This window comes from Talpa europaea (genome assembly GCF_964194135.1).
Source record: "Talpa europaea genome assembly, chromosome: 8".
In the NCBI taxonomy this organism is placed as follows: Eukaryota; Metazoa; Chordata; class Mammalia; order Eulipotyphla; family Talpidae; genus Talpa; species Talpa europaea.
In genome coordinates this window covers 87,247,334-87,535,691 of record NC_140075.1, presented here as the reverse complement: position 1 = coordinate 87,535,691, position 288,358 = coordinate 87,247,334, and the positions used below count along the sequence as shown (strand labels likewise).

At 39.3% G+C, this 288,358-nt stretch overlaps 1 protein-coding gene across 1 annotated transcript; it reads left to right on the top strand.

Annotated features, from left to right (window-relative positions):
• Positions 1 to 74,397: 74,397 nt before the first annotated feature.
• On the top strand, positions 74,398 to 274,818 carry SLC35F4 (solute carrier family 35 member F4; the record flags this gene model as incomplete). The annotated part of the gene is made up of 8 exons (XM_084239605.1): positions 74,398 to 74,500; positions 247,420 to 247,605; positions 251,039 to 251,336; positions 256,660 to 256,879; positions 265,863 to 265,988; positions 268,255 to 268,447; positions 272,161 to 272,250; positions 274,577 to 274,818. The coding sequence occupies 8 exons, from the start codon at positions 74,398 to 74,400 to the stop codon at positions 274,816 to 274,818; spliced, it is 1,458 nt and encodes a 485-aa protein (XP_084095731.1).
• Between the last annotated feature and the right edge of the window lie 13,540 nt (positions 274,819 to 288,358).

Sequence of the window (288,358 nt, the reverse complement as noted above, 5' to 3'; positions counted from 1 at the left end):
GATCAGTATTTAGCTCCTATTAAGGAATTAAAATTCACACCCCTGTCATCATTATTCCTGGTCCATGTCAAAGACACTGCTATCATTCTGTCTGCAGCGATGGACAGGGAATGATTAGTCCATATGATCAAAGCATCCAGAGGTGTAAGCATGGAGGAGGTGGTAAATGCTGTGAATGTGGACTTCTGAAAACACTCTGCTCTAACTCCCTTATTTAGGGACATGTGTTTGGCTTGACTGTCCTGGAAGAAGGGAGGGAAATGAGACCACTAGGCTGAGGGCCAGGATATTGGGTTTGGGTCCTAGCTCTGCTATAAATTAACCAATTACCTTGGAACTCAATGCTTTAATTCTTTGGGCCTCTGTTCCTTTTCTATAAAATGAAATGTTAAGACTCCTGTCTACTTTAGCCTAATGCTTTGACATGGTCCTTTCTTCTCCCTGCTCTTAAAGCTAGTTATTATTTAATTATAGCATATTATTATGATTCATCTCCAAAATTTAGTTTGGATCTGTGTACTTCTTTCCATCTCTGCTGCCACATTTTTTGTCCATGCCACCATCATCTCTCACCTGGATCACTGCTATAGCCTCCTTAGTTTCCAGCTTCTGCTTCCTGCCATTCTCTTTGCATAGAGCATCCAGAGAAAGCTGTTAAAAAAGCCACTTTCCACCATAAATGCTCTGTATATTTTCTTTAAACCTAGAATAAAACACAAACTCCTTTTATTTAGAAGATGTTGCATGATGTGGCTTCAGTATTTTTTCACCAGATGTCACTTATTTGCTCCTTCACCATGGCCTAACCCTGGCCTTCTGCCACTTTCTCAGACATGTGGAGCTCTCTCCCAGCTCATGCTGTTCCCTTTACCTGGAATATTCCTCACTACCTTCACAAAGTTGTACATTCCCAACCTTCAGATCTCAGCTGAACTATAGCTTGTCAGCTAGGACATTCCTAACCCTAGTAGTTAAAATAGATTCTCCCGCTGGTTTTCTATCTTAGCTTCTTGTTTGTTTTCTTTTTGGCACTTCATCATGATTTCATTTCATTAATTTGTTTACTTATTTGTGTTTGTTTCTTTCTTTAGAACGCAGGCTCCATGAGCTGAGGCTGCTTTTCTAGTCACCATTTTATTACCAGTAACTAATGGGAGGGTAGATTCACAGAAGGCACATAATAAGTATTTTTTAAATAAATGAATAATTGGGCATCAAACTGAAGATAAATATCAAATATCCTTCAGGGGCTATGCGACTGTCCATCTGAACTCAGATGGACCATCCGGGTCCTGGAAGGTTGTAATTGAGGGAGGCTTAAATTTGGTCGAGATCAACATTTCAATTTGTATTCACCTGTTGGCTGTTGGAAGTTCCAGCTTTTTATCACCAGCAGGATCCTCTGATTTCCTGTCCTGGCAGGCTGTGAGAGCTGTCAGTGGACTTTCATGATCCCTGGTGATGGATTTCCATATTTAGATCTTTCCTAACTTGGAACTCTTTGGAGTACAAGTAATAGCAACCAACTATAGCTCTTTTTAAAAATAAGAGGAAATTTAACCAAAGACTTTAGGGACATCTCACAGAGCTGGAAGACAAGAAGCAGCTGGGCCACAGGAGGGGACTCAACCAGAGGGCAGGATGACCATGGGCAGCCCAGGTTGTGTCCTGAAGGCCTCTGATCTCTGTGCCAACTGTGCAAGCAGATTCTTTGATCTCAGGGCACCTGTTTTCTCTGCAACAAGTTGGCAGATGATGGTTAACCCCATTCTGAAATCCACATGTTTCAGCTCCAAATTCTTGGAATGACTTCCTGAAATTACAAATTTCTAAGGAGTCATTCTGATTGATTCCATTGGGCCCAGGGACAGGGCCATGCTTCATAATCATGGTCTCTTGGATTCCTTTCTCATGATTAGGAAGAGGAAGACTAAATTCATTATGACCTGGAAAGACATCCCCAGAAGTGTGACTGTAGTCCTACCAGAGAGCATTGAACTGATCTGAGCCTGTAGAAATAAAATTACAGACTGCCTTATCTGTTCCCATCTCTACACCATTGCTTATGCTACTTTCTCTGCCTAAAATGTGGGCCTGTCCACCCTTCAAATATCACAGCATGTCCCTCAGTTAGGAAAACTTTTCTCACTTGTACAATGATTTCAAGGAGGTATTGGTAAAATGTTTCTCTGGTTTGGGATGTAGGAAGAATGCTAATTTGAGGGAATAGTAGGGAGCTGTGGGGATTATGTCCAAAACTGTAATGTCCATTGTGGAGAGTTGGGTTGAGCCAAGTTAGGGCATCAGCCAAGTGTTCAGGAACTTGGCTCAGATTCGGAGTGGAGATTGTGGGCAGAGTTAGGACAGAGAATCAGTCTAACAAAAGGCAGCCTGTGGGGTTGTAGACATGTAGATGAGGTTAGGGCAACCAAGCTTTTTTATACAGCCCAAGAACAGCACCAGGGCCAAGAAATAACAAAGACCTGACCATGGTTGGAGCTCTGAGAACCAGACTGATGTGAAGTGAAGAAGGTCCTGGGGGACTGCTGAGCATGGTGTTGAAGGAAACGTCTGTGACTTGCTCTTCCTGATCACTAGTTGCCAAGATATTATGTCAGGCTAGCTTTAAGGGACAGGATCCATGTACTCAGGCAGAGGAGTGAGGAGTGTGGTTCAGGCGCCATGGGAGAGTCAGCCAAAAGAAAGAGGGAGCAATGAGAAGGAAGGGAATCAGCCAAGAGAGGAACATTTTGAGCCGTAGAGTGGTGAAAATGTGAGCATTCACGTAAGGTGGATTAGATTTTCTCTGCTGCAATGTGAAGTCACTTCCAAAAAAGGAGAGGGTGCACATAGTAGGCCGTGCATTAGTATTTGCTGAGTGAATGTGTTAATAGATAACTTGCAAAGGAAATCACAGCTCTTTTTAGTTTTCTACATTACCCTATAAGATCATCTTACTCCAGACTTTACTTTTTTTTTTTAACAGACTTTTTTAAAAAAAGATTTATTTATTTATGCGTACAAGAACTGGGGCACAGGCCAGAGATGTGGGGGGTGAGAGAATTCACCGGAGACAGAGCAGGGAATAGAACAGACAGATCAACCAAAATACACCACCGAGGGGAGCAGTGGGTAAGTCAGTAGAGTTGGGCGAGTCAGGAGAATTCCGCCGTGCCATGTGGGTAGCTCCCTGGCAGGGGATCAAACTCGTGATGCAGTGGCTGCGGGCAGCTTCATAGGTTGCATCTTAACCTCTTGCGCCACCACGGAGGCCCCAGACTTTACTTTTACAAACAATATTTTGTTCTTATGTCAAATCTTTTTTTAAAAAAAAGATTTTATTTTTATTTATTTATGCACACAAGAGTTGGGGTCTAGGCCAGAGGTGTGGGGGCCGAGTGGGTGAAAGGACTCACCAGGGACAGAGTGGGGAGAACAGGTGGATTGAGTGAAATACACTGCTGAGGGGAGCAGCAGGTGAGACAGGAGAGGTCTGCTGCGCCATGTGTGTTAGCTCCCTGGCCAGGGATCGAACTCAGGTCACAGTGCCACAGTAACTGGTGATAACTTGATAGCACTGAGACTAATCCCTGTGCCACCAGGGAGGTCCCTGTTCTTACAGATTTTAAGGGTATTCAAGTTAGATACTGGGGAGGGAGGTTATGTTCTGTACTCAGTGATATGACCCTGAAAGTTTTCCCACTCCCACATCTGCCTCATCACTTACGTTATACACACAGTTTTGTTCAGAGCTGTCTGCGTGACCAGGTATCCTCGTATGACTTTTGGGAGCAAGAAGATACTCAGCCCTATTCTCCAACAGACAGTGGCTTTCCCCCTGAATATCCAGAAGTTAACACACGTAATAACTGTTTATCAGAAAACTGGACTGCTTCAACTGCAAGTCTTATATTGCTTGAGGTCTAATATTGCCTTCTCCCCACTTCCTCAACCAATCCATTTCTGAGATCTTTATGTAAATGAGCGGAGGAGTGGTGATTCACTTCACACACATTCAGCTTACAGAACACATTTCCAGAAATCTAGCATCTTTAGAGTTTCATCTGTGCCACTCTTCTTTTGCTGGAATGGGATGGATTTTTTAAGAGTAAGTTTTCCCCTGGAAAACCACCCATCAAGCAGTTATTGGATTGGGTGGATCAGTCTAATGACCACCCTGAGTTCTTGCCTTGAACTGAGTGAAGTCTTAATATAATATACAAAACATTGTTAACTTTGCCAATTGGAGAACAGATAATGTTATTTGCTCATGATTTTCTAAGGGTTCAGGCATCTGACAGCTGTCACTCACCAATTTTTCAGCAGATGAGAAGCATTTCAATCTCCCACCATGGATTTGACTTCTACTTAATTCAATGCCTAAAATCTTTTTCAAATCAAAATTGTTTGAACAGGGCCTCCCTGTTGGCGCAAGGGGTTAGGCACCACCTGCCTCTGCAGCGCAGGTTCGATCCCCGGCCAGCCAGGGAGAAATCCACATGGTGGGCGAGGCAGACCTCTCTTGTTCACCTGCTGCTCCCCTCAGGGGTGTATTTCAGTCAATCTGCCTGTTCTGTTCCCAACTCTGTCTCTGGTGGATCCTCTTACCCTCCCACCCCCAACCCCTCATCTCTGGCCTGTGCCCCAGCTCTTGTATGCATAAATAAATAAATCTTTAAAAACAAAACCAAAATTATTTGAACAATTCCCTTTCTTTATACTTCTTTTTGTAATTTTTGTGCATGGACAATGAATCATGCCTAAACACATAATCAGAAAATCTAAATTGCTTTGAATTAATTTTTTTCATTGAGATATAATTCCATATACCATAAAACTCACCTCATACCCACACCCCCATTAGCAGTCACTCTCCATTCCCTGCCCTTCTCTCCGACTGTGTCAACTACCAATGTACCTTCTGTCTCAACAAAGCTCTAGATTAACTTTATATCTGTAATTTTGAAAGAAAACAGCTGACAAATAGCTGAAATTAATTTCAGTTTAAGTTCTTATATAGAGTAACATTTTAGTAGAGAAATAAAGTTACAAGCTAGTGCTGAAAGTAAAAATGAATTTGTATCTCAAATTCTTCACAGTGGAGTTATGATAAAGTGGTGTGCTTATGGCAAAGAGGAAGAACCTCGTTTTCATTATAATTCTTTCTCTTTTTGGTCAGTTCATGGAATAATGTACTAAAAATTTGTCAGTTTGGATTCAATTTAGAATCTTTTCTAATTTAGCAGGCTTGAGTAGAGCTAAACATTACTAACAGTTTTTTTTTTAAAGAAAATGTTTACCAAGAAAATTTATAGTTTAAGCAAGATAGCAGGATGATAGATTCTCTTATTAAAGGGAAGAAACTATTGGCAATTTTTAGAAGAATCCACATGCATTCTAGTAATGATTGTTCTCATTTTAAATGTTCTATCTCTTAATTCAAGAAGTCCCTAATCTGGAAGCCTTGCTTCATGTGAATACAAAGTGAAAGGCTGGAGCAAGATACTTAAAGCCAATGATACAGACAGAGAGGCAGGAACTGCTACTATCATATCTTATAAATCTGACTTTAAGCAAAAAAAAAAAAAAAAAAAAGTAGCCAGGGACAAAGACTGGCACTATATAATGATTTAGAGAAAGAAGATCTTTCAAAGATTGCTTTAAAATTTTGTTAATTTATGAATATAAATTTTAAGTCCAAATTTACTTTTTCTAATTCTGTGTTTTGTCAGTTAGCATTTGAGGTCTGCAGCTAGTCTTGTTTTTTCCTAGTCTTGATTTTTCTAAACAATGTAATGAAGTCCTAACTTTGGAAAGATTTTTCTAGAAAGTCAGATTAAATTCCTAATATTTGACATTTCATCTTTACACTTGATGATATTGGGAGGTTTGACTTTTGACATTCAGAGAAAGGTTTTCTAATATTCCAGCATTTGGAAGACAGTATTTCCAGTGAGTTGGTTCTCAAGTTTAAATATACATTAAAATCCCCTGGAGGGTGTTTTGTTTTTTTTTTTTTTTTAGATTTTTATTTATTTATTTATTTTTTATATTCCCCGTACAATTTTATATTCCCCCTTATTTTGACCCCAATCCCTCCTCTCTCTGCCCCCACTTACTGTGTCTCTGGTTTATAGTCGCTTGTTGATTTTGATTTTTTCTTCATTATAGTTATTCTTTTTCCTGGTCCCTTATTTAGGTTTTCTAGATTCCTGCTATGAGTGAGACCATCTGGTATTTTTCTTTTTCTTTCTGGCTTATTTCGCTGCACATGATCCCTTCCAGCTCCATCCATGTTGCTGCAAATTGCATGAGTTTATCTTTTTTGATTGCTGAGTAATATTCCATTGTGTATATATACCACATCTTCTTGACTCAATCATCTATTTTTGGGCATTTGGGTTGTTTCCAAAGCTTAGCTATTGTAAATAGTGCTGCTATAAACATAGGGGTGCAGGTGCCCTTTGGAATTAATGTTTGCCAGTCTTCACCTCAAAAATTCCTTATTCAAAAAAATCTGGGGTCATCCCTGAGATTCCACATTTCTAATAAGTTCCATCTGATAGCTATTATGCTGGTCTGGGAACCACACTTTAAGAACCCTATCTCTACATAAGTAGCTGTGTAGAAGCACAAGGAAGCATAAAGAAGAATGGACATGCTATTCTTGTGACATTGTTACTTGGTATTAGAAATCACTTAAATGACTATCAATAAGTAGATGGCCAAAGGAACTGTGTTACTAGTCATCTATGGCTGTAAGTGTAAGGTAAAAAAATCAGGCTTTTCTGCCCTCCCGCCATCAGGATAGATGAAGGAACCCTGTGATCCTGAATGCATGCCTGATGGCGGACACCTGAAGTGGGTACACTTGTGCTAAGACTGTGCTTTTAAGGGTGGTGTCACGGGGACACCAGTAGAAGCCAAAAGAGAAGAAGCCCGAAGCAGAAGCAGAGAACGCCAGAGAGCCCAGATAGAGGGAAGATTTGCTGGGGGCTGGGAGGACTGCCAGCCTCCCGGCCCCCCAGCACTCCTGCCTGCCACATACCCGCTGAACCCCAATAAAAACCTGCAAAACCACTGAGGACTCTGACTCCTCCTTTACCTGGTCTGCATGGGATCAGAGAACCTGCACTGTGTCCAATCCTGCCCTTACAATGGCATATTATACAGCAGATAAAAAGAGAGAGGTAGCTATAGAAATGACATTGTGTGGTGGTTGATAGCTTTGGGAACAGATTATGTTTGAAAATAACTCTTCAAATTTGAAGAAAATAGATAATCTACAATTTGATTTTAATGTTTCAGTCATTTTATTTTACTTATAAAATAATTTTTAAAGAATAGCCTCTAGCAATATTCTTAATTTAAAGTGGATGTGCACTTGTTTTGTTAATTAGAACCAGATCAGTGAAGTCAGACTTAGAGGGCAAATCACCAGGAGGTCAAGGGTGACACTTTCTACAATAAATATTCTGGCAAATGTACATTTTTATTTTTATCAAGACTTCATGATCTTAAGGTGCTAAGTCAAAGTCTTTGACTTTATTAAAGCCCTTTGCCTTTCATAGCAAACAGACTAGTAATTTAAAATGTATACTGTTAAGATGCAAAATAATTGCAGACTTATGTGACCTTTGTGATAACTGAAATCTAAATATTTACTAAACTTTCCTCTTGCCTATCAAAACAAAGGCTAATTTTTAATTCATTGCATTACGTTCAGTAAGTGCTTTCATTGGGAGGCTTCTGCTGCTGAGGCTGCTGGCTTCCTATCTCAACTTAATTTCGGTGAAAGGCAATTTAAATATTTGGGGCTGTAATTTTTAAAGTTACACTGACCATGAACTGTGACCATGGTTTCTTTACCTCTGTACTTAATTTCTCCAGCTATGAAATAATAATACTAGCCACTTCAAGATTAGATAAAATAGATAATGTGTGTTGGTATTTGGAGCAATATTGGGTATCCGGATGTCGCTGTTATACATTGGAAGAGCCCTGTAAAGCAAAGAAAAAAAAATAGTTGTCAAAAATGTGTACAGTACAGCATTATTTATGTAAAAATTGTTCAAAATCAATTCTGAATCCTTTTTGTGTGTATATGAACATACATGTAAACAGAGAGAACAAGATCTGGAAGAATATATTGCAACTGATACTAGTACTTTTGGAGAGAGAAGGAAGATACTAGATTAACTGGGAATATGATCAAAGGGGAACTTTAGTTTGGTCTATAATGTTATTTTATTTTGTAAATGATGGGTTTATTGGGTAATACTTAATTGGAATTAGTAAGACAACCTGTTTGTCTTCTTTCAGAGAAAGTCACCTCATGGACTGATTAGAATTTTAAAAATGTTTTGAAGTAAAAAAAAATATTGTTACATATGAAAATATTCTTACCTTAATAAAACTGGGATTTTATTCTTTTTAAAATTCTAGGCAATTATTACAGACTGCTGTTAACATTTAATTATTTATTTTAACTCGATGAAATACACCAATCTGATCTTAAATTTGTTCTCAGATTTCTATCTCTTTTCCTCTTAAAAATGTTTTTAATCTTTTACATTTTGAAGTGCATTTTCCATTTCAGATAAATTGTTTGTTTTTAGCAGTTTGACAGAAGTAACAAAAAATTATTTTCCTTTTATTCACAGTCAGGATCAATCTGCATAAATCAACACTGTCTCTTTTGCCACTTTTAAAAAGTTTATTTAATTTGTTAAATTATGAAAGGCACTCTTGGTCTACTAGCTCCACTAATGAATTTTGCATCAAACAGTTTTCCTCTCATTGGTTAATATTTAAGATAAAGTATAAAATCTCATTTAGAGACCATAGAACTGCACTAAAAAAGTATGCGCTTTCATCTCTCTCCAGTCAGGAGGACAAATTTTATGCTGATGGAAATATTTTATGTCTCAAAATTACATTAGGAATAGAACATTGAGTAGGCAAGCGGTTTATGGGAACTGCTAGGTTGAAGAGGTTACACACAGGTGGAGGAACTTTAAGATAGTGACTGTCAAGTGTCAGTTTGCATTAGAGTCACCGAGGAGCTCTATCTCTCTCTTTTTTTTTTAAAGATTTATTTATTTATATAAGCACTGGGTACAGTCAGAAGCACAGGAGGGCGACAGGATTCACCAGAGCCAGAGCGGGTAACAGAACAGGCAGACTGACGAAATACACTGCCGAGGGGAGCAGTGGGCATGGCAGGAGAGGTCTGCTGTGCCATGTGGGACCCTCACTGGTGGCCTCCGGGGATTGAACTGGTGCTGCAGAGGCTGCGGGCAGCTTCACAGCCCAGGGCTCAACCGCTGAGCCACCAGGGGAGGCCCATCGAGGAGCTCTTTTAAATACAGATTGCTGGACCTCACTCCCAAACAGAATGGGTGGGGGGATTCTGATGCAGGGAAAATATGGGCCATATGTCAAGGAGTATTCTGGGGGATCCACTGGTGGTCATCTACTCTTGCAAATACTAGGTTTAGGAGCCTCCCTGGTACTAGGTGTACATTTTTCTTTGACATCTGCCTGGAGATTAGGAAACAAAAGGCTACCAGGCTAGGGAACAAAGTCAGATTACCCAGGGTCAGAGAACATTTGCATTGTTGTAGGGCACCAGCACAAACTTGCCCAGGGTTCATGATGTCCACAGATGAGAGGACAGGTCAGGAAGCCCCAGCAGAGGAAAAATAAGTCTTTTTTAAAGCAGCAGGAGAGAAGATATAGGCAGCAGCATTCAGAGCATCTGCAGCCCTGGGGGATGGGCAGGCCCCAGGGCAGCCTGCTTGGGCCCCCTTGGGCAGCCTTGGGCCCTCTGGCCATGGCAGCAAAAGCAATGACAGCAACAGAACGGCTGTGGCAGCAGTCAGTAGTAGTCAGTGGCAGCAGCCCCCTTGGGCTGGGGCGGAAGTAGTGTTCCCCAATCTCAGTGCCGTCAGCACCTGACAAGCCCTATCAGCTTTTATGTGATTTAAAGACAAAGCCAGGACAGGGCCAAGCTTATGCTAGTTTACAGAAGTATGTTTTCATGCATGGGAACTGTACATCAAGGTTACATATTATTTACTACTTTCTGCACATGTGGACTACATCTCAAGTCTGCATGTTATCTACTAGGCCACCTGAGCTGGAAGGTCAGAGTGGAATACAGTATGAGAAACTCTGAGAAAATTCTTCTTTTTTTCCACAAGCCCAACAAATAGTAGTTCAAATATCTCCAGGTTAAGAATCTTTGTATACCCCTGGAAAATGAAATAAAGAACAAGACAAGTAGGGTTAAAGGTTGACTCTTCATTTTCTTTCTTGAATCCTCATGCTAAGCATTGGGTGCCCCTTAGGACTTCCCTTTATGTACTCAATGAGATGATCTTTTCCCAATTCCTCCTTTTCACCTGACGTAATCATCGGGAGTTCAAGCTCATGCATTCTTCTGCATGGCAGCTAATTTATAATTTAATCTGTCCTAGGTACCAGATCTGCATGCTGAGTGTGCTGGACAGACTAGGACATCCAGACTCCAATTTCTGGAATCTGCAAATACGGTTACTTTATGTGGCAAAAGGGAATTAAAGTTGCAGATCGAATTAAGATTGCTAATCACTTTACCTCAGGATAGGGAGATTAACCTTAATTATCCAGGTGGGCCTAGTGTAATGCCAAGGATTCTTAAAAGCAGAAGAGGGAAGTAGACAAGGAGATCAGAGTAATGTAAAAAGGAATCAACCTACCGCTGCTGGCCCTGAAGGTGGAGGAAGGGAAACACTTGCCACGCAATGTTGGTAGCATCTAGCAACTGGAAAAAGCAAGGACATGGATTCTGTCCTAGAACTTCCAGGTGGGAATGTTACCCTGCTGACATCTTTCTTATTTATCTATTTTATATGATTTATTTTTAATAACTTGTCAGACATTTACAGGTCTATATAACTTTGGGGTTACATTTTTACTCCTCCATATGTGCACCTGCTTCATTCACCCTCCACCAAACCTCTGTGCCTATGTCCTGTCTCCTTCCTCTTCTACCCCTTCCCTCCCCCTTGTTCCCTCGGGTCAACAATATACTTTTCACAAAGTCTAAGAATTGTTTTGATTTTAACATGTGAGATCACTGTCAGAACTGTGACATAATAGTGTATGTTGGTTTAAACCATTAAGTCTGTGGTCATCCACTACAGCAACCACAGGAAACTAATACCTAGGTGAGGTCTTTTGGAATCATAGCTCTTTAATCTCCAAGTTCAGAGCTCCATCATGCTCCATCTGTGTTCACCAGGCTCAGCCCCAGCAATCCGCTGCAGAGGCCAGTGAGAGCTAGTGCAGGACTGAGCACCTGGCCGGCTGTAACCTGGGCTGGACCCCTTGTCCGGCAGCCACTGTCCCCGTGGAGGGACTGGAAGAATCCATTAGGCCTAAAGCTAACAAAGCTGGTACTTTATCCTGAGTTGTTTTTTTTTTAAAGATTTATTTATTCATGCATACAAAAACTGGGGTACAGGCCAGAGGTGTGGAGGTGTGGAGGCGGGAGAGGATTCACCAGAGACAGAGTGGGGAACAGAACAGTCAGATTGACTGAAATACACTCCTGAGGGGAGCAGAGGGCGAGACAGGAGAGGTCTGCTGCGCCATGTGGGTAGCTCCCTGGCCGGGAATCGAACTTGTGCTGCAGTGGTGCGGATAGCTTCATAGGTTGCGTCTTAACCCCTTGCACCACCAGAAAGGCCCTTATCCTAAGTTTTAATCTAGGAAAATGTCAGAGCTTCTGTGGCTTCTACCACCAGCCATGCAAGTGAAAACGCCGGGATGAAGGAGTGGTCTTAGAGCATCCCCCCACCTCGTCCCCCTTCTTTTTTCTCTCTCTCTTTTCCTTTTCTTCCCTCCCCTCCCCTCCCCTCTCCTCCCCTCCATCCTTTCTCTTCCCCTCCCCTCCCTTCCCTTCCCTTCCCTTTTTTTCTTCTAATATTTGCCATCTGGATTGCACTTGCAGCTTTCTGCAGCCCACACTGCAAAGTAGTATGTTTTCTCAGTGGAGGAAAGAGGTTGCCCTGTGCCTTTCTATCCCTCAGCCTCTAGCACACAGCCTACAGCAGGATGGGTGCAGGGCAAATATTGAAGGAAAAATCAAAGGAATCTCTGGTTTTGCACAGCTTGCTTCCAGAGAGGATGGGGAAGAGTGTGTCCAGAAGAGATGGGAGAAGCTCTTTATAAAATTTCTCCTGGGAGACATAACTAGCGTGTAAGTTTTCATTTTATAAAGAAGCACTGCTAGGCGATTTTTGAATTCCTCATGGTGTTAATAATAACTAGTTTAATGACCATCTTACTTATTGGGACTGCTGCATATTTTGCTTTGCATGGCTTGAGGGGATGCCCTCCACATCTCTGGGATGTACAACAGGGTGTCATACAAGATTAGATATTTTTCAGCAGGTGGCAGGATGTATTGAGGAATGGACTCGTTTTCCTAATTCAGATAGGGGTAGGACTGAGAATCTGGGCCCCAACTGCTCCTGTCCTGACCGGACCTCCCCAGGACTGTCACATGGATTGACCTGCCATAGATCCCTACCCCAGAGCTGGGTCAGGGGGAGGCTGCCTCCTCCAGAAGTGATGCCCATTTAGTTCTCATACCCTCTGTGTCATCCCAATAGGCTACCCATATCTCCGGCCACTTGTAATCCTGGACTTTTCATGATTTGACATGTCTCCTGCTCATATATGAAACTTCTCTTTGACTACTTTAAAATGTGAAAACAAAGCCATAAATTCAAAGTATTTTTTAACTTCAAGTAAAAATAGTTTTTAAAAAAACATAGCTTTGACTTATATATTGTTGAGTTTCAATTCCAACTGCACAAACTTAAGCAAGCCCTGCAACTATTTTTGATCAATCTACTCATTTCTTTAGCTATTCCCTCAAAGATATTTATTGAACACCTAACCTGAGCTAGACATTGAGTACCTCAGGTCTCTGCTCTTAGAACTTATAGGTCTCTGGAAAATTGTTAGATAGATGTTAAACAGAGACTCACACTAGTAATTATGTAAGACAATCATAAGTGCTATTGAGGAAATCTACAGGGAATGATGGGAATATGAAACAGGAAAATTGAACTAGTCTGGGGATACAAGGAGGGCTTAGAGTTAAAGAATAAAAAGTCGTTAACTTGGTAGATGTGAGGAAGCATTCTACTGGCTAGAGCAGCATGGACAAAGGTCCTGGGGCAGGACATTCCATGAGAGAAGGCCAGTGTGGTTGAACCTGAAGTTATGGGTAGGAGGAGCATGTTGGGAGAGCAGGCTGGGATTGTCCTATTTATAGGTGTTTATATAGGTGTGATGAGAATCTTGCACTGTTACTCAAGAGCACACAAAGGTTTTAAGCAGATAAGGAACATGATTAAATTTAGTTTTAATATTTAAAATAATGGACCAGCTGACATGAGGAGACCAGACTAGCTAGAGTAGGGACAAGAATGGATAAAAACAGGAAAATACTCAAGGAGTGTTAGTTGCCCTATGGTTTCACAGAACAGCCAGTTCATTTTAGGACTTGCCATTCTGTACCTTTTTAATCCATCGTCCTGCTCTGCTCTGCTCTCTGCAATGCAACTTGCCAGGAATTTTTTCTTTCCTCCTCTGGATGTCCTCGGTGTTCTGCTGGGACTCTCCACCCCATTTGTATGTCAATGAATTATTAAAAATAATTTGTTTTCCAAGAGGTGGTATTTGGTCATGATGCAAATTCTTGTGGGGTAGAAGGAAGCCAGGTCTGAGCTCAGGGCTCGCTAACTGTGTTCCAGGGCCCAGCCTGAATGACAGCAGCTTGAAAATAGTGTCTGCCTCTGGATGGGAGGCAGAGCAGCTGACTTGCCTGCCCAGTACATCCCAAGGGGCCAGAATCAGCATTGGGACTCTGTGCCAGCACTGTATCCCTGGCCCGGCCCTCTGAGCTGTGAGGGGAGCTCCACTCTCGTCTCTTGCCCAAGGTCGTGAGAGTGGCCAGCAGTGTTTACCTTGGACCCAAGTTCACTTACATCCTTGTTCAAGGTGGGACGAGTGCAGAAGAGACTGAGCTCACATCAGTAGCTGGTGGGGTGGGGGCGCTGGGCCATCTTAGTGGCCAACCAAATTTCTCCCACCACCCTCTGTTTCCACCTGAACAGCTCCTTGATTTCTTCTGCTGTAGATTTTCTGTCTAATAACAAGGAGAACTGTTCACGAAATTTTTTTTTTTTTTTTAATAGAGGCATGCTTTTATTTATTTATTTGTTTGTTTGTTTTGTTTTGTTTATACATGCACTGGGCACAGTCAGAAGCGCGGGAGGGTGAGAGAATTCACCAGAGCCAGAGCTGGGAGCAGAGCAGGCAGAAGGACCGAAGTACACTGCTGAGGGGAGCAGCGGGCGGCAGGAGGGGTCTGCGCGCCATGTGGGACCCTCCTCCAGTGGCCGGGGAGCAGCCGGGGATCGAACCGGCGCTGCAGAGGCTGCGGGCAGCTTCGCAACCCAGCGCTCAACCGCTGCGCCACCGGGGAGGCCCTGTTCACGAAATTTAAGAGGATAAATTCCTAAGTACCGCTAGGATTCAATGCTTCTGTCAGTGTCTTTGATCCTTTTCTTACTTCCTGTTTAGGGTTGCTGACAGAATTATTCAAGGTCTATTGGTTCTGTTTGTGTTTATTATTCTTCATAATTGAGCATTCTCAAGCATTCCTGGATAGAAATCAACAGAAATACAGGGGGAAAAAGAACAAAAAGAGACTTGGAAAAATTAAGAAATGCTTGGGGTAAGGATTTTGTTCTCAAATTGTGAATATTTCATGCTACATTCACTTGGAAATTAAATAAGCACATTATTGACATTGAAAAGACACCAATAAGTCTGAAAAGTTATTTGTGTTACACTGTTTAACTACATGGACCCCATCTTTATCCCATATTTAGCTTGGGAAGATACTCAATTACGATGAAATAGAAATCAAAAAAGTCTTTTAAAGTTTTTCACTTATATCAAGTTGGGCAACAAAGAAAGCAATGTTGTTAAGAAAGATACCAGGTCTTGAGCTACAGAATCACTTTCAAAATAAGTTCAGTCCAGAATCAGGGTCTTAGAATAATATTCAGCTTTTTTAGGAGATTCAAGTCTGTTTCACGTTTTGAATAAGTTAGTCACCTTATACTTGGACAGAATTGTAACCCTGCATTTTAAGGGGCTTAACATTGGACTGGAACATTCTCTGTGAGAACATGAAAGCTTTACAGTGAGGAAACTCTTGATAATGAGATGCTGACATCACCCACTCTTGAGGCAAGATATTTCAGTCAGTGGCATCTCTTTAACCAGGATAGCAAAATGTGCAATTTTAAGTTGAGAAAAAGAGTGGCACAGATTCTAAGTCTCAAAGTATTGGGACTAAAGAAAGGATTTTCTAGCCCATAGAGGCTATCTGTCTCTTAGGTGGAATCATCACAGGTGAGATGCAGACTGGCATCTGCCCTTGGGGTTGGGGTTAGAGCTGGTAGCTGCCTGCAACAAAATCCTTCATTCTGTACTGGAAATGCAATTCACCCATTCATTCATTCTACAAACCTTTATTAAGTGTCTACATATCAGGTACTTTGCAGCCTCCATAGGGGATATACATTTTCATGAGCTGTAACCTCTGCTCAAGATATTTATAGTTCTGTATTTTTCACTCTGGGTTACTTTTTGATGGTCTTAAGCATATATATATATATATATATATATATATATACATATATATATATATTTTAAGTTTAAGGTGAAATTTGCCTAACATAAAATAAACCATGTTAAAGTTAACAATCCAGTGAACATTTGGTACACATACAATATTGTGCAACCACTACTTTGATCAAGCTCTAAAAGACTGAGCCATACCCATTAAGTAATTACTTCCTATTGCCTCTGACTTCTACCCCCAGTTTTAGCCAACATCTAATCTACTTTCTGTCTCTATGTATTTACTGATTCTGAATATTTCACATAAATAGAATTAAACAATATGTGACCTTTTTATGTGTGTCTTCTTTAAATTAGCATAGTATTTTCAAGATTCATCCACAATTTCATAATCTATATCATGACTTCATTCCTATTTATTTATTTTAAGATTTATTTATTTGTGCATACAAGAGCTGCGGCACAGGCCAGAGATGGGTGTGGGGTGAGAGGATCCACCAGAGACAGAGTAGGGAGCAGAACAGGCAGACTGACTGAAATACACTGCTGAGGGGAGCAGCGGACGAAACAGGAGAGGCCTGCTGCGCCATGTGGGATTCTCCCTGGCTGGCTGGGGATCAAACTCATGCTGCAGAGGCTGTGGATTGCTTCATAGTGCGGTGCCTAACCCCTTGCGTCACCAGGGAGGCCCTTCATTCCTTTTTATAGCAGGATCATATTCCATTGTACATATATAGCACAATTTGCTTGTCTCTTCATTTGTCATGGTCATTTGGGTGTTTCCACCTTTTGGTTACTGTGAACAACATTTGTGTATCAGTATTTGTTTGAGAATCTGTTTTCAATACTTTTGGGTATCTATTTAAGAGTAGAATTCCTGGGGTCATATGGTAATTCTATATTTAAATTTTTAGGGAGTCACCAAATATTTCCCACAGTTTTTGCATCATTTTCCATTCCCAGCAGCAATGTACAAGGTTTCCAACTTCACTAATTTCGTTCTAACACTTGTTATTTCCAACTGTTACTTATGGATATCGTAGTGGGCATGTGGTGGTATCTCACTGTAGTTTTGATTTTCATTTCTCGAATGACTGATGAGGTTGAACATCCTTTCATGTGCATGAGTATTTTTACAAGGTAATTAAGATATCTATGAGTTATGATGCCAGGTCATCTGAAAGGTATTGTCACCTTAACCCCTGGGTGGGGGGAGTGGGTATTAGCAATGGAATTTAGGGATAGCAAATTTTGTGAAAAGGAGGAAAAGGAGGAGGAGGAAGAGGAAAGTAAGGATACTGGTGCACTGCTTGAGTTTGGGGAAGGGCAGCTGTTGTGTAAGACCACTTGGGAGAGAAGCCTTGTAGGCAGCCCGGAGATGGACTGAGGACTTTGTGTACTCGTGAGGCTGGAAGGACAGAAAGATTAGCTTGTGAGATCATAGAGTAAAAAGGGTAGGTGGTCAGGACCAGCCTCCCTATTTCATACTTTCTCTAAAAGCCACTACCTCTGCTGATGAATAAATGACACACACTATTCAAGGAGAAGAAGCAGAATTATACACTGGTCATTGGGAACCTGGGTGTCTGAATGATCACCCATCTTTATCTGAGATTAAAACAGAGAAAGCACTTTGAGAAAATCAAATGTATTCTTCAGACTGAAGTGGTGTAAGACATCTTTAAAATCACAATTTTGGGGTTTATATAATGAGCTAGTTTTTTTCAGTATTGTTTTTAAATGAAGAATTCTTGGCCACAGCTTTGGAATCTATAATGTTTTGTCATCTTTATCTGCCTTCTCACACTTAGAGGAAAGCTCATTTTCATCAAGAGAATTGCTTTGGAACCAATTTCCAGAAATAGGATTTAAGCTCCCTTAAGGGATACTGCCATTCAAAGGATGATAATACTGAGACTTGACCTGGGAGAGTCAGACTTCATCTTTATTCATACCCTCTCCTGCCTCTACATAAAAGGAGAGTTGTGGGGAGTATTATGCAGTGGTGGCCATACAGAGACTTCTACAGTTAGATTAAACTTCCTCTGTTGTTAGTTTCCCTCCTATTGTTCTGCTGAAGCTGCTCTCCCCAAAGAAAAACACATTTTCTTAATGGTTAAATCCAGGGATTTAGCCCAGGATTTAGCCCCTTGGTCCTTACTTAACCTTTTAACCCAGTTATTTATTGATCACTTTCTACGTAGTAGGCATGTTGCTAAGCAATCTATATGTTCATAGTGTGGCTACAAATTTAACTCTCTCTAGAGCTTGGATGTTAAGAGAAAAATGTAATGTCTTTATTTTGCCTTGGCTTGGCTTTCTTCTCAAGCCTCATCCCACTGGGAGAAATGATTTAATTGTCCAATCCAATCCCAAATTTAGTCCAATCCTATAAATTAAATAGTTCCCTTAGGTAGCATTGAGTCTCTATTGGATGTAAATGCTCAGCTTCTCAGAGAGCTTTTTTCTTCCTCACTCTGCTGCTGCTTTTTTTTTTAAATGTAGTTTAGGGTTATGCAGGGAGCTGGTTGGTATTCCATAGCCTCAGGCAAAATGGAAGAACTGGGGACCTTAGGGGTGATATTCTTTTCACTTCTGGTTTCCAGGTCAGTGACACTTGCTCTACTGACATGCATGACTATAATTGGTGGCTATTTCCTCTTGCCCTGAGGAGGCTGTGGTCCTCTTCCTAGCTAACTTAGCCTCCCCTCCAATATAACAGATCAACTGACTCTTTGGAGATCTGTTTGTTACCCCCAGGTGACCCCATCTCAGGATGTGGATTCTTTTACCATTGTCATGGAGATCTTTGAATAGCTTCCTATCTCATGATGTGATAGGAAAAAGATTACTCAGAGTCCAAGTAAGGAGGGTGAATCAAGGTGCAGCCCTGTTCTGTTTCAAGGATAGCCTCAATTCCAAGGATAGTCTCGTATTTACTTAGAATCAAGTGGAAGGTAAGAAGTCAAAGAAGCAAGGAGGCATAGCTGGCTACTGTTGAGAGATCAGGGAGAGAGTCAGGGGAGGACTAATCTAGGCCTTAAATCTATTGCTGTTTTCAGGATGTGTAGTGCCTTATACCAGGATTTTTGCCCTGAGATTTTCCTTATCTTAAACTTTCCCTGTTGATGAAGGGCACAAAAAAGTCAAGGCAAGGACAGAATACTCCAAGTGCCCACAGCTTCCAAGTCAGAATCTCAGCTATTAGGAAATTTACCAAACTAACATGGATCAGGGCAGCTTGGGAAATCTGTATCATTCCCTCAGTATTATTGTCATTCTGATGAACCACCTCCTTCCCCACCACCACGCCTTCTCAGGGGGAAAGTTCTGAGAGAGGAAACTTGAAACATGTATTTCTACACATTTTTCTGTTACTTTCCCCTAGCTTACTCTTCCGCAATCCAGAGTTGGATTAAAGTTGGCTTTCTCCTCTTTCATTTCTAACCTGGATCTCCTTTACAAAACCCTAGGGTTAGTCTTGAACCTGCTTATAAGCCTACTGTTTTTTTTTTTTTTTGCAGAATACTAGTGCTGAGCATCAGAAGTTGGATATTGTCTCAGTCTTTCTTCTGTAGCTCTTCTGTCACAAACCCTCATCTGTAACAAACCCAATCAGTGGAATGCTTTGGGTGTACTAGACTCTTGCCACTAAAAAAATCTGGCTACACAGAATCAGCATTTTTATCAGCTTTTCAGGATGCAGAAGTCATGTCACAGGATATCTTCTGTCCTATTTAGGATACTGACTTGGAGAACCATTTTTTGCCTATATTCTGCAGAAGGTTCAAAATCTGCATTTTTAAACTCATCTTTTTTGGCTTTAGAAGCAGCTTTAGAAAGAAAAAGATATCTGACCCATGCCTTCTTCAAGCTTGTGTTTCATTACCATGTACTTTAAGCTTAAAAATGGTCCTTCTCTCTGCATATGAAATTGCTAAAAGAGAAAGTAAAATGAATATGCTGAACATTCCTTGGAGACTATCTTTTTGGTAAGGAATTTTTAAGAAAGAAAGATGAGAAGGTTTAAATCGAGGTCTGCATTTTAGGCATGTCTGTAATTCAGAGATCCAGTAAAGAACAAAGTTGAGACTTAATGCATAGATCTTTGCAAAGATGCTTTCATAGTTCCCAACACTGACATTGCTGATGTAATCATAACATTTCTAAATCTGCTTTTGATTTTAAGAGTTGAATTTAATACAATTACTTTCAATATCAAAATCCTTATATCAAATTGCAATTTTTTTTCTTACATTAGCTCGAAGCATTCATAATATAGAAATGAATTAGTAATTATGGTGATTTTACAGCAATTTGTCCTGTTGGTTTATATCTCTGGAAGGAACAGATATATGTACATGGCAAAGTATCAGCGAAAACAAGAAAAAGTTACAGGGCAACTCCAATATGAAATGGGTTGGTCTGACTGTGGGTCCTCACCTGCACGCTTACAAGGGACCTATAATGAGGCTCAACTGCAGGCACACACAACAGGTTATAAAGGGTTTATTTACAAAAAGGGAAAAAGAAGAATGGAATAACCCAGGGAGAAAGATAGATAAATTGGTGAATGTGTTCTACCAGTTCCACTGAACTGGGACCCCAATAGCATGCTGAAGCTGGAGAAAAACCAAGAACCCCAAAAGTCCACATGTCAGGTTATATACAGTGCCTGGCTGCTTAACTCCAACCTCAGCAATCCTCCCTTTGGTGGTGATAACATTATGGGATTTGTAGTCCTTGGTGTTTTGGATCTCTTTGGTCTGGGGTGGGGGTGGAATCCACAGAACCTATATTTGTGGAGTTTGTTCAGGATATCTTTCCCCTCAGCAATTCCCCCCTTTCACTTTTTGTCACCATTTCTATGGTGATGAAGTTCAAATGTGTGGATGCTGGGGTGCAGCCTCAGATCACTGTTTTTTTCAAGGTTCCAATTTGGAAGAAAAACAGCAGTCACCAGGCATTGTCCAACGTGAAAAAAAGTCCTCTATTCCTGGAAAATAGTTCATTAATCCAAGCCAAAATATATATAATCTGGAGGCATTAGCCAAAACAAAACAGAAACATTATATCAAAATTACAGGAAGAAAAATCTTAAAATGGATTCAACTTATCTAAAATCAAGTTGCCTCCACCTTGATCCCAATTTTATCCAAAAGGACAGCAAAATACTTGCAAACTAAATATATTTTCAGTCCATTTTATCTATTTTTTTTGCAGAAAGTCACAGGACAGAACACCAAATAACAATTTTAGTTTATTTACTAAAAGAGAAAATGAAGAATGTAATAACCCAGGGAGAAAGATAGAGAGATATTTAAACTGGTGAATGTGTCCTACCAGTTCTTTGTTAGCATGCTCCATATGGGATCAGGGTTAGCTCTCAACATCCAGTCCATGTAGGCTTCAGGAACAAGGTTGGGCTTACCAGACTCCACCTGTGGTTTCCTCTTCTCCAGGTTACTAGGACTTTATTTTTCAGGGTTTTGCAGTGCAGCCAGAGGAGACAAGCAGCCTCACTTTCGGTGGAGGGCTCTGGAACCCTACAAACAAACCAGGTTCTCCTCATCTTCTTTCTGGCTGCTTAACTAAACCCTCAGCAATCCTCCCTCCGGTGGTGATAACATTATGGGATTTGTAGTCCCAAATTGTCTCAAATGCAACTTTTTGGAAGAAGTTCCATCACAGCCACCCAATGAAACATGTTTCTAATTCTCTAGTTTAAGCAGACAAAATTCCTTATTGAAATTACGCAAAAATAGACCCATGGCCAGGAGTAGGAAAAATTAATACACGTTTCCCCTATGCTATGTTAGTATCAGTGGGAGAGAAAATACGAACAAAAGTTAGCTCTGCTTACCAAAAATGCAACACTGTTGTAGATTCTGGTCAGCCAAAGCAAGAAGCTTTCTTTGAGTCAAAACAAAACGCAGTGCCTGGTAGAAGACTAACATAGTAATGATTTCCATGTCTTGGGAATCCTGGTTTTAAGTGTAATTGTGTGCCAAAGCACCAAATAGATCACTGGGATCCTTGTCAGGACAGTGATAGAAAGCAGATGAGAGTCTGGTTGTCACTATAAGGAAAGCCTTGCATGGCAGATGAGCAACCTATAAAGTGAGGGTCAGGTAGAAGCAATTCTCCTGTGTGTCTGGGGTAGGGGAGCGAAAATGCCTTCCTAAAGGAAAGTAGGCTCTTTTTCAAAGATTTATTTATACATACAAGAACTGGGGTGTAGACCAGAGGTGTGGGGGAGTGAGAGGATTCACCAGAGAGAGTGGGGAGCAGAACAGATAGATCTACTGAAATACACTGCTGAGGGGAGCAGGGGGAGAGGCAGGAGAGGTCTGCTGCGCCATGCCGGTTAGCTCCCTGGCCAGCTGGAGAGTGAACTCATGCTACAGTGGCTGGTGATAGCTTGATAGCTGTGTCTTTAACCCCTGTGCCACCAGAGAGGCTCTAGGCTCTTTTTGCTTGAACCCCTAGTGACTGGATAATAAGGACACCCCAAATTCTCACATTGTGGAGCCTGGGTCACTGGGGACTTGGCCACAAAGGCCCTCACCTATTAAACTCATCTTCTTTGGTAATTCTTTGTCAGTATGAATCAATGATGCTTCATAACTTATTTAACAGGACTTTTATTTAAAAGTTATAGAAATAAAAAAATATATAAATGGAGGCTGAGAGCAAACCCAAGTAACCATGACAAAAACATCATGTGCTTTTAAACAAAACTCTCCCGCTCAAATTGTTAAGGTGTTTTAATTATATTTTCATCCCAAGACTTTATTTCTTGCTCCAGGTGCACTAATGAAAGATAATTTGTGCAATTCCTTCCTTATGCATGTTATGCTTTGTACTTAATGCAATTTTAAAAGCAAGGTTTTCACAGAGTATTGATTTTCTAGGCCTAAAATCTCCTAAGATATTTTCCCCATTTGGTTCTCTTTTATTTTATCAATATTTGTGTTAAGCAATCTACATTGATTTTAATGAGGAAATGCTATCCAGTGACCTTTCACAAATAAATGGCAATGTGCCAGAACAGAAAGGAAACTTCTGCCAAACCTTCTTGGCTGACTTAGCTACTTGACTGGCATCAGCATTATTTGCTAATTTCCAATAAGGTAAGCAGTGGCATAGAGGAGGGCCTCATTGATTAAATGAGACTGAGTAACCTGCTTTAGTCACCTTGTGGCTTAGTGACACTGTATTGTAAGGAGGCCTGATCATGGAGGCTACCCAAGGGATGGCTCCTGAATCCAAAATGTTTGCCACCTTGGAGCCTGAAGCACTCCCTTGTCATCAGTCTCTAGGTTTACCAGTGAGTTTTACTATTATTATTATTATTATTATTGGCTTTTTAAAAAGATTTATTTATGCATACAAGAACTGGGGTACAGGCCAGAGGTGTGGGGGGTGATAAGATTCACTAGAGATGGAGTGGGGAACAGAACAGGCAGACTGACTGAAATACACTGCTGAGGGGAGCAGTGGGCAAGACAGGAGAGGTCTGCTGCACCATGCGGGTTGCTCCCTGGATGGGGATTGAACTTGTGCTGCAAAGGCTGCGGATAGCTTCACAGGTTGTGTCTTAACCCCTTGTGCCACCAGGGGGGCCCTATTATTATTTTTTAATCTCCCTCTATTCTGTCCTCTTATTCATGCACATCTTACTCATGTAAGAGGAGAGAATGAAGGCAGAAGGTGGGGGTTGAATTGGGAAGAGATAATTCTGCATCACACATATCACACATTTCATGGTACTGTCCCTGCTGCTACATATTTCTGGTTGTTATTTTTGGCAAGTAAATAAGTTGATAATATGTTAACAGTGATGATGAAAACTTAGCAGACCCTTTGCATCACAGGAATTCTATACCTTTGGTTCTCTACCCTATTCACTATTTTATGATTATAAAATAAATTCATGCTAATGATAGAAATGTCAAATAGAAAGACCAAATGGAAAAAAAGAAACCCTCAACATCTCCCACACTTGATTTTTTTCCCTCAAAGTTATCATTGCAAAGTTTTAGAAATTTTCTACACCTGTAATTTCAAGCATACATATATGACATTTTTTCACAGAGTTTTGATGTCACTCCATATCCACATATACAAATATGTAGGTAGCGTGACCATATACTTTATCCAAAGACACCTATTGAGTGACAGAAGTGCTGTTAATTTAATGGCACGACGGGCATGATTTGTAAGTGTTCTGGGTGAATTAGTGTCTCTTTCTGTTGGTTTGTCTGGAAATTACAGTGTTTTGAGAGGAAATAAAAAGGTGGAGGAATCCATCAGGGAACAAGAACTGAAGATAATCTCATCATAAAAATCATGGCAAGCTTTGGTTAAAAGCAACAACTACCACTACCAAACTCTAGCAAAATGATGTTACAATCTTTGTCTTTACATTATATGGCTGAGAAATGGGGAAGGTATTTTAAAGAAGACCCATCCCACATAAAAGATATGAGTGCTTTCACGATCTCAGCAAGGCAGTGAGATGGACCACAGAAGGAACAAGGTCTCCTTCAAGGATACAGGGCAGGGATAAATGATAGGGTTTTTGCTGATTCTGTAGCAGGGTGGTCCCCAGGAAAGGGGGAGGTTCCAGGTTTCCTGGCCCACCCAAGGAAAGGTGGAGCTGAGCAGGGAAAGATGAAGCTGCAGCGGAGACAGAGGAAAGAAGGAAGCAGGATGGAGCCTGAAGGAGACCTGGAGGAGGCACATGGAGCCAAGAGACACGTGGAGAAACTGTGCTTGCCTTTTGGTCGTGGACTGGGTGACACAGATGTGGGTGAGAGACCCATGGGGAGGTGATACTGGAAGTTTTTGTCTTGATTTTGATTTTGCTTATTTCCTTCCAGACATGTCTGGCTGTTTCTGATCCTTTTATGTGGGTCCCCACTGGAAGATGCTTTAGACTTGTGACAGGCTTTGGGGCCTTGTTCTGGGCCAATCCTGCTTGGGTGGACTTTAACCCACAAGGGGACAGGTAACTTTGGGTGCTTGATTTAGAAACTAGATTCTTTGCCTTTCCTGTATTGTTTCCTAATTGTATTAAAGTTCCTTCCCATTAAAGTCTGATATGTTTTGTGTTGATGTGATGGATGGCAGAACCCATTTAGAGAAGGCTAGTTTGCGGGGTCTGGGCTGTCCCTCTCCCTGCCCTGTGACAATTCCTTTTCTGTATATCTTTGTTTCTACTCTACAGAAATAGCTTACTTCTCATACCTCACACCTTAAGTTTTGCACACATGGTGGTAGGGACTGGAGGGACAAGTACTAGAAGAATTTGTTCTGGTTTGTTATCCCAAGCTTGAGCAACTTCCTTGGGACATTTCTATTTGCCTTCTTTTGAATTGTACTGTTGTTTCATTTCAGGTAAAAATGGACTGGCACTTTGATAGAGAAGCAGCTGTGAGATAATTGGTGACCACAGATCTGAGGTACCACAGATCTCCAGCAAGTGGAACAGTCTCAGCCAGGATCACTTGCTGTATTACTTACAGGGCAAGATGGACCGTCACCAATCCTTGTTTGATATAGTCAATTGTTTTCTCCCGTACTATGTGGAAAGGGCTAAGTTCATTTTTATGTGACTTGCACTCATAGTTTCTCATTTCTAATGGTGTATTTTACAGCTGATGTCACACCTTCACGTGCCTTATCTACCTAGCCACATGTTCTTCCTTTTGGCTTGTTCTCTCTTAGGCAATAATTTTGTTCACATTGATTAGATGTCCTCTTTGAACTTTGTAAATAGAAGGGAATAAATTGAAATATAAAAAATTCAGAAATTCAAGGATGATGATGTAGGAAATATGGCTAAAGCACTGGAAAGTTATTTATCGCATCTCTGGATATCTCATCAGATACAGGTGTCAAGTGTCTAGCCATGACATCAGACACCATGAGTAAGGTGTCCTAGAAGGAGCACAGGGCTGAGTATTAAGTAAATCCACATTCTGGTTCTGACACTGACACACTGTGTAATTTTGAGCAAGTTTCTGGGCTCTGGTTTTCTTCTTTGTAAACTGAGGGAAGTAGAAGAAGTCAAGATTTGTAGGGTTTTGTCTAGATTTTCAACTTTGATTTTGATACTTTACATTTGCACAAATCGGAAAATCTCAGAAAATTTTTCCTGACTTCAAATTCGATTTTTTCCCCCAATTACAAATATCAGAGTTTCTCTGAAGGATGAACCATTTTGGGTTGATTTGACTTCCTTTCTGCATGTCTAGATGCAACATCAATCTTGAATATGAATAGGTTAAGAAGTTGCCTTTAAAGTACGAGTTGAGAGCTGCATCCAAATATTTTTCACATTGTCTTTCCTCTGAAATGTGAAATTACATTCTCAGGAGTTTGTTTCCTGCAGATAAGTCACCTACACTCTATTAATATACACATACCCTGGGAGAAGTAACACATTAAGCTTGTTTCAGATTAATTAGAATGCATTCATCTCAATTTTCCCAATGAGCTGGCTAACTGACCACAGCATCCTGGGGCAGGAGAGAGACAGGGAACATATTTACTGGACAGAGGAGTGAGTGATACATTAAAATTGGGATCAAGTTTGGTGTTGCCCTCAGTGGAAGTCAGCATCAGAGACAATGAAAAGTGGGTGGTGGGGGGGAGATGGACAGGAAGTTAATGAGACACCTGAATGGGGAGAGTTGTGGGCATCAGAGGAGAACAAGGAGGTCAGCCAACACTGAGTGTCCCGGATCAAATTTTTCTTACCCTGAGCCTGTGTATGTGAGTCTGTGTGAAACTAGTGTAATTCCTTCTTGATCAATGAGCACTTGAGAACAAGAAGGCAAGGAAGGGAATCGCATTGTATTAACTTATGACACATTCTCCTGGCTTCTCCAGAATCTCTTTGTTTTCATTTTGCCTCGATTTCGAATCTATAATTAGAGTTGAGAAGAAAATGTTCTGTACCAGGAGTTTTGCTAATACCACTGTTTTGAGAGAGGAAGTTTTTTTAGAGGTGAAGAATACAGTAAATCTTTCCCCATTTCTTTAAAAAAACATTCTCTATTAAGAAAAAATTCTAGGAATGGTAGATTGCTGATGGTTTTTTTCTTTTTTTTTAATTTATTTTTTACATCATTGTTCATTTTTAAGTAATATTTGTTTCCCTCCCCCCACCCTGACTCAGGTGTAGTCCCCATAGAGTTTCCTTCAGCAATACACCCGTGCACCATCACCTCAGTCCCCTGTGTTCCTCCTTCCCTCCCTCTGATCCCTCTCCCTCCTCTTCCCCTGTAGGATGTCTCTGATTTATAATTGCCTGTTTTTGTTTTGTTGTGTTTTGTATTGCTATTATTTTTTTACACTGATATCTTATTTGGTTCCCTTATATTATTCCTATAAGTGTATCCATCTGATATTTTTCCTTTTCTTTCTTATTTAACTGAGTATAATTTCTTCTAGCTTCATCCATGTTGCTGCAAATTGCATGTGTTTATCTTTTTTGAATGCTGAGTAATATTCCATGGTGTATATGTACCACATTTTCTTGATCCAGTCATCTATTTTTGGGCATTTGGGTTGTTTCCAAATTTTACCTATTGTAAACAGTGCTGCAATAAACATAGGGGTACAGGTGTTCTTTTGAATCACTGTTTTTGTGTCCTTTGGGTAGATCCCTAGGAGTGAAATTGCTGGGTCATATGGTAGCTCTATTTTTAGTAGACTGAGGAACTGGAGGTTTTTTCTAAGAGAGCTCATTTCCCCATTTGTTCAATGCGGAAAATGTACTTAGACTCTCCGTCACTGTTCCTAGTACCCAGTTCGAAACTTCCATGAAAGCTGAGGATTGGAGGTGCATGCTGGGAGATTCACTTTTCTTCAGCACCCACCTGGCTGAGGGGAGGTTTCCTTTATTTGATATGTGTTTTTACTTCATGCTGTTCTGACATTTTATAATGAGTCGCTTTCTTCTGGTGAAAGTAAATTATACAGTGTGTTTTCGCTCTTCAATAATTCATGTCTTTATCCTTAGAACCAACTCTGGATGTTACAGTGATGAAACAGGGAAGTTTGGTGAAAAGTGGGATGCATTGAATCTATATGCTTCTTAAAGTTGTGGTAGCCAAGAAAGGAAATTGAAAAGGTTGTATATAAAAGTGAGGTACAAAAAGAAATGAAAGTGAGGTACACTTCTCAGCAGTTAAAGGTTTTAGAATCAGTATCTCCTGTTTGCTAACGATTCTTTCCTTTTTTGGTGAACTTGATCCCATGAACTCAGATGCCATATTAAAGATGAAAAATGTTCTATTTTTACTCTATTTTGCTTTGCTCACTCTTCTTTCATTAGTTCTTTCACCTTGTCCATTAGATAAAGAGAGTCTAAGGCACCAGACCATTTTATTTTTTTTGGCCAACCAATTGAGGAGAGTAAAGCAGAGGGAGGGAATAGAAGCCATCTTCTAGACCTCCAGTAACCAGATCGTTTCTGTTCAACTCTCTGACTTTACAGTAGTAATATGACCTCTTACATTTCCTAGCTAATTACATTTTAGTACTTTTCCTTCTGTAGTTTTGGATATGTTGATTTTTTTCCAGTCTTTCTGGTTATTGTTCACATTTTCCCATTTCTATTGTTCAATCTTCCATCTCACTGATTCCTTCGTCTGTCTGTCCCTCCATTCTGCTGTTGAAGACATCCACTGAGTTTTTTTTGTTTTAGCTATCCTATTTTTCAGCTCTAAATTTCTATTTGGTTCTTCTATTTCTTTTCCCCCCACTCATTTCAAATGTGTTCATATTGCTTGTTGAAGCATTTTTATCATAGTCGTTTTAAAATCTTGTCAATAATTCTAACATCTCTTGCTATTTCAGTGTGTTTTTGTTTTTGTTTTTTTTTTCTTCTTTTTTTTTGTGGGACCCTTGCTGGTGGCTGGGGATTGAACTGGCGCTGCAGAGGCCGCGGGCAGCTTCGCAACCCAGCGCTCAACCGCTGCGCCACCAGGAGGGGCCCTATTTCAGTGTTGACATTCCAATTTTTTTTGTTTTCCAGTTTGAGATCTTCCTGGTTCTTGATATGATAGGTGATTTTCTAATGACACTGGGCATTTTTGATTGTGTTATGAAATAGCATCTTATTTAAATTTTCTATTATAACTGGCTTTATCTGACACAATTCTCACAGGGTGAGGACCTTACTTCTTAATTGCCAGATGGAGGTAGAGGTCCAAGTTTCCCACTCAGTCTCAGTCAACAATTGAGGAGGGGGGAGTCCCTCATTAATGTTGCTGACAGTTTCTAAAAAAAAAAAAAAAAAAAATCTAACAACCGTACAACACAACAACTGTACTTGTGGGCACTTATCCTAGAGAACTGAAATGTTATTCTCATATTGTTATAGGGCAGCCCCAATATTGAACGGGTTGCCTGGCTGTGGGTCCTCACCCGCGCGCTTACAAGGGACTTATGAATACTCCACTACAGACACACACAAAAGGTTAATAAAAGGTGTATTTACAAGGGAAAAGGAAATAAGGAAAATGTACAACTCGGGGAGAAAATAGGGAAATAAAGTCTTTAATGCGTCCTACCCGATCTGCTGACCTGGAAACCCAAAGTCACTCTCCGAGCTGGCCAGACGCTGCAGGCTGGCAGGGAGCCAAAATGGGGGCCCCTCCAAAGCCCACATGTCTGGCTTTATACCCATCTGGCTGCTTAACCCCACCCTCAGGTCCCAGCCACCTTCCCTTGGGTGGTGATGGGATTTGGAGTTCCCAGTGTCTTTGGCTTTGGCCTGGGGTGAGGGGTGGAGTCCACAAAGCCTGTATGGAATTAGCTTTAGGACATCCTTTTCCCCCTTACAATATAAACACCAGTACACAAATGTTTTGAGAGCTTTATTTACAATAGGCAAAAACTTGAAATAACCCAGTCCTGTGATACATCCATACCATAGAATAGTACTCAGAAAAAGAGACAAGCTATTGATGTATATGACAATTTGGATACTGTATGTATGTGTGATTTCATATACATAACATTCTTGAAATGACAAATAGCAGAGATGGAGAACAGATTAGTGGTTGTCAAGTGTTGAAAGAGGGTGTGGAGGCAGGAAGAAAGGAGATGTGTTATAAAAGGCAGCAGTAAGAAATCCTTGTGATGGTGAAAATGTTTTACATTGACCAAATCAGTATCAATATTTGGTTGTAGTATTGTTAATATAATTTTGCAAGATGTTGCCCTGAGGGGAAAGCTGTATAAAAGGTAGAAGGGAGCTCTCAATTTTATTTCTTATAGCTGCATGGTTTCTACAATTGTTTCAAAATAAAAATTTTATTTAAAAAAAAAAATCACTGAGTAAGCCAAAGAGGGTAACATTTTCCAGAAAGGTAGTAAGTCAGGCATTCTAGTTGTGAGACTAAAAGATTCAAGTTCTTTCAAACTTTGGGCCCTTCTGAACCACCAGAAGGAACCTTCGGTATGGCCCAGATCCTCGGGGAAGTAAAATTATGCACATGAGTGTTGTTTTAATACTTCAAGCTTATATCCAGGCAGACATTACTATGATCAAGTGACAATAGCAATCACACTTCCAGGGGATGTGTGCATTCCAGTAGAAACAGGCCAGCTTGCTGAACAGCAAAATCTCTACCGAACAGGTGCACCCAGCCAGACCTTCAAGTGTAGTATTGGTGGGTATTGCTTAGAGGAACTGACTCTGGGGCAGCTGCACCAGCTGGTGACTTTTGGGGTGCTGTCTTTAATCTCAAGTCTGGCCACTTAGTTGTTTCTTTTTATTCTCTAATTTTGTGCCTCATTTCAGCTTTGTTTCTTCCCTACGCAGCAGGACAAAAGAGGAGGCCAGAAGGCAACTGTGAGATCACAGCAGGACTTAACTGGTCTCTGCTGGAGATGAAGGCAGGATGCAGATTGAGTACATCCTTTGGGAACATTGGCAATCTTTAACTAGACTCACTTACCTTTTTGTCCCCTCTCCAAGGCATTACTATGCCTGCCTTTTCACTGCTTATATCTACCTTAAAGCAGTGGTTAAGAATATTTTCTCAATAGGACCTCATTTTAGTCATTCATTTTATTAGGCATTTCCCCATCCCTCACTTTTGCTTTGCAAGAGTGTGCAAGACTGTGAGACAGTGGCAGATGTACGTCTATGTAGATATTTCTTCATGTAATTCATATAGATGTTTTCTCACTATATTTTTTTACCCTAACTTGCTTTCTAACATCAGGCTGTCTTTTCTTTACTCTCTTGATCTTTGAAAAGTTGTTTTTCCCTTTATTACATGTGAAGGAGTCTCACTAGCAGCAGTTGGAAATGGAAAAGTCTATATGAGTGTGTTTCCCTGATTGTGTAAGTGATGGGGAAAAGAAGCTGCACTTGGTATCTGCTTATGCATTTCCTTAGTGAAAGAAACAGAACTCCTTTCCAAACAATGGAAACATCCTAACAGTTGGCAGCCAGAGCATAGCAGTGACAAGCATTTATGGGTCATGTGTCAACCACTGGGAGAGGTGATAAGGGTATAAAAAGGTGAGTGACACAGGCCCTTCCACAAGGGCTTTGGGCTTTATTAGTGAAAATGGCAACTGTCCTGTTTGGAATGCCTGCTGCAGACACACAGGGGAGTTAGTAGCATCATCAAATAAATGCTCTTAGTCGCTACGAAGGTAGTAAGAACCATTCCTCGTTATACACATGGGAGCTGCTACTCAAATAGATGGAAGACTAGAAATAATAAATGCTGATGTTCGAGTCTGTGCTAGTTCTGCAGATGCCATGCGGTCTCTGAACAGAAGAGAAAGAAAGCAATCAGTAATGTGCAGGTGCTAACGAAATACCCAGGAAGTGGACGATAACAGGCTGTGAGACACCCGAAGAGTAGAGTAGGCTCTGCAAGAGCGAACACTTCATGAATATGAATCATGAACTCTTTTCAAGATCTAAGCTAGCAAGAGTTCTCTGTATTGTTTTAATTGGATATGAGTTCAAACAGCAAACCAACTCAAGCATGTCTACATACTTTGTAATGTGACATAAATTATCTTGTCGACAAAACAAGAATAAATGCTATCCTACCATTTCTATTAAAAAGAAAAAAGCTCTTGTGAACTTGGCTCAGAACTTTTTCCTTAAGAGAATCGTTTCTGAATTCTATTTTACTCTGAGACACTGAGGCCAGTCTTCCATCCTTTCCATCCATTTTGGCAGGAGAATCTTGCTTTGTGAATTCCACTTGTATAGTAAATACAAACTGGGCATTAAGAATGAAGTCATTATAATGCTACTAATCATAAAGTCAGTATTTAAAGAAACTTTATGCTTGGGGACTTCAGGTAGGCTAAGGAGATGTACATATGCAAAACAAACAACAAAGCAACCCAAGATCTGTGCTGTAGGGCAGAGTGGGAATGTTCCAGGAACCCACCTTCCTCCAGCTCTGCAATACCACGCTTCTCATCACCAGCCTATTTCCCTCCTCTTCTGCCAACTAAAGAGAAAAATTCTTTCTTGTCCCCAGAGAAACTAAGTCAGTCCACAAAAGGAAGGAATGGAACAGGGAAAGGTGGTGATGGTGGAAGGAAGAGATGACAACCTCACGAGGGAGGCTTGGGGGTGGAGATGGCATGGAAAGGCTGTTGGTGGGCTAGGATTAGGTATTAGGCATTTCCTTCACAAATTTCCAATAAGTGAAGCTGGGGTTTGTGTTGTTTTTTGTTTATTTTAGTTTGTTGATTGATAGAGTTTCTATATTTACAGGACCCGGAATCACTCCTGAAGGCCCTACCAAAGCTTTCTCCATCCCAGGACTTGAGTAGAATCAGCTTGCCGGGTTCTCTGGGCGCTGCGCTGTGCTGACGCCGGCTCTTGACAGCCAGCAGCCAGCCTGACTCTGGGATGGCCTTGTTTCTGGGCTGCCACAGTCTTGGGTGCTGGTGAGCTTGCTTTGCTCTACCATGTCGATGTGTTTCTCGCCTCAGTAAGATGAAGAATTTCCTGAAATAAAGGTAGTAACTGAAAACATGAAAGAACAAGTGATGTGAATGGGGTCTATGCCTAGAATATTAGAAGAACACATGAAAATGAAATCACTTTTAATTTTTTTTTCCTTTCAGTGTGGAGGGGTATTTATATCTATAATTAGTTATTAACCATGTGATAAACAAAAGGGTTTTATAATCTATACATTTGCTGAAAAAGTATTTCCAGAGGCCCTAATTTTTTTTTTTTCCTTCTCAAGCTTCTTGGTGGCTGGGATCCTTCAAAGGCCCAAGTCCTTTGGGGTGGAAGGTATCCTTTAAGGGGTTGTAATTCTGACTATAATGCGTTGCTATAGTCATTCCTACTGACCAGCAAATTGCAAAGTTATTGTTATGTGACCCCAGAGCCGCAGTGCTCCTTCGGGAAGGGAAATGGTAACCAGATTAATTAGACAAAGTTTTCCAAAGGTTTCCAAGTCTATGAAATAATTGGTCTGATTTTTATATATGTTCATTGATATTTTATATTTGATTCAGCTAATATAAAACCAGAGGAATTTATAACCAAAGGCAAAGGTAGGCTGAGCCTGGTGGTCGTGATTCAGCTGAGCTAGCATGGTTGAATAAATACAATTGACTTTTTGAAAATATACATTTTATACAGCAAGGAATGTGAGTTTTTAACCAAAGAAAAACAATGTATGAGCATTTCATCTGTGTCACAAATTTTATGTGGCTGATTGAACAGGGATGTTCAACTCTCTCTGTTGTGAGCATATACAAAGGGATCTGAAAGCTAGTGGAGTAGTATATAGAGACAAACAATGGTCATTTCCAAAAGAATCACCATTTCATAACTTGGTCTCTTTCTGCATACACGCCTCTGTCCAAATCATGCTTCATTCTCAGTGTGAATTTGTAATGTCCTTCTCTTCTTAATCTTCCATGGTCCTCCAGGGGACTGTAATATCTTCTTCCCAGTGTCCCCATAGACCTTCAGTGAACATCTAAGTGGTCACCTCATTCTGCCTGGTGTTGTAATTATATGGGAATTCTCTGACCACGCTTCCCCACCTCCAGATTCTACAACTGAAAACTTCTTGATCTTAGTGGCTGTAGGTATTGCACACTTTCCACCCCCAATGTCAACACATGCACTCAGCTGAGTAATCTGTTACTCAGATAACCCTACAGAAGGATCCAGGTTTCTCTTCCCTGCTCCCCAACCACTCCCTACCCACAAAAGCCAAGTATGATGGGAAATCAGGAAAATAGTAGATATTTACTCTGAGATACTCAGCTTTTTCACACTCATCTAGACATGTGTTAACTACTTGTTAAATCCTCTCCCTAGCTCCCTTTTCCTTCCAAGTATTATGAGTTATAAAATTTCCAAATGCTTCTTTCCTTAAAGGCAGAATATAGAGAGTGCCATCAGTTTAATTCTCTCTTTTAAGGTAAAACTGTTAAAATAAATAAACCTCATACCCTTAGTGGCTTAAGGCAAGAATACTTTATTTTCCAATGATGTAATAATAGTATGATGTGTATAATACTGTTCAGCAGGGAGCTTTCCAATTTATAGCAATTCAGACACCCCAATTCCTTCCATCTTGTAGAGCTTCTGTCTTCTGCTTCTAGTAGTAAAGATCCATATCACTTTTACTCACATTCCACTGGTGAATACTAGCGACCTGTGCAAGGGGTATTGGGAAATAAATCCATGGTTACATAATAACCTCCCAGAAAAAAAATTCACACTGCAGAAGGAGGAATATACATTTTTTGATAGGGGGAAGTAACAGTCTACATTTGCTCTCTGAGGACCATGGTGTTTAACTTACTTTACCCCCTTCCAATTGACTCACCTTGCTCCATTCAACAAATTCCAACACTGTCCTTGAGTTGGGCTTGATCCCCAGTACTATCTAATTTCTACTGTAGGACTAAGCCAAGTCTTTGGAAGGTTAGCAGTAAGTGTGGGGAGAAGTCCCAATCCACTACCTGCAGCTAAACACCCCTTTCTTATTTTGAAACTGCTCTAGCTAATTACAAATCTGGAAAGGATGTGTTTATTTCTCCCCTGTGCTAAAATAAATATACTTTAAAAAAAATAGTGGCCTGGCAATGGTGTTTCAGTACTGAGGATGGATTCCATAATAGCCCTCACATAGTGCCTTGCACGCTCAGGCTTCCCAAAATATGTGTTGAGTGAAAGGATGAACAAACATTAATGGCTTTCCTATGTCCAAGGAAAGTTGCATTTCAGGATCCCAAACATTTTATCCACTAACTAACTCTTACCTCCAAATTAGGAGAATAAGGCTAATCTAAGATGGCACTATGCCACATAAGGGAATTGTCTCAATCTATGTTCTTTGACCTCAGTGTTCATGAAATAATACTTTTGATGGATCTTTCCCATTCACTATTTGCTGAGAAGAGGTTTCTTTTTTCCTTTAGGATTGCAAACACAGTAGTACCCCCTTATTTACAATTTCACTTTCAGCTGTTTCATTTACTATGGTCAACCAGAGGTCAAAATATTATGTATAATAAGATATTTTGATTGAAAGAAAAGGCGAGACCACATTCATATAACTTTCATTACAGTAAATTGTTATGATCATTCTATTTTATTATTAGCAATTATTTATCTCTTACTATGCCTAATTTATAAAACAAACTTTATTGCAGGTATGTATGTGTAGGAAAAACCATAGTATATGTAGGGTTTGGTACTATCCACAATTTCAGACATCCACTGGGGAACTTGGGATGCATACCTCATGGCTAGGAGGGGGACTTCCATAATTTTATTGGCTTTTCAAACTGGCTATGGTAGTCTGAATCGCTCTCCAAGACTCCTCCTTCATCTGCCCCTAAACACTTTGGCCAGCCGGCCCCTCCCTCAGAGTTGACCACATGGGAGCCCTGTCATCCTTACCACTTAAGTCACCGGAGTAGAGACCATGTTGTGGTGGGCTGGATGCTACTGGGCTGGATTTGAGCATAAGGAAATATGAAGTGGTGGTTATTAAGGGGGAGATAAGTGAATATTGAGTAAGTGCTTTATGTCTAACTGAAATTCATTTAATAAAATTTTTGAGTACATGCAGAGAAAGGTAAGACAGAAGTACATGAAGTGATTTGTGAGAGGAAAATAATGTCATGAAAGGTATTCATGTTATTCCAAAGAGTGGCTGAAATGAAATTATAACTATTCACTAGCCCTCAGTTCTGAGTGAGGTGAGAGCTTTTCTTTTCCTGTAAGCCTTGAAGGCATCTGGGAAGTGATTTGTGGTAAAATCCCTGGGGAGTCTGAGTGAACTCTCCTCTCCCCATGGATTCCAGAAGGGGAGCCCTGCCAGCTGGGCACTTGTGTTCGTTGTGAGTCCTGGCCAATGAGGTGAATGGAAGGGGCAGAGGAAGGCAGGGAGGGAAGGATGTTTGGCTGGCAGTAACTATTTAGAAATAGTACTTAACAGTTGATGTCAAAGTGTGGACTAGGACCACTAACTCAGGTCACCACATGCATCTGAGAGTGAAGAGCAGCTCCTGTTCATTTACTGAAGTAGTTCCACAGCAACTATGAGCTTGCCTTTACTCACTATCATTTCTCCTTTTATTTATGTAAACCCTCTTTCTTAATATTCTTATCAGAAATAATGCCATCATCAATGAATTTCTCTGCGCTTAGTTCTAAAATGCAAATATTCCCAAAAAAGGTCACAAAATAAAGTCAACACATATTGAAGTGATCTTGGTTTACTAGATGCTTTTTCCTGATAGAAAATTTTCTGAAGAATGTTGGGAATTGAGAAGTGGAGGGGAAATGGAGACACTTTAGCTTCTGGTCTGAAGCCATGTAGGAGCTGGGAAGTCTTTAATGTATACCTGCAATCTATAAACTCATGTACATAATTGCTTGGGTAAGTGTAATGCCTTGATCATCTGCTAATTTTACCCCACAATCCAATGACTCCCAATGCTTGGAAATTTCACCATAACATATTAGATTTAGAATGATATGACAATAACTTATTCACATTCTGACTACATTTATAGTTAATTGTATGCTTGGAAGTTCACATAATCATAAACATCTAATATCAAATATATGCTTGCCAATGGATATACTTTTCTGGGAAGGCAATATTTATTTAAGTATTGAATGTGTATGCTCTTTGCTTCAGCAATCCTGTTTCTGGGATTTTTCCCATAGAAGTGCTCCCATAATTATGCAGATTTTGCATGGGATGTTTTCTTAAGCATTGTTTGTTGCAGTGAATAATTAGAAACAATTCAAATGTCTTTTGTTAGGGTATTGATTAAATAAGCGGTGCAACAATCCTAAAAGAGAATACCAAGAAACTTAAAAAGAATGAGGCGTTTCTGTAGGTGTGCTGACAAAGATACAGCTTTGTTATTAGCTGTACCATATTATAAAAACAAAGCAAGTACAATACCATCCATACAAGGCAATGTCATATATTTCTCTATATAAGTCTCAGAAAAGGACCATTAGGATATCAAATTGTGAATTGTCTCTAGGGCATGCTTTTTGCTTTTATTATATCTATACTGTTTGAATTTTCAACAGGTTTTGCTTAGCAATATGTATCTCTATCTTTTAATCTGTCTGTCTACTCTATCTATCTATCTATCTATCTATCTATCTATCTATCTATCTATCTATCTATCTATCTATCATCTATCTCTATTGCTTTTTTGGAAGACATGCCTTCTGGAGGCATGGGCTTACTTTTGGTCACCAGCATCCCCACCAGGGAGGCTCATGTCTGCCGGGCTGGTGTGTGTCCCAGTTCTGCTTCTCTATTCTTTTTCTGATCCGCCCTCATGCCGAGTTGGGGTACAAGGTCTCCTCCTCACTGACTCACTCTCAGTGCCTCCGGCTTTTAGGATTTGTTGCCTTGTTTCAAATCCTTTTAAAATTGCTTTCCCTTCCTCACTTACCCTTTCCTTTTTCTTCTGTTTTCATTGTGTTTCTTCTCCCTCCTGTAGTTTCCATGTTCTCCCTGCTCTACTCTCCATTATCCTTTTCATGTTCACTTTCTTTTTCTCTGAAAAGTTCTCCTAAAAGCCCTCTTTCTCAACTGCTCTTTGTTTAACCATGACTCTGACTGGGGTAGAAAGCTCTTCTTCACCTGCTGTAGCTAAAAGTCTGAGCTTACCTGCTTTTATCTGCTGCCGTTCACACCACCAGCTACAAACAATCTGAGGTTCAGTAGTTTTGCAGTAAGTTTCTGACTTCCTAACTCTGCATGATCAGAGAAGCAACCGAAACACGGTCGCAGGCAAAATTTAATCTGCATTCTGCCAGAGGAATAGCAGGAGGACCAAGGAGATGAGTCTCCAAGAGGGCCCTCCGGAGCCTTACCTCCTGGGATTCACACTCGTTTCCTCCTATACTGAATCAAGGTAACCTGTGTGAGCCATGGAAGGCTGTGGAACTCAGTGTATAGAAGCAGGGCTCATCACAGAAGACATTGCAGCTTTCCGTGGTTTCATAGAATGCTAGCTCTGGGAGAAGCCAGTCATGATCCTGTGAAGACATTCAAGCTTTCTGTGGAGAGACCCTCATACAGAGGGACCGTGGGCTCCTGCCAACAGCCAGCACCAACTTATCAGCCATCCAAGTGAGACTCTTTGCAGTTAAGGGTTCAGATGTATGTCTAACTTATAGAGACCTGAGCCAGAATTGGGCAACCAAGCCACTGCCTAATTCTTGACCCACGTATATAGAATTATGAAATTATAAGCCATTTTTGTTATTATGAACCACTTAGTTTTGGAGTGCTGTCCCTTTTTGTAAAGTTAAGCTGTAAAGAGAAGTAACTAAGAGCATAGGCTTCATAGCAAACCTGGTTCAGATCCCATCACTTCCTAGTTTTGAGAGCTAGGAATGAGCACTTTAATCTCTCTGAGCCTCACCTTCCTCATTTTTAAAATGGGGGGATATTGATGGTATCTACATAACAGACCTGTAGGTGAAAGATGATATATTATGTGTAAAAATTATCCCAGATTCTGACACAATTGTTTAATAAATGTCATCTTTTTTTTTTTTTTTAAGATTTTATTTATTTATTTATTTATACAAGCACTGGGTATAGTCAGAAGCGCGGGAGGGTGAGAGAATTCACCAGAGCCAGAGCGGGGAGCAGAGCAGACAGAAGGACCGAAGTACACTGCTGAGGGGAGCAGCGGGCGGCAGGAGAGGTCTGAGCGCCATGTGGGACCCTCCTGCAGTAGCTGGGGAGCGAACCGGCGCTGCAGAGGCTGCGGGCAGCTTCACAACCCAGCACTCAACCGCTGCGCCACCAGGGAGGCCCAATAAATGTCATCTTAAAAACACAAAACAAAACAAACCCAAACCCAAAAGCCAAGGTAGCCAACAGCAAAGACAGAAAGCCCCTCCTCCCCTCCCTGTTTCTCCCATTAATTCTTGTCTGGTCAGATGTACAAAAAGTTAACAATTTGAACTCAGTTCTACTTTGCTTTGCTATTAAATTCATTGCTCATTCACTGGTTTACTTTTGTGTGAGTGGAAATATCCTGAGAATGGAACATAGGAGTCCATAAAATTGTTTCGACCATTACATTAAATCAAGAGCAATCTGAGAACAGTGTCTGCCTTCTTTTACAGATATAGCAATACTGTTCAGACAGTCATTATGAAAATGGGCACTTGTTCCATAGACTTAGCATTTTCTCTGATTCAGGGTAGGAGAGACATGTTGTTGTTACTTCTCATATTACTAGAAATGCACATTAGTGGAACTTTACCACCGACAGATAGACCTTCCAGAGAAGCTCTGCAGTTTTATGGTGGAATGAATAATTCAGAGCTTGTGTAGACCCCAAATTCCAGGCTTTAATTGTTAATGAATTTATCAGTGTGACAGGTTGATGCAGAGTTGCATCAGAATATAAAACTGCTAAATATTTATAGTGATTCTTTAGTGTATTGTTGAATGATTCCATTTTCCGAAGTTAATAATTGAGTGTTAAGGCAGCACTTTTCCTTTTCTTTGCAAGAATATTCAATCTCCCAACCAGTTAATTAAGCTGTTTAGAAATAGAACTTCATGTCAAAAGGCAGAATCAAAAGATTTATTGAAAATGATAATATGCTCAGGAAAGCTACTGCTGGGTCAAAGAAGGTCTGTGAGAATTAGGTTTAAGCAACCCACAAGGATAGATCTTCAGCATTACCAAAAAGCATGAATTTTTTTCAGAGTAAATAATTTGAGTTTTTTCTTTCAATCAAATCTTATTGATCTGCCATTTGTTTATATAGCTATACTTTTGGAGCTACAATGTCACACCTCAACATGTGCACATACTTCATACAACCTCCACCAAAGTGCATATATGTGAGGTTTTTACGCAGTTATTTTTCTTGTCAAGGATTTCGTATTACTTCATTTTCCACTTTTGTGTATAGTCTTTGTCTTATTGGAGTAGATGAAGACTTAAACTAGGAATTAATTAAATTATATTAGGTTCTCATGATATTTTTATTTTTATTTTTTTTGGGAAATAATATCAGCCCAATAGTTAGTAGACTTTGGCAAATAATAATGACCTTCCCAGATCCACTTTGTATCAATTAGGTTTCAATTAGAGAAATGGAAACTCTAGGACATACCTACATAGTTCAGATTTTATTAGTCTATTTTTTAATTATATAACCAGAAACCAGAACCATGATTTTGTGTGTGTGTATGTGTGTGAGATTTTGAAAATAGAGATTTCACCATATATAATGTGGGAGCGGGGGTGGAACAGTCTTTAGAAGGTTGCCATATTATATCTGAAAATGGATCCTGAAGGTCTGTCTGGAAGGCAATTGGAAAGGGAAAGTGGATAGAAAAAGAACAAGGACCAGCTATAATCTAGGAGCATGAGCTGAACCTCTGTGAGTTCTCACTGCCTCCCACCATGACAGGCAGAGAGAAGCTGGGAATAAGCAGGGGATTATAGTGGCCTTCATTAATTGATCAGTAGACATTCTGCTAAGCATGTTAATGTTATGATTATTGTTTCTATGAAAATTTATATACATATTAATTTTTCTTCAATTATTTCAATCATTTCCATAGAATAAATTCTCAGGAACAGAATTTCCAGTCAAAGGATATGAAAATCAAAACAATATAAAGTATTTACTTAATGATATATCATTATTTTACATCCTTGTTTGAAAATAGTATTTCTCCCCTTGGGTGTGGTCACCATAGTTTTCCTACCCAACATACCCATAGTCCTCTACCATAGTCCATTGTGCTTTCCCTCCCACCCTAATTACTTCCCTCCCTCTCTCTCCTCTCCTTCATACCTCAGATCTGTGGTCAACTTCCGAGGATAGGTTTTAAAGTTTGTCTTTGTTTGATCCTTTGTTTTCTCTATATTCCACATATAAGTGAAAGCATCCAGTATTTATCTTTCTCTTCCTCACTCAGTTCACTTAGGATAATCCTTTCCAGTTCCATCCATGCTGCTGCAAATGGCGAGTTTATCCTTTTTGATTGCTGAGTAATATTCCTGTGTGTGTGTGTGTGTGTGTGTGTGTGTGTATTCCACATCTTCTTGATCCATTCACTGTGGGATATGAACATTTTTATGGCTCTTGATATTTTATTCCCAAATTGCCTCTGAAAGGACTGAACCAACAGTTTACAATGCCACCAGGCATATTCAAATACAGTAAAGAGGTTATTAGAATGGCATGCTTTGTTGCAAATGTCCATAATGAAAAGATGACTTAATATTTCCTCAAACAGTGGAAGGATGTTGTCGCTTAAACTTTTGCCCTTAGTTATGCCTTCTTTAAGGCAAATTTGCTTCCATGGCACATTTAATCAAAACCCATAGCAATAAACCAACACTAACCTCTCAGAGTATTGTGCTGGAATCAGGGTACAAAGTAGCATGTTTTTCTGTGTGGCTTCCCCATATTCATTCTGTCTTCTTCTGGTAAGAGAACTCCAGTTTCTTTGGGACACCTCTATTCCCACCCAGTCCAGATAGTGTGTGGGCAGCTGATTCAGCACATGGAACCCAGCCCTAAACCAATCAGTCTGTCATTCCAACCTCTGACTCTAGGAGTTGGTTCAGGAATGGCAGGTGTTATAATCAGAAAGGTTAACTCTAATCCTAGAGTCTTCATACGGCACCCAGGAATGTCCTTTTCTTGATTTGAGAACAGGTGGAGTATCTTGCCACTGTCGAGGAAGAAACTGCATGATGATGCCGCCCAAAAGGAAAAAGTAGAGCCATGACTGCGAAGAGAAAGCCCTCACTGAGGCCCCAAGTCCAGCTGGGCTCCGTTCAGCCTTGGACTTGCCAGAAACATGAGCCAATACTTTCTTTTTATTACCTCAGTTTCAGATGGATGTTCTGTAATTTGAAGCCAAGGGTTTGGAACTAGACAAGGGCTTATATTTATGTAGGACTCTTTGGTTCACCAAGTTTTTCTCATAGGGTGTGTTTACCATGGGTTTCCCCAGCATCTCTGTGAGATGGAAATCATCTCACGTGGCAAGTGGAAATTGTTATTGGAAAGCATGAAAGTGTTACTGTGCAGACTTAAAGGTGAAATGCCTAGAGCAATGGGTATAAGCCAGTTTAACTTTGAAGTTAGACCTGCTACTTCCTCCCTGTGAGGCTTGGGGCAAGTTACCACCTTCTCTGAATCTCATATTTCTTATCTGAAAAACTGAAATAATGATGGCTGTTCAGATTTTTTAGTGGATTAGATGAGATAGCAAAAATGAATTTCTTTTTTCAAAAAAAATTTTTTCTATTACAATAATGTTGGTTTATATTGTTGTATGCATTTTGGAAGTATAAGGTCACTTTCCCCTTCTCTAGTGTTGTTACTGTAGCACTCCTACCACCAAAGCACCCATAAGCAGTACCTGGCCATAAGTGATCAGCTAGGAAATGGTAACTAATGGTATAATTTCCTTAAAATCCCAGAACTGGGATTTCGATCATACCATATAACACATTCTTACTGTTTTTTTAATTTTTTAAAAAGATTTATATTTATTCACGCATACAAGAACTAGGGTGTAAGCCAGAGGTGTGGGGAGTGAGAGGATTCACCAGAGAATGGAGAGCAGAACAGGCAGAGTGACTGAAATACACTGCTGAGGGGAGCAGTGGGTGAAGCAGGAGAGGTCTGCTGCACCATGTGGGTAGCTCTCTGGCAGGCCTGGCATCAAACTCATGCTGCAGTGGCTGGCGATAGCTTGATAGCATGGTTTTTAACCCCTGTGCCACCAGGGAAGCCCCAACACATTCTCATCTTACGTTGGGCCATGCAGCTTGGGTGGCTATTAGGTGCAAGTTAGAAAGAAATTCCATCCAGGAGTCACAGGCCTCCTTTTCTGGAGTTCTCCAACTCCTTCCCAAAGTGGCTTTAAACATGAATTCTCATTTACAGAAATACTGAAGGATATTCCTAGAAAACCTATTTAAAAACGCACAATGATTATTAACAGACTCAATAATATAACATAGAGGAAATGTATCAAATAACTGGATATGTATTTTCATATTGAATAAGTTGGCAAAAAGCATCAGGGTTCTTACTGAAATTGGTGACCTCATTTCTCCTTCCTTTAATATAGAAATGTTGCCACCCAAATTGAGTGGTGGAACAACTGCCAGATATTTTAAGTGTCTGTTGCCTCATTTGAAGTGGATGAATAATTGCATCATATGCCCATGTATTAGAAGAGACAGGAGGTGTTTTCATGGGTCTGTTTCCTGTGTCTCTGTTTTCTTTTGGTTTTTGCCTAAGAAATTCATTATGGTTTGTGGGTAATAATCTGATTGAGACACCTACATATCCAACTGGTTAACATAGCTAACTTTCCTCTTCAAAGGCAATAAAATACCCCAATCCTACATGTCTTATGCCTAGCAGGAAAACCATTGAATGTCCTGACTCCAAGACATGCAGTAAATAGTGCTTAACTTGCTGCATTCAAGCATTTTGTTGTGGTGATACAGCATCTACTGAGAAAATGGTATGCCTCCTTTTGTTATTGAGATCATCGCATTTTTAGTCTGCTGCCACTAATCTTATTTTACTAGTCTTAATTAAAGTGTCAGGAAAGCCCAAGATGATATAAATGCTAATTGTTATTATTCAGTATTACAAAGTTTCTCTTTAAGAAAATCAGTCTCTAAGGATGCTTCTGTAAACAAGATACACAAGGAGATTTATTCAAGAGTATGCTGTAACCTAGTCTTTTGCTACCTGGAGAAGATATATTCAAAGCCACTTTAATTTCTTAGTATAATAGTTATCTGTAAATATCCATAGAGTCAATATTGCTTTTACTATTAGCTTTATGACCTGGCTGCTAAGACTCATTGGAACTCATTCCAAAACCCATATATTCAGAAACCAATTGACTATGCTCTCTTACAGAAGATGTCATTGGTGGGGACTAAATTTAGAAGCAGGGCAATGATGCACTGGGTGACTGCTCTCCAGATAATTTATAGTTGAAAAGCAGTAACCAAATTATTTTCTATTTTAGAGATGTTTATTTATTCATTTATTGTAAGGAAAAGGAATCCACAGAGTAACCAGCTACCTAAATACCATCTCTTCATCCAGGGTGGCCCAGGTGTGTTTTCAGTGAGCCCAGGAGACATGGTGGGAAGCAGAGATGGAACTGCTGGAGCATGCACCAGTGATCTGTGACTGCGTGTCAGGGCTGAGATGACTGATGGTTTTACTCCCTCTGCTTGGACCCGGGAGTTTAAAGTTCAGTCCCCTCGTTCCCTTCTCGCAAGTAAAATTTTTATTATGAAGGATAGTTTGTGTACTTGCCCCAAATCCTTTTTGGTTCCTCTTGTTTTATGACCACAGTGCTTCACAGTACATTTTCTCCTGTTCCGAGGTCTTCTATTTGTCATTTATCATGCTGACAGTTTAATAGAATTGCAGGCCTGGCAGATGGTTCTGGGACATCCTTTCCCACACAATGCTAAGGAGCTTTAACCCTATCAGGGAGTCCCTTGACACACTATTGCTAGAGATGGTGCTAACAATCCTGATATGACAAAAGAACAACCAGAAGGTGAGTAAAAGCATCCACCCATCAACTTCGTATGACCTTATATCGTCAGTGCTTCTGGTGAAGTCTATCAGGAGGTGTTCCTTAGGGTCCCTTGGGGGTCTCATGGAGGCAGCGAGGGTGGTACATTTAGTTAATAAACTCAGAAGAGGGGATAAAATGAATTTTCTGGAATGACATTGGTAGAGTATAGGCTATCTTCCAGATAAGAGCAGGAATAATAGGGCATAGCAAGATAAACCAAGTGTAGAAAGAGGTTATACCCTAATCAATTAAAAAAAAATCAAAGTTATCACTCACTGAGAATTTTCTATATTCCAGGCAAGGATTTAATTGCTTTACATACATGATTTAATTTAACCCCCTCACCAACATTTTCTGGTAGATATTATCATAAAAATGCTTGCTGAGTTCAACTAAATACCAGGGACTGTGCAAAACACTAAAGGCATTAGCTTATTCCTTTTTCTCAATAACTTTACCTCTCAAATAGCTCTCTAATATCTGGTTACTCCTGCAGGTCTCTACTGCCACTACCTTAGGCTAGGCCACTAACAATATTTTAAAACTTTTTTGGGGACACAAAATAAAAAGTTGATGGAAAAGATCACAATATAATAAAGTGCTCACAGTGTAAGTGCACAGACATACATCCCCATGGAGACCTCTCTGAACAAGATAGGGAACATTTCTAACAGTCTGAAGTGGGGATCCTCTCTCAAAGGAAATCACAATTCTGACCCCTATTGCCATGAATTGGTTTTTCCTATTCTTTAATTTATATAAGTGGAATTATACTATATATATCTAGGCTCTGACTACTTCAGTGTAATATCATATCTATTTATTATGTTTTTGTAAAGATCACTAGTTTTTTCTTTCTCTATTGTATAGTTCTTTCTGTGTATATGAATACACAATTATTTATCCATCATAATTATTTTTTACCTAAATTCCCAATTAGCCCCTTAATTGGTCTATTGGCATCTCCATTTGACTTTTAATCCTTTCCATTGTAGCCAGAAAGACTCACTGTGTCCTGCTAAAGGAGATGTGCACACTGAATATATCAAGCATTAGTTTTTTGACCAGTATGGTTTATATTTTGGGGTAAAGAGAGTACAATTTAACAATCTCAATTCAACATACATTTATTGACTACCTAAGGGATGCCTAATGCTCTTTAATAGAGTGCATAAGAAGTTTATGGAAAGACAGCTGTATACATCAGTACATTCCTTTCCATGTGATTGGTTGTATGCTAGTGTTAGAATACACTCTACAGGGGATTACAAAGAGAATTAAACCCTCCTGAAAATTCCCATCGTTGACTTTGAGTTCATGCCCACTGAAAAATTTCCTGGTTACTGATTTACCTCCAAGATCCCTGGGTATTTGAATGCACCTTCTAAACAGGCGGTAGAAGCAGGCCAGTCAAAAACATTATTGTTACACCAACATTTTGGGCTTCTAGCTTCACAGGTTGGTTGGTTTTGTTTTCGTGGCATATGCTTGGCTACCATGATCCTGCCCTTGAGAAAGGGCCAATTCTGTAGATAGAGACAGGAGGGGGTTTCAGCTCTGAAATGCTGAGAAGCAGACTGCACCAATACCTGATGACATTGTTTGGGTCCGAGGTAGCCTTTTCTTTTGACATCCAATATTCTGTGGCTTCCAACTGTATTCAGTTCAGCATGCTGCACAAATTAGGCACTCAATGCACAATTTTAAGTTTAACCTGACAGCGAAGTATCACAGAAGGCTTATATGCTCACTTAGAATATGTGCTGAAGATAAATGATTATTTCATTTAAATAATGAGATTTTTTCTTTAGTGATCATGCCATGTAATTCAGCCTCCTCTGAAATGTTCAATAATTTCATATTTTCTTCCTGGTCCTGTGAAGAAGGTGAGGTTCTGCTTTTTGACTAGACTGTTTGGCAAGTGAAACCATATAGAAAATTGAAATTTCTGGTTGGTTTTGCTTGTCAGTAGTTTTTGGCCAGTAGAAAATTAATATTTTATTTTCCAGAATGCAAATACTTTTGTTCTGAATTTGATAAAAATTTGGCAATACATTTTAAAGTTTATTTATTGAAGTATTTACAGAAAAGCATACAAATCTTATATAGAAACCATCATAAGCAGAATCTGCCAGTGCAAAGTTGAATAGCTACACATATTCTCCATAGCTTTTTGTTTTTATTGTTTTTGTTCTGTCTTTTTCACTCATTCTTATTTTATATATCCAGGTACAAATAGAGTCCAAATGTCTCTTTTTCAAAGGCTATAATGCTAATAAATATAATACATGCAGATATATATTGTATTTATGTAATATATTGAATATATCTAGTGGTTTGCAGAGCCATTTCTTCTCTTGTTGGGCATTTAAGTTTTTACTTTTTGTTATTTAAATAGTGCTACAAAGGGATGATTTGTACAATTGACTTTATATTTCCTTCTGAGTTATTTTCTTAGAACATGAAATTACTAGTTCAAAAGTCACAAAATAGTTTCAGACTCTTTTTACTTGCTATAATGTCAATGTACATTATCTTGAATAATACTTACGTATACCTGTACACTAATGCTAAACATTGAGGTTTATAATATTCTATATATTTTAGTTTGTTTCATTGTATAAGGAACTTGATATGGTCTGACTCCACCTATTATCTTCTTAGTTGGCTGACATATCTTTGGCAAATTAATGCAGAAACAAGTTCTACTGACTGTATTTAAGGTTACGGGTACTTGAAATCAAATGCAACAATGAGATCTCACCTGCCACCTGTGAAAATGACTATTATATTAAAGACAAAAGACAAGTATAGGAGAGGATGTGGAGAGAAGGGAGCCCTTGTACACTGCTGGTGGGAATGCAAATTGGTGCAGCCATTATAGAGGGCAGTATGGAAATTATTCAAAAATTAAAAATAGAACTCCTAGGGGGCCTCCCTGGTGGCACAAGGGGTAAAGATGCAACATATAAAGCTATCTGCAGCTACTACACTACGAGTTTGATCCCCGGCCAAAGAGGTGATACACATGGCACAGCAGACCTCTCCTGACTTGCCTGCTGCTCCCCTCAGCAGTGCATTTCAGTCAATCTGCCTTTCTGCTCCCCCCATCTCTGGTGAATACTCTCACTCCCCACATCTCTGGTTCTATACTCTAGTTCTTTTATTTATTTATTTATTTTATTAAATTTTATTTATTTATTTATTTATTTATTTATACACGCACTGGGTATAGTCAGAAGTGCGGGAGGGTGAGAGAATTCACCAGAGCCAGAGCAGGGAGCAGAGCAGGCAGAAGGACCGAAGTACACTGCTGAGGGGAGCAGCGGGTGGCAAGAGAGGTCTGCGCACCATGTGGTGGCCAGGGAGCAGCCGGGGATCGAACTGGTGCTGCAGAGGCTGCAGGCAGCTTCGCAACCCAGCGCTCAACCGCTGCGCCACCGGGGAGGCCCTATACCCTAGTTCTTGTATGCATAAATAAATCTTTAAAAAAAAGTTTGAAAAAAATAGAAATCCTATAAGATTCAGTTCTTCTACTTCTGGGTGTTTATCTGAAACGCACAAAAATATTAATTTGAGGAGATAAGTACACCACAAGTTTATTGAAGTATCATTCGCAGTAACCAAGAGCTGGAAATAACCTAAGTGCCCTACAACAGATGACTGTGTAAAGGAACATGCAGTATACATACACAATAAAATACTGTTTATTGTATAAAGGTGGTATCCTGCCATTTGCAATAATATGGATGGACATAGAAGTTTTTATGTTTAGTTATTAGCTCAGACAGAAAAACACTATATGATTTCACTCATATGTGGTATATGGAAACAAATGTGGTATATGGAACCAAATGTAGTATATGGAACTAAATAAAACAAAAATGAACTTTTAGACTATAAGACCAATTAGTGGATATCAGGAGGGGAGGGAAGGAGTTAGAGGGTGGGTAGATTAAGTAAAAGAGATGAATTATATGGTGAAGGATAGAATTAGATCTTAAGTGATAAGCTTAATGTAGATTATTCAGATGTTGATTTTAGTGGCACACACTTGAAACATATAAGGAAATCTTACTTAAATGAAAAAATAATAAAATTAAATCAAAATACTTTCAACTTTTTTTTGAGAAAGAATATCAGTGATTATTTTGTTTGGGGAAGGGGTTTGACCCATCAACTTCTTAAACTGAAAGTCACTTAGCACCTTCTTTGAGTGATTGGTGTGTTTTGTTGGCATGGAAAAGTGGGTGTCATTAAACCCAAGAGCTCTATTTAGCTATTTTTTATTATCATTTAAAAAACTGAGCTATAATTGACATATAACATTATATTAATTTCAGGAGTACAATACAATTATAAGGTATTTGTACATCATCCAAAGTGATCAGCACAATATGTTCCTTTAACACCCATCACTACACAAAGTTACCATAATTTTTTGTCTTATGAGATTTTTAACATCTTAGCAAGTTTCAAAAATACAAAACGGCATGATTAAGTATAGTCATATGCACATTATATCTTTAGGACTTATAACTAGGAGTTTGTACTTCTTGACCATCTCCACCCACTTTGCCCTCCTCCTCCTATCCACCCCACCCCCACTATGCATGTAGCTCTTTAAAAACAAGGAATAACAGGGCACCTACAAAGCAAGGTTGCTGCGACCGAAACCTAAAGCGTGGTCTCCCTCTTTTGCTAATATGGCTGTTCGTGGCCTGTAGTCTAGGAAACAACAGTACAGATGGACATGTTGATTGGATCAAGGTCTCCTCCTTTTTAAAGAAAAATACTACCAAAAGCCAAGCCTCTAATAAATGACAGAAATGGGTATAAAGTAAGAGTCAGGGACCTCACCAGTGGCTCAGCGGTTGAGCGCTGGGTTGCGAGGCTGCCCGCAGCCTCTGCAGTGCCGGTTCGATCCCCGGCTGCTCCCTGGCCACGGGAGGAGGGTCCCACATGGCGCGCAGACCTCTCCTGCCGCCCGCTGCTCCCCTCAGCAGTGTACTTTGGTCCTTCTGCCTGCTCTGCTCCCCACTCTGGCTCTGGTGAATTCTCTCACACTCCCGTGCTTCTGACTGTACCCAGTGCTTGTATAAATAAATAAAAATCAATCTTAAAAAAAGTAAATAAATAAAGTAAGAGTCAGGCATTTGGATATGCACAACTTGAATTGAGTTGCCCACAGTTATCTTGACTAGTTTTACAGAACAGATCGAGCTTCTGAAATAAGAGAAATGAATTTTTAGGAGCTAAGTGGTGTAAGGATAGAGAATAAGGACGTGGGAGATAAATAGAGCTGGAGTTGAATCCTGTTCTTTTATTAGTTATGTGACCTTGGAGATGATTCTCAATCTTATTTTCTCAGTCTGATAAATAGGAATCAACTTTACCTAGAATAATTGTCAGTTTAAAATGAGGTAATATGTACAACCTCAGACCTATAACATGTGCTCAGTGTTTGTTGGATATTATTTTTCCATGGTAAATGTACAGATCTACAGCTTGAGGAAGACAGTGAGGGTTTCCCAAAAGGATGCCCTAGAAGGGAATTTGTTATTTTTGCATCTTGCTCAGGTGGCTTCAGGATGCTTGCCGTAGTCAACAGGGAGATGATTGGGATTGTTCACCATATGGAGGAGATCCACAATCTGGAAATACTGAATAAACAGTGATTTGATATAATCCTCTAACTCTGATTCCCAATTTCTCTTGCTTTCCCTCATGTTAAACAAGTTTACAAATTTATTATGGACAGACGTTGAAATATAAAGCTGTACACTTGAAACATATTGTTATAAACCCATCTTACTTCAATAATAAAAAAGCTTAAGAGCTGTCCAGTTTTTCCTAAAAAATGTGTCTCAATTGATATTCTTTTCTCCCATGTCTCCACTAAAACTATCCTGCTACAAAGAGCTTTCTTATTTTTGTTTGTTCTTTGGGGCAGAAGAAAAAGAACTTGTCACTATATTTTACATATGTTTTCAGGAAAAAAGGTTTTTTGCTCTGACATCAGTCAGCAATATTCATGGAGTCTCTATTATGAGTCCCACACACTGCTTTCTCATAGTTTCATGCCTTATTTAAAAGATCTTTGGTATCATATTTCATTCTTTTCTAAATCTTCTCCAATTTGTTTACAACTTGCTTAAAATATGAGTCCTCAAAGATAGGCATACCATGAGAGTGTGTTGGGAAACTTGCACACTGGTTTTTGGAGACCTACACTCCTTTTTCTTTGTATCTAGCAAAAGGGATCTTGATCAATGAAGCCCCTATGCAGATGTGACACAGGGAGAAGGAATTACAACCACGGGGGCAGATAAGAAACTTGATGTTTTCTAACATATGTGTGTTGAGATATCATTTTTCTTTAATAGAAAATAGGTATTATGTTATAATCAAACTTCCAAAATGTTGGCTATTTTCTTGCTGTGCTTGGTTCTGTATTAGAGTTATGGCTGCAATTACGTTGTATAACAAACTATCCCAAATTCAGAGGCTTAGAAAAACAAGCATTTATTCTCATGCTAGCGAGTCTGCAGGTAATCAGGTATTCTACAGTTCAGCTGAGCCAGTGGATTGGGCTGCACCTGCCAGCAAAGCAACTCTGTTTTAGGTTATGGGTTACCAGGGCTTGTCACCAGGGTGGCCCCTATCTACTTCATATAGCCTGTCATCCTCCTTGGGCCACTGGTGACCCAAAGCCTGTTCTAAGAAGGACAGAAACACAAAAGGCAAGCATGTTGAAGACCCCTAGTCATGTCTCATACACTAACATTTTTTTTTTAAAGATTTATTTATTTATACACACAAGAACTGGGATACAGGCCAGAGGTACAGAGTGGAGGGAGGTGAGAGAATTCACCAGATACAGAGTGGGGAGCAGAACAGACAGATCTACTGAAATACACTGCTGAGGGGAGCGGCGGGTGAGAAAGGAGAGGTCTTCTGTGCCATATGGGTCAGCTCCCTGGATGGGGATTGAACTAGTGCTGCAGTGACTGCGATAGCTTCATAATGCTGAGACTTAACCCCTTGTGCCAGCAGGGGGTACCTAACATTCTTTTAGTTAAATCAAGGTACATGTCAAGTCCATTATTGATTTGGGGCTGAGAAGGATATTGCCCCCACAAGGAGGCAGGGAGTGTGTATTTACTGAGCATTCATCTCAACAATCACTCAGCCCACTCGGGTGAGCTGGCTGTGACATCTGTCACCCCACTGATCACCAAGGCTGATTCAGCTCATCTGGCTGGCAAGGTGAGTGTCCTCTTCCTTCTCCTCTCTGCTCCATGTGTGTCCCTCCTGAAGCTTGATCAAAGTTCTTTTATCAAGGTTAGGCGAGTACCTGTGGTCCCCTGCTAGAACTGCCAAACAAGCCAGGATATCGCTGAACCGTACATAAACTGGACTTTCGTCTGTTTTGTTGCCTCTGTCTCCCCAGGGTCCTACACATACAAGAGCCTCAATGAACATTTTTCAAATGATAAATGAATGAAGAGGCCAATAACATAGACCCAGCAACAAGCAGACTAAGAATAAGCAATAGAGCAGAATATACTTCTTGTAACAAAGGCACTCATTTTTTGAAAAAGATCTTTGGCAATGTGTGGCACAACTAGTACTAGAATATGTGCACAGCAGTATATCCATGTGTCTATATACTTAATGTTTTTGTCTTTGTCTTACCGTGAGCAGAGTTTAGGGGACACAGGGTCAGGAGGTGCTTCCACACCAGGTTAACCTGAGGGCATCCTATGACTTGCAGTGACTGAAGAGCCTGTCTGGTGATGAGTTATCCTGCCCCAGCCTTCTTGCCTGGCTAGGTTGAACATGATTCACCCAGAGGTGATTGCTGCAGGCCAACTTTCCCTATCACTGGGTCTTGCCCAGGTGGATCACATGGCCTGAAGCTGTGCCACTAGGAGTACTTCCCGAGTCTCTGCTGCCCACCCCACTTAGAGTCTGCTAACAGGCTCATGATTCCTATTACTCTGCCATTGCTGGTTCTCGTACCTGGTTCTGGAAGCTGAATCCCACCTGCTGTTGCACCACAGGGCAATGCTAGGGAACTGCCTGGGTATGCATGTTAACTATAGCTTCTGGAAGTCACTGACAAATTGCCTCAAAATGCTAAGTAGTTTATCTAGGCCAGGTCCAAATTGCCTAATTGCCAAATAGTAGTTTATCTAGGGCAGGTACAAATCTGGCTGCTCAAATAAGTGGTTGAAATATCTTAAAGTTGGTTTAGATGAGCATTTCATGCAGAAAAAAAGCAGAGCAATTAGTTATTCCAAACAAGTGAATAGAATATAAATTTGGGGTAGGCAATTTGTATCTTGTTCAACATTGTTATCCCCAGTGACTAGCAATGTTTTTATTCTTTGAACATGTGAAAGAAAAGCACAGCTATTTGCCTAATTGTTTATATTTGACTTTAAAATAAAAATCTCAATATGTTATACTATCATGCTATCCTGTTATACTTGTTTTTAAAAGATTTACTTTTTATTTATTTATGCATACAAGAACTGGGGTGTAGGCCAGAGGTGCGAGGGGTGAGATGATTCACCAGAGACAGAGTGAGGAGCAGAACAAGCAGATCTACTGAAATACGCTGCTGAGGGGAGCATTGGGGAAGATAGTAGAGGTCAGAGGTCTCCTGCGCCATGTGGGTTAGCTGCCTGGCCTGGGATCAAACGCAGGCCGCAGTGGCTGGCGAAAGCTTGATAGTGCTGAGACTTTAATACCTGCGCCACCAGGGAGGCCCTAGTTGGTGATACTTAAATGAGTTTTGAGTCAGTAAGTTCTATGTTTAGAGCAATACTATATTGCACATGATCAAATAAAATACATTCAAAACAACAATGGAGAGACTCTCTTGCTTTTGATTTTTTAAGTTGGGACAAAATACAAATAATCTAACTTTTCTACTATGGTTCCCTATTTTCTCAAAGTCTCCCCTGAGGTAGATCATATCATCTAAAGTGATGACAGTGATGGTGACAACAATAATGTAATAATGACATCTAGCAGTAGCGTTTACTATGCACTAAATACACTGTGCCTTATTTAATTCTTAAGACAAGCACATGGGGTAGAGCAGATTATTATGATTACCTTTTTTTGCAAAGGATCCCATGACTGTCAGGTAGTAAGGGATATAGGCAGCTTTCCTGTCCCAGAGTCTGTGTCTTTCATTGATATGTCTCAACCTGGAAGGGAACTGCAGGGGGATGTCCTGCTCACTCCCTGTCAGAGACATGTTGGTACAAGGGCTGGCTGAATGAGTTGTGTGGGTTTTATAAAGTGCCTCTGAAAACTCATCTTTCCTGTCTTAAGGAAGAGTAATTGAGATCTGTGCCTTTGATTGTGTTTCTTAGCAATTTGTCCTGAACTCCAAGAAGAGCCTAAATTGCCTTTCCTCTGAGATTCTTTTTGACTCAGTTTCTGTGTTAAATATGAAAGAGATGGTAGTACAGAGAAGTTACTTAAGGAACTTAAGGACAGTAGATCTTTTACAAGTAAGAATTTCATGGAGGGCTACTTTAAAGAGTTTCACTGAGTTTCTACTGAAACTCAGTGTGTCTCTGGGGTCAAGGAATCTGTATATCAGCATCTGCATGGGGCAATAGAAGAAGCTTGTCATGGTTTACTGAGGGGAAACTAGTTTGAGCAGGTGTGTGTGTGCGTGTATGTGTGTTGCTGTCAGCTGACACCTAGGAAGCAGTCAACTGCAGACTTTGCATAGCTGTGATTTTGTATTGTTTTACAGAAGATGATGTATTGACATTTCCTCTTGACAATAATGACCAGAAGAGCCTCTGCACGGGCTGATAGTAGCTCTGCTAATCCTCACTTTGCCTTTGCCTCTGACACTTTCCTGGATGGATCCCATTGCTGGAGCTCTGTTAGCAGCGATTCCTTTGACAGCAGGAGAGAAAAGCACTTAAGCTTGCAGCTCTCTGATCACTCTGTAACTTTCCACAGAGATGATGGGAAGCTCATCCTTCAAAGTGACACCTGTGAACGCCACATTCATCACTCACAGAGAGCTTGTTCAGAGGGCAGAGAGGGACTCTGTGCTTCAGTTTTAGTTTTATCAGACAGCAAAATTCCCAAGGAGATGTAGTAGTACCCGTGTATCCGGTTCCGAGTAGAACAGCCTTAGTGTAGAACAGTTGATCTGGCATGGCTCTACCATGGAAAGTGTGAGGAAAGTCCCTGGGCCCAGGGAACTTGAAGGTAGCTCAAGAGTCTGCTCCCCTCTCTTCAAGGGTCACCTTTCTTTATTGTGCTTGATGAAAGGGTTGTCAGTTTCACTAGGTTGCTCCCTGGCCCATATCCATCTTACTCAGCACCACCCTGGTCTCTCCTCAAAATGGCAGGACTGGGGCTTCCCTCCATATGGACTTGCTCTGCAGTGCTGGTCACTCAGGGAAATGACAATTTTCTTTCCTTCTTTGTCTCTAAATTATGAACAGGGTCCCTAACTGAAGATTGTGATGCATATATACTTTTAGCAATGTTTTTTTGGGCTAGAGGAAAAGTAGAAAACAGCATGGAAGAGGATAACATTAAAAATGGAAAAGCAGTGCTTGAGAACAGTGCTATTCTTAAGTGTTTTGACCATTTACTATAGGGATCCTCTCTCTCTTCCATTCTTCTCACTTCCTAGATGAACCTGTAATACCCAACACATTCTTCTTTTATTATGCTGGTAACTTGGCTTTAGATTCTCCCTTCTACACCCCAAATTAATTCCTTGACCTGCATTTGTTGGCAGAAAGCTTAAAAATGAGTTTTGATAAAAGATAAGGCCTTTCACACAGGCCTCTACCTTTTGCTACACAAAGAACCCACAGGAACTTGGAAATGACATTTTCCTCCCTTAACATGGTAAGGGACAGATTTACAGGAAGATGCCCTTATGAGTTTTGGTAAGGGGGAAGGACAGTGGTGGAAACTATATTCATTTCATTTTTCTTCCTGGGTCCTTCCATTATCTACAAGAAACCCTCAGGACTAATAACATTATCTACTATGCCCGTGTTACCTTAAGATGTTGACTTTAAAAATTCCTTCGTAAGTGTAGGACAGAGATCAAGCTTATTCAGGATGTTACCCACTCTAATTCTGAAACTGAATTCTGCCAACACCTTGAATGAACTTGGAAACAGACTTTTCCCCAGTTGAATCTCCAACTGAGAACACAGCCCAGCTACTGCCTTGACTGTAGCCTGCGAGACCTAACAGGGGACTCGGCTAAGCTCCACCTAGAACTCTGATAACAGGAAGTATTAGACAGTAAATGTGTGTTGTTTTAAGTCATTATGTTTGCAATAATTTGTTCTGCAGCAATAGATAACTAATATGAGCAACTACTGCATAGAGATGTTAGAATTAAATAAGTTAAAACATGTAATGTTCTCAGAATAGTGCCTGGCACACAGTTAGCAGATGTTAGCTATTAAAATATTAAAGAATTTTATAAATTTCCTCTCATAGTCACACAGTCTATAAATATCTATTGAGTACTTACTATGTGCCTACATAATTCCTTTTTTAAAGCTCCTTGTAACCTAGAGGGAAAACAATTCATTAAAGATATTTATAACTATGAGTGGTCTAAAGGAATAAACCAGAATGCCATAGGAAGACACAGTGAAACCCAACCCTGACTTTGGGTCAGGGAAGGATTCATTGAGGAAGTCAGGTTTAAGCAGCTAAGTGAAGGCCAAGTAGGAGAAAGGAATAAACAGTGGGAGGGAGGAAGATTAGTCTAGATCAGTGCTGTGCAATAGAAATTTTTGAGGTGATGGAAAAATCCTACATCATTTCTGTCCAGCTCTGTAGCCACTAGCCATATGTAGTGATTGATCACTTAGCGTGGGAACAATGGAAGTGATGGACTGACTTTTAAATTTCACTTAATCTTGACTCACTTATTTAAATAGTCACCTATGTGGCGAATGGCTGTGGCATTGGGCAGCTATAGGGAAGAGGGAAAAAGCATATGAAAGAATCCTAGGACTAGAGGAAATATGTCTTATTGAAATAACTGACACAGAACAGTTTGATGCTGAGGATACATATTTATAGTTCTGTTACTCAGTTAAATACCAACAATCTTAAGTGAATACTTGTACAGTTCTTATTCTGTTCCAGGCACTGTCGCAAGCATCATCCATATACTAATTTATTTCCACATCACAACAGCACCACAAGCAATAACTTTCATAACTGGCATTACCTGTAATGCATTACACATGGCTACACTAAGTTACCCATGTGACACAGGGATTAGCTGAGCTAGGCAGGCTGGGTCCAGAGTCTGTGCTTTAGCCACCGCAACTTTGACTTTAATACGAAAAATACTTTCTTACAATGTCCTTAACAAAGCATTGAGGAAGAAGAGTTTCACCAACGTGGCAGTTCATATCATCAGTATTTTACTTTAACTTGATTAATCACTTGATGATCATTTTCATGAACCTGGGGACTCAATGACTTAGGACAGTATCATTATTTTTTTGTTTTATTTTAGACATAACACCAAAATGATCTTTATATACAATCTAAAAATGTTAGGAACTGCATTTCTGATTTGAAAAAGCAAACAAGGGTTGCTTAGATCTGTTTTTGCCACGTGCTCTCTACATACATGGGTATCATGTACGTAAAACATTCGCACCCATGATATGAAGCAGCTGCTTCTCTTGTCATGCCTTTTTATGAAACTTGTAACACTAAAATATCGCCTTTGGAGGGATGGCTTAGTATCAACATCTCCTGGGAGACTAATATAAAAGAGGTCCCCATTTCTTTAGAATATTTTAACCAAATTTTAAATCCAGTGGATATTTGGAGATTATACCACCAGAGGGTGTGGAATTACATTAAATTTTTTTAATCCCATTACTAGACATACTCTCCTGGTTGACTTAGGGTTATGTTAAAGGTGATCTTATACATGATTAAAAGACAAAATCTGCTGAAGAAAAGATGCTACTACCATTTCCTTTGGCTTTAATTAGATCCTGAAAATAAAAGGTTTTATTTTTCGGTCAGTGCTTTAATATAAAATGGATTTAGAATTTGTCAATATTATTGAAATGCCAGGGAGTGCTACACTGGTTGCTAAACATAGAACATCTAGTTAAGCAGCTTAAATAGTAAAAGAACCTGGGGTGATAGTTTAGAAGTTATTTTTATCCACTACTATTATTAGCCATGTCATCCAAAGTCTTAGTTGGAGACGTTTCCTTTCTCCTTGCATTGTGATTTTAAAGTTTGAAGTTAGTTGGAACTTAGAAATAACACTAACAACTATAATTCTTTGTAAACACTTAGAAATACTGGTTTAGAAAATAGATGAATTTAGAAGATAAGCAGCTGAAATGAAACTATATTAGTACATTCAATGGAGTCCAGGAAAGAAAATGACCAAGTTAATACAAATCCATTTATCTTTGTCATCTCAACTCTGGCTGGACATTAGAATCACTAAGGAAAAATTTGAAAATATTGATGGCTAGGTTCCACACCAGAACAATTGAAATTCCAGTCAATGGAGATTGAGTCAAAAGAGAGAAGTCCCATTAAAGATTGCATCTGAATTATTGTCCTTTTAAATTACATAGTTTGTGCCCTGCTCATGAATGAGCTAATTAACTTCTTTACATTGTTCCTTTTTAGATTTTAATTCATCCTTCCTTACCTAAGTTAGAAGATCCTTCCAATTCCAGAAGTTTAAATCCTAAAATGATGATAGTATTTCATTTGTAGAGAGTAAATGCTAAAGTGACAGTGCTTTTAAAAAAATTACATTCACTCTGGTGCTGTAACTTTTGAGTGATCAGTCTCCTAAAAAGTGATCACCCCATGAGTCCTTTATAACCCGAAGACTGTGACAATGCAACAGGAATGAAATTTTACAAATATTAAATTGATATAGTCCAACTTCTACCCTGAATCAGTTGGCTCTTGCTATAATTAGGCTGTGTAACAATTAAATCTCATAAGCACACAAATATAACCATTTATTTCTCAGTGTTGGTGGTCATGTGAGCTATGAGGGGAGGTTGGGTCATATGCACTGGGCTCTGCTGGGTGACTCTGCTTTAAGCTTTGGGTCTGGGCCTGCTCCGTATGTCTACCATCCTTCTTGGTTGAGTGGTTCTAGTTGATGGTGTCCTGCAATCCAATTTCCAATGGGTGTGTGGGTGCCAAGGCTTCCACACACTGACAACCCCTTCTCACACACCAGGAGGGTGTCCAAGACTTTGACTCAGTCCTGACACTATCTACCTAGAGGTATCTACTCAGATTACACAGGCTAAGAACTCAGCCTCCCAAGGCCACCCTCTACTTCAAACATAGGTTACAAGCCCCACCCCCTGTTTCTGACTTCAGGCTCCATGGACTTAGTGTGGCTGCTTATCATAAGCCCCAGATTACATGTACTTCTGACTGGCTTCAAACCAGGTTCCCAGGACACCCACCTCAGTTTCGACTAATTTGCTAAAGTGGAACATAGAATGCAGGAAACCTGTTCACTTACTGGATCACTGATAACTTACAGAAAATAGTAAAGTGTTGAATTGAATAAATAGCCAGATGGAAGAGATGCACAGTGCAAGGTATGGAGAAAAGACAGGAAGCTTCCATGTCCTCTCCAGGAACACCATTCTCCCCAAATCTCTTCTATGGAGGCTTCCGTACATAGGCATGAGTGATTAAATCTTTGGTTATTGGCAAATGAATTACACTTGTAGCCCCTTTCCCCTCCAGGAAATCAGGGAGGAATGGAAGCCCCACCCTCCATTCTTGACTGTTTCTCTGGCCACCAGCACTCCTTAGAGGTTTCCCTAAAGTTACCTTCATTAACATAACAAGAGGCGCCTTTAACTCTCTGCAACACTGAGCCAGGAGCTGTGGGTGAAGGCCAAATATAGATGAGAAATACAATATTAATGAAAATATCAATCAATTTATTCTGAAAATATCTATTAAACACCTTCTCTGTGCCTGGCACTATGCGAGGCTTTGGGAGTGCGGTGGTGCGAAAAGCAGAGCCTGAGCTGCCCTTATGCAGCTTGCATTCTAGTGAAGGAGACAGTACAGAGGGCCTTCCTGAGGAGGCTTGAGACATGAAGGAAAAGTCCCAGACAAAGGCAGGGAGGGCCAAGGATGGGGGAGCAGGGTGCAGATAGAGGGAACAGCACCTTTCAAGTTCCCAAGGTGAGAGGAGAGTGTGACTTTCTCAAAGAAGTTTTTTTTTTTTTTTTAAAGATTTATTTACTTATCCATACAAGAGCTGGGGTGCAGGCCAGAGATGCGGGGGTGTAGGAGGATTCACCAGAGACAGAGTGGGGAGCAGAACAGGCAGACTGACTGAAATACACTGCTGAGGGGGGCAGCAGGCGAGTCAGGAGAGGTTTGCTGCGCCATGTGGGCAGCTCCCTGGCCGGGGATTGAACTGGTGCTGCAGTGGCTGCGGATAGTTTCAGAGTGCTGCATTTACCCCTTGCACCACCAGGGAGGCCCCGCTCAAAATTTTTACAGAAGCTCACTGTGTTACAGAGACATCTCCATAAAAGGGGAGGTACCATGTTCCCCACCCCCATTTTAACTAAGGGTGGCGCTGAGGGGGTCAGGTCAAATTAACATAACATGGAAGGAGACGGGCTCTGGAGGGAAGAAAAAATGCTCTCACTTGTGCAGCCCTACTTGCACCCTGGTACTGCTGGGAAGGAGACACATAGAGGAGAGACAAGCAGAGACACTTGAAAGAGACACAGGTAGGTGAGAGATGCCTGGGGGCGCTGACAGGAGCAGCTGTTGTGTTGATTTTTACTTTGATTTTGTTCCTTTTGCTCCAGCCCTCTGGACCTGCTTCAGAACCCCTTTCCTGTGGTTCCCCACGGGAAGGTGCCTTAGATTGTGGCAAGCTTTTGGGCCTATATAAGTATGGGTAATCTTGGGAATCTTATTAGAAAACTTTGATCCTTTCTTCTTCCTCCATGCACACTAATACTACTAACATTCTTTCCACTAAGTGTCTCCTTTGCCTTTGTGCACATAGATGGCCAGATCCCTTTAAAGTGTGCCAGTTTGTGGGGTGGGGGGGGGGTCCCTGGGTACTCCTTGGCTGTGTGCTAATAGTTGGAGACAGCTGGAATGAGGGAACAGTCAGAGGCTGGAGATGTAGATGGAGGCCAGTTTGTTTCTAGTTACTAGAGTGTAGAATTCCTGCTTAATGCCCTATTGAGTCATTCAGATTTTTTTTTAATGTATATTTTACATTGTGTGTGTGTGTGTGTGTGTGTGTGTGTGTAGAAGAATGAGGGTGTAGGCCAGAGAAGTGGTGGGTGAGAGGATTCACCAGAGACAGAGTAGGGGCAGAACAGACAGATCTACTGAAACACACTGCTGAGGGGAGCAGCAGGTGAGACTGGGGAGGTTTGCATCATGTGGGTTAGTTTCCTGGCCAAGGATTGAACTCAAGCAGACGGTAGGGATGATCACACTGAGACTTAACCCCTAGGCCACTGGGAAGGCCCACCATGCAGATGTTTTGTTTTTTATATATTTATTTTTTAAAAACCTATTCATTTACGCATACAAGAGCCCAGGCACAGGCCAGAGATACAGAAGTTGAGAGGATCCACCAGAGACAGAGCGGGGAACACAACAGGCAGACTGACCGAAATACATTGCCGAGGGGAGCAGCGGGTGAGACAGGAGAGGTCTGCCTCGCCATGTGAGTTGCTCCCTGGCTGGCTGGGGATCGAACTTGTGGTGCTGCAGAGGTTGCGAATTGCTTCATAGTGTGGTGCTTAACCCTTGCGCCACCAGGGAGGACACACGCAGATGTTTTAAATAGATATTTGTTCTACAGAAAGCAGATTGGCTGTGCTTTTGCACATCGGATTAGAATAGAGGAAGGTATTTGGAAGACTTGTGTAGTAATCCAAGATCAAAGAAGGGTCACCTGAATGCGGGCATTGAAAAAGAGAAAAAGACCTAATGGGAACTATATACTATAGGGTTTGGTGATATTTACCAGATTCTCCCTTGAGAAAATCAGTATTTACTCAGACTTCCCAAAGCACAGATAGCCATGATTATCCAACTTTGGTTTTGGATTAGTTAAGAATGATGAAAGGGCAGGGATTTTTGAAGGGCGTTATCGATATGATTTTACTCATTGGTGCATTTATATTCTGCCACTAGGCTGTTTTTTTTGTGTGTTCCTATGGGATCCTCTTTAGGAACATGCTTCTCAGGGCGTATACCAGTAATGACTTGTGCTTTTTCTGACACTATTTTGCGTTCGAACTATGAGGAGTACTATTAGTGACCACAAGGTCCTCTTTGGTGGGTGTTTAGGAGGCCCCACACCAAAATACTGCTGCTGCTAGCAAAATGCCTGGCCCTCATGGCATTTATTGGCCTCATTATGGCTTCATTTCTGGTTTCTATTTTTAATTTTACTTTTCCCCCAATTCCTACTTGCTTATTTTATTATTACCTTAAATGTCACAATGTAGTATCTTTATAAGCTACTTCAATTCCTTTTTGGAATTAGATTGAGTATAAATAATTATAATAATATGAAAAGAACTTTTGAATCTTAGTGCCAGACATTTAGGATATTAATAGTGGATCTATACTGTTAAGCATTTAATGGTGAAAAAAAATTCTTTTAGAAGATTTATTTATTTATGTACACAAGAGCTGGGATACAGGCCAGAGATGCGCAGGGGGTGAGAGGATTCACCAGAGACAGAGTGGGGAACAGAACAGGCAGATTGACCAAAGTACACTGCTGAGGGTAGCAGCAGGCGAGTCAGGAGAGTCGCTGAGCCATGTGGGTTGCTCCCTGGCCGGCTGGGGATCGAACTCATGTTGCAGAGGCTGCGGATTGCTTCATAGTGAGGTGCTTAACCCCTTGCGCCACCAGGGAGGCCACTAATGGTGAAAATTCAAAGCTTTTGAAAGTCTAAGGGTTTTTCTTTACTTATCAAGTAAAAACATGCCTTTCTGTCTTCCTCTGAATTTTAACTTGAGCATCACCAATTTCTTCCTTCTGATTTAAGCTGAGTAGTAATGCATTTTGGTTTTGCCAAGAGTAACCAATCTTCATTTAGTTCTTCTATAATTTTTCTTATGGAAAAAAATCTTTGAGTATTTGCAAAGATTCATTTTAAAAATATAAATGTTGTTATATTGGATTAGCCTTTTTCTGAGTCACAGAAATAACTCTCTCCCTCTCTCCTTTTTCTCAACAACTAAGCTCTGTATTATATTAGAAAGGTAGGTTTAAAACATTTATTCGTGTCCTAAAAAAACTGGAGATCCAGTGGGGGAGGGAAGTCAATCAGATCTTCCCTATACTGTGCAATAAATGCCCCCACAGGGGGTGATCACAGTGAATGCCTTTATTTTCCAGGTCCCTACTTTTTGTCTTGGTTGTAGCAACAGCCCTGCTGAGTCAAACCCACTGCTCCTCTTTGTTCTGTGTCTGATTGTACCAACATTATGCAGACCCAGCTTGTGTGGGAGTCCGACTTCTTGCTCCCATTTTGAAGTCAGAAGGTTTGGAATTATATGTCATGCAAAAAGCTGCTGCTTCTATTCAGACAAAAATCTCATCATTGCAGGTAACCTTTTAATGCCAGATTCTAATTAATGATAAAGTCCCTTCCCTATTGCCTCTCTTAACCCCATGGTTGGAAGACTGCTTTGCTAATCTGGAATCAAGGAATTCTATTAAAGGATACATTCTGCTGAATGTATTCTCATCACATCTCTGATCAATCTGCTTTGCAACAGTGGCATTGATTACAGTGGTGGAGGTGGTATAGTCCAAAAAGGGCTACATTTTTTCACATCAATCCTATTAAGGGGCAGAATCTATTTCTTCATCTCTTGAATTTGGGCTAGACTTATAACTTGCTTTGTCCAATAAAATATGACAGAAGCAATATAGTGCAAGAACTAAATTTGGGCCTCAAGAGGCCTTGCATGTTTGACTCTTACTCTTGGGACTTAACCGCTGTTTCAAATAAGCCTGGACAATCTTGTTGGACAACAAGGCATTATCCAGTCATCTTAGTCTCCACTGCATGTGTGTAAGAGACTATCTTAGCATATGCAGTGCTAATCAGTACTCAGCTGATCCATCTGCTGACCACAGAAGGATAGTGAGCCCAGGCAAGATCAGCCAAGCCTGGCCAGATCAGTAGAGTCACCCAGATGACCAATAGGTCATGAGAAGTAATAAATAGTTTTATTTAAGCTATAAGGTTTAAGCTTGTTTGGCATATAGAAAACACTAGTCAGTAGAAGCACAATTTTGGCATTACTGCATCACTTACTAGATAATGTGGGTACTAGTGGACTTCAGTGTAGAGTAGGAAGAAAAAAGGAAGAGAATTAAAGAAATGGAAAAAGTAACATATTCTCACCTCCTTCTGCATGGTGTATTGTTGTTGTTTTTAACCCAAAACAATTAATAAACAAGTAAACAAGTTTCTTGGACAATATAGTAGAAGATTACACATAAAAGAATAGATTCAGGGGCCTCCATGGTGGCGCAGTGGGTTGAGCACTGCACTGTGAAGCTGTCCACAGCCTCTGCAGCGCGGGTTCAATTCCCGGCCAGCCAGGGAGAAACCCACATGGCACAGCAGACCTCTCCTCCCTCTCCTGCTGCTCCCCTCAGCAGTGACTTCGGTCTATCTGCCTGTTCTGCTCCCAGCTCTGTCTCTGGTGAATTCTCTCACGCTTCTGCACCTTTGAACTATACTCCAGTTCTTGTATAAATAAATAGAATCTTTTAAAAAAAAATAGATTCAAACTTCCTATTTATAATTGCCAAAGATTTGTCAAAACCATCCATGCTTTTATGGCAGTGAATTTAAAAATATTAACCCCATAGAAAGAAAATATATGATTTATTAAGTTACTGATATCCAAAGATATTTATTAATTTATCTCCCTCTCTACCATCCAAAAGATAAGGGATATTAGTTCAACTTGAATAGATGCATAATTGGATAAGCTAGCACTGATTTAACAGAACTATAACTCAGACTCCATTAAAAAGTCATTAAGTTTCCATTTAACAGACACCTTGATGGACATCTGTTCTGTCTGCAGAGTTCAGGGTTCAGCCTGGGAAAAACAGAAAGAAGAGGAAGAAAGATCCATCCTCTGGGGAGAATGTGGGGAGAGACAGGGATGATGGTAGATTTACCTGCTTATAGATTGGGAGCAGTCAGAAAGCCAGACAGGAAACGGTGGCATGAGCATTGTCAGGAAAAGGAGGATGCGCTGAAAATGGGAGACCTGCCGCCAACTTGCCTGAGGATCTTTGAACTGTCCACTTAGGCGCCCTAGCTTGCTTCCTCATTTATAAACTTAGCACTGGGAAAGCTGTTATATTTCCGGTCTTGAGACAAGTTAGCCTATCCTGAGTGAGTGTTTATGCCTCACCTCTTCAAGAAAGTGGTCTTAATCTCCCTATTAAAGGTCTTATTTATTACAATGACTCCTTCAATCCCTATATGTTCTTTTATGTCTGGCCTGTGCCGAGCTCTCTGAGCACCTCTGACCATACAGTGGTAAATGAAATGCAGTTGGTAACTTTCAGGCATACAGTGTAGAACAGACCACATGGTATAGAAAGAGTGTGATGGGAAAAATATCTGGTCCCTTTGGGAAGAGAGTCTTCTCAGAGGTGTAATTCCTTTTGAAATAGCTGGAGGATAGGTAGCACTAGTCAGAGACAGGAGCATTTGTAATGACTATCCAGGCACGGATGGTCTAAGCACTTGGTTCTGCTACATAGAACCCAGCATTACTTATACCCACATAACTATGTGCCTAGGGTGCTTTATTAGCTTAATAATCTAAAGACTTTACGAATATTTTGAGATGTTACAAAATTTTTTTATGTACTCGTTGTCATGGAGTCCTGTTTTATTATTTATGAGAACACGGGGAGCAAGAAGAATTAGAGACCTTTAGTCAGACTGCATCACATTCACTAGGAAAGAGATAATTGCAATTGCTGAAGAGAACCTGTGTAGGCAGGCAGCACTCTCCAGCACAGTGCACAATAAAAGTCTAGTCACACTGGAGAATTAAAGAGCTAAAATGGGTTTTAGGCTATCTTGTGCACTGGTGCATGCAAGTGTGTGTGCGTGTGTGTGTAAGTGTACATGAGTGTGTGTGCTCATCTAAAGATCATGAAACTGTCTTTTATGATTTGGAAAGTGAGAGGTTAGTCATAATCCTTTAACAATCACATTTTGGGTTTTGAATACTTAACAATTTTCTTTATTTTTTTCACACACAAAAACCCTACTTACTCAATAAATGTTAAACTCAACAGCCACAAAATTTTAGTTTCCAACAATGAATGGTACACACGTCATCTGCACAGAGAAGGAACTTAGCTATAACTAAAACTAAGCAAATACAAATCAAAAGTGAAACATACTTGAGCTAGTCATATAAGATAGTAGCTTACTTTTACTCAGTAAAAGAGACAATTTAAACAAAACTATATATTTCCTAGAGATTATTTGAAAACATTTACAACTTCTTTATAGAGAATTAAAAAACATATTTTAAAATAAAAATCATATATTTGAAGTAAACTGGTCTAATTCAATAGATACTATGTAAAACAATTTTTAAAGCTATTAAATAGAGTTCTAGTACTGACAAATGCTTTTTTTTTTAAAGATTTATTTATTTTTATATGAGAGCTGGGGTACAGGCCAGAGGCGTGGGAGGGTGAGAGGATTCACCAGAGACAGAGTGGGGAACAGAACAGGCAGACTGACTGAAATACGCTGCTGGTGAGCTCAAGGGAGATACCACCCCTCAGGCAGTGAGGTCATACAAGATGTAGACTGCCATGGCTGTGCGCTTACAGGAGACATGGCTCCTCAGACCAAGAGTCTGTTCTCTTAATATATATATATACCTAGACTTATAGTTTTAGTAATATAAGTATACTTAATTACAACTGTAGTCAAAGAAGAAGATCTTAATGGAGATCAGAAAGAAGCACCACTATTTTCTTTTACAACATCTTAGTCATTTACATGCTAGTATAAGTAAGACAATGAATGTGTCAAGCATTGAGGTGTGCTACAGGACCAGTGCAGTGGTGGCAGGCAGAATTGGGATCTTTCTCCAGGGGTTGTTTAGTCATGTTCACCATCAGAGAGCAACAGAAGGGCTTTCTTAAAATCCCCAGAAGTATTACTCTCAACCACAGAATACAGAGAGGTAGTAAAATTCTTCCTAAATTCCTTTCTTTTGTTAAACAGGTCAGTCTCACTTGTGGAAACCACAATATGATGAGGGTGTGATCATCTGTCCCAGCACCCTTCATAGCATTGCAGAATGTTTCTGCAAGTTAGGCAGGTATGCATCTAATAGAGTGCCCAACAGCAAGGAGCAGATGCCTCAAATTATTAGCAGTCTCTTGGTTAATGGTTTCCTCAAATTGAAATCCTGATATAGCCATGTATTTTATCAAACACCCTTCTTAAATTAGACACACTTTATGTTTCAAAGATGGTGATAAACTTTTCTTCATCAGTCTCCCATCTAAGTTCTCTGATTTGAAACAAAGCCTTGTCCTCTTGTGACCCAGTTCATGAGGTCACCAGATCACAAGGTCACCAGATCAAAGGACAGATGGTGCTTTCCCCCGGGTCCTGAAGAGACCAGGTTCCTGCTGGCATGAACTTCACTCCAAGTCCTGGGGAAGCAAAACATGCATTGTGGAGAGGGAAAAGTTTTTTTTCTAACTATACAAAGGGATGTCACTGAGCTGACTTATCACTTGATATTGAGACTGATCAGTTGGACTGATTGCTGGATCTTTGGGGCAAGAGATTTCAAAAGGGACAACTTCTCAGGATGGTTCATTAAGAATAGAATGAGACGGATTTATACCCCAGCTCCTATTTTCCATTATCAAAGGTTTGCCCCTCTTACCTCTGTTCCCTGAACTTTTAGGTTGCTCATGCTTGATCCAAGTGGATGCACTTTCATGTCTCAGCATCAATGGAGAAGCCCTGGGACAGAGGCTGGAGGTGAGGCACTTCCAGGCTGGGTCTCTGAAGTTGATGGGTATCCACACAGAGTTGGTCACAGCAAAGGTGAAGCAAGAAGCAGTAAACTGGAACATAAAAGGTATTTATACAACCTTTTAGCTTCTCTGATGAGAGGCATACTTTTTCTGGTAAGTTAGGAGTCTCTTCTAACATCCACTGTGTAGCCAGAAACAAAATGACAAATGTCCACTTTAGTACTTATGGTCTATATTATCTCAGGATAGTCAAAGAACAGGTTTTCTTAATGTTTCTCACTGACACTGAACATAATGATGAAAAAAAACCTTGTGAATGTATTTCTGGCAAATTATTGGTTCTAGATATTAAAGGCAAAGTCACTTCTGAAATTGCTTTGGGCAACAGTTATTAAAAAATGTGGATGTATTGCAAAAAAATGCAAATGTATTGAACACATACTCTAGGCACTCTGTCTTGTTGATGCATTCTAATTAGTTTTAAATGTTCTGTTCTCTCTGATTTTCTGTACTGCTCGTAATGTTTCTTTTAACTATTTATTTTGTTTTCAGTATTACTTATTGGTAAATTGCTCCCGGAACTGGTGATACTTAAATACACATAGTATGGCCGTAGAAAACAAAGTATGAAAGAATACTATTTGAAAGTTGTATGTATGATAGGAATTCAACTCTTTTTGATAGTATTTTGTTAATAACTTCACTTTTTGGTGTGTCAAAGTCATCTTGGATGGGATGGCCATTATGTCAGAGGGAAAGAGAGAACTCCAAGTGGCTTCTATTTGCTCTGACTGGGACATGACCATTGTCCCTTTTGTTTACAACTGGAATCAGCCCCATATAACCACAAGGGGGCAGGAATTGCAATCCTGTAGTATGTTTAAAATGGGGGAGAGCTATAAATATTTGGCAAATAGTACCAATGACTACCACAGCAGGCTTGCCTTTTTTAATAGTTAATGTTACAGACAGCCTTGTGTGATAAATAACGTGTAGTAGGTTTAAGACTGTGCAATTTAAGTGTTTATAGAAAGTCTGATACATAAAATGAATATGTAGCAGTTTGAATATTTAACGACCATCACAGGTACTCAAGAAGATTTAGAAAATATTTATGAGCTTAAATTAAAGCTACTTAAATTAAGGTAAATCTGATGAGTCTCCATTCCCCATAGGAAGAGTGGACAATGTAATCTTAGTCTATTTTTTGTGCTCCCTCTTGAGGGTCATTCAGACAGGAGAGATCTTCCCCTGCTCTTAAGCATCAAGGAAATACTCTGGTCCTTCATCACTTGTTCACTGCTGAGATGTACAGTCATCAAACTCATAGTTCATACTTCTGGTGGCTCTGCTGCTTCTGGGCCAAGTTTGGAAGCACCAGAATCAGCTGAGGCTAGGAAGCCCAGGGATTATGGCCCAGCCTCTCTCAGGGCACCACATTGTGATTCCTCTGAGGACTGTCCACTTCCCTTAGCGAACTAGAACCAAGTAGGGCCTGAGTCCCTCTCATGCCTGGGACCACCAGACTTTGTCTCCTTTTCAGTCTGAAGCACTCTTATGTCTAGGACATCTCAAAGGACAGGAAGAACTGCTAACCTTGAGCAGTTTGTTTCTGCAAAGCAATTTTGTTCTGCAGCCCACCTATTTATTTGACTTGCCAATGTGATTCCAAGATCGGCCTCATGTGATTATTGCCATGGTTGAAAATGAAAGACTTGTGAAAGCAACTGTCACAGAGAAATTCCTAATAATGTGAATGAAGTATTAAAATGTGAATTAACTTTAGTAAGAAACAATGAATAGGGCAGGGATGAGGTTAGGAGAAGCAAATTAATATTTATCGTGCACCTACTAAATACCAGGCCTTGGTGAAACATTTTCATATTAACTTACTTAACTGTAACCTTAATATTGAGTAGAGTATGAGCCCATTTTGTAGAGGAGTACACTGAAGCTCTAGAGGGCTTTATATATGCATAGAACAAAATAATGATGCTAGCATTTTGATGCTATTATATGCCAGGGACTGTTACAAACTCCTTATGAATGCAGACTCATTTAATCTTAATAATAGTTTCATGAGATAGGTACATTGGGTATAATAGTTTTGCTTTACTGATGAGAAAACTGAGTTATAGAATTTATAAGATTTACCCAAAAGTATACTGCTAGAAAATGGTGAGGTCAAATTTAACCCTTGGCAGTTTTGCTCCAAAGTCCATACTCCAAGCTACTATGCTGTATATAGCTGAGGGAGAGAAGAGAGGGAAAAAGAGAGGAAGAGAGGGAGAAAATGAGAAAAAATGACAGAGACACACCCACAGAGGTCATAGATAAATTCTAAAATCTGAGTGCATTTGTTTAAATTACTTAAAACTTTCTCCAAAACAGTTCAATGCATTTTCAAGAAATTGAGCCTCGAAAATAATCCTATGATAGAGCCTGGCACTGAGGTCAATGAAAAGTAAACTGCCCTGACTTCCTAGGCAGATACTGAGCATTGGGCCCCAGCCCCTATCAGTGCTACCATCTGCCAAAAGGTAAATTAACAAGGATTACCATACCTAAGATAGGAACAGAAAGGCAATGTCAGCATTCCAAGTGGGGCAGGTGATGAGTTGGTGGCTAAATATGCAGAATGGTTTTCCTGAAAATGGAATATGAAGACTATACTTTCTTCTTCCCAGATGCCAGTGCCTATCACCTGGTTGGCTAGATGCCAGGTGCTTTTAAACACAAACACTGCAAACTATGTGGGGTCAACTCATTGCAAATAGCAACATTGGCCCTTGGGTATTAAAGCTTAAATATTTGTGGCTATCTAAGCAGCCACATTACTCTTCATTCAAGGAGGTAGGTATACTATTGATATATTAGTTTCCCGGAACATTAAAAAAAATCATTTCCTCTTTCAGCATCTTTCATCGGTAAATATGAATAGGTGGTCAAAAAGATTAAGTGACTTATGCCTGCCATGGAAAGAAGATTCAATGTCAGATATTCTCTTCCTTAGTTGCTACTCAGAGTAGAAAGATTAGATTTCAAGGATTTTATTTTACTAAACCTTTCAAAGTATAAAGGCTGATGTAATTTAAAAAAAAACTTTGATGAAAGGCTATATGTATTTGGGAGGCTATATAGATTCAAATAGAATTTATACCTAATGACTACATTTCAATTTTAATGTTATTACTTAGTATTGTTATTTTAGCATCAGATGTAAAGACTATAAGTGAATATCATTTGAACAGTTTTACAAATGATTTGACATTTTTAAATAACACAAATAACCAAGTTCTGTATACTCAATTAGTATAAATATCTAATCTGACTTCATCAAATTATGAGCAAAATAAATAATGTCCCTATATCAAAACTCAGTTGGAATCACAGGCAGATGTCCTGTGCTTAATGCATTAGAAATGTCCCTGAAAAGTTGCATATAAATCAAATTTTTGTAAATCAAGATATGGTTACTTGGAAAATTGATTTACTAGGAAATGGCTATGTGAAATTGGCTACCATGAGGAATCATTTTTTAAAATGCAATAAACATTTACTTAGGACACTGGTGCAATGGGAAATAAAGGCTTATACTATGAGAAATAATTTTGTAAATCAAATAACTACCTTTAATCTTTTTTGTTTAATTCTATCTTTTCCTCATTTTTTCAGAATAGATTTGGGGCATGCTGATAATGTGCATTTTATAAATTTGAATTTCTGTTTGTAAATCACAATTTTGGTTGTGAAACTGGTAAATATATAAAAATGTTTTTTAAAAATTATCACCTCAACAGCTTTCTATAAATTTTCAGTGATAAATAACATCTGAAAGCCTGAAAAACTTATCATCTGCACCAGAGTGCTTATTACTAGCAGAAATTTGTTTTTCATTGTTGATCAATTTATAATTGTAGATTTTCAGTTCATTAAAAACTATTGTGTCCTAGATTATAGCATCTGCTTACATTTACCATTTTAGTCACCCTATTACAGATGATTACAGAGAAACTTGTAAATGCTCTGATATTTTAAAATTAATTTCCAGGTCAATTTGAGAATTTTCATAATTTCAATGAGAAAACATAGACTCTTCTGGGTATAATTTAATTTCCATTATTTAAATTTATGCTGACTCTGTTGTTTATATGAATGATGAGATCCAGGTAAATACATTTGAAAAAAAAGCAAAACTAGGAAGAGAGCAACATCTTATAAAATATATGTAATTCAGAATTTAAATTAATTAAATAACATTCATTGTAAACCAGAACATATTACCATATGCATTCAGTAAGAGAAATTAAGAAGACATTCGAGCAAAATAAACATTTAGGACAAAACTATTGTCTTCAAAGTTTGTGCCTATGTATATTCCAGTTATTTTAGAAGGTTTTGCTTGAAATTTTTCTTAATTTCTCTCTTACAGAATGCATATATTACTATGCTATGGGTTACAATGATTGTTAAATTAAACACACATATGTAATATAGGTAGATTTGTTTTATAGAAATAACTAAGCAAAAGGACCTCTTGAATGTTTGCAACACATTTCACTGTATGTAATACATGCATTTTATATAAGGTCTGCTAAATAGATGAGATATTATAAGCTAAAAGTGCTGAAGATTGCTTTGGGGTAGGAGTGGGGGCTGTGGGATGTATAGATATAATCCTTTCATTTTGCTTTAAGTGTTTAGCTTCCCATCATTGCCCTAGGCTTGCTTTATCTTTAGGTTCATTTTGACCTTTCAGTTTCTTCCACCCTTCTGTCTCACCTTGCCCAGAAAGCAGGTGTGGGAAGAAATTGGTTTCTTTATGAACTCTCCTTTCAGCCACATGGTCTCAGATTCTCTACACTCTGAATATCCTGTGTTAGCTTTATGTCTGGATGAAAACACTTAAAACTCATTGTGAAATTTAATACTGTATTTTTATATGCTTAAACCTAGTTCATTTTTAAAAAATGTGTGTATTTCTTCCCTCTTAAAGATCCACAATGTGGAAAATGCTTAAAGACAGGAATGGTATGAGAAGTTCTTTGGAAGCTTCTCAGGGGACAGTAAGGTCAATTTGTTTTGTCCCCTCCTCTTAACTTTAGAAATGTGAAATCTGGCAGGGATGGCTTAAACTGGTTCTGTTTGGAAAGTGGACATAATAACCTCTAAGTTGATGAGCTCACACCTCATCCCCACCCTCACATACCCTTTAGCTTCTGATATGAAACTAAGAAGTTCTCCCCCTGCACCCCCCCCCCCACCTCCAGGAAGCTATGACTGCAAATGATGAATGGAGGGAATCATCCTACCTCACTGACTGACCTGTGAGTCTCTGGACAAAGGAGAAGAGTCACCCCAGGGGAGGGTGCTGTGCTCACTACTAGGAACACATAGTTTCAAGGACATTCTAGACTCGAAAATTCTCCACTGTAGCGAAAACTTTCCTCCATCCAGATATTTACAGTATTAAGGGCTACCCCTTAATGTTTTCACCAATAAAGAAGAAAACCATTTCTTGTCAGAGCATTTGGAATTGGGAAAATAAACATGCTGTGCACAGCTGTGCCTCTGTCTCCCAAACCTTTGATGTTTTCACCGTGGAGCATGGAGCGGAAGATTCTTAGCCTTGGGGGCTAGAGTCTCCTGAAGTCTTAATGTCCCAGCAATACCTGGATAATCACTCCATGGACCACCTGCTGGGGCCTCATTTGCTTTTCATTTCTTAAAAAAAAAAAAAAGACACCCCATCGTCAGGCAAATTTAGAGAAGTGATCAACCCCTTAGGACGCTTGCAGATGAGCAGACCCCAGATGGTGTAGAGGTACAAGGTGGGCCAAGTCTCAGGGCACCCTGGGGGTGTCTCCGCTGGCGACGGTGTGCCTCTCGCGCACAGCGACAGCCCGGGTTCCGCTTGGGTCTCTCCCACCCACACGTCTCCTCCCTGATCCCCCGCCACCTTCTCACCTTTCTCCTCCCACGCCCCTGGACCAACCATTCCTTCCGTCAGGTGGAGTTGGGGGAGACTGCCCTTCGGAGAAGGGGTGCAAAAAGGGTTAACAATGAGAGTTGGCGGCCAGGTGGGGCGCCCACGCCCGCCCACCGCCGCGGTGGGCGTTGGAGGTGAGGGGGCGCTGTTCGGGCAACAGTGCGCAGGGTGGCGGGCGGGAGAGCTGCCAGGCTACGGAGAGGACGGCCTGAGTGGGGGCCGCTCCGCCGCCGCTGCTGCTGTGATGCGGAGCCGGTCCTGCGCCGGGCGGTGGAGTCAGATCCTCGGCGCGGGAGCACGAGCTGCAACATCAGCACCCGCGGCGGCGGCACCTGCACCAGTTCCCCGGACCCGCGTTGCGCTCTCAGCCCCGCCGCGCTGGGGGCCGCCGCCCGGTGCTCTCTATGGATGTCAAGGCGGCCCCCAATGGGGTGGCCACCATCGAGGACCGCATCCTGCGGATCACCGGCTACTATGGCTATTACCCCGGTTACTCCAGCCAGAAAAGTAAGACGCCGCGGGACTGCCCTGCTTCAGGCGCCCGAGGGGGTGGATGCGGGAGGGATAGCGGGTCGGGACACCTGCAGCCCTGCCTGGGCGGCCAGCGCCACCCCCGCTGGCGCCGAGGCCACTGGCTAAAGTCTATCTGCTGTCCTCGGTGCTGAACCATGAGAGAGCTCGGGCCCCGGCGGTTTGCGCCTAGGAGTTTGCAAACATTCGAAGCCTTGGGGCGCAGAGGGGACCTGGTGAGCGCTCCTGATGGCTCAGCCCTGGCTAATTTACGACGCGAGGAGGCTAACATGGCTGTTTACTTAGCGGAAAGTCTGCCCTTGGGTCCGCACTCCCTGAAAGCCCCTACTGGGTGCCAGGCTGAGGACCGGGCTCTGGGGACGCTGGTTGAAGATGCTCGGGGGTGGGGCCGGGGGGCAGCAGACCCAGACGTGGGCTCTGGCACCTCCTGGGTCAGTTTATTCACTCCCGGTTATAGAGACTTTGCCAACGCGGGAATTACTCCTGTTAAAACATTTTTGTGAGGTTCTCCACCTTCGGGAGAGAAAGAACCTGTTCAGGTCATAGAGTCCTGGAGCTTGCAGCCAGACGCCAGTGCAACGGCTGGGGGTGGAGTGCATGGGAGGGGGAGGCAAGACCCAGGCACCCGCGCTGTCTACTGCACTGTAGCGGCTACCTCTGAGCCCCAGCAGGTTGTTCCTTTCAGTCTGAGATTTCTTCTGGCTGAGCGAGGTCATGAGGCAAGGATGCTTTCACTGGAGCAGTTTTTGGGGGTAGGGCAATGAGGTACTCTCTGCTCAGTACCTCTTAACCCAAAATGAACGCACTCTTTATTTGCTGGGACTAGTTATGCCTGAGTCCGAAGTGAAGCTCTTTTTTCTCTGAACTGGGGGAGTAGCTGTAGTATAATTTCCATGCAGGTGGGATTTCGCCTTTTCTATATCAGTGTATTTTCTGTTGCAATGGATGGAGCTTAATTGATGCTTGTTGCTATTATTTTTAACCAGAAGCCTCGGAAGCGCCTAAATGCATTTATGATTGGTTTTTTTCTTTCTGACATTTGGGGGTACAGTGAACATTAGAGTTTCTTTGAGGTAGACAAATATTGATACATAGACGGGAAAGCACAGTATTTTCCACATACCTTTCTATTGGATAATAATTGAAGAGATTTTTTTCCCCTTAGTGTGTCCTCTCAGATGTTTTCTAGTTTAACATTTCATTTGGTTTTAGGAAAGGCCTATCTGATTTGGTTGGTTTCAGTCTAGCTGTTTTTAGCATTAGAGGCTTGCATTATTCATTTTCCATACAAAAGTAATTATATAGTGTTAGAATTTTCTGGAAAGAAAATAACATGCTGTGGAATGCTGTTTGAAGTCTTTGTACTATAGATTCAAAAACTTCTTTTTTCCTTATTGGCAAAGGGTTTTTTTCCCAACCCTAGAAACTTAAGTGAAGGCATTAGTTAACCATATGGAGATTACTCGAATCTCGCCTCTGAATATATTAATTAAAAACCCTGGGATTTTGGTTGCTTAGGGAGTAAGAAACTGAAATTACAAGACTCAAAATAGTTTATTATAATTTTTATAACAATGGAACTTTGGTTAATAAAGAAACCAGAAAGAGAATTGGAAAAGGGACATTTTCAGATAAAGACATGCTCATGTTATCTTTTCATGTTTTCTTAAATAGCTGCACATGCTTCATTTGTAATACAATAAAAGACAAAATGAAAGCACATTGGCCAATACAACAAGTGAAGCTAAAAGGGATAAAAATGCATTTGGCATAGTTATTTGTGATGGACACTTAGCTAACTTCAGGTCACAGGTTCAAACAATGAAGGCAAAGAATCTCACAAGGGTGAAGAGTTCAGTGATAGTCAACTAACTTTTGGGATTTTCATGACTTTAGAGGTAGATAGAACTTGCTATTTTGAATAGTGAGAAAGTAGGATAGGAGAGAACTGGAAGAGGGCCAGGCAGCTGAGCAGCATGAAATAATCCTGAGCTTAATGCAGTCTTCAACTAGTAAACAAACACTTTGAAGCATGCCAGCACGATATGGTCAATTGATATATTTGTTACCTGTAATTATCAACAGCCTGGAAAAATCTGGAAGGATACACTTAGGAAAAGGCTATGGTGAGGAATATATAATCTGTGAAGGCAAGGTGACTTCCCCATTTTCTGACTGGTCACATAAGAGGCCTTAAGGATGGGATGATTTCTTGATGTCTATGCCACTTAACCTTTTTAGAGGTAGGTGCTAATTCACCTCTGAGAAAATGCATCAATGATCAGCTTCATGTTAATGTATCCTTCTTCCATCCTTGCCAAAGAATCAGAAAAATGAGCACCTTGTCCAGAACAAATGTTGGTAGTCAGATTAATGCAAAAAATAATTTTTTTTCTTTTTTGATACAGAGAAATTAAGATACTTTTATGGACCAATTGTCCATTTGTTTTACTTCTGCTCAATTTAATGAAAAGTTGTTGGTAATGACTGTATGTAAGAAACCAGGGTACAAAAATGAGTAAGCATTTGTCTAGCCTCCAGTTACTTATGGTCTGGTGGAGAAATAGATCTATTCATTCAACAAGTATTAATTGATCATTTTCTGTGTGCCATGAATATCATTGGACAATACAGAGAAAAATATTTTCTTTTTTAACAGTTTAAGTTGTAGTGAGAGGAGACAGACAACAAATACTGTACTGGTAAATGGATTAGTATATTTCAAGGTGACAAGTGCTTAAAAGTTATGACAGCATAAAAAGGATAAAAATTCTGAGAGGAAAAATGAATGTGGCAATTTTATTTTATTATTTAAAAAAAAGATTTATTTATTCATACAAGAACTGGGGTACAGGGCAGATGTGCAGGGGTGAGAGGATTCACCAGAGACAGAGTGGAGAGCAGAACAGGCAGATCTACTGAAATACACTGCTGAACGGAGCAGTGGGGGAGACAGGAGAGGTCTGCCGTGCTTTGTGGGATTCTTGCCAGCCGGCCGGAATCGAACCCGTGCTGCAGAGGCTGCGGACAGCTTCACAGAGCGGCACTCAACCGCCTGCATCACCAGGGAGGCCCATGAATGTGACAATTTTAAATAGGGTGGTCAGGTCAGCCCTTATGAGGAATTCACAATTGAACAAAGATGAAAGGATGTAAGAAAGTTACTCATGGTGGGCATTGAACAAAGATGATCCTGGCAGAGGAAAGAACTTGTAAGAAGCTCTGAGGTGGAGGGTGTCTGGCGTGCTGGAGAGAGAGCATGGAGGCCTGTGTGTCTGCAGTGGAGTGCACAATTGAAAGAGTGGTGGGAGGTCAGGGGCTCTATGGAAGTACCACCATACAAGAGTAATTCTTTTCACTTATTTTCTGAATGAAGTGGGGGTGGGGGACTTGATGGAGGCCTCAAAAAGGCTAATTCGATGGTTCTTTTGGGTAAGAATGCAAGTAGAGTCTACTTAGTATGTTATCGCAATGACTTAGGGAGATATGATGGTGACTTGGCAGTAGGGGTGGGAAGAGATGGTTTTGGATGTATTTGAAATTAGAGCCATTTGTATTTCCTGATGGGTTGAGTGTGGTGTCTGCAATGAAGAGAGTCCCCCACTAGAAAGAGTGTTTTTCTAGTTTGACCAAGTTTGAGTTGTTAGCAGCAGACTTGTTTTCTGAATGAAGTGGGGTGGGGGAAGCATTGCAGACTTAAGGTAGAGAAACTGTAGGGGATAAAAGTAACATTTTGGAAAGGTTAAATGTAATGGAACATAAGAAGTTGGAATTCAGAGATGTCTTAATGGAGATATTAAATTAGGGCTATTTCAACATTTAGATGATATTTAAAGCCTGAGATTAATGAGTTATCCAAAGAGTAAATGTGTATAGAGAAAAGAAGAGAAACATGGACTGAACTTGGAATTCTCCAACAATAAGAGATTGAGAAGAAAAGGAACTCCTGAGGAGGTAGGAGGAAAACCAGAAGCAAGTGATACCTTGGATACCAGTGAAGAATTTCAGGGGGAAGAGATTAGCTATGTATAATGCTTCTGGAAGGTCCAGCAAAATGAAGACTGAAAACTGACCATAAAGTTTGGCAACCAGGGCCTCCCCGGTGGCGCAGCGGTTGAGCTGGGTTGCGAAGCTGCCTGCAGCCTCTGCAGTGCCGGTTCAGTCCCCGGCCACAGGGCGAGGGTCCCACATGGCGCGCAGACCTCTCCTGCCACCCGCTGCTCCCCTCAGCAGTGTACTTCAGTCTGCCTGCTCTGCTCCCCGCTCTGGCTCTGGTGAATTCTGTCACCCTCCTGCGCTTCTGACTGTACCCAGTGTTTGTATAAATAAATAAAAATAAATCTTTAAAAAAAATTAAAAAAATTGGCAACCAGGTGACCTTGACAGTTAAGGTAGGATAAAATGGATTAAAATGTACAGAAGAAATTAGAGGGAAGCATTTGAATGTATCAACAACTCAAGGATTTTTGTGCAAAGGGAAGCAAAGGAAGTGGGGATAGAAGGTAAGGAAAGTTTATTTTATTTTATTTTATTAAAATTTATTTTTTATTTAAACAAGAGCCGGGGTACAGGCCAGATGCACAGGAGGTTGAGCAGATTCACCAGAGACAGAGCGGGGAACAGAATAGGCAGATTGACAAAATACGCTGCTGAGGGGAGCAGCGGGCGAGACAGGAGAGGTCTGGCTCGCCATGTGGGTTGCTCCGAGGCCGGTGGGAATCAAACCAGCACTGCAGAGGCTGTGGACAGCTTCACAGCACTGCGCTCAACCGCCTGCGCCACCAGGGAGGCCCTAGGAAAGTTTATTTTTAAGGTGCGAGAAACAACAGCATGTTTGCATGCACGTGAGCATGATTCAATAGAGAAAGAAAATGTTGGAGGGATAGGGTATGGAATTTAGTGCACAAGGGAAGGGACGTTGCTTTAGATAGGAACATGGGTATAGGGCAGCATGTGTGGGTGCAGGTTCTGGAGGTGGATAACTGGAATGGTGGGAAAGTTCTCTTCTGGTTACTTTAGTTTTCTCCAAATGGGAAGCAAGATCATCAACTGAAGGTAAAGATGGGAAATGATGTATAAAGGTTGGAGAGGAGAGGAAATGGGAATTATTAAATAAGAAGAATGAATGGACTAGGGACGTACAGTAAGGTAGACTGGACTTTTTTGAAGGGACCACTTAACATTTCTGATTACAAACTGAAAGTGAGACTAGTCAACAGTTGCTGTATTCACTGACACAGTAGAGATATGGAGCTAGTGAAGGAAGGATTTAATGAGTGTTTTACATCAGTCAGTGGGCATAATGAAATAATGGGGCCACGGAAATTTTGGTGACTGTAAAGATATTATGATCATAGAAATTTTTTTTGTGATTTCATTCATCTGCCATCTTTTTTTAAATTATGAGATATCATCATTTCACATTCTTGTTTGTTTTTTTTATCACAGTATAGGATTCTTCCCCTCAGGTGTGGTGGTCACCATAGTTTTCCCAACACCAACGTACCCGTACCCATATAGTCCTCCACCATGGTGCTCACCTTCCCTGTTGATTTCTCCCCTCCCTGACTATAGAATCTAAAGCTGGTAAGTTGAAAAGAGGATATCAAGATGAGTAGGGAAAGTGAAATGGAGTCAAAAGTTAGTGGAAATCAAGAGCTAGTGGAAGTTAGCTGGAATATAGGAGGTAGTGGGCAGAGAGAGGTTTTTATGCTATAAGAAGTCATTCATTCCTGTAAGTCAAAGGCTACCTCCATTTATGCTTTACTGCATTCTATCACTGATATATTTGAGTTGAGCTCTTTGTGTTTGTATATGGAAGCATTATGTTGATGTGTGGTGAATTAAGCCTTAGTGGTTTGAAAATTGACTCTAATTTTACATGTACCAACACCTGGCTCTGAGACCAGGGACATCTATCTGTGGGCATCAGTTTCCTTGTTTGTTAAGGAGTCATTGTCCCAGAACAGCTATGCAATAGGTCAGCTATGACAGCTTGCAAAAAAGGTCCCACCCTCCATGGAAGAACCTCATTCAGTAAATTCTAGAATGCTTTCTTTGCCTCTCCTTACCCCCTCCTTTGATGGTCTCTTTGTTCTATTTCTTTTTTTTTTAAAGATTTATTTATTTACACTTACAAGAACTGGGGTACAGGCCAGAGGTGCAGGGGGTGAGAGGATTCACCAGAGACAGTGTGGGGAACAGAACAAGCAGATTGACTGAAGTACACTGCTGAGGGGGGCAGCGGGCGGGTCAAGAGAGGTCTGCTGTGCCATGTGGGTATCTCCCTGGCTGGAGATTGAACTTGTGCTGCAGTGGCTTCAGATAGCTTCATAGGTTGCGCCTTAACCCCTTGCGCCACCAGGGAGGCCCTCTTCTATGTCTTTTTTGCCTTTTGTTTCTTCTATAACTATTTCGTGATTGGTATTATGGTTGTTTTCTGTTGGAAGCTTAAATACATAGTAAAATTTCTTCTCCTCATTCTAATCCCATCTCTGAATGTCCTGTTTCCAAAAACAACGCCACTAACTTCTGGCCTTTATGGCTCTCTGACTTCTCTGACAGCTGCTATGCCTTAGTGTTTCCCAAGATTCCCGCCTCTGCTGTCTCTTCTCATCTTTCCCATTCAATCCCATAACTTCATCATCTAAGTGTCTCTGTTTTGAAGTCTACTTTTATCCCAACCCTAAGTCCATATTTTCAAACTCCCTATTAGAATTCCTACTAGCAGTCATCTAGAAATGTCACACATTAAACTAAATTCATCACCCTATCCATGAAATGTGCCTTTTCCTTCTCAATCTACTTTTGAGCTTCCAATAACCATATTGAACCAACTGGCCAAAAACCTAGTCTTATCTTTACCTTATATTCAGCTAATAAGTCCTATCTATTCTACCCCAAATACATGCTGTCCACCTCTACTGTCACTGCCTTAGTTTTATCCATTATATCTTTTGATCAACCTTGAATCCTTCTAATCCAGTATGCACACCTTAACAACATTTAATTCCCTTCAATGCTAATTGGTTCATCTTATATCCCTGATCAATTCCTGGAATAAATTTCTTCCTCCCTCCCTCCCTCCCTCCCTCCCTCCCTCCCTCCCTGCCTCCCTGCCTCCCTCCCTCCCTCTCTAAAGGCCAAACTCCTTAGCATGCCACATTCTGAACTCAGCTTACATTATTCTATTTTAGCACACACCCCCTCCCCCAATTGTCAAAATAATGCTTGCTTAATGCAGAAAATCTGGAAGGCAGAGAAGCAAAGACAGATTAAAACAAAATTACTGATAATTCTACCAACCAGAGGTGATTAGTGTTAACTTTTTGGTTAACACTATCCTTTCACTTTTTTAATATCCAGAGACACATGTACATGCTTTCTGCTTCATACTGCACATTTCTTTCACTGGTCCATATATTTCTAATAACAGTTTTAAATGTATGCAGCTACTATCTATTTAAGTACTCTAAACTACTTAAGTTGCTGAACTTGAGTCCAATTTTTCTTTTAATTTTGTATCATGCATGGCCTGCACATACTCTAGTCATAGTCTCATCAGGCAGCTCATTGTTATAATAATATTATTGTCCCTAAGTTTTTTAACTCCTTGGTGCCTTTTTATACTATGGCCTGGATGGCTTCCTTTGCCCGTGTCTACTTCACCACTCTTTAGAAAGAGCCTTTTTGTCTTTAAAAGCTGAGATGAAATGTGCTGTCCTCTGTAAAGCTTCTTGATGGCCCCAGGCTGGGTTAATCCTCCCCCTGTGCTCCTGTAATACTGTGTACTCACCTCTGCTCTAGCATTTAGCACACTATTTTGGGCTGTTTGCTTTACACAAGACAGTCTCACCCACAGAGCTTGGGGAGGGCAGGGACCTTATCTTTATTATTTATTTTTATCTTAAGCAAAGCATCTACTATGTTCTGGGTGTTCAATAAAGTTTATTGTACTAATGAATGAATGATTATAGTTTCCTTTGAAGAAACTGGAGAGTTAATTTTTGACACAGAAGAAAGAGCACATGACGGTAGTGATTGTAGGGAAAGAAAAAAAATCACTATCCATGAATGAAGCAAACAGATGTGCCTATTCAGAGAGTCAGATTATACCAAATGGTATTTTATGATGACTTTACCTTTGCAGTTATGACTTTTACATTTGCAATCTTCTTAATTCCTTTTTAAGGTTTTCTGTACTTGGGTGGGGTAGAGGAAGACAAAATTTGAATACAGAGAAGTGTGAAGTTACTGGAATCATAAGAAGTAAAATGTGGTCTTCCCCCCCATTTGAAGCGGTTGCTATTGGCTTTCATGGTGCGATGCTAATATAACATTGAAGTACTCTAATTGGAATAAATTATAAAATTGTTTCTTACTAATGAAATGAATACAGTAAACATTTCTCCCAGCTCACATTCTATTTATACCATTATGATGGGCTTATGTTCTTTGTATATGATAATGTTTTATAAACAGTTATAAATAAGTTACCATTAATAAGTACTATTGAGAAGTCTTTGTAACATAGCTTTAAACTATAACCTATGTGGGTTATGTTGATACTTATATCGTTGTATACATCATCTGATAGGTTATACAGTGTTTTTTCTGATGTCTGTTTTTCATTTAAAATTAAAATTTACATATTACCTGGATTTTTGCTCCTGCTTCTAATAGCTAACACGTGGGTTTTACATTAAGTTTCAAATATACTTTCTTTGCAAACTCTAAGACCTGTTTGAGGCCATGAGGTCTAATGCAAAGATCACAAGACTCTGCTTTGCTATTGCGAGTCTTTTAAACGTGCATAAATAACCTCTTGTTCAACTGTTTTGTTTCTGTAAAATGGAAATAATAATTGTTGCTTCACAGGTCTAATATATATAGAACGTCTGTCATTACTGCAGGGGAGGAGGAGGGAGAGGGATCAGAGGGAGGGAGGGAGGAGCACAGGGGACTGAGGTGATGGTGCACGGGTGCATTGGTGAAGGAAACCCTATGGGGACTACACCTGCAGGGGTGGGGAGAAGCAAATACTAGTTAAAAATGAACAATGATGTAAAAAAATAATATAATTAAAACAAAATAAAACAAAAAAAGCCAAACAAAAAAGAATGTCTGTCATCATGACCAAGTCAATGATGGAAGCTATTATGATTAAGGAGGGCAGTTCCTTTTTGGGCTATTAAAAATACATCATTACATTAGAAACACATTTATTTCTACAGTCTTTGGAATTGCAATTTTTAAAGTTATAAAGTATCAACTACTTACAGATACAAAAGAACACAGAGGAAAAAGAAAAGTAATCTCATCTTCCTAACACAACTAATGTGATTTTGGTTAGTTTCTTTCCAATCTTCCTAATGCAAATAAAGCTTCATTTTTGGTTTATTGACAAATATAAACTATGGTGTAATCATGATTCTAATCTACATCTATATCTATATCTATATTTATTTATATCATGCTTTTGTGACCTGCTTCTTTTTCACCTGACGTTTTAGGATAAAGCATTTTTCATTTTTTTAGCATTTATCTGTTTGAATGTTTGGAATTGGTTGCTTCTTTAGAGACCTTGGCTTAAAGAATTTGGGCAAACTATTTGAGATCAAATAAAATGGAGAGACTTGGAATGTTAGTGAGGGCTTGTTTGGTTTCTAGTCACAAGTTCTACTTCAAGAGGCTGGGGATATTCCATGGATTTTAAGGGCAGGAATAAGGTAAGATAAGCTAGCACTAGGTCCTGGAGCATTGTGGGGAAACAGGAAGTCCTCTTTCTCTGCTTTTCATTTCTTTTTTTTTTTTTTCTGGCACATGTTCTCCATCCTGTCTCTTGCTGCAGGCTGGCTTTCTCTATTTCCTTGTCCAAATGGTTGAAAATAGCCTCTGCCAGCAGCTCCAGTGTTTATATGTCCTCTATTCAAGAGAGTCGACAGATTGAGCAAGAATATCTTCTAAATCCAGATTCCTGGGAAAAGGGATTCTGATCCAATTTGTGTCTAGTGCACACTCTTGATCCAATTGACTATTGCATTTTGGGGCAGGGTCAAGTAACACAATTATGGCTCCAAAGGCTTTCTCGTAACCCTGCTGAATTGGGGAAGAAGTAGTTTACAGAGAAAATGAGCCATTGACGAAAGGTTGGCTTAATAGCTTAATAGGTAACATTTCATATCAAATCATAGGCTTCAATCAAAATCTAATCTTCTCATCCAGATAACCCTTAGACAATATTTCTTGAAATTATAAATACTGTATTTCTACAAACTAGGAAAATCCAGATGTCTGTTTAGAGCATAAGCCCTTAGGGAGTCCTGTTTAACAGTACCCCACTAATGCTACAGACAGTTTATTAAGTTTTATTTAAGTGCTACTGGTTACAACAAGTTTGGAAGACATATTTCTTTTTCTAGGTCAGACAGGGCAACACACTGTGTCCTTCAGTCTCAAGGTACAGTAATTGAGAATGATATTTAACATTGTATATTTTAAATGAGGGTTGAAAATTATACTATTCTGCTCTCTGGAATTTTCTATATTTAGTTTTGTGCTAATGCCAAGATAGCACTTGTGAGTTGTCAATAATGGCTTTATCGTCCTGAAAACCAGACATACTAAGAACTCTTTAGACCTTGTGAAAGCTGAGGTTCCTAAGGGTGTTAACGCCTGCAGGTTTTTGCTTGCTGATACCTTGCCAAGCTACGAGTCATGTGACCTTGCTCTCCATAATAGCTTGTGGTCATGTTTATACCTGTGTTTGACCATAGGCGTTCTAGAGGAAAGATCTAGATTGAATGAGTTATAAGCCATATGGAGCATCACTTTCCTGCTAGAGTTATGGTGGCAGGTTCTAAAGAAACAATATACACATCTAAAATGACATTATTATTTTCCAGAGACATTTTAAAACAGATATAATTAGAAGTTGAGAACTTTTTATTTCTCCTTTATTTTAAAAAAGATTGTGAGCACCAGTAGCAGGAGTTCCTTGTCTTGCTTTTTAGTCCACATTCATGTAGCAACCATGGTGATCTTTTAAAAGCATTCATTGAATGATGCCACTCCTTTGGGTAGTCTTTAGTGGCATCCTGTACATCTTTGGAAAACATGTGTTCTTTCCTTCCTATGGTCTAATGAGCAATCCCTTCCCCTCTCCTGGTGCTGTTACCTGGCTGGCTCCTATCCATCCTTCAGGTCCCATATTAAGTGCCACTGTCTTGTAGAGGCTTTCTAGTTTGGTGAACCTCTATCATCGCATGTACTTTTCCTTCATAGCACTTACTGCAAGTTGCAATTAAAACTGATGTTGATTTTTTTTGTGACTAATGTCTTTCCTACTAGTCTCTTTGTGCTCTAAGGGAAGAGATGCATCAGTACTCTGTGCCCAACACAGAATAATACCTGTGCACTCCATAAATATTTGTTGACTGGGTCAATGTATAAAAAATTTAGACTTAAAAAAAAAACAAGCTCTTATTTGGAATATTTGTAGACTTACAGAAAAGTTGCAAATATAATACAGAGAGTTACTATATATCTATCACTCAGTTTTACTGTAACAATTTTATTGCTTTACATTACCAATAAGTAGTTGTCAAAATTAAGAAACCAATACTGGTATATTACTATTAATTAAACTTCAGACTTAATTCAAATTTCACCAGTTTTCCAGTTAAGGTTTTCTTTCTGTTCCAGGAACCAAAACAGCGTACTGCATTGCATTTGGTCGTTAGTCTCTCAAGTAGGCTTTTAATGCATTGAACTTGAAAAGATAATTTCACTTTTATAGGAGTTTCCTGGTGGATTATTTTAAGGACTCAGATCAGATCACATTTGAAAATTTAAATACTAGTTTTCATAGTGACATTGGGTTGAATTCATGTTAGAAATGACCTGTGGCTTGACATGGTAATTACATGCTATTGCAGAGGGATGTTCTATAGTGTAGAAGAGTGGTTTTTAGCATTTTTGCTTTTTAACATTTTGGGGGACAGAGAGAGCCTTGAAAATCTGAATAAAGCTATAAATTGCCCCTCTCCCCAAAATGTACATATAACACCAAATGTTTTCGTACATATAATACCAAATGCTTTATTATACTGGAAATCTATTACTTTACAAGAACAAGATATAAACATGATAATTCCAATGAATTGTATCTTTTTCTTTAAGAATGAATACAAAATTTAATATTAATGTCTAGAAACATTGAAATAATTACAATTTAATTGCTAAGATTAAAAAATGCACTTCAATTTTATTCAAAAGTGAACTTCAGTGAGAGAAGGCTTTTGCAGTTTGGTTGACTAAGATGCTGAAATATTGACGTGGTCTTAGACTGGGAACATGCAGCTCATCTTTCATCTAGTTGACTTCAACTTGATGAAAATCTTAACAACTTCTAGAAACTCTGCTCACAAGGATATGAAACAGCAAATGAAATCAGAGCTCCCATAGCCTATTTTGTAGGAAGAAGGTGGATTTGTATTAAGAAATACCAGGCTTCTCGAAGATTATTCATTTTGAACTAATATCACATCATTTATTTGTACTCCAGTCAATGAGGTCATCTTTGTGTTTATCAGCTAGGAAAGGATGATGAATCCGGGTCTCAATTTGAAGGTTGTCTGAGCAGAATTAACTCACCACTATATCCTGTATTGCCAAATTGTTTATCTGTGCAGACATTTTTATGATAGATTGTCATTTTTGATTCTTATTTTCTTGAAGTTCTATGTTTCCAAAAGAGCTTGTGGTTATTAGAAACATTACAGTAGTGACTGTCAATCTGTTAATGGAAAAGTGCATCATGTTTATATGTGTAAAGTATGCAAAGTGAAGGATGAATTTCTTCTTGCTGACTATTATGAGAGTAGACTTTCAAAACATAGGCAATACATTCCTTGAAATTGGCTTAGAGATTTTTTGGGGAGTCAATTCCAGTGGCAAGTGAAATAAAAGCAAAATAGAAAAAAATGGGACTACATCAAACTAAAAAGCTTCTGCACAGTAAAAGAGGATATCAAAACAAAGACATCCTACTGAGTAAGAGACAACACTTGCACATTATACACCTGACAAAGAATTAATATCCAAAATATATAAAGAACTCATAGAACTTAACAATAACATCAACAAAATGACCTCATTTAAAAATGAGCAGAGGCTCTGAATAGACACTTGTTCAAAGAAGACATATAGAAAACCAACAGGCACATGAAAAGATGTTCATCATTTTTTATTAGTAAAATGCAAAACAACACCTGTGAGAATGGCTATTATTCAAAAGACAAGAACCAGCAAGTGTTCAAACAGATGTGGAGAGAAGGGAACCCTTGAATGCTATTGGTGGGAATGTACATTGGTTGCAGCCATTATGGAAAACAGTAGGGAAGTTTCTCAAAAAAAGAAAAATAGAGGCCTCCCCGGTGGCGCAGCAGTTGAGCGCTGGGTGGCGAAGCTGCCCGCAGCCTCTGCAGTGCCGGTTCGATCCCCGGCTGCTCCCTGGCCACTGGAGGAGGGTCCCACACGGTGCACAGACCTCTCCTGCCACCCGCTGCTCCCCTCAGCAGTGTACTTCGGTCCTTCTGCCTGCTCTGCTCCCCGCTCTGGCTCTGGTGAATTCTCTCACCCTCCCGCGCTTCTGACTATATCCAGTGCTTGTATGTATGTATGTATAAATCAATCAATCAATAAATCTTTAAAAAAAAAAGAAAAATAGAAATTCCATATGATCCAGTTGTCCCACTTCAGGATATTTACAGAAAAATACAAACACACTAATTCAAGGATCTTTATGTCCCTCCATGTTTATTGCAACATTATTTACAATAAGAGCTGGAAATAACCAAAGTGCCTATGGACAGTGGCCATTAGATAAAGAAGATGTCTCTCTTACACACAGACTCACACACACAAGGAATACCATTCAGCTATAAAAAAGGTGAAATTCTGCCATTTACAACAACTTAGCGACAATATTATGCTTAGTGGAATAAGAGTGGGAAAGGCAAACACTGTGTTTCACTGGTATGTGGTATGTGAAGGAATAAAACACATGAAGTAAATAAAACAAAAACATTTATAAGACCAAGTAACTGGCTACCAAAAGGGAAAGGGGTGGGGAGGAGAGTGAGCAAATCAAGCAGAGAAGGTCAGTTTTTATGATGAAGGATATAATTGGACCTTTGGTGGTGAATTTAATTTAGTATATACAGACATTGATTTATAATCTTGCACAACCAAAACTCATATAATGTTATAATGAAATACTACTTCAGTAAATACATATAACAATGGAATTCCCTTTTCTTTCAAAGGTGATACAAATATATTCACAAATATCATTCAAAGATTTTAAGTCAGAGTTTCTGGAAAGATGGCAACTTCTAGATAGTCAAGGAGAATTCCACATTCTGTTCAGTGGCTCTGATAGACTTTCGAGGCAGTAGAAGGATTTCTTATGAAATCACCAACAATATTTTGGATACCACTACACGCTGATGTATGAGCAGAGATTTGCACTGATATGCAAAGCTACCGTCATCACCAAAGCCTCACAACATACATTTCTCCCTGTGTATAGCATGTTTGATATTGCAACATACAAAGGAGAACTACTTCTATTTCCCTTCCTCTCTCTAGCCAGGCTACTAACTAGTTTATCTTTTTCCAAGGAACACTTGTGACTGCAAGTAAAGAAAACTCAACTTATATTGGCTCAAACAATAAGGAATGTATTCTCTTTGATAGCAGGAAGTAAAGAGGTGGGGCTGCTATACCTTATGAAGTAACCCAGATTCTGTCTTTTTCCTCCTGTTTTCAATCTCTATGTTTGTATGTTCAAGCTTTTTAGGAAACTTGAAAAACAGGCATTCTTCTTAGGTCACATTCAACAGAAAATCAAAAGTTGAAAGTATTGTGAGATATCTAGTTTACTAAAGTGAAATAGTATAGCTACTGGTCTCTCCAATGTTTGCCTCAAAATGAACAGAAATGAAAGTTTGGGGAATGGACTTTATTTGATAAAAAGCACTACTTCTATTTCCCTTCCCCTCTCCTGCCAGACTACAAACTAGTTTATCTTTTTCCAAGGAGCACTTGTGACTGCAAGTAAAGAAAACTCAACTTATATTGGCTCAAACAATAAGGAATGTATTCTCTTTGATAGTAGGAAGTAAAGAGGTGGGGCTGCTATACCTTATGAAGTAACCCAGATTCTTTTTCCTCCTGTTTTCTATCTCTTTGTATGATCTATTTTGCAGGAGATATTCCTGACTTTATTTTCAAACTCAGCTATTATGCTTTTTAAAGCTTTAATAAAATCTAATCATCTCTTGTATTTTGAGTATTTCTTTTAAACAATTGGCATCTTGTTCTTGTCTTATGGATGTAAAAGTTTCTCTTATTCCCCAAGTATACTAATAATGTTTTTGAAGTTTTCTTTTCCAGGATAGGTTGTTTCCTCCAAGTTGTTTTTTGATAAATTTATTATTGTTAGACAATGTTTTGCTTTGGTTTATCTGCTTTATATCCTAGAGAAGAGGAGTTCAAAACTATTTGGAAGCAGTGACAATTTTTGAGATGGTCAAGGAATATATAGAATCTGGGGTTTTACCACACTTTCAAGCTATCCTGCTGCAGTTTCATGGATGGAGCACAAGATGTGAGACTCCTGGCTTAGATACCAAGGATTTTATTATTCACATTCTAGCAACGGCTTGAGTTGCATGCTTATATTGCTCCCCCTTGCTTTGCAAATTCCATAGGGACAATATGGAGCAACTAAGATAAACCCTCACTTTGTAGGAGACTTGTGTCACAACTGAGGACTCCTGTGATTAGGAAATCCCAATTATTTATAATATCCTATAAGCAAACTTACCCAACCTTTGCTCCAGAGGGGGACTTTAGCTAGTACACCTGTCTTCTGTTCTAGCTCTATTTTCCAAATATATTCACTATATAGACTCTTTAAAAAGTCATCCAGAACAAAAAGCTGTTAGCTACTGCTCAGGATGCTTGAAATGGGAAGAAGATCCATGGAAAATGATCTCTCAACAGGGGCTTATCTATTACAACTTGACTGTCAACCAGTCAAAAGTTTACTTGGAACCTTCAATATAATTTTCTTAAGAACTATTTTTTCAGTCATAGAAGGATTTTCTAATTTCTGGACTGGCTTATAGCATTCTGAGAGTCAGATAGGAAAGATAACTGGATATCTCAGTGAGCAGTGAATATTGCATTGGTTCATGGAATTCCTCCATGATTTTGATATGATACCGCAATCTTCAGTCATGCCTGGTGTCCCTGTAGACTCCTGTTTGGGTGGCTCTAGAGAATAAAGCTCTGGCCTTTGCCAGAGTGAAGGAAAGCTTAGTAAAATACTCAAGAGAGTGAGGGCGGAATTTACAAAGCCATCAGTCTTCTTAAAGAGACTTAACCAAGGCTACTGATTTAGCTTCTCATTTCTCTTGTAATGGTAAATGGAAACTTTAGAAAATTCTGTGTTGTCAAATAAACTAATAGCTATTTTCTCTACTCTACCCTCAGCTTAGGTTTCAGTTTCCTCAGAATTGGCGAGTTATTACAATGTCCCAACTTGTAAAATTTGGTTATTGTCTTTCATGCCTTTAAAAAAATCCACATGTCATTTTAGAGGAATTTCTTGAATAAACAGAGATGTCTGTATTCAATCTGCCATCTTACCAGGAATCATTGTACTTTCTATTACTATTCTTCCAACATAAATTATATCGGCTGTAAACCAAGATCAATGTCACATTCATAGTGACATTGTGTATTGTCTTTATTTCCTCTCAGTGGGAAACTACTTTAGATGTCATAACATGGAGGCAAATAACATACATTATCTGCTTCTTGATCTGACTGCTGGTTTCACAGAGTGTTTGTGAAAATACCAAGCTGTACGTTTAAGATTTGTTATGTTTCCATATGTATGTTATATTGCATTTAAAAGTTTACATTAAAAATTGCATATAGGGCCTCCCTGGTGGCCTAGGGGTTAAGTCTCAGTGCTATCACCACTACCACCTGAGTTTGATTCCCAGCCAGGGAGCTAACCCATACAAGGTGCAGCAGACTTCTCCTGTCTTGCCCATTACTCCCCTTAGCAGTGCATTTCAGTAAATCTGCTTGTTCTGCTCCACACTCTGTCTCTGGTGAATCCTCTCACTCTGCACACCTCTGGCCTACACCCCAGTTCTTCTATGAAAAAATAAATAAAAATAAAAATTGTATAGCTTTCCAGTCCATTTTACCTTTGTTTTTAATAGAACATTGAATTTTAACTTAACAGTATTTTTAAAAAAATTTCCAAGTAGTAGAAAAAGAATTACTTTTTGTGTATTCACACTTTACTGCCATCTAAGTGCATCCTTTTATGTCTTACCAGTATGAGGAAAGTAGTTCTGAAATACTTTGCTGCATATTAAAAACACCTGAGTATTCTAAAGAAGATCCCAGTGCTTAAGGCTGTATTCCAGTCCAATTAAACAGATTATCTGGTATTGAGACCAAGGCCTGAGAACATTTTAAAACTCCCCAGGAGAGTCCAATGAACAGCCATGGCTGTGACACAGATCTTGGCAATACTTCTCAAAGTAGCTGTGGTGAAGAGCCAGTTTGCATTTTTTTTTTTGACATTTCTAATTCATCATAAATCAAAACTTTTGTGAAATGATTAAAAGGGAACTAATAGAAAAAATAACCATGAACTGAAATGTCACAGCAATGTCAACTTGCTATGAAGTTTTCTCATCCATGCTGCTGCAAATGGCGTGTGAATAGTGAGTGGTATTCCATTGTGTATATACACTACATCTTATTGATCCATTCATCTGCTTTGGGGCATTTAGGTTGTTTCCATATGTTAGCTATTGTAAATAGTGCTGCAATAAACACAGGAGTGCAGTTTTCCTTTCGAATTAGTGTTTTTTGGGTAGATATCGAGAAGTCGAATTGCTGAGTCATATGGCAGATCCATTTTTAGCGTTTTGAGGAAACTCCACACTATTTTCCATAAAGGCTGGACCAGTACATTCCCACCAACAACATAAATGAGTTCCTTTTTTTCCACACTCTTGACAGCATTTATTGTTTCTATATTTTTTTTAATATGGGCCATTTTCATAGGTGTAAGTGGAATATCATTGTGATTTTGATTTAAGTAGTGATAATGAACATCTGATGATAAGTGATGAACATTTTTTTCACATGCCTGTTGGCCATGTGCATGTCTTCTTTGGAGAAGTGCCTATTTAGCTCTTCTGCCCATTTTTTGATTGGGTTGTTTTCTGTTTGTTGAGTTGTATGAGCTCTTTGTAAGTCTTTGATATCATTCCTTGCCTGATCATGGTCTGTGAATATTTTCTCCCATTCTGTAGTGTTTCTTCATTTTGGTTGCTGTCTCTTTTACTGTACAGAAACCTTTTAGTTTGATGTCATCTCAGCTGATTATATTCTCTTTTGTTTTCCTTGTTTTTTGGAGATGAGTCCTCAAAGATATTTCTGAAATTTATGTCATGTAGTGTTTTGCCTATGTTTTCTTCTATGTATTTTATGGTTTCAGGTCTTACATCCAAGTCTTTTATCCATTTTGAGTTGATTTTTTATATGGGGTCAGATAGTGATCTAGTTTCATTCTTTTGCATGCAACAGTCCATTTTTCCCAGCACCATTTATGGATGGAACTGGAAGGGATTATCCTAAGTGGAGCAAGCCAGAAGGAAAAAGATAAATACTGGATGATTTTACGTATATGTGGATTATAGAGAAATCGAACAAGGGATTAGATAAAGACAAACTTGAAAACTGACCCTTCAAAGCTGACCAATCTGAGGCATCCAAGAGGGAAGGAGGCCAAGGAGTAGAGTAAACAGAGTAGGGGAAGAGCACAGTGGACTATGGTGGAGGAGTATGTGTTCTTTGGGGGTGGGATAACTACCCTGGAACAGAGAAATTTTATATTGTGAAAAAAAATTTTTTTTTAAGTTCAATTGATTTACTATTTTTTTTTTCAAAGATTTATTTATTTATTTATACATGCACTGGGTACAGTCAGAAGTGCGGGAGGTTGAGAGAATTCACCAGAGACAGAGCAGAGAGCAGAACAGGCAGACTGACGAAATACACTGCTGAGGGGAGCAGTGGGTGGCAGGAGAGGTCTGCACATCATGTGGGACCCTTGCTGGCGGCTGGGGATCAAACCGGTGCTGCAGAGGCTGCAGGCAGCTTTGCAACCCAGCGCTCAACCGCTGCAGCACCAGGGAAGCCCTCTATTGTGAAAAAAATTAACAAGGATGTAAGGTAATGATACTTGAGTAAAATATATTTGGAAAAATTAAACATAATTAAAAAAAACATGACAGGTATGTTGCACTTAAATGTTAGCACATCAAGTACCAACATCAGTTAAATATAAAAAGTAAATTGTGATAACACTAATTCATTTGTGTCTTTATATCTAGAGAGACATTTTTGTTTTGTTAACATGATCTGCAGAGATACGTGTATTTCTGATTTAAATGATGCTTTCATTGCAGAAATCTAGAGATATAAAATAAATGAGAAAAATATACAAACGAAGTTTTCTCAATACCTATTTTCAGTGTCTATATTTATCTTGCCACAGACTAGTAAAAGTTCATGGGCAGTGCCAGTTCACAGAGCACACTCTCTGTAGCATTGGCTGGGGAATAATCTCTCTGGTTCCTCGCATAAGTTAGATATCTAGATCATCTCTCTGTGGAGAGTTTTTCCTCCAAAAAAACCCTCCAAGGAGGGTTTGGGCTGGTGCCTTTATAATTGCCCACGCATTCTCAGCAGCCCCACTGGCACGTTGCATCTGACATTGGTACATTTCTGGGTTCTCAGAGCATGGGATGAAAAACATTGTCAATAGTTCATGGTTTCATTTGAAATTCTCTCCAAGTATTACTTCCTCTTAGCTATATAAATGTAGGTAAGATTCTCATGTATATGTGTAGTGAATTTACTGAGGTAACATTGATTTACAATTCTGCATATGATTAAGGGGTATAGGCTTACTCATCTTCAGATAAGTTAACACGCCACTCTCATCACCGAAGCACCAATAATCCTCTACCATAGTTCACTGGGGACCCTCACCCCTTTACTCCCCATCCCCACCATCCCCTTATTGTAACCCCAATTCTGCATCCAGATTGCTAGTGTTTGTTTTGGTTTAATTTGTTCTAGAAACTAAAATTTATTTTGCACTCAGTGATTTTGCACCTTAGGCTAGAATACAATGAATATTCTCCTGTTACTTGGGTTGGTATCACCAAGGGACAAGTGGATTTCACTCTGAGTCTTATGGGAGCTGCCTGTTGTATTTATACAACTGTATGAGAGAAAGTGGGCTGCCATGATCTGCTACCCGCTGTAGATACTTGGTCCAGTATTCTGGCAACATGGAAGTTTACCATATGGGAGGAATCCCATTAGGACTAGGAAGCATGGAATGGAGTGCGACATTTAGAATTAGTGAGATCTTCATCCTAGGGAGTAGTTCAGAATGACTCAGAAAGGTCTTCTGATAAGGACATATTATCCCCTTCCCTTTGGGGGATTATTTTGAGGATGAGGCAATTGAATTGTAGTTGAAGCAGATTATCTTTGAGCATGGTCCAAAACATATTTTGTTTTTCTTTCTAAGTACTGGTTCACCTGTTTGAGAGGATGAAATAATAATGCTTATTAGAGAACCAAAGGTCACACCAGATGTTGTTCATCCCATTCTCAGTCCCTTGTGCGGTCTTTAATAAAGCTGTCTCCCTTGGCCATATTAATCATCTTGACTTCTGTTACATTCTGACTATATTTGCTGGCAGTGTAGCATTTCTTGGTGGCTCCCAGGTGTGACTCAGGTATGTCTCCCAGAAAGGAAGCAGAAAGGATAAAAGGGTATCAAACTCAGGTTTGGTTACTTAATAATTAATGGGAATAGGAGGCAGATTTTTAAAAAAATATTTTTATTTATTTTTTATTTTTTTAAAAAGATTTATTTATTTATTTATTTATTCATTCATTCATTCATTCATTTATTTATTTATTTATTTATTTATTTATTTATTTATTTATACAAGCACTGGGTACAGTCAGAAGCACGGGAGGGTGAGAGAATTCACCAGAGCCAGAGCGGGGAGCAGAGCAGGCAGAAGGACCGAAGTACACTGCTGAGGGGAGCAGCGGGCGGCAGGAGACGTCTGCGCGCCATAAGGGACCCTTCTCCAGTGGCTGGGGAGCAGCCAGGGATCGAACCAGTGCAGCAGAGGCTACAGGCAGCTTCGCAACCCAGCGCTCAACTGCTGCGCTACCGAGGAGGCCGATGTTTTGTTTAATGTACTTGTTTATAAAGTTCTCTCTTCTACAAGCTTTTATAATGTATGTAAAACTCATGCATGTAAAACTCTTACACAGTAACATCTGGTCCATGAAAGCATAATTAGAGAAGAACACCAGGAACAGGCATCTTAGCATATGCTATAATTTAATAAGGAGTTAGCTATCCTGTGGCTTTTTTAGTGGAAAATTATACCCAAGTATACTCTAGGTACAGTCACAATGGGATTGTAACCAAAGGAAGGCTGAACTATGTGCAGAATGGTCTTTGAGCACCATTTGTGAGACTTAAACTTTCTAAAAGAAATAGCAGGAGTTGACACTCAGAACACATAAAGATCTGGAGCTGGGAATTCTGAAAAAGACCACAATTGCTATCTGACAAAAAGAAAGCACTTTTATGCTTTATGAGGCAATAGCATACATGATTTCATTAAAATCCACAACCTTTTTTCGTGAAGTGTTATTACTATGTGAGAGATAAGAAATGAAGGCTCCCAGAAGTTATCTTGCCTGAGGACACAGCTACCATGTGTCAGGGCTGGAGATTGAACCCAGAGCTCTCTGCTTCTCAAACCCATTGTCTTCACTGGGGAGAGTAACAAGATTGTAAAATTGAGACCCTCCAAGGGTTCAGCTTCTCCACCTCCTCCTTAAATTGTGGAAGAAGGTGTTAAACTTCCACTTTGTTTTTACCAGTGCCCTTAACTCAGTGCATAATCCTGGTAAGGGCTTAGTTTCAGGACCTAAGTGGGGCAGCTCTTTCTCCCTGAAGTTTGACTTTTACCCCAAATGGATATTATGCCTGAAGACTCTCTTTGGAAAGAGGTGGAGAAAATGAACAAAATGTCCACCTGACTCCCTCAAGCATAAATACAATTGATTTAACATTTAAAAAAAAATTCTGATCTTAATAATGCCACAATGAGAAACTTGGAAAGGCTTATCTAAAAACTTTTACCTTGAGGGCCTCCCCGGTGGCGCAGCGGTTGAGCGCTGGGTTGCGAAGCTGCCTGCAGCCTCTGCGGTGCCGGTTCGATCCCCGGCTGCTCCCCGGCCACTGGAGGAGGGTCCCACATGGCACGCAGACGTCTCCTGCCGCCCACTGCTCCCCTCAGCAGTGTACTTCGGTCCTTCTGCCTGCTCTGCTCCCTGCTCTGGCTCTGGTGAATTCTCTCACCCTCCCTCACTTCTGACTGTACCCAGTGCATGTACAAACAAACAAACAAATAAATGAATAAATTAAATGCCTCTATTAAAAAAAAATAAAAACTTTTACCTTGAAATGTTGTCAATAAGTATGGCTTCTCTTATGATGGTGAATCTGGTCTACATTGAAGAAAACTGCATTAAGAGAAACCGTTTTCTCCTGAGGAAGGATTCTTTATTTCCTGCACCCATACATTGAAGAGAAATAAATCCATTAAGAGGCAGGAGTCTGTCCCTGTGGTGAAGTAAATGTGTCTGCAGTTTTGAGTCATTTGTGCCTGGCGTAGTACCAGAGCACATCAATGGAATCTTAACTATATGTCGGTCTAAGCTGCCAATGTTTCCTGTAATATTTAATGATATTACTAGCTATAACTTAAAATCATTGGCATGATGCTACTGGTGGTGTTGTTGACTTTTTCAGAAAAAGAAGTTCAATGTTGTTTCCCTATTTCTATGGTTTTATAGTCTTGCCCTTGATTATTCATATCACTGAGGGCTCTACAGTGGAGACCTCTGTCAATGGCCTTGGAAATGCAAGTGTGTTTGTAGTGATGCCTCATTCTAGTTGGGTTGGAGCATCCTTGGATTCCATCATGATAGGATAAACCATAATTGTTTGAGATATTTCTAGGTGAAAGATTTTACATAAACCTTTCCAAGGTTCTCAGCTGTGGCATTATTAAGCTCAGTTGTTTTTTTTTAAAATATTAAATCAATTGTATTTATGCTTACTGGGTAACCACTTATATTTTTAGATGAATTATTCCTACCTATTTCTATCTTCAGTAAAAGTTGAACTTAAAGTCTCTGGCTACTTCATAGAAACCAAAATCCAAAACTGAATTTAAGAGATGCTGCCAGCAAGCTGTAACATCCTGTGGAGTTATTCACATTGTCTTGGAGTTTTGAGCATGTTTTAAGAATATTGCATTCTAAGTCTTCTGAAAATCTGACAAGAGTGAAGATGGAATTTTAATATTCTTGATTATGAAGTTGAGATAAATGTTCTAAATGCTTTAGGAAAAAGCCCAAATGGGGAGAGACCCCATTCAAACCCTTTTCATTCCAGTTTTAGATATTTTCTTGCTTGCTCTGTTTTAGGGAATTGCTGGTGTTTAAGTGAGATGACTTTTTATTCCATGCGATGATACCCAGACACTGAAATCTCTCGATTTGTTGAGCTAATTTAGGGTTGCTCATCCTGACCCTGCCCTCAGGATATTTGACCAAATAGAAACAATAGCTCCCCTTCCCTTACATCCAGATCTGAAGATTTTTGATTTTAACCCAAACAGCATTGCAAGTGGAGATCCCATTACTCCCCTCTACTGGAGGTGTCTGTGGAAAGATTAAATTCAGCTGGGGTCCTGGAAGGAAACATATACACACTCATTATTAGATAATTAGAGGAGGGATGAGTAGAGTATGGGGAAACCAATAGAGTTAGAAACCTTAGGGATTGTAGAAATCCCTGTGAAATACCGTGAAAGTACAAGAGGAGGGAATAATTCCTGAAACATGGAAAAAACAATAGCTGTGAGAGGCTGCCTGACAGGACATGTGCTGAAAAGAGACTCTGAAACCTGCAATGACCATGAGGGAGGATGCTGGGGCATATGCAGTCTCCTTTCCTGCCTTCCCATCTCTGTGAGTAGGTGTTCTCCATTGGCTGAACAATATGGAAGTCCAGGAGAAAGGAGTCCCACAGTTGGAGCCCATAGCCTAAGATGCCACAGAATGGGGGGATAAGGTTAGGGGTGTTTGTTGCATATCACAGAGTCAATTCTACACAGTTTCATTAAAAAGAAATGTATTAAGGATTTAGAAAGCTCATATAATTTTTGCACCAGAGAGTAATAACAGAGGTACCAAGTCTTATTCCCATTCCCTGATATTAAGAAGTCCGGAGATGTGAATTTTTTTGGCTTTTACCTTGAGAAGGTGGGACAAATAATGAGTGAAATAATCAGAGGGTAGAGTAGAATTAAATCATGTTAGGCAGTCATAAATAACTTTGTGCCTGGGCATGTTTGGATGACAGTGATTAGGTCAAGTGACCTAAAGCAGAGGACTCTGGAAAACATAGGAAATAAAGTTGGGAAGATCAGTAAAAGTCAGGTCTGGAGCTGTTTGAATAGTACAATCAAGATCTAATGTTTTCCCTGTGTGACAGGGGAGCCATGGAAGATACTTGAGTATGTGTGTATGGGAGTGGAAGAAATATTCTGGAAATTCTTATTCTGGAAAATGTCAAACTTTGGCATTTCTTGAAGACTTGGTGATTTATTCACAGAGGAGAGTACTTATGAGGAAGGAGGATCTATCTAGGATCTGACATTAATCCCTTTAAAGTTCAAGAAATGATCAGGTAGAATGTGAGAGCCATTTGGCTGTGACATTGGTCACCTCATCGATTGCCAGGTTTGATTCTGCTGGTCTCATTGTCTGGATGGTATCCATTTCTTCCCTCCAAATTCCTGGGCAGCCCCTCCCACTGAACCGGTGAGATCAAAGAAAACCTTCCCAACAGAGGAAATCCAACAGGTCCAGGGCATGTGAGTATGTGTTCCCCCTCCAAGAGCACTGGGAGAATTCCTCTACTTGAACATCAGTAAGTTGTGGGACTCTGTAAAAAGCTGCCCTTTCATCTTCCATCATCACTCCTTTCTGTTCTTAGTGCACTAGGAAAATTTCCCCATGTCATGAGATCTGTCAAGCTCAGAATTCTTAGATGGTTCTCTATTCCCTGTAGCATTGTCCCTCAAAATGTGGGACAAATATCCCTGGTGAAATGATTTAGGTGGCATCAAGATGATTTAGGTGGAATCTAGGCATGGCATTAAATAATCTTAAATCACATAGTGAGAGATCTCTTCCCTTAAAAATTCCCTTTTAATCATGCTTTTTGACAATGTGGAAGTAAAAGACTTAGTATATCTAACACTTTCTAATCTCCATTTTTAATAAAGAGAACAAGTTTCAAGTTAAGTGTTCCAAATGCAAGAATGTCATGCTATGATTTAAATAACATTATTTTCTTTTAAAATCTTAAGGCAAATGATTTCAGTTTTTTTATATATGGCAGTGCTATAAAATTTCAATGTCCTGCATAAAAACATTAATTTGAAAGGAAACATGCACTCCTATGTTTATTGCAACATTATTTACAATAGCTAAGATATGGAAATAACCTAAATGCTCCAAAACAGGTGACTGGATCAAGAAGATGTGGTATAGGGCCTCCCTGGTGGCGCAGTGGTTGATCGCTGGGCTGTGAAGCTGCCCACAGCCTCTGCAGCACCGGTTTGATCCCCGGCAGCCAGCGCGGGTCCCAGCGAGGGTCCACATGGTGCACAGACCTCTCCTGCAGCGCCCACTGCTCCCCTCAGCAGTGTATTTCCTCGGTCTGTCTGTTCTGTTCCCTGCTCTGGCTCTGGTGAATTCTCTCACCCTCCCATGCTTCTGACTGTACCCAGTGCTTGTATAAATAAAAAATTAAAAAATTACTCTTAAAAAAAAAGATGTGGTATATATATATATATATATATATATATATATATATATGCAATGGAATATTACTCAGCAATCAAAAAAGATAAACTCACGCCATTTGCAGCAACATGGATGGAGCTAGAGGGGATCATGCTCAGTGAAATAAGTCAGAAGGAAAAACAAAAATATTGGATGGTTTAACTTATAGAAGGAATATAGAGAACTGAACAAAGTATAAGAAAAAAACGAGCAGGCAAATTATAGATCCAAGACATACAGTAAGGGGAGGGCAGGGAAGAGCACAAGGGATTATGGTGATGGTTCATGGGTGATGTGGTGGTGGGAGACTTATGGGATTACACCTGATGAAAGAAATCAAATATTGTACAAAAATGAATAATAATGTAAGAAAAAACAAAATAAAATTTTAATATGCTAAACTTTATATGATATCTAGGAATTTTTATAATCTTTCTTGGGTATGATGATGGTATTGTAGTTATGCTTTTAAAAGATCCTTATCATATATATTTGTATACATAAATGTATGTGAAATTATGATATAATCCAGCTGTTGGTATGCTGTTGGGGTTGGTGTGCTAAGGAGAATATAGGGAAACCAAGACTGACATGGCTTGAAATGTTTGCTCTAGGGACATGCAGGTTTATTTCATTATTGCTTCTACTTTTGTGCATATATTTAAAAATATGTATTTAAATATACATATATTTAAAAATATGTATATATTTAAAAATTTAATACTTAAAGGCTAAAAGAAAAAAAGTTTAGTGTTAAAAAATATATTATTATAGAAAAAAGTCATCTTACAAAAAAATCAAAACAAAAATAATATAAATGGTATGTAAATAGGTATTAGTCAAATTACTAAAGTCTAAAAAATACTGGCCTAGTGGAAAAAGTTCCAGCTTCTATTGGGGGATCTCAGGTCCTTCCTGTTAGAACTTTCCTAGCTCCTGTCTTGCCACCACAGATGCAGTGATATCAGGCTGCTGGTAGTTTCCTGGTGCTCCTTTCTTCACTCATGTATGTCTTGATGCAGTGTTCTGTCCTCAGAATGCCTCCCAAATGTGTATGCTTGGAAAATTCCTGCTCATTCCTCTCAGCCCAAACAATGGAAATGAAAAGAGGCCCTGCAGGAAGAGTTGAAGTCCTTTGGGGCTATTAGGGATGTAATGGCAACTCTGACTATTAGGGAGCCTGGAAGGGGGAGGTATTCTTGGATGGTCACTGGTAAATGAGGTTTTAGGTTTGTTGAACTTGGGGTGTCCTCTAGGGCTCCAGAATGTTAATAGCAGCAGAAACTGGGCAGGGGCCATTTCTCTTCAGTCAACATATGAATATTCAGTAGCTAATTCCATGGCAAAAATATTATAGATTCTTTCTGTTCCCTTTTCTGTTTCCTGTCAGTCATATTTTGAGTATTATTCTGCAGACAGACAATGAGGCAGAGCAAGAGAAGGGAGAGGGTGTGAAATGCAAATCAGTCATGTGCTGCTTTTTAGGGGTGTTGAGAAAGGATTGGTGTTAAAATGATTGGTTTATTAAACTTTCCTGTTATTACTGAATTCTAATTATACTTGCCATCCATTATTTTATCTGACTTCAGATTGTTGAGAGACAGCTGTAGCTAATGTGGCTTCATGGTGACTTGTGAACTGTGATACTCACTGGAAATATTTTACAAGAGCTATCTAGGCTTTGTGACCTTTTAAATAACTTGATATGTAATGAGGAGGAATAATACGATTACAGGATCTTAGGGAGGTGTTGGGGGTGGGGTTTACTGCAAGTATGGGTCACCCATGGGCACAATGAATAATTTTGTTTTCAAGTTTCTGCAGCAAAAGCAACTTTTGAATTGTTAACACTTCCATCATTCTATTTTGGTTCTTTGAGCAGCATTTCACTGTACTGACGTGCTGGACAAGAAGGATTTGATCTAATTTTAGTTGGAGTAAATAGGATGTTGCGCTTCCATTGTATTTGGGCTTTCTGTTAATAGAATGGTGGTTTAGTTTTAGTTATCCCACTGTTTTTTCTAACATCCCTCTTTCTGTCTCCCCTCCCTTTACTGCTGCAGAGACCAGGAGATAAACTGAAATGTTTTGCATCTGAAATCATTTTACTTTGAAGGCATGTTTATGTATTTAAAACTAAGGAATACAGGATTACCACTTTGGGCCTTTTTGTGAATACAAAATTTGACATTATTTGCATTCTCTACTTTAAAACATTTTTGTAGATTAGTCTTTGGGTTTGCACAAAGTAGAGAGAATGAATCTGTAGAGGGGGGAAAAAAAGTGAACATACTAATGGGCTGCAGTTAATCAATAAGTGCAAAATCTTGCTGTTTGTTTTGTTTGAAACAGATTTGGTTTAGGGCCTACTTGTTCTCCATTTTTACAAACTTGGTTCTTTTGGTGTTGACATGTCATACTCTGAGGTTTTAAGTTGTCGTGCTTGGTGCCTTATTTATTCCCTGATAAAGTGTTTCTTAAAATGCCAGGTTGCTCTTTTTAGATGGTTTTTGGAGTCTGCCTTTGATGTCACGTTCATTTATAAACTTCTAATAATGTGGGGTACTTCTTTTGTGGTTCACTTAATGCAGTCTTAAGATTTTGTAAACCGATTCAGATTTATTTTAACATATGAAAAGAGAGGGAACAAAAAAGAGTCTTATAAAATTCCACACTTTTTTCAAATTGAGGCTGTTGCTTGGCTTGTGTTTCATGGGCATTTTTATTACCTGGTGCGAAGCTAGTGTTCATAAAGGTGATTTGTGAATATATGAAAAAATAATAAGCAATGCATCAGAGTTGTGCATGCAGTCTCCACGGTACCTTTAAACACTCAACATCTGCCCTAAGGAGCAAATTTAGCATTTATTCAAATTGCAAAGCCAATGAGAGGTTAGCTGTGGGCATGACTAGAGTCTGTATTCAAATATTCATTTAATATAGACAGTTGCTTTAGTGCATTCCCCTGGTGGTATGGATGGAGGTCTGTCTGTCAAGTGAGGAGAGCTTGCCTCATATTTGGCCTGCATCAGATTTACTTGGGGGGCCTTTTTCACAATATAGTTCTCCTGGGCCTTGAGCCCTGGAGACTGAGTCAGTTGTTCTGGGATGGAGCCCAGGCATCTGTGTTTTGATTTGTCAGAATCTCCTAGGGAGCTTTCACTGAAAGCTGGTCTCCATCCAGAAGGCTGATTCAGACCCTCTGGAGGTGTGAGGTCTGGGAAATCTGTACTATGTTCACAAAAGAAGTGAAAAAACTGACTTGTCTCGCCAGGATGATCATTGGCAAACATCAGTTAATATCCCATGACATGCATTGCTGGGGCTGAGGTTGAAGTAAACTCATGGAGACCATGAAGGAAGATGAGAATTCTGTGTCTCCAGTGATTGGGGGATAAGGATGACCATAACAAGGAAGTAACCGTAAGCAGAGAAACTTCTATTAGGTCTAAGTAGAGAATCTTTGTGCTTGTGCTTCTTTATACAGGTGTGATATCTGTCTGCCTAATTAATATCATTTGAGGGATACCTGCTATCATGTTCTGAAAATATTTGTCCTTAACTAAGTGAACTGGTTCTCGAACAGCTACAAGGTCTTAGAAGGAATACCCTAGATTTCTGCTAGCTAAGCTGAGAGCAAGCAACACCTGATTTATTTTCACGATATTTTCTGAAGGGTAAATATGTGAAATTTATTTGTTATTGGGTGTATTTTTATAGATTAATTTCAGCTATTTTTTCAGTAGGCTATTTTCAGTGGTCATAGCAGCAGCTCTGACATTGCTGTCAGAGATATATGGGGAATTTGGGTTCCCTTTTCCGTCATCTCATTTATAGACCCAGACCATGCAAACATTGGACTTGGTAAAAGCATTGGGCTGGGAAAATCAGCCCAGTAGTTCTGTAACAGGGTGGTCCCCAGGAAAGGGGGAGGTTCCAGGTTCCCTGCCCCACCCAAATGGAGGGTGGAGCTGAGCAGGGAAAGAAGAAGCTGCAGAGGAGTCTGAGGAAGGAAGGAAGCAGGATGCAGAGCCAGAAGGAGACCTGGTGGAGGCACATGGAGCCTAGAGACACGTGAAGAAACTGTGCTTGTCTTTTGGTCGTGGACTGGGTGACACAGATGTGGGTGAGACCTGTGGGGAGGTGACAATGGCAGCTTTTATCTTGATTTTGATTTTGCTCTTTTCCTTCTGGGCTTTTCTGGTTTTTTCTGACCCTTTTCTGTGGGTCTCCACTGGAAGATGCTTTAGACTTGTGGCAGGTGTTGGGGCCTTGCTCTGGGCCAATCCCATTTGGATGGAGTTTTACCCACGAGGAGACGGGTAACTTTGGGTGCTTGATTTAGAAACTAGATTCTTTGCCTTTCCTGTATTGTTTCCTAATTGTATTAAAGTTCCTTCCCATTAAAGTCTCATATGTTTTGTGTTGATGTGGTGGATGGCAGAACCCATTTAGAGCAGGCAGGGTTTGGGGGAGTCTGGGGTGCACCTCTCCCTGCCCTGTAACAGTTCTACTGCTTTCCTTTTTTATTTATTAGTCCTGTGACCTTGGACAAGACTCAGAGTCTCTGGATGTCATTTTCCTCATTTCTCAAAAGTTCATAATTTGTCTGCAAGCAGGGGACTTGACTAGTTAAAACTCTTGAAACCTGTTTCAGATGCAAATTCCTGTACTGAATTTGCAGAGGTGAGAGGAGTATCTAACTTAAGGTCAAGTCAAGGAGTGGGGGGCTGGGAAGGAGCCAACTTCAGAGCTTAGGAAGGCTATACATCCCTCCTACTGTTGTCCTTCAAACCCTGGCTGCTTCTCCAATCTTCTCCTTGGTTGCTATGGTTTTCCATGTCTCCTAGTTTGTAGATTTATGGATTTACTAAATAATGTGTGATGAAGTCTCGGTGGGACTCCTGAGTCATTTGTGAGGGATTAAAACAATTTTACAGAGTTGTTTCTGGTTTGGAGAATTACAATCCTAAAAACATGTACTTGTTAAGACATGGATATACATTTATGATTAGGAAGGGTTTTAATGAAACATTCATGACTATTCCTTGCATTTCTCTGGTATGATAAATTCAGTCCCAGTAGGTTTTTTTTTTTTTTTTTTTTTTTTACCCCATTCAATTGCTTATTAGAATGCATTCCTCTGCCTAGGTAATATAAAGATACAGTTAATGCTTCTTCTATTTTGCAAAGATGTTATTGGAGCCACAAAATGTACTCTAGTCTCTTGAGGAGAAAAAAGGCTTCAAGGTTTTCACTCTTTAAATTACTGAAGTAAAGAGAAATGATTACATCACAATATTCCCACTTGCTGGCTGAGAATTCCACAGAAAACAGTAACCCTACGTGGAAGTTTTACTGTGATGGTTTGTGAAACAACTCCTGCTTGTCTTTGAACTCTCTGAACTCCATGGTTTCAGTTTGCCTGTCAGATCCACTCTTCACCCTGCTCCTCTGTGAGCTGGGAGACTGAACTGAGTATCTCTCAGGATCTGTTTGGCTGCTATAACAAAATACAGATGTTCATTGCTCAGTTTGGGAAGATGGGAAATCTAAGATCAAGGTGCCAGTTGATTCTGTTTCTGGTGAGGATCTTCCTGACTTGCAGATGTCTGTCCTCTTTCTGTATCCTTACATGGTGGAGGGAGAGAGAGAACTCTGGCTTCTTCTCTCTCTTCTAAGAGTACTGTTCTCATCATGGAGGTTCCACCCTCATGACTTCATCTAAACCCAAGTACTTCCCCAACCCCCTACTTCCTATCAGCCATTATGTTAGTGTTAGGGTTTTAACATATGCATTTGGAGGGGCATAAATTCTCAGGGCATAGTAACCAGATTCCCTTGCCCTGTCCTCTGAAACTGAGCTGTCCTTGTTTAATGAAGATGCTCATGGAAGGGCTGAGGGAGGGGGAAGTCAGGGCCTTCTCATGGGCCCCACCCTATTGGGTTGCATTTATCTTAGGCCTCCTTTGCTCTCTCCAGTATTCAGCACCAGCTTCCTCCTACTCCCCTTTAGGCTAGAGGTAGAAGCAGCTCCAGCTTGCTACCTGCTGTCCTCTTGTCTGTGTGACTCAGTCCCACTCCTTTGTAAACACTGCCTTACTAAACTGTCCTCATCTCCCTATTCTAGATATCCAGTTCCTGTTGGGACTCTCATTGATTCCCTGTATGGAGTTGATTACAAAAAAATCACTTATGCACATCCTTGCAGTATCAGTACTGTGTTTACTACACTTGGTGTTATTATGATTTTTCCTTCTTGATTTACTCATAGGAAATGACTTCTGAAGTGATTAAACTGAGCCACAAGCTTCCTTGCTTCAAAAATACATCTTCTAGTTTCTTAGTTAAAAAGGAATAGTCATTACGTGGTGGGGGCGTGACAAGTTAAATGTTTTGCATTCTCTGGTAGGATGATAAGTTGTCATAAGCTTTATGAAAGAAATTATCAATTTACATTAAGGGCCTTCAAAATATTTAACTTGTTAATTAAATCATTCCATTTCTAATAATCCACCCAAAAGAAATACTTGGAATTGCAATAATTCTATATTTTTGTTATTTATGCTAATTTGTAATACTATAAAAAACTAAATGTTTAGCAATGTGGAAATGATTCCTTAAAGTACATCTGTGTAATATACCATGCAATTGTTAAAATGATATTTATTAACGAATGTTATATAACATGATAAAAATCACAGTATAAAATTTTATATACAACATAAACTCAGCTTTCTCTATATAAATTATGAACTCTGATTTTTATATTATAGAACATTTTTTAGAAATATTTATTATATATAATACTCATATCTATTTATAGTCATCTATTTGAGAAGAAATTAGAAATGAAAACTATACATCAAATTCTTCAAGGAGAAAATAATAAAAATCAGTTAGAAATAAATGAAATGGAGACCAAAGAGACAATTAGAAGATCGATGAAACTGAAAAACTGGTACTTTGACAAAACAAAGTTGACAAACCTTTATATAGACTCGATAAGAAAAAAAGACTCAAGTAAGTAAAATCAGAAATGAAAAATGAGAAATTATAATGTAATTACAAAATTATGGAAATACAAAAAGACTACAATGAACAAGTATGTGCTAACAAATCGGGCCACCTAAAGAAATGAATAAATTCTTAGAACCATAAAATCTTCTAAGAATGAATCATGAACAAATAGAAAATCTGCACCTACCAATCATTAGTAAGAAAATTGAAACAGTAATCAAAAACCTCTAAACACCCTAATGTCCAGGACCAGACAACTTTACTAGTGAATTCTCCCAAACATTCAAAGATATAATACCTTTAATTCTCAAACTCTTCCAAAATATTGAAGAGGAGGTGATACTTCTGAACTCATTTTTACAAGGCCAGCATTTCCCTGGAACCAAAAAACATGCAAGTACATTTCACAAAAAGCAAAACTATGGACCAGTATCTCTGATGAACATAGATGCAAAACTGAATTTATTCCAGGGATGCAAGGATGGTTTGCTATAAACCAATCAACATGACATGACAAAATGAAGGAGAAAAGTCATAGAGAAAGGCATTTGACAAGATCCCACAGCCATTTATTATAAAAAAGGCTTAATAAAATGGCTATAGAAGGGATGTACCTAAAATTAATAAAGACCTTATATGATAAACACATAGCTAATGTCATACTCAGTGGTGACAATGAAAGCTTTTCTCCTAAGATCTGGAACAAGGCAAGTATTTCCTCTCTCTCCATTTCTATTCAACACAATACTGGAGTGCCTAGTCAGAGCTATCAGGCAAGAAAAAACAAATAAAAGGTATCTACATTAGATCTGTTATGCTTTGAGTTTTTAGAAAGAGAAATTTGATCTGTCTTTATATCTACCTAATGTGTTAGTTTTAGTTCTGTGTCTATTTTGGAAATCACATTGTTGTTGTTGTTTTTCTCATGCCACAATTTATTTCCTTGCGAGGCATGGGTTTTTAAGTAACCTTTCAGATCAGGCTTTGAGAAATCAATTTTACTGCTCATTCTCCCTCATAGTTATGCAAAACTTGATCTGATTGCCTAGTTTCCTGTATCTTGTGGAAATTCAGATGTGGAATTATAGAGGTGGATTTATAGGAGACAGAGCCATTCATAGGGCTTGGCACACAGATTTTGTGTGTACAGATTTTCCATTAAGATACCTGTGATGAAAGGGACAGCAACACATTATCTAGTTTTAGCAGTCAATATCTCAGTAACTTACTCTATTTGGTAATTAGTTGCTACTTTGGAAAGGAGTGTGCAGGATGCAAAAGGACTGTGACACAGTCGAAATTTAGATGGAAAGGGAGGGAGGTCAGGAAGCTTGGGATACTATCTTAAACTTGGATAGGAGGCTTCAACTCAGGAGGTGCTGTCTGAGGGAGAAACACTCTGAAAGGGAAATGGTAAGATGGTCCTGCCTATTTCTCACATACCCTGAACACTCTCTGGTATTAGAAATCCTGACCAATCAACCACTGGAATTGGGTGCTTGTCTGGTTCATAATAACATCCATTTATTGAGCATTTGCTATGTTACAGACACTCTGTGCTGAGTGTTTACATGCAATATAATTTTCAGTCTTCTCATTACTGCTGTGAAGTAGACTTTATAACTTCTATTTTATGGGTGAGGAAACTGGGGCTCAAAAAAATGAATGAACTTCATGGAGTCATCAGGTTAGTAAGTGGAAAAGCTGAGTGTTGAACCCAGAGTCTTGTCTTGTGTCTCAGTTCAAAATGGACACAGTAGTAGGATCACAGTTGTGGGATCCTGGCTTCAAGTTCATTTTTTCCGTATAATTGCATTTAGAGTTTGCAAAGTGCTTTTAAACAGATACTCTAATTTTTATCCTCACAGTGATTCTGAGCAATATAAAATATAACATCTGCTCTTTAAATCTGATTTATTATTAGACCTATAAAATCATCTGAATGAGAAAAATCTCAGTAATCTTTCTAAATACAGAAATATTTGACACCAGACAAGGTAGCTTACCTTGTCCAGCCTTGTCCAATCATGGGCCCAGAGGAATAACATAAGAATAGAAGTACTTTTAACTGTTACCAGAGGCAGATACCATGATGTAGGGCCCTTCTTTCAATGGGCCCCTCCCAAGATACAAGTCTGTTCTCTCTCTCTCACAAGTATGCTTCAGTGGTTGTTGGAAGTTTTAGGACCCAGTTAAGAAACTGAGTTGGGGGTGGACCTCCCCTAGTGGTGCAGCGGTTGAGTGGGGCTGCGAAGCTGGGCTGCGAAGCTGGGCTGCGAAGCTGCTGCAGCCTCTGCAGCACCGCTTCAATCCCTGGCCACCTGGGTCGGGTCTCACATGGTGCGACAGACCTCTCCTGCTGTGCCCGCTGCTCCCCTCAGCAGTGTGTTTCGTCAGTCTGCCTGTTCTGTTCCCTGCTCCAGCTCTGGTGAATTCTCTCACCCTCCCGTGCTTCTGACTGAAACCGGTGCTTGTATAAATAAATAAATAAATATTAAAAAAAAAGGAAAAAAAAGAAACTGAGTTGGGGATACATTTAGTTTGGATTTAGCTACTTCTTATTTGCTATATATATTAGCTGACCTCTGTTTCTCTTCAACTGTTTCTTCTCCTATTAGTCCCTTCCCCCAAACTTTTGTGACAGAATTCTCAGTGATGATCAGGTTCATGTCAAATATACTTCTCTCAAATCAGCTTTCCTGATTATTTTACAAGGAAGTCATCTTCCTTCCTCTTCATTCCTACAGGACCTTATCAATAACCCCTTTGATAGTACTCATAGGCTACTTGTTTATGTATTTTTTTTCTTTCATGGCCACACTGGACTATAAATGCTAAAGCATCCTCTCACGTCCCCCTTTTAAATCCTTTTACTCTGTGGTTATATTTTGTAATGCCATCTCTCTATTTACACTATAAATGCGTTGAGAGAGCATCCTGCCTTCTTCTACTTTTTATCCTTTTCTAATACCTTGTTGACAGCCTTGCACATAAGACTCTTTCAGCAAATCTTTGTCAAGTGATTATTCTCTTTAGCTTTTAAAAAGACAAATAGAAGTGGGGAGAAATGCTGTTTATTATATTAAATTGTTTTTCAAAAAATTGTGTGCTCAATTTTTATTGCTGTATAATAAACAATCCATTTTAGGAGCTTAAGATGACAGCATTTATTATTCCACAGTTTCTGTGGATCAGAAACACAGGTGGAACTTATCATTCTTCTTGCTCTGAGTTTCTCACAAGGTTGTAGTCACCTCACGTCTCACTTGGAAAAGATTTTCTTAGCAGCCACATGATGGTTGGCAGGATCATTTCCTAGCAGGCTGTTGGACTGGAACCTCAGTTCCTCATCAACTGTTGGTGTGAGGCTTCCTTTGGTCCCTTGCCACGTGGCCTTCTTCATAGATATCTTGCAACAGATCAAGCAAGTAAGAGGGCAAGATGGAAGTCACAGTTTTTTTATAAACCGATCTTAGAAATAAATTCCATACATTTTGCTGTATTCTGCTTATTAGAAGCAAGTTACTAGATCCTGTCCATACACAAGGTTGTGACCACCAGGAAACCAGGAATGTTGGGGGCCACTTTAGGAGGCTGTATTTTGAGAATGTTGTATTTATATATGTTGCAACACTTTTAAATATAGAGTTAAATGATTGCTAGTTGTCCTGTGAGGAATGACTTCTAGAAATGGTGTTACAGTAAAGCAGTGGAAAAAAAGACAAGGAAAATAGTTTGAGGGTAGTCATCTGGATCTTCAATGCTGGGCTAAGGAATTCAGATTTTATGAGGAAGACAATGGGAATCATAAGTATATTTGAGCATAGGGATGGTCCAATTAGAGTTATGTTTCTAAAAAGTCAAATGAGGGCCTTTCTTGCAACACAGGGGTTAAAGTCTCAGCACTATGATGATTTCAGCAACCATTGCAGCATGAGTTCGATCCCTGGCCGGGGAGCTACCCACATGGTGTAGCAGACCTCTTCTGTCTTGCCCACTGCTCCCCTTAGCAGTATATTTCAGTAGATCTGCCTATTCTGCTCCTCACTCTTTCTCTGGTGAATCTTCTTATCCCCTGCACCTCTGACCCACACCCCAGTTCTTGTATGCATAAACAAAATAAATATTTAAAAAAATTAAAAAAAAATTTCAAAAGTCAAATGGATTGGAGAGAAATCAAACTGGATATGCGAATACTTGTTATCCTGAATTTGTAATCATTCGTGTGGATTTTGAACAAGGTTATCAATAAGCAAAAGGAGTGAAAGATAACAGAGATATTGTGGAGAGAGAGCAGCAGAACTTGGTATCTATAAGAAATAAAGAGAATAGAGTTGGTTTTCTGAAAAGTTAAACAAAATGAACAAACTCTTAATTAGACTAAGAAAAAGAGAGAGATGGCTCAAATAGAATCAGAAATGAAAGAGGAGATATTACAATAGATGTCTCAGAAACAAAGGATCATATGGGACTATTGTGAATAATTGCAGACAAAACAATTGAATAACCTAGAAGAAATGAATTAATTCCTAGAAACAAGGATTATCAAGATTGAATCAAATTCCTAGAAACAAGGACTATCAAGACTGAATCAAGAAGAAAAAAAGAAAGCCTAAACAGATTAATAACAAAAGAGGAGATAGAAGTAATAATCAAAAACCTCCCAACAAAGGAAAACCCAGGACCAGATGATTTCATGGCTAAATTCCATCAAATATTCAAAGAACTAATAATAATAATAATCATACCAATTCTTCTAAACTCTTCCCTAAAATAGAAGGAATATTCTCAAATTCATTTTGTGTTGAGAGATCTGGATATGGGAATGAGATCAACATCACTCTGATACCAAACTCAGACAAAGATAGTACAAGATAACTGCCAATATCTTTAATGAAAATAAATGTGAAAATACTTGATGAAACACTGGCAAGTTGAATTCCACAACACGGTAGAAATATTAAATGTGACCATGTGAGATTTATCCTTGGGCTACAAAATTAGTTTCACATATGCATTATCAATCAGTGTGATACATCACATGAACAGATTGAAAAATAAAAGCCATAATCATTTCAATAGATGCAGAAAAGTCTTTGACAAAGTTCTATAACACATTCATCCATCAAAGATTAAAAACTCAATAAAATAGGTAAAAAAGGAAATTTTCTCAACATAATGAAGACCATTTGTGAGAAGTCCACAGCTGTAATCAATGATAAAAAACTAAAAACTTTCAGAAAAAAGGATTTAGTAAAAAACAAATCATTCAATTGTTTTAGAATTATTTTGTGGGTCTTAGGATTTTCTACATATAGCATGTTCTCTGCAAGCAGAACTATAACTGGAAGACCAGAGTTTGGGCCACCTGTCACCACCGAATGCCAATAAAGTAGAGACAGAAATGGAATCTTGAAGGTGTACTTTAATCAGACAGCTGGCAATCTGCAAGCTGGGGGGGATGTTAACACCCTAAAGAAATGGACTTAACATCTCATTCTCAGCTGGCTTTTTTTTTTTTTTAAAGATTTATTTTTTACTTATACAAGCATTGGGTATAGTCAGCAGCGCGGGAAGATGAGAGAATTCACCAGAGCGAGAGCGGGGAACAGAACAGGCAGACTGATGAAGTGCACTGCTGAGGGGAGCAGTGGGCGGCAGGAGAGACCATGTGGGACCCTCGCGCCATGTGGGACCCTCGCTGGTGGCCGGGGATCAAACTGGCACTGCAGAGGCTGCTGGCAGCTTGGCAGCCCAGTGCTCAACTGCTGCGCCACCAGGGGAGGACCCCCAGCTGGCTTTTTGTAGTGAGTTGAACGAAGACAGCTCAGCAGTAAGGAGGCCTTCACTGCTGCAGGAGCCTGTGACATCCAGCCTCCGGAGTTCCTTATTGCCTCCTGGACACCTGGCCTCCCCCTTGTCCCAGTGTGCTGAGGCTGCTCTTCCTATAACACTGGCTCCCCTCACTCCTCCGGATGTGTCCTTGGGCTGGAAAATTAATTCAGAGCAAACAGGCCATAAACAACATGTATGCACAGATTTCCTACTATACCATGCATAATGTTTTACCCAATCTGCTCCCACCCCCAGCCCCATCAGAACTAACTTTCCTCCCCACCCCTGGCTTTTATTGCAATTGGAGTTGTACTTGTTTGTCTGATTGCTCTTGCTAGTACACTTCCACTACTGTGCTAAATAGAACTGGTAAGGGTGAGCATCCTGGCCTTGTTCTGGAACTTAGAGGAAACATTTTTAGATTTCCCTTTGGATTATGATGTTAACTATGGACTTTTCATAGGTGGCCTTTATTATGTGTATATCAAATCATGTTGTACAACTTCAGTATATACCATTTTTAAAGTGTTCCCTCAAGTCCCAGAGACACCTTCTCATTCTTAGGGCTGACTGGATGGTCATTTTTATGGCAGTAGACTTAAGACGGCTTTGCAACTCGTTTCCTATCCCATGAAAATTTGGCCCAGTTTTTCTATTGCATTATTATTATTATTATTATTGGGAAAACACTCTTTGTGTTGGTGCTGAAATTCCTTGCTAAACAGGGTGTTCTCATGGATTTTCCTAGTGTGATGGTTTTAGTCCTGGGCGTACATTATAATCATGCAGGGAGCTTTTAAAATTTCCCCACCCTGCGCCAAACCAATTAAATCAAAATCGCTAACAGAGTCTGGTTATTTCTTTTTTAAAAGATTTATTTATTTATGCATACAAGAACTAGGGTACAGGCCAGAGGTGCTGGGGTTGAGAGGATTCACCTGAGACAGAATGGGAAACAGAACAGGCAGATTGACTGAAATATGCTACTGAGGGGAGCAGTGGCTGAGTCAGGAGAGGTCTGCTGTGCCATGTGGGTTGCTCCCTGACCAGCTGGGGATCAAACTCATGCTGCAGTGGCTGCGGATAACTTCATAGGTTGCGTCTTAACCCCCTGCGCCACCAGGGAGGCCCTGGTTATTTCTTTAGAAAACTCTCAGAACATTCAAATATAGATCCAAGGTTCTCACAAGATGGGAAGGCACATCCAAGGCTGAGAATCAGGGCTCTAGTAGGTTGGTTCCCTGTGATCTTAACCAGAGCTTCTTGGGAAGTGCGTGCTTGGTGGTGAGCGGCTGTACTGATTTTTGCCTAACTCAATAATTACTTTTGTATTTCCTTTTTGCAGAAATTATATAAGGAGAAACTGGGGAGAAAAGATAATTGGGGCTTGGGATTCATCATAGAGCTCCTACCTGACCAAAGTAAAAGTAGATGCAGGTTGTTATTGAAAATCTGATAACATCTTATACTGACTTTCATACTTTGTAAAAATCACCCTTTAAAAGGATAGTAAGCATGTCCACTAGTCATTGAACAAGTTGTTTATTTGCTGATTTCTCTAAGTAGAAAGGGTTGGGGGAATAGTTAATAAAAAAACCCACCAAAATATGGACTTCTATTGCGTCCACCTTGGAGATCTCACATGCAACTGGCCACATTTCTCTCAGTGACTGCGAGTGGACTGGACTTGATTTATTTCAGAATTCTGTGTCCTCTTGTCTTAGTTTGTTGAATTGTATTTTAGTGCTTGTAAATTGATCCCTTCTAAGAATCTCTTCTATAGGGGATGTAGGGTGTATCAAATCCCTGTGATAACTACTTGGCGACTCAAAGAAACACATCCAGTGTCAGAACACACCAATGTATCCTATTTATGAATTGTACTATCACTTAAACCTCCCAATCATCTTCATTTATTATTTACTCTGTTTTCTGCTCTCTCCTTTTATTGTAGCAAAATAATTATTTCCCATCTATATTTATATTTAAGCCTTAATCTGTTTTTGTTTCATGATTTTGTTTGTTTGTTTGTTCTAATATTCCCCTGAAGCTTGCTGTCCCTATGGTCCTTCCTTTCTGTGTAAATGGCATCTCCATCCTTACAGTTTCTCAGGGCCAAGACTTTGGGATGGTCCAGCATCCTACCTGCAAGTCCTTCATCAGGATTTTTAGCTTGACCATCAAAACCTATCCCAAGTCTCACCTACCTGCCATTTGTCCTAACGCTGGTCTAAGTCACCTATGTTGACCCTCTTCATTCTTCCTCCTGCCTTCTGCCCATCTATTCCCAGCACAGCAGCCAAAGAGATACTTCTAAATATTTAGCAAGATGCTCTCTTTCTAAATCCCAAATCCTCCAGAAGCGTCCTTTTCCACTCAGTGTAAAAGCCATAATCCTGACAGAGACTTCAAGACCCAGCATCACCTGGTACTTCTGACACCATGTCTTCCTCTACTTTTTCTCTTGGTCACTCAGCTCCAGCCACCCTGGTTTTGTGCACTTTTTGGAAAGAAACAGACTGTCTCCCTCTAAACCTTAGCAGCAAAGTAATGTTTCCTCTCCCTGGAACATTCTTCCCCAGGTAGCCTTATGCCTAGCTCCCTCACCAATTTTAGGTCTCAGTGAGGTTTTTCCTTAGAACCCTAATTACAGGTTAAAATTGCAACCCCATGGGTCTCCCCTGGTGGTGCAGGTGGTTGAGTGCCGCGCTGTGAAGCTGTCTGCAGCCTCTGCAGCATCGGTTCTATCCTGGCCTGCTGGCTGGGGAGGGTCCTACATGACACATCAGACCTCTCTTGTCTCGCCCGCTGCTCCCCTCAGCAGTGTATTTTTTTTTTTTTATAAATTTTATTGTTATATTCCCCATACAATTGCAGCCCCCCATTCTGACCCCAATCCCTCCCCTCCCGCCCCCGCCCCCCTAAAAGTGTCTCTGGTTCATAGTTTTTTGTTGATTTTGATTTTCACTTTCTTATAGTTATTCATTTTCCTGGTCCCTTATTTAAGTTTTCTAGATTCCTGCTATGAGTGAGACCATCCGGTATTCTTCTTTTTCTTTTTGGCTTATTTCGCTGAGCATGATCCCTTCCAGCGCCATCCATGTTGCAGCAAATTGCATGTGTTTATCTTTTTTGAATGCTGAGTAATATTCCATGGTATATATGTACCACATCTTCTTGATCCAGTCATCTATTTTTGGGCATTTGGGTTGTTTCCAAATCAGCAGTGTATTTCTTCGGTCTGCCTGTTCTGTTCCCAGTTCTGTCTTTGGTGAATCCTCTCACCCTCCTGCGCATCTGGCCTGTACCCTGGTTCTTATATAAAATAAATAAATAAATCTTTAAAAAAAAAAAACCAAAACAATTAAAAAAAATAAAATTGCAACCTCTCTGTCATCCCTCCCTGCCATGTTCTTCTCTAGAGCACTTATCATCACTGAGCACATTACATAATATCTATCTGTCTGTCTGTCTGTCTGTCTCTATCATCTGTCTAATTATCTACTTACCTGCCTTTTCTCTATCATTTCTCTATTGTCTACCAGCTAGACCATGCTCTGGGATGGTAAGGATTTCGGTCACTGATGTGTGGCCAGGGCCTAGAACAGGGCCAACATTGTAGGTGTTCAATAAGCATTTGCTTATTGAACATTAAATACATGAATAGTGTATATTAATTTTTAGCTTGAAGGATTCAGGTTGATGACCGAGTTGCCAAACTTGTGATTGTTACAAACAGAATTCTGGATTATAAGGGCAATGTTTTGTTGAATGACTGGTTATAAATCTTTTAAATGAGATTATTAGTAGGCTAGTAAAGATCATCTGAAAACATGAAAATGGTCCTCCAGACATCCTTGAATTATCCCAGTTGTTAGAATATTGTTCTGCTTTTCCCTGATTCTGGAGAATATGACATAAAACCTACTGAAATTCTATACTGAGAAATGTATACAAAGTGAAGAAATGTATACAAAGTGAAGAAATATTTCAAAAGTACAAGGAATAGCTTATTTACATTTTATGTGTAAATATTTGAATTGATTGTAGAGTTACACTGATTTTTAAAAAATAAAGTGGGAAAGTTATCTATCATGCTTCTCACAATCTGCTTTTGGTTCTTATGTATAAATATACAGTTACTGAGAGGAGAATAGATGCAGTGCCAGATTGCAAGCTGTCCACAGCTCCCATGCCTTTAAATTATAGTTCATTCTTCATTCACTGAAAAATATTAACTTTGTACCTACTAGGTTCAATTTTTCAGTCTTGACCTTAAGAGGTTGGTACCTTCTGTTTCCTGTCTCTGAAACACTTGCATTTGGAGCCCTAGGGCACCACGTAAGAGGTGTGACTACCTGGAGAGACCACGTGGAGAGGGCCTGACCCTACATGGAAGACCAGAGGGGCCCAGCTGATCCCAGCCTTCTAGGTGTATGAACAGAGCTATTTTATATCATTCAGACCAGACCAGCTGCTAGCTGAATACCACTGAATGACCCTATTTGTTGTTCATGGGACAGAATTTTCAGCCACAACATCCAAAAATATAATAACGTGCCATTGGATTTTAGGATAGGCTGTTCTGCAGCAATAGATCATTAGAACCTGAGGAGGCCCTGTGGACATACAGGCCAGGTGGCCTGAGACAGAGGACCCTCTACCCTTTGTATAAGAACAGTACTGTTTCTTTGTTAGTATTTGAATTGTCCATTTTCATTTGGAGCTAGTAACTTATTGACTTTTTTAGCATGTAAAACACCAAAAAAGAGAAAAAAACTTATTTAAGAAACTGTCATGGCTAATAAACAGAATTTGTAAATGCAATGTAAAGAATAACCTAGTTTGCCTCACTTCCTTCCCATAGGTCTGTTATTGTCTGCTAACTCCTTACACCTGCAGTGCAATCACTGATGTTCATAATGCTGACCTTGATTTTTTGTACTTTGATTTTGAATCCTATTTTTGTGTTAAATGTTGCATAGGTGATACCGCAGAACAATGATGTAATGGATGAAGAAGTGCCAAGATTCACAGTTAAAGGATCTAAAACTCATTTAATTGCAAAGGACATGGATATTTCCCTCTAGGTAGCCACACAAAAAGGCCATGGTAACATATTCCCAGCAGAGATGCAGGCTTTCCTGATCTCCAAGTTGCCCTTGTGGACTACAGCTCTTGGAGAGGTATCAGCATGACCTAAGGGTGTCACTGGGTTAAAACTTGTTTTTCTCTTGGTGTCTTCTTGGCTGGGGCTAGAACTTGGGTGAAGGGAGTGAGGTGGCCAGGGCACAAAACTTAAGGAGGCACTCACTCTCAGAGCTTCAAGTGCAGGATCAGTGTCTAAGTGTGGACACCTCTTTAAATTTTGCACCAGGGCATCTTTTCCCCTTATTTGAGTCCAGGTCCTGTTCCAGACCTCTCCCAAATAGTCTGGACTTCCTATATGCCAGCCTTATCACCAGGCCCACCAAACTCATGCAGAAAAATTCTGGCATATTTCTGAGTGAGAACATCATCACAGGGTAAAATGGAGATCAATTTCCCAGGCATCCTTGGAGCAGAGCTATGCTGGAAATACATGTCTGCAAAATTATTTTTTTTTAATAGTTGATCAGAATATTTGATTTAACCAGCCTTCCCCTGTCATGGTGGAAGGCAACAATTGGCTAGGTTTGAGATGCTCATGGTTGTACACAGGTTTACTGGAATGGGCAAATTATTAAGTGAACTCCCTGCTGAGTTTGTTTCTCTTAATGTCTTGGTTTAGTTTTAGAAAATGACCTTATTTCCTATTGCTGTAGTTAATACAGTACGTGAACACACCCTTCATCTTACTATTAGAAATATTAACTATGTTAGTTATTTTCAATTTTGCTTTTACACAGTAGTAGAGTGAACGAGTGAACTCTATTGTAATCATTATTTGCTAAAAGAGCCACCTTAAAGTCTGGATTCTAGTATAAGTTGATGTGAAATCCCAAGAATCTGTGTGACTTTAAAACTGTGACTGAAATAGCATTGATTTAACCTTTCACTTATTTCTGTAAGGAGCAAAACAGCTATATCAGACACTGAAGGCCATCATGAGTGCATTAAATCTTAAAAATACAAAATATAGAAAACATAAAAAGTGAACTAGAATTGACATAGTAAATCAAGCTAAAAAAAATTAGGTCACAATAAAGAATAAGATGCCCTATAAGTTTTATAGCTACCAGACTCCCTTTTTGTTAATGAACATTTCCAAGGCATTACTTATATGATTAGAAATCTCTGCCTGTCCTCTAGATTTATATCTTTGCCAAATATTTTTATTACTTCAATAAATTTAAATTTGTGAGACCGATGAGCCTTAAAGAAGCCAGTGCCTCGTTGTCAGATTGGACACTAAAAATACCATCCTCAGGGGCTTACACATTGCATGCTCCAAAACTCAAGAAGTTTTATATGTTACAAAAAAGGAAGTTTTCTTTCCTTTCTGTTCACTCACATTTGGCAAATACTTACAAAAGGGAAAAGTATGAGTAATTTTGACTGTTGTGAAAGCAACACTCTGAAGAGAAACATTATAGGAGTTCAGAATAAAACATTACTGAGATGTCTATGGCTGTCGAGTCACCTGTTGTCATTGACACAGACGACCTGAGGATTCACTTAATCATTAATAATAATAAGCATATATTGAAAGATGTCTACATGATAGACTGAACACTTTACTAGTCTGTTTTTCTTCTATGATTTGTGTGTGTGGTTTTTTCCAGAAATCTTTTCCTAGCATAAAAATCCTATATCTTCTAAAGGTTTAAAGTTTTGTATTTTCATGTATAGATCTTTATTATACTCAGAATTAACTTTTATTTATGATGAGTATAGTCATCTAACTGTATTCTTTTCCCCACATGGCGAACCAGTTGTCCAGGAATCTATATTGGCCCATTCATCTTTATATTCTTCCAGTTATTTTCTGTTCCACCCCTCCCAGCTATCAGGTTTTCATATAGACATGGGTCTATTTCTCAGGACCATTCTGTTAGACAATTTGTTCATCTGTTTACTAGTACCACATGGTCTTAGTGATGATAGGTCTATAAGAATCCTCGATGCTTGGTAGGGCTAGTTTTCCTAACTTGTTCACAATTGTCTGTGGTATTCTTGGTGTTTTGCTTTACCATGTGAATTATAGAATCAACGAATCAAATTTTATGAACAACTCTGGACATTTGCATTGGCCATGCATTTGATTTCTGGGTTAATTCAGAAATGCTCTTCATCCTTGAATGTTATTTATCTGCTTATTCACCTATTGTAAATTTCCCAAAATGTTTTTTTATTATATCTTTAACATAATTCATTTTGAGTGAAAACATCTTTAAATTTTATTTTCTAATCTAACATTATAAGTATTCAGGGATGTTACTTATTTTATTTATTTATTTATTTTAAAAGATTTATTTATGCATGCATGCAAGACCTGGGGTACAGGCCAGAGGTGCGGGATGTGAGAGGATTCACCAGTGACAGAGTGGGGAGCAGAACAGGCAGAGCTACTGAAATACACTGCTGAGGGAAGCAGTGGGCGAGACAGGGGAGGTCTGCTGTGCCATGTGGGTTAGCTCCCTGGCCATACAGGAATCGAACTAGTGCTGCTGCAGAGGCTGCGGAATAGCTTCATAGTGCTGAGACTTAACCCCTTGTGCCACCAGGGAGGCCTATTACTGATTTTAAAAAATCTTCTGTTTCACTATGTGGTCAATCTTTTTATCAGTGCTAGTAATTCACTCACAGATTTGCTTGGATTTTCTATCTTGACAATCACCTGTATGTACAAAGGAAAAAGTTATCTCTTCCTCTTCAATTCTTATTCCTCTCAATATTTTTCTTGATTTAATGTATTGGCTAAGATGTCTGTAAGAAACTAGTAAACTCTTTTAATACCAGGGGTCTTGCTCTTGTAACTGAATTTAAAGGGAATGTTTCTAAAGTTTTACCATTAACTATGATGCTTGCCATAAGCTTTTGGTAAAAATTTTATGAGGTTTTCAGTAGAATTGCCACAGCCCTATGAAAGGTGTAAAACAATGGGGTTATTGGAATAAGTTCCAGTTCACACTTTATACTCAATCCTGAGGCTGTAATTGATATTCATGATTTCACACTATAATTCCTTCTAGAGTTCATTCATGCTTAGTTTTTAAACAGGTCTAAGTTTCCTGCCTGGTCAGTGACCCAGATCATTATCCCTCTGAGATCTGAGCCTTTGCCTATTTTTATTTTCAGCACCTGTGGAACATGGTTGCTGAGTTTCCTATTTAATATGTTCACAGGGCAGTGAAATACCCCAGGGATGTCCCTCGTTTCTAGCTACTCTCCTTTCTGACCCTATTGTACAGCAGCAATGCTATATCTTTTCTTACTGCAGTTAGGGTCAGTAGATTCCCTCTTGATAGTGATCCTTTCTTTGGCCACCATTCTACTGAAATGAGGACCCTATATGTCTAACAATTATCATAGTTTCAGGTTCGTCCTACATCCTCTGGAAGAAACTTTCTTTCCTATGAGCCAGGAGGATCTCAAATGATGCTAAGACTATGGCAGGAGGAAGCATATTTTCACCAAGTGGACTACTGAGAGGAATGATCATGGGACCCAGTCCTACTTTCACCTGTTGGTTTCAGTCCAGCTATTCCAGTTATTGGAGGTGGAGTTTCCTGATTGCCACTCGAACTTTGATGGCAGGAGACTAATTATTTCCATCTTGTCTCTGATGATTAAATCCACTATTTGACTACCAAATCCCATCAACACCACAGATATGCTGACACTGTTATTAGGAGTCCTGTCTTGTGGCAAGTTTTAACTTTAACCTACAGAGGACGGCCATTGTTGAGCTTCTAGGTGAGTATGGTATGCCTCTCACCTATGTATCCTTCCTGTGGGCTTTTCTGGAGTTTACAATCAGGTGTTGACTTTCCACCTGTGCTTAAATTCACCCCAGTATTCCCACTTCTTGGAATGTTCTGACTCCTCCTTAAATGCTCTACTAGGGACATTTCCTATCCTCTACCTCACTTACTTTAGGTCATTGTCATGTTCAATCTTCAAGAGATCATCCCAGGTGATCTTGCCAAAATATTATGTTACTTAATCATTGGAAAAGACTCTTCTATCAATAAATTATTCTCCATCCCACCTACATTTTCTGTCTCCTAGTCCAAAGCCTCAAGTTTCCATTCTCATATATATTCTCCATTCTCCAGCTTCCTACTTACATGTTGGCAGGTTCTGCAATTCTGGGAGCATGTATCTTTGTTCCTACTGGAGTAGGGACTTTTTCTCTTTCCTCAGCTGTGCTGAAACCTAGAATGAAAGCAGTAAAGGGAAGTAGATCATTCTCAATGTAAACAAGACCTGTCATCTGAAGCACTTGCCTCTCTTGAATTCTTCAGTTTTCCAGGTAAGAAGAGGCAGTTTTTCAAAAGAGGGAGGGTGCTGCTTCTTCCACAGAGGGAGAATTCACAAGAGTCCAGGGGCACAAGAGTCTCAGGTCTTTCTATATCCAGGTTTCAGGGGTTCACACTTATCCTACTAAGGCCCCCCATTAGACTCAGGAGACATGTTAAGACTTGTAGCTCTTTGTCTTTCATAATAAATCTTGAACCTTATTATGAATGCATCTTCCCTGTGGTTGCGGTTAACTGGTCATGCAACTCAAAATCGTGGTGATTCTTATTCCTGCCCTCCCTGCCCCCATACTGTTCAAGTGCAGAAACTAGTGATCCACCTTTCACTCATACCCCATTTCATCAAAGTGAGCATTGTGATAGTGATGGTGGTCACTGGTGACTCCCTAGTTCCAGAGAGTTCCATCTTGATCTTCCTACAACAAATCCTAACACCTATTCTCTTAGGTTGGATTTTCCCAGAAAATAGAATCTGGAATAGTCTTACATTTAGGAAGTGGTGTTGAGAGATGATTCCAGGGATCTGGTGTGAGAGTTTCAAAAGAATGAAACAGAGGAGGAGGGAAAGGCAAATGCAAAGGTTTATTATCAAGTGGTCACTGCAGTGGACAAATGGAACACAATCATAGTACTATCTTTTTGCATGGCCTACAGAAAGTAGCCTGAGTCATGCACTTGGGGATGAAAGGGTGGAGCATTTCTCCATAAACTCCTGAATCCCATACTTTGTACTTTCATGATCCTGGAAATGAGAGCCTCCTTAAATTTTCTGCTTTAGGTACCTTACATAAGACCTCAGTCCTATTCCAACCCTATCTCCTGGCCTTTGAATACATAGGGTTCCATGTATATAAAGCAGACTTCATGTATTTCTTTATTATCAATAAATTCAGTGCAGTAAAGTAACATTTACTAAGCTTTAGAAGATACTGCATTTTTTTTTTAATTTTGAGGTAATAAAGAGTAGGTGGCCCAAATCAGTCAGGTGCTGAGCTAGGTTTCTAAATAATGGGATTGTGGAATGCAGGGAGATTCATTTTCTGTATGATTGGGGTGGAAGCTGGGCTGGAGTCTGAGTTTTGGTACTTGATTTTGTTATTCAATAAATATCAGTAGAGAGCAGCTTCTTCTGCAATGTTGCCATTGACTGCACTTAATGGGAAGGAAAGCAAAGACGTTATAGTGTACTACAAAGTTTTTGAAAGTGGGATTCTAAATTCATGGACTTAGTAACTATTGAGAGAGATGCAGTATGGAGATTCCACAAAAATTTATAAGTAGAAATTCCATATGATCCAATTATCCCATTTCTAGGTATTTAACCATAAAATAATTACAAAAAATACCCTCCCAATTTGAAGAACGATATGCACCCTCAGATTTATTCCAGCACTATTTACAATAGCCAAGAGCTGGCAGCATCCGAAGTGTCCACTGACAGATGATTAGAGAAATATATGGTATACAGACACAGTTATATTTCCTACTTATGCATGTTAATTTTTAGAGCTTATCCTAGCCCTAGAAACTAAAGGGACAAGTGAAACACTCATACAAGGAAGGAAATAAAAGGAGTACTACAAATTTGATTTTCTGCACATGAAATAGATGTCACTTGCCAATTTTAAGGGCAGAACCTATATATTCTACTTTCCCTAGTACCACCTGAGGCAAAGTGTGCTGAATAAAGTCTTTAATAAGCTTAGTGTTAATGATTTAAGGAGCAAAGCTATAGAAATTCTTTCAAAAACTTAATGACCATGGGGCCTACCCGGTGGCGCAGTGGGTCAAGCACAGTGCTGTGAAGCTGTCTGCAGCCTCTGCAGCGCGGGTTCGATTCCGGCCGGCCAGGGAGATTCCCACATGGCACAGCAGACCTCTCCTGTTGAGTCTGCTGCTCCCCTCAGCAGTGTCTTCAGTCTGTCTGCCTGTTCTGTTCCCCATCCTGTCTCTGGTGAATCTTCTTACCTTCCCAACCCTCTGGCCTGTACCCCAGCTCTTGTATAAAAATAAAAATAAATCTTTTTAAAAAATAAAATAAAAAACTTAATGACCTTACTTAAATTCAGATGTCTTTGGCCATTGAACTGTGTATTGGTGAATTGTATTTTGTGTCATTCTAAACTGTCACTGAGAGAGAGATCTGTGACTTTTGGTATTATTCTGTAGCAGGTTGGCAAACTTTTTCTGTAGAGGACCAGATGTACTTTTGACTTTGTAGGTCATTCAGTATTTTTTTTGAGACTAATCATCTCTGCAGTTATGATGTAGTGAAAGCATGAATCAACGAGTGCGGCTGTGTTCGATGATATTTTATTACGTAAAGAGGAGGTGGACTGGATTTGGTCCATAAGCTGTTGATCTCTGCTGTAAATTGTCACTGGTGTTTGGCAAAGCATTGCGAAATCACATTTGTTTTGTGGAACAGAGATTTCCACAGTTTCCGTGACAAGCATCTCTGGGGGTTGCATGAAATATAAAGTGCAGTCTTATTGAATTTATGTTCACTCCATCACATTCTGGCTCTATTCTAACCCCACATCAGGGGTCCTGACATCAGGACAGGAAAACTGAACTGAAACCACATTTATACATTTTAAAACCATTGATTTAAAGAACTGTGGCCCAAATTGCACCAACTTTTCTTTCTGGAGTCATAGCAACAACTCTTATTTCATCAAATAACCTTTGATTTAATTCACTCAGAGTTGGTAAAATGTTAGCAAAAATAATAGTAATAGTAGTAGTAGTAATTATAATTGTAATAATAAAAACTGTTCTTAGTCATGAATTCTTTGGTTTAGGGAAAGTAACAAGATGGAATTTGCAATTTTGGGGCGTGTCTCCTTTACATGGAAAATACTGGTTTAGTGTTTAAAGAGAGTCTCCTATAGAATTGGGGTACACTCAATGTATACAGAGATTGGTCTTTAAATTGTTCTTTGCTCCTTTAATCATCAGTCTTTTGTTTTTCCACTATGTGTTTTCCTGCTCTTATTTAACTTAGAGGAGTGAAGCTGGTTTATGTCATTGCCTCTGCAAGTAAAAATTTTGAAGCTGAAAGTAATTGAAGGCTAGCCCTAGATAATAAATCACTATTAAATATATTGGACAAAGTTAATTACACACTTATGAGTGGCCTACTGTGTGAAAAAAAGACTTGTGACAATTATTGGAGGCTATCCAGATGCAAAAGATACATTCTCTGCCTTTTGGGAATTTACAATTTGTAATCATTAGATGAACATTTGAGGTTCAGCAGATGCTTACAGCTGCTTTCTGGGTTTCCTCAGGCCAGGCCAGTTTAGGAAGAACTATAATAGTAACATCAACTGTTCAAATAGAATGACTACGGTTCCCACCACTGATGCTAAATTTTAACCTCTGCTTAAAGTATCCCACAGCAATTTATTGGAGAGTGTTAGAGTCCTAGAGCGTGCTCACCATGGTGAATTCAGCATTTCCAGCCTCCTTTCTTTCTCTGTGGTATGAATGGATGCTGAGCCAGCTGTGACTATCTTTCAGCTATGCTGCCATAGCTGTTCTGTTCCCCATCCTGAGCTATCCAGCTCTGACAACCCCACCAAAACTATGGACCTCATTGGAGCACCTGCACTCTTGATTGAGCTGTGTTTTTAAAATACTAACATTTGTTAGATGCTGTGTGTCAGGCATGTGCTTCAGAGCACCCCAATTTGGTGCCATGTCTGGAGTGGAGTTAGGCTATGAATTGAGAGGCTGTATTGCATAATGGGAGAAAGCAAGGACTCTGGATCTAACTTCCAGTGTGGAATCTGGCTCTGACGCAGACTGTGTGATCCTGGGCTAATTACTTAGCCTCTCTGTGCCTCAGTTTCCTCATTTGTGAAATAAGGATAATGCGTAAAGGGATATTCAGTCTGACTGAATTGACGCCATCTTTTATCTGAGCTTCCATCTCACTAAATTTTTGACTCAAAAAAACAAAAACAAAAGCAGAAACACAACTACACCTGAACTAGTTACTGACAGCCAAAAACTGGTTTCCATCTAGATGTGGCCTTTTCTAAGAGCTGAGCTGAGGACATTTTATTATTTTCTTTGTCTTCACTCTATTGTAATCCAGGCCAGTTTGACTAAAATCAATGAACTGTGATAAACGTAATCTATAACTAAACCTAATTTTTACAATTTTATCCTTCTTTCCCCCCCATCGTGTTTTAACCCCCCTTTAACAAAGACTCCAGTGGGACACAATTTAGGCTGTTTGTGCTTCCCAATTTGCAAATCTAGGATTCCCCTCCACACACACACTATTATTTTATTTTAGCCTCATTGTGTTTGTCTTGTTAGACAACAGTAATGATTTTCTTATTTCATAAGATTGCTGTGATAATCCAATGAGTAATCCACGAAGGACATTAGAACAGCATCTGACACATCAGAACCACTATACAGGTGCTATTTGCCTTCACTTCATCCCTTAAGGAAGGCTGTTACCTCTGGGATCAGGCAGTTTCATGACTCCATAGGATTAAAAAGTACTTGTGTCATTTTCTTTAACTACCATGACTTGAGAGAAGTTGGTAGGACCTGCTTTTGCAGAAGACTCAGAAAACCTATAAGAAATGTTTCTAATTTTGTGTCCATTTTATAGGTGACTGAGGTAAGCAAACTTGCCCCAATACATACATTTAGAAAATGGCAGAATTGGATTCAAACCCAGTTTCATCAGGCCCAGCACACTTGGTCACTGGGTTCATCCACACTACTTTCTCCAGTGATGTGGGGACAACTCCTTTGCTTCACTCTTCCTCACTTTGCCATATGCTCCCAAATGCTGCTACCTGCTCTGACAATTTCTCTTAAATATTTGTGAATGTATTTTGTGAATATCTACACAAGCTGCCCTTCTATAAGGACTTATGCAAAGGACAGAAGGATGATGCAGGTGGGCCAGCCTGGTGGGGGACTGACACTCTCTTCCTTGACCTGTCTTATCTCTTGGAAGATGCTTAGTGTTCCATGGAAAGACTCTCTAAAAAGAAAAAGGGCAAATGAAGGATACAGTTTGGCTCCAACTGAACCTCAATGCTGTATGTACTGCAGACTGTACTTGCTCTGAATCTTGACTTGTTAAAGTGTCCAGCAAACACTATACCACAGAGGCTATATTTAGGAGGTTTTAATAGGGTAGTGTGGCTCTGCTGTATCCCCCAGGGTCCCACCAGGGAATACACATCAGTGATTAGCAAGGCCGAGTGCCACTGTTGCTCCACTTACAGGAAATTGGAATAGCAAAACTTCTTTCTTCTCAAAAATTAATTTCTGAGTCAAATTCACAACAAACTCAGATGCTTGACTTACTATTATTTTCATTGGAGAATACTTACTGCAGACTTGACTTGCTGTAAATTAACCATCATCTTCCTTGTGAAAGCCTCAGACAGTTTACAACCCTCTGTCTGATGGAACCATAGGCTTCTGTTTTTGTTTTGCAATGTCCTGAACTTCTTCCATAGTTTTCTTTTTAAAAATCTCTTTTCTTTTTATCTTTTCTTTCTCTTTTTCCCCCTAGAAAAAAAAGAAAATAGCTGTGAAGGTGCTTTTAAAAGTTAAAGTGCTTTACAAACCTGAGGTGCCTGCAGAATACCCTGTGTCTCCCATGTCTGAGGTGGTCCTTGAAGGGAGAGGGTGGTGTCTGTTCAGCACCTGTTAAATTCCAGACATTGCATCAAGCCTCTTAGTATTTATTTTATTTAATTCTATAGTGACTTTGCCAGACCATTCTTCTTATTCTTATTCTGAAGATGAGACAGTTCAGGCTTAGAAAGATTATGTAACTTGCTCCAAGTCACACAGTTAGTAAGCAGAAAATCTGGAAGTGAACCTGCACTCTGAAATCTTTCTTCTTTCCACTCTCCCTGCCCCCACCTTTCTAAACTGCAGTGCTCACTTACAGTGGGAAATTAGGGAGAATTACCCAAGTCAAGTGATAAGTAAAACACACTTGAATTTGGAGAAGCTGATGCTGCAGTTGTAATTCCACATCCCTGGTCAAAGTTTACCAAGCCCCCCTCTGTGTTGCTTAGTTCTGCCTCTGCTACCCACAGTGACTGCCCCTTTGAAAATGGGAGGTTTCCAGGGAATATTTGTTTAGCTTATTGTCTCCCAAACTGGGATTTAAGACAGAATTTTCTTTTGATAAAGCAGTTGATCACCTGATAGTATTAGAATCACCTAGTACTACATAAACTTATTCAAAGCATCTGCCTGCCTAAGGGAAGTTAAAAAGTAAGATGGGGCTGCCCCTCCCAGGTGTATAGTTGAAATGGTCACTTTCACTTCTACATGGGGTGGGATGAGACTTTTTTCTTTGATTCTTACTGGGAATTTTGCAATTCAGAGACCTGGGTCCCAAAATAAAATCTGGCCTCTGGAAACCTTAGTATTCTATGAAATGCTGCCTGGGCAATGAACAGACTAATAAAGGTCAGTGACAAAGCTATTGCTTTTCAATTGGAAAAACTGCTTACCGTGGATAACCTTAGAGCTGTCGGGCATTCAGAGACTTTGTTGCAGGAAGGATGGGCTCACGTGAACCCGAGTAAAGGGTATCAGGTATTAATCAAAGAAAGATGAAAGTAGAGGCTAAAATTGGGGCTAATCAGTGGTGACAAGACAAAAATTTGAGGGGTCCCCTGCTTCTTAATCTCCATCAATACCCCAAATGACTGTAAATAACAAATAAACAAGCATAAAATAAATTTCATTTTTTTCAGTTTTGCTACTCAAAGTGTCATCGCCTACAGAGCATCAGAAGCACCTGGGAGTTTGTTAGAAAGGCAACCTCTCAGGCCACAAGCTGTGCCCTACTGAGAGAGAATCATGCCCAGCTGGTTGTATACATCCTCAGAAGCACCGGTGTCGAGCATCTGCTATGTACAGTCACAGGCTCTAGAGATGGACACCAGTGGTCAGCTAGATTGTAAGCTCTCTGCTGTCGTGGAGCTGACATACTAATAGGGTATGGAGAGGAACAGTGAATAAGCAAGTAAACCAGGAAGTTAGCAAGATACAGTTCTTATGAACAAATGAAACTTTCTCAATCTTGTGTCAAGAATGAAGAATAGCATCCTTAAATGATTTTACTAATCTGCAATATATAATCTGAGTTAAAAACTAAGCAGTCACAATTTCAGGAATAATAGTCTCCTAGCTTTTCCTTCCAATCAGATTGCTACCCAATGAATAGAGAAACTTAGATTGACAAAACCCCCAACAGACCTATGAATATGGAAGAATAGAATCTAAGATTGACAGAGGCCCCAATGGAGCTAGTCAGAAAAAAATTAAAATATATGCTTAAAGGCAATGGAAGTGGAATAGCTGTTGACCCACCAAATCAAGCAGTTTCTAAGTGTAGGAAATAATCAGCAAACTACCCTAAAGTACAGATACGTTAAGTATGTTGTCAGGAGTCTAAAAATATGCATTAACTGTAATGCTTGCCTGAAAGGAAGATGACAGGACTGTAAAGTTCCATCTGAGGCACCAAGATAATCAGAAAGTCCACTCCAAAAAGAATATTAAACCATATGCAAAATTTACATGGAAAAGTCTAAAAACCCTTACATATGTCCAGGATAAGTGAATTAAGGATACAAAATTAAAACAAATTTGTAAGAAGGGTTTCTCAGGGTAAAACTGTGTAGTGAGTTAAGCCAGAGGATGAAGTAAAGGGATGTTTAACCCCCTCATCTCAAATCTCAGATGAGTGCTCTACCCAACTACCAGAGAGCTCAAAGTGACCTTTGCAAATTGGCAGGCTTGATAGACTGATGTCTGCCACCCACAACCCCATCTCCATCGGGAAATAAAAGGAGCCAGAGAGATAGGATGGTGTGTGCTCAGGCAAAGAAATGAAGAGCAGCTCCTGGGTCTGAATAATCACTCTGCCCTCTGAAGGAATGTGAATCTCAGGGACCAGATGTGGAACCAATAGCTGAAATAATTCAATTAAGTTTTGAGCAGGGTGAGGAGAGCATAATATAAGAGACTTTGAGGTGTACATTGATGATGAGGGGGTAGGGAAAGGAAACTGAGGGTTTTGGGAATGGAAAACCAAATGAAAGACACTGATGAATCCACAGGGCTGTAGAGAGAGACCCAGAAGGGCATGTCCAAAGAACCCATAGGTTCCACAGTAGGAAATGTCAACTTTAAATGTCCAACACCAGAAGGAATAACACTGTCTTATCTTAATAAGACCTTTTACTAGTCCCCCTTGCAGTTTCAACCTTGGGTGAGAAATAGAAATGGGTAAGTAGGGGAGAAAGAATTTAATACAGAAGATGCTAACCAGACCATCTTCTTCTAAGAGTAAGGAAAATGGGGGGAAATTTGGCTGTTGGCCCAGGATCAGGAAGGAGCATGTGGAAGGGCGACATCTTCACTTTGAATGAGGATTGATCTTGCTGATTACTATATAACTACATACTTTAAAATTCTGAATTGAGGTGTACTCGTGACTTAAAATGAGAGTGTATTCTCCATGATATGCACATCAAAGACATCTTTACAGACTCATCACCCAAAGCAGTGATAGTGAAGGGAAAGATCAACAGCTGGGACTACATCAAATTAAAGAGCTTCTGCACAGCAAAAGAGACAATAACAAAAACAAAGAGAAACCCCACCAACTGGGAGAACATTTTTGCACACAACACTAATGATAAAGGACTGATCACAAATATCTACAAAGAGCTGATGAGACTCAACAAAAACAAAGAAAATAATCCAGTCAAAAAATGGGCAGAAGAGCTAAAAAGAAACTTCTCCGAAGAGGAAATGCAAATGGCCAACAGGCATATGAAAAAATGTTCAACATCACTTATAATCAGGGAAATGCAAATCAAAACTACAATGAGATACCATCTTACACCAGTGAGAATGGCACATACTAAAAAAATTAGCAACAACAAATGTTGGCGAGGTTGTGGAGAAAAAGGAACTCTCCTGCACTGCTGGTGGGTGTGCAAACTGGTCCAACCACTATGGAGAGCTGTGTGGAGATTTCTGGACCTACTAAACATAGAGCTTCCATATGATCCAGCAATTCCACTCCTAGGTATTTACCCAGAGGACACAGAAACATCAATTCCAAAGAGCACCTGCACCCCTATGTTTATAGCAGCACTGTTTACAATAACTAAGCTTTGGAAACAACCCAAATGCCCAAAAACAAATGACTGGATCAAGAAGATGTGGTACATATACACCGTGGTATATTACTCAGCATTCAAAAAAGATAAACACATGCAATTTGCAGCAACATGGATGACGCTGGAAGAGATCATGCTCAACGAAATAAGCCAGAAAGAAAAAGAAAAATACCGGATGGTCTCACTTGTAGCAGGAATCTAGAAAACTTAAATAAGGGACCAGGAAAAAGAATAACTATAAGAAAGAAAATATCAAAATCGACAAATAACTATGAACCAGAGACACTCTATAGGGGGTGGGGGTGGGGAAAGGAGGGCTTGGGGTAAAAATAAAGGGGTTGTAATTGTATGGGGAATATAAAAATAAAATTTAAATTTAAAAAAAATAAATAAAACTCAGTTGGGATTCAAAAAAAAAAAAGAGAGTATATTTTCTCACCCAAATATGCCAGAAAAATTCAGGATTAAGGGGAGTTTGAGGAGATTGAATTCAAGGAGACAATGAGAAAAAAAGAATTTTTTAAAAGATTTATTTATGCATACAAAAGCTGGGGTACAGGCCAGAGGTATGGGTGGTGAGAGAATTCACCAGAGACAGAGTGGGGAACAGAACAGGCAGATCCACCGAAGTACACTGCTGAGGGGAGCAGTGGGCAAGTCAGGAGAGGTCTGCTGTGCCATGTGGGCATCTCCCTGGCCAGCCAGGGATCAAACTCATGCTGGAGAGGCTGCATCTTAATCCCTTGCACCACCAGGGAGGCCCCAAGAATTTCTTTGATTAAACCCCTTAAGTCCTGCTTATTCAATGTGCTAGTTTTAGGAAAGGATCAGCAGAAAGAGAACACCCAGAAAATTCCAGCACAGCATTAGCTAGAAGATTAATTGGTATGATGATTTGATGATTTTTTTTGTTATTGTCTAGAAGCACATTTTCTATGAAATGACCAAGCAGTGAGTATGGGCCATGTCTCCTGCCTCTGTGTTTATCAAAGAATGGCCATTTTAAGGGATACATGGAGGAATGATTTTTTAAGTAGTAAGAGTTAAATGTTTTATTGTATTATATTAATGATGATAAACTAGTTGCTCTCATAAACTATCTCAAAATTAAAGTGGTCAAGACAATGAAAGGTTATTTCTCACCCATGTCATAGTACAATGTCGGTTTTGGTGATATCGATCATCTGTTTCCACAGTCATTCAGAGACACAGACTCTATTTTGGATCATTAAGTTCCTCTGAATCCTTGAATCAGCCCTCCAGCAATAGCTGAAGAGAAGGTATTCAGGGTCACTGAAGAGAAAGCATTCAGGGTCACTGAAGGTACCATGAGTCAGTTCTACTCACAGTCTGTTGGCCAACATCAGTCACATGACCCCACCTATCTGCAAGGGAAGTCGGGAAAAGTATCACAGCCATGTGATCAGGTAGCAAAGGAAATGGGGTGGGTGAGACTTTATACTTTCTCTCTTCATGCTTTATAAGCACCTGGAAGAATGTGGTGGCAAAAAATGCCATTGAGGGCCTCCCAGGTGGCGCAGCGGTTGAGCGCTGGGTTGCGAAGCTGCCCGCGGCCTCTGCGGCGCCGGTTCGATCCCCGGCTGCTCCCCGGCCACCGGAGGAGGGTCCCACATGGCGCGCAGACCTCTCCTGCCGCCCGCTGCTCCCCTCAGCAGTGTACTTCGGTCCTTCTGCCTGTTCTGCTCCCTGCTCTGGCTCTGGTGAATTCTCTCACCCTCCCGGCTTCTGACTGTACCCAGTGCATGTATAAACCAAACAAACAAACAAATAGATAAATAAATAAGACATGCCTCTAGAAAATTAAAAAAAAAAAAATGCCATTGAATTAACTCAGAGTTATTCAGGTCTGTTCAACCACCTGCAGGTTCTGCATAAAGCAAAAGAAAATAAAAAGTGATTAAAACACTTTCCTTTTGGAGTATTTCACTTTGATCTTAAAATGAAGCTACAGAAAATAAAGATTTTATTATTGACTTTTCAACAGTTATTTCTTGCAAGAGAAAAATAGAATTCTGGGCAGTGGATTTTAGAATCAATTGATCATTATTATTTGTATGTTATTTTTATTTTAAAATTTTATTATTGATTATTAAGTTACTTTTTGTGCAAAAAAAATAGAATTTCTGTTCTCTACTTTCAAGGTTTGGCCCTACAGTTTGTCTTTGTCTCATCCTTTGTTTGGTTTTTCTAGAACAAAAATAAGTGAAACACCGATTGATTTCTTCTTCTGGCTCACTTCACTTAGAATAGTCCCTTCCAGTTCTATCCATGTTGCACAAATGGCATGAGTTTATCTTTTTTGATTGCTTAATAGTGTCCCAATGTGTACATGTACCACATGTTTTTGATCCACTCATCTATTCTGGGGCATTTGGGTTATTTCCATCCCTTGGCTGTTGTAAATAGTGCTGCTCTAACTGTGGGAGTGCAGGTTTCCTGTTGAATTAGTGTTTTTGTGTTCATTGGGTAGATACCTAAGAGTGGAATTGTTGGATCATATGGCAGGTCCATTTTTAGTCTTGAGCAATCTCCACATTTCTTTCCACAGGTGCTGGACCAGTCTACATTCCTGCCAACAGTGTAATAGGGTTCCTTTTTCTCCACACTCTCACCAACACTTGTTGTTTGTGTTTTTGGTTTTGTTTTTAATATGGACCATTCTCACAGATATGAGATGGTATCTCATTGTGGCTTTGATATGCATTTTCCTGATGATAAGTTGTGATGAGCATTTTTTCATATGTCTGTCTGTAAGCTATCTGCATGTCTCTTTGGAGAAGTGCCTATTTAGCTCATTTTATAAATTAATTTTTTTAAATTTTTTACATCATCATTCATTATTAAATAGTATTTGCTTCCCCCCACCCACTCAGGTGTAGTCCCCATAGAATTTCCTTCACCAATCCACCCGTGCACCATCACCTCAGTCCCCTGTGCTCCTCCCTCCCTCCCTCCCTCCCTCCCTCTGATTTAGCTCATTTTTTAAATTTTTTTATTTTTATATTCCCCATACAACACAATTGCACTCCCTTTATTTTGGCCCCATCCCTCCTTTCCCCCCCCCCCCCATAGTTTGTCTCTGGTTTATAGTTGTTTGTTGATTTTGATTTTTTCTTTCTTTTAGTTATTCTTTTTCCTGGTCCCTTATTTAGGTTTTCTAGATTCCTGCTTTGAGTGAGACCATCCGGTATTTTTCTTTTTCTTTCTGACTTGTTTCGCTGAGCATGATCCCTTCCAGCGCCATCCATGTTGCTGCAAATTGTATGTTAGCTCATTTTTTGATTGGTTTTGTTGTTGTTGTTGGGTTGTATAAGCTCTTTGTAGATCTTCAATATCAATAACCAAGGATGTTTAAAAAATATAAAGAAAAACAGAATTTGTAGGTGTGGATTTTTATTAATCAATTGAGTTATTCTTTGCTGTCATTTTTATACTGTGAATGCATTGATTTCTTTTCACTCCTTTGTCATTATCATCACTTTCTATATCTGGGGTGAGTCAGAGCTGCTTTTGGAGCCAGGATACCTGAGGCACATCTCAGTCTGCCCCTCAAAAGCTGCCTGACTGCAAATTTCCTGATCTCTCCATGCCTCAGTTTTCTCATCTATAGATTGACAGCTGTATTTTATGAAGTACCTACCTCATAGAATTGTTGGAAGATTCGATGAGTTAATATTTATAAAGCACTTATAATTGTGCCTGGCATATATTAAAAGCTATGTCTATTTTTTTGTGTTACTCTTTGACAAATGGTACTTTCACAGAAAGTCATTTCCTATGGGCATAATACTTTAAAGGAAAAAATAATGAACCTTTTGGAAGAGAAACATTAATAAATAATAGCACAAGTCATAGAGCTCTGTGGCCAGAACTGGGATATTGGTAAGCAGATCATTCAAGTGTGGACTCACTGTCTCATGTGATGATTAATGACTTCCTTAGAAATCAGGTAGATTTGGCTTGGAGTTTTTGCAAATCAGTGCATAATCAATGAAAGCCCCTTTCTGAGATTAAGTTAGTGTCTTTCTATGGCACCATTGAAATAAACCTACCCTGAAACTGCTCCTCAAAGGTTTGTTTCCTGAATAAGTTTTTGAGATATAAAAGCATAAAGAATGTGATTACACTTGCTTATTGATTTTGATTTTTACTTTTGTCTTTTTCTACGGGGTGGGGGGGTGGGGAGAGGAAGGATTAGGGTCAAAATAAGGGGGGGTGTGATTATATGGGGAATATAACCAAAATGAAAATGCATACATTGTGCAAAAATGAAAAATGATGTAAGAATTATATAAAATAAAATATTTAAAAAAATGTGATTACATAGCACCTTTACTGCCAGATGCCAGGAAGAAGGTGATAGCTTTGGCTCTCCTGGCCATGTGGCTGGCTAACAGCTAAACTCTGAGTTAGGCAGAACAGTTCTGCCTCTGTGGTGGCACTGGACTGGAGCAGAATGACCAGAGAGGGTTTGCCTGCCGGGGGTGGCTTTGGGCCTGGGAAGCAGAGAGGACTATGCTTTGTGTGAACAGGTGTGCTCTCAAGAGGAAGAAAAGTAGAGCTGAATGGAGCATGCCCTTTCCTTTCACCCGAATTTACCAATCCCATCTGTCACTCCTCTCCTGCAGGGGCAGAGTGTGTGCTTAGGAAAAATTCCTTTCCATGGAGGACTAAAAGCTGTTTTTCTCTAATAAGTTCACCAAACCACGACGGTGCCCTATTGTTCATTCTCCTTTGTGAGCTTATGTAATCTTATGACTTACAGTGTCTGCACTGCTCTCTCTAGTATAGTATTTTATCTTTCTAATATTCTAGTATTAATTGACTACATATGACATTACTCACTGGAGTCTCCTGCACAATTTTGTCATTTTCCCACTAATCCTGGTGAGTCTTCTTCTCCATCTATAGACCAATCAGGGGCAATTTATTTTCTCTTTATGGGGTAGGAAAGAAAATGTAGTGGCTTAAAATAAATCAATTCAGAGTGATCTCAGGTGTTATGATGTAACTGGGGTGATGTGTTGGAATGCATAATTTTTTTGCTATTTCTTGGCCCAAACAAATCATAAGAGAATTTATATATTAAGCAAACTCCCCAAGTTGTTTCTGAGTATTCCTAGAAGTTTAGGTAAATCTTTTAAGTGGGACAGAATAATCTTCCATTGTTAATTTTACAGTGTCAATGATCTTCTTTTCTTTTAAAGATATGCATGTATTATTTATGATAAATGCTTAATTTTTAATGACTGTTTCTAGATTTTAAGTGCTTAAAATTATCAACTAGTAAAAGCATGTGCAATTTTCTGAAGCTGAAAACAACAGAACAGAATTATTTATTTGTGCTTTGTTCTGCTAAATTTATTATTATCAATTAATGAAAAAGCATCTCATATTTTTTTAAACAACAAGTTAATTAGTAGCAATTCCCTACAAAACCAAGTGGGAAGTAGTTTTTCAAATGTCTACTTTAGAAATGAAAAAAACCAAATATGACTTTGTACAGTATCAATGTTTGTTCATTTCACTTAGTTATTTTACAATAGCATTAAGATCCCACCCCCCAGCATCCCTTGTACACTTTTTACCCTTTCTCCCTCCCACGTCCTCTTAATTTCACTTCCTTTATTTATGTTTACTAGTTTTCATCGGTATTTTACTTTGTTGAATCATCTGCTGTGCAATGCCCAATATTTGTCTTTATTCTGACTTGCTTTACTGTACAAAATTCCCTTGAAGTCCTTCCATTTTGGTGTAAATGGCAGCATTTTGTTATTCTTTATGGCTGAATAGTATTCCATAGTATGGATATATCACATTTTCTTAATTTCATTCTTTCTATGAGGGGGCATACAAAATTACTTTTGCAGCATACAAATTTGATTTAAAAATAAACATTTTCCCTATTACCCAGTAGTAACATAAACTTTCAAGATTTTAACAATATACTCAGGAAACATTCATAAATCAGTAAGTATGTAGCACAGGAATCATCTTTTACTCTGTATGGCCTTAGAAAAATAATTTCACATTTCTGTTTTCTGCTTATCATTGATGAAATAGAAATCATGATATTCTATACCAGATGGTTTCACTTACATGTGGAATGTAAAGAAGCAAAACAAAGGGCCAAATGATGCTAAAGTAGTAACAACCCCTAGAAAAATGACTACAGAATTGAGCCCACAAGAGGGGGCAGAGGGTAATAGTGAGGAGGGCCCAGTGGATTGTGGTGGAGAATAATGGACACCTCAGTGGTGGGTGTGGTGTAGGGACATGCATCTGAGGAGGTATGAGCCTGCTCTCAATCATAGAGTGTTGTAAACCAACATCATCTGAAGAAAAAAATATAATGCCATATACTTATAAAGGTTACTTTCATTTTAAATTGAGTAAGGAAGGTCCTGATGTACTTGTGTACAGTTGACACCACTGCCATTTTGACACACTTAGGAGCTTGCTGAGTACACTTCATTCTTGGTTTTGTGCTCTCCATATGGTCTGTTAGGTGTTTGTCTTCTTGTGTTCACTAGGCATTTTCTTCATTCTCCACATGTTATTTCCTTGCAGGATGTATCAGTCAGTTTTTCTTATAACGATGCTGCAACCTCAAAACTTCGGTGATTTTTTCTTACTCATAGGTCTGTAGTGTGCATTTGGACTCAGTTGGGCTTCAGGCAGAAGGCCTGATTCAGGACTGCTCTGTGGGTCTCTCTTGGGGTACTTGCTGAATGGACAGTGACTACCAATGGTATATTTTCCCTGTGGCAGTGGCAGCAAGTCAGGAGGGCAGCCCAAATGCATAAGCCCTTTATAAGCCTCTACTTCTGTTACTTTCACTAATATCCAATTGACCAGAGTCATATGGTGAAGTCTAGGGTCAAGGAATGATGTAGTACATTCTACACACTATCAGGATATGACAAGGACATATACTACTACTACAGGGGAGTGAAAAGTTGAAACCAATAATTCTATTTACCACACCACACACCGCAGGGTGGTCAATATGTTTAATTTTTTGTATTTGGGGTTTAGGTATTTTTTCTCCTCTATTAGTTTTCATCTTTCTAGGATACTTGTCCTTTCCTTTGCATTTTTAAATATCTTTTTCATCATAAACATTTCTTCCCAAAGAGTTTTATACAGTACTCTTTAAAGAATATTTGAGTTTGCAGGTGCTATATATTTTGATTCTATCATCTTGCAGCTTAGAAAATGGAAGCACAATGAGGTTAGGTGGCTAGATTAAGACTACACAACTGGGGCCTCCCTGGTGGTGCAAGGGGTTAAGTCTCAGCACTATGAAGCTATCTGCAGACTCTGCAGGATGAGTTCAATCCCCGGCCAGGGAGGTGACCCACATGGCGCAGCAAATCTCTCATGTCTTGCCCACTGTTCCCCTCAGCAGTGTCTTTCAGTAGATCCACCTGTTCTGCTCCCCACTCTGTCTCTGGTGAATCCTCTCACCTCCCAGACCTCTGGCCAGTACCCCAGTTCTTGCATGCATAAATAAATAAATTTAAAAAAAAAAAACTACACAACTAGTCACTTTCAATGTGCAGAACATTCTAAAGTTCCTCTTCTCTTTTGACCCTTATGTTCTATCTCATTCTATGCCAGTTCCCACTGCCACTTCCCAGCAGGAGTCTAGCTGGCCTGCCTGCATTGGAAATACCAAAAACAGAATAATAGATTACCTGGGGCAAAGGGAGCATGAATGAGTTCCACCTGCAAGCTGCCCAGCAGTCAGCGTGTGTCTGTGCTGCCCTAGCAGATGTGACAGAGCAGGGCACTGCTGGACTCAGGATAAAAGCCACAGAGCATCAGAATGTCAGGTTCGCCACCTCTCACTGAGGAAGCCTTTTAAAATGATTTCACAAATCCTCACAGTTTCTGGGAGGTTATGGCAAGGTGTTTTGTGTGGAAGTGTTGGCATGGTTTTAAAATCCCTTCTGTGCGGTAAAGAATCTTGATTGGAAAGTTTGAGATGATTTGTATATGTGACAGTGCAAATTCATATGTGCTTCCATATTCCAAGCAGCAAGGGCACATCTACCTTGTCAGTATTTTGAGCTGTTAATAATTCCACTCATGTCACCTGACATCTGAGATCCCCTATGAAGCTGAGTGCTTCATCGACATCAGATAATATTTAAAAGTCTCTGTGTCCATTATGTGTGTGTGTGTGGTGTGTGTGCACATGTGTGAGTCCCTCAGCTTGATGCTTAACTGCTTCATTGGTTTCTTTCCATCTGCCATGGCCAAAAGCCAGCTGTGTCTACTTGTTTCATTCTGCACAATATGGTGCTGTAGGATGACACTACTTACATGAAAATGCATATATATATATATATATATATATTGAATTTTGGTTCTCTCTGTGTGTGTGTGTGTGTGTATACACACACACACACACACAGAGAACCAAAATTCAATTGGTTTTTTGTTTTATTTTTGCTGTCAGAGAATTTCCTTCCATTACGTGCTCTGTTTTCAATAGTTTTGTCTATATGAGTTTGCTATGTTACCTTGATGTCAGCTGAACAAGTTGCATAGATGGAAATGCGTTATCTTTCTCTTACTTGACAATGCTTTTCAGTTGTTTCCAACTTAGGCTGAAAAATAGTGTAAAAGTTAAAATTCATAGATCAGAATTGGAAGCAGTTTATTCTGTACCAGATCTTATGAAGCTGATGAAAATAACCAGTGATGACTGTCAGAAATTAAAATAATCACTACAGGGTGAGGAGTTCTTATTCTGTAGAAAGTAAAAGTTAAAGATTTTGGTTATCATTTATGTAATCATAGTTTTACTGAAGAAATATTTTATACTATCATTTCTACATCAGTTTCATTCATTTAATTCTATTTAGAAATGGAATACTACTCAGCTATAAAAAAGATGAATTCCTGCCATTTGTGACAACATAGATGGATCTGGAGAGGATAATGCCAACTGAAATATGTCTGAAGGAGAAAGACAAATACAGGATGGTCTCACTTATATATGGAATATGAAAAAACATAACAAATGGTCAGTCAAAAACAAACCAGTGATAAACTCTTTACATCTGACTATAAAAGAGAGGCAAGCAGAGGTTAGCACAGGGAAGGGAGGGCCTATGGAACATGTTGGAGGGTTGCTGGGGCACTGGATGTATAAGCACATAAAGCATATGCCTAGCACATAAGAAGTGCTCAATAAAACTAGTTGATATTGGGCTTCCCTGGTGGTGCAAGGGGTTAAGATACAACCTATGAAGCTATCTGCAGCCACTGCAGCACGAGTTTGATCCCCAGCCAGGGTGCTACCCACATGGTACAGCAGACCTTTCCTGACTTGCCTGCTGCTCCCCTCAGCAGTGTATTTCAGTCAATCTGCCTGTTCTGTTCCCCACTCTGTCTCTGGTGAATTCTCTCACCACCCATGCCTCTGGCCTGTACCCCAGTTCCTGTATGCATAAACAAATAAATCTTAAATAAAACTAGTTGATATTATTTAGCATGCATAATTGTCTTCAGGGAAGCAGCAGTAGTCTGTTCTGATGATGTACTTCTGATTCTAGAAACTGTTCCTTGAGTTTGGCCAGTACCATTACATTGACTTTCATGAGCTGGAAGAGAGAATTTGAGAAGGTGAAAAGGTGGCTCAGAGTATGTGTAGTAGGGTATATTACACAAATCTAGAGTTTATTTCTTTAGTGTTGTTTTACATATAGTGCAACTGTTCATTGAGACAAGGAGATAGATGAGATGCAGAGATAGATGAGACGCAGAGATAGATGAGACGCAGAGATAGATGAGACACAGAGATAGATGAGACACAGAGATATTACATGCTGTGCAAAGTGAAATTAATTATGAGAACATACTGTGAAGCATACATACTCACATCTAGGAAAGAATAATTATTCAATTTTTAAAATATTGGACAAATTTATGAAGTAGCAATCTATAACTCCAAGAGAATAATGTGCACAGATTTTATGTATATGGAACTAACCTTAGTCTTCCTTTTTATGTTGACAGGAAATATCATTCTACCAGTTTCTCCTTGCATGTCACTGCATTTGTATATTCCATTACAGTTTCAAGCACTTTGGGTCTGAAGTGACATATAAGCTAGGAAACATATTTTCACCAGCACTTTTAGAAGGCAGAGAAACTTGAGACTAAAAGAAACTGGTTTCTAGAGTTATTAAATGTAGCTTGGAATATGAAAGCAAATATAGCTGAAATAGGTGAGCTGTTCGTTCAGGTACATTTACAATTATTTAGTGCAGAGTGAGGGAAGAGGAATCTGACTTAATAGACTTGAAGGAACTAAAGCTAGGAGAAAAGTCATTCGAAGAGTAAGGGTAAAATTATACTCTCCAAAAGACTCCATCTATGCTATTAAAGCTGTAGGAGGCCCTGAAATTACTCTGGAATTTGTTATGAGATGTGGAGTAACCTGTAAAGAATCCATGGGGGAAGTTTTAAACTTGTGAAATATTGGTGCCTCTATTTTTTACATTAAGAAATTTAAAGTGAAGAAATCCTATCTCCTAAGAATGCAGGAAAAAAATAGTTTTTGGGTATCAATCTTTTCTCAAGATTTTCAATGTACAAGGATAGGGACAACAACCAAGTTTTACTATTCTATACTGAGGCTTAAAGGATATTAAATTGCCATGAAAGCTTCAAGCATTTACTGGATTAGAAAATGTACCAGCACCCATATTCATTTGCTAACCATGGAGACAGGCACCGATGAGGTTTTACTTGACAATCTTTGCAAATCACACATATGTAAACCTCCTTCCTGATAGTCTTACTGATGTCAGATTCCCCCCACTTCACAACTTAGATGCTTAGAATACTCACAGGAAGAGACAGACCAGGAAAATGGAAAAAGAACAAATGAGATTAAGACTCACCTTTTTTCCCTACTTCCAAGAATGCTTGATTTTATACTTCATTTTTTTGGGGGGGAGGGGGGATTTGATCATTAGTTAAGAGATAATGCTTTGAATGATAATGATTGAGGAGGAAACAATGTTTCTGGATTCTTAATTATAAAAGCAAAACAAGTCAAGCATAGCACTCCTTACTCATACCACCCAGTGGCCCTAAACAACCCTAAATGCTGCAAGTTGGTCAGCAGTCACACTGCAAGGTGATCAGACAGACAGATATCCTGTCATGCAGCATTGTACTGCTGCCACTGGTCAGACTGGAAGAGCTTTGTGACCCCTTCGCCTTTCCCATTGAATTGCCCTCTGAAGTGCACTTCCATGCTGCAGAGAGAGGCATTTTAATAGGCTGTTTGCTCAGTAGTTCAGACTTCCATTTCATTGTTCTCAATGGATCATCTGGGACCCCATTCTACATCTATAGAACTTATTGCTGGGTTAGTGTTTTTATAGTTTAATTTTTCTATGAGTTTTTTTTTTTTTTTCCAAATTCAGAACAGGGGCCCCTGGCAAAAGAGGCAGATTGTGTTTTGAAATGATTAATGCAAAACATCAGCAAAATATTGAAAATATGGCGCAATTTTTCAGAAAAGGTTCTACTTCGGGCTATAGGAAATTGTGGTCAAAATGCATTTAAACTTATATTACATCAGGTCTTATAAAGAAACAGGCAGAAAATTCATTTTCATTTCTTTCAAAAAGTAACTTAAAGTGCTCTTACAGAATCTCTAAGCACCCAGGTAACAGTGTATCAAATATCCTTTGTCCACTTTCCATAATTTCCATGGAAGCCCTGTAGTAGGTGATACAAGACCCTTCCAGCAATGACTTAGTTTTTCTGGTTTGAATGACAGTCTTTGCAGTTCATGTGGCCTTTGTTCAGAGATGATATTTCTTAGTAGTGTCCATGAAATCATCTTCCTAGATGAAAGAGGAAGGTTTCCATTCACTAAATGCTAAATAATAATAATAATAATAATAAATGGATATGTAGCACTGAAATCATGGAATTATTGTATTAAGATTGGACTGATTGCATCAGTACAGTTGAGCACCCAATCTTGTATTTCTGTGTAAGAATATTTAACATTGTAGCATGTACTCAATCAGAGAATAAATCCACCTGGCTTGCATTGAGCAGTTTTAAGGAAAACATGCACATTAAATCCCATGACTGACCCCAAAGAAATCATGCTATGAAAAGGATCGGGGCTTGGCCCTGTGGGTGAGTTGGACCCATGGCTGTTCTTGCTAATGGAAGCTCAGCAGGGGTGCTAGAGTCTATTAAGAAGGTCCTGATGCAAAGCAGCAAAATGGCTTATTTGGAAAGTCTGGGGGTTGTTCTTACCAGGATTGCTCTCAAGTATTAGGACTGATGCCAATGCTCTTAGGATAGTTTAACTGCTTTTCTCTCTGAAGTCAGGGGTGATGTTTTCTGGAAATTCCTCACAAACTTAGGGTTTTAAGAGCAACTTGCAAATGAGAACCAAGGTTGATTTTTCTTGTGCATCCATGGATGCAGAGGTTTTTTTCTATAGAGTTATTTTGAGAATTTGGACTTGTGGGAGGGATTCATGCAAGATTGATTAGTGAATCCATGAGTGCTGCTGATCAAAAATAAGTGATTTTGTGAATTTACTGGTTATTGTTCTACCTTCTTCTGTTTGTAGGAAAATTTTGAAGAATAACGTTGCATATTTGGAAAGGCATTTTTCCTTGATTCTTCAATCCAAAACACTGAATTCTTGCTACATTATCTTAGAAATCATTTCCTTTGAAAAGTAGAGCTAGGAATATAAGTTCGGAAGGCAAATTTGTTTTTAAAAATATATCCTTTTATCTTACTGGACAAACTTAAAAAAGTATTTTGGTGTAGCAGTTATTAGAAAATCCTAACAATTTACTGCTTCATCCTTTTTTGTATGTTTTTTTCTGGTTTGTTATGAAGATGAGGTTGACCTCACAAAATGAGATGGGTAGTGTTTCCTGTTCCTCTATTTTCCAGAAAGGGTTGTGTAAAGTTGGAGTTAACTTTTCTGTAAATGTATAGTAGACTTCTCCAGCAAAATCATCTGATCCTAATAACATCCTAAAAAGTTATTTTGCAAGAGGTTTTAAAATATGAGTTCAATATCTTTAATGGTTATAGAATTATTTATATTATCTATTTCACTCTGGCAGAATTGGGAGTTTGTAGTGTTTGAGGAATTAGTTCATCTATTTTAAGTTGTTGAATACATATGTGTAAAGCTTTTTGTAGTATCCTCTTTCAATTTGTATAAAGGCAGCAGAATCTGTATCTTCTGTTTTATACTTGACAAATTCTTAGACTTTTTGGTGACTTGTGTCCACTCTTTCTCTCTTCCTCTCCCTCCCCCTCTCTCTTGTTATCTTGCTAGAGGCTTATCAATTTTATTAATTTTTTTCAAAGATTTCATTAATTCTTTCCTTTTGGCCTATTTTCACATTCATTTATTTCCAATATTATCTTTTATTTTTCATTATTTTTGCTTTGGGTTTTCCTCTCCTATTTCTGGATTCTTGATAGAGTTGAGAATTGTCTGCATTTCTAATATAAGTATTTTTGTACAATAAATTTCCCTCTCAGGACTGCTTTAGCTGCATTCTATATATTTTGATGTGTTGTATTTTCATTTCAGTTCTAAGTATTTTTTAAATCTCTTTGAAATGTTATCTTTGAACCATAAATTATGTAAGTTTATTGTTTAATTTTCACATGTTTAGAAGTTATCTTGTTTTCTTTCTTATTGATTTCTTAATTTGATTCCATTATGGTCAGAGAATGCACGTTATGCATGACCAGATTTCAGTTCTTTTAAATTTGTTTAATTTGTCTTATGGCCATAGATATGGTCTGTCTTAGTGAATGCTCATGGGTGATTTAAAAATATATCCTGTTGCTGACTGTGTTGTAGATATATATGAATTCTTTTGAAAAATATTTTTAAATAATGCCTATAATTATTTATAATTATTCATATAGTTATTATACATAACTTCATGCTTACTCTCTATCCAAATTCCATTGTCAATGTCCTATACTATAATTTTTTAGATATTTTGTATCCTGGGTGGTTTTTTTTTGTTTTTTTTTGGTCTAGTAGTCTGTTCTGTTGGTTAGAGGGGCCATTGAAACCCCCAACTAAAACTGTGGTTTTTGTCTATTTTTCCATTCATCTAACAAGCTTTTGTTTCATATTTACTAAAACTCTATCATTAGGTGATCACACATTTAGATCAACATTGCTCCCTGGTAGATGGTTTCGTCAGTTGTTATGTAATGTCCTTTTTCATCTCTGTTTATTTTCTTTTCTCTGAAGTCTACTTTACTGGGAATTACTATAGTCACTTCTGCTCTTTGAAATTAGTATTTTCCCAGTATATTTTTTCAGTGAATTTCTCATAAACAGCATATATAGATTAGCTGCGCTTTATGACCCACTCTGCCAGTCTCTGCCTTTGTGTTGATGTATTTAGATTACTTATGTATAATTACTGATATGTTAGAGTTTAAGTAGCAAAAGCAACTATTTTTTTTTTATTTTCTATTGAATGCTCTCTCTTTCTGTGTGAATTTTTTCTTACAGTAGAGCCTGTCAGGGAAAAAAGTTATCATCCTAGTTCTTTGGCTTCATTAACTTGAGACTACAAAGTAAATTTGGACCTCATTCACCTGAGTATTACACTATGTGCTCATACGTATCCCCCAGTTATTTCTGAGGGCTCTGTATAGTGTGTCATTTCAAGCCCAGGAGTGGATTCCCATGCTCCTGGACTCTGGTACAATTTGCCTTGGCTGGCAGCGACTCTCACCACATCCTCACTTTATAGCACACAGTTATCTTTAGTTATACCATTCTGACCTCAGAGAAGGGGCTCCTGATCTTCATTTTATTTCAAGTGTGGGACATGACTTTTCTGTCAGTTCCCACAGCATGGTAGTGACTGGGTCAAAAATTGCTTAAGATTTCAGGACTGTGGAAGGGAAGGAGATGTAAAGAGTAGCCAAGTATTACTACACAGTATCCAATAGCCACCCTCTGGCTACCCAGAGTACATAAACATTGTGTTCTAAATAATAGCATCTAGTAGAGAAGACACCTCAGGGATGAGATATATTCCATTCCCAGCTCATCAAGTTCTGTGCCTTGACAGGGCTACACACTCTTAGAAAGGTCACCTTTTTCTGAATCACATAAAAACACTGTATAGCTTTAAAGTGGTCTTGGAGATCTCTTGCTAATGCTCTCCCATCTTAATTCTGGGCATGCTTTCAATATGGCTATGAGAACACTTACACCCCCATCCCCATTATTCAAAGAGTTATGGGCAAACAGACTTTTGTTAACATTCAATATCTTTGTTGCTTGTAAGTTCTTAAACTTTTGATGATCATATTCTACTTCATATCAGATTGACACATATTCATATGCTAGATTGATTTAATATTAACTGTATGAAAGTATTTTTACAGGTTTCTTTTGGAAAATACTTGGCATCTCATTTAATTTATGATTGGCAATGAATTCTTGGCAATTGTACATATTTGAAAATTCTTGCAAAATGAGATAATCTGACCAATTAATTATTTCCAAATGTAATGACATTTTAATGAACACTAATTTTAACAATTAGTTCTGTTGACACATTGTCACATTTTGTAGGCATTTAATTAAACATCTATTAATATTGATTTAACATTTTTCATATTGTTGAGCCAATAATTTCTTTCCCCAATTTTCAAACATTTTTATATGTTCTTAAAATGTGTGTGTCTGTGGTTCCCAATGGAGAATGGACTATGTAGGCAGCTGCTACACAGTCCAAATCTGGCTAATAGGAACCAGGAAAAAAGCTATTTTTACCTTACCTGTAAGGCCTGCTTTCTGAATCCCTATTTTCTGCACTCCCTGACCTAGCTTAACCTTTTTTCCAGGACAATTTACAGCACGAACACTGATACCTTTCTTAGGTCCCTTCCATCAGTTTCTACCCATGTGCTTTCCTTTTAACTTATGAAAGACAACTGACTACAAATATTCATACATTTCCCCAATTCTGTTTTTATTTTTTATTTTTGCCGTAAATAATACCACATGTAGAAAATAAGTAGTCTGCTCCACTTACAATTTTAATTCCACCATGTTATAAATTCCCTGAGGTAAGGGATATAGTCTGTCTCTAATGCCTTTAATAGTTTCTGAAACATAGTAGGCACTCAAAACGTACTTGCTTCATGTTTATACATATTTAGAAAATTTGTAATAAAAATAATTTAAAAGTGTTGAGGATTCCCAATGAGATATTTTCTTTCAGAAGTGCTTTCAAGCTTGAGAATCCCCACTTTAAAAACAATCGTATCTATTAAACTACAACTCTGATCACCAATGAAACAAACCTTAAAGTACTTTTCAAAAACTAATCTAACTTCTTTATAGGTAATCATTTAATCAATTCAATAAATATTATTATCATAAATTCATAAGAGAAGAAACTTATGAAAAAAAAAGGTTGAGTAATTTACCCAGAATTATAAAGTCAGCAAATAGAAATTTTTCTGGCTCTAAATTTGCATTCTTAATAATAACCTCCTGTCTCTGAAATTTGATATTCTTTTCATCTTAGAATTAAGTCTCTAGAATGTCTTAGTTGTATTTCCTCCTCTTTATATTTTTTTTTTTGGTCCAGAAGTGAGCTAGTAGAAGTAGTAGGAACAACAGGGTATCAGTTGAAGTTGGTATTTTGATTACTGGAAGAAAATATTATTAAAGTTAAATTCTAAGAATTTAAAAACACAACTTTCACAAATATAAAGTGAAAACATGTCAAAACTAATATAACTCATTCTAGATACAGCTAGAAGATGGGAAAGATGTATCAAAAACAACTGGAGAAACTGATGTATTTATATTAATTGAGAGAAAGAATGTTTGGATAAGATTTAAATTTAGTTTTCAAAAGTGATTGAGGCTTTACAAGACAGAAAAACTACAACTTTGGGATTCTCTGTTCTTTTAGATAGAAATTATTTGTATCATTGGATTTGCCATTTGCATTGGTATAAGACAAGTTACCTCACTCTGTTTTCTGCAACTTACGGGTATACAGAGTTGTAAAATATCCTAATCAAGAGCAAGTAGCAAGGTGAACAAAGGGGCAAATACCTAGAAAATGAGATAACCCTTTATCAGGCCTGCTAAATAATGCATTCTGCTACACAGAAAGGATTCTCAGTAATCCTTGTGTGCCGTGTTCAAGTCTTGGGCAATTTTTTTTTTTTTTTGACAGAATAAAAATGAAGGTTATCAGAAGATAGATATAGTGGACCTTTGTTGGTTTTATTTGCTGTGCAACATCTGAATATATTCTCTTTGTTCAGGGAAACCACCTCTGGGTAGTCTTTGAGAGAAGCAATGTTTCTGGTGTTCTCTGAACCCCAACAGCAAACACGCAGGCACATAAGTTAGATTCGTCCCACTGGGTATGCTTGTTGGAGACTTTGAAACTTGATATAAAAAAGCAATGCTGGGGGCCTCCTCGGTGGTGCAGCGGTTGAGCGCTGGGTTGCGAAGCTGCCCGCAGCCTCTGCAGCGCCTGTTCAATCCCCAGCTGCTCCCCGGCCACCAGAGGAGGGTCCCACTTGGCACACAGACCTCTCCTGCCGCCCGCTGCTCCCCTCAGCAGTGTACTTCGGTCCCTCTGCCTGCTCTGCTCCCCGCTCTGGCTCTGGTGAATTCTCTCACCCTCCCGTGCTTCTGACTGTACCCAGTGCTTGTATAAATAAATAAATAAATAAATCTTAAAAAAAAAAAAAAAAGATTTATTTAAAAAAAAAAAAAAAGCAATGCTGGCTTGAATTCATTTCACTGGCAGTAAGGGTTTTGACAGCTGTGGCAGGGAAGACCTTTCCCTCCCCCAACTGTATTGTTCTTGTAACATGTGACAGTAGCTCTGACCTAAATGTCTTCCTTCCAGCCTACTTTCCTTGCTAGGTGTTACAGTGTTTCAAATTGACTCTCTGAGCATCTGAATACCCTTTTGAGCAAATTTCATTTCTTAGAAGGCATGAAATGTTTTTTGTTGCTTACAACCAAGAACACTGAAGTATTGGTAATAGCTATGCTTACAGGGGTTAGCCAATATTTATGTAGTAGTCCTCTCTTGCTGAAATAGTCCCTTCACAAGGGACTATTTCATGTTACTCTTACATCAATATCTATGCTCTGCTTAAGGGAAAATTCTTTGTGTCTGATTAAAAATACTTGCTGATAGTGAATGTTTTCAAAATCTGCCTCACTGACTAAATGTCTCTAAGTATGAGGATTAGGTATGTGTTGATGAGTATATAAAAGTTGTAGAAGGTAGATACTTTGGTATACAATGGAGAACTTTAATATTTTACAAATGAATGCACATAGAATATTATTGTAGTAATTTACCTTTCCTGAAAGTTAATTCTGTTAACAACCTTTGTTCTAAGTCTTCAGTATTTAATTTTTTAAATGACATTTTAAAGTTTTCTTGACTATAACCATCATTAGTCTTTGACTATCTCTGAGTAATTTATGCCTTTGTAGTATTTATGAAATCATCTTGAGATATTATAGAAAATAAACAGAGTTTTTTTCTGCCAAGAGAACTCAACAAATGTATACACATCAAGTGTGGTGGAAGATCTACTTCTCACCAGAATGGAGTAATAGGAACCAGATTTAGCCATTTTTCTGAAACTATTAAAAATTGGATAAAATATATCCAGTCACTCTTTTGAAGACCCTGGGTTTCAGGCAAAAGGCAGTGAGAAACCAATTTGGCTATATTTCAGAGGGCAGAGTACTGGAGAGGCGAGATCATACAGAGAGAATTCAAGAGATCTGCAGAGGATCCCCTTTGAGTTTTTTAATAAAGTAGTGATAATACATACATGGGAGGAAACTACCCAGGAACAAGGAAAAAACTTCCAAAAGAATTACACAAGTCTGAGACTCACACAGGACTGGAAATAGTACCTATTTTTGCCAGCCTGACAAAAAGCTACATAAATCCTGGAAGGAGTATGCAGCAAATTCTTGCCTCAAATAGTAGGAAATAATTAGCGCTGGAATAAATGCTGTCTAGTCCTGTCTAATAAATCTGAAAATCAAGATCAAGAATTAAACAACTTGTTTCAGTACTTGAACTATGTCTTAGGGAAAAAAAAAGCTCAAGAATATTTGTAGAAATACAAAAAATATCTATTACCCAACATAAGTAGAAAAAACAATCATAAAATTCATGGAAAAACACAAAAGATTGATTAACCAAAGCAATCTTGAGAAAGAAAACTTTCTCATTACCCATCCTTATTTCAAATTATATTGCAAAGCTATGGTAATTAAAAATGTGGCACTTTGAATCTACTTTACATATATGGGTACAAATAGGTTTAAAGTTAAAGCACCCAAAATCATATTATGAAATGTCAGTCAAAAGAAAACTCAAACTTGGAGAAGCAGAGAATAGAATGGTGGTTGCCAGGGACTAACAGGAGGGAGGAACAAGAGTTATTGTGTTGTGCATATAGTCTCAGTTTTATAAGATAAAAAGCATTATAAAGGGATGCGCAATATTATGTATGTATTTAATATCACTAAGCTGTATATTTGAAAATAGCTAAGATAGTAAATTTTATGTTATGTGTATTTTACCTGAAAAAAAGAAAATCCAAATGTCTAGCTATATTAATATCAAACAAAGATTTCTGAGGAAAGAATAATACCAGAGATAAAGAAAATAATTTCATGATGATAATGGGGCCAATTCAACAAGAGGAGATAATTGTAAATATTTATGGATCTAATAAAAAACCTTAAAATGATGAAGCAAAAGGTGGTAGAATCACAAAGGGAAAACACAATTATGGTGAAATATTTCAGAATCCCTCTAAATAACTGATAGAACAAGTACATAAAAATATCAAGAAAACTTGAACATTATTAATCTAATAGGATTATGGTCAATAACAACCTAATTGATATTTATAAAACATTCACCCCCAAAGCAGCAGGACACACAGAGAAAATTTACCAAGATAGATCATATTCTAGCATAAAAACCAGTCTGAAAATAAAATTAAAAGATGTATGTCATACACTGTATGTTTCTGTTCTCATGGAACCAAATTGGAAACTATTTACAGAAATGTATCAAAAAATCCTCAAATATTTGGAAACTAAACAACATACTTCTAAAAATTTCTTCTTAGAAATTCCAACTGAAAGAAAGGAAAGAACAAATAAATGAAAATGCCACATATAAAAATGTGTAGGATGCAGTTTAAGGAAAATTTGTAGCGCTAAATGCTTGCTTTTTGTTTACTGAATGCTTAGAAGGGAATAAAAGGTCTCAAATCAAAGATCTCAGTTTTCATTTGAAGAGACTATCTGAAAGGAGAAAATGAAGTATAAGTACCAGAAGGAAAGAAATAATAAAAGAACAGAAATCAATAATAGTAAATTGAGCAGCTGCCCAGAAAAGTTTCCTGACCAGGAAGGAAAGTAGGTAAGCAGAGAAAGAGGAAAGTATGTGTACATTTATCATTTAGCATGTTTTACATTTAGCACATTTATCACTTGTTAAAAGTTACCAAAAAGCCCTGAATGGCATGTTGAAAGAGCACTGAATGTGGAGTCTGCCTGACTTCTGGTGTGGTATTGCCTTTACCCACCCATGGCCCCTTAGCATCCCAAGTCCAAAGCAAAATATTGACAATGGTATCTTTCCTACCTGCCTTGCAGGGCAGTTTTGAGGTGAAATATGACAATGCATAGGAAAGTAATCTACACAAACCTACTGAAAATATGTGAACTATAAAATTTGGTAAGGAAAAATTTGGAATTACTAGATGAACAGAGCTTTGGGGTTGTGTGTGTGTATTTTATTTACACATGTCATCTTTGTGTTCTTTGTAATAGACACTTAAAATTTTAATGTAACACCTGGAACAACATAAACACAATAGGGTTGTGAGCCCATGTGTAGAGGGGAAATTCCATTTTTTTTTTTCTGTAATCAATCTGGTCTTCCTTACAAACTCCCACCTACAAATATGGGGGTAAGAAATAGTTGTCATCCCACATTAAACTGTCTGGGCTGTTATTTAAAATATACCCTTTAGAGCTGTGCACCTTTTCTATTTCTGTACCCCTCTCTGACATGACCTCTGGTTATGCTGGGAGGTGACTCATGGGACCTTGTGACAGAATACTGGGATCCTTAGGTCCACCCTGTACATCACCTAGATTTTGGTGACTGGAGCTTTGCAAGCTCAGCCTCCCTGATGGGAGTTGGAAGCTACAGCCCAGTGAGATTCATGGCAAAGTCAAGATGGGTTAGAGGATTGCTGAATTGGGGTCCACTGGAGACCTTCAGTCTGCTCCTGGGAACAAGGGAACAAATGATTCTAGGCCACAGGATACAGGAGCCGGACTGGGTTGAAGAGCTAAGCTTCAGGTCTGCTGCTTAATCACATCACACACCAAGTTTACTTCCTGGGTGGAGCCCCCTCTCAGAAGGGCAGACTGAGTCTCTTGCCAAATTTCTGGCACTGGGAGTTGAAGTCCCTTTTCCATCTGGCTCTTCCTCACTGCCTGACATTCCTTCCGCACTCTGGGCTCCATTCCAGAGAAGGAGAGGAAGGGAAATCAACATACTGCTGACCATTTTACTTCCCTGTGTCTCCTGCCTGCTGTTTTCCTACCATAATCTTTCAGACCAAAAATGTTGACTTTTCTTTTTCTTTTTTTTCCACTGATTTTAGTCTTCATTTTACTTGGAGGCCCTGAGACCCTGAGGCCCTTTGGAATGTGAAAATGCCAGAAGGATGGCTACATAATTCACAGGGTGCAGTGCAAGGTGAAAATGCTGAGGCCTCTTTCCAGAACTTACCAAAAATTGCAGGGCAGCAACAGCAGACATTGGGCCAGTAAGCATGGGGCTCTGTGCAGCTCTCCTGGCCATTCACCTGTGAAGCAGGCCCTGAATGGAAAATGGAGGAATTTTGTCAGTCTGGTTCCTCAGGAAAGCCTGGAGGCTTGTTAAAGAAGTCCAAAGTGTCAGCTCCCTTCTACTCTTGGGTGATGAACCAACAGGAAGAACATAGGAAACAGTGGTCTAAGTTAGGGATGATTAAAATGCACTGGCATAATAACTGCAAGGGCCTTAGCTCTTGCTAAGGAGGTAAAGGAGCTCTTGTAAAGGAGGTCTGTAGAGACTTTTCCTATTACCCTGTGGTTTCTACAAACCTGAAAGAGCAGGGAATTCTTCATTGCACCTGTGCTAAATCCATAGTGCTTTCCATAAGCTGACCCCATTGGAAGACAGACAGCTTCCTGTCAAGAACCACCCAGAGACACCAGCTACAGTGGAACTGGTATAGGCACTTCCTAGCCCAGATTATATAAGAAAAGAGCTGAGTGTAAGGAGTTTACCCTGGGGAGGAGGCCTGTTTTTGTGGAAAATAGCCATTCACCACTCCAATGAAGTACAAGGGATAGTAGAAGAATCAGTACAAGTTGGATGATCTAGAAAAAGAGGAAAATTCTTTGAAGGGAAGCTCAACTGGTTTTCCTGAAGTTTGAGAGCATTTGGGTAATAGAGCAATGGACACCTGCCTTTGGTCTAGGGATGCCTGAGACTCAACAGAGCAGCCCCTGTCAATGGGGTTTGAATAGACCATGGTGGTAGTTATTGAGAGGGAAAAGAAGAGAATGGCCCTGCCTCATCCCCATCTCCATCTCCTCAACCCTTGGGGGAATGCAGAATCCCTCTGAGGCACATATGCTTCTCTGTTATGGCTCATGGAAGTTTGCAGAATCAAAAACTTTGGAGGTTGCCCAGATGCTACCTAGCCGAGAGTAGGGGAGAGCCAACCAGGAGATGGGGTCTGTACCACTGGGATAACAAAAGAAGGAAGTGACTGCTCTTGGAGGGGGAGTCTTCAGTGAAAATGGGGCTTGGGTACAGCTGATCATTGTCCCAAGATGAGGTACCTACCACCTTGTCTGCCTCTTTATCAGAGTCTGTCAGTAGTCATCATAAATAATCGTAATCATGAGGTCACAGGCATAGCCCCACATGAACATGTGGCCTGATGATTTAAGTACAATCTCTTTTCTTTCTGATTGCTCTCAACAACAAAGCAAATCTCCTGAGGGTCTGCTGTTCACAGGAAGTTCACAAAGAGGAGGGAAGACTGTGTGAGTGGCAATGTGTGATGCTCCAAGCCCCTGGTTATGCGCCCACCCTCCCCACAGGACTTTTACTTGCTTTCCAAGGAAGCATACGCCTGCTCTGCTGCTGCTGCTTTAGTCACAGCAGGATCATATGTGCGTTCCTGAACTATCAGCTTCACTTACAACATAGAAAATCACTATTGTAGATTCCAACCAGTGAAAACCCTATTGGATTCCCTTCTGATAAAGGGTTTTCCATCATGAGGCCTGGCAGACTTCATGTACTTGCATTGCCTCTTCCCAACAGTTGGAGCTAGAGCTAGGGGTGGTGGAGAGAGATGGGGTTTAGTAAGGTTGAAAGATCAAGTTTGGGTTACACTTTTAGGTGAACTTTTAAGTCAACAAATTGTCATGAAAAATTAGAGCAATAAAATAGAAAATTAGAAATTAGAGCAATAAAATCAATACCATTAAAACGTAAGAAATTACTTTAGGATCCTTCCACCCTGAATAAACATCATCTGTCTTTCTAAAGTTACTTTCTAGGGGTTGCGCCGAGTACTTTGGGTCCATCACAAAAGTGGGAGCAATAGAGGAGAGTGGTGAACTGTTCTGGGATCCTGGAGCAGGAAGGTCTAATTAGCAATGCTGCCTTCCCACCCAAGAATCTGGAAATATAATGGATTGCCAGCTTGTGAGGAAAACAAACTATACATACACACAAATACACAGAGAAATGTTTAAGGCTCATTTTTAGAGTGCCATTTTTGGATTCTGCATTCCATATCGATATTAAAAATTTAATGAAGGCCAAATTTCTATTCCTCCAAAATCTCCCAATGCCCATAAGTGCTAGATGATATTTTCACTGTGAACATAGAATTTTTAATATACTCACGATCATTTTTAAAAACTAATATTCTTCTATTTTTATCTGTTCCTTATAGTTTAGTTTTCTCTTTGTATACAACCTCATTTTGCTTTCACCTGCAAGGAGCTGAAATTAAATACTAAACAAATTAAAAACACAATGTAGAAGCTCTAAGCATCATAACATCAAGTGAAATTATTCCTTTTGTTGTTGCCTTTTTCTGAGATATTCAGCTCAAGTGACTCTCCATTTATATAGTGAAAGTAATGATGGTTGTGTATAGTAGAGCAGAAGGGAAAACACAATCTCTAAATGAGCACTAGAGTGAAGGTCTTTGCTCTGCATCATGAGAACATACTTGTCTTACTAACAGGTATCTGACTCTCTATGTGTGTCTCAGTTTTCTCTCTGTAAACTGGACACATTTAGTACTAACTGCATGAAGATGTTAATAATGTTCAATCTTTATTTGTCTGAAGGGGTTAATAAACAGAATCTGAAATCAGATCTTGGCCCTGACTCTTATTAGCTGCTACCCAGCACAAATAGCTTAAAATTCTTAAGCTTTGGTTCCTTCTTATGAAAAATGGGGATTGTCATATGTACCTTAAGAAGTTTTTAGGAGTTAAATAAAATAATTTATAAAGTGCCATATTTGACATGAGTTTGCAGTGTGTGACAGCTGCTGTAGCAATGCTGCTGAACCTTGAGATCTTGCACATTAGGCAAAAGGAAACAGAGGACAGTCAGAGAGGGGAGACAGGGAGGTCAGATGCCAAATCAAAAGGTTTCTGCACTGAAAGTAAAAGTGGAACAAAGGAAGGACCAGCAATAACAACAAAAGAAACTACCCATAGATGTGCGAACAATCCACATGTGAGTCATGTGTGAGGGATCGTGGAGTAAATTCTGCCCTCTGATTGCTTCTCCCTCCTAGGTTCTCCAAGTAAACAAGTTGCACACGGACATTTTTGTGAGTGGACGAGTCAAGAACTGTAACTGGGCATATGGTGTGAGAAAACTTTGGTGTGTCAATAAAAATGACAGCCGTGGGGTCTTTATAAAGCCCAGGCAGCTTTTAGGAAGTTTGTCTGCTTATGTCTACCCTGTACTCTGGGCAGATGGGAAGCAAAATATGTCCACTATGTCCTTAAAATTCTCAGTTGCAGAACTCAGTACTTTTCAAGCTGTTCATTGGGAAGGACCAGTTCTTTGTTCCCAATCCATCACAATCTAGTACATGGCCCTGCAAATTATGAGCAGTCTGTGGCTTTAGCCACACGGGACTCATCATGCGTGTTTAGCATTCTGAATTGGCCTCTTCCAGGAGGTAGATCCACTAATCTCTCACTTGGATGTCACAGCAATGTCAAATTGCTATGGACATTTCTAAATGCTTATTTTCAATTTCTGAACTTTCTGTCAGTCGGGTAACAGATATTTTGAATGGTGCTCCCCAATGCTATCATAATCCTTCTTCCTAATGTTGTGCAACCATCCCAGGCTGGGTAGGTTCATTGTCAGTTCTCACAGATGAAAGGAGAATTTTGGAGCCCTCAGTATCATTTTACAGGCCTTTTTAAAAAAAGATTTATTTATTTATGCATACAAGAGGTGGGGTACAGGCCAGAGGTGTGGGGGGTGAAAGGATTCACCAGAGACAGAGTGTGGAACAGAACAGGCAGACTGACTGAATACACTGCTGAGGAGAGCAGTGGGCGAGTCAGGAGAGGTCTGCTGCGCCATGTGGGTTGGGGATCGAACTCATGCCGCTGTGGCTGCGAATAGCTTCATAGGTTGTATCTTAACCTCTTGTGCCACCAGGGAGGCCCCATTTTACAGGCCTTTAATGATGAATCAGAGGACAGACCAGCAGGCAGGGAGAGAGTAACTAAGCCCTCTATCTAGCCTTAGAGTGACGCTGCCCTCCTTTTATACCTTGCTTCTGGTTAAAGGTGATCGTATTTATGTATGTATGCGCATGCTCTATGCTCTCTGGACCCAGATGTCTGTAATCATAGGTGCGCATACCTCGACACCTGTAGGCCTCCAACCCAAGGAGGAATGCAAGACCATAGGTGCCGGCCATAGAAGCCAGCAGTAGGAAGGTAGAAAAAATCCTGAGCTACTCCATTTTCCCAACACTAGCTAATATGGTGACAAGAGTAGCACAATTTAGTGAAGATAAATTTTAATCACAAAAATGGGAAATTTAGAGAGTGTGGGTGTTCAAATCAAATTAACTCAACTGCCCCCTCTTTTATGTTTAGATCATCTTGTATTACAGAAAGAATATGACTAATGATGTCTGACATACCTGTATTTTAATTCCAGCTCAATTGCTTACCAGCTGTGCATCTGTTGAGCAAGTTATTTCTCTTTACAGATTCTTTACCTGTAAATCTGGACCTTTTAGATGCATGTCAGAATGATGGTGAAGATTCAGCCTTGTGATGATAAAGTTCCTAGGGCAATGCCCAGGGAGGAACTAACAAAGATTTATTTTGTATTGTATATTTAGGAATTAGCAGTCTAAATTTTGTAATTTTAGTTGACTCTGGATGAAACCACATAGATATTTCATTTCTTCCCCAAATCTAATGTAGCCTTACCATTTGAGCTTAGAATAGATTCATCAGATCTAGTAGCAATGGTTCTGATTGCACCTTAATTTAAACATTTTGGATCTCTTCAATCCTACTTTTGAGTAAATTATATACTGTAACTAGAATACTTTATAGACTGTAGCTAGAATGCTGAATATGACAGAGGTTCTCAAAATCTAGTGTAAATAAAAATTACTTGGCAGTTTGTTAAAATGCAAATTCTCAGATGCAGGCTGTAGCACCTCTGACTCAGCTGTTTTAATCGAGGCCCCAGAATTTATAAGCAACACCTGGCCTCTTCCCCAGATGGTTTTGATGCAGATGTTTTCATGAATCATACCCTAAAAAATAACACCCAGTCTGTCTATAAAATGGTAGCATGAAGGATCTTGTAATGAAACTATCCTGTGTCTTGACTGTGATGGAAGTTACACAGATGTACTTGTGATAAAATTGCATAGAACTAACACACACACACACGCACACACACACGATCTAGATTGTTAACATACTGTAGATGCAACCTCACCATTCATGTGTATTTAGTGTTTGGGACTTCACTAGCTTATGTTCCTGATTTTTCTAAACTACCAGTGAAAAACCTCAGATAGTTTTTCTTTAGAAAAACCAACAAATTAGCCTACTGCTGACTTGGCCAGCCTGGCTTCATTAGGTTTCTATGTTTTCTTGGGCAGATATAGAGTTTTACAACTTAAGCCTAAAAATAACATGCTTTCAATTTTCCATGTGCAGGCACTCCATCACTTTTGGTTAAGTGGATGGATTAAATGTGCTGTTTAAGTTCACTGGGGAAAGCAAATGCTCCTAAAAGTGGATTGCTTTCTTTACTGAAATAGACTTGCTTTTGAAGCCTATGCAAGGCACTTTTTACCATCAATAATTTAACTCTAGAAGATCTTGGTCTCCAACTGTGGCAGTTTTCATTTTCATGTGAATGCTTGACCTGTGTGTGTATAATTAACTTATGGATAATTTTGCAATAATTGTCAGTTAGATGTTTAATGACATCAAGATATCACTAAAAATGTTTTTTGATGGCATAATAGTAGTGTGGTTAGATGTGAGAGTAAAATTCTAAGTTTTTAAAAAAATACATGCTGAAATGTTTGTGGATGAAGTGACATAATGAAGTGGGATTTGCTTCACAATAATCAGTGGACAGGGAAGGAGAGAGGAGGATAAATGGAACAAGACTGGCCGTGAAATTGCTAATTTTTGAAACTGTGTGATGGTACATGAGGGTTTATGATACCATTTTCTTTGATTTTGCAACCTAGTTGAACATTTCATGTGAAAATGTTAAAGAAAAAGGTAATCAGTTTAGAATTTGCCTTGGTGACGTATGTGACAGCATCTGTCTTTGACATGCTTATTGGAAATGTGAGCTAAACCTGTTGGGACTTTACATTTTCATCCAAGAGCGTAAAACACTCTTGAATTTCTCACTGAGGAAAAATATACCAACTCTTTTTAGCAAGTTCCTGATGGCCATTGGTGTCCCGCGCTATCCAGGACAATAACCATTTGCTCTCTAAAATTCTTGGCTTTGCATCTTAAGTTTTTGTATTTGTTCTAGTTAATCTTCAAACAATCAAGACAAATATTTTAGGGGACATTATGGCTCACATGCTTATTTTTTTTTCTTCTATAAGATTCTGAATATCCTAATAGAATAAATGGTATTTTTTTTTAAAAAAGATCTCACTTATCTACTAGACTTTATCAGAATCTTTGACAATCAGGATTTCTTCCAGATCCTTTTGCTGTGTGGGGCAGCAGTTGGTAATTGGGTGGTCAGACTGCAATGCAGGGTACTTAGAAACAGACTTGAATTCAGACAGGACCCCCATATTCCATACTGCACCCTTTCATAGTTGCCCTTCTGCATTTGTAAAGTATGTTTTCTAAACCCTTACATTTCTGGATAATGGTGCTTAGAGCATGTCTATCCCTTGTCACTTAGGAAATACATGAAGTTTTGGTTGACAACACCCCCCCGCCCAGGACAAAATGAACAAAAATAACAATGAACAAACAAAACAGTAGAATCACTGAACCTTATCATTCTCCCATTAATCATTCCTGGTAGATCTCCTGTGAGTAAAGTTTAGGCAGCTTAAGGGTTTCAGCATATTTGGAGATAAAATATGCATGCTATGGGGAAAATAGAAAAACAACAATTTAACTTACCCACAGTCCTGAAATAAATGACCCAAATTATGTCAGTATGTACTTGGAAAATACAGTATATGACTAATGATTATAATTTAAAATATCTTTTAACGATGCAGTCTGTGCCTCTTTAGAAATGATCCTAAATAGGTAAGGTAACCGTTCCTCACAGGAGTGAGGTTATCGCTGCGTTGCACTGAAAAATAATGTTAGCTGCTATTTGTTGAGAACCTGCTCTGTGCCTGGTACCCCAAATCAATTGTTTTTTTCTTCTCATACTGAATCTGTCAAGTAGGAATTATCACCTCTGATTCCTCACTGAGGAAACTCAGCAAGGTTGAGGAATGTAATAAATGACATGGCAGATTCCAAACCCAAACTCCTCAAGCATCCCTGCCCAGCCCAGTCTGCAGCACAACCTACAAAGGGCAGTTTGATCCAGACAGGCAGGACCTTTGGATCTTTTTGCTTATTGTAGCATTTGATACTACCTGTTCTGGGCTGTAGAGCAATGTTACTTGTGAAAACATGCACTTCCTGATTAGACTTAGGAATTGTGTGATTAAGAACAAGTTTTCACACCAGTGCTGCAGTGTTTTGCTCTTACCGCACAAAGAAAGTAGCTAGCAAGATGCTAAACTGGGTTCCTTCTGCTCCCTGGGTCCCTAATAGGAGCTTCTGGAATGGAATGGTTCACAAGGTCCTAAAATAGAGCTCCTTAAACATGAGACCACTTGGTGGATGGTGGTTGGGTGGTTCATGGAGATTTTGTACCTGGAAATCTGAATGAGTCCATTATGTGTGGAGGTAGCCTGTGAACTCTGTTCCAAGAGGGGATACTCTGATGTCCTGTTTTTGGAAGTCAGAAACCAAATCCCCACCTCTGGGCAGGTGCATAATCTGTGAATGTTCCCTGCACAGTTTTTGTATGAAATGAAATACCATATCAGACACACACAAAGCCTGGCGACTGTCAGTGAACTGATTATAAAAGATACTTTGCATTATATTTATTTTTGTAAGTTGCAAAGTGAGAGTAAAAGTATTTTTGTGTCCTGTCTGGAGAAAAGCTGTCTAGAACACTGCTATGAGATTTATCCTGATTTATACACCATGGGCTGTAGTGTATGTAGTGTATGTAGTGTGTATATATATATATATATATATGTGTGTGTGTGTGTGTGTGTGTGTGTATACTTCCAGCAAAATATATATATATACTTTTATGAACCAAAGCATATCTATGCATACTAATAAATTTGGAACAGTGAATCTAGTAGAATTAGGCAGACTTCCCATGATTTTGAGAAGTAAACAAAGCAAAAATTAATTTGGCTGCAATGCAGGTTAATTAAACCTGTTATTTTATTTATTTTTTAAAAGATGCATTTATTTATACATACAAGAGCTGGGGTACAGGCCAGAGATGCAGAGGGTGAGAGGATTTACCAAAGACAGAGTGGGGAACAGAACAGGCAGATTGACCCAAGTACACTGCTGAGGGGAGCAGCGGGTGAGTCAGGAGAGGTCTGCTGTGCCATGTGGGTTTCTCCCTGGCCAGCTGAGGATCAAACTCATGCTGCAGACAGCTTCATAGGTTTTGTCTTAACCCCTTGTGCCACCAGGGAGTCCCTAAACCTGTCATTTTAAAAAATCATTTTGCATAGCTTAGCTATTGTAAATAGTGCTGTTATAAACATAGGGACAACACAAATGCCAAAAATAGATGACTGGATCAAGAAGATGTGGTACATATACACAATGGAATATTACTGAGCAATCAAAAAAGATAAACACATGCAATTTGCAGCAACATGGATGGAGCTGGAAGGGATCATGCTCACCAAAATAAGCCTGAAAAGGAAAAGAAAAATACCAGATGGTCTCACTCATAGCAGGAATTTAGAAAACCTAAATAAGCGACCAGGAAAAAGACTAATTATAATAAAGTAAAAATCAAAATCAAAAAGCAACTATAAACTAGAGACACACTACAGGGAGGGGAGAAGGGAGTAGGATCAAAACAAGGGGGGGTGGGAGTTGTATGAGGACTATAACCAAGATGAAAATACATACAATGTGCAAAAGTGAAAAATGATGTAAAAATATATAAAATTAAAAAATAAATAAATAAAAATAAAATAAAATAACTTAAAAAAATCATCTGGGCCTCCCCTGGTGGTGCAGCGGTTGAGCGCTGGGCTGCAAGGTTGCCAGCAGCCTCTGCAGTGCCGGTTCGTTCCCCCACCGCTGGAGAGGGTCCCACAAAAAAAAAACAAACAAACAACTTTGCATATAATAACCCACACCAGAATATAGGTAGCCATGAAGATGCCAGGATAGTGAATGTGGCAGGATCCAGCTAGACAGGTAAAGTCAAGCTCTGGAGCCACAATAATCTACAAACAGTAGTCAGTAGAAGCAGATGGAGGCCAGGGCTAGTCGGTCAGTGTCAGGCAGGTGTGTGAGAGTGGAGAGGGGTGGGGAAACAGGTAGACTTGCTTGGAGAGGCTCTTTTAGCGATGTTAGGATGAACTACATCTCCTCCTAGGACAGAGACCAGTTTGCTTCCTGTTCAGAATTATACTCCCTGTGATATTGAGATGGTTGTGGGCCTTATAAATAGGTGATCAACAAGATTTGTGGAATCAATAAGAGAGTGCAGGTGGGATAGTACCTATCCCAGAGCAGTCAAATAGGTCCTAATGCCTTCCAGAGAGGGATGTACCAGCATTTCTGGAGTGGGGAATTAACTTCATAGATTACTGAACCTTCATTTGCAGACATAATTAGGACACTGCTCAGAATTTGTTATCTGAAAATTAGTTATACATCTTTTCCTTGCTCAGAGTTTCAGCATATTTAAATCTTTACTCTAATAGACTTTCTCTTTATTCTAGCCACCCCTTATTCTTGCTGATACTTCCACATTTGTGCATATTGTAATCTAATAAGCCTTATCTCTATTTACTTTGGAGTCAAATATCCAATTAGTTGCATTTGGAGATTAATTCAACTGCTCTGCCCTTAGAGGCAGTGAGAGCCAATTTCTGCTCATCTGTGGTTTTGTTCCCTTTGTTCTGCTACATTCTGCTGAAGCTGTTAGCATTTCATCACTCGTTGAGAAAGTCCAATGTAGCAAAGCTTATAGTAATAAAATGTACATTATGATACTAGAAAAGAGTTTAGAGAAAGGATAATGGTTTGAATCTCAGATCTGAACTTGAGTATTCTAAAACCGGGAGCCTTTGGCAAATACTGCTGTCCACAGTTCATGCCACAGTTTAACCTCTGATAGCTAACTGGGTCATCTTCCCATTGCTGCAACCTTGCTGTTAACTCCTTTCCAATTATCTGTTCACAGTTCTGGACATTGTACATTCTTAGTGCTATAATTTACACACTAGAGTCAAAAGATGATGGCAGAGTTCATATTCTTTCAAGTGATAAAGTATCTATCATGTTAACCCCAGAAAGGGAGGCACAAAATAAACTGAGGAATTGGAGGAGGTGTAGAATCTGCAGTAGGCTGGAGGAAAAGAGAAGTAGGACTGTGATATATCATCCATCAGATATTCCTAATCACTGACTGTAAACATATTAGCAGGTTGACAGCCAGTCAATAGAAGCACATATTGTTCTGGACATTAGGTGGAATTGTTCTTTAGGTGAGCCTTACATAGCGTAGATGAATGAACTCTCTCTCTTCTACTTCTTTTTTCTTCTCTTTCTTTCCCTGTCCCTCCTCCTCCTCATCTTCACACACACACACACACACACACACACACACGTCATCTTCTTATATCTTACTCTTTCCTGTATCTTGCTCTTTATTGGAGAAAATGTGCATCTGTTCAATTCACAAACCAAGGAATCACCTGAGACCTTGAAATACTTTCCATAAATTTCTTTAAGGGGGAATATACTAATCATTGATTTATAGGAGAAAACATCACTGCGATTTAGTATGATGACTATGGACCTAGATATTGGCTCTCAAAGCTCAGCAATAACTTGATGATCACATTTTTCTAAATAAAATACTTTAAAATTTGGGGCAAGTTCTCCTTTGCACCCCAGTTTCTTAAAATGCCCTACTTATTAGCAATAGCCAGAATTTCAGGAGAAATCGTACTCTGTCAGTCTCTTACCATTTTATCTTATCAGAAACATCTAAAATACTCTGCATATCCTTGGAGAAACTGCAATATTGTCATGTGGAAAGAGACTCGGAGTCAGGTTCACAGTCAGTAATAGGAGAGGCCAGGTTCCTGGCTTCTAATTACCAGCCCAGGCATAATCACCACTTATTGCTGTTCAGTTGCCTCTTGGTTTTTGCCCGGGCCTGTTGAATGTAGGAGAGGTTGCTCTGTGCCCATTGTGACATCGTGGGCTTATATTGATGGCCACTGTGCCATCCTAATTAAGTTTTCCACCTGCAGATCTGAACTATTATACTGTGTGGACTCACAGTTGTTGGTATTGTAAATGATTAAACACTGCTCCTCCCCTCCCCCACTCCATTATCCTTCCTATTTGAAAATATATGTATTATTAGTGTGGGGAAAAAAACTTTTATTTTCTTCCCCAAACACCTTCTTGCAGATAGGAATAAATGAATTTTTGCAGCCACAAAACTGAAAGATGTGTTCCAATTCTAAGCAAAGGCTTGGATTCTCACTTGTGGGAGATAACAGCTGGAAGCTTTGTACTGTGCTTAGGTGTCGGGGCGGAAGACAGGCTACTTCTGAGAAAGGCAGGGCACTTCATTTGTTACCACGGTTTAGAATCCTCTGTGGTTGCTTGATTGTAAAGATGATGGCAAATTTTTTGCGATATGATTTTGCTTCTTTTCCTAATATGAGGTGGAGTCTATTTCCCTATCTTGCAATATGGGCTGGTTGTTTAAATTGTTTCAATCAATAAAATGCAATGGCAATAACATAGAGCTTGCAAGACTATAGGAGACCTTGCATTTCTGCTTTAGAACACTTAGGACAAGGACACTGTCCTGAGAGGATCATGGGCAAAAGTAAATCTGGCCTACTAGAGGAGGAGAGGCAAAATTGGGGGAGTGGGGTGGGCAGAGCCCACCCACCTGACAGTCAGAATCAACTGCTAGGCACAGAGAGGCCACCTTGAACTTTCTGACCCTGCCAACAGCAGTGGTTTGAGTGACCTCAGGTTGAAGCAGGGAAAGATCTGCCAGCTAATCTGTAGAATCATGAGACAAAATGAACATTATTGGTTTTTTTTGTTTGTTTGTTTGTTTTTGTTTTTGTGGGACCCTCGCCAGCGGCCGGAGATCGAACTGGCGCTGCAGAGGCTGCGGGCAGGCTCACAACCCAACGCTCAACCTCTGCGCCACCCAGCATAAGCTAATTGAACACTCTCAAAAAGTAATTTCGATGTTTAGGTTTTTAAAATACAGAGTCATATTTACTTTGATGACTGAAAAGAAGGAAAGTGGAGTGCAATGTTCAAGAAGAAAAAATCTGCAGTAAAGTCACCAAAACCCTATGCACCATAGGTGAGAAATCAAATCCAGAGAGCCCCCCAAAATGCCCCAGCATGCTGAATTGTGTCTGTCACAAGTCATATGACACTTGTCACAAGGCAATTATTTCTAGGAAGGAGGTTTATTTAAAAAATAATTCATAAAATAATAATGGTGCCTTATGTAGCAATTAGAAAATTTGTACGCTGGGTGTGACTTTGGGAAGACAGACAGAGCCAGCCATTCCACAGAGAAATAGCAATTGCAGGCACAAGGCTACACCAGAACTTATTTTATATTGATAGGTCACAGGCAATGCTACCATCTGGGAGTATAAATTTGAAATATTATACCACAGGACCTGGGTGCCAAGCTAGTGAGAGAAAGGATAATTAAGAATTTATTTGCTTTAGGTTTTTCCCCATTTCCTTTTAATGAGATTATCTTCCCTTCTATCAAAAATTTTGCTTTTTCTAAATCACTGAAGGGGGAAAAGTGGATTTACTACTTACTGTTATGAATCTCTGCAGTGATTTACCCTATGTTGTCCCAGCTTAATATACTGATATGAAAGCACTGTACTTTCCAATCCTCTTTATATGTGGATTGTCTAGAGGAAACTCTTGCCATGGGAAAAACTCTACCAATTTAATATCTCAGTAAATGTTATCCCCTAATGACAGTGACTGAAAAATTATACATGTATTATGACTTCCTCCAGGAAAATGCTTTTATATATATCTCTGTGTGTTTTCTCTGTCATTATGTGTAATTTATTTGAGGAGTTAAGGGAGATGAAAGAAAGCGATCTATTAAGTATCTCTTGTGTGCTAAAGCGATCTATTAAGTATCTCTTGTGTGCTAGACATTTTAGTGGTCTCGCTTCATTGAATCCAAAGAGTGACCCTGTGGTGGAAAGACCAAGTCTCAGAGAATAGGTACAAATACCAAGTAGCAAAGCCAGGATTCAAAGACAGGTGTGTCTCTCAAGTACACTCTTCCCACTGCACCGTGATATTAAGTGTTTGCTGAACTCCAACCTTGTATTTCAGACTTTCCATGGGTGGGGTGCTTGCTGCTTCAAAAGGCAGCTTTTCCAGATTTTTAATGATTCCTATTGTTTCTAGAATGACTTTCCTTTCCTTACATTGTATAAGGATCTTGGGGTGGCAGCAGGGGAAGAAGGGAGGTGTCTTGAATTGATTGGGGTAAGGTTGATTAGATGTAATCTCTAAGTTCCCTTCAATCTGTTCTTTGATTATAAAGATCATTAGCTAGGTTTAAATATATAAATGGCAGCCAAGGAGAGAGTTTAGCTAATCACTTCTTCTGGAAACTGAATTGAAGGTATTATCCCTGATAACATAGTGGGATCTACCATCCTAGTCTATATATACCATGCCTACACCATGAAGGTGGTTGAAGGTACTTGAAAATTCATTATATCATCTTGTCTACTTGTGTACATGTTTAAATTTTTCATAATTAAAAGGTTAAAAATGCTTAAAATTCAATGTTTATAGTATAATATGAAAGTTTCCACTTTAATATTATCTATACATCAATGGAAAGAGTTTTCACAGGCCACTCTTGGGAATGTAAGATATTCAGTTTTTTTTCTAACAGATGCCTGTAAATTCGGTCTAACTACCGTTTGTGTCTGGAGTGCTCCTAAATAAATCTTCCTGTATATTTCTACATTTATTTATTAGTTGACTGGATGTCTTGCTTCTTTGAATTTATAAGCAGGTTTTAGTAGTTATGACCATTTTTTAAAAAAAAATTGGTGAATAATAGTCCATTGTGTGTACATGCCACATCTTCTTGATCCACTCATCTGTTTTTGGGCACATGGACCCTGATGGGGAGATATGTGTAATTAGGTAGTAGGCACACTAAAATAGTGATACCTGGTGGGGGGAGGGGTCCTAATGTTATTTCAGCTAAAACAATTGTTTTTTTAAAAAAGAAAATCAATACTCCCTTATAACAGAAATGTGCTTTTAAAAGTCCATAGTCATACTTCCATCTTAACTTCTGAATATAAAACTAATTTTCAGAGTACATGTTTTCTAAATCAGTAGGCTGAGGAGCTAGGGTATCTGACATTGCCTACTTAAACTTGTAGGTGGATTGAACTGAGGCCCAGTCTAATCAGCAACAAAGGTGAAGCTTCTGATGTTATCAATTTCTGATGATAAATTATCTATGTTTTAGCAATCTGGAAGCTGGGCTTTTTCATACTTACATATTTACACATGAGCTAATGCCCTTCTGTCACCTTTGATTCTGAAACTCCCTTGATAATCCTTTTTGTCAAAACCTTTAACATGTTTTTATAAACAGATAGCTATTTTCCAAGTTCAATGTGAATTTTGAAACAATTAAAAAATTTTTTTCCATGCAGTCTATGAAAATGGTTTTCATGTGTTAGAAATTCATGTTGGCCTTTATCTGATTGCATGAATGTTCTGATTTATGATATTCTGGATTAGTCTTTTGTAGATAGATTTTTTCATCCAAATAAGATAAGAGGATTCCCTCCTGCATTCCCATAACCCAATTTAGCTCAGTCTGGATGTTCTTCCTCCCAATTTGTAACACCTGTTGCTCTGACTGTAGCTCTTTAACTCTATTTGTAATGCCATCTGCCTGGTTACTACAACTTCTGGTTTCCAAAGACTTGTTGGCTCAACATTAATTCATAAATCTTAGGATGAAGAACACAACAAAGAGCAATATGATTGAATATTTAGCTTGTCTTAATTACCATCAACAGAATTTTTTACTCCCACAGCATTTTGGAATTAAAGGACTTTCTTTAGCATATGAACACAATTTTCTAACGTATATGTAAGTTATGACTATACTGCTCTTGTTTATTATACTTTGGGTTATAAGGCTTATTATCAGAGAAATGGAACCTACAATTAGAGCATGTCACCACAAGGAGGCAATCATGCTTCAATCATGGCCATAGTAATACCTGCACTATAGAGGTGATTTTTTTTTTTTTACCTTAGATTTTTCCTCCCCATTTTACAACATTGTCCACCCTCCATTATTTTTCAAAAAATAAAATTTAGAAGAACAAAATATGAAATTATGAAGCTACTACACAATGAACTTAAATGAATGAGGGAGATTTGAAAAACAAACATCTAGATATAATGTCTTTTGTACCAATCTTATTATCTCTTAAATTTTAATCTAATCCTGGTTTTAGCCTAGACTTGTGTGTGTTGCTTCTTTATAACTCTTCTTAAATTTTAGCTTGGATTGAAACTATCTCTATTCTTCTAAAAGGCCCTGAGGTTAATGATTTTAACCACAAGATTATACCAGGATGACATCGAAATTTCTTTAGTTGTTTATACCTAGATCTCAGCAGACTTGTAGCTTTTCTCTGCTTTTGCTACAAGTGGGAATGTTTAATTAAAGGAATGCCTTTGATCTATGTATCTAGTTTCAGAATTAGTCAGGATCTCACTGTCCTCAGACTTCTGTATTCTTTTCCTCTAAGAGGTTTCAGGTTGTAAGTCATGGGTATTAACTCCAAATGAGATTTTATTTGCAAAGATAGAAGAAAATCCCTGGACTGAAGGAAGTGCTCAAAACACAAATTTAGGAAAGAAAGGTATTAAGTCTTGGGAGCTGGAATTGACCTACTAATAGTCTTGTTTGGTCAACTACAGGAATCAATAACACCAATCATATGTCTACTCCTGGCTGGTCTAGGATGGGAGATAAGGTTTGGCCAGAAGATACCTGCAGAGTTTGCTTTAGCTTCCACAGTGGAGGGGCAGGTGATGGATTCACTCCCACCAAGGCCTTTCCCAGTTGGAGAGAGAGGTGACCTCACCAAAGGAGTCAGAGTACTTTAGGAAAAATGAATAGAGGTGAAAAAATGACAGGTGTTGTGATAGTCATAGAGAGTTTAATGGAAAGTCCTGTTATCTCCAAGCACAAAGGCATAATATAGTGCCCATTTATTAAAGAGATTGCATGAGGGATTCTGGTTTCTCTGGTTTCTTCTGGATTCTGGTTCTCACCTGGGTTCTACTGTGGGTTTATGAACAGGCCCAAAACTCTGCATTGTTGTCCTTTCCTCAGCAAAATGAAGAAATGGCACTAAATGATCTCTTCTGTCTTGTCAGGGCCTCCGGTTCTATGAATCTGAGAGAGAAAAATGCTCCCTTTCTGAGATGCTCTCCCACTGTTACTTTAATTTAAAGACCACACACCCCCTTAGCAACTCTACCGGGGATGTCACCATTGCCCCTAACACCAGCTGCATTCTGAAAAGCTTTCCATCTTTCACCATGCAATGTGACATTTTGATCTGAAATTTGAAATCCTTTTTAAAAGGATGCTGGTCTCTTACTTGCATCTGTTGGTTAAACTAATAGCTGCAGCTGCAGTGTTTTTTGACAGACTCGTGAGATAAATATAGATACCTACTGCTGCTGAAGCATGTGGATCTAAATAATGAAACAGGGAGAAATAAAATAATGCACGCCCATATTGCCACCATTTTTCAGAGATGTCCTTCGCTCAGACAATGATATTTTTGTTGTTCACATCATTCACATAGAAGAATTCCTTGTAAGTACAAACCAAAAAGAAAAAAGAAAACCCACACACACACACACAAAACAAAAAACAAAAGCAAAACTCACCTCCCTTATTTCTATACAACTGGTGACCTCAGTTACAATCTTTTCATTATCTTCTTTCATATTTAGTTTGAAGCTGACCCAAAGAAAAATCATTAAAACGTGAGGAGAACTCATGAGGTAAAACCTCTGGAGTCCTGGGGCTGAGAACACTCTCCTAATCAGCATGTGAAAGGTGGAAATACTTAGGTTGGTGCTGGATGACAGGGCATTTTCAGCAAAGAGGTGTTTGTCTCAGGCCTCCCAGCAACTGGGCAGGGGTGGCTTACAGGTAGGTTTTGGGGTGGACTTTTCTCCAACTCCTTTTATATTTTCTCCCTTTTCCCTTGAATGAGTAACCTTAGAATCCTGTTTTCCACTGTCCACTCCAGCTCCAACTATGATTGAAGGACAAAGGAACTGAGGCATTTTCAACTTATTCTTAAATTGTTGAATTTGATGAGATTCTTTCAGTTGAGTTTGAAACATTTACCTTCTTTGTATCTGTTGCTGATGATTTAATTTGCAATTTTGAAAGTATTTCAAGAATATTCTATTGTACATTTTCAGAGAATTCAAAGCAGATTATGGTTGTTATTTCTGCTTCACACACGGGAAGAAACATGATGAAATGAGCTATGTTTCTCTCCCCCACATGACTGATGTTCAAAATACACATGTGGGAAGTGGAGATGACTTATTTATAGTCATCAGTTTTTTTCTAGTAATTGCTAACTAATAACATGAAGTAAAATAATAAAGTAACACTTTAGTCCAGAAAAGTTAAAGCAGTGAATCATCTTTTTATTTCCCTTCAAGGTATAGGTTAGGATTATCCAAGAAAAAAAAAAAAGATACACAAGAAATTATCTGGTACCCTTAACTTTCCCATGAAGGTTGGAGTTGGCCTCTGGATCTTTATTTGACCTCAGTAGGATTCACTTACACTGCGACAGTGTCCACAGCTAGTGGGGCCTTTTTTGCCCTCTGTGGAAAGCAGGCAGCCCTTGCAAGGTAGCACTTACCATTTCTCTCTGCTGGGGCCATGTTACACCTGCACCTGCCATTATAGAGTCCTCTTATTCTCTAGTATCCTATAAACAACTGGTTGTCACTGGCTGCTATCTGATCAGTGTTCTTCCCCCCCTTTTTTTTAAAGATTTACTTATTTACTCAAGAACTGGGGTACAGGTCAGAGGTGCGGGAGGGTGAGAGAATTCACCAGAGACAGAGTGGGAAACAGATCGGGTAGATGGACCAAAGGCACTGCTGAGGGGAGCAGGGGGCGAGGCAGGAGAGGTCTGCTGCGCCATGTGGGTATCTCCCTGGCCAGCCAGAAATCAAACCTGCGATGCGGAGGCTGCAGACAGCCTCACAGCTCTGCTCTCAACCCACTGTGCTACCAGGGAGCCCAGTTCTTCCTCTTTTAAAAGTACACTTTACATTAAATGTTAGGCACACATCTATGCCCTCACAACCTCCTTATTTCTGTCACTTTCCTTCTGGTCACCCTCTATTGTCAGGAACCTTAGGATCTCATTCATAGTCTTTCTTCCCACTCCAACTCCTGCCACACCCCCAAACAGCCATGGGACATCTACCAAGTGCTGGATATGGATCTTAGTTAGCATGAGAATGACCCATCAACCAATTTGCTTCCTACTTCCTGGGCTACCTTCACTGTCACTTCTTTGCCACATCAGTTACTCCCAGGACCATATCCTTTATCTTCTCAATAATAACTCCATCATAATCTTCAGCCACCACCCCATTCCTTTAACCTCCTAGAGACCTATTCTCTTATTTCTCCCAAACAATCGTTAAGAGAAAATAAATGATAATTTATCATCCAACAGGGATTCTTTTGCAAATGAAAGTGGACTCTACTTATGAAACCAGAATGATCCTGTGCAAACAAGGTCGTGTGATTATGCTAATCACCATACCTAGCTGAGTAGGCTTCCTCTCCTATGCAGCTGTTTTGGTTTGCTATCTGAACTGATTTATGAACAGCCCTCTTATTTTTTTTCTTGTGTTCTGCTATATGGGCCTATAAGAACCCAACCTGGAATTCGACCTATTTGCCTTTGCCTCCCCTGCAGCACTACCAGATAGCTTATCTGTGGATTCAAGCTCCTAACTGAGCCCTCAGAGACACTCTTCAAGAGCTTCCTTGTCTTAGTCACTTCCCTTTCATATTTCCTCTCAAAAATGATTCCACCCTTTCGTTACTCTCTTCGAAGAGATTCCTCATACTCAATCCTTGACTCCTCTTCAAGCAAATGAGCTAAAGTCCCCCAATTAGAGAACTGGGATTGGTAGCTGTAAACTTCACCCTCTCCATGTATCTCACTACAAATTTACTTCCAGCATGCATATTTTTGGCTTCTTAATCTCCAAAATGTGCATCTGTTCTGCTCAGCCACCTGTGGGTTTGCTACTCCTCTTCTGTGCATGTCTCTATCACTAACCTCCCACATGGTTTTACAATTACCTGATTAGGTGTCATATCCCCACAGAGCTGGGAACTTACTGAAGGAAAGGACTGTGAATTATTCATCTCAGTAGCCTCAGGGCCTAGCAGTGGCTTTGCCTAGATGTTTGCTGAATGAGTGAATGCACACAGGCAGGCAATACCTTTTGTATTCTTTCTTGGTGGTCTTATTTATAAAGAGCAAGAAAAACAAATACTTCAGGATAATTTATGTCCTTGGTTAATCAGACTAAACAGGCTGTATACTTTCACTTGGAGGCAAAGTCAGCCAATAAAATAGTTTTATTCTGGAAAAAAGACTTAGTTCATAAATTTGAAGTATATTTTTAAGATAGGGAAACAAATTTTAGGTGGTCTGGTCAAACATCTTAAGAGTGAATGTAAATTAAAATATTTCTCACATCCAGGGATTTTTAACTTCCTGTTATGTTTTTGATTCCTAGATTTTTATTTCTAGCTTAACTTGTGGATGTATTATTGTCAGTCTATGATCTGAACAATTTGGGGGGAACCCTTCTTTTAGGATGAGTCAATCAATTATGATTTTTTTTTTAAATAATAATCTACTTATGGAATAAATAAAGGTTTCTAAGTTGCTTCTTAATTCTGAATAGGTATTTCTCCTCTTAGATGCTAAGTTTTATCCACAAATGTCATGCTTCATACAAAAGATGTGGCCATTGTCCCTCTGTTAGGTATATTATGTGAAATATTTTTCCTCTGGGTGATACATTTGTGGCTAGTCATCATTTGCAGGACTCTTTCTGTGATTGAGAATTGGAGATTTTGGCTTTTGAGCAGAAAGAAGAAGGCCCAGTGGGAATGGAGGGAATGGGGCTGGAACAACAATTCAACAAACGTTGGATGTTTGTGGATTTGAAGACATGTCCTGTGTTCTTATAGAACACTTTCTAGTGTGCTAGTTCTAGTGTCTAGCATTACTTTTCCAAAAATTAAGCAAATGCTATTTAACATGTATTCTTCCATCACTGAACACATACCATAGATCAGACACCGTGCTAGTCACCATCAAAGGTAGAATGAACAAGAAAACCACCCTGTCCTCCTTGTGTTCTACAAAGGAAGGCAACCATGGAAACAGAACTATGTATAGTGAGATAAATACAAATAGCGATATCTACCTAGCTTGGGTAGTTACAGAGGAGGAAAAATAATTTGGTCTGGAAGACTCCTATGTTGAGAGAATAAAAAATCTGATGATATAAAGATATGAAGCAGTACAGAGAATATTCAGGAACCTACTGAAATGAAGCAAGCATAGGAGAACCAGGTTGACTCTGCTGGTGGCTCCTCACCTGCATGTTTAAGAATGCAGGACTGCATCCCCAAAGCAGATACACAGTGAGAAACAATAACAGGTTTTATGGATGAGAGAAGAGCAAGAAAGAGGAAAAGAAATGGGGGCAGGGGAGGAGAGAGAGAGAGAAAATTTCTAGGCTGGCACTTTGCCAAGTGCCATCTGTCCTACTCCAGATAGTGTCTGCCGGTCACAGACCAAGGTCCAAGCTGAAGCAGCACATGGCAGCTGGCAACTTCTCAACAAGCTGGCAACTTCTCCACAGACAGTCCCCCTCACCAGCCGTTTAACAGCTGAAGCCCTAAACTTTCAACTGCCAAAAGCAACAGCCATTTTAACTGCCAGAGCCCCAGAAGCTTAGCTGCCGAAATTGCCAGCTCAGCCTTAGTTCCCATCAGCTCCACTCAGGTGTGGAATCTGAAAAGCTGCACCTTCTACTGTCAGTGCCACCCACTGACCGGAAGGTTACTCTCAACTCTTCCTTTTACTCTCTAAGTAACTGGCCATGGCTGGTGCTTAGAGGTGTGGGCTGGAGTAGAGATGTATGGCTGGGAAGCGGGGGGAAAGTCATGAGGCAGATGGCCTCTATGTCATGCTAAAGGCACTGAACTATATTCTGTCACCAAGGGAGACACATTGAAGGCTTGTCATGGGAAGGACATGACCAGATCTGTGTATCTGGAATGGTCCCGCGGATGTACTATGGTTTGCTTGAAAGAGGAAAATGATTAAAAACAGAGGAAGAACTTTGGAGGCTCTGGCAGCCACCCAGGTGATAGATTTTAAAGTTTAAACCAAGGTAATAGCTTAGAGACTAGAAAGATGTTTAAGAGTGAGAGCAAGCAGAATTTGGTGACTTGATTTAATCTGAGGAGAGGATTGGATGAAGGAAAAGAAGGGATTTGAGATATTTGGGGGGTTCTGCCATAGATTATTTATATGAAGATATGTATATGCCACCCCAGAGAAGGTAGTGGTGGTGTGAAATGTTAAACCGGAAATAACAGGGTCTTGAAACTCCCCAAAGTATTATTGCTTTAACCAACTCTGATCAACTAGCAACAGACATGCTTATAAAATTTTAAATCACCCAATGAACAGATTATAAATAACCTCTTCACTTTTGACAGGCATGTAAAAGCTCTTTTAAAGTTATGAAATACAGATTGTTTTCTTGAAACTAACAAATACCATACAAATTGAAAATTTCTCATTTTTGACTTCAAAAATCCATTTATTTGCTAAAGCAGTTCAGAAATAAAATAAGCTAAGAAGGTAATTAAATATTAGGTAATGAGAAAAACATTACAAACCTGTCACATGGGAAATATATCTGCAAGATATCAACATGTTAATATCAATACCTTGAAAAAAGCTAAGTCGATATTAACTTGAGCTGGAAGTTACTAGATTAGATTTGACTGTTATAAAGGTACAGTGTTACCTTTCATGAGCGCCCTATTTCTCTGTCTCCTATTTAATCATGAATAATATACTAACACCAGACAGAAGCAAGTGAAGCGAATCCCTACTTTGAAATGACATTCAGGATAAAAGCCCTGTTCAGTGAAAACAAATCTGACATTGTGCAGGCAATTGATGATGTCCTGTGTGTCAGTGTGATTTTGTTTCAAGATAATTAAGAACCTTGGAATTCAGTAACAGAGGACACAGTCTGAGAAAGAGGCATGTTCTTCTCAAACAGTGCAACGAGGAACATTAGACCCTGGTTAATACACCATTTTTTCTTTTACATGGCGCTTTGTACTCTTGAGTTACTGAAGTTCTACAGCCTCTCAATATGCCAGACACAAGATCCCGGGCATTGGCAGTTGATCCAAGACCCAGGGCAGAACCTGCATATGCTATGCTGTGTATCTGTTTCTCTATGTGAGTTCCAGAGTGAGAAACCTGGATTCTTGTTTAAAATCAGAATCACACACAGTACAGTTCTTGCCTGCTTTTGTGGGTATTATCGTGAATAAGTGTGAACCAGTTTTCAAAGTCTGACTTCACTGCAGGCTCTAAGTTAATTTGAAAAAGTTTTTTCCAAGTCCTAAAATAGCTCTGGGGTACACTGGATTTATTTGATCTTATAGTGGTGCTCATACAGCTTAATTCTCATCACTTGGTTTGACGCGTCTGTGCCTTTCCAGACCTTAATTTAGGCCTCCTGGTGTGTGTGCCAATCTGCTGCACCTCTTTTCTCTTGACTATGACCATAGACATTTCTGGCCTATTTTTGAAGAAAGGTTTGTAGAGTACCATTATTAAACAGTGTTCCTTAGACATCATGTTATTCCTAGAAGAGAAACCTTTGTATCAGTGCTGCTGCTATTAGGTTGTACCAAACTATCTCCATTTTTATGCATCAAAATAGTGTTTATTGACAATTTCATATGATTCAACCCACAATTTAACTCAGTGGTTCTTAGCCATTTTTTCTTCATCTAATGCAATGGATGATGTTCTCATTCTTGAGAACAGGGACATAGTCATCCTTGACCTGGATTAAATGTACCAATGTCCAAACCAGTTTCTTCACATTTCTTTCTGTCCTCATCCATCTGGCCTTTCTGAGCAGCCAGGGAAATCTTTTCACAATCTAGTAAAGGCTCTCCCTTTCTTGAAGTCCTTCAATAGCTTACCATTGGCCTTCAGATAAAATCCACGTTCTTAATTTAGTTAAAAAGTGCTACATTATCTGGTGCACTTCTATGATCTCATTTTGCAGTTTTTCCACTGTAGCCCCACTGGCTTAATTCAATTCATTGAGCACCCGATCTTCTTTCCAATCTCTTCATATTTGCACATTCTAGTCCATCTTGTTCCATGCTTGTCTCACCCATCCATGTAGCCAATGCAGATCTTTTAAAGTTTAGGTTAAAATATTGCTTCCTCGGAGAAGCCTTCTTCGACTACCTGGGTAAGTTGGGTCCTCTTATGCTCAAATAGCATCACAATCTATTCTTCCTGATACTCATCACACTAATGAAGTTAATTTCATCTTTACTATAAGATCCCTGAATGTAGAAACCATTACTTGTGTACTGCTGTATCCTCTGTGCCTTGCACAGGGACTTCTACCTGGCAGACTTCAATAAACATGTATTAGATGAATCAATAATATGCTCATGGAAAGCCTAACTTTATTTTTTTAAGATTTATTTTTTATTTATACAATAGCTGGGGTATAGGCCAGCAGCATGGGAGGGTGACAGGATTCACCAGAGACAGAGCAGGGAGCAGAACAGGCAGAAAGACCAAAAGCACTGCTGAGAGGAGCAGCGGGTGTGACAGGAGAGGTCTGCCATGCCATGTGGGTAGCTCCCTGGCCGGCTGGGGATTGAACTCGTACTGCAGAGGCTGCAGATAGCTTTACAGTGCTGCACTCAACCCACTGTGCCACCAGGGAGGCCCATCATGCCTAACTTTAAAAATAAGATTGTTAGCTACATTCTTAGGAAGTCTACCCTTTTCCTCGATCTCATTTTAAAGAAGAGACTAGAAGCTAGGACAGAGATATTATTGTGAACAATAACTGGAATCTGTCCTAATTTTTTCCCTCTACATAGAGATATCTAGAGCTTCTAGATGAAGTTATTATTGGTAACTGATTATTGTCGCAGAACTTGGAGTTGATTTAACACTCTGTTGAGGCTCACGTTGCAGTTGAGAATAATTGGTTTAATCTATCTAGAGCAGTTCAGCCATGAAGCACAAAGACTTGTTCCAACAGGCATGTCAAGTTTTAGAGATGATTTTCTTTACCTAAAGATGCCTTCGTTTGGGGGAAACATGAAATTGAATGGAGTACTAGGCATATCAATCATATTTTTATAGCCTGGGTATATCATCTTTGTGTTTGAGGTGGAGAAGGGTGGTTAGGAACAGATGAAGCATAAGGAAGGTTGAAGGCAACTGTTAACTTCTAGTTGAGGATAAAAGAATGACTTCATGGAAACAGGTAGATTAGAAAATAAGACAGTGTTTCAGTTAGTGTCCCTATAGAAAACAGATGCCACTTACTAGGTTGTCTAACAAGATGGAGAAGGGAACAAATATTCAATTATTGCCTATGCTCCAATTACTATGCTCACACTTGCTGTTGTCTCTCTACTTCTCTGTGAGGATGATGCTATTAGCCCCATTTTACAGATGAGGAGAATGGCACCCTGAGAGGATTATACAGCATATGGGTGGCAAGCCCAAGATTTCAATTGACCTACTGAACCCAAAGTTCCAGTATTCTTATACTCTGCTGTGCCATCTGCCTCAATAGATCAGCTGACAGTTCATTTTATATCTGTGTGTACAAGGTTAATATAAGCTGTAGCTTGCATATAGAATGTTGTGCATGCGTGTGTGTTTAAGAAGTAAAGGAAATGTATCTCTGTAGCCCACAGAAAAAGTAGGACTAGGACTCAGAAAATCATCATTCTCATTGGCTGTGGCTACTATTCACTGCCTTCATTTTATAATGTACAGCAGATTTCTCTCATCTCATATGTTCAAATGTACTCAGCCATTAAATTGGAATTAGGCTGAACCAGCTCATGGAATATTGGTCATAAAAGTGATTAATAATAGAAAATCACCTCCCCAAAGAGAAAGTGTTCTGCTAGTGTTTTTCTTTTGTCGGTCTAAAATAAGTTATTTTTGAAATCTTTCCTTGTCTTAATGTGTTTAAATTAGATGAGAAGATGACATATTTTTCACTGTTTCTGTTCATGTGAGCTCTAGGAGACAGAGCAAGCATTATGATAAAATATCATTACAACTTGCAGAATGAGATCTTTTATTGATCTAAAGATGCAAAGAAGTTATATGAATTTTTCACATGACATCTTGTAATATGTGTGGAGATATCTAGTCATGGCTGGTGACAGAATTGAAGGAAAAATGAATAGAATAGGTTCATATTTGTTACCAGTATTTTTTTAAGCATTCTGTTTTCCAAACAAACAGCCCTGTAATCAAGCCCTGGGGCACAGCTTTTTGTCTCTATAGCTTTTGCATATTTGATTTCCTTCACATTCCCTGAATATTAAAGATATAGTCTATGCAATTGGACCTCTAACTTTTAAGAAAATCCCCACAGATTCTGAACTTGGGAGAGAAGGTATATTTTAAAAGAATGGGAACTCTTTTTAAAGAAAGCTTTTTTAATAAATAAAACTCTGTGAACCTTATTTTCCTAGTTCTTTGGGTCTATGTGTCCTTTAAGCAGACCAGCTTGTTCTCTATAAGTTGTTTGATTACCAAAAAGAAATAGATTTTCTTAAATTCTTTCCTGAAATAAGGCTGTCTTTTTATTCTGTTCATTTTCTTGAGGTAAGGTAACTTCCCTGGAGTGATTTCTCTTTGAGTATGATTACTTTTATCCATGTCAAACCTTGGTTTGTAAGAAGAATGGCTCGAGATGTTTACTTTTTTTTTTTAAATAATAAATTTTATTTTTATATTCCCCATACAATTGCAGCCCCCCCCCATTCTGACCCCAATCCCTCCCCTCCCGCCCCCGCCCCCCTAAAAGTGTCTCTGGTTCATAGTTTTTTGTTGATTTTGATTTTCACTTTCTTATAGTTATTCATTTTCCTGGTCCCTTATTTAAGTTTTCTAGATTCCTGCTATGAGTGAGACCATCCGGTATTTTTCTTTTTCTTTCTGGCTTATTTCGCTGAGCATGATCCCTTCCAGCGCCATCCATGTTGCTGCAAATTGCATGTGTTTATCTTTTTTGAATGCTGAGTAATATTCCATGGTATATATGTACCACATCTTCTTGATCCAGTCATCTATTTTTGGGCATTTGGGTTGTTTCCAAAGCTTAGCTATTGTAAACAGTGCTGCTATAAACATAGGGGTGCAGGTGTTCTTTGGAATTGATGTTTCTGTGTCCTTTGGGTAAATACCTAGGAGTGGAATTGCTGGATCATATGGAAGCTCTATGTTTAGTAGGTCCAGAAATCTCCACACAGCTCTCCACAGTGGTTGGACCAGTTTGCACTCCCACCAACAGTGCAGAAGAGTTCCTTTTTCTCCACACCCTCGCCAACATTTGTTGTTGCTAGTTTTTTTAATATGTGCCATTCTCACTGGTGTAAGATGGTATCTCATGGTAGTTTTGATTTGCATTTCCCTGATGACAAGTGATGTTGAACATTTTTTCATATGCCTGTTGGCCATTTGCATTTCCTCTTCAGAGAAGTTTCTTTTTAGATCTTCTGCCCATTTTTTGACTGGATAATTTTCTTTGTTGTTGTTGAGTCTCATCAGCTCTTTGCAGATTTTTGTGATCAGTCCTTTATCATTAGTGTTGGGTGCAAAAATGTTCTCCCAGTTGGTGGGGTTTCTCTTTGTTTTTGTTATTGTCTCTTTTGCTGTGTCAAGATGTTTACTTTTAAGGTTTGTCTTACTATGTGAGGATTTAATGTGGTTGCACAAGTCACACTTCTCTACCTGAAATTAAGATTCTTGGATTTGGCTATATTTACTTGTTGGCCAAAATATTCTTTAACATTTGCTGTTCACATTCGGAAATAGGGTCTAATGTGGAAGAATGTTGCAACAAAACTTTGAAGGCCTCTTTATGCGTATTCCTCGCTTCCTAAACACCACTATTTAGGATTTCATTATGAAAATATGGAGGAAAATTTTCCTAAATTCTCCATTTTTTGTTCTTATGAATCAGGTGCATGTTTTCATTAATCAAGAAGTTAAATATTCATAGTTGGAAATAATGTCACTATATTAAGAAGAGAGGGGAATTCTTTCCATTTATATGTAATAACATGTGTAAATACAGTATATATAGTTTTTATAGTAAATGCAGAGAGAGAGAGAGAGAGATTTCTAGGTATTCTACATTCTATTAGGCATTTTCCTTTTCATAAAAAGTCTACATGATCTACCTCACTGAAGATGAATTTGCATCTTACTTAAAAGAGCTATAAATACCTAAAGGGCAATTTTCCTTGATCAGTTCATTGATTTTCCAGATTTAATTAATACAATTTAAACATTTGTTCAATAGAGCAGCACATTTTCCTTTGTGTTTTCGTTTGTCATCTGCTGGCATCCTTCTGGGATTCATTTATAGTAGTAACATGTTCATGCTCTGAGGTCCTAGAATAAAATCTTCTCTTTGGGTAGCTCTTTGAAACTTAGCCTATTGAGTAGTGTTCTAATACAATTTTCTACTCAAACATCAGCAAGAATTGTCTTGGAAGGTTTTGGAAAATGCTTTCTAAAATGAAATATTTACACATGTTGTTACATAATAGTGGGTTGGTGAATGAATTAAAAAACAAAAACCTTCTCTGGGATTTGGGCAATCATCAAAAGCCTTTAAAAATCTTCCCATCTTGGGCCTCCCCGGTGGCTCAGCGGATGAGCACTAGGTTGCAAAGCTGCCCACAGCCTCTGTGGCACCAGTTCGATCCCCAGCTGCTCCCCGGCCACCAGAGGAGGGTCCTGCATGGCGCGCAAGACCTCTCCTGCCACCCGCTGCTCCCCTCAGCAGTGTACTTTGGTCCTTCTGCCTGCTCTGCTACCCGCTCTGGCTCTGGTGAATTCTCTCATCCTCCCGCGCTTCTGACTGTACTCAGTGCTTGTATAAAATAAATAAATAAATCTTTTTTAAAAAAAGTTCCCATCTTTCAAAATAGACACTGCACTTCTATGATTTCATCCTGAGAAAGAAAATAACCATGACTGTGCTCTAAGAAGAATCTTTACCTTAGTGAGTTTATAAGAGCCAATAGACCGTGGTGCATCCTTACACTGGAAGCATGATAAACAAAAGCAATAATGAAAAGTATCAGGCACATATATAATTCTAACAATATGCCAGGCACTCTTCTATATAGTTAATTTATATTAATACAAATAATTCTCTTTAAGATCCCTGTGATGTAGGTGCTATTATCACTCAAGTTTTAGATGTAGAGAACTGAAGCACAGAGAAATTATGAACTATATACATAAAGAATGGTGAAGCCTGGATTTGGACCCAAGCAGTATAGTTTAAGAGCTCATATTCTTAAACACTAATTTACATTAATTGATGCTGTTTTACTTAGGCAAAATCAGTTACAAAGTATCTATGCAGCATAATTCCACAGTTGTAAAATATTTGCCTACATGTACAGAAACATACAAGTATGTATGTACATATATGTATGTATATGCGGGAGTACAATGAAATTGGAAAATGCAATATGTGTGATAGTATCAAAAACAATAATATAGGAATAAATTTAATCAAAAAGGTGAAACAATTGTACAGTGAAAACTACACAAGACATGAAAGAAATTGAGGAAGACACAGATAAGTGGAAAGATATCCTCATTCATGGGTTGAAAGAATTAATGTTAAACATTCATACTACCCAAATCCATCCATATAAATTTAATGCACTCTATCAAAATTTTAATTTCATTTTTCAAAAATTAGAATAAATAGCCCTAAAATTTATATGAAACAATAGACCCCAAATGGCCAACATACTTTAGAAGAACAACCTGGAGGCATCATAATTCCTGATTTCAAAATATCACTAAATGAAAATAATCAAAACCATATGGTGCTGGCATAAAAACAGATATAATGGCTGATGGAATACATTATAAAGTCCAGAAATAAACCCACATAATATGATATCAAACATGATAGATTCTTTATAAACTAATCAATGCTACATATAAAGGAGTTTCCATGAGAGATTAAGCCAACAGGTACATGGAAAGGCAGTCAGCATCACTAGTCATGATGCAAATGAAATGCCAAAATAATTAAATCTAAATTTAAATTAAGAAAACCTTAAAATGATTTACTAAAAAGACAAAAGATAAATGTCGGAATGTGGAGAAAAGCAAACTCTATACACAGATGCATGGAAAATAGTATGGGCATGCCTCAAAAAAAAATTTCCTTATGATCTGGCTATTCCATTTCTGGTGAATGTCCAAATGAAATAAAACTACTATCTCAAAGAGATATCTGCACTCCCATATTATTGCAACTTTATTCATAATAGTCATGCTGTGGAGACAAATTAAATGACCATGACAGCTGAATGGATAAAGAAAATACGTGTGTGTGTGCGTGTGTGTCTAAAATGAGTAAATATATATATACATTTCTTTTAAAAAGAAGGAAATTTTGTCACTTGTTACAACATAGATGAACTGAAGTGCAGCTTTCCAACTGAAATAAGCCAGACATAGAAAGAAACACAAATACTATATATCTCACTTACATATGAAATCTAAAATAGAATTATGGAGTAGAACGGTGGTTGGCAGGAGCTGCATTGGGAAAAATGGGCAGATGTTGGTTAAAGGGTACAACATTTCAGTTCTGCAAGATGAGTAAGTTCTGGAGATGTAATATACAGAATGGTAACTATAGTTAACAATGTCGTGTGGAACTGTGACTTTATTTTTTCCCCTGAATGGTCTGCTCATGGAGAATGAAAACCATCTCTTATTGTTGGAAAAAAAGATCAATAAAATCACCTTTGGAATGATAAAACACATACTGTGTTCTTATTTTCAACATGTTTAGAGTATTCTGGTAGGTTTTCACCAAAAATTGTGTGGTACAGTTGCCTAGATCACAACTGTGGAAGCATTTATTTAAACAGATTTGTTTGCATCCCCCATGGCTTTCTAGACCACTGGCTCCACCTGGAGGTAGAAATTTGCATACAAATAATATGAAAAATGAGTCCCTACACTCCACCGAGGCCAGTTAGTAAGTCTTCTGGGGTTACATGAAGGTTTTACAGTTAGGTGGTATCTACTTGCTGGAATTCAGGTATAAGCAAAGAGAAGCTCTGATCCTTCCCCACAGAAGGGGTAGAGAATGTCTTGAAATAGTAAATGAATATATCTTAACATCTCAGAGCAGAGAAATTTGTCAAAATAGGAGCCAGAATAGATTATTAACAAATATTTTCCAAATGAGCAAGAAACTATCAAAATATCTTTTGGAAGATAATTGTAAATTAAAAATTGATAAACACCCAGATAGAGGTAATAAAATTATGAGAATTTTTATGTGGTTCTATCATCCATATATAGCATAATTGGTGACAGTTTAATGTTAAGACTAAGGTCTGATTGGCAGCAACTTAGCGAAAACTAAAGAGATTTATGTGTGGGGTCTGCACCTTAGGAGTCCTTCCTTGCTGTAACTTCAGTGATTGGGACTAAGAAAGCCTATCGGACACAGTGTAGATAATTCCAAATGTAGTCTATTGAAACTCCTTGAAATTAATAAAGAAGTGGACAACTTCTTTAAAAAAGTGTAAGAAAGTATAAACTTTAAATTGCCATTATGATCTCCTCTCAATTCACATATCCAGCCTTACTGCCTATTTCAACCCTTTCCATATTTTACATTTCTGTTAGACCATAGACTTCTTAGTTTCTTGAATACACACCATGGTGTACCATAGTGTACCACTGTAGAATTTTTTAACATCTTTTTATTTATTTATTTAAAAAACATTTTCCCGTTTTGTTAAGATAATTGACATAAAACATTGTATGAGCAAAGGCGTAAATGTGATCATTTGATATACATGTACATTAAGGAATATTTACCACAATAAGATTCATGTGTCTATCACCTCAAATAGTTCTCTTCATGTGTGGCCTGGTAACATTTAAAATGAACACTCTTAGTAACTTGTAAGTATAGAATACAGCTGTTTTTTCATGCTCCAAAATCTTTATTACCCTTTTGAGAATTTCAATTTCCAATAAAGAATAATCATTATCAATTTTTAAAACTCATTTTACGACTTCAAGTATATTCTTGATTTAGTATTTTTGAAAACTGCTAAACTACAAGACTCCTCTAAACTGTGGATAAGAGTGTAATTTAGTTTCTCATTTCTCTCCCAAGTTATTAAATTATCCAGAATCATAGGTTATGTCTGTAGGATTACAGTTTGGAGGGCAACTTAACTGACCAGGAAATCTCTCTTCAGATTTTCACAAAATAACCTAATTCAGTTGACTTTCCAAGTCACACAATGCTTTTTTTGTTGTTGTTAATTGAAGCAACATTTGCATTATAACATATGTTTCAGGTGTGCATTAAGAATTAACATATGTATATAACATTAAGTCCAAATTAAGTCCACTAAGTCCTTAAGTTCTTCTCCATACCATTGTCACCTTTATTCCAATTTTCCACTTCCCTGCTGGTAACCACCAATTAGTCTTAGAGTCCAAAAGATTATCTTTGTTTTATTTAGTTCATCTGTTTGCTTGATATCTCTGTAGACCACGTATGAGTGAAATACAGATACCTAGAATACAGTATTGTTAACAGCAGTTATTTTAGATCTCCAGAACTTAGATATCTTGCATAATGAAATTATGTAACCTTCAACCAATGTCTACCCATTTCTCAATTTACCCACCCCCAACTCATGGCAACCACCATTCTATTTCATGCACTATGCATTTGGCTATTTTAGATTCTGCATGTCAGTGAGATCATGCAGTATTTGGGTTTATGTGTCTGTCTTATTTCATCTGGCATGATGTTCTCCAGCTTCATCTATGTTGTCACAAATGATTTCCTTTTTTTTTAAGGCTTGATAATATTCTATTACATATATGTACATTATATGTATATATAATATATATCAAGAAAATGTACTATATAGGTATGTAGGTATATATCACATTTTCTTTATCCATTTATCTGTCTATGGACATTTAGTTTTTTATGGCTATTACAAATAAAGTTCCAATGAACATGGGAGTGCAGATATGTGTGTATATCTATACACATATATATACACACACATACAGGCACACACATATAACTATATATAACCAGAAATACATACATAATTATGTGTGTGTTTACCTCCAGTGGAGATATATGTAGCCAGAAATGGAATTGCTGTATTATAAGGTTGCTCTTATATATTTTTGTTGTGGGGGGATAGAGGAGGTAATGCCCATACTATTTTCCATATGACTCTGTCAATTTGCATTCTCATTAACAGTGAGCAGGGCTTGTTTTCAGCATATCCTCACACAGATCTGTTATCTCATCTTTTTGATAACAGTTATTGTACAGGTGTGAGGTGATGACTTGTGATTTGCATTTCACTCATGCATAGTGATGTTGAGCAACTTTTCACACATTTGTGAACACTTTTATGTCTGCTTTGGAAAAATGTCTGTTTGGGTCCTTTGTCCATTTTCAAAGTGACTTTGTTTTCATGCTGTTGAGTACAAATGAATTTGTATTTATTTGTTTTCCATCCTACATATTCTGTTTTGGGGTCACTGATGTGGGGAACCTATGCCAGCAGCTCAGATACAAGTAAGGACCAACCCTGGACAGAATGCCCTTCCATCAGAAGGGAAACTCTCACTCACTCACTCACTCACTCACTCACTCACTCACTCACCCACTCATATGGGACAATTTAGACACACCAATTGACTTAATGAGCACATCTTTAGGAACTGGAAGGAAATAGAGAAAATCCTTGCAGAAATGGTGAGAATGTGCCAACTCCACAGAGAGAGTTGTCCTGGCAAATAATTTTTTTTCCTGAAAAATGTTTTAATGAAACAATGTTGAATGAAGCAACATTATTTGCAGAGCTGCTGAATCCCAATTATTGATTTTTGCTTCTGATGCTTATGTTTTGGTTTCATATCCAAAAAGATCATCACCAAGACCAATGTCAAGGAGATTTCCCCTTATGTTTTTTTCCTTCCTAGGAAAAGGAAGGAAAGTCTTTAAGTCTTAATCCATTGTGTTAATGTTTGTGAGTGGTCTAAAATAGGAATCTTTAAAATGTGAATATCCAGTTTTCCCAATACCATTTATTTCTGAAGAGACTATTCATTCCCCCACTAAGTATGTTTAGTATTAGTTGATTGTATTAGCATCAGTTTATTTCTGGGCTTTCTATTCAGTTCCATTGGTCTATGTGTCTGTTTTTATACCAGGACCATATGGTTTTGATAACTTCAACTTTGTAATGTGTTTTGAAATCAGGAGGTATGATGCCTCCAGCATATTCTTCTTGCCCAAGATTGTTTAGGGCATCTGAGGCTTTTGTAGTTTCATATGAATTTTAGGATTATTTATTTCATGTATTTTTGAAAAATGCCATTGGAATTTTGATAGAGAGTGAATCAAATCTACATACACAATTTGTTTAATAATATGGATGCTTTAACAAGTTTAATTCTAATCCATGAATAGGAGAAATCGTTGCATATATTTGTATCCTCAGTTTCTTTCATAAGGGTCTTACAGTTTTCAGCTTACATATCTTCTATCTCCTTGGTTAAATTTATTTCTAAGTATTTTGTTTTTAATGCTATTGTAATGGGATTTTTTTTTCAGATAGTTCATTGCAGTGTAGTGTGAATTGCAACTGATTTTTGTATGTTGATTTTTAATCTTGCAATTTTACTGGATTTGTTGGTTAGATTTAACAATCTTTTGTCAAGTCTTGAGGATATTCGGACCTCCCCTGGTGGCGCAGTGGTTGAGCGCTGGGCTGCGAGGCTGCCCGCAGCCTCTGCAGCACCGGTTATTTCCCCAGCCGCCAGTGAGGGTTCCCCCCCAAAAAAAAAAAAAATCTTGAGGATATTCTCTATGTAAGATCATGTCATCTGCAAAGAAATATAACTTGTTTTCCCACCACCTTCATCTGACAAAATCATCTTCTATCCTCCAAGACTAACCTCTTTTTTTTTTTTAGATCTGATTATCTCTTACAAATAAGCTATTACATTTGATATATTTTATGTATATTTTTTTCTTCCCTCTTTGGTTTAAACTGCTTAAGGGAAAGGGCTTGTTCTCTGAGTTTTTGTATAGTCCTAACAGAGCCCAGCTGAATATCTTTACTATGACAGGCACTAAGTAAGTACTAGCTGGATAAGATAATAACCAAAGCTAATCTTAAATATGTCATTATCTGAACAAAAATTATCATTGTGCTGCAAGAAAGTTAAGGAAAAATGGTCAGCACTTCAGATAAGTGACTACAATTAATACTGCTGTTACCCAGCCAACATAAGGTTCAGTTTTTCTCGTCATTATTCATGGTCTGGTATTATAACCAACGCCATGTTCTTAATTTTTCCAAATAACCTATGCTTTATTATAAGTTAACTGACTCCATAATATCTAAAATCTGACTCCAAAATGTCTATACAATCCTTTACGATCTCTGAATTCCCATCCTTGGCATCAGACTGAAATTCCCTTTGGCCTGTAATGTATGAAAAAATTAGATATCAGTCCCATCATAGTTAAAGTAAATGAGCTGCTCATATCAGCACTAGAAGTTCTGCCTTTGGTTTGGTGTGTTACCCAAAAAAAGCTCGTGTGGTAGAAATTGAGTATTAAGTTTCATCTTTTCCTTCATTTTTCTTACCTTTCTTCATTCTCTCGTTTAATCCAACATTTATTGATTGCTTGCTACAAGCCAGAAATTGTGCCCTTATTTACATCAATAAATAAGATGCTACTCTCTCTTGTGGGTCACATTCTAAAACAAAGAAGACATGGAAACAGCCACCAAATGTGCTAAATTATCTCCACTTTATCATCTCCTATTTTCTCTTCAATCTGTTCCAGTTGAATTTCTGCTCCTACATCACTACAGATACTGCTCTTTTCACTTTCCTGTCTCTCCCTACTGAATATTAGATACATGAAACATGGACCTGACCTTTCTTATTTGCTACTTTATCCCTAGTACTTAGCACACTCTAGGTGATCGGTAATCATTGCCCAGTGAATAACTTACAAGAGGATTTGTACAGAGGTTAGGACTATTGACAGTAAGGCTGAACTTGCTCCAAAGATGCTGACTAGGCTAGGTGGTACTGGTAGCCTGGTAGTACTGAAGGCTACTCCAGAAAGTGGGAGTAGTGGAGTGTGCAAAAACCTAGTCAGGAGGTAGAAGAGAACATGACTTGTTTGAAAAGTAAATGTAATCACCCAATATGAGCAAAAATAAAGAAGAATACTAAGACTTTTGAGCTATATTTTTAAGCATTGAAAGGTCTTACGCATGGAATTAATATACTTAATTTTTATTTTCAAATGGTACCTCTGGAATGTTTTGGAAAATACCTTGAGGGCAGAAGTGGGGCAGTAAGACCAGGGACAGGGAGTTTTTGTTATTGCTGTTGTTTCCATTTTACTGTTTCAATAACTGCCTCACTCCTAAAAGTATTTGAACAATTAAGATGGTGTAGTAGACCATCAGGAGACTCTTGCAGTTCCAGCTGAATAACAATGTAGACCTGAAGCAAGCTAGTGTCAGTGGGCTAGAGCATGGTGGGAGAGACACCAGAAAAAAGTAGCAAGCAAAACTGACTGGATAGAGTAAGTGGATTGGGGTTGAGAGAGAAAGGGAGAGGAGCTGATGGTGGGGTGGAGGTTCCTAATTTGCTTAGAGGGTGATACTGTTAACCAAGAATTTAAGAACAAGCCGATCAGAGAGAAAATTAATTCATTATAAGGAATCCTCCATTTGAAACACTTAAAAGATAGTCAAATGGAGAAAGTAAAAAAAAAAAAGGCTTAATAATGTATTTTTTATTTAATATCTTTATGACAATTATTGCAGTGAACTAACAACACTATGAACACAATATAACTCCGATGCTATCTCAGTTAACTTCTCCAAGTGTGATTGTATTCCCTGGTACTAACTATTGTATTGCCACAGCACACAGGCTTTATTAACCAGGTTTTTCTTGTTTATTAGATTCAAATTTTAAAATATAATTTATAATGGGAAAGAATGAGGAGCCATCTGTAATAACTCACCATGCTGTTTTAATTTTCAGGTTTTGTCACTTGAGAACCTCAACAATGTCAATAAATGTATGTTACCCAGAAGGAAGAATCACAGAGTACACCAAGTTACAGTTAGATAGCAGATCCTTGGTTACGACTTGATGGAATCTTGTCCAAATTGACATCTAAATATGGTTGCTGAGATTAAGAGGTGGTACCAACCTCATTATAAAGAAAACACACCTCGGAAATGCAATCATCATTAATTTCAACCTGGGATTCTTGAAGGGCTTTTTCAGTAGAAACTATATACTACAAACATGGTTGTATTCTGTTATTATCCCTGTCTGAGTAAGCAATATAAAGAACCCATAATCTCATCAAAATAACCCATCACACCCTGTAATTTATAAAGCTGTCTCATGGTGATGCCATACTTAAAGATAACATCCAATCTGCAATGCAACAATTTGAGTTGTTTTTCCAAGGTCATAATACGATGCTCTTAGCTGCAATCAAACCTAATTTATTCTGAATTTTGCTCGCAAAGGAAATACTGGGTCCTGCACAGTAGTTAGGAACAAAAAATAAACCAATGCTTTCTCCCACTTTCATTTATCTCTCTCTCCCTCTTTTATAACCTCTATGTTTCTTTTTCACTAACTTTTTTGTCTGTCTCTACTTCACTGATAATCTTGGCTTCAATCCCATGTAAATTTTTGAAATATCGATGAATAGGGCTTCCCCCAGACCAATTAACTCAGTATCTCTTTGAATTAAATCTATCAGAATTTTCTCCAAATCAAACAAACATTGTTTGCAATAAATCTGAAAATGTAATTGATAAAGACTTCAGTGACCTTTTTTGGTTATCTTGGGGCTCACATTTGCACATTGATATGAAGTTATCAAAAGCTCTTCAAATGTAAGTGAATATCCTTGACATGGGTCAGAGCCAAAAATCTTGTGTGAAAATGGAACACTCCTTTTGACTTTTGGAGGCGTTGTCATATAACTTTGATTTTAGATCAGCTTCTGACTGCATACTTGCCTGTCTGTAGCCGCTGCCAAAAGCCATTCAGAAAAAAAAAAGCCTCTCACATTGAATCCATGGTTGTGAGGCAGGAAGAGTGCCCGAGAAGAGGGAGCTGTTACAAAGGCAATGGGAGTCTTCTAATGGCTTTTGGTAATCGGCCCAGTTGTACTGATTTGATTTTTTGAACTGAAAACCCCAGGATACTGCTCCAAACGACTGAGCTCATGCTGGAAATAGCATCCTTTAAAGTGTGGATCCAGGGACAGCCTGCATAGTATAAATAGCTTTAGGGATTAATTTTAAGATATGGGCCAGGTAAGTAAGAAACAGACTCCTCAGTTACATTAAGGCATTTTCAAAGATGCACCAGCTATTTTCATCTCCTGATAGATTTTTCTATTTTAATAATGACCCAGTGATATCAGAATTAATGCTTCCTCAGGACACCTAATTTCCATCTGGAAACTATGGTTTAACACTATTTATGTGGGACTCGTGTATCTGGTAATATCACCCAATTGAACCCAACAAGAACTAAGAAATAACTATAAACAGTTACTGAATATGAATAGCAAATCTTAATGTCACTTGCAGTGAGGAATAATGATAATGCACTTTGTATACTGAAGATCTGCTCAGACCCACTGTCATAACTTATTTACTCTTGGCGGTTCATGCAGTTGAAATGAATGTTGTTATATAGTTTCTAAGTCCAAAGACCGAAAGCATCAGATTGTAAAAGTCTTCAAATGGATATATGTAGCACAAAGGAGGGTTATCTGATGGATCGTGGAAACATTTCAGAAAAGTTTCTAATGAACAAGTAATTCCAAAAACAGTGAATTTGGGTGTTGGTGAGTATATGGGGCAAGGAACCTGCTCTGTCAATAGCTTTTGAGTGTCACTGCATTATATGCTGGCCCACCAATTGGTATTTGTAATCCTGACCTTAAATAATTAAGGAGAATGTGATGTGATCTGTAGATTCTGTTTGGGATTCTAAAGTAGTACATAAATGCTTTGGAAGGATTCTGAGCAAATAAAATAAGATAAAGAACTTTAGTACTGAAAAAGATAATACTTGTGCTACTTTGAGAAAATTATCATTTGTCAATGACACTTGATATCAAAGAGTTGCTTTAGCTATTCAAAGATTATTCTCTGCCAACTTATTTAAATCCTCTCCAAATCACCAAAATCAGTTTGGGTCTAATCTTTGGTGTTCAGGTCAAGTAAAAGCCCAAACCTTTCTTAAAGGGCATACCTATCTGTACTTGATTTCCCATGTGACTTTGCAGGGCAAATCTAGAAGTTGATGCCAACAGAAACCCTCTCTGGTGGGAGACGTAAAGGTGTGTTCAATGTCTTTACCTTTGTTCAGAGTTAATAATAATACTGCTTACCCTTACTTGCAATGAAAAGAGAATTAACCCACTTCTTTCCCAGCATTTTGAATGTCTAACACTTGTGTAGGATAATATATAGTGATTCATTTATACTCTTTAAAAAAAAACAATTTTTTTAAAGATTTATTTATTTATACAAGCACTGGGGTACAGGTGAGAGGCACAGGAGGATGAGAGAATTCACCAGAGATAGAGCAGGCACCGAAATACACTGCTGAGGGGAGCAGAGGGTGAGGCAGGAGAGGTCTGCTGCACCATGTGGGAATCTCCCTGGCCAGCCAGAATTTGAACTGGCGCTGCAGAGGCTGCAGACAGCTTCACAGCGCTGCGCTCAACCTGCTGCACCACCGGGGAGGCCCGATTCATTTATACTCTTTATCCAAATTTCTGGAAGAAATATAAATATTACATACAATACCCAGTGAGAATTTTCAAAGTGTCCCAATTTATAATTAAAGTCTAAAGCTCAAATAAAAGTACTAAATATCCCATGCGCCAATCATGACTGGGTCTGGACATTTCCAACCCTTCTCCTACTAGGTCCCCGCAGGCAGCTAACTAAGAATCTGCCCTCAATCCTCTAAACCTGAAGAGGCCCCTGAGAGGTAGGACAGAGGGAATGTTCATTTCCTCAAAGCCAAAAAAAGGTATGGGGATTCATAGAGAATTTCTCTTGGAGAGACTGAAGGTATCTTCCAGAAAGCAAGACTGGATGGAATATAGTTGTTTTTTTTTTTTAAGATTTATTTATTTATGCATACAAGAGCTGGGGTACAGGCCAAAGGTGTGGGGGGTGAGAGGATTCACCAGAGACAGAGCGGGAAACAGAACAGGCAGACTGACTGAAATATGCTGCTGAGGGGAGCAACAGGTGAGTCAGGAGAGGTCTGACGTGCCATGTGGGTCACCTCCCTGGCCGGGGATCAAACTCATGCCGCAATGGCTGGCACAGCTTCATAAGTTGCATTTTAACCCCTTACGCCACCAGGGAGGCCCCGGGAATATGTTTTTTTTTTTTTTTTTATTTAACCCACTGACCCATCCATATTAGGATCTCAGTCTGGAGAGAGGCTGGTAAGAGTATTTCATTGGGAGGCTGGGGGGATGTAAGTCTGTGGACATGGGGACTGGTGGTCAGCCTTGTCTAGAGAGGCCCACCTGTGCCAGCTGGGATATAGGGTACTAAAAAGGAAATAGCACTAACCGCCACCTGCCCCACCCTGTCGTCTGAGGTTGGGAAGGCTGTGCAACAGATGATGCGATTCTTGCCGCTCTCCTGGGAGTACAGCAAATAATAGAGGGAGGAGGGGTAGGGAGATGGGGTACCCCTAGAGCCAGAGAGGTTTCTTCTCTAATAAAAGGTCTTAGAGGGAAAATGAATACCTCCCAGAGAAGACCGCTCCCATCCAAGCCCAGTTCCTTCAGAACTGGGATAGGTGAACAGATGGGGCAGAAATATTATAGAGGGGAGACTGTTTGATGGTAGCAGTTGTTTCTGGTCTCTTTTCTGTTCACTTTGATACATCAGATGCTGGTAGGGAAGGAAGAATCTCAAGGCAGACCATGATCTTTCTCTCTGCATGAAGTCCTGTGAGTCCCCAGTCTCATCTGTGATGGGTGGAGGGGGGCCTGATTCAGATAGTCGGTTGACATTTTTTAACTGGTGTGGAATAATTTTAAAAATCAAAAGTGGCAGAAAATTACATCATTAAGGTGTAGAACAAAGGGAAAGTGTACTTTAAAGTAGCCCAGACATTTGCAGAGAAGGGAGAAGATGTCTGTGATTCTTACTGCCTGCCGATGCTTGATTTCCCTAACCAGGTCTATGTCCAGCCCCGAAAGGAGACAGAGTCACCACTTATCTCCTTTTGGTGTTACTCATTGGCTCATCCCAAGCAGAAAGTGGAAAGCAAAGGAGCCCATTTCACTGAAGGCCCAGAGATCAGCCCGAACACACAGCAGGGTGGGAAAGGATGAGGTGAGTCTAGAAGGGAACATACAGGAAACCCAGCATACCTTGCCAAGTAATAGAAGATACTCTAATTACATCTCCTCGGTGGCAATTTCTGCTCATTTCTCATGGGCATAGGTAGTAAATGCCATACTATTGGTGAGCTGTAACTTCTCTGCAAAAGGACTGGGGGAAGAAAGAGGCTCACTCCAAGTTATAGAACTCTGATTAAGATAGAAATTTTCTGTGGTTTTCTAAATGGCTCATCGGAGCTGCTGGAGTGAGTGGTGGCGGCAAACAACCCAGCCAGGGTTCCAGATGTCTGTCTGTCTATACTGTGCTGAGATTTGAATTTGAATGCCTTTTAAATCATGAATCTACTTTGCAGCTTACCAGGGTTTTACCACAACCTGATGTTATATCCATTTTTTATGTGTTCCTGTGTGACTGTTGAATACCCTTGAGTTTTGATCCTCAATCTCATCTTCAGAGGGGTTGTTCTAAAGGTGTGGTCAGGATTACCTGGGAACTTGCTAGAAGTATAGATGCTCAGAGTCCACTACAGAGAAAAGGAATCAGGAACCCTACAAGCAGGATCAGGAAAACTTGGGGTTCACTGTTCTATGATATAGGGCCCTTGTCATATCCTATAGAAAGCCTTTATCTCTGGATCCAAACTTCTTATTTCTTAACACTCAGTAGCTTCCGGCTTGATATTCTGACTCCTGTCCTTTAGGAATTTACTTTTATTATCAGAAAAATTGGGATTGGCTCTTACTGATTTATTGTTGCTATAGCTATCTACTGGCTTAGTAATCATTGGATTGCCAACACCATGTTAAAAGGTCAATAGGAGGAAGTAATTGAAATCATAAAGTCAGTAACATTGGGTTATAGGTCTGACTCTCCTAGGTTAAGCTGGTAAAAGGCTGTAATAAAATAGATCCTGAAAACTCTGAAGCATGAGAGCATGACCCAGTAGCATGAGGAATAATAGAAGTGGTGTCTGGTAAAGCTCTGGAGATGAGAATGCAGTTCCCTCATTTGCCAGCATCATTACTCTCCCCCATTGTGGGGCTGCTGTCTGGCTAGTGAATCCATGACCTAGAATTGTTTACTCAGCCAACCAGGAAAGAGAAAAAAACTTGACCTTGGTTTGATTCATCTTGTCTTGAATTCCTGGATCAAGCTGTCTTGGGAAAACAGAGGCAGAAATAAGACCATCAAGGATGAAAAGTTTCCTCCTAGTTCCCTCTCACTGCAGCTTTCTAGCCTGCAAGCCCAGGGATTAGCTGTGTGCCCCAGAGGCTCTTGATGGATTTGGAGGTGCCTGAAAGGACAATGACACTGTGACATTGACTGAGTGAGCAGGAACAAATCACTTCCATGGGCTTGCATCTATAAAAATGGGAGGCTTGAGAGGTTTGCTCCAATGTCCTGTAACTCTCTTTATGTGGTGGTGCCCACAATTTAATTGGATCTGAAGCCATCTACAATGCAGAAAAACTGAGCAATTCAAACTGGCAAGTGTTTGTCAAGTGGATGCATTAGTTCTCTATTGCTGTGTAACAAATCCCACAATGGACAGCTTACATAAACAAATATTTATTATTTAACACAGTCTCTGACAGTCAGGAATCTGGGAATGGTTAATTGGATGGTTCTGGCTCTGGGTCTCACATCAAGTTGTAGTCAAAATGCTTGATGACTTGATTGGGCTGGAGAATCTGCTTTCAAACTTAACATGTGTTGGCAGAAGCCTTCAGTTGCTGGCTACATGGGCCTCTCACAATACAGCAGCTGGCTTCTCCCAGAGGAACTGAACTGTTACAGAGAAGGAGCCACAAGGACAGTGTCTTTTAAAACCTAATCTCAAAAGTGAATGCCATCATTTCTGCCATGTTCTGTTGACTGCACAGATGGGTCCTAGTGAAGTGTGGGAGGGGCTACACGGGGGTGTGAACACGAGGAGACTGGCACCATCAGGAACCATCTTGGAGGCTGTTTGCCACAGAGAAGCCTGTAGTTGATGATGGATTGCTTACAAATTATGGTCCGTGCAGGTGTCAGAACAGCTGTGAATTGTAAATATTGACCCAGCAGGAGCCAGTCAAGAGCCAAAGCTCTTTTTATTCATTGTGATGCTTTTGAACCTCCTCCAGACACTGCCTTTTGATCTTTCATTTACCTGCTATGGCAACAACATGGATCAACTATGTGTGTTTATGTGTGCATGCCTGAAGATAGATGTGTGCAAGTGTGCACCAGCTAAAAAGACTCTGCAAATTATGTTTCATCTACCCTTTTCAGGACTGATGTCCATTCACTCTAAGGAGTCTCATTTTTCTAGGGTGCTCAAACATATTTGGTAATGCCTCATGAATAGGTGTATAAGTCCAGTCAACCTGTGTCTTCAAAACATTTGTACATCAGCATTGCTGAGCAGTAACTCAGCTCCCCATGTTTCCTGTGTGCCTGCTTCTTGGTGATTTGAGATCAGCCAGCAGGTACTAATTTGCCTCCCTGTGCTTACAACTAACTGGCTCACTACTTCATGCTTCTTCAGCGGGCTCCCTGGAGTTATTTTATTTTTACAATAGATCTGCTCCATTACAAGAATTTTTTTCATGATTATATCACTAAAATACTCTACTCTTGTTATTTGTACTTAAGTAATGATGTTAAAGCTTGGGGCCTTCTCAGCTGTTTTCTTTTTGAAGAGGAAGAATTCATGTAGTCCTTACATGCCTGGGTCCTGGAGTAAGATCATCTAGGATCAAATCCTGACACAGGCACTTACCAGTTGTAGGGTAAAGAAAATGTCAGGCTTTTCTGCCCTCCCGCCATCAGGATAGATGATGGATCCTTGTCCTGAATGCATGCCTGATGGCGGGCACCTGGAATAGAGTATGGGCATAGGTAGATGGGATTCAGCTGAGCTAAAATTGTGCTTTTTAAGGGCGGCGTCACGGGGACGCCAGTAGAAGCCGAAAGAGAAGCCGAGAAAGAAGCAGCAGAAGCCGAGAGGAAGAGAGAGAACGCCGGAGAGCCCAGATAGAGTGAAGACTTGCTGGGGGCTGGGAAGACTGCCAGCCTTCTGGCCCCCCCAGCACCCCTGCCTGCCATATGCCTGGTGAACCCCAATAAAAGACCTGCAAAAAACCCACTGAGGACTCTGACTCCTCCTTTACCCGGTCTGCATGGGATCAGAAAACCAGCACCGTGTCCAGTTCTGCCCTCTACACCAGTAGTGAGACGTTGGACAAGATTTTTTTTTAATTATTTTATTTTATGCATTTTACATCATTTTTCATTTTTGTACAATGTATGCATTTTCATCTCAGTTATAGTCCCCGTGAAATTCCCACCCCCCACTCACCTGTGAACCATCACCATGGTCCCTTGTGTTTGTCTCACCCCTGTTTTGATCCTACTCTCTTCTACCCCTCTACAGAATGTCTCTGGTTTATAGTTACCTGTTGATTTTGAATTTTACTTTATTATACTTTTTTTTCCTGGTCCCTTATTTGGATCCTCTATGTTCCTCCTGTAAGTGAAACCATCTGATATTTTTCTTTTTCTTTCTGGCTTATTTCACTGAGCATGATCCCTTCCAGCTCCATCCATGTTGCTGCGAATGGCATGAGTTTATCCTTTTTTGATTGCTCAGTAAAATTCCACTGTGTATATGTACCACATCTTCTTGATCCAGTCATCTATTTTTGGGCATTTGGGTTGTTTCCATAGCTTAGCTATTGTAAATAGTGCTGCAGTAAACATAGGGGTGCAGGTGTCCTTTTGGATTAATGTTTCTGTGTCCTTTGGGTAGATACCTAGGAGTGGAATTGCTGGATCATGTGGAGCTCCATTTTTAGCAGATTAAGGAACCTCCACACAGCTCTCCATAGTGATTGGACCAGTTTGCACTCCCACCAGCAGTGCAGGAGAGTTCCTTTTTCTCTGCGTCCTTGCCAACATTTGTTGTTGCTGTTTTTTTTAATATGTGCCATTCTCGCTGGTGTAAGATGGTATCTCATTGTAGTTTTGATTACAGGGAATTTTTTTCATATGCCTGTTGGCCATTTGCGTTTCCTCTTTGGAGAAATTTCTTTTTAGCTCTTCTGCCATTGGACTAGATATTTAACAACTCCTCATTGCGTCAGTCCTCTCATCTGTAAAATGGGAACACTAATTGTATTTCTCCCATAAACAGTGTCTGGCTCATAGGAAGCAGTACAGTCATTAGCAGCTGCTGTTATTTAGCACCAGCTGTTGCTTTTCAGGGCTCTGGGTAGCACAGAGCAGTTCACTATAGGAAATTAGACATTCAAACTGCCGAGACTCCAGGTACCCTGGCGTAGGCTCTCTGCGTGTGTTCTTTTTTCCCTAGTTGCAGGCTCCAGGAACTCGGCCTGCTTCCCTTTCTTTAATTCCTGCCACCCCCCCCTCAACTTTTTGTCCCTTGGGGTTCCTGTCCCCTCATGGCTGACTAGGGAGGGAGAAGATTCCAAATTCACCCCTTTGCTGTCCTGGAAGCCACACATGCCATTCCTTCTCATTTTATAATTTCACTGCTCATTACTACCAGGAACAAGTCCCACACCTGGGCAGGTAGAAAACCAAACAAATCTCCCTGAATTCTTAGAACTTAAGATCCTGCTCCATGGACTCTTGGCTTCCTTCCTAGGAGCTGTCTTCTCTCTTCCTTAAGGATGAATGTGGGACCCTCTCCTCATCTCTTTCTCTCTGGGTCTTGCTGACCCCTTTCTGCTTGTAGCCTTTCCTTCTAAATCTGCCCTAAAATATTCAAACGGTTAGTGGCGGAGTATAGAAATTAGCTCACTTATTTACTAGAAATATATAGAGAGAGTGTTGTTTATGTGCTCAGCTGTGTTCTAAGGTTCATTTGCCTGACATCCTGCTTTGTATGCCACTAGCCTCTGTGACTATCACTTGTAGCCTTGACTGTGTTAATACACAAGGCACATGGATGTAGAGCACACATGCCTGATTGTGGACACCTGGAGCATGGATGCATGTACCTGTGCAAGTGCTCACCTGAACCTAGCAGGGAGGGGCTAAAAAAGGCGGCATGACCCTGGGGAAGGGGGTGTTCAAGTTGCTATCTCCTTGCTGACTTGCTTCCCTTGCTTTCTATTAAAACCTGTGAAGATGATGCCAAAGACTCCAAAATTCTCTTTTAAACTGTTAGAACCTACTCAGCCTGGGATGGTTGCACAACAGCACGTGATATAATTTACCCTACAGGTAACTTCCATATCTACACAGCTTTGCTTTCTGAGTCAAACTTTGTGGCCTGTAGTATTTCTTTCCAGAACATTGGCAACCAGAGCAATACCTGACTTTAAATTCCATCTCAGCTTAGGAATTTATGTTCGAATTAAGAATCAGTTAAGTTCCCTTAAATTAAGAAAAGAAAAAAAAATGTGAGACAGTCCTTTGGAACCTGACAGATAAGAGCTCTTCTTTCCCTGTCTGTTATTTTACTAAAGGAGAGTCTTCCCTCTCTAATTAATTGTTGAGCATTCAAATATATGCAAACATGCGAAAAAATTACTATAAACCTGATAAATATGAGTGTCACTGTGACAAACCCTGAATCAAAGTCTCTTCAGCACAGATGTTTCCATTTGATAAAGAGACACTTAAAATGATGAATAGGAACATTTTGAAAACTTGTGTATTTGATATCAGCTTTATTAACAAAGTACTAGGAGAACAAATATTTCATTTATCACAGCTAACTTCTTCTCTGAAAAAATAGTATGAATTTCTCCCTTCATAGACTTTAATCCAAACTCTTACTGCACTTAATGGATATTAAATTATCAGGTGACACTAAATGACACTATAATCCCTATTTTGAAGAGGGAAGAATGGACACACCAAGGAGGAAAGCAGCTTGCCTGAATATTCAGTCATACCAGCTGCTTCTCCTTGAACATTTACCATGTGTCAAGTCCACAAGTGACGTGCTCTCTTTGAGTATTTTTTGGCTCCCAAAAAGTCAATGACTAGGTACTGTAATTGAGTCAGAGAGCTTAAGTAAGTTCCCTAAAGTGATACAGTAACTTACCCAAGTTCAACCACTGTGTGATTTGTAGAAAATTGGTAGCAAACAGAACGGAAGTCTTCCTATTTAGATAACTCTCTAGCCCTAGGTTTCCTTATCTCATTTTCTCAAATTGTCCAGAATAATGAATTTTCTGCCAGTATTATTATGCTGGATTCCTGAGTTGAGGTTGCAGCCTTTGTGGAAAACCTTCCAGTCCCGACTGCTGTTGTGGACTTGTCTGCAGCTGCACAGAATCTCATGGCGATGTACTCTGTCACACAGTGGAGAAAAGTGAGGACTGGCACAAACATTACACTTTTAGGGAAATGGTGCACGATGGTGAGTCTTAACAACAATGCTCAGCCTGAGGTGGTGGGGTAAATTATATCACACACCCCTGAAAAGTCACTAGTGGAAATGTGTTATGTTCTGTAGGAAGTTCATGAAAAGAAGGAACAGATGCATAGCAGAGATAACCCCCACACTTCTGATTCAAAGCTTAACTTGATGTATCAGAAGGATGAGGGCTGGAGAGTTGTGCTTAACATATTTTAACACAAACAACATCCTAAAAAGATCAGAACCCAGGAAAGAACAAAGAAATTGTGTCCAGAGTTTCATGCCCCTTCCCTCTCTGTCCCCCTAAAGGGGGATGAAAGTGAAGAAAATACATACTTGGATGCTAGTCATGTGGAAAAGGCCCAGGCAGAGAGAAAATCAAGGAAAGCAAACAAAAACCACTGAAGTTAAGAGATGCAGGTATGCTTAAGCTTGTGCTTTCTGATTCGCAGATAGCTTAGGTATCTGGTTGAAATTGAATCTAGACTCAACACCTGCCATGCTATCTAATAGCTAAGACAAACTGTACAAATAAAGGAAGTCACAGTAGATGTGATAACAGTGCTAAGTCATTTATAACTAAGCCCAGCATGGAAGGAAAGGGTAAATTCTTATTCAGGGAATTAGATAGGATTTGGCACATGTCATTGGGATTAGGTGCATTAAGCAAAAAGAACAGCAAAAAGAGAGACACAGAAATGGAAAGTTTAAAAAAAAAAACAACTATATTTAAATGAAACCAGTAGTCCCATGTGACTAGAATACAAGATGTGAAGGAGAAGTAGCAGAAAATGGCATTAGGGACACTGGAAGGGAACAGATGGAGGAGTAGAGCTTGTGCTGAGACATGTAGCATTTATTCTGCAGGCAAGAGAAGCTGTTAAAGACATTTGAACAGGGCGGTGCCAGGATCAGCCTATGCCTGGCAGGAAAATGATCTTGGCAGTAGTATGAAGCAATGTACTCTTCCTTTATTCCTCAGGGATTCTTCTTACAGATTATGAGATTAGGGGATCACACATATTCACACAAATGAGTGGCACTGAAGAGATAGTCATAGTAATCTAAGAACATAATAATTTCTAAATTTTGGCCTTTTGTTTTGGGTGTTAAGTGAGAGCAATACTGGTAATAACTAGTGGTGACACTCAAGGACAAAGGTGGTAATGGCTGGTGTAGGATGTGAGTCTATAGGTAGTGGCAAGAACTAAGAAAGCATCATGGATGGTGCACGGGTGCATTGGTGAAGGAAAGTCTATGGGGACTACACCTGAGCAGGGGGTGGGGGAAAGCTAACATTGTTTAAAAATGAACAATGATGTAAAAATATATATAAATAAAAAGAAAATTTTTTAAATAAATAACAACCCCCCCTCCAAAAAAAAAAAAAGAAAGAAAGCATCTTGGAAACCTGTGGTGTGGGCATTCCCAGGAAAACATCTGTCCTCATCCTGTATGACTGCTGTAACAAAATAATAGCGTGGGCCAGGTGGTTTGTAAACAGCAAGTTTATTTCCCTCCCTTCCGGAGGCTGGGAAGTCCTAGATAAAAACACCAGTAGATTGGGTATCGGGTGAGAGCCCACTTGCTCTGTGTTCTCACATGGTAGGAGGAGTGAGGGAGGTCCCTGGGATCTCTTCTATAAGGACACTATTACATTCACAAGAGCTCCACCTTCATGACCTAATCATCTCCCCAAAGTGCCGCCTCCTAATACCTAAGTTCCATGTGGCTTAGTTTCATTATATGAGTTTTTGAAAGGACACCCACATTCAGTTCTATAACATACAGCTTTGAATAAAGTGGTACTTCAAAGACTCAGAAGGTGAAGAGGAGAGGTTGGTAAGGTTGGGATCATGGTGTATGCAATGCACAAGCTTTATCCGGTACAAGCTTTATCTGCTGCAGCCCTAAATGCCCAGTCCTCTTCACCACTGTGGGTTTCACAACTCTTCCATACACTAAATCCCTAAATTAGGTCCTTAGACCAGCTGACTGTAAGAATATCCTGAGACTGGGCCTCCCTGCTGGCGCAGTGCTTGAGCGCTGGGCTGCGAAGCTGCCTGCAGCCTCTGCAGCGCCAGTTCAATCCCTGGCTGCTCCCCGGCCACCAGAGGAGGGTCCCACATGGCGCGCAGACCTCTCCTGCCGCTCGCTGCTCCCCTCAGCAGTGTACTTCAGTCCTTCTGCCTGCTCTGCTCCCCGCTCTGGCTCTGGTGAATTCTCTCACCCTCTCGCGCTTCTGACTGTACCCAGTGCTTGTATAAATAAATAAAAAATAAAAAAATAAATCTTTAAAAAAAAAAAAAAAGAATATCCTGAGACTTGTTGCAGTCTCCTCCATAGTCTTCTTAATGACAACGCCTGTCTATTTTGTTCTCCTTCCCAACTCTAGGCACAATGCATTATGTTTCTCATCTTCTCAAACAGAACAGGCACTCATCTGTTCTAGAAAGAGAATATTTATAATTTATTTATCATTTTATTTGGAAAATAGTTGGAAACTAGCTCAGTGACAGCTTAATTCTTTCTCATTTACACTAAAAAACACACTGCATTAATAGGGTGACTCTAGACAGTGGAAAGAGACATTTCCCAAATGGTTCATGTTAAGCTCTGAAGAATCTTGGCTGACACTGATTTAGTAATTGGAGCTGCCATGAAATAGAGTCAAGGCTGTGAGGACACCACAGAAGTTCCTCTGGTTCAGAGGCTTTTGAGCATTAGCAGCACACTTTAAATAAATTAGCATACTGGGAGTTCAGAAATCTTCCCTTCTTTATCTGCTTCCTGTTATCCAGGAAAGGAACGGCAAATAGTTGAATTACACACCACCACCACCACCACCACCACCACCACCACCACCACCACCCCCCGCATAGCATATTCATGTGCTGAAGTCCTAACCCCCAGCACCTCAGGATGTGATTGTTTTTGGAAACAGTGTGATTACAAGTGTAATTAACAAAGATGAGGTCATATTGGAGCAGGCTGGGCCTCTCATCCAACAACTGGTGTCCTGACAGAGGGAAATTTGGACACACTTCATATGCACAGAGAGAACACTTTGGGAAGATGAATTAGGGTTCAGGAAATGCCTCTCTACATCCAAGAACATTAAAGAGTGTTAGCAAACTACCAGAAGCTAGGAGAGAGGCATGGAATAGATTCTTCCTCACAGTCCTAAGATGGAACCAACTCCACTGAACCTTGACCTTAGATTTCTACCCTCCAGGATTGCAAGACAATATATTTCCATTAGTTAAGCCACTCAGTTTATGGTGTTTTGTTACAGCAACCCTTTAAAGTGTTATAATACACTGTGGGTGGACCCAGCCCCTTAAGATCACTTCCTTGCTGGGGTCTCTCTGTAGCAAGGCAGCAGATAACATCTGCTCCCTGGCCATATATATTACTCCAGAGAAACATTTTCAGGAGAGAGCCATAGTCTTGATTAGAAAGCAGGTAAGGAAGCTAAATAAATTTATGTTTCCAGCAATTTAATTTAGCATCTAAATTTGTGGTGCTGGAAGTGAATCAGCAGCCCAGAGCTAAACTGCCCTCTCAGCAAGACTGGACATAGAGCCAACAGCTTGGGTGGCAGATGCTGGGGGCCACATTATCCTCTGGTGCATGATGAGTGACATGGAGGCCCCCTGCTCGCCATTCCCTTGCTTCTTTAGCAGAGGGACTAGCCTTGGTTTTCTGGGTCATTTCTTTGAAGTGAGACCTGACTGTTCTTGTTACATTAAAGGACTCTTTCAATGATTTTACTGGGCCTAGCAAGATATTGCAAGCACTTCAGGTGGGGATCCTACTTTTATCTCTTCTCTAAAGTTCCAGTACACTGAACATATAATTTATTTAATAGTAACCATAAAGGTCTTTGAAAGTAATCCTTGTAAATGACCCTGTGGCTTTTGTGATATTGAACTTCCAAGAGAATATGTACTTGAGGGTTTTTTTTTTTCCAGATATTGAAGGCAAATGCTTCTAACAGTCTGGAGGTTTGCCTGTAATTTAAAGGAGTTACTCAATGGAGAGGAAAATGCCTCAAGAAAATAGTTAAACAGAATCTTCCATGAGGCGGCATCAGCACTGAATCAACAGGGAAACGAGTGCTTAAACTGTTCGTAATTAAAAGTATCTGTAAGATGAACTGTCAGATTTGGTTCAATATCACCAATCATTTCCCCTCTTCCTCTCATCCTCATAATTACAGAGCCACAGCAGAGTAGAGATTTGAGTGCATTTTAGTGTAAATAAGGACTCTCAAACTAGTACTATTGATATTTTGTGCAAGATAGTCCACTGTTGGGGGTCGGGAGAGCTGGTTCATGCATTGTAGGATGCTTTGCAGTGCCCCTGGTCTTTACCGACTAAATGCCAGTAGCATTCTGCTCCTGCCACAGTTATAATAAACCAAAAAAACTCTCCAAATTTAGCTTAATGTCCCCAAAGGTAAACTCATCCCCTATAGAGAACTACTAATCCAAATGAGAGAAGAGATGTGCTTCAAAAGCACTGATTCTGGTATTTCTCCTGGGAATAATTAAGGACACATCATTGTTGATTTTTAGTTACCAAAAACAAGGTAGTTGGCTTCCATATTTCTGAGGAAACTGGGGGATCCAGGAAAGAATGCAGAACACCCTGACACCTGACCCTGGTGATTCTTATCCTTGTCCCTGGTTTACTGACAGTCATAAACATATTAGCCCTATGGAATTCCTCCTCAAGTCTGCAAAAATTTGGAATCTTCTTGTCTTCTCTACATTGAAAACTTATCTCATCTTTCCCTATTTGGGAAATGAAGTTAGGCCACATCCCATTTGAGATAGGTGTTAGAGACTCAGAGACCCCCTCTTGCCTGTGGCCTCCTGGAGGTTTTTTTCCTGCAGGCCCTCCAGGAACCTAGGATGCTAACAGTTCAGTGTGTCAGTCCCACTTATTATTTCCTCCCAGAGAAGACACATTTCTCAGGCTGCTGTTGCTGTGCAATACCCACCCAAGCATTGTCCTACTTGACTGCTCTTTTTCTTGCTGGAGGAGGAAAATAAACCTCTCTGCTTTAGTGTGTGTCTTACCTCTGGTCCCTCCACCCCCTTGGGCCCAGTATCTCTGAACTACAGGACTTCTGGTACATGAGCTGTCAGCTCACATTCACACAGACACCTTCCTATGTCACAGCCCTGGAACTCCCTTGAATGGCTCGTCTAACCACACCCTGTGCTCAAACCTCGCCCTTCCTTTTGACTGAGGAGAGATGCTCTTTTCCTTATGTTCCAAGGGCTGTGCATGTTCCTCTTGCTGACTTGTGTGGGGCTGGTACTCAGAGATCTTCCTTTGGACATTCTTAGTATCTATAGCTGCTGCTGTTCTTCAGCTATTGCAGCACTGCAGAGAAAAGGGAACCTCAGACACGCACCATTGCTGGCCAGATGGTTGGGCTCCATGTAGCTGGAGAAGCTCACTCCCCACCACCATTCCTGTTCACTCCCAGGACCACTCACGTTTCAGAGTGCCCCACTGGAGACTCCCAGTAAGCAGCAGAGAAACAGTGGGAAAAAAATAGACATTGTTCATTTCCATGAGCTGCTGTGTTAGGCAGAATAACTTCTCATAGATTTTCATGTTCTACTTCCCTGACTGTGATTATCTTACCCCCACATGACAAAAGAAACTTCGCAGATCTAAGTAAATTAGAATCTTGAAGTGGAGAGATTATTCTGGATCATCCGAGTGGGTCAATCTAATGACAAGATTCCTTATATAAGGGAGACAGGAAAGCCAGAGTTAGAGATGTGTGGACAGAAGCAAGACTGATGTGGGGCCATGAACCAACGAATGCTGGCATCTTTCCGAAGATGGTAGCAGGAAAGAGATGATTCTCCCCTAGAGTCTCCAGAAGAAATGCGGGCCTGCCAACAAGACTTCTAACCACAAGAACTCTAAGATAATTAATTTGTATCATTTTAAATCACTGAGTTCAGAAATTTTTTTATAGCACAAGAGGAAACTAATAAACTAGTACAGATGCTAATCATATTAGCACAGAAGTAAAGTGAGCAATTACAAATTGTGCTAAGTGGTATGAAGGCCAGCTAAACCAATGACTGAAATTGAGGACAATGGAAGAGGACTCTGGGTACTTTAATGGTGAGTGTGATTTTGTGACATGCATCTGAGAAAGCATCACCGTATACCTCTAAATCACTTACAGGGTTGTGAAACAATGATGCCTCAATTAAAAAAATAATGCAAAAAGCAAAGATATAATAATTATTTAAGGATAGCAATACAAGCAGATAAATTAAGGCCTTATACTTTTATGCTTGTGTTATTTTGTATGTTGATTTATAAAAAAGGAAACATTTTTATTTAAAAAAAATGGTGGGAATTAAGCATAATAAAATGGTGATTGCCAGCAAGGTTAATTAAAAGTTTATCTAGATAATAGTTAAAAATTACCTTCCCTTTTCACTTTAGATAGCATCCTCATTGCTGTCTTACTTATTAAGGGGCAACTGTGGGACAAACAAAATGAAGCAAGCCAATTAAACTCTAATGAAGCTATGAGGTCAAGCATTCTGGATATGGAGGCATTCAGTAAATAGAAACTCTGTATCTGTGTTCACATAGTGATCCTTTGTGTTTATAGATTAGAGTTAACCATGTAATCACCAGTGTCATGTCCAAATAGTATTACCTTGAATAATTCTCAAACAACAACTTTTAATAAAATAGAGGCTAACAACCTTAAAGCTATATATCCACTTCTTTCAAGATTGTACTACTCCTCAGTTACTCTATATAGGTGAGTGTTACTTATCTCCATAAATATGTCCATGTCTTTCATAAGGAACATCCAAAGGTGTTCATAAGTTGTTACAAATTAGTATATAGTTCTTGTTCTTTGTAGTAGTTAGAGTATTAAAATTTTACAGCTGATCCTTTTCTTTTTCATAAATCAAATCATGTTTTGATTGTACCATGGCATAGTGACATTTAAAAGAACCACAAAAAAAACAAAGAACCCACTCAGAAAATGGGCAAAAGATCTAAACAGAAACTTCTCCAAAGTGCACATGCAGATAGCCCATAAGCACATGAAAAAAGAATGCTTATCATCATTTAGTATAAAGGAAATACAAATCAAAACCACAATGAGCTATCACCTCGCCCCTGTGAAAGTGGCCTTTATCAAAAGGAATTAACAAGTATTGATGAGGATGTGGAGACAGATGACCCCTAATTCACTTTTCATGGAAATATAAATGGACGAAGCCTCTAAGGATGTTCCTTAAAAAAACTAAAAATGGAAATACCATATGACCCAGCAATATCACTTCCAGATAATCACCCAAAGAGTCCAAAAACACCAATATGATGTGATCAATGCACTCCTGTGCTCATAGCAGCACATCTATAATAGCCAAGACATGGATTCAACCTAAATGCCCATCAACAGAATACTGGATAAAGAAGTTGTTGTCTGTATACTCAATGGATTACTACTCAGCTACTTAAAAAAAGATGAAATAGTGTCTTTGAGGGCAATATGGATGAATTTTGAGGTGATTACACTAAGTAAAATAAATCAGAAAGTGAAGGACAATTTCCAGATATTTTCACTCATTTGTGGAATATTATTATTAAAAAAAAAAAACCCTACAAACCACAACAAAAAAATAACTCTAGACTCCGTGGGAAAACATGGTGGTTGGGGGAAAGGAGAGTAGGACAACAGGGGTACAGGATAATGTTATCGGCACTGGAGCTTGAGTGGAGGGTGAGTTGAAGTGTGTCCATGTGTTGAGGTGTGCAATTGTACTTCCCAAATTACGTGGTTTTGTGAACAAATGGTAAATCAATACATATAATTAGGAAATTTAAAAAATGAAAGAATCATGGGGCGAAACATTGTCTAGTAACTCTTAGTTTACCCATTTTATGAGTTGTGTTTTGTTGAATAGTAAGCTAAGCATAGTAACGGGCCATCATGAAATTTTATATAACCAAACTGATCTCAAGTAAAAGATACCATATTTATAAGGGGAAGTGAACTTCTCAGTACGTGTTCTATCTTTTTAATTTACACTCTCAGATAAAAGTGGATGAGAAAATGGTTTCACAAGAAAAAGATGAGAAGTTGTATGGTTTGTGTCCTCAATGAGGCAGGACATGTTATAGGCGGGAAACAGGCAGTGTGGTGATTTGGGGCATCATTATCTTCTGTCAGGGCAAATCTGTGTAACTGACTTAATCTTCAGTGCAGTTAATGAGGCTAGTTTTCAAATTGTTTTCTAAGTGTTGGCAATAACTGCTTAGGTCAAATGTCATTAACTTCTCTTGCTTGGGTCATTGAAATGGTCCTGACTCCTTCATTTAAAAGTGACAGATCCTTAACCTTAACTGGATTGGGTGCGGGGGAGGGGGAAGCAGAAGAAAACAAAACAGAAATAAAAACCAGAAGTAATTGAAACTAAATCCAGGAGCTTTTCTGAGTTCAGGTGAGACCTAATATGTGTCAAAATGATGATGACCCTGTCTCTCTTCATTTTCTTTTTTAAGAAAGATGATCCCAACAACTCTAGGCTTGCAGTCTACCCATGCAAGCAATTTCAGCAATTAAAAAGTACCTTTCCCATAAAGTTCTGGCAAGAGTCCTGGGGTCTGGCCTCAGAGATGTGAGTCTTACGTGTCTGAGGTATGGAATAGATTGGTAAGCTCTGGGTTGTGTGTGAATCCTTGTCTTCAGGGTTTGGGGAGGGGCATCCAGCTTCCCCTAAAAGCCCCATAGTCATAGAGAGGAGCAGAAGTGACTCCTTATAGGAAGATAATGGTGCTTATCAAATAGTGGTTGGGGGAGGCAGGAGTAACATGTCCCTTCCTGCCACATGGCCTTCTTTGTGGGAGCCTTTCTTGTACCAGAAAGGCTGACTCTTGTTTCAGTTCTGCTTGGCTTTATGAAGCATAGAACCAACTGGTTGCATGCCCTAGTTTCCTCAGGTAATGTTTGTACTGATGTTTACATTAAGTTCTAATAAAGCAATAATTTAGAATATGTAACATTGTATAATCTAATGGTGATAATTCCTTTTAAAAGTGACTTTAACACCTCTATCAATTAGCCTGGAAGACTGAGCCTGCTTTTACTATAGTAGTACTAGCTGGAACCTCCCTTGGGGAGATATCATTTTATATATTCATGTATTTGTAGGTGTTTACATATAATATACATAAGACTGCAGGCTCTTTTTTTTTTTAAATCGAGGTAACATTGGTTTACAACACTGTATATGATTTAGGGGAAGAGGTTCACACCTCCTCAGTTGTATGTCAACACACCACACCAACCACCAAAACACCCAGAGTCCTTTACCCTCGACCATTCGGCCCCCTCCTGCCTTTGTTGCGCTTAAACAAGTTAAGGTCAGAATTTATTTCATTTCTCTCTATTTTTTACCGCCTACCTACTACCTGTGACTGGATACCAGAAGCTGGTAGTCAAAGACTACAAGTGAGGTTCAATATTTCTAAAGGGTATTTTGCATGCTTTTTTCTTCCATTATTTCTGCTATTCTGTCAGATGATTTCCAGAGTGTTGAGGAGTACAAGATGCAGAGTTTGAGGTGTATGCTTCCATAACTCAGAGTCCATATGTATATGGACTCTGATATATATATATATATATATATATATATATACACACATATATGTGTGTATATATATATATATCTCACATCTCCTTCCTTAGTGTGTAATGGTGCAAAATCAAGAAAAGAAAAAGTTATTTTGTTGTTGTTTTCTACAGCAATAACAAAAATTTGTTGAGAACCTTCTACCTCATGACCAGTTGACCTATCTGGAAGTAACCATAGGACAGTAATAAGGTTTTTAACTTTAAATAAAATAAGGACCTAGTAGAATCAGTAGAGCATAAGAGACTATCTGAATTAACCTTCTTTAGTTTATATTCCAGCTTCATCACCCATGTAAACTTAGGCAGATAATTAAATTACTTATGTGTGTGATTTTCCTTATCTGTAAAATGGTATAATAGCAGTACTTAGTTCATTGAGTCGTGATGACAAGAGTTTATATACATAAAGTAACTCAAAGAGTTCTAAGATAATCTGCTGATTATGATGACTCCATCCTCACTTCCTGGGATTCCTGTACCCCTACTCTGCTGGAGTCACGTTGATTCCCTTAGTGGTTTTCTTGAGCAGCATCTGTTCTAAGATGAACAGGCCGGCTCTCTTGCTGGTGCTCAGCACATGTCGTTTTGCCCAATCTTTGGAAGAAGGTCTGCTGGGTCCATTACTCTTTTACACTCTGCAGTCACACAGGGACATCTATGTTGAATTTATCTTGGGGAGAGACAGGCTACTTACAGGCCCCACACCACGTGGATACAAACCCACCGCCCAAGTGATCCCCATGTTGCTCCTGCACCTAAAGTTAAGGAGAAGCAGCCCCTTCACCAACATGGGATAAGGGTGTGAGATGCCACAACCAGCACCTCAACAACTCTCTCCAGAGAGGTTGGGCTTAAGTGTGGTGTCCTGACTTTAGGATCTGGGTGTTCACTTGACAACTTTATATTGTTCTCTGCCTCTGTAGCCTCATCCAAAACCAAAGGAGAAAGACTTCCATTTTAGAATTCCATTGATATGGTAACAATCATTATCATCACCAGCACCCAGAAACCTTTAGATAAAGAAGCTCTTGAACTGGCAATTCTTTGATTGGTTTCAGAGTCCTCTGATTTACTATTCACTCATAAGCAAATCGCATGACTTCTCTGTCTTATTTTCTTCCTCTATAAACTGGAGTTAATATCACTTGTTCTGTTCATGAATTTTTATCTAGCAGCCCCAGTAAGAAGATCAGAGACTGTGAGCATAAATGGTTATCTATTTTATTTTTATATATCCATATCCTAGAATAATGCCTGACCCATAGCTAGTATTTAACACATGATTCTGGAATAGAACAATCATTAGAATATGTCTTTGGAAAACTATTGGCCATATGACAAATTATTTTTAGCAACCCTTTTGAGCTTTAGTTTCCTCAATGGTTAAACAACAATAATAGTAACTGTATCAGATTAATGGAAAGGTGACATAAAATGTGGTCACTGAGTAGTCTTGATGACCAATTAAGCAATTTATTAATGTGCTAAAAATATGTTATAAGCAGCAATGAGTGTAGAGCTTCTAAGATAGATTGTTAGTGTAACCTCTGCAATAAGGAGTAGAAAGTAAGTTTTCAAAACATGCCAGTGAGGTCTGTATGTTTTACTAAGTAAATCCAGTCTACAAAAATGGTTCTTCTCTGCCCCCATTCCTCCTGTAGGAGGCTGGGCCTGGTGTTTAAATTTGTGTGGTTTACAGTAGGGAATTAAGCTGTGTCTAGATCCTTCTGGTTCCCCTGGGTCCCTATATGCCCACCCCTGCTCCCTTTACATCTTAGGCTCTAATTTGGTGATTGTGAGACAATCATTTGCTATGGAAGTTCTGGATAATTTTCTTGAAGCATCTATTAAAATCATACAAAACCTACTTCAACAAATCAACAGCAAAATCCTGTAAAGAAAGAAAGGCTGTTTTAATTCACCTCGAACAGCCAAGAAGCTATGAGTTAAGGTCAATTTTTCCTTGCTTTGCTAACATTGCCACATGCTGTTGAAGCAGTGAGGTTTTTAGGTGCCATATGTGTTGGTGTAAATTACGTATGCTGGCATAAATTGTTTGATTTAATTTCTCAGACGTATTTGAATTTGTTCTTAGAAATCAAAGCAGCTCATTACTTTTCAAGAATACTTTTGTAATTCCTGGGAAATAATTTCCTTAGGCATTTCAAATGGGACACATCAAGCTTCTATCCTTGAGGCCCTCCTGAATTTCAGCTTCACAGATGCTGATGTATTGAGTATCTGTCTTTTTTACTGTACCATCTAAACCTGATCTCTAAATGTTGGCAGTCTTGGGGACTCAGTAATATTTTCTTGGTAACTCTCTTCATGTGTTAGCTGACCTCACCCAAAATTGTAGTAATTTAAAAATTCTCAACTGATGGGACTCCCCGCTGGTGTAGCGGTTGAGTGCTGGGTTGCAAGGCTGCCCACGGCCTCTGCGGCGCCGGTTCCATCCCCGGCTGCTCCCCGGCCACCGGAGGAGGGTCCTGCATGGCGCGCAGACCTCTCCTGCCGCCCGCTGCTCCCCTCAGCAGTGTACTTCGATCCTTCTGCCTGCTCTGCTCCCTGCTCTGGCTCTGGTGAATTCTCGCACCCTCCCGCGCTTCTGACTGTACCCAGTGCATGTATAAATAAACAAACAAGCAAACAAACAAATAAATAATACATGCCTCTTTAAAAAAAAAAAAATTCTCAACTGATGATTCCTACATTTCTGCAGCACAGAGTTATCTTTTGAGAAATAAATTCTGCAATCCAACAGATTTCTAGCACCCCCACTCATATGCCTCATAGACTTCTCAAGCTTAACACACCTTAAATTGATCACTTAGTCTCCTGTCCACTCTCTCCACATCCCAGCAGGTCCTCCTCTCTCCCATATTTGTTCTTTCTTCATTGTGAAAGTCAGAAATTGGAAGTTGGGGGTTATTCTTAACTTGTTTTCTCCCTTGTCTCCTGCCTTCTTTCCTATCCTGGCTTGGATTGAATAATCTATCACCAAATCTTATCAGGTCTATATCCAAAATTGTCTTTGGCTACTTGACTCTGTCTCTGGTCTACTATTGTGGTCAAAGTCACCATCATCTCTCACCTAAACTCTACTTTTTATAATCCACTCACCACCACATTACTCCTGTGATCTTTTTAAACCATAAATTAGCCCAGCTAATTTTAAAGCCACTCAATAGCTTTAAATTATACTGGGGGTAGGGGGAATCCATAATGCTTACCTTTCCAACTTTATCTCACACTTGTATATTTTCACTCAATGATTCCAACCATATAGGAGTTTTCTCTAGTGAACCATACTACATCCTGCCACAGGACCTCTGAATGTGCTTCCCTCTCTGTGGAGTGGCATCCTTCACCCACTTGACTTCTTATCAGTCATACCTTTCAATGCAAACATCCCTTCTACACCCTAGATTGTAAAAACCAGAAGGATAGGAACCTTGCCCATATTGTTTACTGTTTATTGTATCCTCCTCATGTTGCCTAGACCCAGCACATACTAAGAACTCAATAAATAAATTTTTTGCAAAGACTGAAAAATAAATAAAGAAGGAAGGAAGGAATTCTAGATAAGGTCTCGTCCCTCTGCTATACTTTCTCATATCACCATTCCTTCTCTTTCTGTTAGTCACTTAACACAATTGAAAAATCACAATTTATATTTTATTAATGTTATTATTTGTTAGGTTTGATCTCCACATGTAGACTCATGATAGGAGGGGCCATATATGTTTTTCTGTCCCATTTTCTCTTTGGAGCTTAGCTCTGAGTGCTCACTGCTTTGTTGGTTTTGTTTTTTCCTGATAAGTTGTGTGTGGTTATTTCACTCCTTTGGCCCAGTTAAAGTATTCCCTTCTGCCTTTCTGGACTCCAGTTCTCCTGCTTCTCCCTTCTCGGCTTCCATCTTTTTCATTCTCATATGTGGATTCCTTTTCTTCTCAGTCACTGAAAGCTGGTGTTCCAGTTGGGGTAGATACATACCATGGACTGTACTTTCCAATAAAAAGGAACACAATTTTGGGCCTCCCTGGTGGCGCAGGCAGTTGAGTGCTGCACTGTGAAGCTGTCTGCAGACTCTGCAGCACAGGTTCGATCCCCACCAGCCGGCGAGGGCCCCACATGGTGAAGCTGACCTCTCCTATCTCACCCGCTGCTCCCCTCAGCAGTGTATTTTGTCAGTCTGCCTGTTTTGCTCCCCGCTTTGTCTCTGGTGAATCCTCTCACCCTCCCACGCATCTGGCCTGTACCCTGGTTCTTGTATAAAAATAAATCTTTAAAAAAAAAAATAAAGGAACAAACTGTTGATATTACACACAGCCACCTTGGATGGATCTGGTAGGGAGCTGGGGTCTAGGCCCCACCTGCATAGATCAGATAAAGGACATCAGATACTTGAGAGGGGAAATCGGCTCCCTTTGCGAATTGAATGGCAAGGAGGTAGGAAATAAATTCAAATCTGCCTTCTCGATAAAGTGAGGAAATGATGTTATACAGGTTTGGGGTACCAGAATTGAGATGAAAGGTGTTAAATATTGTTGACTGAAAAGCAGGTTAGGGCCAAAGAAATGTGGACTTGGCTGAAGTTTATGGCTAGTCACAGGGCATTGCATACATGAAGTATGAAGAGACTTTTCTCCAGACAACTGGAGTGTTGAGTTTCTGTTGGTGCTCCCCTGCCTCTGGGTCGCCCCGGTGCCCTGTGTTCTCAGTGTCCAGCCTGCCTTGGCGCTCAGGCCAAGTTTGCTTGTTTCTACTTACTCAGGCCATGTCAGATAAACGGTGTCTGTAAATATAAGCCTCAAAGAAAAAGTTAGGTACATTTTTTTCTCTCTTGCACTTTAGGGTTTGAGACCAATTTAAATTTTTCTCTTGGTATCAACTCTCAAGGGCCTTATGCTGCGGGTGTTTTCTTGCAGGCAAGGAAGCTGTTCTGCATACTGATAGTGATAGAGATTAGACAAATCTATCAGAGTAAGAAATTGCTTGGCAAAGGCTGTTTGTGCAACTTCTATATAAGTTTTCAATTATTTAAATACAAAAAGGTTTTGGGTTTTTTCCTAAGATTTGTTTTATTTATTTTTGCGTACAAGAGCTGAGGTGTAGGCAGGCCAGAGGTGCAAGGGGGTGAGAAAAAAAGGTTTTAAAAGTACTTTTCAGGCTGTGCCAGAAGTCTGTTTTTCTTTGCTTCCTGCAGACTTTCCCTGCGAGTTCTCACCTCTCTCTCATGACTAAGCTCAGCATTGATGATGTCAAGTTCTATGCCTTTTTCCTTGGCTCCTGTCTTGGATATCCAAGTACCTAGCAACCATATAAAGCTATCTGTCTTGGTTGTAAGAAAACTGATACATATATAGGTGATTTCCATGATTACTAAGTAAGAAAAGTTTGTTTCTATTCCTTTTATGAAAACATTTAATCCTTGAAGATTGTATATCATACAAAATAATCACCTTACTATATGCTGTTCTTTCTCAACATCAGAGGATATACCCTGGTGTCACCGTTTTTCCATCAGATCTGCACAATGAAATTACTATTTGTTTCCTTCTGACTGTACCATAAAGAGAGAAATACTGTGTGTCTTGATTTTATATGTAGATAGTTCCTCAAATAATGTTGTTTTGTTATAACATTGGCCTTGAAAAAAAATCCCAGCCAATGTTGAATGAAGGGTGTTATTTGATGACCTCCTTTTGATATTGGTTATTTTTGCTTTAAGTTGCCATTTACAAGAACCTGTCATAACATTAAATAAGGACTTACTGTGTTAGAGAGATACTGTATCTTTAGAAAGATAATGCTTTGGCTCTGCTACGCTGCCGTTCTTTAAGTGAAAAACAATCTTGATTTCTCCTTTCATTTGTCATAGTTTCTCACTGTGCCTAACAATTGAGTTAGAGAAAAATTTGAGTGGAGGTCAAATATTTTTGAATGTGTGACAAATGGTTTCCCAGGCAAACAGCCCCTTAGTACTTGCAGCTTTCAGCAGCAGCTCCAGAGTGGTATCTGGATCTCAGTCATGGCAGAGAGTTTGCTATAGAAACAGGAGACTCAAAAATAAAATAAAATTAAACTAAAAAAAAAATCTCAGAAAAAAGCATCATTTGAAAGATGAAGGAACATTTGCAAAAGTGACATCCTTAGTATCTTAACAGTATTTCTAAACAACACTTGCCTCGATCAGACAAATGATGTTTTACTTAGTATTCACCCTCCTCTATAGCTGGGTTTTGTGCTCCTCGTGCTCACTGTGTTTATTCTCTGTAGAAATACTTGATTGCAGCACCTTGGACTGCCTGGTCATCCTCATGCACCCAAAACCCATAGCAGCAAAGTGCAGCAAAGCAGTTCTTAGATTTTGTGAAAAATACGCTGGTTACCAGAGGAAACGGGGAGGGGGGGCGGGGGGGAGCTAGGTGGGACCAGGGAAAGGAAGGGGATAGGGCATGGGCACAGGAGGTTTGGTGGAAGGGAGGGAAGGATGTGGCCATATGGGGAAGTGAAACTGTAACTCCGAAGTTATGTAGTTACATACATTTTTAATAATTGATAGTTTGGATGTGAAAATTACCTTAGGGAAAATTTGTTAGATTCCCCAAAAGAGAACATTTCCAAGAGTTGCTTGAATTTGACTTATTTAGCAATCAGTTCATTTGGAAGCTGAACTCTTGTTATTGCATTCTTGTCACAGAGGTTTCTGTGTCCCTCTTCTCTGATATTTCAGTGATTTACTGTTCCTTTAACAATATAGAGAAGGAAACTATATGAGACTTCTATGAAAGAGCTTAACATTTGAAGAAATAAAGGAATATTAAAGGAATGGAATAAAATGTATGTTTCCCTACATAACTGGATTGAGAGCCTTATCAACTGAGCTGAATGAGCTTGGATAGACTCTAATTTTAAAGAACAAAGGGGAAAACAATATTACTTGTTTGGGATGAAACTGTAGGTCAGACTCATAGATGTTAGCTAATATTGAGTCTTTAACACATTGATGACTTTTTTAAAGGCCAAGAATTAAAATTCTCTCTTTACCAACACTACCTATATTAGTGTAGATGTCAGATTTTTAAGTTCTAGATTTGTAAATTAATAATGTATTTAATTGGGGAGCATTTTTGGAATTTCTTTATAAATATTGTATTTATGAATAGTCTGGGAATTTCTGGTATGTTACTCCTTGGGTTCATGTGAGAAATCATGTATGTCATTCCTATTTTTGATGAATAATAGACATCAAACTACACAAAGCTAAGCTATGAATGTAGGAAAGTAAAGCTGTAAACAAATCATGTTTTTTTTTTTTTAAAAAAAGTAGTCAATTTATTTCAAGTATATACAATTCTATAAACAATTGGCTAGTAGAGTTTTTCTTGGACCTTATCTAAGGAATAAATGCTATTGCAAAACAGCACATTAAGCTGTTATTTGATATGCAGATGAATGCTTGCAAAGGGGGTTGGCAGTTTAAACATTCTTCCTCAATGTTATTTCTCTAATCATTTCTACCAGACACCAATGAGACTTTTAGACTACAAAGCTAGACTCTAGTCTGGCCTATGTCTACCTGATCACAAAATACAAAATATTTGCATCCCATATAGTGGGGCTTGCATTGCAGCTCATTTTAAAACAAGTTACAGGGCCTGAAGTCTTTCATCACTTCCAACTGGCAAAGCTGAAAAAATAAACACACTAGTTTTCCAACAGTTGGTTTTACATACAAAGGCAGTGTTTTGAAAATCATGTGTTGCATTTGGATGAGCTTGTGATGTAATTTGCTGGAAAGTTAACATAGATTAAGAAAGCAAAGAAGTGGGAACATTTAAAGACCTGGATTGTTACATTTTTATTCCCTTGCCTTTGACCAGGAACCTCCCTTGATTATCAGCCCTTACTGTTTGGAATTCCTTCCTTAAATTGACTTTAGATCAATCAAAATCTTAACTGTCAGATTTTAAACTAGCTTAACTGCCTGGAGTATATATTCAGTTGAACATGAGTATAAAATTGTATGCCCACTTTTTTTTTTGCATAGAACTGGGGTGTAAGCCAGAGGTACAGGGAGTGGGGAGGGGGGTAAGAGCATTCACCAGAGACAGAATGGGGAGCAGAACAGGTGGATCTATTGAAATACATTTAATTTTAAAAATTTGTCATGGTCTATAGTGGCATGCAGTGTGTGTTAGATTCCCTATACACTGATCTGCTAATTTCTTCTCTGGGTGCCTGCTTAGCTAGCATTTCCCCAGAGGGCTTGCAGAACCCCCAACCATGGCCCCACAGACCATTCCATCTCTCCTGTCACAGTGCTTTGCTACTATGGCAATTACCCATTTCTGATCTATATTTCCCTGAAAACTTTAAACTCTTTGACAGCAGGGCCATTCTCTTTCATGGTTATTTTCCCAGCACCTAAGATAGTGCCTAGAGCTTGCAGGGCATTGAGTAAATACATGTTTCTGGAGTGAATGTGTGAACAAATTCAACATGCACTGCATATAGTAGAGATCACTGAGTAGGTAGTTCTGTAGGTTAGTTTTATTTTTAAGAATAACTACAGTTGGAATGAGCTCAGATTTCCAGTATGCAGTTTTCCAGATCTATAAATTAGGATCAGAAAGCTGAGGTGCAATTAAATTATCTGCTTTACCTATTGACAATTATTTTGCCAAACATAGAAGACCACCATTTCATAATGTGCAGAACAATGACTGTGGCTCTGTTGGGGTGAGTGTAGGGGTCAAAAGGAGAGAGAAAGGGAGCTAAGGCTTAGCCCACTGAGGTCAGGAGAGGACTGGAGGAGGCTGACCTACTGTAGCAAACAACTGAGCAGAGTGAATCTGTTCTTTATCTAGCAAGAAAGTGTAGCCTTGGATGACAGGTGGGATTGAGGGGGACGTGGGGGGACAGAGAATATACATGGACAAGGAGAGGCAGGGAAGCAAGGATAGAATTCAAAATGAGCAATCAATAAAGCAGTGTAGATAGGTGAGAGTCTGTAGACCCTGGAAAAATCCACTAATACAATGGATTGTGTCTTCTGGAGAGACTCACCCAACCTTTCTAATTCTGTTTCCCAGGAAAGTTGATGTTCTGGTGATGTTAGTCTTCTCAGGGAATACTTGGTGGTTTTCAACAAAGAGGGCAAGGGAATCATTCTCTTGGTTTGCTTTTCACTGGGAAGTACATACATCACAGCATTAAAACATTCACATGCATAAGTGTAACCCTTTGGGACTTTTTATCATCACAACTTCATCCATAGGCTTTGAAGCACATTGAACAGCAAACTAGTGAATCTTCAGCTTTTAATTTGCCTTTCACAACTCTTTAAAATTATTTTCTCAGTGACGTGGAAGCAACCCAAATGCCCCAAAATAGATGACTGCATCAAGAAGATGTGGCATTTATACACAATGGAATACTACTCAGCAATCAAAAAAAGATAAACTCATGCCATTCTCAGCAACATGGATGGAGCTAGAAGGGATTATGTTCAGTGAAATAAGTCAGAAGAAAAAAGAAAAATATTGCATGGTTTCACTAATAGGAGGAACATAGGGGAACCAAATAAGGGATCAAGGGAAAAAAATAATAACAATAAAAAACACAGCACAACAAAACAAAATTAAACAGGCAATTATAAATCAAAGACATTCTGCAGGGGAGTGGGAGGGAGAGGGAGCAAAATGAGGGCAGGAAGAAAGAGCACAAGGGATTATGGTGATAGTGTACGGGTGCATTGGTGGTAGAAATTCTATAGGGACTACACCTGAGGAAAAAAAGCAGACATTGTACAAAAAAATGAACAATGATGTAAAATATATATACATAAATAAATAATTTTTAAAAACATGTCGTTACCATCAGACTAAGGGGGTACAGTTCATGAGAACTCCTTTGCTTGACGTTTAAGTGGATCAAGAGAAATACTATTAAAGTAAAAGAATAAGTACAAGTTACAGTTTGGGAAGATGAGTATAGTAATGGTACAATGACATTAGGGAGGCCACTGAACTTCAGAATGGCTAGTACCTTTTATGTTATACATATTCTACAATGCCTGACAAAATAAGAAGATAGTAATAAAATTCATGAGAAATGGTGGTGATTTCCCGGTTTCATGTACATAGAAATTCACAACTCACAAAGACAAATGAAACATGCAGGGTTGGACACTGTCAAGAGTTAAACCAGGGCCTCCCCGGTGGTGCAGCGGGTTGAGCACCCCACTTTGAAGCTGTCCGAAGCCTCTGCAGTGTGGGTTCAATCCCGGCCGGCCAGCAAGATACCCACATGGCATGGCAGACCTCTTCTGTCTTGCCCGCTACTCCCCTCAGCAGTGTATTTCTGTTATCTGCCTGTTCTGCTCCCTGCTCTGCCTTTGGTGAATCCTCTCACCCTCCTGCACCTCTGGCCTGTACCCCAGCTCTTGTATAAAAATAAATCATTTTTTTTTAAAAAAAAGAGTTAAACCAGCTACTATGCCCCATCCTAATTTCTGGTAAAATGTTCTCTTCAAGCAAAGCTCCAAATCCAACTCTTTCCCATCACTATGCATAATGGAGGAATAAACTCTCAGGATGTTTTGTACAGATGGCTGTCTCACAGTATAAATAGTAGATTTTAAAAACTACCACCTTTGATAAAGCCCTTAGCACATAATTGTAATAAAGTTCATCATTTGTCCTGTTGAATTTTCTCTTGAGAATGCATTTTTTTTAAGATTATTTATTTATACAAGCACTGGGTACAGTCAGAAGCGCAGGAGGGTGAGAGAATTCAGCAGAGCCAGAGAGGAGAGCAGAACAGGCAGACTGACAAAGTACACTGCTGAGGGGAGCAGCGGGCAACAGGAGAGGTCTGCGCATCATGTGGGACTCTCGCCCGGAGGCCAGGGATTGAACCGGTGCTGCAGAGGCTGCTGGCAGCTTTGCAACCCAGCGCTCAACTGCTGCGCCACTGGGGAGGCCCGAGAATGCATTTTCTACAGCAGCAGTTAATACTGCAGAATATGAACAGTTTTATATATATATATATATATATATATATATATATATATATATATGGGAAGTTTCTGTTCTGGTGCTTTCAGGAATTCTCACTTAGATCTTTTTTCCTCCAGAGAAAATTGCAAATATGTTGGTATTTCCTGAAAAATACCTGCTTTGCGTTGGGTATAATCATGAAAATCCCTCCCTTAGAAGAAGCATAGGACTTATTTCTCAATTGACATGGTGATGCTTAGAAAAGAGAACTTTTTAAGGGGTGAGGGTGAAGAACCATATGGGACTCCATGAGTAAAGTTAATGATTTGAACTTGTGCTCAGCTGAAAGTAGCATCCACAAAGTCTTCATGAAATTTATCTCTTTACGCTGAAATTTCTCATTGAGTGTCTAGTCTCACTTTCTCATTTCATGGAGGAGAACACCCACATCTAAGAAGATTAAATGGCATGCCAACGTCACACAACCTCTTCCATTCATGTTGCCTTACAATATACCTCTTAGCACTTCTTTAGAACAGGAACCAAGCTCTTGAATGTCGGGTGCACTGTCCAGAAGCCATTATGGGCAACTCTGGTCTGAGACCTTGACTACTTCTCCATTTTCATCCTAAGAGAGAGAGTTCATGTGCCAGTTTCTTCTGCTGGGACAGCTTACCACTTCATTACAATGATTGCCTGCATTTAGAATTGTCACATGCACACACACACATACACACACAAACACAACTACTTGTTTTTATGTCCAACTTGTTTTTCAACTTGTTCTTACAAAAATCTCTGATGTCTGCTCTGTTTTTTTCTTTCATGCATCTTTTTTTCCCCGTTTCCTATTCCTTTGGAAATAACAGCTTTACTTTTGAAATCTACCCTTTATGAACTAAAAAAAGAAGTTTGTCATTGTTGATGAACCCAGAATTAAGGTTAATAGGAGATCTGTATCAAAGAAGGCCTTCCTAACATTTTGTGGGAAATTAAACAGAATAAATATGCAGGGTACCAACACTGAGAGTCTTTGGGGAATACACAGCTTCCTCTGGATCCCCTCCAATTTCTTCTTCCTTAAATTAAAACTACTTTTCTTTAACAGCTAACTTCCAAGATAAATGTAAAACTGTTGGTAGTCAGTGTTTTCTTGTTTTGCTTAATGACTGATTTTATATGTGCTTCCCCATTGCAGATGTACAGTATTTTAACAATATTATGCACTAATGAGATTTTAGTACCAATCTGCAGTTAAACCACAATTTATAACTTTGTTTATATAAGAAAATGCAGTTAGAGTCGGGGGAAAAAAGCTTTTTTATCAGTCAGAGACTGCTTATGACATATGACTAGAGTTTATTTTTATTTATTTTTTTTTACAATCAGAAATTTTAATTTCTATGGGGTACCTGCATGAAGAGAATATATGGGCATTTCCAAAAATAATATTTTAAAAACATAAAGACTAAAGGTTAGATCTAAAGTTGAAATAAAAAGGGTTAGTAAATACATACAAATCAGGAAGTCGTACACATTCAGTCCTGATGAAACAACACAAAGCATTATGTACTTTGTTGCTATATGAGCAGAGCTTCATTAGATAAGTACAAAGACTAGTTAGACATTTATAAAGATGACTAGAGTTTAAATGAAACAATCAATGATTATTTTTTGAGAGCCTTCTAGGTGAAAGTCCACCTTCTGGGTGCTATAGTGTTCTGCAAATAAAATTATAAAACCAAAATATATTATTTCTTCAAATTCTTCCAAGAGCCCAACTAGGCTATTACTTTCCTCCTTGCCAATGAGGGACCTGAAGCTTGATGAGGAAAGGTCACTAGTTCAGAGCACAGCCAGGTGAGAGGTACTGCTGCCATGCTACCTGGGCAGCATGATGTTTGAGTCTGGGCTCTTTCACTTTGCTGTGATGCAGAAATTGTGTTCAAGAAGACCATGTATGAAGCCAAGCTAGACCTTAGGAAATTAGAGAAAAGATAAGAATGTGTGCTAAATCTCCAAAGGGAAAGTTTCCTTTGACAGTTGCTGCCTTAGAAATGCCTTTGAGGGCCTCCCCGGTGGCGCAGCGGTTGAGCGCTGGGTTGCGAAGCTGCCCGCGGCCTCTGCGGCGCTGGTTCGATCCCCGGCTGCTTCCTGGCCACCGGAGGAGGGTCCCGCATGGCGCGCAGGCCTCTCCTGCCGCCCGCTGCTCCCCTCAGCAGTGTACTTCGGTCCTTCTGCCTTCTCTGCTCCCCGCTCTGGCTCTGGTGAATTCTCTCACCCTCCCACGCTTCTGACTGTACCCAGTGCATGTATAAACAAAACAAACAAACAAATAAAGAAAGAAAACATGCCTCTATAAAAAAAAAAAAAAGAAATACCTTTGAGTAAATGCTACCCCAACTTACTGAGAAATCTAATGTAACATTGCAGAACTGAGATACCAGAAAAACAGGGAGACTCAGAGCTTGCAACCATGAGCAGTTCGTGGCTGGATCTAGGGAGGGCCACAGACTGCCATCTTGTCAGGACAGTGTATGTCAGCCTCTCCATTTGCCTCTCAGCAAGACCTCGTAGCTGTCAAATCTCAGATACTTCACTTCAATCTAAATCAAAGTCACACAGTCACACAGTGAATGATATAATTACTCTATTAAGATTTTCCCAGAAGCCTGGAGAGTGAATCTATTCCATGCACCTGCTGGTCAGGCCAATTCAGCATGTCCATTAATGGTTTCCATCCAAGATGGGAGAGAATTCTGGAAACTGCCCAAGATAGTGACTCTCCCAGAAGACAGAAATAGGGACACAAAAGCAATCCTGTTTTTAATGCCCAGATATGATTGCTCCTAGCGTCAATGGCATTCAGTCTCATGAGAGATATAAAAGTAATTATCAGTACAGTTTCTGTTCCATAGTCACAAGATGCAAATAGGAGAAAACTCTTGATGCATCTGGAGCTTATTGACTTTCCTGCTAATCAACCAATTTCACAAGTATTTACTGACTAGCTATGTGTATATTACATCCTTTCACAGAGGCATAAGAGATTCAAAACAAGTAGAAATTTGTTCTTGTCCTTAATTAAGACATCTCTTATCTTGTCAATTTACTAATTCAGTCATTAAACAAACATTTCTGCAGCCTACATGAGGATGATAAGGCATCTGCACATTAAAGTTATTATAGACCATAGTAGGGCGTAACTAGGTGTTAGACTTAGTTTTTCTTCAAGAACTAGGCAACTCAGCAGATGCTCATGAAAAATTACTAAGTGCCAGGTAGGAGACACAGAGATAGCCAAATCAGAGCCCATACTATTAAGAAACTGACAGGGAGAGAAATAAGTGAACCAGGAATTACAATGCATTATTATGTAATTTGGTAAGAGCATCATGCTCAAAGAAGAGAAATGGCTGAGAAATGCCCTTGATGGTGGGCAACACTAGAATTGAATCTTGAAGATTAAATATGAATTCATAAGTGTAGGTCAAGAAGCTGAATGAAGGCAAGCTTGTGACATGCTGGGAACAGCCTCAGGCATCACATCTCCCCTCTCTCTAAGTGTTGCTCGAATTCTGGGTACTTGAGTGCCCCAAACTTTTACCAGTGGTACCTGAGGGTTCTGCCCAAGTTCCCTTTTCTGTACCACAGTGATCTTGAGAGATTATTTTGGAAATTGCTCTCTTGCTCCCCCTTTTGGCCAATGCCTAAAAACAGTGTCCTCCTGTGGTTTGTCCAGTTTTATTTTGCATGCAGTGGGAGGGCACCAGATTTCTACATAGCTGGAACTTTCTCCTATGTCTTGAATAACCCCACATTCAACCCTGATGCTATCTACCTTCCAATTTCTCAAATCTCTGCCTCCCTTCATGTTCCTCCCACTTCCTTCACCTCCAGTCTACTGAAACAGCTTGCGTAAGTCACCTATTGCCATAGCCAATGGGCATTTCTTCCACCTTATTTTCTCCTTGATCTCTTAGTAGCATTTGAAATGGTTAACCAGAATCTCCTTTTCCCAAACTCTTTTCTCTTGTATTCTCAACTTTATGAATCCAGCCGCTGACTCCTCCTTCTCTACTTTGTTTACTGGCCTCAATTTCTATACTGAAAATAGGTGTTCCCCAGGACTATGCTGCAGGGTACCTTCTTATCTGGGGCCCTTTGGGCATGGACTCTAAATTCATGGTTTTGGATAGTTAATGTCCTGTCCTTCTTCCTGTGGCCTCTTTTATTCTAATGAATCCAACTTTGTATGACCAATCTATTGCCAAAGTTCTCAAATTGCCTAGTAGATATTTGTGTATGGATACCTCTCCTCAAGCTTATCTGGCTTCTTTTTCTTTTAAACTTTATCTTATGCTCTTTTCTCTTTTGTCTGATGTACTCCATCTTCACTGACCTACACTTTGTTCCTAAAACATATCAAACTCATTTCCACCTCAGGGTCTTTGCACAGGCAGTTGCTGCTTCTTGAATCATTCTTGTCTGTTTTTGCATGTCCTGTTTTATCTTCATCTTTAAGGTTTTAGTTTATATATAATCTTCTCAGAGAGATTTCCCTTGGCTACACAATCTACCTAGACATTACTATATTATTCTCTATCAATACTTCCTCTTGCTTTCTTTATAGTACCTATAATTTGTGATTACTTATTGATGCATTTGCTTAATCATTTGTTTATGTGCTTGTTTATTTACTCTAAGCTCTACAAGGACTGGAACCATATCTGTTTTATGAATTAAATTCTACCTGGCTCCTAGCACAGTACCTGTCACATAGTAGGTACTCAGGAATCTCAGACCCACCTTCCTTTCTTTCTCTACAGAAAGAGCCTCCAATCCAGGTTTGGTATGCTAGGTATTAGAGTTGGAGACACGAACATATAAAGCACAGCTTTCCATGCCACTCCAACCCTTTGTTCATATATTACTAACAAAAAATAAAATTTCTAAGACACAGTGAATACTAAGCTAAGAGCAAATCAGGGGTTTCTGTGGGATGGGGCTTGGAGAAGGAGTTGGTTACAGGATTCAGACTGAAAACCACAATTGGTCCTGTGGCCCAAGTTACACTTCATTATGGCTTAGCTTCACCATTGAAGAGTCCAGATGGTGTAGTTGACTCCAAAACCATAAGAAGTAACTGTGTACACAGGGTTAATAGGAGTTATAGAATGTTCCTTGTTGGCTCAGGCCACCAGGCATAAGTCAACTTGTGCACTCACTACCTTCTTGCCCATAAATAAAACCTAGATAAACATCATGTATATGACAAACTGTCATGTTTCCCAAAGGTGTGCTTTTTGCACACTTCCCTGCTGAAGATTGAGAGGCTGGTGGCAAGGAGCGAGAGCAGCACCAGGAACAAAGATGTTCCTGAAGATCCCCTTCCACACTAACTGCTGTGTAACACACTTCACCATCCCCTCTCTGGGACAGCTTCTTTAGAAATGCTAGTTTCTCTAGAAATAAATGCTTGTCCTTTGTGTACTCCATCTTGGCAGTGCCTTTTATTTGGCCCAGACACCCACCAAAAGAACAGACCCATTGAGTTCAATTATATCATCAGGCGGTTTTCCTTCTGATTTTAACTATTTTTCTAAGAAATATTTGTCCTACTTCTGGGGTCATATAGTTTCTTAAATATTTCAGTATCATGGTCCTACAGATCTTTAGTTGTATTACATCCAGAATTTGCCAGTGTATTAGAGCACTTTCCATGTTGGGTTGTGAGCCATCTGTTTTTCACCCTCTTTACCTCAATATTATATGAACCAAGGCAAAGAATCTTAGTCTGGCATGTAGGAGACCCCTTAGTAAATGTTAATTAATGAATGGTGGTTGCCCCATCTTCTCTAGTCAAAACAAATAGTGGCCAGAGAAATTTGCCTTTGGGCTACCAGTATGTGGATCAAGGTTTACCCAGAATTTTCTCTCTGATATCAGATAACTTTCATCCCCACCTGGCAGTGCCTCTTGTGCAATCCCAGAGGCTGGGAACATGTGGCAGTCAGTTATGCAAAAAAGAGCCCAGGGTGGTAATGTGGGCAATAGGAGAGGGGAGAATGTCAAGAGGAGGTGGATTCAAGGAACATTTATTGGAAAAAAAAAAAGTATTGACTTTGTCAGTATTTTGATAGTGCAGGATTTCCCCCTTCAGGTGTAGTCACCGTAGCACTCCCACTGTCAAAGCACCCACAGTCCTCCACCATGGTCCACTATGCTCAAGGAATGTGTACAAGGTCATGCCAGCAGGACCTTTTACCTTATTCCAGGGGTAGAGTGGTAATTTTAAGTCATCGTGCAGAGAGTATGAACATGAGAAAAATTAGACAAATTAAGGATTGTGAGAGGAGAGCATGCCTCACAATACCATGTTTGCAAGAGAGTCTTAAAAATATTATGCCTGCCCGTCAGAAGCCATGCATTAAGCATTCCAACACTTTCATCGGTGCTGTAATTTGCCTCACATGGGTGAACACCATACTCCCAGGACATAGTTTACTCTCATTTGTTTACCAAAGGAACAGGACAAATACTGTGATATTATTCCTCATCTTCAGTCAAGAAATGACCTTTGCAGTAAGGATTTTGAGTGACTATTTGTGACAATCCTAGGAGTAGGTAGGTGACTGACAAGCTAAACCTGCTCCCCTGAGTTCTAGTAGGAAGATTTCAGGTAGCTTGAAGAAAGTATCACATTTTCTCCTCTTAAATTACAAAGTCATGCATTATTTTTATGAATTTTTTGTACTATGAATAAAGGATTTCTTTCTTCTAGTAAAACTATCCTGAATAACTGGACTGTGCCATCTTTTCATCCATCCATCCATCCATCCATCCATCCATCCATCTATCTATCCACCTATCCATCCATCCATCCATCTATCCCCACCTCTCACATGATTTGGGATAGTTTTGTCTACTCCTCAAAATATCATGATTTCTGTGTATTCAAAATCTGTCAAGAAAATCTCTCCTTTTTCTTTGCATCTGTGTGCTCTTTATACTTCCTGCATATGCTTACTCACCTCCCATGTCTTTCTCAATAAACATCTCTCCCCACTACAACTCTACAGTGTTCTTTCTAGTCAACAATGGCTGTAGTGTCACTAAACTAAACTCTTTAGCTTGCTTTCTCCTCCCACTCTCTTCGTGTGGCTTCCATATTGTTACCTCCCCCTGGATTCCTCCATCCTCCCAATTTTTGCTGCATTTTATAGGATCATATCCTTTTAATCATAGGTTTTCTTGACTCTCAATCTTATTTGCATGTTTCAGTCACTATTCTCCATCTGGATGACCTCCTCACCTCCTGTACGAGTTTCCTAGGGCTGTTGTAGCAGAGTACCACAAACTTGGTGGCTTAAGTAACAGAAATGTATTGTCTCACAGTGCTGGAATCTAGAAGTCCAAGATCAAGGTATTAGCCTTCTGAGGCCTAGGAGAGAGAATCAGTTTCAGATCTCTAACCTAGCTTTTGGTGATTTGATGATGATCTCTTATTGTTGCTGCATTCTTTAGCTTATAAAAGCATCACTCCATAATTTGCCTTTGTCTTTATATCTTCATATGGTGTGTTCTCTCTCTCTCTCTCTCTCTCTCTCTCTCTCTCTTTCTCTCTCTCTCTCTGTGTATGTGTGTGTGTGTGTGTGTGTGTGTCTGCCCAAATTTCTCCTTTATAAGGACACCAGTTATGTGGGGTTAGGGTCCACCCTAATGATCTAATTTTAACTACATCTATAAAGGTCTTTTCTCCAAATAAAGTCACATTGAAGGTACTGGGGGTCCAAACAACAACATGTGAATTTTGGGAGACCAAATTCATCCCATAACCCCTCTGATGGCTTCGATGATCTATCCTACCAATGACTTATAAGTCTTTGTCTACAGATCAAATCTGCCTTCTGAATATCTAGATCTGTGTGTTCAACTGCCCACTCATCTCCTTTCCTTCAATAGCTTCCATGGCCCTTAAGCTTCCCATAGTAAGACTGCATTCTTTTTTTTTTTTTTTTATAGAGGCTTGCTTTATTTATTTGTTTGCTGGTTTGTTTGTTTGTTTTTGTTTATACATGCACTGGGTACAGTCAGAAGCACGGGAGGGTGAGAGAATTCACCAGAGCCAGAGCGGGGAGCAGAGCAGGCAGAAGGACCGAAGTACACTGCTGAGGGGAGCAGCGGGCAGCAGGAGAGGTCTGCACGCCATGTGGGACCCTCCTCCGGTGGCCGGGGAGCAGCCGGGGATCGAACCGGCGCCGCAGAGGCTGCGGGCAGCTTCGCAACCCAGCGCTCAACCGCTGCGCCACCGGGGAAGCCCAGTAAGACTGCATTCTTCACCCTCACCTCCAAACTAAGTTCTCCTGCAAGCTCAGTGAATGGTGTTTTATCAACTCAGCTGTCCTGTACAGAAACTGATACTATTTTTGATTCCTTCATCCTCATGTCTATAATCACATCAACCAAATAATCTACTAATCATTTACCAAGTTATGTCAATCTGATCTCTGAAATACTTCTCAAATCTACCCTACTTCAACCTCACTGCAACTACCTCTTCGAGGTCACTATTATCTCTCCCGACCACTTTCGTGTTCCCCTTACACATCATTCTATTGCATCTCTCATTTTACTCTCTATCAATCCATTCTCCATGCTACAGAGTAGAATAATCTTCTAAAAACACAAATCTCGTTATTTATTCCCCTACAAGAAAACCATTGAAGGGCAACGAGTGCCACTGAATGCAGACAATGGGCCCAGACAGTTGGTGTTAGGCCTTAACCAGGACATCAAAGGGACCAAGAATCCAGGTCAGTGAGGAAAGGGGACTTACCACTGTGAGTTTAAATTCAAGGATGATTGTGTCAGCCCACCTTCCTGGTCAGTGTGGACTCTCATAACAATTGTGATACTATCCTGATGCTGGGCCTTTCACTTTCTTCATATCCCCAGAGGCAGAAACCTGCAATTGGTTTTAGTTAGATTGTGGCTTAAATCACAGCATTGCTGCCTAAGCAGCAGCCTCTGCCAGTTTCTGTCTTGCACTCCTCCCCTGAGTGACAAATGTATATGCTAACAGCATTAGCTGTACCCTGGCATGCTCGTTTGCCCATTTATTTCTTTCTGCTCATGAACAAGGCATCAATATTTTGTCAACTGATCTACAGGCTGATGGTTTAAAAGCCCAGTTCCAAAATGTGGAGATACTTGTGGACCATTGGCAGTGACAAGGGGCTGAGTAGTCATTTGGCTCCCAGATGAAAGACTGGCTGTTCCACCACCCAGTCTTTGCCCCTCTATATAGAAATTGCTGTGTAATTGGCTTTTCCTCTCTTGGACCATAAGAAAATGAAGACAGGCATCCTGCCTTCTTATCATCTTTGCCCTTAGCAGAGGACTAACACATAGCAGACTTCGATAACTTGTTAATTGATGTGTTAACACAGAATTAGGTCTTTTGTTTTATCCTGAATTAGCTTTTGTACTATAATGAATTCTGAGGCTACCATATTATTGTTTTACAGAATCCTTCAACCAAGAAACTCACCAGGGCCACTTGGAAGGAAATTATTCCAGGAGAGCCTACCAGTGGGGGATATTTAAGTAGAGAGTTTCTACAGTCAGTGGGGGAATACTTAACAACATTTCCCATGTGATAGCAACATTGTAAGAGGTTGTTGATGATGTTGCAAGGTACACAGGCTTTTAGTACCTTTTTTAAAATTAAGGTAATATTGATTTACAACACCATATGTTTTGGGGTGTACACCTCACCTAGACAAGTATATGCACAACAGCACACCTGCCACCAAGTATCTAATTACTATCCACCACCAATCAATCTCCTCCCCCTGCCCCACATTCTCCCATTCTCTGCTCCTAGAGTAATCACCATTCTGATGTCAACCCGGGATTCACATGCACCTGCACTGGGGCAAATACCCTGGGTCAAATTATAAGGAAATCAAGACTTCAAGAGTAGAAGAGACAAAGGCTCCACTAGAATGAAGACAATCAGAAGGTTTAAAATCAAAATCAACAAGCAACTATAAACCAGAGACACTATGGGGGGTGGGGGCGGATAGGGAAGGAGGAGTAGGATCAAAACAAGGGGGGTGGGAATTGTATGGGGACTATAACCAAGATGAAAATGCATACATTGTGCAAAAATGAAAAATGATGTAAAAATATATAAAATAAAAAATGAAAAAAAAAATAAAAACACTTTATTGCTAAAACATGTTAACCATCAAAAAAAAAAAAAACTATTCAAAGGTTTCCCATTTCTCCCGGGGGGGGGGGGGGGAATAAAAGCAAACTAGATGATTCAAGGGAGCAAGCTTAATAGATGAAAAGTCAGAGTTAGAGAACAAATTAGAATCAGTTACTTATGTTAACAAGGTCTTATTATTTCTAACATTAACTTCATCTAAAATATGTTTAAAAATACTATTATGTCATTTGTAACCATTTCCTGGGTTAAAGTGAGTATTTTAGAACGATCAGGACAGACTTCTTCCCTGTAATGTAAGTGAATCTCCACTTGCTCTTGGCATCAGAGGGTCTGAAATGATATGAGGAGAAGTGAAGTTGGTGCATCTTAGAGATTCTCACTCTTCACCTTCACCTGGGAATCATCCAGCTCTCCTCCAGGGGGAAATGTTCCCTGGGTGGTCAATAAAGGGAACAGCCAGCTCTACCCTCTTAAGAATGTCTGACTAGGTCCTTGTAGGGGAGCTGGCAAGAACTCCAGGAAACTGACCTCAGCAGTCTCAAGGGTTCCCTCTTGGACTGATAGTCTCAGAAGTCAGTTGTGGCTTATTAGCAAAAGAGTAACTGAATGTAGATTTGGGACCACTCACAGAACCTTGGAAAGTGTGCAGGAACTGAGAGGACTTTGTAGCTGAGCATAAAGGACAATCTGGACAGGACATCACCAGCGCCAGTTGACATGCTGCCTAAACACCCTGATGAGGAACCATTCTGGCATCCTCAAAACTCGTAGTTCTGGATAGGAGGGTCCAGTCACCACCAGCTGAAGTAAATCATGCCTGTGCCCTGCTGCCAGAAGAAAGAATTACTTGATTTCTGTTGGCTTCCACTGTGAGATATGGAACGCTATTTCCCACCAGGGTTCACATAACATTGGGTGTGGGGAGGATGTGGACTCTCCTTACATAGGAAGGAAGCTGGGTGCTAGCCAGTTAAAAATAGCACAGAGGACCAAGATATCCACGTTAAAAACATTCGGGGAGTTGTTAACTGTACTCAGATTTTTTTTTAAATATTTGTTCTTTTGTAACAAGAAAATACTTCTTATTGTCTGGGAAATTATTTAAGATCAGGAATATCACCAAAAAAAATTTAAGGCAATTTTGTGTTATTTCTGCTGATTCACATCTAGGATCAGCAAAATAGATTTTTTAAATCTTTCTTAGGTACCTTGGGAATATTTAAGTCCATTTCAAATTTCTGTAAGTGTTCAGCAGAAATCATCAAGGTTAAGCATAATTTAATTCTATAGAAGACTGAAGGTGTAAGGCGAAGCAAGGCTGAGTAGTCAGAGACTGGGTATGGGCAAGACAAGAGTAGCTGCAATTAGGAAAACAACTTTAGACTTAGAAAATGTGGGGGTGATTGGAGCCACACTAGTGGGGTGGGGTTCATCCTTGGGCAGCACTGGGTGAATAAGGCTTTATACTGGAGGGAGACAAAGGGCCAGAAATGATAAAACCAGCAAGTGCTCAGGGTGATATTTTATTCAGGAGAAGGGAGCCAGAAGAAAGGCATTTTGATTCCAACTCCTTCCATAACCCTTCCCAACCCCTTCCTCCATAAACTACAAATGTAGGATGTGTGCTCAACACGTATAAGGATTGCCTTATGGAGCAAGAATGGAGCTCCCCTGGTCTGTGCAGGCTTAGAGTAGGGGTTGCTCTGGCTTCATTGCAGGAGGGTGAGGTCATGACCAAGAAGAGTAACCTTGACCAGTCTACATGCACAAGATACTATTATTATTGATGTTCTTTCCACCTTTACCATGGAGTGCCTGGATGTCAGTCGGGTTAAAGGGAACCCAGTGCAATACGTGTTTATAAGGGACCATCTCCTATTTCTCTGTAAAGACTACATTTTTCACTTGAACAACTACCCAATAAACATCTTCCTTCCATCTTCTCTGTCATGTGCATCTTTCCTTGTTCTGTAAGTTTTCTTTCATGAAATTCTGCTTCCCACTCATCCCTCTTCAACATACCCCTTTGGCCTTCAGCAATGAAAAGACTAAACTCAAAGACTAAACTCTTCACCTGCCTTTGCTGGAAGCACTCTAGCCTTTCTCTCTATCCATACCCTGACCTGCTCTAGGATCTGCTGGAACCTATCGTCCTCAACTAAGAATTCCCTAACTATCCAGGTTGAAATTAATCTTTCTATGGCCTGAAAAATAATCATCTTTACTTTCTGTCCCACTGAACTCTTCTCCTTCATATTCTTAGGTATTCTTGTGAATATATTATATATCCTATTATCATTTCCGAAAGATTATTTGCTTCTTGCATACAGAAAGAGTTCAACAATACTAATGAGCTAAAATAGGAAGGTATCGAAGAACACTAGAAAGAATATGAGCTTTGATGTTGGACAAGGCTGACTTTTAATCCTTACTTGAGTTAGTAGAGATTCACTTTCTCCATCTGTAAAACAGGATTAGTAAAATGTACTCCACAGTATTACTGAGATGTCTGGAGATAATATATGTAAAGCTCTTGACATATGGTAGGCACTAAATAAATGCTAGGCATTGTTATTCTTATACTGCAAAAAATAGGCAGCAGTAATATATTCTTTAGTTTAAAGTTAGTTATAGGAAGAGAAGATCAATCACATTCCAGATAGAATAAATTAAAACGGTTTTAGGAACAAGATATATGTAGCAGAAATATAACAATTATTAGTACTTTTTTCCAAGTACAGATTTTAAATGTGTAAAAAAATTAATTAGCTATGACAAATTTTTAAGTACCTTTACATGCATGTATAAGTACCCAAATATTTCAAATTTACATCTTGAAAATCTGTCTTTTAAGTAGTGAACATAATAAGATAATACGTATTAAAGTAAGGTTGATATAAAACATGCAAGGTTTGGAAAATATGGATAATAATATAACTAGCAGTCAGGCTTCTTAATTTTTTTTTTAAGATTTACTTATTTATACAAGAACCAGGGTTCAGGACAGATTTATAGGAGGGTGAGCAGATTCACCAGAGACAGAGCGGGGAGCAGAACAAGCAGACTGACGAAATACACGGCTGAGGGGAGCAGCAGGCGCTACAGGAGAGGTGTGCTGGGCCATGTGGGACCCTTTCCAGCCAGCCAGGATTGAACCGGCGCTGCAGAGGCTGCGGACAGCTTCACAGCATGGCACTCAACCGCCTGCGCCACCAGGGGAGGCCCCAGTCAGCTTACTTTAAAAGACATACATCAACTTCAGTTTGAAAAGATATACACTGTTGTGTTCATTGCAGCTTAATATAATATTATATATCTATATATATACACACCTATATATATATAAACCTATATGTAGGTTAGTTTATAACAATGTGTAGGCTTCAGAAGTATTTTTTTTTGTATGTATGTATATATATATATATATATATATATATATATATATATATATATGGGTGAGAAATTGTACTCCTGAAACCTACACATTGTTATAAATTAATGTTATCTCAATAAAAAGAAAACAAAGAAGATATTTCTCAGTGAAATTAATCAACAATGTTCAGAGCTACAGAGAGTGAATAGTACTTGATCAGTAAAACAATACTGTGCTGAGGGGGTTGGCTTTTAAAAAATAAAGGGTACATGTTGAAATGGAAAGCTGGTATGTTGCTTATGCATTAACCATCCACCATGCTGACTACTCCCAATAAATCTAGGGCTAAGTGTTTACCTAAGAAGGGAGTAATTTTTCCGCAAATTCCATACAGACTCCTATGAAAACCCAACCAATACTGATGACAGTATTCCCTTCTACAAGGAATATTTGTGGCCATTGTAATTCAATGGAATATAAGTTCAAAAAATAAGCTGATACATAGCTTTGCACAAAATCTTTTGTTGAATTATTGATATTTATTTTATATGACAAAATGTCAGAACAATAATTATGACTGCCAACTAATTCCAAGTCAAAATTCAGGAATACATGCCTTCAGTGTTTCTTCAGTGGCTATAACATCTTCTTTTTTTTTTTTCTTTTTTTTTGTGTTCCTTCCTGGCCTAACAAGCTCTGACCCGCTGGTGTTTGCCCTCAATGTTATCAACCTGGAAGGGACAGTTTTTGTTAGAGATGTGACACAGTTTTCAGGTTTCTGGGAATGCAGTTGGAGAAGAATACATTTGTTGCTAGTTAAAAGTTATGACTAAAAGTTAATCACTAGACCAAGGGTAGTTCGTATTTAATTTTGCTTAGTTCTGTTAAGTTCTAAGTATAGTAGAATAGTTTCCATTCTAAGAGAAAAAGCTACAAAATTGAGGGTGCCTGGCCACAGTTTGACAGGAGGCACTGTGTTTCCCCATCTCCATTGAGAGAAGGGCAGATTGTAAAGGAGATTTAAACATCAGGTGGGAAGTTGGAGTAATGAACTTTCAATTCTTTCCAAAGATTTTTTCCTTCTGTAATTAGCTTTAGTCATCAAACTTTTCTTTTTTTTTTATTAAATAATAAATTTTATTTTTATATTCCCCCATACAACTGCACATGCCCCATTCTGACCCCAATCCCTCCCCTCCCGGCCCCCACCCCCCAAAAAGTGTCTCTGGTTCATAGTTTTTTGTTGATTTTGATTTTCACTTTCTTATAGTTATTCTTTTTCCTGATCCCTTATTTAAGTTTTCTAGATTCCTGCTATGAATGAGACCATCCGGTATTTTTCTTTTTCTTTTTGGCTTATTTCGCTGAGCATGATCCCTTCCAGCGCCATCCATGTTGCTGCAAATTGCATGTGTTTATCTTTTTTGAATGCTGAGTAATATTCCATGGTATATATGTACCACATCTTCTTGATCCAGTCATCTATTTTTGGGTATTTGGGCTGTTTCCAAAGCTTAGCTATTGTAAATAGTGCTGCTATAAACATAGGGGTGCAGGTGTTCTTTGGAATTGATGTTTCTGTGTCCTTTGGGTAAATACCTAGGAGTGGAATTGCTGGATCATATGGAAGCTCTATGTTTAGTAGGTCCAGAAATCTCCACACAGCTCTCCATAGTGGTTGGACCAGTTTGCATTCCCACCAACAGTGCAGGAGAGTTCCTTTTTCTCCACACCCTCGCCAACATTTGTCGTTGCTAGTTTTTTTAATATGTGCCATTCTCACTGGTGTAAGATGGTATCTCATGGTAGTTTTGATTTGCATTTCCCTGATTACAAGTGATGTTGAACATTTTTTCATATGCCTGTTGGCCATTTGCATTTCCTCTTCAGAGAAGTTTCTTTTTAGCTCTTCTGCCCATTTTTTGACTGGGTTATTTTCTTTGTTGTTGTTGAGTCTCATCAGCTCTTTGCAGATTTTTGTGATCAGTCCTTTATCATTAGTGTTGGGTGCAAAAATGTTCTCCCAGTTGGTTGTGTTTATTCTACCAAAGATTCAGAGAAGAATTAGTGCCTATCCTTCACAAACTCTTCCAAAAAATTGAGAAGGAAGGGACAATACCAAACACGTTCTATGAAGCCAACATTACACTAATACCAAAACCGAATAAGGACAACACAAAAAAGGAAAACTACAGGCCAATCTCCCTAATGAACACTGATGCAAAAATCCTCAATAAAATTTTAGCTATCAGAATCCAACAATGTATCCGTAAGATAATTCACCACGACCAAGTAGGATTCATTCCAGGGACACAAGGATGGTTTAACATCAGAAAATCAATCAACATTATCAACACATCAACAAAAAGAAATATAAAAACCATATGATAATATCAATAGATACTGAGAAAGCTTTCGACAAAGTGCAACACCCATTCATGATAAAAGCCCTTGAAATTCTTGGGATACAAGGAACATACCTCAACATCATAAAGGCCATCTATGACAAGCCAACAGCCAGTATCATCCTCAATGGTGAAAAGCTGAAAGCAATTCCATTAAGATCTGGAACAAGACAAGGATGTCCACTCTCACCACTGCTTTTCAATATAATACTGGAAGTCCTAGCCAGAGCAATAAGACAAGAGAAAGACATCCAAGGAATCCAAATAGGAAAAGAAGAAGTCAAACTATCACTATTTGCAGATGATATGATAATATACATAGAGAACCCCAAAAACTCCACAGAAAAACTAATTCAACTTATCAATCAATTCAGTAAAGTGGCAGGATACAAAATCAACACGCAAAAGTCAGTAGCCTTCCTATACACAAACAATAAATCTGAAGAAGAAGAAATAAAAAAAAAAAAACATCCCTTTTATTATCGAAACAAAAAAATCAAATATTTGGGAATAAATCTAACAAAAGAGGTAAAGGACCTATACAAAGAAAATTATAAAACACTGTTAAAAGAAATAGAAGAAGACACAAAGAAATGGAAAGACATCCCCTGCTCATGGATTGGAAGAATAAACATTATTAAAATGGCCATCCTACCAAAAGCAATATACCGATTCAATGCTATTCCAATCAAAATTTCAATGTCATTCTTCAAAGAAATAGAACAATTATTGATGAAATTCATATGGAATCACCAAAAACCCCGAATAGCCAAAGCTCTCCTGAAAAAAAAAGAAGGAAATGGAGGCATCACACTCCCAGACTTCAAACTATACTACAAAGCCATAATCATCAAAACTGCATGGTATTGGAACAAGAACAGACACACAGACCAATGGAATCGAATAGAAAATCCAGAAATAAACCCACATATTTATGGTCAACTAATCTTTGACAAAGGAGCAAAGACTATGCATTGGAGCAAAGAAAGTTTGTTCAATAAATGGTGCTGGGAAAACTGGGTTGCTACATGCAAAAGAATGAAGCTTGACCACTACCTCACACCATACACAAAAATCAACTCAAAATGGATTAAAGAACTAGACATAAGACCTGAAACCATAAAATACATAGAAGGAAATATAGGTGAAACACTACGTCACCCAAAGCAGTGATAGTGAAGGCAAAGATAAACAGCTGGGACTACATCAAATTAAAGGGCTATAACATCTTCTTCATGGAAAAGACCAGAGGTTTTTAAGAGAAGCACACTTGTAGAAGATCAGTTAAAAATATTCAAAGCTAGTTTGAAGCTTAACATATGTAAGAGATTGGTTGGAAGGATCATCAATCAAAAAAACTTAGAACTAGAATATCCTGTGTGCTAATCTCTGGTGTGTGATTATGGCTTATCAGATGCCTTCTATTTATATCTCCAGGTCTAGTGCCCTCTCTCTACCTGCCTCTCTACCTGGCAGTGGAACTTGTAAGGACACTTAGAAACATACTCTCTTGTTCTCTTGCTTCAGTTTATTGAACCATGGCGAGGCCCGACACTATATCAAAGGGCGAATTCTCAGGGTCCTCCAGCTGGCTACCTACTTTAATAAAAAGTTGCAATTAATGTCAGGCAACCCCCTCCTTCCACATTTTTCTCATTCCTTCCCTTGCTCCATCAGATCTGAGTGTAGTAGGAGCTGATGCTAGACCTGGGTACTGCCCTATTCCCTGTGATTTCTTGCACACAATGGTTCTCAAATCTTAACTTGCATTGGAATCACCTCAAGGGTTCCTAGACATAGGTTCCACCCACTGCAGACTTTCTTTTTAATAGCTCTTCTGTGGGTGTTGAGAATCTGTATTTCAAACGCGCTTCCAGGTGATGTTGGATGGGGCTTGGAGAACACTGCCCATTACTCTTAACTTGATCACCTTTTCATAAGTTATCCTAATTTGGTTTTGCCATTTCTTCCTTTTGGAACCCTGACTAACAAAAAGAGTTAAAAAAAATTACTTGAAGACAGACTATAGACAAAGTTTGTTTTATGGTTAAACATATCACCTGTTTCACTTGTATTTGTTTGAAAAATCTTTAAATAATAGAAGGAAAGCCTTTGGGATTTAGGAGATCATTTTGGGCAGACCTTTAATTTCAGAGTGGAAAGAATGTAGGCACAGAGAGGTCAGGTGATTTATTTTAGCATATGCAGCCTTGCAGGGGTGTTTTCTTTCTGGGGTGCTACCTTGGTCATACAGAAGATCCTCTTCCTCCCAAGCCAGGCCACCCCATACACTTATCGTCTGGACTGTGTCCTCACCTTCTGTGTTTCCATGTGCCTGCCTTTTGATTCAGGAACCAGAGCTACATGCGGTGTTTCAGGAACACATGTTTCATAGTTTGGGGCAAAATCAGGTAAAGTTCTCTTGCTCAGTTGTCAGTATAGTGCTGAGACAACCTGATGTTTCACTGATGTTTCACTGATGTTTGAGGCTCTGAGGGGATGAGTCAATGACAGGGTCCTTGTTTAAAGGTTATCTGAGAGTTTGGTCTATCTTCAAAGTCATTTTGCAATCTCTTACATGGACCTAACGCGTTGCTTCTCCTTCACGTTATTTTCTAAAGACCTTCTCCTAGTTAATCTTTATCAGCTTGGCTATTCAAGTTGTTTTCTAAGAACCTCACATCTGACACTCCATCTGCTAGGCAATTGCTCGACTCAGCAGCTATAGCTCTTTGCTGTTTTTGTTTTTAGGTTTCTTGAGTGGACTAGAAGATACTGTCTGCTCAACACCAGCCACCCATTCCTGGGTGCTGCAGACTCTTGAGTGTTCTCTGGCCACAAAAGTTGAATCAGGAGTTGGTTTAAGACACACGGCCCTTTCTCAAGATTTTTTACTTTGGGTAATTAAATTTCTCCCAGAAGTTTAAGCTTGTGAGATTGGAAACTTGGGAGCTTTGAACAACCTAATTTTCTGCAGGAAAGGCAAGCAACAGCCAAGTGAGAAGGAATGAAGCTGGCACCCAGCGTGAAAACTAAGGAGACTGTTTGCTGACATCACACCTCTGGTTCCAGTTGTTGCTGAAGTTTAGGCACAGCTTGTCCCTCCTGTACCTAGGCTGCCAACCTTCTAAAAATTCCTGTTTTCTTAAATCAGTTTAGTTTGGATTTCTATTATGTGACATCTGGCATTCCAATTGATAAAGTACCACTCATTATCATTTCTGTTTATCTGCTCATTCTGGGTGATAGTCTGCATTTATTGAGTACACCCTGTGGATCATTTAATCCATACAACTCTCCTCAGAGTTAGATAGAACAGGAGAGAAAATAGGCTGAGAGGGAGTATGTGGCCATCTTCTGGCACAGTGTCATGCAGCCGTGCAGTGACTGAGCCCAGATTCCTACCACATCTTCCCAGATTTAGATAGTCTGGTCTCTTACCCACAATATTAATCTCAATTAGACCAAAGTTCCTTTTCAAGTACACGGAAGGGGAGAAGGATGGGAATGTCAATGTTCTTTTGTACTCAGATTTCAGTTTCTTAGAGCTGATCATTGTACCATTCAGTTTCATAGCACGCACTTGACACCTCTGAGTATTGGCACCTATGTTTCCTCTGAGTGTATTGCCTGTTTTTCAGCCTAAAACTCTGCCTGGCTAAGTCCTGATCATCCTTTAAATCCAGCTTTGATGTAGCTTCCCACAGAGGCTGTCCTGCTCCAAGCCAAGTGAATCACCCACTCCCTTTCTTCTCACTCTCCAGCTCACATTAAATTACTGCTAATTGCCTCACGCCTGACTCTCAGGCTATGTCACAAGCTATGTGTTCTTCACTTGTCTAACTCCTGATTTTGACACAATACCTGTCCTGAAATAGGTGCTAATAATTACTTGATGAGTTAAATTGACTTGGGGAGTATGCAAGGGCCAAGCAGGGCAAATGAAGAAATTTTCTCGTCCCTGGACCAATATGAAAAATGGCACAAGTTGGCCCTATTACCATGGCTCAGGTGAGCAGATTCCACTGCAAGGGAAAGGGGAACCATCTGAGGTGACTCGTGAGAGACTCCCAATCCATCATTCCCAATATAGTTTACTCTCAATACCTATTAAAGTCGAACACTGCTCACTAACTGAATTTTAATGCCCAGACACTCACTGTGGCATATAAAATAGATATGATTTATTTATAATTCTAGACTACATCCAGGAAACATGGGATATTTATTTTCGTCAGGGCTGATTTTCAGTGAATTGAATGGTTCAAGATCATAGAGGATGAGGCAGTGTTTTCATTTCCTGGACAGAAGATGACTTTTTTATGCTCCAAACCCTGAACGTGCCTCTGAGCCTGGCTCTGATGTTTAAATTTTGCCTTTTTAGGACCATGATTTAAATGTCTCCAGTGGCTGAACTACTCTGGACTCTCTTCCACAAATCAACCAGTGGGAGGCAACTGGCAGCAAGCAACAGGCTTTGAGCTATATTACATGAACCACAGGAGGTACAGAAGCCAGGACATAATACTTCAGTGAACGTGAGGAAGCAAGAGGAGTCATTTATTTGGCTTACAAGTGCACACTTGCTAGCTACACATGATTTACCAACTTTTCAGTAACTATGGCAATATTTTATCTCAACTCTGTTTCAACTTGTTTTTTGCTGCTCAATTTGTTTTTGGACTTCCTTCCACCTACATGCTGAGTCGCAAAATGAAATCTGATACTCACCTAAGGAAATGTGAGAATGCACAATTCATTAAAAATAAGTTATTTAAAAGTATTTGAAAGATAAATTAAAAACAACTTTGTTGCAGCTATGTGCCAGTTCCTTTTAAAGAGCATCAAATTTTGGGAGCCTCTTTTCATTGGATTTGAAATACCCGATTAAAAAGTTATGAAAGGGACAGCAAACATGTTGGATATATAAAATGAGAATCTTGGGTCCTCCTTGGTAGCGCAAGGGGTTAAAGTCTCAGCACTATAAAGCTATCTGCAGCCACTGCAGTGTGAGTTCAATCCCCAGCCAGGAAGCTAACCTACGTGGCACAGCAGACTTCTCCTGTCTCGCCCGCTGCTCCCCTCCTCAGCAATGTATTTCAGTAGATCCGCCTGTTCTGCTCCCCATTCTATTTCTGGTGAATCCTCTCACCCCCACCATGCACTTCTGACCTGCACCCCATATCTTGTATGCATAAATAAATAAATCTTTAAAAAAGTATCTTATGTACTTTTATGCTAACAAAATTAACAGAGCATTAACTTAAGCATAGTAATCAGTGTGTATGGCTTCTGTTGTTTTTTTTTTTGGAGTAGTATTATTTTTTAAAATCCAAGATTAAGGGGCCTCCCCAGTTGTGCAGTGGGTTGAGCGCAGCGCTGTGAAGCTGTCCGCAGCCTCTGCAGCATGGGTTCGATTCTGGGCCAGCCAGGGAGAAATCCACATGGCACGGCAGACCTCTTCTGCCTCACCCACTGCTCCCCTCAGCAGTATCTTTGGTCTGACTGCCTGTTCTGCTCCCTGCTCTCTATCTGGTAAATTCTCTCACCCTCCCATGCCTCTGACCTATACCCCAGTTCTTGTATAAATAAATAAATCTTTAAAAATAAAAAATAAAAAAAATCCAAGATTAAATAATATAATAAATTTTAATCAGGTCAAATTGATATACTTACTAATGGGTCATAGAACTACATTCAACTACTTTTTTATAAACCTCTACTGTCCCATGATTAAGGGAAAAAGAAAAAGAGAGGAAATAAGATCTACCTTTGCCATAGATGGAGATGTCTGGACTATGAAACTAACACTTGCATCTAATGTTACACTGGTGTTCTGCTATCTTCTTGTAAGAAATGAAGGTTCAGACACTTCAGCTTTCTTTGCACACCATTGCTTCTCAAGACACTAATTTTACTGCTTCCAGTGATTACTCAGTACATAATATGGTAGACTCAAAGCCAAATTAAAACCAGAGTGACATTGTTACTTCAAGATTTTACTTTTCATTGAAGAGTTTCTGCCTCCTCTCTACCATCTCGGGTGTACCACACCAAGATAGAGCCTTTACATATCCAACATGTTTGCCCTCCCTTTCATAACCTTGTAACTGGATATTTCAAATTCATTGAAAAGAGATTCCCAGTGTCCAAATTAATTCTGATATTCTATATCTAATTATCCCAGTTGACCCTCATGAGAACCAGCAAATATTGTTTGAGATTATGCTGTTTATAGAACACTTACCTGGCACGTAGAGTCATAAAATTGTAGATATTAAAATATCGATCATTGCAGATAGATGTATTTATATATGTTGATATACAACTGAGAGTAACTAGATTCAAGTGTACCCCAATACTACACTCAAAGTCAGGACCTGGCTTCTAAATACTGTTCTCTAATTAAAGGATAATTGATTGATTCTAGGAGTGGGCAGGGGAAAAAAAGATGAGCCCAGAGTGTCTTGTAGAGCCAGAAAGTAAGAAAGAACTCAAAAACCAAAAGAATGGGACATGTCAAAGGAACTCAGAGGCCAATCTGAAAGAATTCTCAGTGTCTAAACCTGGAATAATCTTAACAATGAATTAGCAACTCAATTTCGATTATAACCCAAAGTATATAATAAATATTTATGAGTCTATACTGAAATAAATAAATGATTGAATAAATAAATAATGGGAGGAAAAGAACAAATCTCTTCAGAAGAATTCCAAGTAATGACATATGTACGCACCCTCTGAAAGGTAAAGCTTACCACTCTCCATTCTCCACCTTGGAGACTTATTTCCAAAGAACAGAATGTGAAAAGGGGAAAGAGAGAAATATGACAGACATGACCTTGGCCAGGTGATCAGGGTGAACATTGTCATTGATAAGTCAATTGATAGACTGATATGTGATAGGAAAGACACTTCACCTCTATTCTTTTTTTTTAAAAGATTTATTTAGTTTATGCATATAAGGGTTGGGGTACAGGCCAGAGGTGTGGGGGGTGAGAGGATTCACCAGAGACAGAGCAGGGAACAGAACAGGCAGACTGACTGAAATACACTGCTGAGGGGAGCAGCAGGAGAAACAGGAGAGGTCTGCTGCTCCATGTGGGTTTCTCCCTGGCCAGTCAGGGATCAAACTCATGCTGAAGAGGCCACAGATTGCTTCATAGTGCAGTGCTTAACCCCTTGCACCACCAGGGAGGCCTTCACCTCTATTATTTAAAAAAAAAAAAAAAAAAGCCTGAATATAGCAATGAGAAAAAAATATCTGACAAACACCAATTTAGGAACATTCTACAAAACACTTCAGTATCACTTCTTAAAACTGTCAGGTCATATAAACAAGGAAAGACTAAAGGCCTGTGACAATAGACCATAGGAGCTAAGGAGACATGACAACTAAGTGTAATGTGGGGTCCTGAAATAATGAAAGGCCATTATGATAAACTAATGAAACTCAAATGAGGTTTAGAGTGTGCTTAATAGAAATGCACCAATGTTACTATCTTAATTTTGACAAACATACCTGGGGTATATAAGAAGTTAACTGTAGAGGAAACTGAGTAAAGAGTATATGGAAACTATAAAGTGTATTTGCAACTTTTCTGTAATTATCAATCACTACAAAATTAGACGTTTATTTAAGTGTCTGCCTGGTTGTCAAAATATTTTGACAATAAGTACATGACTGCTGTCATAATGAACTCAGACAGGAAAAGTTCAAAGTAGAGATGTATGCTATCTCATAGCAAAGGCTGCGTGGACCAATCAGCACTTGATCTGAGAATTTAAGGCTGTGGACAAATTCAGAGGGTTGCAGGTAGAAGAACAGCTCAAAGGCTTGAAAGTCATCAGCACAGAGAGTAAGATGTCAGAACACCAGTTATTCAAAACGAGCTTTATTCAGAGGGATACTCAGGCTGAAGTAGGGCTGGCTGCATAATTTGAGGTCTTAGTGCAAAATGAAAATATGGGGACTTTTGTTCAGAAAGTGGGAAAATGGCTTTTCCTTTCTTATGTTCTGTCTCTCCCTTTGTCCCGTCTTCCCTCCTGCCATGGTGTTTTTTGTTTGATATTTAATGTCTCCTCTCTTGGACATAGGTATTCTTGCTGGATGAGTGTAGGCCCCCATGTGTACTGAGGAGCCTGAGATCCCAGCAGTCCCCCCACTATTGCTAGAATCTTGTAAGCTTGCTGGAAGAGGCCAAGGGGTGAGCAAGTAAAAGCCTGACTCAGAGGCATTTACTCTGAGAGTAAAAGGAAGAAAGACCAAACCTGAACTGAGTCCCTAGCCCCCTGTGTATGCCTCCTTACCCCATAGGAAGTTACTCACAAAACACGAGTTGAATGATTAAAATATTAGGAATTTCAAGATGGCCACTGCAGAGCATCTATTTCTTGTGCTCAGGGGGTTCATGTGTTGGGAGGCCTATGTGACTGCACTAATGCAAGCCCTGAAGCCACCCCTGTGTTGGGGATCTGTGGAATATTAATCAGGATAGGAAGGGGCATGGCCTGTAGAGAATTCTGAGGGCTGGGTCTTCATCCATAACAGAGATCAGAGATGATTGAGGCGATACGCAACGCTGGATTTTGGAGATCCAGTGATCTGATTGAAAAGTGTATTGTGGGTTTAATAGGATACTCTATTAGCATTTTTACCAGTGAGGAATTCAACAGTCAGTCTAAGGAAGGGAGGGAGGAAGCCAAGTGCTTTCCTTGATGTAAACTATTTGGCTGTTAAGAGTTCTAATTCAGAACAGAAAATACCAACCCAAAACCATTTTCCAATGCTCATTCCTAGTTTAATGAATTTATCTAAAAAGACCTTTTATCTTTGGGACACAGACCTTGTCAACATAGTCTTCTTTTTCGGAACCTCTTTTTATAAAATTAGAAATAAACTCAACACATGTTCCATCAGGACTGTGGTTATTGCAGCTGTGTATTTCACTGCTCAGGCACTTAAAAATCTCTTTCCAATCTTTCCTCCAGGAAGTTCTCAAACTGGTGTGAACTCTCTCTTCCCAGGTACCTCCAGATCGTCAGCAGCTCGATGTAAACCGGGAACCAACTGTCCCAGTTCACACAGTGGCATCAGTAGACAACTTTCCCCACTCTCTGTCACTGAAGATTCTTCTGCTCCTATTCTTGAACTTCAGAGTCGAGGATCCTCTGGTGTCTGTGGACATAGAATCGAGAGACAGAGCAGATCAGGTATGTGGTGACCTCCTGTTAAATAATAGCATGAGTAGGTGATCTTCTAACCAGTCAAGGAGCACCTCACCACTGGCACAAGAAGTGGAGAGGTTAAATGCATTCTTCTGAATGGGCGTAGGGGAAAGCTTATCAACAGGTAGGAGAAAGAAAAGAAATGTGTGGAGGTTTATGGTGTGACATAGAAAGCAAATGACACAATCACTGAAGATCTTAACATGATTGAACAATACCTAATGAAGTTTGTAAGGATGATACCTCTACCTCATCTTCAAGATGCTGAAAACCTGCGTCTTTTATCTCAGTCCAGGGCATTAGTACTAACATTCTGTGCCCATTCTGAGAAAGATAAAAACACCAGTAAAATAATAGAATCTGCTCGTGTTCTCCTCAGGACTAACAGACTCTGGAACACTTCTTGTTTTCACAATTTTATATCTTCAGGCCATGTCAGCATTTGCTTCAATCTTTGCTCACTTCCTCTGGACCACTCACCAACTCCTCTGTTACTTGGGTTACTGAATTGCTAGAATAATCTCTTGAGTATGTCCTTGAGTTTCCCAGCACTTTATAATTGTTCAGGGAAGCTGGGTCTGGACTGCTGCCCAGTTATTGTTTCTGTTTAGGGATGAACATCTTATGGCCTTCCCTGGAGGATGGACTCAAGCCCAAATACAGGCTTATTTCCTCTCAGCATATAGCCACAGTTCCACCTTCCAAAAGAGCTAAACAGTTAGATGCTAACAAATGTCTTCTTTCTGCCTCAAAAATCCTCTCTTCTTTTGTTTGCCAGTTAGCATCATTGCAGGATCATCTTCGCAGTTTCTGCCTTTCCCATGTTAACTCCTCTGTCTACAGATTGCCTTGCTTCCATTTCTATCACCTGCATTTTCAATCTCTTCTCTCTGTATCCCTTCCACATGGCCAACAACATATTAAAATCTCTTGCATTCTCAAAAATAATAATAACAATAGCAAAAGCAGAAAAAAACTTCATCCAAAATAAATCGGTGCTGAAATGACATTAAAGCCCATAACTTCCCGAAAATTGACTTAAGTCTTTGAAAAGTTTTAGCTGGATTGCATACATTACAGTAATATTCCTCTTATACCAGTTATCTGAAGAACATAATATTCCAGTTATACTTGTTAATAAAGAGTTGCTCTATCAGATAAAGATTACAAATTTCAAAGGCTATACCATTAAGGATCACCTAAGACATCATTTATTCTTTCTGTGATGATTCAGAAGTCACCTAGAGATATTCCAGTGCACCAAAGAGAAAAGAAAAATCTGAAGAGCAACTCACCATCTTTTCATGAATTTATGGTGCTTCACTTCAAAACGTATCTTGTGAGACAGAGGTTATCGCTGTTTGAAGCTAAGTCTAGAATTAAACAGATATTCAGGAGAGTTGGGACTTTACAAATGGCAGAGTTGGAACTTTACACTCTTGTTTCCAAATTCCAAAGAGCTCAAACCTGAAAACCCAGGTAAAATGAGTATTCAGAATAAAAAGTTTGGACCCTGGAATCGCACTGACTTAGTTCAACCTTGCAGAATCTTTAACACAAGTCTCAGTTTTTTCATCTATAAGATGGGAATGACAAGGCTTTTCCAGCCTCCCAAGAGAAGAATCTCTTATTCATTTTCAGTTCCCCCTCTACTCTCTACATAATCAACATTTGGAGAACTGATATCAAGTACAGGCCTTGTGTGCACACAGTCAAGGAGTTGCCTAATTCACATTGCAGACTCATCTCAATGTCACGGCATCATGCAAGTTTCTCTTGGTCACTTTCCACCACTCCCCTTGATAGGTGTTTCTCTTCTGCCTCCATTTGCCTTATATCCATCAAGGTTGTCCCTTATCCACTCTTAGATGTGTTTTCTACCTTTGCACTAGACTGTAAGCTCAAGTCTTTTTCACCTTTGAACCTCTGTGGCCCAAATACCTAACTTGAGTCTCCATAGGATTTTGTGAAATAGATTAAGGAAAGAGTAGTGCTTTCCACCTCCTAGAGGTCAGGGCCCTAATAATTTAGTCCTGTTTATAAAACTTGGAAATTTTATGATAACTGTTGTATTTTTTCTTACTTTTTACATTCCCCAATGAAGAATTTACTTTCAGGCCTTGCTAATTCCTTCCTCCAAATAGTTGTATCAGAAAGCCTTAGCTGGGTAAAAGTTTTTACCCCAGAGGGGAGTCATACCTGGTTCATTAAGCAGTAGAAACACATTCAGCAGGAGAACCGGCAGGTTCCAAGAGGTAAAGTGAGGAGCTCCAGTCTCTAGCACTTGCAGTTTGTGGCCTGCACTACTTCCTTAAGCCTCCAGGATCAACCTTGTGTTTAAAGGCAACTCCTCCATCACTTTCAGAGAGTTTTGACTATTTTAGTCTGAAAAAAAATGCTACTAAAACTTCTTAGTAAATGTAAAAATATAAAGCAAACTCATTGTGCCCCCCTCCCCCGAAATCTATTAAAACATAATTTGTTCTGAGGCAGGAAATTGACTTTGTGTCATCAGGACCTGCTCCGTTCTTGGGACACATTGCTTTGTAACTTTATAGTTATCTTTGCTGCAGTGTTTAAAAAAAATCAGTGGAATATAACAACACGTACTTGTTTCTCACTTAGGTCTCATGTCAGCAGATACAGGGCTACTTTGGCTGCTGGGTTCTGCTCCTCCTCCCACATGGACAGAAAGAGCATTTCCTATTTGGGATTTTCCATTCCAGTAGCAGATGGGAAGAGCAGGAGAGCTGCTTGAACTTGGGAGCAAGCCTCTCAGAACTTCCGCTGGGAGGTGCACACCTCAGCTCTGCTCACTTTGGATTAGATAAAGCAGTCATGTGGCCATATCTCGTGCCGTTAGGGCTGAACTGTGCAGAGCCTTTTTTTTTTTTTAAAAGATTTATATATTTAAACATACAAGAACTGAGGTACAGGCCAGAGTTGTGAGGGTGGGGGTGAGAGGATTCACCAGAGACAGAGTGGGAAATAGAATAGGCAGATTGACTGAAATACACTGCTGAGGGGAGCTGCAGGTGAGGCAGGAGAGGTCTGCTGCACCATGTGGGTAGCTCCCTAGCCGGGGATTGAACTCATGCTGCATCGGCTGTGGATAGCTTCATAGGTTGCATCTTAACCCCTTGCACTACCAGGGAGGCCCTGGGCAGAGCCTTTTCAAAGAAGAAGGTAGGATGACCTGGAGAACAGCATGGCATCCACCAAGATTGGGAGCATCCTCGTGGATGGAGTAGGGGTCCAGCTACATGCTGGATCTTGCAGACCAGAGATTACTGAGATAAGATGAGCTGGAGTCATCTGTCTCTTGAAATGATGGTAGAAAGAAAAAACACTGGTGATTCTACTGTCTGCTTCTTTATTACCTGATTTCCACATATTTGTATTCCTCTGCTGTTTTCAGGGGACGATGGCACACAGACTCATCCTGAGAACAGCAGCCAAGAAAACAGAGTCAAGGCTCGCTGCCTGTCCTGCACATCTGCGGTGCTGAAGGCCATCTGGGGGCTCTTGATCATCTTGTCAGTGTCATCGTCTTGGGTTGGAACCACACAGATTGTAAAAATTACTTATAAGAACTTCTACTGTCCATTTTTCATGACTTGGTTTTCAACAAATTGGAACATTATGTTTTTCCCAGTTTATTATTCTGGTCATCTAGCCACTGCTCAAGAAAAACAATCTCCAATGAAAAAATTCAGGTAGGTTTCATGTTAAATGACCAAATAGGAGATGCATTAAAATACATCTTATGCAAAAATGCATATTTTTATCTCTTTGAAATGTGAGTTGCGTTGACTTTGGGAATGAGGAGAGCAGGATCTGTTAATGAATACCAGGAGATAGAATCACTCCCCTCTAAAAAAAAATACACGCACACACACATACACACACGTATACTGACTGTTCACAACATGCCAGGCATTATGCTGGTGGTTGTATATCTCTTATTTACTCATCATTGATGGACATAGCCACCTTTTAAGCTGTGTTATTAACCTCCATTTTAACACAAGAGAAACAGGTTCAGAAGGATAAGTGGACTGTCTGAGGTCACATACTTAGAAATAATGAAACCCAGGTTAAAACTCAGACCTATTTTTCTCCAAAAGTCATTAAAGAAATAAACATCCTGGTGCCTCACATCCATGGAAAAAATAGTATTAATGAGATTAATTGTTACAGAAACACTCACATAGTATTCTGGATATTAGTATGCCTAAACCAATTTGCAATGACCTGGTTTCATGAAACCCGGGAAGATTTAAAAGATGTTGTTCTTTGCTGAGAGGGAGCACGTGAAGCCTTGTCTGTTTGTTCACCAGCCACAAACTTGGTATTCTGTAGTTCTAGTGGTTTCTCCATGCAAACCTGGCTTCTGCAGTGCCCTTTTAGAGAGTTCAGGAAGTCACTCTAGAAGGCAAAAACAGCATTTGGGTCAAAGTACCTTTGCCAAAGGGCAACCACTTTTGATTTTCCAATAACTCAACTTATGTGTATGTTCATACACACAGATAGATAGATAGATAGATAGATAGATAGATAGATAGATAGATAGATAGATAGATAGATAGACAGATAGATTTGGTTATTATATTATTTGGTTATTATACCATTTGAATTTTGTTTCTTTTCTCCATAAAGCAAAGTTAACAGTCACATCAGTTTCTTTCTAATAGTAAATGTTGGAATCTTACTTCTCTCTAGTTTCAAATTCTCTTAGCTTCCCTAGCTCATGTGTTTATCTTTGGGCATAAAACTATATGGGCAACATTTCTTCAGTGTTCTTTGTTTCAGTTTTTGTTTTAATTGTATCACTTTTAGTTGAGGTAACATTGGTTTACAACAGTGAATATAACTTAGGATATACCGTCCTTGTAATAAACCACACCCTCCATCAGAGATCCTCCACCACCATCACTGAGCCCCTTTCCTTCTGATAGCTTCGGTTCTGCAACTAGATTTCTAGGGTTTGTTTTGGATTAGTGTTGTCTATTCTAAAGAACAATCTCTTGAAAAACCCAGAGCTAAGGAATAATTTCAAGGACAGTCTCTATGATCAGCAAGAGAGAACAGTGGTCTCAGGGCTCAGTGGACCCTACTGGGAGAGCAACAGTTCTCCACACAGCTTATTACTCCTCAGCAGAATAATGGTAAACTTGCCTTATAAGAGCCAAAACAAACTTCTTTCTTGCCCCATGCATACTGATTAGAAGAAATGACTTTCTTAAAAACTTAGTGTGAAGTCTTCGACTTCTATTTTCTATCACCAGTTTAGAAGTGTGTGGAAACATTAAAGTTATACTGTGAACTGACTTTCCATGGGTGTCCATGAAAATCCAGTTAAACTTAAAAGAAAAAAACTAATTTAAAAATAATGACTTTTTGTGGTTTGGAGGAAAGTATATATTTATTTGTGATTCCTACAGGTACTTTGGATTTGATTCCCATCAGAGTAGACATGCTCTTGGGGTCTAATTTCTTTTTTAGTGCTCCTATTTAATAACTGATTGCAAAGGAATGTGATAATCAAGCAAAAATCCCCCTTGTTTGAAAATACCTGGGTGTACCCTCAGCATGTCTATGCTACTTGAATGCTCCAGTAATTTAGACACACATACTGATAAAAGCAATAAAAGTTTAGTAAGGAAATTGGTACTTCAAGAACACCTCAAAGCAAGACAGCTCCATTTTATTTAAGATAACACGTTTACAAGAGCTGCTGCTGACAGAAATGTTGTTTGGGGAATGCACTTCATTTCCACCACATCTCCCTTGTCAGACTAACACTGAATTTAGCAAAATTCGTGATTTGACAAGACACCGCCACCTGTTACTATGGGTAGGCGTGAAGTTGATCATTTCCCAAACTGAATCAAAGAACTTTTATTGTCAGACAGAAAACAATGTCTTAGATGGGGGCATTCTCTAGTGGCTGTCTTAAGGGAAGTAAACATTGCCAAAAAATTCAGAGATCTTTGATTTTTTTTTTCTGGAGACACAATACCATCTGCCAAGAAGACACTCCCCAAAGTTCTCATGGTAGAACAGGGGGAAATAGAGTTTAGAGTAAGTAAGTAAGTAAGTAAGCCTGGAAATGGAAGTCATTCCATAGCACCAGCCCCTCTGGCTATTTTCTCTTGACTGGGATGAAAGTACTTCTAGCTTTTTTGTTATCACAAACATCAAAATAATTTTCCATAAAGCACCAAATCTAGATGGAGAGTAATATCCATTTCAATGGAGTTTTTGATAATTTAGTAATTTCATTTACATACTATCAAGAGAACTCACATGCCTTGGGAATTTGACATTTAAGAAAATGGTGTATACAATAGTTTTGACAAGGGTGCTTTCTCAAGGAGAACAAAAGGTCTCTACAAAGCATGAAACTAGAGTTAAAGGTACACTTACCTATACCAGGTATCAATGAAATGAAGCTAAGACACTACCTGACTTTCAGCAAGGGCTAGTAGTAGCTGTTGTAACAATGCTGAGCGTAGTCACATAACTAGTGACCTTTAGTTTTGCAACTTCATTCTAAGTTTTGCCACCTGTTAGTGCCTCTGGTCCAGAAATTTTGATCAACCCCTTATTATTTGCTTCCCCATAAAAATTCATTCTCTTTTGAGTTGTGGCATTTTCTAGAATTTCATGTTTAAAGAGTAGGAGGTTCTACACAGGTGACCTGGTGTTTGGATGGAAAGCTTTTTTAATTCCTTAAATAGCAGTGACAAATGGGGAGAAGTTCAGAGTGAGATGCATACATTGTACAAAAATAAAAATGATGTAAGAATTATATAAAATAAAATATTTTAAAAAAATGAGGAAGCAGCACCTGGGGAGGGGTGGGATGAGCCAGGTGACAAGATCGCTCTTGGGGTGGGGGAGCTGGCACGTAACATTTTGCCTGGTGGACTCTCCTTGTTGCCACCTCTGCAGGTTTTCCAGTGGGACAGAGTCCCTCAGGTGTTTCCAAAATCTTTGCTTGAGCGCACTACTCTAGCATGATGGTGTCTCTGGAAAGGAAAGGCCACCATTGACCAGTGATTAAAAAAATACTTTAACTGGCAATCGGTTTTGCTGTGATTCTTTATAAATGTATATTTTTATTTTATTTTACTAAAAAAAATTATTTTTTGCATAGAGGAAGTGGAGTATGTAGGTCAGAGGTGTGGGGAGTGAGAGCATTCACCAGAGACAGAGTGAGGAGTAGAACAGTTGAATCTACTGAAATACACTGCTGAGGGGAGCAGGGGGCGAGACAGGAGAGGTCTGCTGTGCCATGTGGGTTAGCTCCCTGGCCAAGATCGAACTCAGGCCTCAGTGTCAATGGCACAAAGACTTAACCCCTCGGCCACCAGGGAGGCCCCATAAATGTATATTTTTAAAGACATTTAATAGTTGTAGATGTCATCATAAATGCTTGAGTCTCTACTCCAGCTCTCCCTGGCAGACTCTCTCATGGAGAGAATCCCTTTGTAAGTACAGAGCACATAATGTTTGCTCAGGATGCTCTATGGAGACTGCTGCTTGGTTTCTGTGTGGTTTGGATTCATAACACCCCAGCGGCTGGAGGGCTTTTGAGAGCCATCCATTTTCCTGAGTGTGTGAATGCGAGTAGTTTCTGCTTACTTTACAAAAGGCTTTGCCTTTAGGTTATCTAATCCCTTCATTGAAGTTTTGTCTCTTTCAAGTTAAAATTCACCTTTGGGAAATCACATTTTCATTTCACAAAAATCCTTCCTTTGTGGTTGTCTCCCACATAAAAGTAAAACCACTAAAATTTTCTCTGTGTGCATTATGCATTTTTAACCTCCCTGGAACAGCTGGTCCAATTCCCAGCATTGCCAGCTGCTTGGAAGCGACTCAATATTGAAGTCCATCGCCCTGTGCTTGGGCCTTAATTCTTTATACCTCTCTCTCTCCCGCTTCCCTCATGTGTTCCTCCTGTGAGGAGAGTTTCGTCATACATGTGAGGCAAACATCGCCTAGAAATTACTTTGTCTTGCATTATTTTGAAGCCCAAGTGTTTCTCTTCAGAAAAAGTGAGACAAAAGCTATAAAACTATCCAGTGCCACATAAGCATATTTCATCCTACACATTATAAATCTACAAATACTAACTTGCATTGAATGTGCTACTTATACCCTTCTTGAAAAAAGAGTGCCTGTCATGTGACAGTTGCCCCATAAATGCGTCTATGTTCATGAACAACAAAGTAAAGAAGATACAGCTGAATTCTGGTGGCTTCCATTGCAAGTCTGTTTTGAGTCCATAGTTAAAAAGGAACTGTTATTCTATCACTTTCCTTATTACCTGCATGTATTGACAGCTCAGACATTTTGATAAAAACTGGCCCCTTGGGCTAAACAGTTCAGTCAGAAATCAAATCAAAGATTTGACTGAAGTAACTGTTTTTACACAACAAGTTCAGACAGTTTCTCCAAAATGGCTAAATGTTTATATGTAAATACAACCTGAATGAGAAAGTTACACTTGTTTGTTTGTTTATTGACATTTGGGGGTTATCACAGAAACTATTTTTCTTTTTTTTTCTGCTTTAAAAATACAAGAGGAAAATAAATTAACTACTTGGGCAGCTATACAAAAAAGAGGCATAATGTTTGAGAAATGAAATCTCAAGGTATGTGTGGCTCTTACCTGACATGTGAGGCTGCAAATTGTAGCTGTTCACACAGTTGCAGCCATCTTGACTTGCTGCATTTTTCAATTGGGAAAGAATCTTCTCTCTTCTAATAGCAATTCCAGAAACTGTTCATTTCTGTCTTTCTTGGGCTGGTCTGAGGATATTCAGCAGCAGCAGAATAACTGTTGCAATAATCTCGAGAGACTGTCCTTGTGCTCACTGTGGCCTGAAGGTGGCAGGACTGAGTCCAATAGGTTCCACAGATGAAGGATGAGTCTTAGTGTTTATCATCCCTGAAAATGGTTGTCAAGAGTTTGGCAACACAGGAAATGTCACATTTATTCCTGACTACCAACCTCTTTTTCTTTTCTAGGGAATGCAGTCGGATTTTTGGTGAAGATGGTCTGACACTGAAGCTTTTTCTTAAAAGAACTGCTCCTTTTTCTATTCTGTGGACTTTGACTAACTACCTGTATTTGCTGGCTTTAAAGAAGCTGACGGCCACGGATGTCTCTGCTCTGTTCTGTTGTAACAAAGCCTTTGTCTTCTTGCTGTCATGGATAGTGCTGAAAGACAGGTTCATGGGCGTGAGGGTAATGGCACACTTGATTCCATGTGCAAGGCCTCCCTTAAGCATAAATCTTTGGCATCAGGAGAGTTGCTTTGTTTCATGGCATTTCTGTAAAACTTTTCCCATCGCTTCTGATCCAAATTGAAATCTGTAGTGTGTTAGGTTGCCCAGGAAGTTACAACATCATAAAAGGATAAAGAGATTGTTTCCACTGGACAGTCAGCTGATCTCAACAGGAGACACTAAAACACACAGGAAAACAAGTTCTTTATTTAGAATTAATGGTGTGATCAATTCCTTCTGTCTTCAGGAAAGAGGAGTCTGAGAAAATTAGCCACAGTAAAAAATTATGATTTGCTTTTTTCAATCAACATATGTTGGGGCAACTCCCTCTTGTTTTTTCCCCAGAGATGGGTTTAATTAATATTGGTGTAAGTAGATAAAATTACCAAACAGTAATTAAAGTCACTGGTAATGGCACAATGCTGTTAAAAGTGGCACTATATCTAGTGTGACTAATCTAGAAAGGGAACTAAAAGCAACAACTTGTATCTTTGGGTGCAAATCCTTAATTGAACTGCATTAAACTTCCACCAACCACTTCAGTTCTGAGTTTATTCCTTTTAGAAGCAACATGGATTTTTTTTTTTTTAAAAAAAGTATACTTATTCTTTGTTAGAAATACATTATTAAAACCAAGCAGATTTAAAGAGCCAGATTTCATTCATATAATCTGGCATGCCGGCATGATTAAAATACTGAGAAAATAATTCTTGGACAGGAAGGCTAAATGATAGCCCTTCCCCAGAAGAGAAACATCACACAATTATTGTTCTCTGAAAGTAAAGTCTGTGATTGGATCTGAAGCAGATTTTGCTATCAAAATTTCTAAGTATCTTGTGATGATCCCAGGATCCTTGCCCCCTAATTGTTGAAATTAATGTCTATATTAGAGAAAGAATAAATAATGCCATTAATCATGAAAGCTTATTTTAAATAGCCAGCTAGCAACTTCTGGTTGTATTTTGGGAGATGCTTCTCAGAAATTCAGAACTGGAGCTTGAGATGAACAAGAAGTAGATGAGTACTGGGTTGAAAAGCTATGAATCAGTCCGTGATGCCTTGAGAATATACCCAGATGTGGTCCCATGCTCTCCACTAACTACATCTTTGATTTGACATCAAAAACTCAGTATCGTGTTTTTATACATGGAGTCCTGGTGTTGGCTGTTCACCATCGCGTGCCCTGATTATACCTTGAAAGCAGATCTTACCTATATCATTGCTCAGTGCTCCTTTCAGGATGGGCTACATAATTTGTGTAGTTCAGTGCAAAACGAAAACAGGTTCCCCTGTTAAAAATTAATAATTTCAAGCTGGCAACAGCAGAACATAAAACTGAGTGTAGGGTCCTTTTCAGCATGGGGCTCAGTGCCTCTGCATAAGTCATGTGGCCATGAAGTCAGCCTGTCTCTATTTCTAATACCTAGAATAAGGTACAAAAGGACCTTATTTGCAAGGGACAAAGTAGGGGCCCAGTAGATATTTAAGGTTATAATGAACTCATGCTTATATTTCTAGACACTATCTATTGTTACTATGGGCCATTCATGAAGACGTTGTGGATTATGTTATAAAAGGAGAAAAAAAGGCAATTTGAGGGCTTTCTGCTTTTTTTGTGGCATCTAAATACCAAAAAGAAATCAATATTCACTTTTGACTTACCAAAATCATTTGTATGAGATTGAATGGATGCATTTAAATATGGAACTTTACAGGTATAAGAGGTCATATCAAAAGAGGTTCTGTGTTTATTTGAGGTCTTTCAAGGGGAAAACAACGCAATACTATAACATTTAAATCACAGATTTAGGAAATCTGCCCAGAGACTATGGACCATCACCATTTGAAAACTGGCATCTGTGGTAAGTTGAATGGTGGCCATCAGTTAGAGTTCATGTCCTAATCTCCCTAACCTGTGACTGTGATCTTATTTGGAAAAAGGTCTTTGTAGATAAAAATAAAAAATATTGTGCAAGGAGGTCATCCTGGATTATCTGGGTGGCCCCTAAAACCATTAACAAGTATCTTTATAAAAGACACACACAGGAGAAGCACACAGAGGAGGCTATGTGTCCCCAGAGACAGAGATCAAGAAGATGTGACAACAAGCCCAGAATGTCAGGACACCCAGCAGAATCTGGAAGAAGCAAGGGATGTATTCTCCCCCAAAGCTGCTCTTGGGACCATGGCCCTGACGGATTTTGAACTTCTGGCCTCCAGAACTGTGAGAGAACCAATTTCTGTAGTTTTCAGTCATCATGTTAGTGATAATTTGTTATAGCAACTTCAGGCAACTAATACAGCATCTGAAGTAATAAGACAAGATAATGAATACTTGCTAATAGGTATATACATAAATTAAAACATCATAGATAGAAAAATAGTAAACATTAGTGTCAGTTTTATAAGTCAGATATTTTTCTTTCTAAATGATAGTAAGTGCTTCATTTCTTACTGTGAGATATTGGGAAGTGTTTAATGCCATGTTCCAGAAAAATGTCAAGGTGTAATTTTAATGATGCACATAATCAGGCCATGGAATACGAGAAGCACCAAACGTATTCAGCATTTTGCCTTTTGACAATATCAGCAATTCTTTTCCTCCTGAGACACATTGAGAACATGTATAATTAGGTCATTTGAGAAATTAAGGGGGGGCAGATAGAATACAGACAACATAAATGCAGCTCTCATTGCCTACATCCATAAATAATATAAAGCACAAACCCTTCAAATGCCACCCTACTTGGATTCTTCTTCTTTTTTTTTTAATATTTATTTATTTATTTATACAAGTACTGGGTACAGTCAGAAGCATGGGAGGGTGAGAGAATTCACCAGAGCCAGAGCGGGGAACAGAACAGACTGATGAAATACACTGCTGAGAGGAGCAGCAGGCGGCAGGAGAGGTCTGCGCACCATGTGGGACCCTCGCCGGTGGCCGGGGATCGAACTGGCACTGCAGAGGCTGTGGCAGCTTCGCAGACCAGCGCTCAACCACTGCGCCACCAGGGGAGGCCCATCTTCTTCTTTTTTTAATAGTTAAAGGGTTGCTTCAATCATCAGGTTAAAATTTATATTTCTGACTCTTGCTGAGTCTTCAGTAGTTTAGAAACAGATTATTGTGGAATTATGATTCTCATTCACTTTGGTCCCAAGAATGACCATATTTGAGATGAAATATATGGCATTCCCTACTTAGATTTTTATGTCGAAATAGCACCATGGACATAGTGAAGGACGATTCATGTTATAATATCAATACATATGTTTATCTGGAGTACCATTTCACTAGAATTAATAATGCTAATGTACAAATTATGTCTTAGGAATAACTTTACAATATTTTGTTTCCTTACAATATTGATTGAATTATGGATAGAAAGAGAATCTGTTATATATTTAATTCTGTATTGTGAAATCATTTTAGCCAATTTTCTGATAAACTTTGGTGTGTTAAAAAATGGTCATGGGCAGTTGCTTACAGCTGATAAATGACCATCTCATAATGTTATAAACTTCTTTAAAACATAACTTTTTAATTGCAAAAGTATTGATGAGAATTCAGCACTTAAAACTTTGAGGATGGTTGTTTTTCATCTCTGAGGCTTTGTCTTGTTTAGCTAGAGTTCTCAAATTCATGAGAATCAGAGAAACCACCTCAATAAAAGAAGGTTCTTCTCAAAGAAAATAAGCCACTGGCAGGGAGTCTTTTTCTCTGTAGCTGGTCTCTATTTCACTTTAATGAAGAATAGATGCCAGACTAGAAAGTTAAAACCCTTTCTTTCAGATATTGTCCCTCCTTTTATATATTAGTTGAAATTTTTCTTTCATTTTCAAATTTCTTCATACATTTGGAGAAAATTGGGGGGGCATAGAGAAGGTTTGGTAGACCCCACACACTTAGCAGATTTTGGAAATGAATTCATGTCTTTTCAACTTGACTGCCACATATTTTCTAATTCTAGTTGTGTCCCGGTCCAGTTAGCTCCCCAAATTGGCTTTTCTGGAGACTTTCCAAGATCCACCAAGGACTTATTGGAATATACCAGTAAAATGGAATCCATCATTGCTTAAACTACACTTCTCTGAACTTAAACTGGGCTCCAGAGCACTAATCAGGACAGTAGGGCTGAAGTGACACTGATTTGTATCAATATTACATATTTAGACAAGATTCATATTTAGATAACCTTTTGTTTCCATCTTGCCTTTAGCTGACATTTATGCCATAACCGTTCATTCACGTACAGTGCAGAATCCTCTATCCAGAATCTTCCTACTTCCTAGAGGAGGCATTAAAAGATGGATAGGGGGACTTCCTCTTTCATCCCCCTTTGATAAGGGAATGACTTATGGCTACAGGGAGAAGAAAGCTGAGTTATAATGACTCCCGTATTTATGCCCATAAGGAATCCACAACTTCTTCAATGAATTTCAGTCAATCTACATACACCCTTTAGTCTTATGGGGTTTCTTTTCTTCTTTTCTCACATGTTCTCCTTTTGAGATAATTTTCAAATTGTTTTTATTCCTATAAAAACAGATGAGTATTTGTGGCAGGGTGGTGAAGTATGCAACTCTTGGCTCAGTGTTTGGTGTGAGCTTGTCCTGTACTAGGGACACCCCCACCTCCACCTCACATGCAGAATCTGGATGACTTTAGACTACCTGCCTCTTGCACATCTCACATTCACTCTTGTTCTATTTCACTGGATCTGAGTGAGACCGAGAGTTCTTCTTTATAGAACTTTACATGTGATGTGGACAAATGTAAAGATTCTGTCTAGCATATGTCTTTCAAAGTGGACTCTATCAAAATACACTTAGAGAGAAGAGGATGTTCATCAGTGAAGTTCTTATTGGCCAAGGTATTAAGGTATAGCATACCTTCAGCTGCTGACCTTCAGTCTTGAACTTGAATACAATCCTGCTGGATTATAATTTTGAGGTCCTCAATTTTAGAGACTTCTGTAAGCTTAGGATTTAAGGGCTCATGTGAGCCAATAAAGTTCCTCCATTTGCCACCTGGCTTCAGAAAAACAGAGTTAACCAAACAGAGTAAATTAAGGAAAAATATTTGGGTTACAATCACTTATTTAGAATGTTAAAATCCTTGAGGGAGGGCCTCCCCGGTGGCGCAGCTGTTGAGCGCCGGATTGCAAAGCTGCCCGCAGCCTCTGCAGCACTGGTTTGATCCCCGGCCACCGGGTGAGGGTCCCACATGGCACTCAGACCTCTCCTGCCGCCCACTGCTCCCCTCAGCAGCATACTTTGTCAGTCTGCCTGCTGTGCTCTCCCCTCTGACTCTGGTGAATTCTCTTGCCCTCCCGTGCCTCTGACTGTACCCAGTGCTTGTATAAATAAATAAATTAATTTAAAAAAAAATCCTTGAGGGAACACTGTAGAAAGAGAACCAGTTAAAGTTTCATCTCAATATCCAGTATGTTAGAAAAACTGCTATAATTATATGCATAATAATTCTGGGATGCATTTGTCAATGGGGAACTCAGTGAAGGTCATCAGGTTTGTGAAGATTCAGAAAAGGGCCAGATTCTTGTGGTTTCCAAGAGTCTGCATTAAAAACGGAGAAAAAATAAAGACCAAGAAGACAAAAACAGTCAAAAGAAAGATGTTTCTCTAAACTTTATCTGTACACATTCTTTGAGAGAAAAACCTGCTGTGATGCAAGGTCACATGCAGGGCGCTATACAGAACAAGTTACAAATGTCTAACTTTAAAGTTCTCTGGGCTTTAGAAACAGGTTTGCACAGACTCATGAAGTCCCTCTGATTGATCCTGGAAGTTGATGTAGAGTAGGCAGGGTTGAGTCTGCAGAGGGAGGTGACTCGCCCAGGAGGTGACGTCATTCAGATAGCATGCTGACAATAAAGAAATAAATCCTCTTCCTCAGGGAAGGTGCTCACTTCAGCCAGACACACCATGGTGTTTCAGGACCAAGAGGTTTGGAAAGTTAAAAATGAGGCATTGGTGGTCTTGTGGTCACCATGGTTGCTAACATTCTCATCCAAACCACATTCAGGGGATGGCAGTGATGGGTTTTCTAACTTGTTTAGATACCTCTGGTTTGTTATGGGATCAGAACTGGAATTGGTTGTGAGGAGAGCTGTTTTTCTGAAGACAAACAGATGGCATCCTGAGATGGTGCAATTTCAGCTTATGCTCGTTATCGCACGTGGATGGATGTGCACTTATGAGCACTTCTGGCACAATATTTAAAGCACTGCATTCCCACTGACACATTTCCAGTATGCTGAACCTTGAGAAGAACCTTGTCTTTTTCTGTTGAGGAGTACAGACTATTAATCTTTCTCTGATAACTGATTAATTCTGAAAATGCATGAGACTCAGATCTGGGCTTGGGTTGTTTGTTCTCTGCACATGTAAAGAGGATGATGAAGTTAACTAATGGTGTCAAACACAGCCACTTGGGATCATCTGAGCAACCATTCCAAATAGGACTTCCACCCAAGGCTTTCCTGCATTTTCTAAATTAGCTGAGATCCTTTTCATTACTTCTAACTGTGCAGATAAGAAACATATTGAAATTTTCTTAAAACATGGTCATAGAGAATTTTATCTATCAGAGAATTGTGAAATTTAAATAAAAGTGGGGAAAATAATTTCACTTATTGTTTCCCCCCAGGAAACCTGTATAACTTACAGATTATTAACCTATAAATTACTGTTTCTACCGTGGAGAAGAATTTTTCTATCATCTCAAATATTCAAATTTTTATGCTTTTAGAAATTTAAATTAACAGCATTTTCTGGCCCCCTGGAGTGAAAAATGCTTCTCTCCATGAAGGCAATTGAAAGAGACACTGGTGTAATTGATATGTCAGTGCAAGTGGTCCAGGCTAATATTTTCACGAGACTTGAATATAAAATGTAATGGAGATCTTCAAGAGGCCTGAATTGCTATAATATTATGTAATCTTTGACCATATCCAATTCCTACTTCGAGGAACCTTATAATAGAAATATTATGCATATTGTATTTTTACTAATGACTGACTCAAAAAAAGGAAGCATTCCCAGCTGTAGTCAAATCCTGGAGTAACAGTATTAAATGTTTGTCACTTTTCAGACAGTCTTTTTTTTTTGTTTTTTATTGTTTGCTTGTTTTTTGTATGAGCTGTTTGTTGTCACAATTCTCTAAACCCAGAATTATATATTATATATGGTAGACTGAACCAGATATACATTGTAGGATGTTTTTGATCATTTTAAATATGTAACAGCACAGCATGTTAAAGCTCAGTAGAATTAGCACCCAGTGTTCTATTAACCCTGTCTTAAAGTAATCACTTGTTTCTTTCATGAAGAAATTGCAACTTATTACTGATCAAAAGTCAACAAATATTCAAATATGTTATCCTACAAGTTAAATCTTGTGAAGTATATCTATTTGTGCACATGAATACTATAACCCAGAAAAAACTCAGAAAATGCCAGTTTCCAATGTACCATTTCAACTCCTTGGAATCAGATGGCCTCAAGAGTTATTGCAAATCTCTGGCTGAACTGTAAGTCCCCAAATCAAAGAAAATGATAAGCCTCACATAATTTCCAGGTCTAGATTACCCCCTCCCCATCTTTATTTATGAGTCTATTACTTTTTGTTTGGAAAATTTCCTTGACACCTCGTGGTGTGTGTATTAAATTATATTCCCTGTAGTTTGAGGCATAATCTAACAAGAACACGTGCCTGGCAGCTCCGGAGACTATGATATTCACTCAGCAAGAGAAACACCTCCCATCAAGCAGCCTCCTGGATAACACTTTATGAAGATGGTTTTTCACTGCTGACACATCGGCATCTGTTCTCAGGCATTCCTGCTGTTTGTTATAAAGGATGCTTTAGTATGGAGTCGGCCCTAAAACCCACTGTGCACTTGCTCTGGGCAGTCATGAACAAAAGAATTGCCTTAGCAGAATCTAAATTATATGGGTCATTGTTATTATGCTATGTACCAGCCTCCAGCAAGTCTGCAGCTACATAGTAAAGATTCGTATTTTGTTGTGATAAATAATTCACTAATAATGTTCAAATGGGCCAAAAAATCATGTCATCAAACTACCTAGAAATTGTCTTACTTGGGAATACTCAGAACTGAAGCTTAACAAAATGATGCATCTCAAATTGTTTAAATTTCTCACAAAGTTGCATCTTGATTTTAAAGTCAGTGAGATGATTTCACAAGGAAGTGGCATGTTGGTTTTTATTTTGGGGTTATTTTACTGTTGACAGTGTTGTGAAATTAAGATTTCAGTGCAGTTATGGACATTTCACTTTATGCAGTTAATGCTCTAAAATTCTTAAATGAAAATATCTTTCTGCAGTTTAATTTACACATAAACAAAAGAAAAAACTGTCTCCTTTGACATTCCAAGTGACAGTGCAAGCTTGCTTTTTATAAATCACTGAGATTATTCACTTTTTTTTTCCTTTGGCCTAAATTTTGCCTCTTAACTGAATCACTATTATGTCTCCCTAATCAAGTCCTGGTCACATGGAAAAACATGCATTGATCCAAGCAGCTGATTAAAATGCATGCTGAATTGTCCAAAGAAAATGAATGCAGTATAGATGACCATGTTTAGAAATGACTCCCTATTAAATTTATTTCACGAATATGGGTATTAATCTCTACGAAGTTGAGCTAAGTAATTACACTAAAATCACTAGCCCTTAATTAGAAATGTGAGCAGCTTTTATAATCTCTGCCTGGATGACTCACGAGCACACTGATTTCTTGTTAATACTGACCCTTCCGACATGCAAACAGCAATGGGCTGAGATAATTGGGTTTGAGGAAGCATTTAGCAACTTTGATGAAGTCTTCAATTGCGTGCTCTGGGATATGGAGGCATTGATTTTTTTTTTCTCTTTTAATCTCTTGCTTTCTTTTTGACAGATAGTGGCTGCTATAATGGCAATCACAGGCATAGTGATGATGGCATATGCGGATAATTTCCATGCTGATTCCATCATTGGAGTGGCATTTGCCGTGGGTTCTGCATCTACATCTGCATTATATAAGGTACACTGTCTTCTGTAGTCCTCTCTCATTTGTAGCTTAGACTTAAATAATAAAGTAAGATGGACAAAAAACATCTTGGCTAAGAAAAGGCAAAGGTGGTTTAAATAATAACAAATATCATTTATTGACTTCTTGCTACATGCTGAGCACTTGCCTGAGCAGCGAGTTTCATCTGTGTTAACTCACTGCTGTGAAGCTATGAGGCATAGGTACTTATCCCTGCTTTCCAGATGAGGAAACTCAGGCTTTGAATGATAAATTTTCCCAAGGTCATACAGCCAGATTTAAACTTGAACTGGCTACTCAAAGCCTGCGCTCCAGTACTTTACCCCTCCCAATCATCAAGTAGTAGGGGTAGAGAAGTAAGACCTCTCCTAATGTTTCTTTAATTTACCTACAGTTATTTTAACTACATTGAAGTGTTAAAAATAATTAACAAGCTGTCACTTGAGAGTTTAGTGTTTCTTCCATATTAACCTCATGTCCCAGGAGCTCATGTTATTAGCAAAGTGAAGTTTTAGCAAAACAAAAGATCCTCTTTTCCTTTCTGATGGATCCTCTGGGTCTCTACTATGTATGTACTGTCCATTTTTTGATCCCCTGGAGTTGCCTATCATCAGTGAAAATTATATTCAGATTCATTGCACCTGACTTCAGGCGTGAAGACTGAGAGATCTAAAAGGTTATTTCCTAAAGCTCTGCTTTTAAGAGGCAACTTTCTGGATGTAGCTAAAGCACTACTCCACTTTCACCTCTTTTCAGTGTTTCAATGAGAAAATTCTCCCTGAAAGGAAGAAAATGCCCTTTGCATCCCTCCTGGAAGCCTCCTCTCATTATTCGCCAGCGCTGCAGCTCTGAGGGCATGAAGGTCATTTCCATACTGACGTTTCCTGGCCCATTGATTCTGTGTAAAATGCTTGACAAGTGTTCATTCAATTGTCTTTAGTGTCTAACATGCCCCCCAACTGAGACTACATTGAGAAATCTGATGTGACCCAAAACTAGTACATGCTCTGGTTCTCTTAAGTCTCTCAAAAGAAAAATATACTAAGTTTGGTTGAAATTAAAAGCAATAGTTGAATGGATGGAACTGAAAGGGATTATGCTCAGAGAAATAAGCCAGAAGGAAAAAGAAAAAATATCAGATAGTTTCACTTACAGGAGCAATATAGGGGAACCAAATAATAGATCAGGAAAAATAAATAAATAAATGAACAAAATTAACAGGTAACTACAAATCAGAGACATTCTGCAGGGAAGTGGGAGGGAGAGGTATCAAAACAGGGGTGGGAAGAGCACATGGGACTATGGTGATGGAACACGGGTGAATTGGGTGGGGATTCTACGGGGACTACACCTGCGAGGAGAAAGCTTACCTTGTACAAAAATGAACAAGCCTGTAAAATATAAATTAATTGATTATTTTTTAAAAATAAAAGCAGTAATTGAACTTTTTATGTAACCAGATGCTTATCTAGAGAGAGCATTTCCCTGACTGTGTTCTAGGATTATGTATTTGCTGCCATGCATAAAACCATATGTACACTATGCAAAGGATCTGCTCTATTTTACATTGTTTGAGGATTAATGAAGAAACAGAGGGATTAGAAAAAATAACAAAAATATGGACTAGAGACCTGGCCCCTCCACAGCCTGATGTTTGATTTTAAATTAGCTCTTCACCTCTTTTTGCTGTCTTCCTCTGAAACACACTAATAATCCAGAAAGATAAATGTTTTTAATCTGAAGAATAAACACAATATTTTTAAAAAATATTTTAAGCTCAAGGAGAAAAGTGTATATACCCAAAGCATCATTATTATTTCTATCAATAGTGTAATGACAGGCTTTCTGTCCAATTTAGTTTTCAGCAGCTGTCAAAATAAGGAGGAAACAAATACCATGCTTGAAGGGAAGAATCGATGGCATCTCAATCCTAGGAGATTTCTCTGGATTTGTCTGCACTTTTATTTATCATTCACCCCATACCCACGGGCATACACGTACATGGCACCATGTACAGCCCCCCAGTAGTTTTCAAAACCATCAAGAATACATTTTATGGCCATCTGCTGTTTCATATAGAGGCTACAAGGCATTCTACTTCATTCCTATTTCAACAACCCAATTAATGTCATGAAGATGGCAGGGTAAGAAGAAATGGATAAATTTTGAACTGGTTAGTTCACTATGCAGGTGAATGGAACGCTCCTTTCTATTTAGCAAAGTCTCGCACTGTGTGGCTTAAGAGTTTTTCCCATTCCAGGTTTTGTTTAAGATGTTCCTTGGAAGTGCCAACTTTGGTGAGGCAGCACATTTTGTCTCTACGTTGGGTTTCTTCAATTTAATCTTCATCTCCTTCACCCCCGTCATACTGTATTTCACCAAGGTGGAGCACTGGTCCTCATTTGCAGCTCTGCCGTGGGGCTGTCTCTGTGGGATGGCTGGACTGTGGCTGGGTAAGTGGCCCTAGGATTTGCCTTTCATTCATTTTGTCACTTGGCTAGTTAAATTATCACAGTGGATTATTCCCTTGGGTACCTTGGTCTTCTATTCCCCAGCCTTGCTGAAGGTTAGTTATTGTCACTGATTATTCAGAAGACTCTTTGCAGACTAATGCTTGGTTAGATCAGAGCTCTTCAACTGGTGTGCCTCCCCTGGGTAAAGGTGTGATCTGGAGGCCCAGGCCACTCTGACCACGGCCAGTCTTAAAGCAGCGTTGGCCATCCTCCTGATATGCTGTATGCTGCTACTGTGCTTCATGCACAGCACAGTGTGTGAGGCAGGGGGAGACAGTGGGTGGCACATTCAGACAACTCAAAGTGGGTTAAAATGGCAAGCACTGAGTACTGGAGGTGTGAGGAGGAAGGAAGGAGCGCCCTTCAAAAGGAAAGTAGGTTATAAAGGGCCCAGAAAGACACTTTGAGAGGGTTGAATTAAAAAGCCACTTTAAACAGAGAGGTGGCAGACTCACCTGTACGTTTTAAACTCTTCACTCTGAGTACGGAGTAGGAATTTGAAATAAGAAGCACTCACCAGGCAAGAGAACAAGGAAGAACAGGTTTTGTAGCCCAGCTGAGTAGGTTGTGCCTAATTGATGGTCAAGAAAAAGTCACCTGGAGTCTTTTAAGGTTCTCTCTCCCAACTTCCTATAATTCTAGGGCTGTATGAGCAACCAGGGGCTCCCACTCTCAAGCTGAACAATAACAAGTCTGTTCTTCTCTCACTACACAAACATCCACCAGCCAATCACTAAGTGTCTCTTTGAATCAAAATCAAACCATTTTCGTTTTACTCCCATTTCCTCATGCCACCTAAGGTCAACCCCTTCTGCTTACTTCACATTGCCCACCCACCAGACTTGGGTGGGAACATTCACCAACCCTCTGTTGACCTTCTTATCAAGGTGACATAATCTGAAACAACCTGAAGCCACACTGCAACTCGGGAGAAAAAACATGCCTTATTTCATTCCCACACAGACTCTGGGTCATTTTCTTCTCCTTTGGCCCAGGCTCCCTATGGGGAGTTTTTTCAACAAGATAGGAAACACTCAAAAAAAAAATCAAACATTAATTGTCGGTCCATTGAATTCTATCTTTGAAGGTCAAAAATATGTGGGTATGATCTCTCATAACCTCTGCTAATCTAAGTAGAAATCAACTGCAGATTCCATAGGCTCAAAACATCCTAATAAAAGTACCTAGATAGCTTCCAGGCTCAGACAATAACAGGGAACAATTATAACTAAAACTTCACTAAATGTTGGCCCAGCTGTATACACATGATCTCCAACTTGCTGCAAAGTCGCCCTCCACCAATTTATATCCCTTGGCTTCTCTCATACATGTTCCTAAGCAAACCTACACAGGCTGCGTGTGGTCTGTGCTCTCTGGACACTGTTGGTCGCCACCAAACATTACGGTCTCCATTCTCCACTGAGCGTATGCCTCCTGGCACCAGAGCTACTCTCCCAGGCCATCCCCCATGCACTGCAGCCCTCACTGCGCCCAAGCTGCTCAGTGACAACAAGAGGAGGCAGCCCCTCTGACTATACACCACAGGGTTTCACAATCCTCCAAGCTCCCGTTCTTACGTCTGTATTTCCAGCCCTCTTTTCCCCAAAGGAATCAGATACGATCTAATTGCGCTGGGCTGAGAGACCCATCTGAGAGACAAACAGAAGACTGTGCTCTCAACTGCCCCACATCTGCTGTCACTATAGCTTTCTCCCTTGCTTAGATTCACCTTACTTCCCTCCTTCTCCCTGGGTGACCTATCTTTCAGGGAGTGTAGCTTAGCCCAAATGTAGTTTGGCCTTATCCATTCATCTGATGTATCTGAGACCCTCTTGAACTTGGGCTGGGCCCTGTGCTACAGAAAACACATTGAATACCTCCTCTTGTCCTTAACCTGTCGAAAGAGCACATAAGTGTTCCATCTAAAGAATAAGGACAAGCAGGCTACGCTTTTAGGTGGAGCCACCTGGTTCTTGTTACTCAGATACCAATACTTTTACCCATTTTCTAAAATAGTCAGTTCAGCCGATAAAATACCAGTGGGAAGTTGAAAAATGCCTGTGCTGTTATATAAATTGCTGATTTTTTAGATTGTGTTATATTTGACTCCAATGCATGAAGAGAGAGTGGAAGTGCTTCAATATTGATTCCCAAGGCAGTCCTGCCAGGAAAGAGGGGCTATTGTTAATAGAAGGAGACCCTCTGCCTTGATTGCCACCTCTGCTGTCTAGAAAGTGAAACCCATACAGGAGTGACCCCAGTTTACTGCTAGTTGGTTTCACTAAAGTCAAAATTATAGAAAACAATAGAAGAATAAGCCTTGTTCTACTATTTAGGAATGATTCTAGAACCATCTTTGGTTCTGCCAATATTTGGGCAACTTGGTTGATTCATTTCCACAGACAGCGTCTCTGTAGTGAGGACCTTTCATAGCTGTTAACACTCATCATGATAACCCCTAAAATACCTTTGATTGAGGGCCTCCCTGGTGGTGCATGGGGTTGCGCACAGCACTATGAAGCAATCCGCAGCATCTGCAGCACAAGTTCAATTCCCGGCTGTCGAGGAAGCTACCCACATGGTGCAGCAGACCTCTCCTGCTCTCCTCAGCAGTGTATTTCTTTTTTTTTTAGATTTATTCATTTGTGCATACAAAAACCGGGGCACAGGTCAGAGGCGGGGGTGGTGAGAGGATTCACCAGAGACAGTGGGGAGCAGAACAGGAAGTGTGACTGAAATACACTGTTGAGGGGACTGGCGGGCGAGGCAGGAGAGGTCTGCTACACCATGTGGGCAGCTCCCTGGCCAGGGATCAAACTCATGCTGCAGTGGCTGTGAATAGCTTCATAGGTTGCGTCTTAACCCCTTGCACCAGCCTCCTGCACCTCTGGCCTATACCTCAGCTCTTGTATGTATAAATAAATAAATCTTTTTTTAAAAAAATTTGATTGAAATCTATTAAAATAATGTTATGTAATTTGTAATTCCTTTTCTTTTTGAAAATATATATTTTTATTATTTTATAGGACATAATTACTTTAAATAACTTTATTTCTAGGGTCAATAATATTAATTAAAGGGTGAGAGAAGTTCTGCTCACGGGTTATCTATGCACAAATCAAGATGTGGAAAAGGTCTCTGGGGGTTGGTGAATTACAGTGAACACAGCTTTGCCCATGTGATGCTCACCTCAAAAGAGAAAGGGTAAAACAACATAGGCAGTCTTTGGATAGCTCTCTCTTTAGGAAGTAGCACTAGAGCCTTTTAATTATTGAGGAATGTGGCATAAGATGGCAATGTAACACACCTCGGTCACTTACATGCTTTCAGCCTCTGGCTGGCTCCAGTCTATCTGTGTAGCACTAATGAGAAGCATAGTGGATTGGTTCTTTTACCATTTTGCATTTGTACCATATACCCCCTCCCAGCTGGTTGGCAAGAGATTAGCAGCCAGGGTAGCAGAGGAAGAAAAAAGAAGACTCAGTTCAGGTGAGATATGCATGTATCCATCTCCAAAATGAAAGGATTAATTGGGCAAAGGTGCAGACAGTTTTGAAGGTATATTGAGCAAAGACATTTATTCTTTTGTGTTAAGAAGAGCCCAGCATATCAACTCCCCTTCAGCCTATATTTTACCTTCCTTTACTTCACAGCCTTCAATATCCTGGTGAATGTTGGTGTGGTGCTGACATACCCCATCCTGATTTCCATCGGGACAGTGCTCAGCGTCCCTGGGAATGCAGGTACTGGTACCATTTGAACGTGCACAATAAGTCTCCTGCTCATGTTTGTTTTACAGCCTGGGCTGTTTCTTCTACAATTGTGAATTATGTCCCTTGCCTGGGAAGATGTTTTTAAATATCATGAAGGTGACAGACAGCAGAATAACTATGCAACAGATTTAAATTTTGCAGCTACAAACACTTTTTATTTGGTTGTGCTTTTAAAATTAAATACCAAATGTATCATTTGGGTTTCATGTAATCTCCCTGACAACCTAATTTTGTGGTATTTTTAGAGGAAGGCCTATGGAAACAAAAGGCATCCCAGCCTAGGATTCTGAAGTAAACATCACTAATGAAAGTGTAGGAATGTGCAGGGTGTTGGCGCTCCATCAGACGATCCATGGGGAGCTGGGGAAGCTTCTCCAGGGGGCAGAGCAGATGGCCCTCTGGAATAGAGAGAAGAGAAGCATTTTGACTCATTTTAGGAACAAAAGGAGATGTTACTTTTCTAGGATAGTCTCTCAAGTGAAACCTATAAGTGGAACAAGTAACTGAAGTGGGTTACCTGGATGACCATACAGTCCTCCTGACTTTAAATTCGAGGATTCTAAGCACTGGTCAGTCAGCAGTTGCTTACTGAGCACATGTTATGTGACCAGGGCTATAAACATGAGGGGGAAATGACCTTACTGCTTCTTTTAGACATGTAGGACTGAATTTGGAAAACAAGATCAACATATATGAAATAATTTAGAACTCTAGAGTAATTTAATATTAGTTATTATGTAATTGTATAATTTATTAACTCTACAACGTATTTATTATTAAATGCCAAATTGTGAGACAGACCCCAAGTACAATAAAATTTTCAGAGGAAAGGAATAGGAGTGTAGTTACCCAGAAAATTCATTCATTCACCCACAGATTCATTCATTCAACAAATAATTTTCTTGCTCTTAATATATTCCAGAAACTGTGCCAACACTGGTGATAGGTCCTGAATAAGGCACAGATCCTGCCCTTGGGGACTAAATAGTATAGAAAGTGAGAAAAGGAATTGAGTAATTATAAAGTGGAGAGACAATTGGTTTGACAGAGGTATGTGCTGAATGCTCTTGAGAGTACATAGGAGGGGCATCCAAGAAGCCTCCCTGCACAGAGCAGAGGGTTTTGATAAACTGGAATATCACAGAAAAGGGAATTCCATGCAAAAAAAAATTTTTAAATAAAATAAAAGCCAGCATGTGTCAGCCAATATTTCCATTATTAGGTACATACCCCCAAAATTGCAAACATGTACACAAAATATTCTTGAAAATCAATGTTTATAGCAGCACTATTCATAGTGACCAAAAGGCAGAAATACCCAAATGTCTATTAGTAGATGAGTGGGTATATAAGTTGTGATACGTACAATGGGGCAGGGTTCAGCCATATAAAAGAATGAAGTAGTAATACAGGCTGTGCTATTGTTCAACATTGAAAATATTATGCTAAGTGAAAAAAGTCAGACACAAAATGTCACGTATTGTGATTCCTTTTATATGAATTATTCAGAATAGGTAAACCCACAGAAGCAAAAAGCAGATTGGTGATTACCAGGGGCTAGGAAGTAGGGGTAGAGAGGGCTGGGAAGGAACTGGGTACAGTGTTTTACTTGGAAGTGACAGAGATGTTTTGGAACCAGAAGCGCAGGTGGTGGCACAAAATGAATGCACATAATGCCACTAAATTCACTTTAAAATGCTAAGTTTTCACCTCTTTGGTTAAATTTTACTTCTCATTATTTTATTCTTTTCTTTCAAGTGAGAAGCTTAATTTATTTTATAATTTTAATTATAATAACATTGGTTTACAACACAATATATGACTCAGATATATAAGTAATGTACTATTTAGATTAAATGAGTGAAGCACACAAAAAATAAAATAAAGTGGTTAATTTTAATTATATAATTTTTGCATCTATTTAAAATTTTTAAAAGAATAGCATGTGCAAAGACTTAGACATTAACAGGCTTGACTCATTGGAGATAATCTTCAGTGGTCCAGTGAAACTGGAGAAGCATGAGGAATGCAGAAGAAAAACTTTAAGAAATAACACTGTCAAGGTGATTATAACAGATGATGTGAGCCTCAGGGATGCATGTGATTTAGAGAGAAGGGATGGAAATCAAATGAAGAGAACAGCATAGACAATGATGTGAAAAAAGCAAAAGACCACCTTGAAAGAACAAGGGAAGCTTCTGCAAGTCTCTAGAAGTAGCCCTAAATCTGGTCGTTTGTTTCCAAGGAAGCTAAGGAACAGCCTTAGACTGTGACTGACTTGATATCTCTTCCCCAGCTGTGGATCTGTTGAAGCAGGAGGTGATATTCAACGTGGTGCGCCTGGCCGCTACCATCATCATCTGCATTGGGTTTCTACTGATGCTATTGCCTGAGGAATGGGATGAGATCACCCTGCGATTCATCAACAGCCTGAAGGAAAAGAAGAGTGAGGAGCATGTAGATGACCTCGCTGACTCCAGTGCACATCTGCGGAGCAGAAGCAGGGCCAATGGGACAGTGTCTATACCACTGGCTTAAAAAGCAACACACCTTGGATGCACGTGTATGTATATTCTGTGAATATAATAAAATTTTCTCACTACCTGTACACTCAAACAACAGTACTAACTCTGAATTTGGATAAGTCACATGTGAAATAATGCCAACTATAAAAGTTTACATTTATATGCTTATCAAGGAACTGGTGTAAATAACCATAATAAAATTTTTTATTAAAATATAGACAGACATCCTTGTTCTATTTCTTCTGTTGTTGTTTTTTTTTTCCTAGTGGGAGAATTTTTATCCCTAATTCACAAAATTTCCTGAAAAGGTGAGATTCTATTAAATTATAGGCCTGTCATCACCTTTTACTCACCTGTAACAGAGAAATTTGCATGAAGGAAAAAACACATAAAAAGGACATACACTTAAATTAGTTACATTCAGTAACAGTCTTCCATTTCAAGGTAAAAAGTAATTGAATATCAACAGAGCATCTCCTGTAGACAAGAACTACACTGGGAACAATAAAGATGTAAAGATATGGAAGATCCCTTTTGTTCTTGCAACATGCTTATGTAGTCCAGAGCATAAGAACACCACAGGGATGTCTAATAATGAGGTAGACATTGAAAATGACACACTAGTTGTAGAGTGGCTATTGTTACCAGTCACCTCTAATGCCCTTCACTAAGTTTTCTGAAGAAACGGTTTATTTTTGCTGTCACTTCTTCAGTCCCATTCACTCTTTAACCTGTTGTAATCCAGCTTGGCCTCCATCATTTCTCTGGAAGTTCATTCATCAAAGTCCCCAGTGACCTCTCTCCTGCAAAATCATATTGGCACTATTCAACCCTTACTTTATTATCCTCTTTGCAGCATTTAATGAGATGATCATTCCTATTGTCTAAAATATTCTCTTGGATTCCATTACAGTCTCTTGCTTCTCTTTCTGCATCACTGGCTACTTCTCTGGGCTTCTCCTTCTAGACTGATCTTATCACTGTCAACGTTCAGTCCTTGCTTTTCCTAGTATCTCACTCCACACTCTCTTAAAGATCTCATCTGTCCCCATAGCTTCAATGTCATCCAAGTGGTGATGACTTCAAATTCTTTTTCTCCAGCCCACATTTATCTCCTCAGCTATGGATCTGACTATGTAAATGCCTTCTGCAAGCTCACATAGATGCCCATTGTTCACTTCAAATTCAAGAACAAAGTTGATTCATCTCTGCCCTGCAGGCCTATTCCTTCTTCTCCTTGGATGCCTAAGTAGATGGCACCATCATTTACTAACTGCCCAAGTCAGGAATCAACCTTAACTTCTGCCTCCCTTAACTTTCACATAAATATAAAATATAAACCTGTTAATTCTATCTCATAATACACTTCCCTACTGTGCTACCTAGTCCAGATCCACATTATCTCTTGCCCTGTTTAGAGAAGTATTTTCTTTACTGGTCTAATTCCTAATCTTGCCACTCTTTAATCCCTTTCATGCCCTGCATAGTGATTTTTCTAATATATAAATAAGATCATTCTATTACCCTGTATAAAACACTTCAGTGACCTGTCACTGTCCTGAGAGTAGAGTCCAAACACCTTTGCATGTCGCTCAAAGTTCATCACTTCCCGGTCTCTATCTGCCTCGAGGGCAGCACTAATGAACAAAAAGTTCTATGATGGAAATAGTCTACATCTGCGCTGACCAACACAATAGCTGCATTTTAAACACTTTAAACACAGCTTTAAACATAGCTAGTGCAATTGAGGAACTGCATTCTAACTTATTGATTTTTCAATTTGAAATTAAATTTAAATAGCCGCATATGGCTATTGGCTACCATATTAGACAGCAGGCTCTCAAGCCTCCTTCCACCACCACCCTGGAATGTCTGTGTTTCAGCAACAGCATACTTCTTGCAGTTCTTCAATGAAGACATGTTCTTTCTTGTACTCTCTTTTTCTCCCTCATCACCTGAATAAACTTTATCTAGGCTTCATGATATGATTTGTTCCTACCTTCCAGGGAAGTCATTTCTTATTCCCTAAGTTGAACAATGTGGCTTCTTAGAAGCCTCTGCTTGCCCTGCTATTGTACTGATCACCCTCTGTTACAGTTGTTCTGTCTGAGTGCCTAGTAGACTGTGAGCCCTTTGCAGCAGGAAGTGTGTAACATTCATCATGTGTTTCTAGCACAGTGCCTGATACTTTATAGATGTTCAATAAGTAAACGAATTGCTTCTTACTGAAGAAATGCTTCCCCATAATTGTATTAGATAAGTCTTAATTAAAGACAGATTCTCATAGGTACAATTAAAGTAAGGACCAGAAAGGGTTAAATATTATCAATTTTTGTTGTGTTTCCATAAAATGCTAACCTGGTAAAAAGCACTTCTTCTCCAAAGACTGATTACGGCATCTAATAGCTTAAGATACTCAGCACTTTCTGGGAAAGTTAGTGTAAGAAGCCAAGTCTTTCTGGCATCTTTTTACTATTCCTTTTTTTATTCAAGAGTCCCTAAAAGTGTGGATGAGCAAATCACAGGACAAGAAAAGGGTGCTCAGGGTATCACACCTGCTGGTTGGGCATCATGATCAATATAAACTTTACCATATATTTTTATTTCTCTGACTTTTTTTGAAAAGACAATGCCAGTCTCCTGATATAGATAGCTAAAATAATTAACTAAATATATAACCATGATACACTTGAAGTTTCAAGAAATATAGTACAGAATAAATGAAATATACTATTAGTAAGCATGAATTAATTCATTATCTAAGCAGAATTGGTTTTGACTATTTAAATGCCACATTGGTACAAACATTGCCCTTGCCTTGTTTTTAAATTACTGTTAAATAGCAGTAATCACTGACTAGCCCACTCCAGTGTCTTGCCATTACTTAGCAAGACATTTAAAATTGCATTTTGACATCTCTAAGAAATGAGTTGTTTTGCTCTTTTTGATGATTCATTTTGAAAAATGGAGTCAACTACGCTGGAAAGCATTAATCCAACCTTTGATGGATCACTGTAATTAGCTCAGCCTTATTAAGAAAACACTTCCGTTATGGTATTCGTTCATTTATTCATTGGAAAAGTATTAAATTTCACCAGTTGGTGTCTGCCTGCCTTTACAGCAGCACCTCTGATGGAACTTTCTAGCCTCATAAAGATATCTTCTCCCAGCTCTTTGCAGAAGGGAAAACACAATGTACAGGAAGTACTTCCAGAAACTTCAGCTTTTTTAGGCAAGTGATCATCTGACAAAATACAAGCCAAAAGTGCATTTAAATTGCTTTAATTCAGATAAAGCAATCATAAATAAAGAGGATAATGCCATTCCTTGCCACCTCTCAAGGTGGTGGTGACAGTCGGATGAGATTGCATGTCTCAGACGCAGAAGGAACATGCTCCTGACTCCTGGGTGCCCACAATGTGCCTGCAGCGCCAGGGTCAGGTGGGTTTAGAGGATACTTACAAAGCCCTTGTTCTCATGGGTGGAAGCACCTTGTGGAGGCTACTATTATCCCATCTCTTTATCCAACCTGGTTCCTCCCCAAAGTCCAGGAGGCAAAGGCTTCTGTGAGTGACAAAAGGGCCACACAGGCGAGGGAGGAAGGACGTCCATGTTGCAGGGAGATGCTTCTTGAACTCTGGACTTGGGCTGATTAAGCCTCTCTCTGCACCCTGACTGCATCACCAGCAAGGTAAGGATAGTAATACCTATCATTGAGGTTGCTAAGTATATTAAACAAAACTGCTAGTTGAAGAACTTAACACACTGTGAGACAGTCCAGAAAGTATGATCTTCTGTCAGGATTTCTCCTTCGGTTTACCTTCCTCCAGGTCCTTCCACAGAGCAGTGGTCCACAGCACTAAGCACAGCAAAGTCACAGGGCCTGGTACAGAGCAGGAAATTTTACCCAAAATAAACCAGAGAGACAAAAGAGGCTTGGCGTGAGGAACACTGGGAGGGAGGGGGGAGAAAAAGGAGATGGCGTTTGCAGTGCTGGGTCCCCCTCAGCTCTCAGCACAGCATTCTTGCCCAGCCAGCGGAACTAATTGCCTGACAAAAAGACAGACTGGCGACTTGGGCTCTGAAATTAAAATCACTTCAACCACGTCCTGATCGCTTCACAAACAGATTATAGGCAAATCAATTTTGCTCATCCAGGCTTTGCACGCCTGTTCATTTTGTGCAGGCGCTTTGTCAAGATCCTCCAGAGGATAAACGATTTAGAGGACAACGCAAGCGATAAAGGAGTGAACAGTATCACCAGCCAAACATTTGAATGTTTCTGATATTTAAATACAAACCATCTTTCTTATCCATAAACCCCTGTCACTTGTACAAAGAACGCCCAGTATAGCAAACCTGGTTTATCTAGCCAGCTAGAACAAGAAGTCTCTATTAATTCTAATTCTTTTTATTTCTTTTTCTTTTCCCCCACACACCTGTAGCAATTGGAGGTGAAGAAAGAACCCGTGAATACATGAGGTGATGGTGTGAGGGCGTTAGCGCCAAGAACCTGGGGGTGGAAGGAAAATAAGGCCTTGTTCTAAAGCTCTAATTGGCGGGTGTCCTCCACATAGGCACAGAGGTAGAGGCTACTTTGTCATTGCTTTGCAGAGAGGTTGCCAGGTCCTTTGGAAGCCTGAGGGATCTTAAAAGCAAGAATTCTAATCTGTTCTCCAGGGATGGACTTCAGGGGTTGTTCCAAAACCCCCTGACAGAGTTTTCAAAACTGCACACTTGGCTGCTTTATTCTGGAGGAGCAAATTCACAGAATTCAGAGAGACTATAAAATCACCATTGTTCAATGTCAGCGATTAGTTATATGTGGCTGTTGAGATGTAGCTAATCCAACTTGACATCTAACTGTGTCCTAGGCACAGTTAGATTTTGAAGACAGTGTGAAAAAAAAAGAAAGTAGGTTATTACATTAGTAACTTTATACTCATATATCAAATGAAATATTTTGGATATTGGGTAAGATAAATATGGCTGAGTTTAATTTTATTGAAGAAGAAATTTTATTTAGCCCAACATAACTACAATCCACTTCACCTATTTCTTTTTACTTCTTAAAGGGTAGCTTCTAGAAATTTTAAAATTATGTAACTGACTTGCATTTCTGTCTCACATTATATTTCTATTGGACAGGACTTCTCTAAAAGGTTAAGAATTACTTGTTTAGGGCCTCCCTGATGGCACAAGGGGTTAAACACCACTCTATGAAGCAATCCACAGCTTCTGCAGCATGAGTTCAATCCCTGGTCAGGGAGCAACCCACATGGCCAAGAAGACCTCTCCTGTCTCGCCTGCTGCTCCCCTCAGCAGTGTATTTCAGTCAGTCTGCCTGTTCTGTTCCCCACTCTGTCTCTGGTGAATCCTCTCACCTCCCCCCACCCCGCATATCTGGCCTATACCCCAGCTCTTGTATGCATGCATAAATAAATAAATCTTTTTTTCATAGACATCCTGCAGGGGAGGAGGAGGGAGAGGGATCAGAGGGAGGGAGGGAGAAGCACAGGGGACTGTGGTGATGGTGCACCTGTGCCTTGGGGAAGGAAATTCTATAGGGACTCAACCTGAGGGGGTGGGGAGAAGCAAATATTGTTTAAAAAATTAAAAATAAAAAAAAGAGTTATTTGTTTAGAGGAGTATAGAACAGTGAGGAAAATTTAGGAGAAAACCGGTTTGAGCAAAAAGTTTATTTCGTCAGATTCTGTCAGTCAAGACAAAATACACTTATATTGCATGTTTTTTATGTCATGCAAGTTCAAACTGCCAGCCATGGACATAGAGAGAGAATTAGAGGCAAGGTCGACAGTTTGAAATTTTGCAATCAATTGGAAAATTTTGTGAAGAACTGCAAAGAATGAGTGGGTTGAAACTGGCAAGGAAAATTCATGTGAGATCAGCTTTTACTGATTCAGAAGTGATAGAAACTGCTTTGAATTCCAGAAACTCAGAAGACACTGATGAAGATTAGAGTGGAAATGAAGAAGTTATTTTGGAAAAACCACTTCGACTTTTTGGTATTGTAATCAATTTGTAGAAAAGCAACTACATTGTATTATTTTGAAGGCAATAATAGACTTGCCTACTTTCATGACACCAGAAAATAGCAAGTCAAGTAAAAATCATGAAGTTATTAAAATGAATAGTTTTTTCATGCAAATCATAAGGTCAGGCAGACTTGATCTATCAGGATAAATTTGATCTATAACTTAATGGGAGGAATAATTAAAAGTTGCTCCCCAAGATAGGATGGTCTCCAGGGACAGCATAATTAAATAGTCACTTAGAAACTTCATAAGATGACATCACCTAGATGTCACTGATATTTGGGGTGTAGTCCTTTACATTGTGGACTCAGAAAGCAAATCTTTTCTGTGCCCTAAAATCTAGATCAGTGATTCTCAAATTGCAATTCAGAGACAACAGCATCAGTATCTCCTGGGAACTTGGTAGAAATGCAAATTCTTGAGCCTTATCTTAGACTTAGTGTAACTGAATCTCCAGGGGGATGGCCCAGAAAGGGCACCCCAGCAAAGGAAAATGTGACAAGTCCTGTTTGAAATTAACCAAGAGTATGCTCAAACGATACAGGTGAAACCAGTGCCACTAAAGGTTAAGAACCACTAGACTAACCACTAGTAGACTAGAAACAGAAAATGTGTTCATTGAAAATCACAAGTTGAACTGTCAGACAGACAAAAATTCTCATATTAGTAAAGTTCATATAATCTTTTCTTTTAAAGGGTTATTTATTTGTTCAAACAAGAGCTGGGGTGTAGGCCAGAGGTGAGGGGGTGGGGGGGGGTTGAGAGGATTTACCAGAGACAGAGTGGGGAGCATAACAGGCAGATCTACTGAGATACACTGCTGAGGGCAGCAGCAGGAGACAGGAGAGGTCTGCTGCACCATGGGGTTGCTCCCTGGCCAGGGATATAACTCAGCTGCAGTGGCTGTGAATAGCCTCATATTGCTGAGACTTAACCCCTTGCGCCACTAGGAAGGCCCAAAGTTAGTATAATCTTTTCTTAAGAGACAAATCTACCAGGAAGCTCAACATTAATGAAAAGGGTTACCTGGTGAGTGTGAAATTGGAGCAAAGGGAGTCAAAGATATGATTCAAATTCAAGTGCTTCTACTCTTTTTTTTTTTTTTAGAGGCATGTATTTTTATTTATTTATTTATTTATTTGTTCGTTCGTTTGTTTGTTTATACATGCACTGGGTACAGTCAGAAGCGCGGGAGGGTGAGACAATTCCCCAGAGCCAGAGCAGGTAGCAGAGCAGGCAGAAGGACCAAAGTACACTGCTGAGGTGGGCAGCGGGCTGCAGGAGAGGTCTGCGCGCCATGTGGGATCCTCCTCCAGTGGCCGGGGAGCAGCCGGGGATCGAACCGGCGCTGCAGAGGCCGCAGGCAGCTTTGCAACCCAGCGCTCAACCGTTGCGCCACTGGGGAGGCCCTACTCTCTTTTTTCATGCTGGGGGTGCAATTGAATTAGCACAATTACATGCATTTGACTCTACCCCATGTAAGGTACAAATGTATGAAGAGTGTAGATTTTTTAAAAAATGTTTGAGTTGGGCCTCCCCGGTGGCGCAGTGGTTGAGCGCTGGGTTGTGAATCTGCCCGCAGCCTCGGCAGAGCCGGTTCGATCCCCGGCCGCTCCCCGGCCACCGGAGGAGGGTCCCACATGGCGCGCAGACCTCTCCTGCCGCCCGCTGCTCCCCTCAGCAGTGTACTTCAATGTTCTGCTCCCTGCTCTGGCTCTGGTGAATTCTCTCACCCTCCCGCGCTTCTGACTGTACCTAGTGCTTGTATAAATAAATAAATATAAATTAATTAATTAATAATTAAATCTTAAAAAAAATTTAAAAAAATGTTTTGAGTTAACACTGATTTACAGTACTGTATATGTTTCAAGAGCACAGCTTCACACTTGACAATGTCTACCTACCACATTACACCCACCACCAAATGTCTGGTTGCCATCCACCACCATTCTATTAACCGCATCTACCCATTCCACCCACCCCTACTCCTTCTCCTCAGGTAGCCACAATTCCTGTTTTCAGAATCTAATGATTTGTTTTGTTTTAACTTTGTTTCTTGATATGCCACATGTGAGTGAAATCAGACAATATTTACCTTTCTCCTTCTGACTTATTTCATTATCATAATCCCCTCAAGGTCTACCCATGTTGTAAAAAAATTTTCCCTTCTGTTTTTTAAATTCCATTTCAACTCCCATGTCCTTATGAAGATGAGCTCATTTCTGCTGGATAATAGCAAGTAATAAAGAGAGGAATCTGAAGAATTGACTGGTACAATTGCTCCCATCCCATGCCAATTACACAGTCCACTAGCAGAATGTGTTCCTCCAAATCCAAGTTTGAGGTCACTTTGAGTAATGTCATTAACAAGTAGATATCATAGATTTGCCAACACTCTATTTATAGATACTCATTATGACCAGGTGAATATACATATACAGGTAATCAGAGGTCTACCCACAGGTAGACCATCCTTTTCATGAGCTTATTCTCTGCTTCAAAAATCCCTCCTAAACTTCTTTTTCCTCAAGGGAAAAGCAAACAAGTCCAGAGTTAATCCTTCACTGTTTACTCCCCTTACATACAGATTTTCTTTTTATCATATAATTAGGTGCTCTATTAACCCAGGTAACCCAAGTGATGCACTGAAATTATTAACCCAAGTGATGCACTGAAATTCAGTCTTTGCCAAGACCTCTGTTCTACTTTCCACCAGTGTTCTTGGCTCACTCCATTCCTAAAGTTTCAGCAAGGCAGAAACAAGGAAGGTGGCAGAAACTATCTTCTGTATCTCATTGGCTATGTGCTTTATTTGGCATATTTGCCAAATAAATTTTATAATTTGTTATAATTTTATTTACATTAACTCATCTTAATATTAAAATCCTTCCCATTTTCATCTTCTCCCATAAAGCTTTCCACAGAATATAATTTTGACTTCTGATTTTTAAAATTCACCTACCTTTTTATTTTTAATAATTCTATTTCTGTCAGGTAACACCAATTCCCTCCTTTTACAAAAAAGTTTCCCTTTCCTTCAATAACCCCTACATACCATCCTATATCCCTGATCAGTGTTAAAAAGACTTCAGTGTTTTATAGTTATGCTGAGCACCTACCTGTAGTTGATAAATTCTGTGACATGTTAATATCAATTTATCTGAGCTGGTCTCTGAAGCTCTTTCTGTCCCTGGTCTGGAAAAAGTCCTATCTTAAAGTATCATTGCTATTACCTAATCTTAGTAAATGCATAAAATTTTATCACTTAACTCTGTTTTCCTTTTTAAAAAAAAATTATACCTCTTTCACTTATTTTTTTAATTTTGTTGAGGTTACATTGGTTCACACCAATGACTGTGACTCAGAAGCGTGGGATCATACCTCTTCAGATGTATGAAGGCACCAATAGTCCTTCACCATAATACATTAGACCACTTCCCGACTTTGCTCTCCACCATCTCCCCTGCAGTCTGATAGTCTGACAAACAGATTTCTAGGGTTTGTTATTGGCTTGGTTTTGACTGACCCTTTGTTATCTTCTTTACATTCCTCATTTAAATGAAATCATGTGATATTTATCTTTCTCCTTCTGATTTATTTTATGTAGCATTATCCCCTCTAGTTCCAGCCATGTTGTCACAAATGGCAAAGTTAATCTTTTTTTAATCACCAAATGGAATTCCATTGTGTCTATATGCCATATCTTATTGCATTCATCTATACTTGTGCATGTGGGTTGTTTCCATAACTTGTCTATTATAAATCATACTGCTATGAACATAGAAGTACATATATCCCTTCAAATTAATGTTTTGCATTCTTCAGGTAGACACTCAGGAGTGGAACTGCTGGATCGTATGGTAGATATAATATTTTGAGGGACCTCCACGTTGTTTTTCAAAAACATAAAAAGGACTGAAACAGTCTACATTCTCACCAATTCTCAATTTTACACACACACTCACATACACACACACAAACACACACTCACATGCCATCTATTCTTAGACTCACCTGAGTGTTGGTAAGATGGAGGCCATCATTGATAGAGTATTGCAGATTGTTAGAGTGGGAAAGGATCTTAGACCTTATCTAATTCATCACCCTCACTTCACCCTTGAGAAAACCAAGCCCAGAGAAATCCTGCCAAGATTGCACATTTGCTTGAAGTAGATCCCTGTCCTGAACTCAGACTGTACTTTTCACTAGTTAACTTTCCATGTCATCCTGGGCAAGAGCATCAATTCTCACAAAAATAGTGCCATTGATTCTTTCTCTCTTCTTAATTTAGTAAATCACAGTGGCCATCGAGTTTCAAGACCATTGCAATAAAAAAATGGCAAGTTGAGAAGCAAATATCTTTGATTGTTGGCCCTCTCATCACTGTGCCTTGACTTTGTCTTTATTTGAATAACAAAATAGAATAAGAGTGTGCTGTTACAGATACATGAGGAAGGTTTCATAGCTAGAAATGTAAGGCACTTTCCCCCTAAAATAGCACATTACTTATAAAATTAAAATACAGAAAAGTTGAAAATTAGTTTAGACCCTAGAGCAACACTTTTAAAGTACCCATGTGTAGTAATTTTTGAAGGTCTTATAGTTTGTGTTTTTCTTCAAAGTAAATGTCTTGATCCATGAAACATTCCAATTTAATTTCACCATCAACTATCTTTCAAACCAGGTACATGATTAACCAAGGGTCAATTGGTCAAATAATAGCTGACTGGCTCAAAAGTCACTCTTAAGTTTGGATGATGGAAATTGAGCTGTTGGATTCTTTCCTCCGCATATTAAGTGCAACACAAATTATTCATGATACGGCTGGAAGGTACAGCAAGTTAATAAATCATAAGAATAGCTCAATGCTACTTGTTCATATCCATGAAATCTGACTTGCTGCAGTTGATGGTGAGACTAGAGAGAAATCAAGAGAACTTAAAGTCAGAAACAGAGTGATTAAATCAGAATCTTCCAGATCTACACCTGTATTTATTATGCACATGACATTTCTTTTTCAGATGTAATCTTGTCACTGTGCCCTTTGTTATAAAGGGAGAAGTGGTTATGCCTAAAGCAAAATGGTCTTACCATCAGCCAGTGAAGCACATACACAATCGTAGAGTGTTCAGCTAGTTTTTACTTCTGGTCCAATGAAAACTTCCTAACCATTTCAAGCCTATAGGTCTATTTACAGTCTATTTACTGTTTCTAGACTCTGGAAATTGGTCCTTGTATCTTGAGAAAAATCTCCCAGCTAATCTTCTATCAGAAGATTCCCCTAATCCCCCCTCCCTCACACCCTGTGTCTCTTCCACTACTCCCAAGTCCTCAGTTCTTTTCAGTCCCTTTCACCTTCAACAAGGTCTTGCTTTTGCTATTCCTTGTCTTCTCATTCTGTGCTCTTGAATGTGGGGAGGTGTCAATTCCTATTTGTATTATAGTAAAAGAAAGTAGACAGGCCCTCAGATAAAGCATCTGGCAGGCAACTAGCACTTTTCAGCTAGAATGATTAAACCCTAACCAGCACATCTTTTGCAACATATTTTACTAGGAGTGTTTATCGCCTTTTTAGCATTGTTATATTCTAAGGATTCAGCTACCTCCATGGCCTTTGTAAATGACCACCTCTATTTGGGGAGAAATAGAAGAGGTAAAATCTTCTAAGACTCAGGTGCACTGAGTCTCTTACATTTTGATGAGCCTCATTTGGCAAGAGGGCCTCTCTTTTTGGAAACTAGGTGGGCGCCATAGGCCATGCTAACTTACTCCTTCCCAAAGTTCTCATTTGTTCCAAGGTTCGTTTGGTTGTGTAACATAAATGAGTCATCAGGGCCCACATTCAACAGCTACCACAAGGCAATATGTTTATTAAGTTCAAGAGTAACTTCCCAAAAATGTCAAGAATTACTGATGATTTCTTTTTCTTCAGCAGGAGAGCTTATACTCCAAAATTCAGAAAGTGAAAAACATATACCAAAACTTAGAAAATATTTAGCTGGAGTACTTTCTCCATTTCTTGAACTAATATAACATGAAGTCACTATAGAATTGTCTTTATTTTTTTAAGATTTATTTTATTTATACAAGAGCTGGGGTATAGGCCAGATGTGCGGGAGGTTGTGAGTATTCAACCAGATACAGAGTGGGGAGCAGAACAGGCAGACTGACGAAATACACTGCTGAGGGGAGCAGTGGGCGAGACAGGAGAGGTCTGCTGCTCAAGTGGGACCCTCGCTGGCTGGCCGGGAACGAACCGGCACTGCAGAGGCTGCGGACAGCTTCACAGCGCGGTGCTCAACTGCCTGTGCCACCAGGGAGGCCATAGAATTGTCTTTTCTAACCTCATTTCAGTGATTAAAAAAAAAAGTGAGGCTTAGAAAGTCAAAATAGTCCTTGAAACCACATCACTGGGACTCTTTGGTATCAGTGTCATAGGTATTTTCTGTTGAGTTGATCTTAGTCCCCAGAGAGGTAACCTCTATTTCCTGCCTCAGAGAAGCTTGAGCTCTGGGGACCAGCAGAGGAGAGAACAGAAAGTCTTAGCACTCAGTATATAAACTTAATTGTTCACTCTGTTACTGGTGTCCAACACGTACTGGTGTCCCTGGGCCAGAAACCCACTGTTTCAGAGAATTAATCTGAAGTCTTTTCCCAGGGTGTAAAAGATCATGAAAGTAAAAGTGGGGGGCCACAAGGGGTTGAGCACAACACTTATGAAGCAATCTGCAGCCTCTGCAGCATGAGTTCGATCCCCGGCCGGCCAGGAAGCAACCCACATGGTGCAGCAGACCTCTCCTGACATGCCCACTGCTCCCCTCAGCAGTGTATTTTGGTCAGTCTGTCTGTTCTGTTCCCTGCTCTGTCTCTGGTGAATTCTCTCACCCCCCACACCTCTGGCCTGTACCCCAGCTCTTTTATGCATAAATAAATAAATCTTTAAAAAAAAAAAAGAAAGAAAGTTCAACTAGGGTTCTAATGGCCTTAACAAGACTTTCAAATTATTCTTTTCTCTATCCCTGCCTTTATCTGCAATTCTTGATATACCTGCCTCCAAATTGCTGGGCCTCTGAGTACTTAGAGATACAAAAATTGGGATACTCCTAAAATTTTTGCTCTCAGTTTACAATTGGGTGTGTTAAATAAATTATCATTCATCCATATATTTTCCAGCTTCTGGTTTTCTCCTTTCCCTGTCTTGCATGGAATTTTGCCACTAAAAACATACTTCTACTGTCATTTTAGTGATATTTCATAAAGAAGCAGAAACAAATGCAGGTAGAAAGTCCACTTTTCAAGCAGAAGTCACCCACAAAGGTATCAGTCACCCACCAGGTATCAGTGATGGATTGTACATAAGAGGTTGAAAAAGAAATAATTCCAAGATTCCTAGTCTGGGTGATCAGGAAAATGTAACATCATTTATAGAGATGGGGAGAACTGGAAAGACAACAGATGGGGTGAGATGGTAGCAGATGGCTCTGTTGGGCTTAGACA